This window comes from Ixodes scapularis, unplaced genomic scaffold (assembly GCF_016920785.2).
Source record: "Ixodes scapularis isolate PalLabHiFi unplaced genomic scaffold, ASM1692078v2 PGA_scaffold13__105_contigs__length_92229423, whole genome shotgun sequence".
NCBI classification, from domain to species: Eukaryota; Metazoa; Arthropoda; class Arachnida; order Ixodida; family Ixodidae; genus Ixodes; species Ixodes scapularis.
In genome coordinates, this window is record NW_024609839.1 from 62,227,081 (window position 1) to 62,515,438 (window position 288,358).

The 288,358-nt window shown below is 46.4% G+C and overlaps 6 protein-coding genes and 2 non-coding genes across 17 annotated transcripts; 3 read left to right on the top strand and 5 right to left on the bottom strand.

Annotated features, from left to right (window-relative positions):
• Positions 1-5,508: 5,508 nt before the first annotated feature.
• LOC115326302 (beta-1,4-glucuronyltransferase 1) lies at positions 5,509-27,512 on the bottom strand. Its single transcript, XM_029987117.4, is given in 5 exon segments — positions 5,509-6,365; positions 9,219-10,232; positions 10,234-10,407; positions 27,230-27,451; positions 27,498-27,512. Coding segments are annotated over 5 exon segments (1,701 nt in total). The 3' UTR covers positions 5,509-6,089.
• LOC121835548 lies at positions 23,101-24,431 on the top strand. The gene has a single exon (XM_042289926.1). It carries the CDS (start codon positions 23,116-23,118, stop codon positions 24,286-24,288), a length of 1,173 nt encoding a protein of 390 aa, XP_042145860.1. The 5' UTR covers positions 23,101-23,115; the 3' UTR covers positions 24,289-24,431.
• A 4,731-nt stretch (positions 27,513-32,243) lies between the features above and the next one.
• Positions 32,244-85,035, bottom strand: LOC8035613. Of its 6 annotated transcripts, none has more exons than XM_040498974.2 (37): positions 84,819-85,035; positions 81,688-81,826; positions 80,709-80,807; positions 78,289-78,375; positions 76,167-76,334; positions 75,809-75,874; positions 75,179-75,266; positions 73,011-73,174; positions 70,906-71,061; positions 68,991-69,153; positions 67,546-67,642; positions 67,003-67,125; positions 66,015-66,236; positions 62,714-62,827; positions 61,644-61,965; positions 60,989-61,163; positions 60,069-60,209; positions 59,837-59,974; positions 59,088-59,215; positions 56,020-56,221; positions 54,531-54,682; positions 53,253-53,486; positions 52,316-52,438; positions 51,007-51,131; positions 50,824-50,927; positions 48,372-48,432; positions 46,404-46,620; positions 45,176-45,325; positions 42,779-42,922; positions 41,137-41,184; positions 40,154-40,240; positions 37,735-37,827; positions 37,570-37,643; positions 34,841-35,024; positions 33,958-34,035; positions 33,612-33,708; positions 32,244-32,413 (listed from the first exon to the last, which is right to left on the bottom strand). In XM_040498974.2, exons 2-37 carry the CDS (start codon positions 81,811-81,813, stop codon positions 32,406-32,408), a joined length of 4,758 nt encoding a protein of 1,585 aa, XP_040354908.2. In that variant the 5' UTR covers positions 81,814-81,826; positions 84,819-85,035; the 3' UTR covers positions 32,244-32,405. The 6 variants fall into 6 exon arrangements, with proteins under 6 accessions (XP_040354908.2, XP_040354905.2, XP_040354903.2 ...); XM_040498971.2 differs by having other exon boundaries at positions 54,531-54,700; XM_040498969.2 differs by having other exon boundaries at positions 46,404-46,623; positions 54,531-54,700.
• A 10,753-nt stretch (positions 85,036-95,788) lies between these two features.
• On the bottom strand, positions 95,789-180,464 carry LOC115326301. The gene is made up of 3 exons (XR_005718258.3): positions 180,141-180,464; positions 102,467-102,645; positions 95,789-98,338 (listed from the first exon to the last, which is right to left on the bottom strand). It is a non-coding gene; the product is annotated as an endochitinase A (transcript).
• A 2,663-nt stretch (positions 180,465-183,127) lies between these two features.
• On the top strand, positions 183,128-183,199 carry Trnat-cgu. The gene has a single exon. It is a non-coding gene; the product is annotated as a tRNA-Thr (tRNA).
• A 42,814-nt stretch (positions 183,200-226,013) lies between these two features.
• On the bottom strand, positions 226,014-226,555 carry LOC121835549. Its single transcript, XM_042289927.1, has one exon. The coding sequence runs from the start codon at positions 226,470-226,472 to the stop codon at positions 226,041-226,043; it is 432 nt and encodes a 143-aa protein (XP_042145861.1). The 5' UTR covers positions 226,473-226,555; the 3' UTR covers positions 226,014-226,040.
• Positions 226,556-232,586: 6,031 nt separating this feature from the next.
• On the top strand, positions 232,587-235,571 carry LOC115309344 (GSK3-beta interaction protein). Its single transcript, XM_029967601.3, has 2 exons — positions 232,587-232,881; positions 234,366-235,571. Exons 1-2 carry the CDS (start codon positions 232,876-232,878, stop codon positions 234,717-234,719), a joined length of 360 nt encoding a protein of 119 aa, XP_029823461.2. The 5' UTR covers positions 232,587-232,875; the 3' UTR covers positions 234,720-235,571.
• Positions 235,572-235,582: 11 nt separating this feature from the next.
• On the bottom strand, positions 235,583-266,857 carry LOC8035585 (cGMP-dependent 3',5'-cyclic phosphodiesterase). Of its 5 annotated transcripts, none has more exons than XM_029967574.4 (28): positions 266,726-266,742; positions 264,779-264,825; positions 263,482-263,546; positions 263,337-263,389; positions 263,173-263,247; positions 262,147-262,188; positions 261,285-261,353; positions 260,083-260,216; positions 259,389-259,500; positions 259,173-259,212; positions 257,922-257,985; positions 257,287-257,371; positions 256,642-256,702; positions 256,399-256,480; positions 256,255-256,289; positions 255,870-255,982; positions 254,154-254,231; positions 253,594-253,716; positions 252,890-252,960; positions 252,167-252,292; positions 251,383-251,470; positions 249,609-249,656; positions 249,151-249,225; positions 248,438-248,537; positions 247,968-248,080; positions 244,533-244,678; positions 243,693-243,877; positions 235,583-237,346 (listed from the first exon to the last, which is right to left on the bottom strand). In XM_029967574.4, the coding sequence occupies exons 2-28, from the start codon at positions 264,793-264,795 to the stop codon at positions 237,336-237,338; spliced, it is 2,211 nt and encodes a 736-aa protein (XP_029823434.1). In that variant the 5' UTR covers positions 264,796-264,825; positions 266,726-266,742; the 3' UTR covers positions 235,583-237,335. The 5 variants fall into 5 exon arrangements, with proteins under 5 accessions (XP_029823434.1, XP_029823438.1, XP_029823427.1 ...); XM_029967578.4 differs by lacking the exon at positions 266,726-266,742 and adding an exon at positions 265,190-265,319; XM_029967567.4 differs by lacking the exon at positions 264,779-264,825 and having other exon boundaries at positions 266,726-266,857.
• Positions 266,858-288,358: the final 21,501 nt, after the last annotated feature.

Sequence of the window (288,358 nt, forward strand, 5' to 3'; positions counted from 1 at the left end):
TCAATTTGGGCGCGTTTTCTGCATTTCGGTTTTCTATTGGAGCGCTCCTTTTTTGTGAAAGGACCTCACCTTTGCGCCAACAGTCCTCCTCCCTGGTGGCCGAGGCGCGAAGCTAGCGCCTCGCCTCCCTCCGCAGGGCTGCGGCAGCACTAATGGCCACACAGAAGCAAAACGAACCATTCAAAAATATTAATTTTTTTTTGTGCAAATAATCTAATTCGCATCGACAGCCGACTACGTGTAAATATAGTGATTATTGTCATATTACTCTATCCTTTTTCCCCCACAATCTGGCAGTAATGCAGAGAGAAATACGTCTCAACCAAGAGAAGATTATGGTGTGGAAAAGGGGGGGGGGGGGGGGGGGGGCAGTGTTTTGGTAATAATTAATCGTAATGTAACACCTGAGACTGTTGTCTTTTCCTTCGACTCTATGCGCTCGAGCTAAATCACATCAAATTGCGCGCAATACAAAAAAAAAAAAAAAAAAAAAATGATCGGGCGGAAAATTTGGTTCAGATGACATCACTTAAGCAAAGCCGAGTGTGTGTGTGTCGGACGGCCTTTGCTTCCTTTATTTTTTGTTTGTTTCATCTCGGTCTTCAGCTTTGTTTACACACCACCAAAAGTCAGATGCACTTTTTTTTTTTTTTTTTATACACGAACCATTTCTTTCTTGATTTATATCGATTTTAAACTATTTTGAAACCAGAGTTATAAATATTTAATTTAATTCAGGCAATGCAAGCCCTGTCTTTTTTTTTTTCTTCATTCACTCATTCATCTTTTAGGTTATAATAATCCACTGTCTGACATTAATTATGTGGCTGGAAGTGGATGCCCTGGCTCAATGACTCAGGTGGTGAACAAGAAACGGAACTAAGCCCCCGAGGGAGCCAGTACGAGCCCACGCAAGTTGGCTCAAAAAGGCCGTACTTTTTTTTATGTTGTTGACCAAATAGTGCAACACCTAAATTAAACAAATTAAAAAAAAAATATATATATATTCAATTTTTTTCTTTTTTTAAATTGCGGCGTTGCACATTTTCGCCGTACGCAGACTACACCCAATCCCACTGTACGCAGCCATTTTCCCCGCTACATCTGCCAGAAAAAGTTTTCTGCTAAACGTTTTCGCTAGACGTTCGGGACAACCATGGCGTCACGCGAGACTGTGGCGTCACGCAAAACTGTGACGTCACGTGAGACTGTGGCGTCACGCAAAACTGTGATGTCACGTGAGACTGTGGCGTCACGCAAAACTGTGACGTCACGTGAGACTGTGGCGTCACGCAAAACTGTGACGTCACGCGCCACGACGACCCTACAGGAAACACACACCTGAGGATCCGCTGCGAAAGCTCGCAAATGACGGCCATCACAGCCAAAACATGTCGTGAAATGACCTCACAAAAAATATTCAATACGCAAAAAGAAAACGCATTGCAACAATGTTTCATTTTATTCACATTCTCGCTATTGTGGTATACAATAATATGTTTGCGTACAGAATTCCCCATCTCATCAACTACTTTTTTTTTTTTTTTATTGAGAGTTGTGTTGCGTTTGTAACGCGATCACTTCATTTTTTCGTAAAAGCACCATCAAACAGCCTTTCGAGTAAACATAAGTAACACCAGGTCTCAACGTAGGGAAAAAGAAAAGAAAGTTGGAACATTCGGGAGACAAAACAAAAATACATTTAATCGCCGGAAGAAACCACTATAATATTAACTAAAAACCTCGTGACAAAGGAAACAAAGAAGACAAGCACCACTGTCTCATATATGAAACGGTGTACGTCATCCTTGTTTCCTTATGTCTCGGGTTTTGAAAATTATTATTGCGCATCAGCTCGCTTGCGTTTTGACTCTTATATCAGAATTAACCACAGTTGCACGATGCCCAACGTCCAACTCCGCGGATAAGAAATTCGTCTTTGTAGAGAAGTCGCAGAGAAAATTGCGCTTTGCGTGACAAAAATAAAATATTCGTACATTGTACGTACTTCGTTTGATCCCAAAACAGCGTCTCCTACTCACCAGAGCGCGCGACATTCCACGCCTGTAGCACAGAGGCATTGACTTAACACAAACCAGTGACGTCATAAAGTACCTGCGACGCATAAGGAAACCAGTGACGTAATAACGAAGCAGCGTTCCAAAACAGGAGCTCTCGCGTCTCAGTACAACTTCATCTCGGCTAAAACATCACGAAACAACAAAAGTGGCGTAAGCATGTGGCCAGTTCAAGTCCATTAAATTCTCAAAGTCGAAATGATTAAAAGTTCTTTCTCTTCGATTACGTGAGGAATCCACGTCACAAAGTAGTCGACATTTGTCGACGTTGCTCATTAGCTACACGTATACTATGGCGTTCAATGTGAGCTAAAACAGTCCTTGTTTCTTCGTTGTGGTCCGAACCATGGAATGCACCGCGAAGTTGAGGTCACACACTTCGGACTCGTCGACAAATTGGGAAATAATCGAACTCGTGGGGACCGCAGACACAGAATAAAAATAAAAAAAAAAACAAAAAAAAACTGGATCGGGTGTTTCAGGTCATATTGATTGCGATATGCCACGAGACCACGAGCTCACGAGACATGAGCTCGTGAGGGTGCTGGATGGCGCATTGAGCAAACAGGTACGAAGCCACCGGAAGTAAGTCGATTGTCCCGGAAGTGAGCGCTTGACAGGCTTTTCAACTCTTCCAAGTGCTTGTTCGAACCAAAGTAACGTTGGTTCGAGCATCGTTCAGGGCGCTCGATTTCTACTCGTCATCTCAAGAGGGCCCGCTTGTTGCGCAGTTACAGCTCATGCAGACCCAAAAGGTCTCCCGAAAAACCAATCAAAATAAACATTTTGAAAAAAAAAAAAGGGTGTGAATGATTTTACAGCCTGAAGTTAGCCTGCCACAACGGGCGACTTGTCTTCCAGCTGTAGATGAGAAATTTAGCCACTGCAGTGCAATTACTAGCCTGGGGTCTTTTACGTGCACCACACAGTAGTGATACACGACCGCACGCCGGTACGATGCTCATTCAGATCGAAACGAGCGGAGGTGGGGATTCTAAACCAAGGATCCCTAGGGTTCTGCAGCGCGAGCTTCCGCTCCACGTCCTCCGAGCTGGTGTGCGCTTGCCCACTCGGCACCCGATCCCCCCCGTGAACATTTTGAGATTCTTGTTGACCAAGTGTGCACACGTTCGACGTTCCAATGCCCTCTTCCCGGGATTTAATTCAAAACGGGATTATTAAAACCCGCACAAAGGCACAAACAACTTACAAGCACGGACCAAAACATCGACTGAACGGAAACCCAGCAGACGCTCGCCTTCCGGGACAAGCATCGGAACTTCCGGTGGGTTCACTTGCACCAGGAGGAGGAGGAAAGAAGGAGAGAGAGGAGGATTGGAGAGGATGCGCCATCCAGCCTCCTAGATCAGTACATGGGACCAATCAAACAGTGTCGAAAGCGCATGTCACCGAGTCTTCCCTTACATGATTGGCTCAGCGATGATATAGAACACGTACAAAAACATGACGAGGACCATGCTGATTCGCTTTTGACGCTGTATATGATAGGGCCCATCAACACGAAGTGCCGCTGCAAGCTGGTGACTCGTACAACAAATAACAAAAGTATGCGACCCTGGACACCAGGACATCATCACTGCCGGTCGCCGACACAACAAAAAACAAAATATCTGGCCAAGCGACAAAACATTTGCGTTCGAATGCGTTGCGACCGCTTACCGGAGATCACACTGGCGCCATCTATCGGGCAGCACTGGAACACTCGCCACCTCCGTTGAGTTCCCAACTTCTTACGCAGCAACTTCTTCCTCCACGAGCTCGAAGTGTGTCCGACAACATTATAAGCGACCGTCTCTCGTAGATAGCGCGTCGACTTGATCTCATAACGCAAAACCCTCCAGTCTGGGGGTTATACTCGGGGACCGGTGGTGTTTCCAGGAGTACTTGATGGATGGCGCTAGCGTGCCGCGTGTTCTCCCGCCGTAGAAGTGTTCACACGCCGTTCCGCGGACAAAGTCTGTCCGCAGACATTGTCCGCGGACAATTCGATCGTCGCATCTGCAGCGACACCGCGTCTTGGCTTGAGTGGTCAGAACTATACGGCGTATCGCGTTTGGACATTCGATGTATGTCTTCTTTACGTTCTGAAGACGAAGCGCACGAAAATAAGGTAGACAAAATTGCAACGTCAGAACATCAGAAGAGGCTCCTGCCCTCCCAGGTATTGGAGAAAGTGGCGCCACTATGTCAACCAATGAGAACGGGCTATTTTTCTGACGTCACGAAAGTTGGAGGAGCGTTGGCGAATTGCGGGCGAAACCTCTCCTGCTGCTGTCACATTAAAGAGAGAGAGAGAAGGAGAGAGAAATGCATTAATCAATCAGGGACCCCACGAGCACCTAGTTGTCCGCTCATTGACGATCCGATCACGTGGTCTAATAAAAACGGACGTTTTGCGTGTATATGTACGCTGTGAACGATACTAACCGACAGCTTAAGGTTGACGCCTCTTGATTCGTTATTTGGCGTTCTTATGCCACGATCTGATTGGCTGCTGAACGATAATGAGATGCAAACGGTTAGCCACGCTCTCTGAGCGTTCCTTAAGTAAGTTAGAACGCGACTGGGCTGCAAAGGGCAATGGGAAAAAACGGAGAGCTTGCACACCGGTCCCGTAGGGGCTTCGTTTTGTACTTCCGTCGTGGAAGATTCCATTAAACTCAGGTGCGGAAGTTGTATATATTGCGCGCCCGCATCAAAATGAAATTTGATGAAACTTCCGTTCGAGCGGGAAAGATGATTCAAGTCGACGCGACGAACGCGCGCCCTAACGCAGAAATCACGGCGGGGGAAAATATGCCAGACTCAGACAGATATTGCGCAAGCCGGTATGATCGCACGAAGAGTAAAATAACATAAAATAAAAAAAAGGACTACCGCAACAAAAACGCGTGCAATATACCCCACGCCTGTTTCACGGACGTTGTGAGCGTGGTGCACCTCCGCGCTTCATTTCCTGCGCGATACGAGATATGCCGGAAACAAGGACATCGCTAGAAGCACTCCAGCCTTCCCATCTAAACAAAAATAAAAGGAAAAAAAAAAGCCAACCTCGACTGAATTGGAACGAAAAGTCTGATCTTAGAACGCGTTCAAAATAAACAGTAACGACGCGTGAATTTTCTAAGAAAACAGGACCTCCGTGATGGCGGTATGGGACGCGAAACCACTAACCGGCTGACGTGTTTTTTTGTGTTTTTTTTTTTTTTCAGTTTTTTAACTTTTTGTATAAACATTCTTTTTTTTTTTTCAGAATTGCGCGTTATTTAGTAGTGGATGCACAAATTATTTAGTAGCTGCTGCACAAATGAGGAGACGGTTGATTTGTTTTCTTTTTTTTAGGGTCTGTTAAGAACGAGAGCAAGAATTACCGCCAACGGCTTTCCCCAGTGCCCATCGTCAGCACGAACTGTAAGCAAGGCAATTTATGTGGTCTGCCACGATCAAGAGTTTTGACGATAAGGAATCTGGCGAACAACTCGCTTCCCCGTGCGCTTGACCACAGATCGCACACAGGTATGGCCGCCAGACAAGAGCTTGCTGATCCTGTTAAAGGTAAGGTCTACTACAGGAAAAATACCGCCTTCAAACTGCCAGAGAAAAATGATATCCTCAACTCAATAAAAACGAACTTTTTTTTTTTCCTGGCAATACAAAATAGGATTTAGGTCAAGTTACCATTGACATGAGGATGCATGTAAACCGCGTCCGATGTTGCGCAGGAGAGAGCTACTCGGCATGCTCAGAATCCGTTCCACAGCCCTGAAAACAAAGATGGCGACTCACGAAGGCGCCTATTGGAATGGCCCATAGCCACATACGTATGCAGTTGCTTAGAGTGAGCTCAGTGGTGTCTCGCGCATGCCACTGTACCTTAGTTCACCAGGAGATTAACTGCTGGTCCACCGCCTCATGTGCGGCTGAGCTTGGCTCGTTGTGGGCAGAGCCTCTTCCCTCGATCTTACGTTGCAAGAGACCGTAAGAGCTAGTTCAAGACGAAGGCGCTAGTCCGAGAGAACCCTGTAGCATTTTGGAGAACGACGACGGCGTCTTGCTGGTCGTCGGAGCGGGTGCCGTGGCCTTCTTCGTTGTGAGCCGGTACTTCCTCTTCATGTCCCTTTGGAAGACGACGAAGCGCCTCCGGTTCAGGGCGTTCTGGCGCTCCCTCCAGTAGCCCATGGAGCGCTTGTTCCGCATGCCGCGATGCACGGCGAAGGCTTCGTCCAGCACCCAGAACTCGAACCCGGCCAGGTGGGTCTCGTACACCTGGCCATACATGAAGCTTTTTTTTTTCATCGCACACAGTATGATTAATGGTGACAAAGGAACACACGACACTTGTGTGCAAGCACAGAATATTTTGCTGTAGACAGTTCCAAACAAACGCCCTCCCACGGTGAAGACATACAAAGGGAAAATACAGGTGGGCGATCTTTCGGGAGTGGGCGTTCATTCGGTATTTTACGGGCACGGGTTCCCTCTCCTGATCTTAACGGAAGAAAGACGAACGACGATGCTCATGAACCTTTGTTAGTTCGTATAAAATGGTACTAGTTGTACTGTGTTAAGCACCAACAGCTAGCAACTTGCAGCAATTAAAGGATCTGCAAACGAAAAATTTACGTCGTACCTTTCCTCTAAGCCTCCCCTTGTCTGGCTGCACGACGCCATTTTTGAGTAAAGGCGGCAGCGAGGGGAAGCATTTCGAACAATGAATCGCGCAACGTTTATATAGTATATCTACAGGGGCTTTAGTAGCAAGCACAGCACAATTCGTCAAACAGGAACAACATCGATGGTAGGCTATATTACTGCCTTAATGCGCCTTTCACCGCGCGAGGCATTCTTTTGCGTGCACATATTCTATTCGCAACTTTATCGGCGAGCGTTTAATCCCCTTTGCTCCGCGTCACATTTCGGCCACCTGACCGCGCCACTTTAAAGGGGCGATGCAACGATTTTTGTATTTTGCGCAAATACCGCTTAGAACGGATCTCTGACGTTAATGACCTGTGAAATGCCCGTTTGTTTTTCACCACACGTAATCGAAGTCACAGAAAAAAAATAAAGAAAAACGAGCAGAGGTCATGCCCTCAACTCGCAGCCAGAACAAGCGGCCACGTGATCTGGAGCCGATTATATGCCGCCAATGTTGATCATAGCCATGCGCTGGGGTTGGCAAGGCATAGGACACGCGCTGCGTTCCAGACATCGTTATGGTTCGGCTGTTGTCGTCATTGCAGCGATTGGACACAGGACACTACCCGAATGCTTCTCGAGCTGTCGATTATCACGAGCCCAAATTGAGTGCCCACGCAATGCTCGGGTCCAATCTATAAGCCGCATTCAAATATCGTCACTGGGCGGTACAGCTACCGCCGAGCTACGTCATCAGGTTTTGCGAAGGAGAGATTGAATGAAAACGCTCGGTTTTGTCCTCGAAATTACAGCGCAACAGAGGAGTTTCTTGGTCAGTGCCGTTGCGTCCGAGTATCCTTGAGTCCCATTAGTGCCAGTAAGCTCGTGTAAAGTGAAAAACATTACAATTGAATATCGTTGCACCGCCCCTTTAAGCTGTCCCCTTGGGTAGGCAGCTCCCTGCCTCTCTTTCGCGGCTTCTCCGCTAGGTGGCGTCGCCGCCTCTAAAGTTGCGAATAGGCAACGCTTTCAGGGGTAATTAACAGATATCGCCAGAGTTCCTGCCAGTCAGTCGACGCTCACTTGACATTATCCATCCATCCAACGACTGTGAAGTTAGAGTTTGTTTTTGAAATAATTGATGCCTGAAACATCCGTAGGAGCCGGCATGACCATGCAGACGCATGAACGGATGAAGAGATGGTCACTCTATATATACTAAATAAGCTACGTTTTAAGTATCGATTTGCCAATTGGTCGCCGCCATTTTGGTGCTTAGCATTCGATTTAAAAATGAACCTTCCTGAGCATTATAGGTATTCGGTGTCAGGAACCTCAGGCGATTTCGTTTTCTCCGTCGAAGCCAGCTTTTACATAGCTGGGGGACGTTAAAGCGCTTCCAGCGATTTCAGATAAAGCTTCAGATAACTGGCAACAATGATTTCAAGCACCAAGATGGCGGATGTGCCGTTCCTCTGAAGCATTTAGTGGCTGGAGGCTACTCCATTGATCGGTTAGCAGGAGGTGAAATCAACACATAAAAAGGCGGGTTGTTTGATGAACTGCGCGGTGGATAAACGGTGGAGGAATATTTATGGACGCGTGACACACTGCACCTGGAGGTCGTTTGTCATCCAAGCGCTCGAGCGGAGACGTGCACTGGAGTGATGGATGAACAAGCGCAATAAACTATGGTCGGTGACAGTTTAAGAGTGAAGTGGAAGCTCCTCCCACTTCTCTCCACTTTAGCAAAACGAACGCTAAAGTGGGAGGAGCTTCCACTTCACTCTCAATTTGTCACCGGCAATAAGCCCGTATAAATGAATGATGACACAGGTATATATGAATGAACGGGCTCACCTTGCATGCACCGATGAACAAAGGAAACGATACACTGGCTCAGCGAATTCAGTCAAACACTCCGGCTGTGACGCTCATTCGATTCGTTGCAGATTTCGCCACATTAAATAAATGCATGTATACGAACCAAGTTAGTAACTCCGTAATTTAGTTTTCATCAACAAAAATATGAGTAAGTGTGTTTCAGGCTGCATGCAGGGGACCACGTGACAATCAAGATTATGTGGGTTTACGTGCCAAACCAACGGGGAGCATCAACTTACAAGAGAAAGTTTTAGTAGATCCCCCTGATAAGTTCGATAACGGCACCCGATATTCCGCCGAAGCCTTTGCGCATGCATCGTTTCGCTATCAGGTACCGTTATCGGAGCTGTCGGAGCCATCTACTAAAACTCCCCAATGGCACTCAGCAACAGGTGGACAGAGGGAATTCGTGTAATTTCACTTGAAGGTGTCCTCGGAGTTTATATCTTACTTCTGATCACGTGGGACTGCTGTCATCTGCCATCTTGGCATTACGACCTGTGGCTTAATGAGAACTCAAAACGTCCATCCGAAACATCCAGGAAAAATCAATAATACCTAAAAAAAGTGTAAACATGCGATTCCTGACAAACTAACCTGAGTGTTCCTGGTGAACCCGTAGCCGACGAACCTCTCGTCATAGCGCGGCACGTCTTTGGCGGCCACATAGAAAGGTTCGTAGAAGAACTCGTACCTCTTCACGCTGTACGCGGCACGCAGTCCGTCGCCGCGCTGCTTCAGGCCTTCCCACATGCCGTGGTTCGTGGCGTATTGGTTGTGGATGAAGGACTTCTGGTGGAAAGGCCTCGCCTCCTTCCGCCGGACAAGGTGCAAAAGCTCCCGTTTCGTCCTGGGCACCGGCGCAGTCTCGGACATCTCGTAAGTGGGCACCACAAACACGCACTTTGTACACGGAAGGGTCCGCCCGAAGAAGTCGGACAGTTCCTCCCAGAGTCCCGGCTTGGGCATAATGTCGATGTCCGTGAGAAAGAAGTACCTCTGGGCGCAGCCGTCCCTGGCCACGTTCCGGAGATGGTTCTGAGGGTAGAGCATCTGTTTGGCACTTCCCTTGACAACTTTCGTCTTGCCGACGTTCTGTAGAACCTTCAGGAGAACGGCGTGGGTGCCGCAAGAAAAATCGGAGCCGAGTTCGTCCGACCACACGGTCTTCCTGGTCAGGTTCTCGTCAGCCGGATACACCAGATCCACTCGCATGTTGGCCTTGATGGCTTCCGAGCAGGAACGGATGAGGGAGAGATACACCTTGACGGCTTGGAACTGCGCCGAGTTGGCTACGAAGACCGCCAGGGACACCGGCCCGTTCCAGAGCTGGACAAGGTCGACGAGCCAGGAGAGGCGGTCTAGGGAGCCCTGCGTCGCGAGACAGACGTCTCCGCCACCGTCTTGAGGTCCTAGTTCCACTTGGGGCGACAGGAACCTACGGGCGATCTTGTACTTGCGGCTGGCATCAAGCGACTGCTTGTCGACGTCGAACTTGAAGGGTGCCCTGCTGGCTAGGACGTCTAGGATGTGGACGTGGTCTTCGGTTGCTCCCAAGAGGACGTCGCCCGATTGTCCGTACCTCCAGCGGTGGTTTGGTGCGGTCGTTTGGTTCGGGTGCTTGTCCGACGGACTGTTCTGCGACGAGTGTTCTAGGCGGTTGAAGATCAAGAGGCCGAATAGGTTGCAGGTGAACAGGACGCCGATGACGAGGAAGACCGGAGTTCGCCTCAGGACGTTTCGGCTTCCCAGCCGATGTGGCCTCGGCATCACCGGCTACGAACACCTGGCCATAAAGATGACGACGAAATACAACATCATGAAGTGGAAGTGACCTGCCTGATTTTAACAAGATATGTAGTTTCCTGCATGCATGGCGTGGTAGTTTCCTGTTCTTAACGTGATGTGGAAGCTTTCTGCCTGTTCTTAACATGACGTGGCAGTTGTCTGCATATCCTTAACTTGACCTGGTAGCTTTGCGCTTGTTCTTAACATGATGGTATCAATAACGGATGGGCACACACTAAAGAAGCAGATGGCGGACATGCGCTTTCTTTTTGGTTTATAATTCGTAAACGTCTCGCTAGCCACAACTTTTCTACATCAGTGGCATCGGAATGTTATGCGGAGGGAGAAAGGGGTATTGCCCTCTTCCCCCCGAGTTGATATAAGTATGCCGAAGGCCGAATCACGAAGCGGGAAGATACGTAATAAACCACGCCCTGCGTCTCTTCAACTGTCAACCCCCTCCCCCCTTTTGTTCTGACGCCATTGTTCTGCATCTCTGAAACTTTTATGGCAGGCAAAACTTTGTAACTTACGCTTAGTAGCCACGGGGACGTAACATTTTTTGGTATTAAGCATCCACAAAATATGTCTCAACTGAAAAAAAAAAAAAAGAAAAAGAAAAATCTTCTAGAATTTACTTTATGCCGACCACCGGGTTGACAATCCGAGACAATCCGACACACGGAACTGAGAGCGACGACATGAGAACACGAAAGCTCGCTCTCTGCCCCGTTGTTTCGATAAACAGGCGCTCTGATTGGCTCGCGGGAGTCACGTGAGTGCCGGCAGCTCGGATCACGGCCTCTAACGAAACAATAGCACGCTTCATTGGGCTCAGCCCCGGGAGCGGGCGTGTACGTGCGTTGCGTTGTTGCGTCACGGCTGTATACATGACGGCAGTCGACGGTCGTGTCAACGAGGTCGGGACAGTGTTGCATACACGCCGCGCCAACCCTCGTGGGAGGCGTACAAATTTCCTACGCGAGCGGATACCTACAATGTTCTCCATAAAGATATACTATAGTCCGCTGCAACTCAAGAAGGTAGGGCGAGGGTAAGACAGGCTGGGGAGAAGGAAGCAGACGGAACGCTACAGAGAGGAAGAAGGAGGTTTCCTCCTCTCTTTTCCGGCGTTCCGTCTGCTTCCTCCTCCCGGGCCCCGTCTTACCCTCGCCCTACCTTCTTGAGTTCGGACTCTGGCGGTTTCGAACCGTGACGTCACGAGTTGTGGCCCTACTTACCATCAGTTGCGACGACAAGTTTGATCGGGTGTTGAAAGAGCAAAGTGGAACTTAGGAACCGTCGCGTTCTGAAACTGACACCGCCGAAAATGAGTCTAACAATGCTCTTCGCTTCTTTTTTTTTTTTTTTTTTTGTCACGCACGTCGCTTACAATATATGCTGAAGACATTGGATGCTATACGTACGCGCATGCACGTACACGCACGATGAGTATAGATCACATATATTTAGACCACATATTCAACTCCTCGAAAGAAATTACAAAGGAAAAAAAAAAAAAAAAAAGTCTCTACAGAACGCCCGATGAAAGGAGACCGCGCCCACGAGGCGGCTTCCATTAACCCTCTAAACTCTGGCTTTCGGGTCCACGCCAGCAGTTCATCACACACGCACTGGTATAAGAATAAATGAAAAAAATGAATAAAGAACAGGGCCAGTGAATGAGCTTTCGTGTTTGGAAGGGCCAACGCCCAGGCAACGGATGACCGAGCAAAGCTCAAAGGTGGTGGCGCGCCTTCGTCGAGCGCCGAGGCAGTATCGACGAAAAACCGCCGCACTTCTCGGGTTTCCCCCCACGATATTAAAATGCGCGGGCTGGAAAAGAAAACGTTCGGTCGCGAGAGAGGGTGCCACTGCAATTAACTAACTATCTTGTGTAAGATAGGGCTGGACTTTCACCAAGTTTTTCTCAAACCAAAAGTAGAAGGAAAAAAATTGGAAAAAGGTGTGGGGGGGGGGGGGGGGGGGGGGGGGGGGGGATTGAAATTGGGTTTTATTCCAACTAAACACTACTGCTACTACTGCCAAGTAGTGATTGTACCCTGCATTTCGAAAAATCAGAAACCCACAAATAAAAGCCCCAACAACAACAAAAAAAAAAAAAAAGAGGCAAGCTTTTGGCCGTTTATAACGAGGTTCGTATGCCCCGCTGGTCTCGTACGAGGTGCACATCGATTAGATTGGGCAACTATCGATCACGGCTCTCCGAGACGAAACGTACACCGGTCACGAACAATAGACTCCCAGGCTGATCAATGCATGCGGTTCCGGTCCCCGGATACGCTATGACAAGCTGACGTACAGTCCCCAACAGTACGAAAGACCCATTCGACAGGGCAGTCATACAAGCGGTTGTGAAGGAATCGCACCGGCCGGGCCTATGGAATCACTAAAATAAGCTACGCCTCGAGTAGCGACACTGCAACAATCGGATGGATGGATAATAATGGCTGTATACCTTTTACAACGGGCGGTAGCTTGCGCCACCTAGCCTTAACTCGTGATTGAAATCCCGTTTGAATCGTGACTTGTATCGCACAGATTTGGCTTTGACGATTTAAATCAAACACTTTTCCCCAAAACAATACTGAAAATATTTTCTATCTATCGTTTTTCAATCAGCGTATGTTTCCTATGGACATTCTTTTTTGTATTTAAAGCCGAGAATGATCAAGTAGAAAAGATTTGTACCAGGCAGCCATAAAAATAATAAACACACCTAGTAGCGATAAAAAACAACAAAAAAACACTCTTTTCTACCTGAAGTGATATAAATCGTGCAAGTCTGTTCTAAATAAAATAAAACTGATCAACTTAAGCAAAGCAATCATTATGTTTTCACTTCTTTTTTTCTTTTTTCGCTAACGTGTGCAGCAGTATTACTATTACATAAACTGTCTCAACGAAATTTCACTCCAACGATCATATTAGAGGAGCACACGGATTACACAACAAGTCCGCGTCTGCCCGCACCAGGTGGTGGGTAGGTGTGGGCATTGCGCGTGCGCACAAATCAGACTCGTGAAGAGCTTCTGCGCATGCGCCGACAGCAGCGCCACCGTGGCGGCGTGACGTCGCAGTCGTACAGCTTGTAGCGTGGTCGAACTCCGCGCGATAAAACAGTCCTTAATGATAACAGAGATCAAATAATATTGGAAATAGAAAAAAAAAAAAAGAAACATGGTTCAAACAAAACATAACGGCGATAAAGAAAGAAAAAAGAAGATAAAGAAGATAAAAAAAAATAACAGATCATAAGAAGAAACGAGGATCGGACGGAACACAGACGCTGACACATATTTTTCTAACTCGCAACGACAATTTATCGTCGATAAATTGTCGCGGCGAGTTGAAATATATATCTGCGCGTCAGCCTGAGTTTCTTCCACTTCTCGTTTATTCTTTTTTCCTTAATATGGCTGACCTACGCGCTCATACTCACGCGCTCGCTACAAATTTGATGGTGTTGACTCTACGAACGCTTCGGGCGGTAATAATTCATACGCTATCCATTATGAGAAAATGATTCGGAGAAACCCTTTTCTCGCGCGCCAGAATAGCCCTTTTTGTTATCTTATCGAGATGCCCAGCCACTGATATCGGTCATGACAAACTCGCACAAACAATGCGCTGAGGACTGCACTGCGCGTCTAAAACGTCGACAAGCTATCGCGCAGCAACAATAGAGAGTTTTAGTAGATGGTTCCGATACCTCCGATAGGCCCGACAACGATACTATGCATGCACAAGGGAGGCGGCGGCGGAGTATCGGGTATCGTTATCGGAGTCATGGGAACGATCTACTAAAACTCTCCAATAATGAAACCAAGGAAGCGAAATAGAAGAAAACAATAGAGTGCCTTCATACACACGCGCGCTTTTGCTTGAGTGGTGACATCTCAGAGATTTTTCCGCCCAATCGTTTTTTTATGCATTTTGAAGTGCGCGCAATCCGGTGTCACTCACCAAGAGCGCGTAGCTCTGGCTAATGCATAGACGCCATTTTACTGCCCAAGTCCCGCACCGAGTGCGCGAGAGTCACGTGCTGACACATTCAGGGCAATAATGGATGTCTTCACCCTGAGACAGACAGACATGAAGGCACCCTAGAAAACAAAAAATTGGCCGCGACCTTCAGCTTCGAATTCCTTGATGATTTTCGGAAAATCACGTAGATTCGGTGTATAGGTCGTGTGACGGTAATTTTCCAGCTAAATTTAGCGGGAAAACTAAAATTATCCGAATGTCTCGTGACGTCAGGTCACGTGAATTTAATTTTCCCGCCAAACTTAGCGGGGACACTGAGTTGGTATATAGTAGGTCATGTGACGTAATTTCTTTCCGCTAAATTTAGCGGGTCACGTGAATTTAATTTTCCCGCCAAACTTAGCGGGGACACTGAGTTGGTATATAGTAGGTCATGTGACGTAATTTCTTTCCGCTAAATTTAGCGGGGTAAACTGAAGTGGTCTGTAGGTCCTGTGATGTCAGGTCACGTGACATCAAATTTCCCGCTAAGTTTAGAGGGAGAAAACTGAAATCGTGTACAGGTTATGTGACATAAATTTCCACGCAAAATTTAGCGGGAAATGCATTTTTAATGCATTTCCCGCCAGGTTGTTGCCAGGTTATTGCCGTTTTAGATTCGACTGTGTACCCTTCGACCACAGCGCTGACCTTTGTGGAGGCCCGTCAAAGCCCGCTTCAGTGGCTAAGACAAGAGAGAAGCTCAGCAATGGTGGCAGCTTCAATCTGGCGCGTGTCCAAACCGTCCGACCCGTCGCTCTCGGGCAGTGGGCGCGAGCGCGTCTGCTAGACGCGACCATGTTATGCTGGCAGCACCATCCAGGCGGCGCTGTAACGCCCGATTTCGCGCGTGCCACGTTCGAATGCAAGCATCTGTCAGCATCTGTAGACGCGCGATAACAAAACGTCTAAAAAAAAAAAAAAAAAAAAAAAAAAAAAAGAATTATGCAGCTCGCGGGCTCAGCGTCCCATTAAACATTCCTTTCAGCTTTATTGTTTTATTGCTCTCTTTCATAGCTTCCGTGAGCCCGTATGTTTCACTTTACTTGATAGCGTCAATACGCTTCCCCTGTAACAACCCTAACGGGTTAACAGTATACCTAAATAAAAAATAGCGAAGTCGAAGCTATACTTGCTAAAGCTACTTAAGCATGTTCCCCTGAACGATGCTGGCACTGCACGAACGCGCGTGCTTGGCAGCGACACTGAAAGCTCGGAGCTCGCTCTTGTAGCCCCTGCTACGCTGGCACTTATAATGAAACGGAGTATAAAAAAACTGTAGTGGGGGGGGGGGGGGGGGGGGGGGGGGGGAGGGGGGAAGCGTATTGACGCATGTTTGAAACGCGAGCCAAATATTCTATTTTTCTCGCCTGGAGCGCTGCTCGAAACTTAGAGCTACGGGCCTATACGGCGAGCAAGTGCTCCATAAACGCGTCGATTCGCAACTTACAGCGATGGTGGTACCGCGGTGTGAGAATCGCGCTCTCTAGCTCCTGGGACGATCGACTTCCAAATAAAGGTGCTCGCTATACACTTCCTGGCGTGAAAAATTAACATAGGTTCTAAAAACAAAACTAGAGTTACTTACGCGTCGCAGACCCAGCCTCGTACCGCTGTTCTACGACAATCATCCAGATGACAGACATTTTGATAGGCACCAGTGCGCTCCCTAGTATATATATATAGGTCGTGAAAGTTGCGAATGGCGCATCGGCGCGCGGGGAGGGACAGGACGACACACAGAACGGGCAAGGAACGCGCGTTGTGACGGGCAGCCAAGCGCGTGTCGTCGTCACTGGTTGACACCGATGGGAAACGAAAGCAAGTAGGCGCATTTGGCAAGTAAAAAAAAGGTGGCGCAAGCTACCGCCCTGTCGCTATAAAGGGTACAGCTATCCATCCGACCAGGAGCAGACAAACTTGCACGCCGTGACTAAAGCCGCAGTAAAGACGCGGTTATGATGATAATATAACTAATGCAAAGACAATCTCAGACACTGTCCGCAGACTGTTTTTTTTTTTTTTTTTTTTTGTTGATGCATACGAGCAGCGCGACCGTGGCGGCTCGACGGTACGAAATGAGCAGTACGGGACGTTTATTGCCAACCGCGTTCACGAACAAGGCCGACACAAATATACGGTAAAGAAAAATACACACGACGGGGTGATAGACAAATTTTGCCTCATGGCAGCAACTTCTTTATTCGGTGAATGGGACTTGAAAGACGTCGCATTGGAACGAAAGTTCAGAACCTCCTCGTCGTCGGACGCAACCCGCGTACACCCACTTCGGATGTCACTTTGTCTCGGAAAACAGTCGAGAATCTGATGACGCAAGGTCCTCCGAGCTGTGAGGTGTATGAGGCAAAACATCTCGGAACTGCAGCCTTCTCCAGCGGGACGTTAGTACCGTCAACAGCCGCCCTCAATCATCTACGATGACATACGGATAGTAGTGCACCGTTGGGCGGAACTGCATCGCCGCCGATGAAAAGCTATGTGCTCCTGGGGAAGAGGACATTGAAAAATTTCATTGAAATGTAATATATTTCAATTCCACCACTGATTGAAAAAAGTTACAGCTATAGGAGGCAAAACCTATTGATCATCCCTCGTATACGAACATAAAGGGAGGGGCTGTTTCAGATACAAAAGAACTGCTGTTTGTAACGTAGGCGTACGCACCGGATGTGTTGGTATTTATGCGCCATGGCCAAATGCACCTATTCATAAGGAGCGGAAGTGACGGATGGAAATCTGACCGAATGAATTATGCCCCCGAAGCCAGCCTGTGTTCTTTCCGGGCATAGATGCGCGTCGTGACAGTCTAGATTTATTTTGATGAAATAATGATAAGGGATGAATGTTGCTGTAAACAAGAAGAAGCCGTTATTTAGTAAATACTTTCCAAGCACGCAACAACAAACAAAATATATTGAGAGAAAAAGAAAAGCACGCAAGCAAGTAGCGACAAGAACGCACGTACGAAAAAAACGCATTTTAAAACTTCTATAAAAAAAAAAAAACCTTAAATGTCTGAGAAGGGTGTTCTAGAGACGTGTACACAACACCATATGTCTACACCCTTTCAGCGCCGTTATTTCGAGTGATACACCCTATTAAATCTATGAATAGAGCGGTTGCATGGAACGCCCTTATGTGTTTACGAGGTGTAAATGAGGGAGTACAAAAGGGTGCTACTGTGGAAAAGTGTGTAAGCGAACCTTTCACCCACCCCAGAAATATTCGGGGGAGAGCTTGTTCCAGCGACCATATGGACAAGTTGCTGCCTAAACTTCGAATAGTTAACGTATCAGAGTGCTACTGCAACATCCTTACGGTGTAACACCTGGGACAGTTGCTGGTATACGCACGCCATGTCCCCCCCCCCCCCCCCCTGTAACCCGCTTAGTCACGCCAGCCGGCACTGTAAGCGTTACTGCTAGAGTGCGCCCTCTACCTACAATCTTGGAAACATGATGCAGGTCAGACAAAATGGATGATTGCTAGAAAAAGGGCTACATGACAGAACTCCCCGCTGTTTTGAGGCCAGGATGGCAGTGTTGCGAACAGTGCACATAGCTAAGTATCAGAATATATGCAGGGTGTTTCTAAATGCTATCCAACCGTAAAAAAAAAAAAAAAAAAAAAAAAAACGTATAAATTAATTAGTGAACGGGGGTGCACTAAAAGCTTTCACAAATGTGTTTTAGATGGCGCATTTATCATACTCAAATTTTATAAATATGGATTTCAGAATAAAAATTTTTAAAACATACTCACGAAATTTGATTATGAGGAATGCACCACGTAAAGACAGCTTGGTAAAAGGTTTCAATGCACTCCGTTCATTGCAGTGTTGTACACGTTCCTCAAAAAAAAAAAAAAAAAAAAAAAAAAGGAACGAAAGCTTGTTCCTTATGATTTTTGGAACGCGTTTACTTTACAAGTTCCACACGTGAAAAAGGAACTCGTTCCCGTTACAGTTAAAAAAAAAAATGAAACGTATTGTTACATATACGTTGCATATGCATTTTGCTGATTACCCTATTTAGTTAGATTAAGCAGAGTTTTCTTTTTTTATATATCCCATCAAATGAGAAGATACGATTTCGAATGCCGTGATGGAAGGGCACGAGGAAAAGAAAACAAGCAGATGCAAGGTTTTATTTGTTCATATATTCAATTTTACAAACCTCAGCTTTTAACCATATTCACGTTTGTGGTGAGCGATTCAGACGAGCCAAATCTACTTCTATCCCACGCTGCACGAGTGTTTAACAACAACCTCACGCGTTTTAATCTGACAAAAAAGTCACTAGTTCGAATGTAACAGCAGTTGTCAATGTTGCAGTCCGCAAGACTAGCAGGTAAAGGAGAGGTAAAGCAAAGCTTTGCCTCTACCTCACTAAGCTAAGCAAAGAAAGTAGCTGAGTCTGAAACATCCCTCTTTTTGAGTCTTTTCCTTGGACTAAAAGTTGTGCTTTTTGTTCCGCAGTCTCGGGCACTCATAAAAGAATCGACGTCCACTCGCTTTCCTGCACTCGACTGTTACCAAACGAGGCCCACACAAAATAAACTCCAAGATAAGTAACCAAAAAGTTAACGAGATACTGCTCTTCGCAAAGATTTTTTTTTTTATACTTTTAGAGTTTTCCTTTTAGAAATGAAATAGAAATTACCCCAATAGACGAAAACAAGGGACGCAGTTCCTTTTTCCGTTCCAGTAAAAATGTAACGCGTTCCCGTTCCAGTTCCACTGATGCAAAATGGAACGGCGGCGTTCCTTCGTTCCTTTAAAAAAAAACGCGTTCCAGGAACGCCGTTCCGTACAACACTGGTTCATTGTTTCTTTATACGAGGGGGATCGGTGGCCGAGGAGGAAGAAGAAGACGCCGTTCCGAGTGGACGTGTTTTCATGTTCTCCGCCGAAAGTTCCAAATCGGCTTCTGGCCGAGTTATTCCGTCCACATCTGAGTCTTCATCTGCCAACAGTATGGATGCGTACCGTGTTCTGGGGGGCTATGTTGCGCTTTTTGCACTCCCAGGAGACTAGGGAGAGGGAAGTGACGTCAACGACACAGCAAACGCAGATTGGGTGTTGATTTCGTTTTCTTCTGTCAACATCCAATCTGCGTTTGCTGTGTCGTTGACGTCACTTCCCTCTTCCAAGTCTCCTGGGAGTGCAAAAAGCGCAACATAGCACCCCTGATGCCCCGTTTGCCTTCAGGTAACGTCGTTCTTAATTCTCTGTTCCTTCACGCGGACATGGCAGCCCGACCATATCGTGCCCCGGATTTTAGGGATGCCATCTGTTCTATCATTGACCCAAAAGACATTATAAGTCTTGGACAATACCAGATGTCACACGTGTGGATGATCACGTGCACAAATGCTCTAGCAAAGGCCAAACTGGCCTCACGCGAGGAGCTTACCGTAAAAGGGAAGAGATGTCTCGTCATCGACCCCGAAACGAAAGACGTCAAGCTTAAGTTGATGTGGCTGCCGAGCCACATCGAGGATCGAAGAGTTGTGGAAGCGTTCCAACCGTACGGAAAGGTGATCTCCATCGAGCGAGAAAAATGGAGGGTCCCAGGGATGGAAACTATGGAAACCATGAATAGACACGTAACGCTGTCGCTAGCAGAGGGCGTGTCTTCCTCCAAGATCCCCTACCTGCTGATGGTCTTCGGATGTCAATGCTTCGTAATCCTGCCGGGTAGACCTCCGCTCTGTCTCCGGTGCAACAGGGTTGGCCATATTCGTCGCTTCTGTCGGATACCGCGATGCTCGGACTGCGGACGCTTCGGACATTCCCCAGGAGACTGCGTACTTACGTACGCAGATAAATTGAAGCAAGGAACAACTCGTGGGGAAGAAACATCGACGGAGCTCCTCATGGACGTCAGCGAAGTGGTTGAGCCCACGGGTGAGATCCCTCCTCCCGCTGATTATGAGGGCAAACCAGCTACTGACCAGCCACCTCCTGAGCCTGAAGTAGAAACACAAGAAGAGTCTGGCCAAAAGGTTCCACCTACCCCTGGCGTGTTGGTGTGCTCGGGTTCCTCCACGACGTGCGAAGTGTCACCTGACTTTCCGCCCCTGCCTCAGGTACCCGTAGACGAAAGCACCCTACCCACGACCCACAGCACAACTCATGACACGACTGACAACGCCTCCCGTGACACGACCCTTGAAAAACCAACCTTGACTGCACCTGAAGAACATGACGTGCAGGAAATACCGTCCCAGAGCCTGGTTCACCAGGAACCACGCATGGATGACACGCCAGGTGACGGCTCATTTGCTCGATCAAAGCTCTTTGATCGAAAGCAGGTAGGCAAGCGCCAAAAGCCCTACACCAAGCATGGAACAGGCTCCACACCGTTTAAAAGCATCCCTCTGACCGATCATCCCCAACCATAGACTGTCATGAGTAGCGCCCTTCCACTTCGAGTGGCCACCCTAAACGTTAGAGGTTTAAAGTCTAAAAGAAAACAGCATCAACTTCTCCAGCTTTTACACCACCAACAGATAGACATCCTTGCTGTGCAGGAAACTAAGCTTTCAGAAGTGCATGAGACCGATGTTGCCTTGGAACCTTTCCTGGCTGATTTTGAAATTTGTGTAAGCCATGCTTGCGGCACCTCAGCAGGATGCTTTCTGTTCTTGAAGAAAGCTAGAGACTTTTCCTCCATTTCCCTGACCATCGATCAGGAGGGGCGCTTCATTTCCTGTGACTTAAAGTATGACGGCGAGGATTGGCGGTTTATGTGAGTGTATGCCCCTAATACAGTATCGGCGAGGAATGTGTTTTTTTCTTTCGTTGCTCATCATTTGGTAACAGACAGGAATATTATTCTTTTTGGAGATTTCAACTGTGTATGCAATATCCGAGATCGGGCGCAGCCGACGTCAAGGTATGATTCAAGCGCAACTGTGCTGGGATCAATCGTTGCAGACAACAATCTTGTAGACATTGGTGACCACAAAAATGGAGACTTGCATTACACACACTTTCAAAATTCAGCACATGCTCGCCTTGACAGAATTTACGTTCGCGGAGAATTATTCGCTAAAATTAGTGATTATAATGTAAAACCTATTTTCTTTTCTGATCACTGTGTGGTGTCAACATGTATTGGGGAGAGAAAACTGTCATCTTTTCGCCCCCAATGGAAACTTTGGAAATTTAATGTCACACTCTTATCAGAGAAACGTTTCTCTATTCGCATTCCGGATATTCTCTCATCTGTGCTATGTCTCCCGATGCTTTCCATCTTTGCTAAGTGGGATATGTTTAAACAAGACGTAAAGAACTGGGCTATAGAGTATTCTAGTCTTCTTGCGTTTGAACGAAAGGAAGACCGACGAAGACTACTTAACACACTTACTACATTATATGAGCTCGAATCTTTGCGTCCAGGAACTTGCACAGAGGACATTAATATAACCAAAGCACAGCTACAGCGATATGATGCAGAGAAGTACAGAGGAGCAGTCATTCATTCGTTCGCGATCGGAGAGGTTTCTGCTAAAGGAACCCCCTTCGCGGCGATCTTTAAATGACGAAAGACAGTACGCGCTATCAAAACAAATCCTAGCGATTGACCACGAGGACACTACCGTGTCTGATACCCCCGGCATCTTAGACGTCTTTCTTGAACATTACAACAACCTCTTCGGTAAAATAATATCAGCAGGAGACGAGAGAGGCGTAGAAGAGTTGCTTTCACTTTTGCCAGTCTTATCAGAGGAAGAAAGAACTATGATAGACGGTGACCTAACATTAGAAGAAGTGCGAAATGCCATAAACGCACTACCCGCGAACAAGACACCTGGTCCTGATGGTCTGGGTGCAGAGTTCTATAAAACATTTATTGACTTATTAGCTCCAGTGCTGCTCGATGTATTCCGCGTCGGATATAAAGAAAAAATGCTTCCGCCTACCTTTTACCAAGGTCACACTGTCTTAATACCAAAGAGCAAAGACGAAGCAGTGTTGAGAAAAGCTGCAGGCTACAGACCAATATCATTATGTAACGTTGACTACAAAATATTTGCAAAATTACTCACCGAAAGAATTCACGTGGTAGCTCACAACTTAATTGGAGAACACCAGACTTGCGGAATACGGGAGAGAACGATTCAGACTAATGTGCACATTGCCAGGTCTGTACTCGACTGTGTGACTGAAGGCAATGACCAAGTTGCATTAGTACAAATCGATCTTTCAAAGGCTTTTGATAGAGTCAGCCATTCATTTTTGTTTCAAGTCCTTGCCCACCTCAATATCGGAGACACCATCCTCTCCGGCGTTAAATTATGTTATAAGGACTGCTCCACCAGGATCATAGTTAATAACACTCTCTCCGAACCGATTGCTATTAGGTCTTCAGTAAGACAAGGATGTCCTCTATCTCCACTTCTATTTGCCTTATACTTGGAACCGCTTTGCCTGAGCGTGCTGACAAACCTCAATATTCGTGGGTACCAATATTGTTTCTCCGAAGTGAAGTTGTTGGCTTATGCCGACGACGTTGCCTTTTTTTGTGCCGACAAAGACAGTGTAGAAGAAGCTCTACGCGTAACACAGAAATTTTGCACAGTCACCGGTGCGTCGGTCAATAACGATAAGTCCAGCGGATTTTGGCTAGGCATGTGGGGAACCACACCATCCAAATTTGCAGGGATCCACTGGAATCAGCCATCAATAAAATACCTTGGCGTACCCCTAGATCAGGCCAGGAACAGTGGGCCATATTGGACATCAGTTGCCACAAACATCAAACGGAAAATAGATGCCTCGAGGGTGCGAAATCTATCCATCTTTACTAAGGCTGCCGTGTGCAATATTTTCCTTACGTCTAAACTTATGTACGTGTTACAAGTCCTCCACTGTGCCCGCCCACGTATACAAGCGTTCCATCGACTTTTCGCGACTTTCATTTGGAGTTCCTCGTGGGAACGGATGAGACGAGACAATTTATTCCTCCCCCTTGAGTGTGGAGGGTTGGGTCTTGCTCACTTATTTGTCCGTCAACTTGTGTCTAGATTATTCTTCTTTAGGAATATCAGACACCCGCTACTGGCCTCGCTAGTTCAGACGAAGCTAGCGCCGCATTTGCCCTTTTTGATTGTTTCAACGACAGATGACGTTTCGTGTGTTCTAAGAGGATTTTGGAAAGAAGTTGTAGACACGCTGTTGTTTTTAAATGTCCGGTTTTCTTTGGAATACTTGTTTAGTGTTTCTAGAAAATGTTTGTCTCGGGCCTTAGTTGAAAATTTTTTCACACTACCGATTTATAGATCAAGGTTTAACGACAGCCCTGGACAGGATGTTTTGAAGAGAGTTAAAAAGATGTGTGTATCGCCTACTGCAAAAACATTTTTCTTTCAATTACACACTTCCACACTTCCGGTTAAAGCGTGGCTACAGGAAAGAGGGTTTTTCGTTCCATGGTCTATTAACTGTCGATTATGCAACAAACCGGAAACCATTGAGCACTGCTTCATATACTGTAATGACGCAGTGTATTTTTGGGACGTTCTCCAACGAACACTGAAAAAGGATATCGACTTCACCGACCACAGTATACGATTTCTCCCCGTTGAACAACATGAAGTTGTCCCTTACGATTTATTTATGCTTCTTGGGCTGCATAGTTTGTGGAAGTGCCGGATGATCGACAGAAATGCCGAACAGCCCCGTACGACCAGATCGCTTTTCATTGAAGAGGTAGCGAAAGTGCGGAGTGTGTACGAGGCCCGCCCACCGGTGCCAGATTGGTTTAGCCTCTTTGACGCGTGCTTAAACCTACCGCACTTTTAGATTGTGTAAATATGTAAATATCGCTGTTTATGCGTTGGGTGAATGGTAAATTCTAGCCAATGTAACCTTTTACTTTGTACAGAACTACTAAAGATGTGTGTTTGTCGCCCCACGTGATTCACGTGCGCGCGTGTGAGATTCTGGTGACTGGTGGCCTGTGCCTGTGCTCCATTGGTTAGCGTGTGTGGGTGCGACTCTACGTGCCATGGCGTGTGAGGTGGACTGTGACTTTTGGACCTTTTGTGTTGTGTGTGTGTGTACTGTTGGACTTGGCTGAATAGCTATTAGTAAATTTCCATTTATTAAAGAAAAAAAAAAAGAAAAAAAAAAGGGATCGGTGGCCGAGTGGTCTAGCGCACACCAGCTCGGAGCACGTGGAGCGAAAGCTCGCGCTGCAGAACCCAGGGATCCTGGGCTCGAGCCCCACCCCTGCCCGTTTCGATCTGGATGAACATCGTACCGGCGTGCGGTCGTGTATCACTACTGCGTGGTGCACGTTAAAGACCCCAGGCTAGCGGCTGTACCGCACTGGCTAAATTTCTCATCTACAGCTGGGAGACTCGTCGCCCCTGTGAGGCAGACCAAGTTCTAGGCTGTATAAACACACACACAACCCAATTTTTATACGAGGTCATTTTAGGACCCGTGTGGAGAGGAGGAGGACACGGCATACTCTATTGCAGGGTTTCCCACACGGTGGGTCGCGACTCGCAAACGGTTGCAAAGAATGCGCAAACCGTTGACAGACGCTGACACGGGCTCCTGCCATCGTCTCCGCGCGCGCTGACGAGTTGTTTGAGCTTCCTAAATATACGATGTGCAATTAAAATGAGAAACCTTTAGCTCGCGACTCTGGCGCCCAGCTAAAAGGCCAAAAAGATGTGCTGTCATGTTTTTGCTCTCGTTATATTCTAGCCAGGCCTTTTTGTAGTAGATATTGAATTTCATGTGCGCCCAAGACTGATATTTCGTTATACACGTGCCTAAAGCTGCGATATTTAGTTATATATGCATAACATTCCAGAAATAATTGCAAGTGGCTGGCACACGACAGAACACTTCTGACTCGAAGTAGAAATACGCATCACGTCACTACATACCAAATAAAAGTAATGTTAGCTTACACACTTAGTAGCCACATACCAAATAATAATAACACAAACAAATAACACAAGACAAACACAAACAAGACAGAAAAAAAGAATCAGACTTAACCTCGCTAGAGTGTATCTATAGTACGGCTCTAACCTCGCCAAAAACAGACGACACCGGACACCCGGCTGCCATGGCCAAATCTACAAGGTTGCCTGCCGTCTGTCGCACGCGAAAAGTCTATTATCGGGGAGGAGATCACCGAACCCCTTAAAGAGCCTCGACTTTAAGAGAGGGAAAGGCTCAAATCATGGAGAGCGTTTGAAATCTAAAGGCGGACGATGCCTCCTGCGCCAATCGGTCGCAAGTTGCGCGATTGCGCATGCGTTGCGCAGTCGCGGGGTGAGAAGGAAAGCGGGCGAAGAGGCAGAGAGGTTTGCAGACGATAAACGCTTTCGGCGCATCCTCGCAGCTCGCATTGCAAACACGGCCCACAAACCACGTGACCCCGAGTCGAAAATTCACTCTGCAATCTAGGCACACGACAGAAACTACCCCGTGACCGCGTCTTCAATAGAGCTGCACTCGGGCACTTGTATTCTTAGCTGTAACCTTTCGCCCAGAACTTTTTTTTTTTTTTTTTTTTTTTTTTTTTTTAATTTGGCGTATACGTAGTTTCAAGAGCCGCCTTGCGAGCGATCAATATACAGTCATTTTCGCAACGACGGTTCTTCGGACCATCTGTATTTCCTCCGCGGGAGAAATGTAGTGTTACGAAATAAAAACGGCCGATAGGAAGCCTACGCTCGTCAGCAAATTGCAATTAATATATATAAAAAAAATTGGTTTGAGAATCAACGATGCAAGTCGCATTTTAAGTTTGGGGAAAAGGCTGAGGGGAGTTGAGGGGGGAAGGGTGCTTGACCTGTCGACGAGCGTAACCTCGGGAAGACACAGTAAAAAAAAATATATATATCCTTATACTGGAAATATAATTTGTGATCGGTACACCACTCATTAAAAATAGACATATATAAAAATAGCGTGACAATCGACGATGTAGGCAACATGTAATGTTGAAAAAAAGGTTGAGGGAGTAAGGCGGAGGATGTGGACTTGATATGCCGACGTAGCATTGCCTCAAAATTGAGACGACGCACACACACACGCGCAACTATCCTTATTCGGGAGATACAAATTGAAATTGCTGCACTACTCATTAAATTTAAGCATACTCATGTATACACATGTACATATAGCATAAAAATGGTGTGACAATCAACAATATAAGCCATATTTCATGTCGGAAAAAAGGTTGAGGGAGCGAGGCGGGGGAAAGGGTTTGATCTGCAGACGAAGTGTAACCTCAAAATGTAGTTATTCGGGAAATACAAATTCAAAATTGCTTCACTGCTGATTAAATATGCGTATACTCATATATACATATATATAAAGATGGTGTGACAATTGACAATGTAAGCCACATTTCATGTTGGAAAAAAGGTTGAGGGAGCGAGGCGGGGCAAAGGGACTTGATCTGCAGATGTAGCATTACCTATTATAGGAATTGAGAAACATACAGAATATCCTTGGTCCGGAAATACTAATTACAATCAGTCCGGTACTCGTTAAATAGTAAACTTAATTCACGCCGAACACGAACCGCGAAAAAAAGAAAGATCTAGAGACACGACGAAGCGGAAAGGAAGCGATACCCCGACCGACGTTATGCGGAGGAAGCGACCTATCGCGTATCGTCTGCTAGTAACGGTTTTCTCGGGCGGCCGCGGGACCGAGGGAAAAGGTGAGACTGAACCTAGCGTCGACTGAATCGACTAAGCCGACTTACCGGCTGGCGTGTCGCATCGGCGGCGGGACTTTGGGGTTTGGGAGGAAGCAACGGGATGAAGGCATTGGGCCGTGATGGAAGGGCGAGGTGGTGCCATTCCGGTGATGCCGGGATGGAGGATGAAGCGATCAAAGAGACGGCGGCGAGACGCGGCGGAAGCGTTCCCCTAGCGGAAGTCGCGTAGAGCGCTAGATCGATGGCGACTGCTCCAGACCGCTGGAGCTGGCAGCGCGGAAGCCGGTGTCAGCGCGGCCATGTTCTGACGTACACCTCGGTCCTCCATTTTGTGTGCGCGTGTAGCAGACGACGTAACGCGCTGTCACGTCGCGTCGTCTGCAAGGGTCATTTGCTACAAAAATCGACAGGAGCTTCGTTCGATTTACCTCCACCTCCTGCACCGGTGCAGAAAAGTGTAGGGGAGTGTATTTCCGGTATGTGTATTGAGGTACCGCCCAACACTTTTCAGCGCGCGTGCATTAGGTGCAGGCAACTCGAACGAAGCTAGGGTCGACAGTTTTGCGAAACGCGCAGCATCCGCTTTAAGTTCACATGAGTCGCAAGCAGATGATAAAATTGTGTCGTAATAGCTGACACAAGAGATCACGAAGTTATATGGCTGCGCAAAAAGAAAATAATTCCAAACAAAAAAACAAATTAGCAAGTCATTGGTAATGTTTCCGTGTATAGCCGCCAGAGAGTCTAAACAACTTTAGACGGAAAACATATTATTGGAACTACGTAATGCGCCTTAACGATTATTGACTAAATTTTGAAAACTCCATTCACGCAATATATTCAAGAAACACTCGTAAGCTATGATTTACAAAACTAAACAGAAAAAATACCCATCAAAATGCCCACAAAATGCAAAATAGAGCTAGACGAAAAGCTTACCATTTCTTTCTCACTCCGAAACGATCGAGAAAAAAAAAAATACTGTATATATATGTATACTTTATTTATTCATTTATTATTATTATTATTATATTCTTTTTTCCGGAACTGTTTTAGAGTATGGCACTAGAACTGTTGTTTTCTGTTCGTTGCCGGCAGGGTTTTCATAAAGGGGGGAAGGGGGGAGGGGGGGCAGTGGGGAGGCGCACGAAATCTTTGGGGAGGCATAGACTTTCGATTCGTTGACGGTCACAATTAAGACTAAAAGAACAAATATTCAGGGACGATGACTTGGTAGAGCCCTAGTCGCTCCCGGCAATATCAACTGCGGGCGCCAAGTCGCTTAGGGAGTTTTTAATAGATACCACCAGCTCAGTTTATTTCATTATTTTGCAGTGTATCTACAACTCTGGTTCAGCGTTTTACATACAAAATATTCAGACATATTTGCATTCCGCAATAGTAAATAAGCAGCTGTTCACGCTTGTCATTACCCAACGTTCGGTGAGGGCCTTGAGGGCTTGAACGTGCGGCAGAGTTGGAAGGCGGGCTCCAGCAGTAGACAGCGCTCTGGCGAGCGGCACAATGAAAAGGAGGCTGGGAGGAGGGAGCACAAGGCATTGGGAAGAGGACTTTCGCGAAAGGAACGGGCGACGTCGGGCGACGACTTGGCTTTTAACCGCTAGGGGCAGTCGTTGCCGCAAATTCAAAATTGTTGATAACAAAAGGTGTGCTCACTGATCTTTTAGGTTCAATAAAAAAACAAGCAAGAAATGCAAAATCACTCCAACGCCGTTCAAAAAAAAAAAAAAAAAGGTTTTGTTTTGTAAGCCTTTAAGTGGATAAGAGGAAAGGCATGGATTCTACCAGCATAGTGGGAAAGTGCGGTCAAGAAAACCAGGGCACTACTAGTCGCAGGGTGCAACATGAGTGTCTTCTTCCTCTGCCTTTCAAACTAAAAAAAAAAAAAAAAAAAAAAAACGTTTAGCCTTCCCACTTTGGTGAAGGAAGAACACCGGAGAGTTTCTGTTCTCGCCGGTGGCTTTCCAGGCGAGCGATCTGCTCTTCTTTCGCAAGGGAATCTGAAGCGCTCGAAGCAGTGCAACTCTAGGCGATAGCGGCCTCGCGGCGGTCGCGGAACCATTCGCGCTGCTGCGCACATCGCCACTCGTTCCGTTCGCCGCTCTTCTTCCTCCGAAAAAATGTTGCCGCCATCTATGAGCGACGGCGGCAAGCAGACAACGCTCTACGGTGGCAACCAGAGTGTTGTGTCGATCACGGGCGTCGACATTTGTTTGGTACCAGATACGATCCTGGGGAATCTAGCCATTAAATGGGCCCTGCTGCAATCATATTTAAGCGTCTACCTTTTTTTTGCGATTTCCGCGTCTCTTGGGGTTCGGGCAAGCCAGCGGGCACGGAGAGAGTAACTATCAGTGCGTCATATTTTAACCGGACGACGCGGAAACTTCCTCCACCTACGGGGGCGGCCCGCGGTGCCGAAAGCGCGAAAAATGTGAAGTCATTGGTCCTGGGCTTACTACTGGTCAGAGCCGCTAAAACTTTTTAGTCGAAATACAAAATATAAGAGGCGCGAACCGCTTCAATTATTTATAAATGTAGTTTTTGTTCAGTATTTTAGATCAGAAAAGAAACAAATGCAGTTTATAAACTACGGAAACAAGAAATGACCCGTCGACATACCCGCCACCAAGCGGTGGAAAAGGCGGCGCATACTAGAAAGGTGTAGTGGGATCACGCCACGACGAGCGGCGAGTGTAGAAAGGTCCCGGATGTACGCGGCGGCGTTGCGGTCGTTACGGGCTCGAGGATCCGACCGCGACCGTTTCGAAGGCCTTCGGCGATAAGGTTTGGTTTGCGGTTTGGCGGTATGGCAGCGCAAAGTGGCTCCCGTTCTGAACTGGTCTTTACCCCGTGTCAGCTGTCGCTTGTGGCCCATGAAGTGTCATGCCGAATTAGTGTTTAATCGCGCAGCAAATGCAATGCGAGCCGCCCTGGCTGCCCGCTTCACACAGCCTAGCCAGAACATGCTTTAGTGGCGCCCCCCGAGCCGCCGACACGGAGTGCGGCAGCCGTGGGCGCTCGCCGAGCTCACTACCCCTCCTACCAAGGACGTCATGAAGGAGCTTGTCTTTGTAATCTTAATTTGACTATAACGTTTAAAATAAAGCGAAATTCGAGAAAAGTTTCATTAAGTTACTACGTTCAGTGCGCTCATTTTCGGTGCAAATGAAAAACCAGTAAAAAAAAGTCCTTGCAAAGCCGCTTCAACTCCGCTGTATAAAAAAAAAAAAAAAAGAAAAAAAAAAGAAAAGAAATTGAGCTTTATTTTTGCATTTTGTGGGGGGCCTTACTACTCCACCAAATATAAGCTAATTGCCATAGATAATTTTATGCTTCTACAGCCTTTTGAAGATGCACTAGCGTGGTTCTGATGATTGCTTCTTCACAAAAACATGCAGGGGGAAAGTTCTTTATGAAACGATTTGAACAATGAAAAGTCCAATATCTCCAAGAAATGCATAAATAAAATATTGCCCACTTTTTCCTTCTTATAATCACTTATGAAGTGCATATTTCGCCCATATTCTCAAAAATACATAGTCTAAGTGGGATGTTTGTCGTGTTAGAAAAACTCAGTGTAAGTTTAAAATAAATTTAAATAAGATATGCTCGCTTTATGCTTAGACAGTTTTAGGTCAAAGCCTGGAAACTTTTTCGGACTCATGTATATAATCTGTCGGCCTCGAACTGGACTCAAGCATCTATTAAAAAAAAAAAAAAAAATGTCGGGCTTTGGCCGGGCTTGCGCTTCTGCCTAAAAATGCTGCCGGGTCCGGGCAGTCTCTCTTCCGGGCCGGGCCGTGCCTAGAAATTCCGGCCCGTGCAGTGCTCTAACCGCGACGTCGGAGTACGGCCCAGTACCACGGTCTGTCCCCCCCCCTCCCCGAATCCGACCCTCGACGGCGACGTCCCCATGATACGGTGTAGACATGGCTGCGCTGGGACTCGATGATCCCTTCCCGATCCCTAAACACCCAAGCAGACTGTGAGTGCAATAAGCTATTTTTGCCGAGAGCTACGCACTGCTGTGCCAGGTTCATCCAGAGACAGGATTCGAGAATCGGAAGAGAATACCCACAAACTTGGAAGGTACGTGACCTGAATTTTAGATTCCTGTGAAGTGCCCCATTGCACATAAAACACCAATGCTACTCCTTAAAAAAAAAAAAAAACTATATCCTTGTCCTTAATCACGAATAGATTATTTCGGTCACCAACCGACAGTCTCGAGGCCAGCCTTCAGCGCGTGAGCTCTGGAGACGGGTCAAAAAGACAATGAAAACGCAGATGTCAAGTGGCGCAGATGTTAAGTGTTGGTATGCCACTGAACCAAACTCAATATCATGTATAATATCAGAAACTGCAAAAACCACCCACAACTATTATGAAAGCATATATTGGTGCTTTAAAAGTGCCACTGCGCATAAGGAACCAGGGTTGAGTCAAAGCTCGCCGCCCTTTCGATTGACTGCTGCACTGGAACTATCTTGACTACCGTACTTAGTCGTATTCATTCAAAACCCGTGTTTTTTCTCCTTTTCGGCACAGTTTATATATATATATATATATATATATATATATATATATATATTAATGGTCAATTTTGTCAAGATCAAAGAAGGTAGTCCCGCAATAGTACCGAGCCAATCGCGCGAACCCATGCGCTTCCCCATACGGCCGCTGCTCCTAGCACTCCGGTGCACAGCGGGGAAGCTAAACGCGCGCGCGCTGGTATGAGGCTATGAAGGTAAGGTCGAAGGTTGACGCGAGCGACGCCACGTGGCAGACGCAACGATCAAGTTACATCATCCGGAGTAGAAGACCCTGGTTGTGTCTTATTACAGTCACTACCATCCCACGCAGGAAGTCGCAGTAAGAACCAAAACGGCGGCGTTCACGGTAGAATCGGGAAATGGAATCTGGATACTGTGAGGAACGTACTGAGCGGGTGTAGCACGATTGCATGGGCGCCCCAACCGGTGGGGCAACGCTTGCCCCCCCAGCTCTGAGTGGGGGGCCAAGTCATGTGTACAGATTTAACGATACATTGTTTATTAACCACTAGCAAGAGAAACATAAATACAGTAAAACCAAACAAGTAGTTAAACAAAGTATGAGAAGTAGAACGAAACAAAGAACAGCAACTCAAGAATGTAGGATACTTGGGCCACGGGCACGTGAGAATCTCTTGCAGCATTCATTCACCTGAAAATATATAAAAAAAAGTTTTAACCCTGATGTCACTCTGACAAGAGTATATACTAGGCATACTAGATTTTGTTCAAAACAAAACCCACAAGGTGCATACACACACACAAAAAAAAAAAAATTATATACAACTCAAAATCTCTTTTTTTTTCTCTTTAACCACTTAACCATTTTTTAGTTTTTGGAAATTTCTGAACCTCAACTGCTTAACTGTTGTCTTCAAAATTATTTTGTTGCCTCCAAAGTCAAGTTTCTAGCCACAAACAAATTGGAAGAATTTTTTAAACAAATTCAGTGCTGACATCTGTCGGCAGAAACTCAAACTAAGCCATGAGCGAATCTGGTTCGTCCAAACCGATTGAGTGTATGAACTGGAGAAAGCAAACAAGCTATACTCGCCCTGAACTGTTCGTGGACTGTTCCACCTTGACGATCTAGGCTCGTTCAAAACGGTTAAGGGGTTAAAAATCCCTCGGGCCAAGAACTGGCCACTCTGAGGTTTTCCTCTGTCACGTGCAATGGCAAAGCAGAACTACATACGTTAGGAGCAATAAACTATTTGAGGGAGATCATTAACAAATATAACAGAACCTGCAAAATGCTACTCCTACGACCACTGAAATAAGCTCTGGACGCTGAACCACAAGGAGTAAAACTACCAAAGCGATTTATGGAGACTTCAACATTGCCTTCCTGTGCCAATCCTATATAGTTGCAGTTTCTAACACCATAGTGCTTTATGCCAGAAAGTTGCAGCATTTATCAAACATACACTCCCGATTCCGAACATGTCTACAAAATATCTAGCCAAAATATTTGTTTTGCTAGGTTTCGAAGTGGACGTGCTCACACCCCTACCACCGGCAACTGCTCTACCGGCAATACCGGGCAGGAGCAGCGCGCGACTTAACATGCGATCCTCCAAGATGTGCAATGAACAATGTTGTACATTGCTCATGGCGAAGGTCCCTTCTAACGGAAGTAGCCTAAGATCCAGCCTGGTACTATGAGAAACCAGGTTACTTGCTCCATTGATTTGGAGGAATCATAGAGACCTGCTCACACACAATGCAGCACTGATGCAATGCTGAAGCAGTGCTGGCTTTGGATTATCTAAGTTACGATGCATGTGGAAACCGATCTTTACATTACAGTACACATTAAAAAAATTGGTGGCAGCACAAAGCTTTCCTACAGGGTGGTGGCTGGGGAACGCCGTCATGCTGGCGGACTGGATTGTCTTCCCCATCGACCCTCTGCTGCGGATCTTCAGTGGGCACATCTGGAGTGTCCTGCGTTTCAAAAGAAAGACAAAGAAGTCGAACACAGGTCGTCCGCTACTTTCAAAAAGGGAGAGCGAAAAGCGAGGGATCAAGTTATTTCAGTGACCGACGTAGTCCTTTCGTGCACATTCAGACCGTCAGGTTCAGACTGTTTGAAATCACCTAGTGTCATCGTCATCAAACAGGCAGAAATCACCCATCATCATCATCATCATCATCAGGCACATTCTGATTCCATCAAACAAGGGATCGACTCACAGACGCAGCCTGCCTAGCGGCCATTCCGTCGTCTGCCACGAGCACTTCAGCCGGACCTCCGTCTCCTCCGCCGACGGCCTGGGTTTTGGAGTGGAGTGAATGCGACGAAGAGGTTAGATGAATCGGAAGCAGCTTGATCCACCTGGTAGTGTAATTCAACGACAAAACCCTAACGAGCAAAATACATAATCCTCTTCGAGCGACCACGGCACATGGGCCCAGGTCGGACAATGACAATCCTCTACGATGCTCCTCTCTGCTGGATCACACATTTGCATTTGATAAGTGACTGAGTGCGGTGCGATTTCTCCTAGACCTGGAACACATCAGACGTGTGTATAACGCGAGTGAAGGTTTTGCAGTATTATCGAGATCAAACCTACACACTACTATCTACGAGAAATAGTTGCTCACAACACTGCCAGAATTATTTCGAGACCACGGTGAAAGAATCGTGCGTACAAAATAATAAAGATACACATGCAGGTCAGAAGGGATCCTACCGCAGTCTGTCGCAGTCAAGTGCAACTGTATGAGACAGCCTTCACTTTACTATAGACGCTTTGCAGCAGCTGTGCATGGACGCCGCCATAACTGACCTTCAGTTTTTGTTTCCTCTTATTTCGTTTATTTCACTTCATCTTTACCATAGCAGACCAGGTTATTGTCACATTAGATTCAACTGTGTCCTTTTCCAAAGCATCGGCCTTTGTAGAGGATCGTCAACTACCGTTTCAGTTGCTCGGGATCTCGGTAAGACAAGAGAAGGTCAGCAATGGCGGCTGTAATTTGGCGCGTGTGTAAAGCGTCTATAGAGAGGTTCAATCCAGCATCCAATCCAAAATTTCAAGAAATCCTTATTGGCGACCAGAAGAAAGCTCACCCCGACTGCAGCTGGGGCGGCTGCGTCCTCGGGCTGCTGGTCGGCTGCGTCCTGTTCGGCCGCTGGCGACTGGTCGGCTTCGGCTAGGTCTTGAGTCCCTTCGGCTTCTGGCTCCGTCTCGAGCTCGCGATCCTCGTCGTCTTCGGCTTCTTCACCCTGGTACTCACCGCCGGCTACGATGCCCCTGTATTAGCAAAGAATGAAGAAAAGAAAGAAAAAGATAATTCTTTAATGAAGGTATGCGTAGAGCATGTCGTCTGCTTCTTGCACAGGAGTCGCGGTGACGGCAGAATGACGCCGAGCTCCGATTGGCTTTGATTGAAAGGATAGTGGATAGACTTCTATGCTAGATGCCTTGAGGTCTACTCACTATCTTTTTCGATTGACCAATAAGAGCTCAACGTTCTGACATCATCGCAACCCTTGTGCAAGAAGCAGACAAAGTTGCGCTCCGCGTAGACATTCTTTTATCTATTTAGGTAAAGCAGGGGGATCGGTGGCCGAGTGGTCTAGTGCACACCAGCTCGGAGCACGTGGAGCGAAAGCTCGCGCTGCAGAACCCAGGGATCCTGGGTTCGAGCCCTACCCCTGCCCGTTTCGATCTGGATGAGCATCGTACCGGCGTGCGGTCGTGTATCACTACTGCGTGATGCACGTTAAAGACCCCAGGCTAGCGGTTGTACCGCACTGGCTAAATTTCTCATCTACAGCTGGGAGACTCGTCGCCCCTGTGAGGCAGACCAAGTTCTAGGCTGTATAAACACACACACAACCCAATTTTTAGGTAAAGCAGAGCCTGGACACCTGTTCACATTTACACCACAGCACTACTTAAGCACTATTGGTTGGCGTTAATATAGCGCTCACTTAGCTGATTCCGCCCAACTTAGCACTATTATACCTCAGCATCAGTGCTAAGCTATGTTGAAGTAAGAGCTGCATCAGGGCTGTTTTTAGTGTTGGTTTAGAGCTGTGATGTATGTGTGAACCGACCTTTAAAGGGCAACTCTGCTAAATTTTTCCAGTTCAGGAAACAATGCAGTTGACTTTAGTATTAACCAGAGTGGAGAATAAAAATCAAGATGAGTTAAATCCCAATTTAAATCGTGACTTAAATTGGACCAGTTTTACTGTGATAATCTAAATCAAAATTTTACTGCAAGAATAATCCCACCAATAGTTTTTATTTACCATTTATCCATTATTTGATGCTTTATATGTGCATTTGTGTTGTACAAAAATCAAAGAATCATCAAGCAAGAAAGATTTATATCAAGCTAAATAAACACGAGCAAAGAGCCCTTCTCTTCTGAGCAAATCGGATCATAGAGCTTTATTTCTACCTTTCACTTTGTTCGTCAGTTACACAATGTCCTATTGCAAGCAAATCAAAACGAAAAAAAAAAAAAAAAAAAAAGTCAGCAAAAGTATGCTTTATTGCAAGCAAATCAGACCATGTTTTAAGATACACATGACTAGTGATAAGGAGTCACTATTTTCTGGCTACAGTCATTTAAACCAAATAAATCTGATTTAATTGACTTAAAAAAAAGACAGGATATTTTTTTAACCCTCGTATCATTTAGGGAAAATATTAGGAGTCATGAAATGATTTTTAAACTCTTTCCTTCTCAGCTTTCCTCCTCAACTCGCAAACCGCACATTGCACCAAACAGTTCAAGAAGACGGAAAGGAGACTCGTTTGTGTACCTGGACACTGCCATTCTCCCCCTAAAAGATTGGCCCGTCACTCAAAACTCGGATTAAAATTGCTTTTTTCCCCACTTCATTCCCCGGAGCTGACAGTACTATGGAAGCTACGTGCTCGTTGGGCCAGTCACACTTTTGCCACATGGTCACGCTCCTTCGCGCATACTCGCGCGCAGAGAATGATGTCAGGTGATGAAAGGGAGGCGGTTGATTGGTTCGGCAAGCGCGGAGCTTCGACCGCACTGTCAGCTTACGGGTGAAGGGAATGAGTGAGGTCCGTTGTCGTGCGACGTGCATTTGGGCCGGGTGACGCACTTTGGGTACAGCGGATATATCGCAGTGAAAAGGCAGAGAGTTTTCGAAGGGAACAAAGTACGAAATAGTCCGCTGTGTTTTCAAATTTTCGTAACAAAAATTGGGCTTTTGACTTTCTACCTTCCTTCTTTTAGCCCACTAAACGATATGCTAGTAGTAAAATTCAAATTGAAATTCATTTATCCCAGCCCGAAATTCGTTTCATGGGCCCTTTAAGTCAAATACTACTATGTATAATTCCTTAGAAAAGAACGGCCTGTTCGTATAGATGTGCCAGTTTGCATAGAAAATTACTGTCCGTAGCAGATTGGTGGTCACAAGGTCGACAACGTCCATTGCAGGAGTTTTCATTTCTGGTCATCGCTAAATCAAGATTGCACAAAAAATATTTGTTTATTCAACACAAATAATGTTGGGCCGTTCCTTAAACTGTCTCAAGGCGAAATCGCCCATTATCCCGAAAATTTTTTCATTGAGCAGAGTTGCTCTTGAAGTAAGAAAAATGTAGAACCATTGGAACTTTAATGGAACACACTCTAAGCCCTCTTTTGAGAACATCCACACTGTATCTAAAATGCCTCTTTGCCACCCACATACCTCGACGGTTAAAGAAGCAATTTCTCCCTGGCAGTCAAAATAAAAGGAAAATCAAAGACGCAAGTCCTCATTGACCAGAAACGCAGACAAAAAAGACATGAACTCACTGTTGCAGCAGAGCCAATTCAAAGCCGTACATCGCCTGGAACTCTGGGTTTGCAGCTCGAACCGCTCCCACGGGCTGAAAGTGCACACGCGTCAAAACACCCGGTCCGAAACAACTCGTAACCTGACGAGGCGATTTCCTTGCTCCTTTCCAGGTGCGGACGTACCTCTTGAAGGAGTGGGAGCCCCGCATTGTCCAAAACAGGGACTTGGACGTCGGCACCGGCGGCTTTGTTGGCGGACGGCAGCAAGTCCAGCGGCTGGTCATCGAAGGGGCCGACAAAAGAAGCAGGTGAGAACCTCGCTGACTAAGCGACACAAACATCTGACATTACCCAAACTTTCAGTGGGAGGTCTTGAATACAAAGCAAACTCTTAATAATTCAAACCTGGATATTTCATACTTCTGGTTAAATCAAACAAATTTCAAAATGTTGGCTGTCCCGCTATGTTTTTAATGTACCATATTTTTCAGTGTACAAGTCGGTTTTTTTCAAATATTTTTCTTGGTGCTTCTTATAGAACAATGCAACTTATATGTGTTTTTTTTTAATTCATAATGCGACACAATATTTTTTATGAGCCGTGCGTCATCTTTTGGGGATCACCATAACTACGTAGCCATAGGTGGTGTTGCCCCTCCCAGGAGGCACAGTTGTCACCACTCTTCTACACTTTTCTTAACAGACTCAGGAAGCGAAAAATTTTACGGTTTCCCTGAAGCGGCTCAATGTGGATAGGCAAGACAGTGAGAATAAAACTTTTACAGCATGTAATCGACGTTGCCTAATTCGGTCACGGTTCTGTATTCTTTTGCTTCAGTCCAGTAATGCTGAAAGGTAAGAGGGCTGGTATACACGCACTGCAGAAAATTTTATTGCGTAGTTCTTAATTTCCGTTTGATGAGCAGTTTTTATCTGCCATGCTCCAGCCATGTTGCTAGATGTAAAAGGAAGGATTGCAGTCAGCCAATCTTTTAGCAGTACCCAAGGAAGTGTGTCAAGATTTATCTATCTGCCTGCACATCAATGCTCGCGTCGTTTCTGGGACTTGGCCTAGGCTAGGCGTAATAGTGCAAAGCTTGGTCCACGAGTGTCCGGCACGTTACAACTTTCGTTTGCTCGGCATGTGTACGCTCAAATAAAGCAGACTACCTTCTCGTTCCGCGCGTTTTACGTCCTTTTGTTGTGAATCACTCTATTTCCCCCGCCAGACAGTGCCGTGCTATGGGCATCTCTCACGAGTCAAAACGTCGAAGTTGCGTGTCAAAGAGTACTTGCAATCTAGCCGATTGTGCGCACCTCCGATTTTGCGATACCAATGCGTGTAAAATGATAAAACTCATCGCGTGAACCGTGCAAAGAGGTGCGACTTATACACAGGTACGGCTTGTATACCAACTTTTCTGCAAAAACGGCTCAATATACGAAAGTTCGACTCATACAAGGGTGAGAACTATAGTACGGAAAATACGGTATTTGTAAGTCTCTTAATTTGCACGGCATTTTCCTGCAATTTCTACTTTTTGCTTTCGTGGCCCCGTTGAGTGTGCTTCTTCTTGAGCACCGGTGCGCCGCAGAGAGGCAACACCCGCGGAGCTTGCATTTGCGGGTGCTGCTTGTTTGCAGTGCAGCGGTGCTCTGTGAGAAGCGCACTCGACGAGGCTCAAGCGGAGCACACGCAAGTTATGAAAATGGGCAGCACGCGGAAAATTATCTAGCAACTTGCACAAACGCTGCGACGTGGTGGCATGTCATAGGTTCACATCACAGCGTCCACGCAAGTTGCTATGAAAATCACCGCGCGGTGCCCGTTTTCGTTGCTCACGTGTCCTCCACTTAATAGTCCATGCTAGGCAACTTTTTGGGTCGATGAACAAACTTAATTTTGTTTTGAGTTGTCATGCGCTGTCTGAACAATCCACGATAAGAAAAATTTTTGAGGGATAAACAAACTTATGTCATACATTTCACAAATTATTGGCGTGTGGCATACCTGCTCATGATCAGTGGGCCTATGTAGAGGAAATCATCAAATATTTGTTTTGTATGTGTAGCCATTCATACTGCAAGTCATAATTTTATCTCTCATCATATATATAGGTGAATTTATGATACTTCAAACTTTTGATAATTCAAACGAACTGTGTGGCTCCCTGAAGTTTGACTTAATGAGTCTACTGTACGTTTGTAATTTCTCGTTCGATTTATATCAAGTTCCCACGCCTACTGTAATTCTCGGTCCCAAGCGCACAGGATACGTGAACACCACGCGCTAAACCAGACATGGGGCACTAGCAGATGACAATCACCTTCGAGCGTAACCCTAGACTGCAGCGTCGCCAAGATGCCAAGAACGCGCCTCCAACCGGCTTGATTACCGCGTGCTAGAAAAACAGTCCCTCGATTCCCGCCCACAGACGTCGCCATCGTCAGCCTCAATCTTGGTGGTGTCGCAGTGAGCCACCGCAGCGGGCCGCCTTTTCTCTAAGGGCGCACCGGGGAGATGTGCAACTAAAAAGGTATCTATAAAGGTTGGCTACAACCAATTTCGTGGTCTCTTAGTTAATTTGGAGGACTGCATTACCTGGACGTAGACTGTGGTGTCCCGTTCGGGCCAGGTTTGTTCGAGCGTGGGTTCGAGGTCGAGGGGCCGGGCAGCTGCACCTTGTTCCTGCGTTGAGGCACCGGCGTCGTGTTTCACTTTTGAAGGTTTATTTGGGGATAGTCGCTGGTCCCGTGTGTGGGGGGAAGGTTGTTGCAAAAGTGGAGTTTAAGCAAGAGCAACGAGGTAGGATAAAGAAATATGATGGTACGACAAAACTAAACTCTCGGCAGCACTAGCTAAAATCAAGAGGTATCAGAAGTGGGAAACCTACGAGACGGCTATCAATAAACGGGGTCAGGCATTCTGGAAGTTTAAAATTTTGTCTAAATAAAAAATACAAATAAAAATACACACAAAAAAAGATTAATATTTTTTTGGGGGGATGGAAGGCTTTTGGGTATGAAAAATTGAAAATTGATTACTGCAGCCCCAAAAGTGCTGCATTCGCTTCCATGGCAAATGTAACAAATGCAAGGAGAGGAAGTATGCAGGTTTTCTTTCAATGATGTAACAAAGGTTTCTTTTGATCTACCGTAAAATACCAAATACCCTCCACTCCACAATAGGCGCCCACACCTCAATTTTGTAACATTTGGAAAATAATACACAAAAGACACATCTTTAAATACTGTTGACCTAAGAAGCACCCATCCCCCAGTTGTACATGATAATTGACAAATTTTGAGCAGGCGGTTGCTTGGGATTTCACGGTAGTCAACAACATTCTAACAAATCCTAAAAAAAAAAAAAAAAAAAAAACTGCATTTTTGTTTTGCATATTTTCACAGCAAGTAATCTAGCTTGATGATCCAGTGACTATCTCTGAATGAAGTACAATGAGGAAGAACTAACATCAATTCACAGCTTGCAATGCACTGTCAATAGCTAGCAAACTACTGGCACTAAAACAGTTTTGCATCAGAAATAGGCGGGCCCAACAAAATGTGAACGGCATTCTTTACCTCGTCTGTCGCACAGTCCCGTTCTGGAACCAAATGTTCAGCTGGAACCTGCAAGGATTAAAGAATATTTGTGAACAATTGCAGACCTTGACACTTTGTTGAATGTGAATAGCCTCCTCCCACATCTGAGTGACTAGAAAAATTCCCTAGTCACATTGATAACTCCCTAATCACCTAGGTCAGGGAATTGCTTAGTTTAGAATTTCCTAAACCGGCATTCTGGGGAATTTGAACGCTTCATAAATAAATACAAAAAAAAAAATCCTCCAAAGTAAAAAAAAAAAAAAGAAGCCGCATCTCCATGTGGTGAATGATGTTGATTGGGGCGAAGCTCTGGTGGTGCTGATGATACTGATTTTATTGTTCATAGGTAGTGCTGAGTTCCGGGTTGCGTTTCAACTTCATTATTACTGCTTTATGGTCGGTGAAATGCAGAGCCAGTGGTTCTTCTAGCGGATCAGTTGGATCCGCTAGAAGCTGTGGGAACGCATCGCCACCACTTAAGTCAACGGTCCATGTCAGAAAGAGAATGTGTGGTATGGATCATGGTTATATACGCAGTTGAGCATTTGACCGCAGCGCCCTCTTGTCTATAAACGTTGAGCCAATGCATGCAAAGTTTAACGCAATTATATACGCATTTGACCGCAGCGCCCTCTCCTGTATAGACGTTGAGCAGCTACATGCAACGTTGGAGTGTAGCGTAGTGGTTAAGACGTCTGCCACGTAAGCAAGCGGTCCTGAGTTTGAACCCCCGTGTGGGCGTACGTTTTTTTTTTTTAAAAAGTGGGCCGATCCCTGAGGCTGTGCAATCGATGCGAGCACGGACGCCGGATGGATAAGGCTAGACCCTAAGGAGCTTCGCCCCTAAAAGGAGACAATCAAAACTCTTGTTTTTTTTCCACCAGCAATTTTGTAATGACAGGTACCAATGCTACCCAAATATACATATCAATAATCTGAGGGTCCATGCTGTTCCAACTAGAAAACCCTCAGAAACATTTGAACTGTATTTTAAAAAGCAAATAAAAAATGAGAGGCGCTATCAAGCGGCTCTGGTGCAGCGTCAGACTTGGCTACTGTGCAACGGAGGCGCATAGCTGGGCACGCAGTGGCGCCAGTGCGTCTGCTGCGGCTATGACGTCACTCCTCTGGAATGCGCAGACCGGCGAGGCAGGCGTGGCGGCGGCGGAGCGCACGGTGGCGGCTTCGCGTGGCTCTCATAATGAGCCATGCTCATTATGCGAGCCGTGCAAATTAGGCGGACTGCGCGGCGCCGTGCTCATTATGCGAAGCTTTGCCACCGCCGCCGCGCGAAACTGCTCAACCTTGGCCAGTGTAGCTAACGATACAAAATTTATTGATTGATAGAAAACTTTGGGGAATAAAGAATGACAAACTCGCATATCAAAAACAATCTTGCACAAAATCCGACACGCAAAAACTCTCACAACGAAGCCCTCCCCGACGAATCTTGGGTGCCAAATATTGGTGCGAGAAAAGTCTTACGCGGGAAACCACTTGCGAATCAAAAATCGCGCCACCAAAGGCTCAAACACAACAAACACGCGCAAGGGAAGCTCATGCCTTCGAGAGTTGCGAGTTGCATGCATCCAAAGTCGTGCGTGAGAAATAGTCGTACGTTTCTCTCTGCCGAAGCGCCGGACGAACCAGAAAGCGACGATTGTCCGGCTGGGGCGTACAGGGGCTTGGTCCTCTTTCGCGCCGTCACAGACGTGGAACCACGAGACGAGTTCTTGTCGAACGTCGAGTCCGAGAGGGTCTCCTGAGCAAGGCCGGAGTGAGCATTTGTGTTTGAGTGTGATCGAGTGCACTTTAAACACTTACAATGAAAGAACCCGCTGGCGATATACATGGCGTACCCTTGGAACACTTCCAATCAGTGCATGACTAGACCGAAGGTTCTGCAGTATTTAAGAGATCAAGTCCACGCACTATCCATGAGAAAGGGTCTTTAACACTGTCAGAATTATTTTTCGGGCCTGCGGTAAAAGAATGATGCATAAAATATACACGGTGTATTCTCTTTCACTTTCACGGCTTTTCACGGTCACATACTCTAAATAAAGTTGGCACATTCCATCATTTCTAATTTCTGTTTTTTGAAAAGCGAGTCACTACAAACAAGGTTGGCGGCAAGTTCTGGATGAAGATCTGCACAGCCAGTGTGTTGATTGTTTGAATGTCTGCCTATTCAAGTCTATATAAAGTAAGTCTTGCCATACAAAACTCTGACTGGTAGTACACTTTGTGAGGATGCTGCGAAAGAACAACAACAAACTTTGAAAAGGCATAGAAAGGGTGAACAGACGCCGACCGATTTTTCGGACTTTCGGACACGTTCGAATGATAAAGCAGACCAAAAATTGGCAGATAAAAAAAAAAAAACACCTGCCCTTATTACGTCTAAGCGGGCTTAAAAAAGCCGTCAATAGTGCCTTGCTTCAGGTTACGCCTCCGCTTGCGTTCGGCCAATTTCTATTAGCTCGAGAATCACTGCCTTCTTTTCTAGCGTCATGGTAGAGTACTTTACGGGTTTTTTAGCGACACTTTGCGGCGGCGGAAGAACAGATAGAACCATGACGTCCAAGCCAGCGTCGTCCGAAAACACGATTCACCGAGACGCGACGAGAAGCAAAAGTCAAAGACTGCAGAGCGTCGAATGAACAAAGAAAAACGATAACAATAATGATGATAATGACGCGCAGCTAAAGAGAAAAAAAAAAAGCCACAGCAAAGCATCACCTAGCGGTAGGACTTAGCAGTACTCAAATAGCACTGCCAAACGAAGCCAATCCACCTGCAGCTAACATAGAATGTAAGGTAATGTTTCCCGCCGATCGCTCGCGACGACTTGGTCCGAAAAATCAAACTTTCGGACTTCAAGCTATCTGAAACATCAATTGTGAATATGCAAAATTTCTATTGGGTAGGTTACAATTCCTCCTTTAGGGCCGAAATATCAAACAAATCCAAATTATCGGCACCCAAAACATTGGGTGCCGATAATTTGCATTATTGATTTAGAGCGACTATAGTTATTTCCCCAAGTCACTTTCCTTGCCACAAAAAGGGAACCGTTAGCATAAAGAAAATTTTGTTGCCAACAGCTAGACAATAGAATGTGGCAAGGAGCTATATACAGTTGGTTAGAGGTTAAACTTTTGAACTACTCATGTGATTGGAATGAAATTTTCAGGGGAGATTTAACTTCAGATGTAGGTGTACTGTGCAAACTTTCAGCTCTCTAGGACAACTTTACATAAGATGTGTCACTCTTCGTAAAGAAATCTGATATGCAAATGAAGCTATTAAGCATAATTTTAACTGCTTGAATATAAAGTGGAGGATGTGGGACTTTGGTCTATCTAGTTTTTATAACTCTAATTTAAACATCTCAAGAAGAGTGATTACCTCAAAATATGAGATGCATATCTGTCCTATGTAAATTTTTGCAAACATAGTTTTTTCTCAAGGAGAACTTTAACTTAAAACAAAATAAAATAGATAGCCCGATCCTCCAGTAAATTTCAGTTCAGGAACATCTTGATTGTGGTATCAGAATAATTTTACCTTTGAACAGAAGATTCCTTCGTATGAAATTTGCAGCAAAAAGTGGAATTGAGAAAAATGCATTCAAACATTGAACTCCCTTACTTTGTAACTGCCTCACAATGTGTTGAAAATATTTTATATCAACATAACTATTTGGCACATGGCTACGAAATTTAGTGTAAGGGTGTATAATTCGTTTCTAAAACCGAAAACCTCAAAATTGAAAAATGAATTTTTCCAAAACATTCTGACAATTAGGCCCATGTCCCCTCTTAAGAACAGCATGACAGGACCCTTCCACAAAGCTCTCTCCTCTCCACGATTTGTAATGAACCAATTTCCTCCTCTTCAACATTCCCTCTGCTAAAGTTGAAAGAGTGCAGCGTTTTGCGGGAGGAGCGTGTCACGCTATTCGAAACCTGAAACAGACTTATGGGCCGGCAGATAGGTAGAGCAGAAAAACCTCGGTTCTGGGTCGGCTGTCGAACGCAAACTCGACGCTTGCCACAAGGTCTGGCGAGGACTCAGAGGCCACCCTCTGGAAGACGGGACGGCGCTCCCCGCTTGCGGGTCGGTTCTCCTTCGGGATGTTGCTCTTGGTCGACGAGGGAATCTTCGCGGCAGGAAAAGGACGAAACAACGCCCAGTCAGGAAACCCAGCCGACACACGCCACGTCGGGTTCCAAGCCCAGTAAGCCTTATGTAGATGCCCAGTAAGCTTTATAAAGAAAGACAAGAGTCCTCTCGGTACATGCAATTAACGAGAAAACAGGAGTTATTTCCCAAAACACAGAGCTGGCTTGCTCAAAGCGATGAGCCTAAAAATCAAGGAGGTTATAATGGGCAGGAGGTGGCGTCCCTATCCCCAATGCATGGAGCGAAGTGTAACGAAAGTAGGCGTGGCCACGAGCCGCAACGAGCATTTCTTGACCAATGGGAAGCCTAGTGAGTGGGCGCCGCCATTAATTTCGGTGCAAACAACCACGTTGCGATGACATTTCGGTGGCAACGTGATTGTGTGCACCGAAAGTAATGGCGGCACCCGCTGTTATTTGAAACAGCGCTTAACGGGAGACTTTTAAACTGGTATGGTCGGAATTGGATGAGATTATTATAAACGAACGCTTGGTTGCCCAGCAGAAAGTAAGCGAGTAGAATTGAGACGCTCTAGACGACGCACCGTGAAGGACTTGGCGGTGCGCAACGCATTTTTTAGTAAACAGCAGCAGCAGATCGCACGAGCGTGCATGCAAGCCAGGAGCGCACAGAACAACGGGCTCGCGCTTCCAGTTCTGAAATAGCTCGCACATAATGTGGAACTAAGTATAAACACTCACGCTGCAAAGCATTTGCATCGTGGACGCCCACGGCGGACGCCAACCGCATCGAAAGCTGGCCTCGTGAAGCACACGCCGGAGCAGATTAGAAAGCAGACGAACCGCCGGTGCGCTACCCCACGGCCTCGTAACGGGTGCGCAAGGCAGTCTGGGATTAAACGCCTCTTCCGGCTTCACTCGGGCTGACGTCATGCCGAGTCCTGTCTGTTTAAACGTCCTTGCTAAAAATGGACACGGGATCAAGGAGCAGCTTCGTGGTGGTCAGCTTTTCTGACAGTATTTCCATCGTCCCCAGTAACAAAGCAGGTAAGCCTGCCTTGTTGGTTTAATGGCTCGAAGCAGAACATGGCCTACCTTCCGGCGTGCTCCTCCGCAGGCCTGTGGCACTCCTGAAGGCTGCTGCAGTGTCCCAGTCGCTCCACAGTTGAGGAACTGCAGCTGCCTCAGCACAGCTGCCAGGCTGGCAGTGTCTTCCCGGCCTTCGAGCAGACGAGACACCTCGGCGCGGATGGAGCTCTTTAGCGCCTCGCTCGCCGGCTGCTGGGGAGGCGAATGGGCCGGCTGCCGGCACCTGCTGGGAAGCGAACGTGCTCAACGTTGGCCACCCCGAGACAGTGCTGAATTCCCTAGGCCAGGAAATTCCCAAGGCACCCGGAGAATCCCCTGTAAATTTCCTAGCCACCCGGAGAGAATTTTCCAACCTTTTGTTGCGGAGTGTTGCCCCCAGGCAACAAACCACATAATCATTTTTGTTATTCAATACTTTCGGTTTTATCACTTTTTTTTTATCTAGTACCTAAGGAATTACCTAAGGCAGAGAATTCTCTGAAACCTGAAGAATTCCCAGAACATCTGGAGAATTCGCTGGGCAAAAAAAGATTCCCTCGACACCTAAAAAAAAGTGCTAGGCCAGTAAATTTCCTAGATACTAAAGAAATTCCCCAGTTACCCGAAAATTCCCTACGCCACGGGTTCAGGGGATTCTCAAACTCTTGTCGTCCCCATAAAATTACTTCATTCCAATTCAAGAGTTCTTCGCAGGATTAAGAAAGGTGCCAGGTGTACCTTCCAGTATTCAATCTCAACATTTTCCAAACAGAACATTTGAGATGCTTAGAAACTGCATTGAGGAACTTGCATAACAGAGAGAAAAAAGAGGGGGCCTGGCTCGTAGACAGACGCATCAATGCAAAGAAATGTCAAAAAATAAAAAGGGGGAAGAAACGACAGTCTTAAGCTCAGCTTGAGACTGCAGCTTGTCAATACTGAAACCAAAACCATGTTATTTCTACTTCCTTTCTTTAAAGGGCAACTCCGCTCAATTCCGAAAAATTTAGGCGTACATGTGATTCCATTTCACAAAGCACTACTAAACAGCTCTACGTCCTCGGATTCGCGAAATGTGGAATATTATTTGTGTAATGTTAATTTAAACATCAGCTGATACCGAAACCGAAACTTTGGTTGCGTCAGGAAACATTGGTCTCGTGCCGTCAGAGTCATGGCCACGTCACGAGGCGAGGGCGAGGGACAGGACACGCGACGCGGGCAGGTCGCTTCGCATGGCGTGGACGGTGATGGCCCGGGGGAGAGGGGGAGAAGACGAAAGAGGAGAGGGGGAGCGGAGAAACAGACCGATAAGCACGCAGGGCAGCGCAAACTAGCGCATCCGCGTTACGGTGATCACGTGAACGCCCGGTCAGCCAACACCGGGAGGAGAAACTCATGACGTCATCGTTCAATTTCGCTCTGAGAAGTAAAAACAAACAAAACGTGAGAATGACGTAGTCATGCCTCTGACGTAGTGGCTCAACGTTGGCCGCTCCAACTCCGTTGCATTGACTTTGCTGACAATTGCACCTCACGTCGCACGCTGGAGTTGGCAGATTTCCGCGACTTGGCTGATTTGAAAGTTTGCTGGCCAGTTTATTAAATATATAGACGGAATTAGATTGTAATATTTGACATGGGGTCTTCCTATATGATACTGAAGAGGGCTACATAGTTTTCTGACTATCAAAAATGAAGCGAAGTTGCCCTTTAAGATTCCTCGTGTGGGAGAAAACAAAAAGGGTTATGCATGAAAAAGATATTTCGAAGTAGGTAAGCAGTGATGTTCTAGAAGACAATCACTTCAGAATATTTCGTTTGCAAACAATTCTTCTGTTTTTATTAGCTTTTCAACAGCAAGCCTTCACCTCCTCATTTGAATTGTGCCTCTCCTAAATAAGACTTATCACTCTCCTCCATAATTCATGAGGGAAACATCTCCTGGTGCAACCACTGTGATTATCCAATGCCCGAATACAAGTGCAAGGATACCTGGGAGGAGATGGGCTGTAGGGAAATGCAACCGCCGTGGGGATAGTGCCATCTTGAAACCCTATTCAGAAAAAAGACAAGGTGTAGGACAAGATCACTCTTCAAGCATGCAAGACAAATGAGCCACAGCACTTAAAGGGACCATGAAATGATTTTAAAATCGAATTTCATCCACCGCACGTCGTAAAAGGTGTGAAAAGAAACACAAAAACACAAAACTAGGGAGCCAAAAAAAATTATTTGCTATAGAACTTTTAAAAGAAAACTGGACTCTTTTGCGCCTTCCTTCCTTCGCCTGTTCACTATGATGCATCCGCGGAAATGGAGCACGTCAGCCAAATCCAGGTCGCCTATTGGGTAAGAGCCTACCTCACCAGCACCGCGATCGTAAACAATAAATAGCCGGCGAATGTTTCCTAAAAGTTTTGTTAAATAATATTCAGATCCACATTTTGTAGCATAATTAGAGATGTGTGGCGAAAATTGCCAAATTTGATAATGCTGAGAGCCAAGCGCCATCTATCGTGTGGTAAACGAAGCAACCACTGCGCGTGCGCAGTAGGGCAGGGCCGAGTTCAGAACGGTGATTTCCTTTGGTTTCCTTCCTCTCAGAACTCTGACTGACTGAACGTTTATTTTTCTACGTCTTCATCTCGCGCGTGCCGACTTCAAGCAGCAAGAAAAAAATGTACTTAAAACAGACCACGACGAACAAGAACGCTGGATCCACAAACACCCGAGAAGAGCGACAACAGCCGCGAATCCCGCTCCTACGAAGCTCTCAGGATATATAGGCCTAGCAGGCACTCCGACTCGGCGCAGCGTTGCTTCGTCGCAAGACCGTCTGTCTGCCTACGACCGGCTGGCGTGCTGAATGGAATATGCCCGCGCTACCCTTGTGGACCCTTCCCGTATTATAGTTTGATCGCTGACCTCAATTTTAGGTTAAGAGGTGAGGTCAATCTCTTCCCCTTGTTTTCCGAGGCAGGGTTGACGAACACTCGTCGAAAAGGGACCCTCGTCAATTCTCTCTTCTTGTTTTGTGTGATATAGAGCTGAAATAAACGCTGTATGGATTACCTTCGTAACACGGTATGTACACTTTGTTATTGGTATGCCATTTTTATTCTGACAGACTGCACGTCACTGTCGAGCTGTAACAGTTCGTGGGAGGTATACGCGCAATACCGGTCTAACCTTTCTTTGCCGAGTGTCGCGTCAGTATCGAGTTGCAATCGTAAAAGATCGGTCCCGAAGCGCTTACCAACAGCGCGAATACAGCACTTCCATCAAACGCGCGCGTCCACTCCGAGTGTGAACAGGTATTTACGTGGCTCTTGCTGACACTCGTAGTTCAAACGTATCTTTTTTAACGTCGGCTCGTTCCTGCATCTCCGAGACCGCGAAAAACGCCGCGGCAATTTGTTTCCATCTACGTCGCTTTGCAAACGACTGACACTGGCCGCCTTTTACCAACAATGACAGTTTGGTTAACTTCTGGAGTCTTCACCGGAAGACTCGCTGCACTTCCCAACAGGCATAACGGCGTATGGGACTAGTCCCATGCTGTCGCTGTAGCGCAACGTATCTCATTGAATTTCGCTCAGCTGCGATGCGGCGATGAGAGGCGCCGATTAAAACCTACCGGCACACCCCAACTCGTCGCCGCTAACGCTCCCATCTCCAACTGCCGAGAGAACTTCCGGTTCCGGAAGCAGCGTACGTCACGGCTTGTTTTGCGGTCAAGAAAAAGTCGATATTTCATTAATTTTTTGTGTAGAAGTTAATAAACCGAGACGAAAACGGATGCCTGTTCGGCATTCAGTGAACATTGATGGTTTAATGTAAAAGTTATCTGGAAAAAGTAAAAAAGTCATTTCATGGTCCCTTTAATGCAAACCAAACATTTGGTTTATCATGGGCTCCATTCGAATGCCAAATGCAAGAAAGCTACAGGCTTCAGTTGAGCTAGTTGGTACGTATTGGTGACGTGTCAGTTCGAACTGTTTTGTCTCGTTCCATCCTTCCCACAGCCGTTTCTGCAAGTTCAAGCTGACCCACCACCAGTAAGAAAGCCGTAGCATTCGACAGCCATAAAGACAATTTTAACACTGCTCCAGAAGTGTCAGTGCTACAAGCACAAATACATGAAACCTGCACACAGTGCCAAGCATTATTGTGCAAGTGCTCTCCCAATGCCCTTTCAAGCAAAGCACAAGACTTGGGTTCTTAAACGGCAACCAAACTGCTTTACGGATTTCACTAGGGCACGTTTACGCGCAGCCAAGAGGGTAGGCACCGGACACGACATGAGAAAAAAAAACCACACACGGGTGTAGAAACTACATGATCCAACTAAAGCAGGCCCAATAAGAACCCAAATGCAATTTAAATGGCTACGGCACAACTCTCGAACCTGCCCATTCGAGCAAGAACCAACAACAAAACGCACCTGTCGGTTGCTGCTGCTTGCCGATGTTGAGCCGACTGCCGGCCGCCCTGGCCGACGAGTCTTGCAGCGACACGTTGGCCACGGGTCGCATGTGACGTCCGCGACTGCGCAGCGGGAGGACGAGAACAAAATTAGACGTAGGGGTCGGGCTAGGATCGATGCTCGCCCTTTCGCCGGTCTTACTCTTGTGGAGGCACTATCGCGGTGAGTTCGCCGACGGGCCGCGGCACGGAGCTTGGCTTGGGTCTTGAGGTTCCCGACGCCGCCGTGGCGGGACTCCTACCGCCGGCCAAATGTGACTGCTGAACCTATAATAATGCCATAAACAAAAAAAAAAAAAAAAAAAAAAAAAGATCAGAGAAGACGAGCATTGGGCAGCAACATTTACAGCTGGCCTGCCACATCTAGCTCGATGTAATCTTGTACGTAACGAGTTCCAAGTAACTGATTACTTAAAATTAATTACATTTTATTGCAACTTTTGAACGCTTCAGTTACTTTTTTTTTTTTTGGTAATGTGCACTGTAATTAAATTACTATTTTACTGTAATCAATTTTATGTTTCCGAAAGAGCTAAAATTGTTAGTTTTTTTTTACCTGAAAAAGTGCTATGTCTGCCCGTGCGTCACTCGTTTAAATTTCTCCAATGTTGGACACTTCTTTTTACACCTAAACTAAAAGGGACAACAAGATTCCAGACGACGAAAAAAGATATGAAGATAATAGAGGGACACCAGAAAAAACAAAATGTAATGACTTCGAACACACGTATTCATTTGTGATTTCGTAATAAAAAGTTTAAAAAGTAATGCGAAAAGTAATAAATTACCTTCTGGTAATTATTCAATTACTTTTGAGATGCAACTATTGATTACTGTAAACAGTTACATTTTCCAACAAAGTAATTGTAATTGTAAATAGGTACTCTGTTTTAGTAATGGATACAAGACTGCCTGGACGTTCGTAGCCTACAAAACAAGCATCAGTTTTATCTCTACGCACAACAACACTTGCAAAAAATTTGAAAAAAAAAAAAAAAAAAAGAGTGGCATTCACTTTTTCGATTAGCAACCAGAACAAGCGGCCACGTGATCCAGTGCCGATTCTACCGCTGCCAATGTTCTGGTCAAACACTGGGGTTGGCAATGTATGGGGCAAGTGCCAGGTCCCAGACTTTGTTAGGGTTCGGCTATTCCCATCTTTGCGGCGACTGGACACGAGCCACTGCCCGAACGCTCGTCGAGGCATAGATCGTCACGAGCGCAAATCGAGTGCTCGCATGGACCTCTCGTTCGGTCCGCGGGCCGCATTTTAATTCCGTCGCATAGAGGCATCCCCGCGACTATCAACAAAGTACCGTAATCCCAGTGACCATGTCATCAAGTTTTGCTTAGAAAAAGCAAAAACTAATTTTGGCTCCAAAAACTACACACAAAAAAAAAGATCATTAGACAAAACCTCTATGGTTTTGTCTAATGATTGGCGCGCCGACCTGGAAGTTTGCCGGCAGCTCGTTGGTCTTGGGCGGAGTCGTGGCCGAGGTGGAGAGGAGATTCTGGCGGGAGTAACTGCGGAAGTTGTCCCAGAAGTTGTTGGCCCTGCTGCCCGGAACCACCTGGGATTGAGCCAGAGTCGGACGATCGACGTCGCATGACGGCAGACAGGACGCGAACGAACGCGACGTCGGACTTTCTTTTTTACTCGCACTCGTTTTTGTGTTCTAGGCATTTTCAGTCTCGTACCGACTGTACCTTTAGCAACAGTGCTGGACCACTTACTTCAACTGACATATTAACAGGTCGAAAAACGAAAAGCAGAACCAACACTTTTGACTATAAAGACTGCTCACACACTTGCGACGGCGTACAACCGTTTCCGCATATTTCCTATTCTTTTTGTGGATAATTTTTTCTTTTTTGGATCGAAAAATGTTTCGCAGCGTTACCAACAACCATTTTTCGTATACTGTATGCACTGTATTTGCATGACTACGACTCAAGATTTCTTTTTCTAAGCTACGTGCTTCAAAACACGAAGAGCACTGAATGGGATATCGCAGTTCATCTTGAAGCAAATATCAAAAAGTACCTAGCGTATCATTCGAAACTACTATCCGAAAATTCGGATATCCACACAACACTATTGCAACGCTTTTGCAATGTCCTAAAAAAAAAAAAATTATGAACACCCTAGAACAGTGCTTTCCAAACTGCTATTCTGCGACACATCCAAAGTATGAAACACTGCACAGAGGTATTTTATATCTTAGCAGCTAATTTATAGTACACATAATTAGCGCAAAGGACGAACACAGAAAGAAGGAGTGGATAGGACAGAGTGCTAATTTCGTGTACTATGTTTAACCAACTAGGCCATCAAATTATTTTGTTACAGCTACTTTAGTTTAGCGCATCTGGCGTCGCCCTCACCTGGTTGTTGAGGGTGGCTCCCAGGGGCGGGCCCCCTCTCGCTTCCGAGACGGCGTGGGACGTCGTCTGCTGTGGAACGGCCATCCCCTGGGCCAGGACCCCGACGGGACCCCCCGGGGAGGGCACCGCCCACGGGGCCCCCAGAAACAGGGGGCCCTGCAGGGGATGCTCAGGGAGCTGGAAGGCGGGGGGCATGGCAAGTGGGGGCGCCTCCTCGCCCCCGTTCAAACACACCTGCCGTTGGAGAACACGTCCTGAGTCGCTGGACAGATGACCCTCAAAACGCCGACGCTACCTACACCCTCTGTTTAACCCTTTTAAGGAATAGCACTTTGGTGAAAAGACTTGCCCTGTGGTTGGGTTTTAAGGAAAATTTCTATTACCAGCCAAATTCTACAAAAAAAAACTGACCAGTTCCAGTAAGAAGTTCCAGCAATAGATACAGTGTAAAGCCACATGTAAAGCATATAAACTAATAGGGCCCATCTGTTTAAATAACCCTGACGTCGGCGTGTCGCGCAACACCCTGGCGTCGCACAACATTGTGGAGGCACGCGGCATCGGAACACCACGTGACAGTGCGACGTGATGAGACACTGATGCCACCAGTGTTGGGAAGCACTTTAAGCACATTGTCCTTAAAGTACACATCAAGGAAGTTTAGAATACTTGTATTTTACCTGAAGTACATTCTCCGAGTAGATACTTGTACTTTACTTGAAGTATTTTTTTCAGGTACTTTTTGTTATCCACTCATTTCTCTGAGAAGTAATGGTGGCTATAAAACCGGTACAAATAAGTGCCTTATAAGTTGATTGTGTTAAATAGTTTGTCAGGAAGAGTAAAACAACTACCCTGTGACCACTTGCCTTCATCCAATATTCGCCGCCATTTCCGAAAATAACTGGTGCCCCCCCAATTACCCCTAGGGCAATGCATACCAGTTAAAAAGAAAAAAGGGATGAAAGGGCATCATGGGCATCATGAAAGATTGTGCTTTTTATACTTATAGTACTTTACTTAAAATACATTGTGCCCGGTGTACTTACTATTTTACTTGAAGTACATAACCTCTTATTTACTTTCTACTTTACTTCAACTACTTCCGAGATGCACTTTACCCAACACTGGATATCATGTGACACTGCGACATTGCACAACGTTACAAGGTTGTGCGACTGCGACGTTACACGCAACTCGACTACGGCATCCTGCGCCAACCACCCGCGGGAGCACATTTCAAACTGCCCGTCCCTCCAGACGATCGGCTTTCCGCACCTGCTGAATGGCGTGCTGGAGCTGGTTGATCTCCAGCTGCTGGATGCTGAGCAGGTGGTAGCAGTGGACAATGCTGAGCAGAAGCTGCTGCTGCTGCTGGATGGCATACTGCTGGACGGCGTCGAAACCCGGGAGCCGAGGCTGGGCGGAGCCTGGAGGGGCGCGGGCATCTGCTCCGGTGAAACATGCATTTCACGCTCGTCACGTATGGTTGCCGATAGATTAAGAAACGCAGGGCGTGGCCCATTATGTTCCCGCTTTTTGCTTCCCGATTCATTCTCTGGCTTTCTTATGAGGTAACGCGTGGAGTGATAATCAGATACTCGAAAAGCCGCCGCAGCCCGCGTCTCTCAACGAACCGGTCCGAAAAATTCCCCTGCAATTTGCCTCGTGCATGGAGCAGTCGTGGTAGAACTGCTACGCAGCAAACCCTTTGGTTGCAAAGACGTCGAAGCGGTACGGAAGAACCTCTCTATACTAGTACAAAAAGTTGGTCAATCTAAAAAGTTTGTCTATATCGGTGTCTCGAAAAACATCAGTACCTAAAGATGCACGTGTCAGTAGTCCAAGCACACTTCAAATTCGCTTCACTATTACCCATATAATGCCATATGCTTTTACTAATATAAAGCTTTTGAGTAACCAAACTTTATGATGGAGTGCATAAAATTCAAATCAATGCATAAATACAAAATGAACAAACTGATTTTAAGGTACAATGTTCAAGATATCACTTGCTATATCTGAACACAACAATTATGAATTCATTTCTGGGAAGAAATATTCTAAACTGTGAAAAAGCCCCCTTCAAAACTGTTTCACCTGCAAGTTCACCGACAACCATATAGGAAGCCAAACGAAGCAAAATATAATAATGCTGTAAAATCCACTGTTCACATTTCGCAAACTTGGGAATTCTGCAAGCACCCAACCCCTCCAAATCGCCGGTATCAGCCAAAAATATTTCCTCTGTTGAGGCGGCTACGAGACCGCCAGTGGCGATGACGGGGATATCACGCGGAAATAAATGTGCTTTCTTCGATCCCGTTCACCCTGCCTTGGAAGCTCTTTATTGGTCGCCATCATGATTTTTACTGATTTGACAGTTTTTAGTGAAAGTGGGGTGGGTACTTCCCCGGCATTTTACAGCAGTAATATATTATCCGGTGATACGGTAGGTAGTATGTATGACCCGCAGTTCATTTAACAAACGTTTTGTCGGCGCATTTCATACGCATTTTTATCTGTAAGTATGGACCTCAAATGCGCAAATTTGCTGCAGGGATTATATTTCTTGTTTGATTCGTTTGCAAGAATATTCAAACTGGCCTCCGCATTGCCGCAGTCAAAATACGCATATGCAGGCGTATCAATGCCATTTTCCCACATCAAACATACAGCTATATACGTGTAACTTAAAGTCTGGAAATATGGCAATAATAAAAAAAAAAAAACGAGGCTTGAAAGACGAAGCTTGTCGAACAGGTACCTGGGGAGACGGCTCCGGCCGAGGTTGCCAACAGCGCCCCCGTGAACGCCTGCTGCTGGTGCTCCTGCAAGGCGGAGTTGCAGAGTGCCCCCGTCTGCTCCAGCTGCTGGTGCAACTGGTGCACTGCCTGCTGGTGCCACCCGGGGAACACCGGCACTCCCGGCACTCTTTCGCCGGCACCGTCCTGCTCGTCCGTGGCAACCTGCACGGCCGGTAAAGAATATGCTCATCTGAATAATGTATTTATTTACTTCAAATACCCTCGGGGGCACGAGGGCATTGCAGAGGCGAGTAAGCTATAAGGGTAGCTCACAAAGTAATGCCCCACATTTATTAACCCTTTCATGGTCACTGACGTACCTGTACGTCAGCATGGGAGCGTCCCACATGGTTGTTGATGTACATGTACGTCCAAAACTGCTCATTAAAAAATTCCCGCCTCTGCTTGAACGGGCGCGTTCGCGGGGACGTGCTGCCATCTGGTAGGTTTGTAGGGAACTACCCCCATGTAACTCCGGTGGTGTTAGTTCTGGCGCAGCTTTTTGAAATTGCGAAACTGGACACTCTGTGCACATTATACTTTCGAGAACGACATTCACGCTTCCGCAGAGAAAACTATATTTAAAATAGTTTGTACCAAATATTACAGCACCTCTCTCCCTTACACACAGTAATCCCTCATTATTGACGCTTTACAGCAGCTGCGCATGGGCGCCGCCATAACCGCCCTTCAGTTTTTGTTTTCGCTTACATTTTTCACTATGCTCCATCATTACCACAGGAGTACAGGTTACTGTCATTTTAGATACGGCGGTGTCTTTTTCCCCGGCATTTGCCTTTGTGGAGGCTCGCCAAAGCCCGCTTCAGTGGTTTGATATCTCGGTAAGACAACAGAAGGTCGGCAATGGCGTCTGTAATCTGGCGCGTGTGTAAAGCGTCTATAATGAAGTCAATGGGATAGCAAAAAAAGAAATTTGATATAAGCGGTAATTCAATAAAAACAATACAAAAAGGAAAAAAAAAAAACAAAAAAAAACAGCGCCAGCAGTTTTTTATGTGGACAGGAACACCGGGGAACACTCTCAATGTATATCTAATAAAACAAACCTTGATTAGGAACAACAAGTGGCAGTTTCACCAAGTAAAAAAATAATTAAGTTGAGTTTGCCGATAATTTCCATCCGGGCATCACTTCTCCTCGAACTGCTCCGTTCATCGCAAGAACACTGTCACTGCCGCTGCACTCCCCTTTGTTTCGAAGCAGCCGTAAGATGTTTCGTGTCTCCGCAGTCGTCGGCGTTTCCCAAAGTCCTTTTCGACGTTGCCTCATGTTTACCCTGGTTGCACGCAAGGTCTAGGGTCGCAGCACCCGTGGCAGAAGCAACAACGGGAACGTCCGCAGACGTGTTTTTACACACTCCTGTAGAGACCGTTGCAGCTTTGGGAATTGTGCGCTGGCTCGGCAGGCATGCTCGCGGAGAATATCCGACATGTGCAAAGCAGTTGGCAATCTTTCATCTTCAGGTCGCGGGTGCGCTTTCTCCTGCATAACAAAACTTCTCGAACAAATAAAACGGTGGACAGTGTCGAACAGCCGATGCTAAAATGTTGAATTCTTTGGCGATTTCGCACTTGGGCCGGCCACTTTTCTCAACCTCGCAGATCTAAGCGACTTTCAGCAAGCACTCCCACTCCCATATGACGCACATGTGCACGTAGCATGTGCACATGTGCGTCATATGGGATAATCCGGCACAAAATGCAGGCATTTAGGTCGGGACTGCGTTAAACTTCGATAAAAGCAATAATTTTAAAAAAGCGACGTCGTTATAACGAGAGATTTCTGTATAATCTCTGCTCAGTTTTACGGCTTTACCTTGGTGTGAAACGACGAGACGCGCGCCTTCTCTGCGCCAGGTCGTCTTCTGCTCACATCGCCGTGCTCTCACTCCACAAATAACGCTGTTGTTTTCAAACCTTGTTCGGCGATGTGCGCCCGTGGCTCAAAGAGACGAAAAAACGATGGTGCCAAATCATGACTGTAGAGGGGATCGAGCAATACGGTTCAACAAAAGTTGGCAATTGCCTCAAGGGTTTGGAGAATGGTGCGAGGACGAGCATCATTGCCCTAGATGAAAGATATCCCTCGGATCCTTCTTACGATGCACACTCCGACGACACATACAACTGGCATTGCATTTGCTTTGCAAACTGAATGATTTAGGGCCAAGGGTCGACTTATAGTGTGCCAATTCGCGCAAATAAATTCATTGGCACGCTGCAACATGCCTGGGTTGGTGGCGGTGACAGAACGCTCGAACTGCGGCCAATCCCGCTGCTCCCTCTCTCAATTTTGCGAGGCCTTAATTCTTCTCGCCCGGCGTCCAACCGTGCTCTTGTCGACTGCCCAAGTTCCATACACATCAAAAAAATGGTTATGAATTTTTCCTGCAGCTTTTCTCTCATGCCAATGGGAACTCAATCGCAGCTTATTGCTTGCGACGCATGTCCGACACAGATGCCATTTTCTCTCACTATTACAACGAAGTCGCGCAAGGACCGTGAAATTACACGCATGTATGCAGGAAACACCGATGTTGCAACCTCTAGATTTTCGTGTTACTAATCTCTACTTTGGGGTGAAAAAAAATAAATGTGGGGCATTACATCGTAAACAACCCACACACGTTAAAAAAAAAAGAAAATCAAGGATGCAATTAATAGTTATTAATAGCATACTAAGATACTGGCCATTACGAAGTTTAATAGCCTAGTCACACGGGCAACCTTAACCGCAGTTAAAGGGGCATTAAATCCCTTTCCAAGCTGGTCAATCGTGGACCGCAGCGGATGCTACAAGTTTTCCCGGCTAATCCAGTGCCGTGAATGAGTCACCAGCCTATGCAGCACCCCACTCACTGCTGCACTCTTCCCGAAGGTCACGTGATGCTCCCGCGGCCTTCAATTGGCTCTGACGGCGCGCAGCATCCGTTGCGATCCACAGTAGTGCGAAACCGAGTGCATCGATGCAAAGAGCAAACTGAACGGAGAGTTGGGAGAATGCTTACCTGCGGACTCACCGCCTCCACGGGCGCCTCCCTGTGGCTCGAGCCTTGCCGGTGGATGGGACCACCCGTGGCCTGGTTGTAGCCCCACTGGCCGCCGCCGGGTCGTGGGCAGGTTCCATTCGTCACAGCTAGAAAAAAAAAAAAAGCAAGCAAGGTTTAGCTTGTTTTTAGTCGCTCCCTGTAAGCTGAGCTTATCCGGTAAGCTAAACTCACCTACTAAACCAAGCTCAGGAACAGGCGAGCGATTGCATAGTCTATTTCTTCCTCCCAATTTGTCTCTGGGAGAAATAAATCTCCCAATCTGTCGCTACAATTCATCTCAGTTCCTGGTCTTCAGTTATACCAACATATGAATTGTACCCCTGATCCCACAAACTGCCGCTTCCTTGTGCACGCATAATTTCAGTACACTTTTTTCCAAATTTTCGAAGATTCCAATTAAAGCAAATGGTGATGCATCTCGAGAGAAGCAGCTTACAGATAATACTGAAGACAAGTTTAAAAAAATTAGCTGGTGTAATGAACCATCCACACTCTTATCAGACCAAATTCTGGACTTTTTTGCCACCCATGAATTACAATGCACAATGATTTTGCCTTACCCTTACCCCCCTCCCTCCCTTCCTTCCCTCCCTTCCCTTCCCTTCCCTTCCCTTCCCTCCTCTCCCCTCCCCCCATTCAAAAATGAGCAGCCAGCAACTGTTTTCCACCCTGTGTCTCGTCCCAGCAACAGCCCAGCTTCGCCCCACCTCTGGCCAGGCTTCCGTGAGAAATCCTGTTGTCCATTCGTCCCAGGGAGGCACCAGAATCCGGGACGCTGAAGACGCGCTCCCTCGCCGGAATCCACGGAGGCTCCGCCTTGGCGTCCACGTCGCTGCGACTGCCTTCTGCACCGCGCCGGAACGAAAGGCATACTGTTCGGAACGGCAGCTCGCCCGACGCTACGAGTCACGCAACCAACGTGTCCGTCCTCCTACCAACCTTCAGAATCCCGGCCCGCCTCGATGCTGTCCTCGACCGGATCTTCGTCGTCTTCGTCGTCCTCCAGGTTCTCCTGGGTGCTGGACCCGCCCCAGGTCGCCGCAATCGTCGTGTTGCCGCCGGCGACGACGCTCTCGGGACCTGAACGAATGCGAGGCAGACGCGCTTTGGACGTGCTCGGCGCGCGTCCACAGACGGTGCAACTTCGTTGCAACAGATCTGGTTACAGCAGGCATTGTTACGACATACTGATTTGTTAACTTTGGTTTGTCTTCTTATCTATGCCATTTACCCAACTTATTATAAGTTCTGTTATAATGTATGTTTGGATATAATGGACTAGATTAGGAAGTTTGCAAGCAGTTCACCATTCCATTGTGACTCTTCGACGGCAGTCGGACCTTGTGCACCTTCGGTTCAATAGCGGTGGTGCCCGTTTTGCGAACAGATGTCGTCCCTCTCGGCTCCTCGTACGACCGAAAGCGTGCAGTGACGACGATCATTGGTAAAACTCGATGAAAAATGGCCACCTTTAAAAATTCTGAAGTTGGAATGATCCGTTTTATTTCTAGCGTTCATTCCGTTTCGTCGATCTCGCTTGTCAGAACAAACTCCAGTCATGATCCACGTTGAAGTCTGTACAGTAAGAGCACCTGCGTTCCGCATACCCCTCTTACAACGGAACGACATCTTCATCGCTATCAATGTCCATTACGAGTTTATACCGTACGTCAGTCGTCACGCCTGCAGTGAACAGCATGTCTTATGTATGACATACGAGCAGCATCAGCCACCCTTTAGAGTTCCATAATCGCAACTACTCATCCGTCGGAACGCTCCCGAACTCCTTAGACATTCACTCGGATCGCCGCCGTCCACAACGAACCCAATCAAATTCCCAGATCTCGTCGGAAACGCACCTCCAGGCGGCTCCGAGCTCTGTGACCCGGAGCTCGGACTAGTCCGGACGTCTTCATTGTGGGAGTAGCTGAGCAGCTGCTTGCTGCGCTCCTGCTGCAGCAGTTCTTCCAGGATGGCCTTCTCTCGGAGCAGGCTCCCCCCGGCTCCGGAGCACTCCAGGTTCGAGGGGTGGTCCTGGACCCATGACGAAGGCTCGTCAGGCGCCAATTCATCGGGCGAAAAATGTCATAGAAAAACCAGATGGTAAAAAGGCGGTCAGTTTCTTCTCCTCCGGCAGACTTTGGAATTAAGTTAAGAATTGAGGAATTAAGCCGTAGTACAGTGGAAAGAGTGGAGCATGTGCTGGAAGAGGAGTGTTTGAAACAAAAAGTGCCGCCGTTCTTATCATGTCAGCGACTATGGTCTGATGCAGATTTAGAGTAGCAGGACAAACCCCTCCCACAAAGCTCTGCTAACCGCGATTGGCAATTTCCTTCTTTCAACTTGCCTTCTTACTGGAGTTTGCTCCGTTAAAGTAGAAAGAGTTACTGGTTTGTTGGGAGGAGCTCGTTTTGTTTTTCTAAACTCGCAACAGACAGTGTTGCTATTACTACTGCGTGCCATACAAAGGTTCGACTGTCCAGATCTAGTCGTCCCCCTCTGTCCCACCCTCACCTGCGTTCTGTTGCTGGACTTTGGGACGTCAAACAGGTTCTTGGGCAGCGCATTCACGTTGTCCTTTTTGGAAGGAGAAGGTGAGGCACCGACGTGGCCGCCGCCAAGATGGCCGCCCCCGCCCGAGGCCTCCCCGCCGCCCCTCGGGCTCACGTCCAGCCGTCGTGGACCGTCCGGAGTCGAGGTCTTGAGCTGGTTCTTGCTGGCGGCGGCGGCGAGGAGGGGATGTGACGTGAGCAGCTGCTGCCGGAGCAGCGTCAGTCGGAGCTGCTGCTCTTGGAGCTCCTGGAGCTCCCTTCGCTGCCTCCTGGAGTCCCCCTCGCTGCACGTTTGTTCGTCACGTTCGTCGTAAGATGCAAACTGTGATCGGCGATAGTTTCACTTGTTCATGCAGAACTCAACGAAAGTTCAACGAGGCTTGTAGTTGGGATACTGGGCGCACGATGCTGAGGAAACTCGTACGATCAAACAGAGACAAACACAAGAAAGGGGACACGAACAAGCGGTTGCCTGTGTCCTCATCATTGTGTTAGTCTGTTTGCACTTACAAGTTTCGTCGGCACACAAAAGTTGCTGCCATTGTTTGGTTCCCCATCTGTGGTCGCTTCCTTGTTTTAAAAAAACATTATGACAGGTGCAGCCTGCCATAATGCTTCAGTAAGCTTTGAAACTTTGACAGCTGGAACGGCTTGCTAGAATCAGCGTCTTAGCTTGGACTGTGGGAAAGGAAGCCTGCTAAACCTGGGGAGTGCAAGTGTTCGAGACTTGGCTTCACGTGCCACTCTGCTTGGGCACTAGCTTTGACAGTGCTTACTTTCACCATTAAAAGCCGGCCCCGTCTCCGACCGACGCAAGACTCCCAATAGCTTTAACGAAAGTTAAGCATGTAAGCCTTGTAATGTGCAAATAAATGCAAGTTGTGTATTTCGTTATGTCATTTCTGCACATTTGTGGCCGTGCACGCTCTGCAGCACGCACAAGACGTTTCGAGTACCCCCTGCAGCTGCGTTCCCGACACAGACTACCCGATTTTTTATTCCCGAATAAACCTTATCCTTAAGTGTGCTCACCCCAGTGATGCGGTGGCGCTGGTGACACCACTGTCACCCTCCAGGTCACCCTCTTGGAAGGAGGTCACGATCCCCTGAAGATACTGCAGCTGGCTGCGGGTGGCTTGCAGTTGTCTGTTCACACGTGCAAAACATGCGACGACATTTGGACTGGCAGATACGAGGAAACGACGAGTTTCGATGCACAAATTCCAACCTCTGAAAATCTGACCTGCTTGGCTGGTTAATTCATTTGTGCACCCATGTCACATTAGGGGTATTACTGTACTGTAGGCAACAAGAGATTAGCCGCATTTATATGAATGTGGCTTAGTCGCATCAAATCCAGTTGCTGCATTCAATGGGCGCGTTAAGTCGGCGCTCCTTTACTCCTACTCCGACGCTCCGAGTTTCATACTCCGAGCGCAGCAACTAAACGGCGCATATCGTACAGGAGCGCGACACACCGAGGCTGCGTTCCAAACCTACTCAAATGGATCCGAGTTACCCTGGCGTTTTATGTCACGTGACAACAAAAATAGAGAAACGCTGGACGCGGGTAGGTCTTCGATAACCACTTTTACCTTAGAGCTAGATCGAGTAAGTTTGGAACACGGCCAGAAACTATCGACCCTATCGACGGGCCACGGCCCACACGAGCTCCTTCCAACCGTGGATGCGGGTGGCAGAAGCCGAAAATATTTCGAAGATAAATAATTAGGCCCGGGTGGAGCGGCAGAGTCTAAAGCAAAAGAGACGGCAACGTTATGAAGTTTCTACGAACGTTTTAATATTCCTGAAAGGTTTGAAGACTCGCTTCGTGCACATATGTGGAAGGTTACCTTGGTTGACCTATTTATCGACCATGCATGCTGTTCCGATTTAAATTAAAGACAATATTCTTGAACCCGCTCGGGGCGACACAGGAAAACCCTCAAATTTGTCAAAGATTTTCTGGTTCCGTCGGTTCCGTCTCGCAGCGAGACGGAAGCTACGCCGATACCGGCACACCGTCGTTCGTTAGCACATCGTTTTTAGGCGGTATGCATGAACAAGCCTTTCCCGCAACGCTAACTGATGTTTCGGCTTTCCAATCTAAGTATCTTTATTCGCTGCGGCCGGGCTAAGCATTCTAAGCAGGGCAGCCGTCTGTCTTTTCATCACTTTTCTGTCGCCGAGCTATCGGCACGCTCGTTCGATAGATCAATTCGTTTTCAGGCAAGACTCACGAACAAACCTTTTCATCGACGCTCGCTGATGTTTCGGCGTTCAAATCGAAGTATCTTTATTCGCTGCGCTAAGTATTATAAAAGGGACAGAGCGGTCCGAATATCTTCTCATCTCGACAACTTTTCTGTCGCAGTGCTATCGGCACGGCAGCGTTTGATAGATTAATTTCTTTTTCAGGCGAGATGAACAAACAAACCTTTTGCGGAACGCTAATTGCTGTCTCGGCTTTCAAATCAAATCGTTTTTACCTGCTGGATTAAGCACTAATCAACTGAAAAGGGGTAGCGGTCCGCCTACGCCTTTTCGTCTTGCCGGTCGCAAGAGCAGCGCAGCCATCTTGTTTGTTTACGTGACGTCACGGAGCGCGAAGAAGTCACTCGCGCTCCGAAAAATTCTCGGTGCACGAAGAGCGCGCTCGAGTGTCAGTCTCCGGTGGCACTCCTGTCCGTTTAGTGAAAGGAGCGCCAAACTCTCGCGCTCCGGAGCGCGGACTTAACGCGCCCAATGCGGTCATGTAAACGGCATAATAAGCTAAAAAAGCGCATCGCAACCAAGTCGGTAGACAGAGGTGGATAGAAACAGCGAATGCGCATTCATTCAGCCCATGTAAATGGAGGTCGCATTGCATTTTACAACGGGGGGGATTATGGGAAGGCGCTCGTTGCGGGAGCGAGTGAACAGCCGAGAATATGCTGGTGGCCAACCTTGGTGGCGGCGTGAAGAGCGGTCCTGCGTGGTCGCCCGCAGTTTTCTCCCGAGAAGAAACGTGAGCTTTCATTGCCATCATAAGTGAGCGGAATATAGCTGAGCTGCTCGGTGTGGGCGGCCCTTGTCCAAGCCTTGCGAAGTATGACTTGCGCGTCCAAGGGAGTCCCAAGAGACTTCGGCGCAAGCACAAATGGCACAGAGAGCTCTGACCATTGCATGGTAGCGCAGAACGAGCAGTTCCCAAGTCCTACCTCCGTGTTGTTCCTGGTTGCGCCGGAGCCTTTTGGCCTTGGGGTCCGGTGTGTCCGGTAGCGGTCGGCGAGGAGCGTTTGGAAACGATCTCGCTCGTCAGGGCGTGCGCACACTTGTCGCCTCTGATCCAGAGTGGCCGCCCGGCCCAGAGCCCTAAACGTTTGGGTTTTGGTGTGTCTTCCGACTTGTACCTTCTTGCACAGCACCGAAAACAGCTGGCACAACCTTTACGCTTGCCGAAAGCGTCGAACGACCTTCACGTGCGATGCACCGGAAAACGTGGTCATGTGGTGAAGCTGGTGCCAGAAACGGAGCTTTAACTAAGCTCTGACACGGCGTGGCGCCATCTTTGTGTAAGGCTAAGTGTGCATTTATGTAAACATGGCGTCAGCTTCATTCGAAGGACGATTGGAGTCGATGCACTTAAGTCGCATTCATGTAGACGCGGCTATAGAAATGAGAGTGCAAATGAAAACGAGTGTAGCTCCTTACAAACACCCTGCAATTCACTCATGAAATGTCATATATGTACTCTTTTGCACTGCATACTTGTATGTTTTATTGCATATGCAGCTATCTGGAAAGAGAATTAATGTTGTAAAACAAAAAAAAACAAAAAAAAAAAACTTATTTTTATTTTTAACATAGCAAGACAAAATTTAAGGGTTTTATGCGTCAAACCGACTGAGGGCATCTAGCAACCCCCAGCAGAGGACCAAGGAATAGTTTCAACCACCCGAGACCTTACGACGTTCAAAGAAGCAATAAGCCTCGTCAGATTGCGGGCACCTTTGCCGGGATTCAAACCCGCCACCCGGAGATCCAAACGCTGGACCTTTGCATTAGAGCCACGAAGGCAGCCGCCTCACACGGAGCGAGTGCCACGTCGTGTTTCGACACCATAAATACTCAACTCGCAGAAGCGTTTTTGAAAAAAAAGTTTTCCCTGCCACGTTTCGCCTCCGACCTTGCGTGCCATAGTATACTGGAAACATTTCCCGCAGACGTGCTGTGGGCAGACCGAGCAACACAACTAGTGATCTCATTTTGTTGATGACTATAGCACTGAGAGAATACAGGTGCTTTTCTCCACTTCGTCGAGAGACGCCGGGAAATCTAGTCGTACACGCACCTCACTTTCTCCGCGAGCACGTCCCCATCGCTACTGCGACCTTGGGTACTGCCGGGGGGGACCTGGGAGGAGACGGTTGCCATGGCAACCGAGTCCTGCTCCTCGTTGGCCCTCCCCTCGGCCTCGTAATGGCGCCGGGCGGGGAAGTCAGGGCCCCTCAGGTTGTCCGTCTTGTGCGAGGACGTCCCGCCGACGACCCTCGCTCCGTGCGAGTGCTGGGGCCTTTGGAAGAGGTGTCAAATGAATGCATCATTGATTAAAAGGATGCTGAACACCCGAGAAATATTCCTTGAAGTGCCTAGATTGCGGCCATATGCCACAAAATTTCCCCTTCCTCACCTCCCTTCCTCCCTTAAAGGAGCTGTGCAACGATTTTAAGGTTGAAAGAATTTGCATCTTTTACTTTTGACATTGTTTATCTTGTCACAAAGGACAAAAAACACATCTCCTTCCTTCGAAAAGTTGCGATTCTGTCGCATAATCGCAAGGCAAAAATTAGAATATTTCCTGACCTGCAGCCGCGAGCGGCGGCCATGAGAACCACACGACGTGGCGTCAATGGGGGACTTGTAAAAAGATGGGAACTTGTGCAAGTACCTGCTCGATAATAGGTACTTTTTCTATAAACCTTGTCGTTCCAACATAAATCTAAATGCGTCAAAAACCTGGTATCATCGAAAAAGCTGTTATTATACGGAGTTTTAGTGGCGCCATCTATCCGAGGTCAACAAAATCGTCAGCTCTATCTGCTACCGCAAACATCCGCCAGAAGCCGGAGGGGGAAGGGCGCAGAGCCGGACGAGGATAGCCAGACTTGGACGAGACTTTCCTCCTTTCGCCATGTTGATTGCGAAAAAGAGAGGACACGTTCGGGGCGGGGGGGGCTTAGATTGTTTAGTTCATAATTTTCCACATCTCATAAGGCAAAAAAAAAAGAAAAAAGGGGGCTGGGCATCAAAGATTTTGTACACATGCAAACGTCACTTACACGACAGTGCCGGTGGCGCCTTCCAGGATGGCGGTCGCCGTGCCAGTCATCCCAACACCCTGCTCCAAGTTCTTGACAGCGGACCTCAGTTGCTGTAGCGTCCTGCGCATCTCTTCCACCTGCCTGGTGAAAAGAGAGCAAGAAAAAAAAAAAAAGTCAAAACCAGACGCACAAAACTTGCGAATGCAGGTGCAGATCTCACGGCAACGAGTTCTTCACAGCCACCGACAGGACCAGAACGACAGGCATCTCATTCAAATGCCTGGCTTCCACCATGCGCCCGTTGCCTTCCACTGTGCTTCGGCTGCGCGTATACTCTCGAGACACCAAAGCGTTAATAAGCGACCGAAATACCTCCCTGCTGTTCTAATTTTGTCAGTGACCATGGCAAGTTTACTTTACTAGCACCTTAGACGCTACCCTATTAACCCGTTAACAAAAACCACAATCCTGGCAACAATGCGGTTAAGTGGCATAAATTACGTGAACACTACAAATAACCAAGGAAGCTAAAAAGTGAAGGCCGATTAGAAAGATCTCCACCTCTTCTTGTCCTTCAAGGTCGAATGGTCGGAAGAGCCGGACTCGTTGGAAGGGCCGTTGGGTAGGGGATCCTCCCGTGGATCGATGTCCGGGTGCCCTGAAACCCGGACATTCGAACTTTAATATAGAGACAGCTCGCGAGGGTGCAAAAACAATGACTGAACACAAAAGAAAGCTTTGTGAGAACGAGCAACATTTCGTCCCTAAATGTCTAGACTCTACATGACGCTTGCACGAAATTGATTCCAAAGGGTTATTAGTACCAGTCTCGGTATAAAATCCACCTTCCCACGCTTGACGGCTATAAAAGCAACGACCTTTCACAATTGCCGGCAGTCGAAGAAATGCAGGGTGTCGATTATTGTGTTCGCACTCCTTGGCTCGCGATTTCGTCTTCCCGAGTTCTCGCCGGCTAATGCAGCCATCCGATTGGCTGCGGAGTGATAATGAGATACTTGGTACCCGCCCCACCGTGCATCTATCCGGCTGTCACCGATTGCAGTTATTTGCTAAAAGGTACTCTGTCAAGGAAGGTTAAGAAAAATGGACAAAGTCAAACTGAGCATATATGGCATAAATTTGGGTCTCAGCGGCTTCTCTTCAACCGTGGAAGCCCTACAACTTTTTGTCAGTGAAAAATAAAAATAAGTAATGTTCAGCACGGTCTTTCTCGTTTCGAAACTCTCTAAAGGATGATAAAAACGAAAAACAAAATAGTTCAGTCTATTCTCGCTTTTTCATGCAAATGACAAAAAGTTATTTTACTGGTAAGAAACGAATCGCCTGTAATCGAAGCAGATTATGGGTATTGACCCAAAAAGCCACAAATATCTGTGGTGTCTTTAAATGCCTAATGTCACAAGTCTAATGCCAGAAACGAATGCAAAATAAACGTCCAACAACAGAGTCCCCAGGACGTAAAAAAAAAACCATTAATTTGTTGATGGCCACAAGAGAGCTGCCAAAAACAGACGTCTAGCGAACGCCCATGAGACATTGCACAATATTGTCACCCAGGTGTCAAAAGCGTGTCCTTTCGCGGCCGTCACCAGACACCACAACCGACCCCACCTTCAAGTGGACCCAATTTTCCCGAATTTCGTGGCTCTAAAAACACTGCACAAAATAGACCGTGCAAACGCATAGCCCAACAGTTGCGGATACATGGCTCGCCATCTCCCAATCGCAAATTATTGTGCCCACACAACGTTCACGAAAACCCGCTCTTCGCTAAATCCGTGAAACATTTAGCCCGCAAAAACAAAGTCGTTTGCAGCGTGTGGCCATTCGTAGACGGCAACACGAAACCCCCGACGGCCAACTTTAAACCCGATTTTGAGGAAGAACGGAGATGTACGCACTCCACTTAGAACATCCTCGGGTGAATGACTTGTTGGACGACCCGCGTGCCGCTACGAAGCCCAATGTGACCGAGGTCGACCTACCCACGGGCACGGCTCCCAGACCGCTGGCCGACTGTAGCAAGGACAACTCGGACAGGAGTTGGTCCATCTCGACCTTCTGGTCGTGCAGGTCCTTCAGGCGGTCCTGAAGCTTGCGGCGCTCCCGGCAGAGGTCGGAGAGGTCGGCTGCCGAGGGCCCTTCCAGCTGGGTCAGTGGGAGCCACACGGAGTTCGGCATCAATCAGTTGATGAAACGGGGCGAGGTCTGTGCCGACTTGTCCAATTAATTGCCACATATTAAAGGAGGAAGAAGGCAACCTCGGGAAATCGTACGAATAATAGTTACGTCCGCTTACAGAAAAAGAAAACATCCCTGTGCGAACCACCACTTGGGGCACCCCGGTCAGACGGGCTAGAGTGCACTTCACCTTCAGTGTCATTTGTGTGTGTGCCACACGGCTTCTTCTTGAAGAACATACTTGGCTTCAAGTGAGTTTGCTTCTTCCTCTTTATCTTATTTTTCTTTATCTTGGCCTGTGATGGTCAATCAGAATCATCCAATTGGTGTAAATATTGTCAATTAATATAACCCTGTCTTGAAATGTGTTTTTATTAAAAAAACAAAATATTGCTAATACATGACTTTACCCTAACATTTCAGGTGTAAATAGTGTTTTATCCATCGTTATTGTCATCATGTCCGAGTGACACTAATTTATCCCGTGTGGCACCGGAACACGAAGCGACATTCAGTGAACTGAAGTGCACTAATTAACCTGTCTGACAGGGATATGAGAGATCATAATATCCTGAGAAATAGCCCACCTTGAATTGAGAGCAAATTGAGCGAAAATAAGGAGTGGGCTAACTTTCAATGCACAATCAAGGAACAATGAAAAATAAGTTAATTTTTTATATCGCGACATGCCAAACTTACTATCTCAGCGAGAGGCAATGAACCAAGGATGACAGTCCTTCCTAACCAGCAATGTCTGCTTATATCTCCTGCCAAAGCTAACCCCAAATCTGCTGTTGTCGTCATTGACCCGGCACTACGTTTACTAGAAGTGTGCTGTTTCTGGAACAAAAAAAAAAAAATGTAAATCATGCCAAAAGTAGGAGTGGGTTATATATATCCGGGGTCGGGCATCTCGGGATATTACGGTAAGTTCAACTTTCCTGCAAAGTTGTGGTAAACTGGAGAAGCAGGTATAAATACATGAAATATGTTGATATATTCAGTAAGATTCCGATAAAACGCCCACCCGTGGAGAAGATAGAAATGGTGAAAAAAAAAGGGGGCGGGATATCTTCAAGAATGAAACAGCAAAATTTAAGAAACTAAAGTGACAAATGCGGGGTGGGTGCAGAAATTAGTTATGAACTACACGACACGGGAACTGATACTGCAGATAACCCCCCGACGCAGCAAATTCGCCTTTCACGGTGTGATACGCAAGCGGGAACCAGCTACAAACTAGCTTGGCACAGGTACCAATACTGCAAATTTTATGGCTGAATTCCCGTCAGACGCTGCGTGACGTCCGACAAAAATCTTGGGTGAGCGACGTTTCGAAAGTTTTAATCTGTGAATGTTTATCCAGAAAAGCGGGACAACTTTCCTACTGGATTCTACAACAGGAAAAACGGTGTTTCACAGCTTGCCTTCACTACAGACATCGCTACTACTACAAATGAGCAAGTGTGGCCTCCAAGAATGACTGACAACAAACTAAAAAATGAAGATTTAGTTATGCTACACCTACAACTGCTTGCCTACACCACTGATCTTTCCAACTAACGAAACTATTCCCTCTCACTGTAATCAATAATGTAGATGTTCGATGTAAGGTCAAAACGCTAAAACAAGAAGAGGTTAAAAAAAAAAAAAGAATGCAGCCGTAAGAAATCTTTTTTCGAAAGTTGAGGGAACAACTATTTGAGTCCTCGTGCTCACCACGTCCTGCTGCTGTGCCATGCCCTGCAACTGATGCAGGCGACGCTCCAGCTGCTTCAGTTCCGCTTCGGCCGACGTTGCAGTGCCGACGGCGCTCGTTTCTGCGGTCCACGTCCAGTTGTTGTCACCGCCAGCAGCTTCTGCAGCCGACACCCTCTAAAGAAAAACATTAAAAAAATTTTTTTTTTGGCAACATTTATAATATATTCTCTCTCTAGAACTCTTTCTAACAGAGCAGTTAAAAAGCAGAACTGATATACAGCGCATCATTGAACACTCAGTCTTTGCCTAAATGTAGCTCTCTGCCCAAATGTAATTTCAGAACTGACCTTCTGAGAGTTTAAATGGGAAAACAAAACCCATTTCTGGTAGCTGGTGCCATTCATCTCCATGCATTCATGTCCTTTGTTGGCAACTAATTTCCCATTAAAAGATTTTAAAAAATTGCTTCTAACTTTTTAAATACTACCTAACGGCAAGCTCCGAAACTCTGGCAGCTGGTCTACACGCATTCGGCGACATGTACTTTATTTTTGCAGTGAAAAAAAAAAAAAAAAAAAACCCTTAGGTTTTTGGGGGGACACCCTGTATTCCGGAGGTGAGCATTCCAACACTGCCGAAACAATCGAAACTTGTGCAGGAATCGTATGACTATTTGCATAAGGAAACAGTCCCCATTCTTCCCTAAGCTCAACACAGAGCTCATGGGACAGAGTACACTTTCTAAACATGGTACAGCCACAGAACGGGTTATTGACTGCACTGTCCCCCCAAAGTGTCAAACTGCATGCCAGTTACAGTCGAAGTGCTGTAGGCCTTGAGCATTCTGAATTTTTCATTCTCTGCTCACTCCAACAGAAGGGTTGCTCAGCCTCCGTAACTTCTCCAAATTTAGAAACGACAGCAAGCCACTTTCAAAGCAGGGCAACGGTGTCTGGGGTCCGATTTCGGACAAGCCAAGAGCGAGAGCGTTGTCGGACTCCGATTGGACGTGGCGCCACAGTTTTGTGTAATCAACAAATGAGACATTTATGACCTGTCTGCCGGTTCCAAATTGGCCAAAATTCTGGCGAGACCATCTCACCAATTCGGCGAGAAAGGTCTTGCGGCCTCCGATGTGCTCGTCCTTAATATTCCCTCATCTACCGATCAACATTGGGTCGTGTACGGCGGTGGAACAACTCGGTTAGCAAAAGAAGAGTGGGCTATCAGTGGCTTCTAACGCGAAGTAGCAGACGATCGCAATTTCCGCCAATGGTCAATCTGGCTTCGCTGTGGCACCTCGTTCGTGGCAGACAACCAACTTGTTTTTCCGACCCTCCAGCAGATGATGTATGGCATTTCCGATTTCTTACGGTCTGCAAATTGTACTTCGTAGTGTGCAGACCGCATTTCCCGCTCGCGCCAGCAGACGAACCGTCTACGAAAGCCATTTTCGCTCGCTCCACAAGAGGCAAACTAGATCTCGCTCTTGCAGTGACCAAAATAGGATCCCTGGAAAGAATCTTCGCCCGGTGTCGTCTATGTATAACCCCATAACGACCAAGCCTTGAAAGTGGCCCCGATGTCGTAACGAACGACGTCGCAGGAGAGCCGGTGCGTAATGTCGGTGGATGCCGCAACCCTGGCGGTCGATCGGCGAAGTTTTGGCCAAAAGTTCAAGCGAATTGTCGTCGCGGCGTCCCAGTTCCTAGCCGCCAAAGGTTTCGTGGACTGTCGAGCTGGAGGGCGACCGGCAGCAGAATGAGCGTCTTTTGCACCAACTTGTGCCGCAGTGCCACCACCACGATCTTGGCAGACGAAGAAGCGGGAAATCGAGAAACCAGACCCGAGGACGCAATAACACATTGGTCGGAGACGCGTTTCAGACACCCAAGTAGACCTATCACCTACCGTAAAATACCGCGGAAGTGCCTACTTCATTCAGGCGCCCATTATCGACATTTTCCAAACTTGAGAATTCTGCAAATTGAACGTTGAGAGCTTGATTTGACTGGACAAGTGCCCCTGTCTAAATTGACCCAGTTTGCGGTGCAAGCGGGGAGGGTGCTTCTCCGGCATTTTACAGCAACTACTAACTGTTGGGTAGAGAACCCGCCACGCACCGTGTGCTGGTGTTGCTGCGTCCTTCTCCCCGCTCCGGATGCGGCTATGGATCGTTTGGGTTCTCTGGAGGCCAAGGTCGGGTTGAGCAACGTCCCCGCCGCACTTTCCCTCTGGATCTGGTTCACCCACTCGCTCAAATCCGGATTGTTCAGAGCCAGCTGGTCTGCAACCAGAAGGAAACATACAAATTATCATTATAAACGTACGAACCGCAAGACCACACTGCGGCAAACTGGAAAGAACGAAAAATTCCGGAGGTCAGCCACTTTGACTAACATGGGAATGAATCCACCTGCGTCAAAATTATACGACGGGTCATGCTGCCAGAGTTTCCTGGCCTTCAGAACCAAAATACTATATGAACACTAGCAGACAGTTGAAATTAATCAGGTCATGTACAGTGAAACCACTCTTAGCAATATCAGTTACATTCCAGAAGAGAAGCTTCACTGTTTTACTATCTTCGTTATGTTTTGCTTCACTACAAGATTTGTGTCTGCCGTAAACTTCTGCTGCATCCACATTTATTGACTTCTTCCGACTGAACTGTCAGTCTTTCTATGCTTTCATCTTAGTATTTCACTTTTGTCCCAAGAGAATTATTTGTGGTGCAAAATAAGCAGACATAAGTAAACTTAAAAAAGGGGTGCTAAACAAAGCGGATATTTGCAGTAGATAAGCTTAAAGATGCTGCTTAAGTTTCTGTGTCGCACAAAGCTAGTTCTACTAGCAATATTCTAATTGTCATACAGTAAAACCTCGTTAATTCAGATCTCATGGGACCGGCCAAAAATGTCAGAATTATCCAAAAGTCGAAATATCGAAGGGACAAAGAAAGCTGTGCGAAAACGTTTCCCTGCGACATCCCTTTATTTTGAAAAGAAATATGTTATTACCGCCTGCTTTCTAGACGACACTTGGGCGGAGACGGCAACTTTCCTTAGCGATGTCGAGTCCTCCACCGCACTCGCACTGTCAGAGCTACGCATCCCGTGCGCCGACAAGATAGGACAGCAAGGCCTCTTCTAGTTTCGGGTGCACCGCCTTCCAAGGCCGCTTTCTTTCCGCATTGAACTTCTCGCTCTAGAAAGCCCGTAGGATATCGGCCTCAATTTTCATGTACGTGGCCAAACTGCTTCTCTTGACGTCGTAACTTTCCGTCCCTTGTCGAGAGACGCCGTCTTTCAAGGCCCTCAGTATTTCCACTTTCGTCGCTAAATTCTTAGCCTAGTACAGCTGCAACAGAAAACGAGTAGCACAGCTGACCAATAATCGGAGCGGCGAAATTACGACACCCGGCGCTATTTTTCCCGAGCGCGCCGATGGCGAGAGAGCCAGTCACGTTGCAATTTTTAACGCGGGGGTGGCCGGCGAAAAATTGAGGGATAAGATAGCTGTTAAAATTGCGGGCTTTAGGATCCCCGCGTTGAGGCATAAAACGTGACTGTCACTCTCGCTATCGGCACGCTCGGGAACAATAGCCCCGCGTGTTGCGATTTTGCCATTCCGGTCATCGGTCACTTGTGCTACCCTTTTTCCGTTGCAGCTATGCTTTTGCCGCTTCCATGCCAGGACAGTAACGCGCTGAAGAACGGCAATACAGAGCAAAACCGATGCGAAACACGGAGAACCGGAAAAGTGAAGAGCCATGGGAAAACCGGAAAAACCATGTGTGCACCTCGGATGGATAGCGGTCATACCCTTTGGAACGGACGGTAGCTAGCGCCACCTGCCGAATTTGTCCGAATTAACCATAGCGCGCCGCGTTTCCTCCGAATTAATGAGCGTTTGCTGCCATTGAATAATACATACGTTTGACGGGACCAGATCGGCAGTTCAAATTATCTGAATTTCAGAATTAGAGGGGGTTGAATTAACGAGGTTTTACTGTAGCACACATCAATTGCCCCTCTACTGTGAAAGTATGAGTTTGTTACAGTTCTAAGCAAGGAAGAAACTAATCATATTCTGTAATGTACCCGAGACAAATTTTTACAAGAAACGTGGTCATCTTTTGCAGCAAAAAAAAAAAAAAGCGCAGAAGAGTCAGCATAAAACACTCTTCTCCATGCTTCAAACAAACACTAAACGAGAGCTTTACTATCTGCTGTGACAAAAACAGGAAACCCCAAAATGTTTGTCCCCGTTTGTGGAACATGAAGCCCACCTTGGAATGCTCGTGTTTCAGCCAGCTTGTTTTCGGCCCTTTTTTGCATGCTGGCCAAATGAGCATGCTGATCCTGTAACTCCAGCAACTGAAAAGGAAAAGAGCAAAAAGCAAAGCAAAAGTTGCAACATTTGTTGCTGTTGCACTGCAAAAGCAAGCAAATGATTAAAACAAGCGGCATACCAGAGCGCAGAATGCCTACTGTAACCATGTGACCCCTAAAAACTGTCAACTGTGAAAAACTTGTTCAGGGCCCTAATTAGTCAGCCTAAGAGTTTGTTTTCAGAATGTGAAGCGATATGTCACCTATAGTACTCAGTTTGACACAATTGGGCAAAGGACAAAAGCCATGACTTCAGCGAACCAATCGGACGGAGGGAACGGGGCACGTGACAACATACCGTGGAAGCGCCTTTCCTTCCGAGATCTGCCACGAGCTTTGCTCGACTGCTCTAATAGGTTTGTGGGAGCTGTAGCTTTCGCCTTTTGCCAAGTCAAACTGAAACTGTAGGAATGTCGTTTTCCTTCAGGTGCCAATGGTGCCGGTACTTTCAACTTAAGTGAGTGAGTAGTCCAATAGTTAATATCCACTCAGAGTTACTAGCAAACAGAAGACAAAATTTCACCGACCTTTTTCTTGGATTCCAGAATTTTGCGCATGATGGCATTCTGCTGCACCAGATTCTCCTCATCCTCCTAAAAAAGAATACAAAAATATATTTTGGTTGAAATTAGTGCGAGCCCCCTTTGAGCCAAACTAAAAAATAGTCTCCAGTCTGTGTCGCTTCTAATACACTAATTTAATTAGACTGAAATGAATCCAATAAAACTGCTGGATCATGAAGAAACTTCTCGCTCAAGCTATGCCAAGTCTGCACGAAGTGCACATAATCACCAGGATGCCCAATGTACACTTCTATGATTCTCTACCCTAAGATACTGCATCCATCTTGCATGTGGGCAGAAGTCGCGCAACCTTGAGGCTCACCCTAGTTGGAGGCGGATATTCGAGATCGCTCCTCATGTTTCCGTCGTCCTCGTCTTCGTCGTCAACGCAGTTGTCAACCACGTTGAGCACCGTCTGCGAAGAGACTTTGTGCGCGGGCGATGCTGATCTTTCTTCGAGGCGTCGCTGACGTTGGTCGAGGGCATTGTACTGCGTCGAAAACAAGCAAATCCAAGCATAATTAAAGTCTGTTTCGATTACGAGGTTTATACCGATGGTTGAATGTTGTAGGTGAGATAGATTAGGGTTAACTACCGATAAACACCAAAAATTACCCCCCCTTCGAGACGGTTTTATCGAAAATAGGACAAGAGCCGAAAAATTCCGAATTAGAGATGCATCGAATAAGAAAGGCCCAAGCTCCAAGGCGAGATAACCTTTATCTAAAGCTTTACTTCATTTTCAAAGGGAGCACAGCCCACAATCAACTGCCAGTGAGGTTGCTTCTTCCTTCGGAACCACGCCAATTATATCTAATTCCTTTCTCTTTTTAATACCAATGCGTATTCTAAGCCTTCGGGTCCCCATTGTCCGGAGGTTGGGGGAGTCTCGTGCCCGTGTCCTATTCTCTTCCACACAAACCCCAATGTATTGCCCGACATCGAAAGTCGACACCCAAGAACATTGAATCTGTGGAGAAAAAAAAATAAAAATAAACTCCCAAAAAACATTCCCCCCAAGAATAAACCATGAAAAAACACCCCACACAAAATAAAACCCCCAAAAAGCACCCACCACCAAGTATAAACCCCGAGAAACTCCCACCAAAAAAATCCACCCCGAAAAAACACCCTCACAAAAAATCAACCCTGAAAGAACACCCCACCCATAAAATCAACCCCCCTCCCCCTTCTTCCACCAAAAATAAATCCTGAAGACATAGAACCCTAGATATAAGCAAGTTACCATGGTGATAACAGACTACGGGAAGCAAAGCTTGCACAGCCCTTTCATGCAACAAAACAAGCGACAAGTCCAACATTTAAAGCACGGACTTGTGCCAAGACCATGCAAACAGTATTTCAGGTGCATCAATATTTAAAATAATTGATTAGCATTATCAAAAAAAAAAAAGGTATATCATGCGACGTGTTGTGCAACAAGAATTCTGTCGTTAGTGTCTGGATTAGAAAATATATGTTTAGAAATTGTGCAGTTGATATCTTAGGAGACTGAATCACGTCGCAAAACTGCAACCCACATGTACAAAACCTTGCAATTCGGACCAGTGACATGCGGCTCCAAGTTCGTGCGCGATTTCATTAATTTATAATGACACGCGATTCGGAGCAGTCCGACGAGACGTCACATGACACGAATATTCAAAAATGGACCGCACAATTCTGCATACTTAAATCACGCACCATCACTGAACTGCTCGCAGTTCACGGGTGCATACCGTACTGCTAAACAATCGGCCAATAAAAAAATAATCTCGTGAATCGGACGACAAAAAAGAATCCGTATTCGGGTAGTGCAGGAAGGGCTGCGTGATTACGAGATCACTAAAATTCAATTGTATCAGGGTGATCGGTGCAACGCAAGTCCCAACTAAATCAGCCACGCCTCAGAGCCGTGACACTCCAGAAGCCACCTCGGTGCTGAAGTCATTGCTGCCGGTCACCTGAAGCTTTACATGAAATCATCGCAGGACGCTTTTCTGTCCTCCGGAAACATCAAAGCAGTCCGCAGCAGAGTCGGACGAAGTCACCCAAGTTTGCCGACGTCGTAGCTAAAACTCAGGAAGACGCAGTTTCAAACCGTAACGAAAGCCACCATCTAGGTACCAAAATGGTGGTACCAACAAGCAAAACGCAGACGTTCCAAATGGAGCCTATTTAGTAGCTCTAGTCGCAACCATACACCGTGCAGAACGCTCCAAAAAGCAAGTTTCCCCAGTCAACGATCACGCAAATCGTACACGCCGACAACTCGAGAAAAGCGGGGTGGTTAGAGTCGCGGACGTCTCACTATTGCACCCCACCAGATGACACGGAGACATTGGCTGACGAAGAGGCTAAAAAACGAATTGCGAATCAAAAAGCCCGACGATAATAGGCCACAGCCTGTGTTTTTCGAGCTCTTGGCCACTACAGCGCCATACCCGCCGTGAATGTGCACCGCTGCCTTCCAGCTCCGCATTCAGGTGCTGCATCATCTGGCGAAGGCGCTGCAAGTGGCCGTGGGCACCCTGCTCGTGGCGATGCATTCCGTGCCGGCACACCATGCGGGAGAATGGGGAAGGGGCAGCAACACTTGAACGGACGTCACAGACAGAGAAAGGGAGGAAGGGAGCGCAAGACATCCGTGGGACGCAGCTGTCGGACTGACGTAACAAGAGATGAGCATTGCAGCAGCCCCCTTGCCCTACATTCCATCCACCCTTAAGCTGACAGAGTGACGGAAGCTATGTGCAAAGAACGGGGCCAGGTGATGAAAGAGGGGGGATTTGATTGGTCCGGTAAGTGCGTAGCTCATCCGCACTGCCGCCTTAGGGGTGAACGGAGCATAGCCTGTTCGCGCGCTGTCACTACAGTCACGAAACAACAACTTAGATGATAACCATTCATTACCGAAACGGTGCTATGAAATGCACCATCATTTTCTAGTCGTGGAAACAATTTGTGGCAGTCGCTTGGTCATAATGACAGAATCATACATAAAACGCGGTTTTGGCTAGATGAATCTTTGTGCAATCATTTCTGTACTGAGACACATGATGCGACTCCGACGGGGATGCCACTGTTTGTCGCTATGGTCACACGATCACTTACACCAGCCAATATGAGCGAAAGAGCTCTGCTGCAGTGGTAACACTATACTCCAATCTCTCAAACGTAAATGCTTTTTACACCTTGCTCTTGCCAGTCGCCTTTGCGTTTTACGTTTTCAGCAGATTACCTCTCCAAAAATTTGTTCTACATTAAAAGGTGACGGCAACAATGGATGCGAATGTGTCATCTGCCAATATAGTCCTGTCATCTTTTGTTCTTGCATTCTTGAACTGCTTCCCCAGCCATCATGCATTCAACGGACATCTAGTTCTGGAAAAGGAACCGACATCTCAAAAAGGTTCCAAAGAAAGTGCTGTGCAAGCATGATTAGTTTTTTGCATACACATTATTTCCAAGAAACAAAGACGGTTAGTGTCATTAGAGGACCTAACAACAGCAGCAAACTTAGCATGTCCCAAGGAATGCACGCCAACCTGATCGAGAAGGGATTGCATGAAGGTCGCCTTTGAAACCATGTCCTCATGAAGCTTTTGCAAGCGAACCAGCTCCCCCTGTGCCCGCTGACAACAACAAAAAAATGGACGTTTACAAATCTCTAATGCGAAACTAGAGAACAGCTCTTCAGAAAGAGGAGGGGAAGGTATGTTCCTCCTCCTCCAGCTAAATTTCCTTATAAATTTAGCAGGGATATTTTCCTGCTAAATTTAGCGGGGAAACTGGCGTCATGCGACTTCAACACCAATTCAGTTTCACCACTAGATTTAGCGGGAAAAATGACGTCACACGACTTCGTGTCACGTCACCCATAAATAAATTCAGTCTCTCCGCTAGATTTAGCGGGAAAATTGACGTCACGTGACCTCAACACCAATTCAATTTCCTGTTCAATTTAGTAGGGCGGTTACACTGACGGCGACACCGCTATATGCAGAGATGGGTGCATAAGAGCTGCACTCTAAACTGAAAATGAAGGTTTTAACACAAAGACATACCTCTCTTACCATGACAGCACAATCATTCCTTGAATTAAAAATAAAGAAAAAGGTTTATAGAAAACATTTTTCTTGATCTCCAGGTCTCAAACTACATACTTTCTCTTTATTACACTCAGAAATTGCACTTTTACTTGTAGGATCGCAGCTCACGTTTTGCTAAGAGGCTTATCCTTGATTCAAGCATTTTCTGGTCTACTTTCACAGCTTCCTGCTTTGACCACCAACTAGGTGCTGTGAAATTTGGATGTTGCAACAAGTGAACACCAGCATTTCCCTCACATCAACAAAACTATCAAAATAGGTAGTCCACTTATTCGCACCCAACACAAAGAATCCAAGAGTAGTTCAGCTTTCAAATACCACCATCCGCCACTTGTGAGGTGTCCAGTTGAGCCTACATTAGACAAAAGAAATTTCTACTTGCAAAAGTGTATTGTGAGGCAGCAATAGTTTCACCTCTAAGGCTGGTTCACACACTAGCATTTGAGTTGTGACCACTTGTGACCACTTGTGACGAGGGAGCACTGGCATTCTGGTGGTACATATCGGGTCACTCCAGAACGCTTCCCAGATGCATATAGGTTTCCCGATTTTTTATGCATCATTCTTTAACCACGGGCTTGAAATAATTCTGACAATGAGCGGCCACTTCTCCAAGGCAGTGCACGGTCACAAGTGGGCACAAGGCAATCGGGCAGACTCAAGCGAAAATGAGAAAACCAGCCTTTGGAGACCACATCTACCACAATCCAAGCGCCCACACAAGAGACCAAGAGGAAGGCATGAAGGCTTACAGGGTCTTCGGACTTTTCCAGGTTCTTCATGAGGGACTTGACTTGTCGCATGCAGTCGTCAAGCTGCTTCAGTCGACTTGCCAGAGCGTTTGGGTCCTGCTGCAATGCACGCGAGCACAACACGTTTCATGGAGCGGGCTTTTCAGCTGGACAATCTTTTTTCACCTTGTTCTATGCCTGAAGCCTGTTCCCGATGAACTCGCACTGCAGTTTTATCAGTTCTTGTGTAAATGCCTGCTCAGTGTCTCATATAGGCTATGTAACAAACTTAGGATAGCTGAATCTAGTAGCGCTATTGTTGAAGTCAGTGTCTCATGCAAAAAAAATATAAAAAGTCCACAATCATTTTGAAAATAATGAATATTAGTGACCGAGCTTCTTATGAAGCATTCGTGCTCAAGTATGCTATCATGGTTCCCAGAACGTTATTTGCTGAAAAAGGAAAGTTATTCAAAGCTAAGAAATAACAACAAAATATTCAAAAGTGCCACACATATGAAAGACTTGCAGCATCGGCTTCACCAGGTTCAATGATGTACATGAGCTAACCATATGGGGTATATGCCAACAACGTTTGGCAATTGCAGATGAGCTAAAATTGCTGTCAGAACTATACAAAAATTGTTTTATTTACTTGTCAGCTTATTTAAGAATACTACAGGTACTCCTATCCGGCTATAGTCGGTGACTAGTTATAAAATCAGGGGAAGCTCCTCCCACCTCTTTCCAGTTTAACAGAGCGAACGCTGGAGAAGAGCTGACCTCCTCTCCAGCATTTGCTCTGCTAATGTGGAGAAGGGTGGGAGGAGCTTTCCCTGAACTGTTAACCTGTCACGAACTATAGGGGAAGAGGGAGCACGGGTTGACATCCTAGCCAGGAGAGTGAAATTTTGCTTTTGCATATTAGTGACTTCAATAATGCCGTGGGCGGTGACTGAATCATGTGGTGACCGAATGATATGGCGAACACAATTCTTACAACACGGTTGGTGTTGTTCTTGCCGGCAGACGACGAACTCCCGGCAGACGCATTGCTGGGAGACTGCCGGTCCGCCCTAGCATTCCGGCGCGGCTTGTCCGCCGGATCGGCGTTCCTCCGCTGCATGGCAACGACACACCTTCGACGAAAACCAGCAGTCAAGGAAGGGAAGTTTGCTCTCAATTACCGCAACAGACCAATCTCGCCGAGCATTCCAAGCGTGCAACACGCCGCCACGACTCGGAATCTGCAGGAGGACGGCGGCTGTGCACGAGACAGCTCGTGCTGTCTCGTGCTCCGCCCGCACAGGTTCGCAGGGGCGGCGCAACGAAAATTGGCTCGTGAGATTGGTCTATTGACCGAGCAAGAGCGTGCAAAGACCGGTTCACACATTGGCATTTGAGTGTGACGGAGTGCATTGTGACCGCTAGCCACCGTTTACGACGAGACAGCATGCTGGCTCCGACTATCGGCTAGCACCAAAACACTACCGATCTGCATACATTTCCTAGTTTTTATGCATTATTCTTTCCCCATGGACGTGAAACAATTCCCACAGTGTTATAAATGATTGTTTCTCATAGATAATGCATAGACTTCAGCTCGAAAATACTGCAGGACCTTTAGTATGAATATACATGGGTTGATCGAGTTCTGGGTTGGCAACAGCGAGCGTTTTCACTGCAAGCAGCCACAAGCACTCATAATGCATTCGGCCACACATAGGCACAAATGTGAGAACCCTAAAAAGCTCCCTTAGAAAGAAGCTGAAAAGATTCTTTAAAAAAAAACAAAAAACAAGTTAGAGGAATTCTAGAGTATTTTTATTCTGTGAATCTCAACATCACGTTCACCTTCCCCGAAGATGTAACTAAACGCGAGAAAACACAAAAATATCTCCGACCAATTGTTACGTCATTAAAGGACTTTTCGGCTGCCAAGCGCACGTCGCTCGTTGGGGGCAGAGCATGCAAGTGCACGCTTGCCAGGTATATTCCCCGCACTAACAACAATCGTGATGTCTTTTGTTCTTACCTTTTTTGAAAATAGCAAGAGTGCGCGCGCATAGCTTCGATAGGCGCTGAAGATGCGCGAGAGCAGAAATTCTGAAAACTCCTTTTATGACGTCACACTCCAGAAAGAAAGGGCTTCAGTGGTACATTGAAAATGATTTTCTGCAGCCTCTCCTGCACCAAATTGTATTGAATGAGCAGGCGAACGATTTGAGAAAGCGTTCCAGTGACATTTGGCAATGGTTAAGCAGGCTAGAGGAGATAACTCAGGATAGAGAAGACTATTTGGAGCCTACCTCCTGGTTTCACGGTAGTTTAAGTCAGCGTACCCAAGTTAAACAAAACCCCGATACAAAGTGACATAGTGCAGTTTAGATAAAAAATATTTGGGGGTTTTACGTGCCAAAACAACGAAGGGCATCTAGCATGCCCCATAGTGATGTAAAACTATTGATAAATTGACTATCGATACTATCGGTAGTTTTTCCAAAACTAGCGACAGTGTCAATTTTACTATCGATAGTCGACTATCGATAGTACAATCAACGGTGTTTCGATGGTCGTCTATTGATAGTACTATTGAGTTTTTTTACTATCAATAGTCAGATTCTATCAACAGTCAGATTTCTGGGGACTATTGATACTACTATCGATACTTTTGCACCACTAGAGTGAACACAGTTGCCGCACCGCCCCTCGCCTCCCTTCCTCCCCTCTCCACCCAAACATCCGTCTTTGTCATCACTGAAAGCTGAACCAAAGTTGGGATGGTAAGTTCTCGGGCTAGTTGGTGTCCCATTTGAAAAAATAAAGCGAGAAAAAGAGAGGAGGGAGCGACGCAAACTACAAGTGTCGCAAAACTATCGATAGTGAACTGTCGACAGTACTATTGATAGGTTTACAATAGTCGCTCCCTCCTGCCGCAATGGTCATTTAAAAGGAAAAAGAAAAAGAAGCTGGTGACAGTTCCTTACAGATGAAAGAAACAAAACAAGCAAAAACATGAGAGGGGGCAGCACTCTGAGGCAGCATTCTAGAGCAGTTCTTGTCAAATGGGGTTCTGCAGACCCTTTGGGAACTCTGAAAGCTTTCTTAACATCCCCAAACCAAGCAAAAAAAAAAAAAAGTTTTTCTTTCTTAATTGATGTTATTTGTTTTGTGTACCAAATAAGTAGGGTTGATTGGTCTATGTTTCACAGCTTCAAAGTTGGCTTGCATACATTTAATTCTCTTTATTTACCCTTGTCCATTGTAATCGTCTATTATCCACCCTCATCCCCGGCGGGGGGTCCCCATCACTTTCACTGATCCAGATGGGTCCGCGAAACACCAGTGGTTGAGAAGCACCGTTCTAGAGGGTCTGAAGTCTAATAAAAAGACCTCCATGCATTGGTCGCCTTTCGTGTGTTTTTCGAACCTCGTATACGATATCCCATTTTCTTTACAATTTCAGCGCAGAAAGAGACATATTTAAAAAATAACGTCCTGCCCGGACGTTCTTTTTACAAAGCAATGCGACGAACAGAGGTGTCTTGATTCAACTACCGCCACGCAGTTACGCAATGCGTTTAATTCTTCAGTTCATCCACAAACATGACAACAAGCACGCTCTTCGTTTTGCCTCGACGTAGTTCTCGATTAAGATAAACACGGCATCGTTTTCGAGTTTACGTTCTGAAACTTCTGTCACTTCGGCTTAGGTACGTCGGTGACATTTGCAATATCCTAAAGTTAGAAAAAAAAAAAAAAAGAAGTGCCCTCCGACTTTCGTCGCAGAGCACATGTAAACTTGCCGTCGGCTTGTAAAAGAAGCCGAAGGCCTAAATGCCGCTACCAACGTATAACACAGATAGTTTTTGAACGCAACTTGAAAGCCTAGTCCAAAGCGAGAACCAGTATCTGGAGGACCGCTTCAACAGTGGACTGCATCCTTCAAATTAGGTTTGGCAAAAGGACGCGGCTTTTCAGAAACTACGGCGTCAAATCATGCTTCGGTATTGTAGTCTAAGAACCACTTCTTGCAGCTCAAGCTTAGTCGCTGTCTTTCGCTTGAAATTTAAGATGAATGTCGAAAAAATTAGAGAGATACGAGTGACCGGTGGCGAAGATAGCACATACCGAGTGTCAGACCGGACGTTGGTGTTTGAAGACGGCGAAGGACGGTGTTGACAAGTCCCGGTTTGGGGTTGAGTTCGGTCAGATGGGAGACGTTCGGGCTTCGGCGACCTCCATCAGTTCGCAAACAAAAAAAGAAACGTGCCTTGTTATTTATTTTTTTCGAAGTTACGCGAAGGCACTCAGGTCGGAACCCGGATCATATTTCTCTTCTTCTTGAGCGTGCTAATACAGCCGCGTTGCGATAAGCAACGTTCGGCAGTAGTTTCGTATAACTACCCTTCTCGGATTAAAAACAAGCAAATAAATTAAGTGTGTTAATAAATTGGACACTTTAAGTTGAATTGAACATTGAATCAATACTTTTTTACGTTAAATGTTTATATAAAATAAACTATGGCATTATTTACACTATAGGATTTTTTTTCCTTTTTTTATTATTAGCCAAATTTAGGAACCGAAACTAAGTGGTCATATGCGAGACGCAACAATGTAAAGGTGGTCATGGTACAGGGCTCAAAGCTACTCCGATAAGCCCACGTTCCTGTTTTTATCTCAGTTTCGCTTCACATAAATTTAAGTAATTTCTAGAAAAAAAGTTTCCTTAGTTCCGTTTTAGTTTAGCAACAAAATGCGTCCAATTAATTAAAGGGAAGCTACGGAGCTTCTTGGAAAAAATGAGTTAGAAGTGAATTCTAGTGTATTTTTACCCCGTGAACCCGAATACCCAAACCATTTGCTGCGTAAGTATTGTTAAACGCGAGAAAAACGCGAAAGACAGTCGCTGTCCGTGACGTCATAGACGGCTCTTTTGCTTGCCCAAGGCTAGGGAGGCGGGGCTTCAGTCCTATTTTGAAATTGCTCGTATGGCTCTCCGGCGCGTCGCATTGAAATACAATTATGATATCTGTTAATCTAAAGGCCAAATGAACGCAATTCAAGCGTTTTTTCTCAAATGTAGAAGTGCCCCATCTTCCCTAGGTGTTCAACACTGCGTCATATATATATATATATATATATATATATATATATATATAGCTGCGCTGCGGAAACGAGAACAAAACATATCTATGCTTTAATTTCGTTTTGCGATATTGACTTTTTATCGCAAACACCGATCTAAGCCAATTTAGCGGTCATACAGGTGCTCAGACACAGTACCAAAGCGCAGTACTTACATGTGAAGTCAATCAACCGGTGCCAAGTTACTAAAACCACTCAGTTGGGAAATTGCCATAGAGACTGCCCTGAAAAAGTGGCTCCGATTGCTCCGATCCGTACTCGAGAACCGAGCTAATGGCGATCACAACGCCGCCATTTCTCCCGCAGCGGCGACACGAGGAACTGCACGTGACTCCTATTTATTTTCACCCCCTAATCTTCGATGGGTCCTGTACGAGATGCTGTGGTTCCGAAGACCCACCCCCGGATGGCACGATCGGACATATGTTTTGGTCATGCCCGAAGTTTCAGACCCCCAAAGGAACTCCAAAGGCACCTCGATGACCGAGGAGAAGACATCGTTCCTCACTGGACGTCCCTTCTACAGTAAGATGAACTGCGCATCCAGCTGCTCCTAATAGACCGAACAAAACAAGTTGTTTGCCACCTTCAAGACGAACTCCGCAAGAGGCGCGCCCAATTGTAACGCAACCTTACCTTTACTTCCCATAAATGCCCATCCCCTTTTCCCTTCCTACTGTCGAGCCCTTGTGTTGTATAGTTAGGCGGGCAGATGAGCCTAGCCCCTGTATGCACTGCGCTCAGTAAAGTTGTGCTACCTACTACCTTGGCTTTAATCGGCCATTTTGGGCCCATCTCCCAAGCGGACGCGCCGCGTATTACTACCGAAGTTAATTAAGATGCGCCTAGGTCGGGACGCGCTACCTGAAATCACCGCTGAGGCATGGTTGTATAAAAACAATATTGTGCTGCAAAACGTTTGCAAACTAAAGATTTTAGAAAACACCATGCGCCCTTCATTTTGTACTAAACTCCAATAAAAGTTACTACAGAAACCGTTTTTTCCGTTCATTTTTACGCAAAAATATGTTTTCTAAAAGCTCAAGGTGACGACAGTACAGACAAACGATAAAGAGTGGCGCTGTAGTCGTATTTAGCTCGGCCTCGGTGGACGCCAGTGGCCCAGGTTGCAACGGTGAGTTTCCCGACAGAGGGTTCTATAGGGAGTATTCAATGGACGCCATATTTGTGGGTGCTGTTTAGAGCGCATGCTCAGAACGAGGCTGCTAAGACCGGCCTTCTTGATGGTGCAGAATGCACGTTGCAAAAGAACTGTGGAAGCTCACCGTCAGCACGCGCTCAGCATTCGCGCACACAGCTATGGCCGCCAGTGAATACTCCGATGCTACAAGCGCGAGCTCCGGGCTTTCAGCTTCCGCCAAGCACGAGCGCTCGTGCAGTACAGGCACTGTTCAGGGCCATATGCTCGCGCTTGTAGCATTGGCTGCGTCTGGACTTAAGCTGAAACGAAGTATATACTCTCTTTCACCTTATGATGTACCGCAGAAAAGGCTACAAGCGCGAGCTCCTTGCTCTGGGGCACGTCAAGGCGGCACAAGCTCCCGTGCGTTCAGAGAAACTCCCAACGCTATGAGCTCGTGCTTCTAGCCTTGTCTGCGGTACAACATAAGGTGAAATGGAGTATAGTAACGTTGACCGGCACGCACAGTGACACCGCGACGGTAGCACGCACGCACCGCACCGTATTCACAAACTGCCCATTCCGCACGCCCGAACGTCCTGCCCGAACGACCGAGTTCAAGAAAACAGAGGCAGTGGAGGGCGGTTTAAAGATGTCTAATAGAAAAAAAGGAGATAGAAGAAAGCGGATGACATGCTGCTTTTAAAACACGCAAAAAAAAAAAAAAAAAAAACTTTAAGCGGCGTTTACGGTTCTGGGCTGTCCGGGCGATTGGTGACCGACGCCAGTGACGGTCACGCTCGTCGAGGCTTCGCCTCTTGGCACCTCCAGATTTTGCCATCGCGGAACACACTCCGACAGCTGTCGACATTTTCTAAAACTTTGATGCTTGTGTTCGTTTTTTTTTCTTGAGGAATATTGCTTTGCAGCAAGAAAACACACACACACACAAATAGCTTTTAGCCTCTTGGCATAGACAGATATACTCCGTTCCACCTTATGGTGTTCAACGATATAGACGCTACCAGCTATCCACGCCAATCCATAGCTCGCGTCTTGTCACATGATTTCGCGCTCCCCGCGTCGCACCGCCCAAACGGAAGGGCACTGACACCCTCGTAGCGTCCTTTGCGTTCCATGGTGTAGGGTGTTTTCACATGAATTCCATCCGCCACTTTTGTTAGGATTATATTGCGACATCTTGATCAGATGTCAGCGTGGTGACACTTACAAGCTGTTGTGTACTACGCATTTGATGGGTCATGTAAATCCTTGGAATGTCCGCCTTTAGCGCACGCCAGGCAGCTAAAAACAACAAAACGGTGGACGAAATTCACGCCACCGCGCCGACGCCAAGTCGTGCTGCGTATACACGTTTGCAAGTACGGCTTCAGGGCGCTGCCATCTTGCTTGGCTGGGGTGCGCTCGGACGAGTCATAATCCGATTACGAAGCCTAGCTAAGGCGTCGTAATCGGATTATGGCCGCGCCCAAGAGCGCACCCCACTGAGGAAGATGGCGGCGCCATGAGACCGGACTTGCAAACGTGTTATACACGTTTGCAAGTCCGGTCTCAGGAAATATTTTTGTTTGTTTTATTATTATTGAGCTGTCTCCATGTGACAAAATCGTCATACAAAAAAAAAAAAAAGGACACGCTCTTTACACTCTTGCGACCGAGTAAGACCGAGAGAGACCAGACCAGTTTTTAAGCCTCTTGCGATTTCTTAGGACCAGCTCCGCTGGAGCGCATCCGGTCCTAAGAAGTCGCAAAAGGCTTAAAAACCGGTCTGGTCTCTTTAGTCTTAAGCATTTTCACACTCGCAAGAGTGTGAACGGCGCTTCAAGGGCTGTCTAAGCAGGACACTTCAAGGACGCTTGAAGCGAAACTTCTCCGCCATATGAAGTGCGGCGATCCCCTTCCTTCCATCCTTGGGCGGTGGAAATGCTTTCCTTAGCCACGTTCGCTTCTGTCCTTCACGGAGACCCGAGCATATGCTCATCGCGTGCGTCCGGACAGCCACTCACACGCTCTGTCGGCTTCCTGTGAATCGCTCGAGGCCTCCGCTGCTGCTCAAGTCCCGAAAACGGGAAGGGGCGCGGCAGAACAGATGGACAGGCACACCATTGGCAGGTGGCGTGTGACGTCAAGTCTGACTAGCACCGGGGTCACAGGAAAGCGGAGGAGGCGAGGAAGAAGGCCTTGATGTTTGCCTGGTCAGTGTCTGAACAGAAGACGGACTGCCGGACCTCAACTTTCACTTCATGTGGCAGAGAAATGCCGCCTCACGCGTTCTGAAGTATCCTGTTTTGACACCCCTTTCATACTGGGGAGTTTTAGTAGACCGTGTTTCCCGCTCCGCTAGCCCTCCGCTACGAAGAAGCCGCATCTGCGCCTGCGCGCCGATGGCCTTGGCTGTAGAGTTCCGGGTAGCGGAGGGGCTTTTTAGCGGGAAACACTGTCTACTAAAACTCGCTACTGTGTCTGTAGACTGTACTTTGTCAGATGTACTAGCTTTAGAGCAGCAAGACCTCGAAACTTGGTGCAAGGGAGCAACGGGCTTTCTTTTGTAAACTTCTCTCCCCTTCTCTCTCTCCTTCTTCCTTTGATATTCAGTGTCCCCCCCCCCCCCCCGCCCCCCCTCCCCCCTCTCCTTAACAAAAACACTTTTTTTCTTCCCCACAGCAGAAATAACTACGCATCGCTGAGCGCTCATTCACCACCCAAACTAGGGACCCGAACCCAGATAACAAAGTTTTCCCATTGAAATTTTCAGAAAATCACTTATAACTTTTGAATAAGATATCGGTTCGTGCTGAAACTTTGGCATCTGCTTCGGATCTCTAAGGCTACATTTGGGCGGAAAACTAGCGTTCGGCAATACATATTTTATTTTTGCAATAAAAAAAAACAAAAAAAAAAAAACTTTTTTTTATTTTATTTTTGTGACATCCTGCATTTTGTTTTGCTTGTTGAAGCGTCTTTATCCATAATGCGGCATCACATGCCTGGCCTCCGATTTGCTCAGGTGCGGGCCAACGACCTTTCCGCGGTGTCGCGCAACCCTACAAGGTAAACAAATACCGTATTTTCGCGGATCATACCTGTCTCGCGCACCGGCGAAAGACAGTCTCCAGACACTGTCTGGAGCGTGTTTGTTTTTAAGCTTAGGCTAGGTGGCGCAAGCTACCACCCGTTACAATTGATAGAGCCATTAGCATCCATCCACCCGTTACTCGGAAGCCGGTCCTGTCACACTGGTCATACATACAAACAATTTCGAAACGTACATATGATCGAAGCAAGCGTCTTCCAAGTTCCAACGTGCGTAAGGCGTTGATAAAGAAGCGAAGGGTATACGGCCCATTTCGAGCCAATCAGGTACGACGGAGCCGAGCACGTGACGGCTTTCCGATTGAGCGGAGGGAGCGAACTCCCGACGTGCCTAGTTTCGGCAAGCTGACTGGCTCGCCGAGACCTTCGCCTCGACCGTTTGCCAAGTTAGGGTGAATGCTGTGCGACTACACAAGGATTTTTTTTTTTTTGAGACGCGATGGTATTTGTAAAGGATAGACCATGATAATTACGGCTTTTGTATGATACAAGCTTACGTGAATAACAATTTGAACGTCCGCATCCGCAGACTTTCTATCAGCTGCTTCAGCACTCGACCCGCATGTGCAATGTTCTGAAGTTATTTTATCCGCATCCGATCCGCCATCCGCGTTATTATTAAATCATTATTGCAAGCGTAAATTAAAAAAAAAAAAAAAAAGAAAGGAAGTGTCTGGACGGCATTTTCTATGCTCTTAAAACAAAAACTCTTCCGAGTCGGAGTATGGTGAAAGTAATTTTATAGTACTTTGTTTCATTATATTGGTATTATAAACGATCATCCTTGCAGGGACACTTCGTGTCGCTACAAAGATGATCGCAGTTATGAGATCGCCCTCTGCGACATTCGGCCCAGAGGATGCGCTCAAATAAAATGTCATTTTCGTTTATTATTTTATTTTTGTCTCGTAACACCAACTTCAAGCAGACGCGTATTTTCTAAACACGAAACTTAACAAAGGACAGACTACTAACATTGTGCCATTTTATTTAGGTCAAACAATAAAAGAGGTGGGAGAGGGAAGGCTTTCACTCACCGCAGCGAAATACTCGTATTACGTGGCAAGACGTGAGTACATCATCGGAAAAATGTCACAATAATCAATAATGGCAACAGCTTCTATACAGCCGGGGTCACGCTACTCATGCATCATATACAGAAGACAGTCTGCGAAGACGAGTCACCGCAATATGCCCAGAGTTCGAATGCCGCGTGCCAAGTTTGCTCCTTGAACTCACTGCCACGCGGCATTCGAAGCACGGATCTCACGGGGACTCGCGTTCGAATCTCTATGCAGACTGTCTTTTGTATGATGTATAAGCAGTGTAACCCCGGTTGATCGGTTATAATTTTAAACCCGACCCCGAACTGAGTGCTCCATTCTTATCAATAACTAACCAACTGTTTAAAAAAAAAAATTAAAAAAAAAAAGCGCGCAGACACTGCACTGCGTTTTACTTGTCGAGGAGGCTTCTACTTCCTTGTGGCTTGCACGTTTTGGGTTTCTTTGCCTCTTTCTTGTGGCTTGTAAGTTTTGAGTTTTTCTTGGCCAAGGATCTGTCGCGGTCTTGAGGGCCGAGATAAAGGAGTAACTAAAAACGAGAAAAAACCAAATAAATAAACCTAGAGAAGCATTTGAACAGAGAAATTCATGTTAGAGAAAGTATTAAAGACTTTATGGTGGATGGATACATACACCATGTTGAAATTTAATACTTAGCTGTGACATTACTGTCACAAAATCCGGCTATGTTATATTATTCATGACACAAAATCCGGCTGTGTTACGTTATCCATTCTCCCGGGCTAGACGCGTCCTTCCGAGAAATTCGCGGTGTGTGAGGGCTGGGACCCAACTCCCACGAAAACGAAGCGATGCTGCCTTTGGAGGAGGGCGAAGGGACGAGCGGGCCAGCGTCCTGGGGTTTGGTTTTTTTTAGTTTTGTTTTCCTCGCCTGCGTGCTGGAATGCGGGGGCCCGTCGAGGGGGACTCTTTGGGGCAAAGGCGGGCAGTGTGAGCGCGAAACTCGGAAGCAACAGGCGGGGAATCAAGCGTCGAGTCCGTGGAGCTCAACGGTAGCGGGCCAGGTCCGGACTGGGGAAGACTTCGACGACGAAGTGTGTGTGTGTGATTGTGTGGCCGCTTCAAGCCGCCCAACCCACCGTGGTACCACCATTCCTTCCCCTTTCGGACAGCGCCTCGCAAGACCGTCCCTCGCGGACACTGTGAGACGAGATTTCCCCTCCACTCGCACTTTCCTCTTTGTAGTAAATAAGGAAGCGGTATTTCTGTTAGTTGGTTTTTATTCTCACGGGTGTCCGATTGTATTATTTGATAACATTTAAGCTCCGAAGTTATTATTATTTTTTTTTTTTTCGTGTTCGGGGAAGCTCTTGCGTAAGCGATGGTTAATGCATTGTACTAAGCTGTAGACTTTGGTTTTTGACTAAATCGTTGTGTGTTGAGTGTTTTTATCCTCAACGCCCGTGCACCGGCCGGGTGAAGTGCGTTCGAGCCCTGTTGTTTTCGCAGCTCGGCTCTTGTTAATTGTTTTTTTTTGTTTGTTTTGTTTGCAGTATTAAATTCGTTTCGTTGCAAAACTGTGGTCCCCCCTTCATTGGCAAGACTCCACCGGAGGCGTGGACCTATCGCCTGGTCGGCAGTCCTTTGTGTTTAAACAGAGAATATAAGCAAACCTGTGACAACATTACACTAAGAAAACTCACTATGCGTAAATCCAAACGCGTGAAAGCTTTGACACATTCCAGCAGTGCAAAAGACTAAAGGACCATTTACACTTTTTTACCCATTTTGTTCTATAGCCCGAGACTGAGGCAGGAAAAGAGGAAAGTTTCAAAGTAGAAGAAAAATGAACAGTCGAGGACACGTCTCTATTCGACTGTTCATTTTTCTTCTACTTCGAAACTTTCCTCTTTTCCTGCCTCAGTCTCGGGCTATAGAACAAAATGGTTAACATCCACCAGCTCGCCTGCGCAATCACTACATTACCATTTACACACTTGCGACTTAGAACCGAGTGCTTTGAAACCTCTTAAAATCTCTTTCGACCTCTTTTTATTGCTGCTTTCCATGTTATAACTACCTTAATGTATGTGTACTGTACACTTGCTGAAGAAGCCTGACCAAATTTGCATCTAAGTTATATATTCCTTCAGCTGACCCGAGTTTTTCCTGGCTCACATAATCGTACGTTCTTTTGATGCCCGAATAAGCTAACCATATCTTCTATTTCTATACTTTGTGCGGTGACGAATAAGTTATCTTCCAGTCTTCTATCACTTCGGCATCTGTTTTGGAGCTCACCCAGTATTTGCCTTTCTTCTGCCCATTCCTCCATTCTCCGCTTTGCTATCTGCATGGCTAATCTGTGTAAAACTGAAGTTACCGTTATTGAGCAATATACCTTTGTTTCCTTTGCCTTTATATATTGGTATCGTTTCATACTTAGTTCCCACTCATTGGGCACCTCTCATCCCATAAAACTTTGATTTATCACATGTCGTAACTTCAATTTGCTTGTTTTTCCTAGTGTCCTAATGAATTCCATGGGTATGGGCCTGTCGCAGTACCTACTGGAACCTTACTTTCTGCCTTTTGCTATTCTCTTGTGGTCGTCTCCGTTGTTACACAGTTCTGCTCCTCCTCTACTCTGTTGCTCATTAAAGAGTTTTGGTAGATCGTTTTTTCGCCCCGATAACGATACATCCCCTCCCCACCGGCCTTGGGCATGCATCGTTTCGTTATGGGCTGTCGTTATCGGGGCGAAAAAAAAGATCTACTAAAACTCTCTAGTGCTATTCACCGTCTCCCTCTGCTCAAGCTGGGAGAAAGCCTCTTCGATCGTCCGCCTAATATAATCCCGTGACTCTTCCCCCTCTACTCTTCTCCCCTCCTGTGTGTTTAGCAAGTGTTGCAAACCCTGTCTTTCTTGCCTGCGCTTTAATGTGCTCCCAAAACCTTTTTGCCGTACTCCTTTCTTTTTCCATCATCCACCGATTTCTTGCACTCCCAATTTTGGCCTGCATTAAAGCTGATGCCTCCCTCTTCCGCTCTTGTAAGTTTTCCCAATTTGATGCTACCACAGTTGGCAAGGCTCCCCCCTTTTCTTCGCCCACCTATATGCTCCCTAGATGTGCCTCTTGGCGCTGCAATATGGCTGCTTTGACCTCCTTATCCCACCAGCTATTCGGTTTGAGTCTTCGTTTTTGCTGTCCTCTCCAATCCGATGCTTCCTTAATTCTTTTATTAAGGATTCCTATTAGATCCTCCTACGTAAATTCCTTTTCTAGTTGTTTCGATACTATGTTACAATGCTTTTAGATACGTTCTGTATTTGAGCTTCAATTAGTTTCAGCTTACCCTCTCGTTCCCGAGCTTTTGTTCTGGTTCGGATGCGCCAAATTTAATCTTAATTTCCTTGTGGTCACTCCCTAAGCTTTTTGTACCTTTATCATCTATTTCCATACTCCTAGCCTGTCATAAATTTTGCGGGACATGAGGCAGTAGTCTATTGTTGAGTGCGAGTTTTTTCTTTCCCACGTTATTTTCCCGTCGCATTTTACTTGTGCATTCACTAACACTAGGTCCAAAGCATCACAGAAATCTTCTAGCAACTTTCCAGTTGTATCTGTGAATCCGTCAAACTCTTCTAAATGGGCTTTTCTTGTAGTCTCCTATAATTATTTAATGATTAAGGCCCAGTTCTCCGATGTCCTCCGATATACATGTAAAGCGTTATTTATTTTCCTCCCTCGAGTCATTTCCCGCTTTCAGGCAAGCAAATCCCAAAAGAGTGTTCAGACCTGTTACCTTTCGAACATAAGTGTTCTCTGCAGCTTTCTCTCTCTTTCCCAGTCTTGTCCTTTAACCAACATGCCTAGACCTCCGCCTTTGCGTTCACCTCCCCTCCAAGTTGCATCCCATCCAGTCAGGAATGCACGGTGGTTCCTCAACTTTAAGGTGCGTTTCTGCTACCCCATACACTGTGAAATGTTCAGCCTATAATTGTTCACCAATCTCCTCCCACTTTATTATGTTCTCCGATTGGTTGTTCGTGTTGCCGAAGCTTAAGGAAAAACTTTTTGTCATCAGACGGAATTTTCTGCTGCGGATAATACACAGGCAGCAGGCTGTAGTCATAAAAATGCGGTAGGTCCTTATTATTCTACTAAAAAAGAAGGAAAAAAAAAAGAAAACACGCGGTAGGTCGTTTTACAGAAAAGCGCGCGAGAACAAAAATCTCACATGGCTATCTGAGCACTATAAAAATATGAATCCCATATTTGTTTCTTTTTCTTCTCCAACTTTTTTTTCTCCCTAATACTTCATACTCTAGTGAAGTAGCCAGTTAAAGGTATGTGTTGACTAATCCCTTCGACTTTCTGCATATAAAAGGCAATAGATATACAAAATATCATTAAACCTGGTTTGTGAGCACAGATCGAGCGAATCGTGGAAAGATCTCGCTACTTTGTAAGATGGCCGCTGCCCTACTGAACACGAAGTGGATGCGCCTTAAAGCACACGCATATTGAAAGACAGACAAAAAGTACTTACCATGAACCGGAGGAACTCACCATATGAGTAGTTCATCCACACGCTATGGTTCCGGAAAAGTATATTTTTAATTAAAAACGATATTGGTGCAACGTTCGATGAAATGACCAACCGAATATGTCTGCGTACTAATGTAGTACACACCTGTTTATTTCTTATTGAGTCTCACAGAAGTCTGAATACAAAAGTAATGGAATATTTTCCTGTATTCCTTTCGCGTTCCATGCGTATTGGCGTATACCCACCGCATCGGCTACGGTTCGGGACCATAGTACACTCAACAAAACAAAACAACAAAATTAAAGATATTACACTATGTATAGGTCTTCTCGACGCGCTCATTCCAATATGCTGGGAACGTTAGGCGGTAACTATAGACCCAGAACAGCAACATTTGTTTTTATACAGTGAATGTTTCACAGTACCACTTATACTTTGTGTCACGTGTCTTTGGCGTTTGGCTTCTTTTCTTTGTATGCTATAATGCCAGTTACAAAAACAAAACAGAGACTGGTTTTATCGGGCCTAAAGTACCGTGACCTCTATTAAGTCTTCCGCGCAACAAAATAAACGATAACAAAAAGTATAACTCAACAGCAGCAGAGTCCGCAAAGGGTCACCGCGTGTCAAATGCATCCGAAAGACTGAACAACTGACAACAAACTAAAATACTGTCAATGTCCAGGAACTAGAGGATACTCATCCTTCCGACAACACACCAAATTGACACTGGAAAAAGAAAATACTGAAAATACGAGATTATAATCAAACTCGTACGAGACGGGTACTGCCAGAACACGAAAGCAACAATAAACAAAAATATAACTACAATGTAAAGTATCATAAAACAAAGGTGAGGGGATCACGTACAGGAGTCGCAAAGGAGATTAATTCAGGTTCATCTGTATGTCGCAAACACCGCCTGCCTTCCGGGAAATCCAGTTCTTACGTAGAGCATGCGGCGGAAGAACCTCGGAGCTCACTCGGCACGTGCGCAGGTTTAAGCCTACGTCACAACAACAGACATCATTCAGAATTAGCCGGGCTTCAGTTTCCAAAGGAAGCCCTTTTCTAAGCCCAGCTCAAACAACGGAATGGGAACCGCCGCCAAACGAGCGCATCTCAATAAGACGGCCAAGATTCTGCTAGGCCTAATCCTCCGGATGCAGTCGGCTTAAGTGGGAGACAATACGACTTTGCGCCATATTGCAAGAGAGAGTGCCACTGTGCGAAGGCTCATCCCTTGGACTTCCGACGGTCTCCGAAGTAAATGGGGTTATCAACTCCCTGCTTCCAACCGCCCGAATCTCTGCGGGCGAGCCGCTCCGTCGACGTGGACAGAACCCTGCCGTTCTTCAGAGACTCCCGGTACTCCTCTTCGTCATCGTCTTCGGGTGGAACTGTCCGTCGGACCACCAGGCGACCGCTAGAGGGCGAGTTCTTGGTCCTCCCGAAGGTCCGGAGTTGTTGGCTCTTCCAGCCTTCTTGACGCCGAGGCTGGGGGTCGCGGACGGCCACGTCTTCGAGAGGGACAACGCATGTGTCGAATGCCTGAACGACACCGAGCTCTTGATCCGGGGTGCGAAGGTGGTCCGCGTACACGGTGTGCGGCCGCGGGATTCTGGTCAGTGTGTAGTCTTCGAGGCGAAGATTCAGTCTGGGAGTCTCCAAAAAGTCGAGCGTCTTCGACGGTTGACGCCTACAGCAACGGATGCTGCAGACGACGAACGCGATGACAAGGACGATGACGAACAGGACAGCGACAGCTATGTAGATGATGAGTTCTTCTCGTGTCGGTTTCCAGCGGGGTCTCACTGACCGTGCTCCGTCGGTGGAGACCTGTTCCTTGACGGAGAAGTCGGCGAGCTGGAAGTGTCTTCCCGAAGAACTGTTCACCAGAAGGTTCCTCGCGAGGCTCAGGTTGCGGAGGAGCTGCTTGAGCTCTAGCTCTCCGGCCTTGAGCGTCACGTTCACGTCAAGCAGAGTGCTGCATTGGATCTCGGTGACGCTGATGTTCTCAATGGGGCTGAGGTTCTGGAAGGCATGCTCGATGTCCGTCTTGAGGTTGTCGTGACTGCAGTTTCCTCGGAGGACCAACATGAGACGTCTCACAGTCGGAGTCGACTTCATGACGACGTCGTCGACGTCATCAACGACGCGACGCTTAGGCGTTGTCATGGTCGGTGTCGCAGTCTTCTGCTCAAGACTGGTCGAGTTTGATGCGGATGCATCCGTTATGGTACGCTCAGGCGGCTTAGTTGTAGTTGGCGATGTTTTCTCCGATCTTGAGGTCGTGCTTTCGAAGGGCTGTGTAGAGCTCTCAAGTGACGTGTCATTCTTCAATTCCTGTGACGGGGTTGCAGAAGGTGATGGAGTTGGGGGTGTTCCAACGTGCGTCGAACCCGACAAGGGAGAGGCAGTGGTGATTGCGGATGTCTGTTGCGGAGGCGCTGATGTCCTTGCCAAAGCTGAGGTTGAAATTGTCTGCGCGGTAGTTTTGTCTTGCGGGAAAGACTCTGAATGGTTGGCACTCTGGCCGTCAACTCGGCTGGTAGAAACCTCTTCAGCGAGAGACGTCTTGGTTAAAGTAGACCCCTCAGTAACGAAGAGTGGCGTGGTTTCTGGAGCTTGTGTAATGGTACTGGTAGTGATGTTGACTCCTAATGCTGTAAAATAAAGAAATAAAAAAAAATACTTGAGTAAAATATAACAATGCTAAGACTTTACTTGATGACATGAGAACGACTAAAGAGCTAGATCTGACCTCCACGAGCGTTGCGGTGAAGAGCGAAAGTATGACTTCCGAGATTTCCGGTCATGTTAGACGCCATGCTTAGCTTGAATTATTACAAATGCTAGGGCCACAAAGTGAAAGTAATGGCTCGTTCACACCCTTGTAACCGAGAACGACCGAGAGAGACAAGATCGGTTTTTAAGCCTCTTGAGACGTCTTAGGACCGGGTGCGCTGCTGCGGAGCTGGTCCTAGACGTCGCAAGAGGCTAAAAAAACCGGTCTTGTCTCTCTCGGTTGTACTCGGTTGCAAGAGTGTGAACGAGCCTTATAGAACAATAAAGAATAAACAAAAACAAGTGCCCGCACAGTTGACTGGGGCAGTCTAGGTTAGTCGTCCCGGTTAGTTCTGGACTGTGACCAGCACATTCAAGAACATACGCCCTACCCGAAAGAAATACATCTGAGATTAAAAAAAAAAAAGAAACAAAAACGCCACAAGCTACCATCAGTCAAAGCTTAGTTCGCGGTGCCGCCCAAGAGTTGAACAAACAGGCAACTCCAGATTCTAGCATACAGGTTATCGTTCAATTTACTACCGTATTTTTTGTCTTGGGCATTCTAAAACGCGTTTCGACTAAACATGCGTTTTGCATAGCCAGACTTTCAGACTGCACAAAGAGGAGTAACGTCATATCATACAAATTTCCCACGAACAACTGCCTAAAAAATCCCCAGTAACAACTGCCAGAAACAACACCTGCTTGCTGCACAGCTTCTAAGCGACTGTCGCCACACGGTTCCCGAATTTCGGGCGATATTTGGCTCTTCCTTTCGACATAATGTCGACTTAGCAACAGTTTCGGTCTTTGTGCACTCTTCTTTAGCTTTCAAAATGAACCAGAGTAGAACCCAAGAGACGCCACTATGCGTCTTATTCTGCTGAGGCAGATAATGAGAATAATAATCATGGTAATGATCGTGATAATGATATGGCGGAGGTAACGATGAGCCTCGGGACGACCGCGCTTGCGAGGAAGGAGGCATTCGTATCCCGAACGCAGCAGGAGGCCCACCCACTGCCGAGTCACTTGCAGCGGGCGATATAAGCCGTGATGAACGGTGCGTCCATTTCACGTCCAAAGCCGCAGCGGGGTGCCGTGAAAGTCGGCGATTTCAGTTCACGATGTTTACTTTAAGCGGCGACGTGCAAGACCCGGAACCCATCGTAGGAGTCTTCTTTTTTCATTACGGAGTTTCCGCATCTTCATTGCCTTTTTTTTTTTTTTATGCTTACAGTTGTCATGGGCAAGGTTTTGTAGCGGATCTTGAATCCCGCCAAATCTAGTGGTGCGATTATTTTCCACCAATAAATATCGGGGGGGGGGGGGGGGGGGGATCATATGGTCACGTGGCACTGAAGGGACGCGAAGCGTTTTCCCATTCAATTTAGCGGAGAAAATTTCCCACTTAATTTAACGGGACATATGGGGCCAATGAATGGCACACCTGTATACCGAGCGCGTAACATGTCTGTACCCGGTAGGCGTTACGGATAGGTGATATGATACAGAAAGGCTTTTGTCAGATCAGTAAACAAGGGTGTAAATCATTGGTCCATAAAACTGGGGTGTATTCTGTAAATGTTAAGGGTACACTCTTAAAATAAAAAGGTGTCGTCTTACATCCTTTTGTCCAATATAATGCACCTCAAAGCTTTGGATGGACGTACAGCGCACTGACGGCCCCAACTTTTACAACGGGCTTGAGAACGGTGAGATATACCTCATTAAACAGCTAAAATACGTATCAAAGACCACATAAAGAAAACACTGAGTTTTTACAGTAGGGCCAGGAAAACCCCAAATATTATTATTATTTTTTTTTAAGTCAGTAACACGTAGATTAGCTATTTTAAATAGTTGTACCCCTCGGCTATCAAGCCACATCGTGAAAGTTTGTAACGTCGGTTTGACGTCAGCGCGCTGTAGGTCAAAATGAATTTTAGGGTGTCGTATATGGAACACAGGGTGTAATAATACACCCTTTTTTTCCCTGAAGGTGTAGGTGATATGGGATTTTGCACAATCAGCAAACAAGGGTGTCATCCGTTGGTCCACAAAACTGGCCTGTACTCGGTAGGTGTCACGGACGGGACTGAGAAAGGCGTTACGGGTGGGTGATATGGCACAGAACGGCTCTTGTCCAATCAGTGGACAAGGATGGAATGGTACACGCCCACCCATTCCGAAAAGGACAAATAATTTTTGGGCAAAAATAAATAAATCAGCATCGCGTCTTAGTTGTGTATGCAGCCGCTGCCACAGAAACGTTCATGTACGTTATCACAGGCAATTCGCAGTACAAAACACAGTGAGAAAAGAAAAAAAAAGGCCCTGACCATGCAGGAACGAAAATCAACATAATACAAGGGCACAGAAACCATAAGCGACAAAGGTGGGGGAACACCGCGCTCAAACTGTAAATGACCATAACCCGGATCATAAGAGCCAAAATCATCAGAAAAAAATAACGCCCAGTGGAACCTATAGTGGAATTGGAGGGACAGAAACAGGCGAAAGTCGCCCTGTGGACAGATTTAGGCCTAGCGCTGGTCCGTTGGTGCCCGAGTGGTTTCGGTTCTATGTGGGGGTGTATATATGTTTGCGTTGTTTTTGGCGGTGCTGAAGCACCCGGGACTCGCGCACCGCAGATGACGCTAGCAGACGGCGTCGCGGAACGTTTGTCGATGTTTTGGGGATTCCCAACGACCTGGAGGAAAAGCTGTTCTCGTTTTTGGGCGCCGTCACGAACATCAGCGCGGTCGACAGCCTGGCAACGTTGGCAGGAAACAAGCGGTTGGGGAAAGACAGACCTCTAAAGAGAAATTGAGAAGAAATATCCATTCGGGTTTTTGGTGGCGCTATTGAAGGTCGTTTTGATAAGTGCTGTTTTATCCTTCGCCGAGTTTTCTTGCGGTGGGTTGCAGGAAACAAACATACAGTATAGTATACGAAACTGGCGATGCAGGCACAGGCAAGGCGCTTCGCGTCTGTAGCTGCGATTTGGAACTAGCCGCGGCAACTGCGTGTGCTATCTTGTTTTCTCTCACGTTTACATTGTCGAAAAAAATAAAAAGATTAATAAATTTTAAAGATGAAGACTACAATAAAATGGGAGTGAAGCTGAGTAGTAAAATCTGGTTCACACAGTTGCGGCTACTCAAGACCGGAGAGGTAAAACCGGTTTTAAGGGGAACCTGAAGAAGTCCCTAAATTCGAACAAACAGTAACAGTTGTAATGTAGGCACCCTTAAAATCATGCGTCTTAAAGTTTTATTTCGGTATTATTAGTAAGAGCGTCGTAATAGCCAATTAAAAAATTAAACTTTTGACGTAGAAAAACGCGAGAGCGGAGAGAAAAACTAGCAAAAATGACGTCATCAGCAGAGTCAGATTCCACTAAGCTGGCTCGGGGATGCCGCCAATCACGTCACGACAAAGATACCGAACACGGCGGCCGGCAGCGCCTCGCCAGCACGGAGCAAAGTGTGGAGAATATTCGCTCGAATTTCTGACAAACGTTGTGAGATGGCGCAGCACGTGAGGAACCGATGGGAGCCCCCCAATCGAGACTATATATATATATCAAGTAGCCACGATGCACCCATAAAGCGTGAATGACTGAACCAATCAAGAAGGTCTGGTTAGCGCTGCGAGGACCCAGTAGTGATGACGGTTGGGTAAGGGAGGGGGGGGGGGGGGTGCACGCTTTGTCTTGTCGGTGGTACTGCACAAACCGATCAGTGCTCCTGCCAGAACATGTGCGAGGCAGCAGCAAAGTCGTGCCGCCTTACCTAGCCTCATTCAGACACTTTTTTTTTTTTTTTTCACTGTAGTATTGACAAAGCGAAACCGCCGCAGTGTCGTTCAGATTGAACTATATATCTAACGGATTAGCTATTCGAGAATTCCGACGAAGCAGATGGAAAAGGGGAAATGCGTTACCGTCACTCTCTACGCTGAACTCACGGGTTTCGATTGTCCCGCAAACAGGTACTTACGAGTGGAGTTGAGCGCAGCGTCCGGCTCGGCGCCGTGGCAGCACCGTCCCAAGAGCAGGAGGACCACCAGGATGCCATGCACCAGCGGCAAGGCCTCGGATGTCATGGCGCCGCGGGAAGGGAGCAGGTCACGTGGGCTGCAGTCATGACGACGTCTCACCGCCGTCGACGCCGGTCCCCTAAAGGCAGACAAAAGGAAATCATATTTAACTAATTAATGAACTTTTTATATGACACTGCAAGCCATAATTCGGCCCAACGGAAGTAGATGCATTGCAGACAGTGATCTATACAGACCCCCCAAACACCCCCTCCCCAAACAAACATACTCCCAGCATTTCCTAGACATAAACAAAGTACACAAACCTATACGCCTCGCAAGTGGGCTCATTTTTGTCTTCTGCGCATGAGAAAGGAAGTAGCGGTGACGTCAGAACGCCGAGCCCTGATTGGCTGATCGCGACCCCCTACCTGAGCGTCGTCTGCTCCTTTGCAACGTCGTCTGCTCGCAACATCGTCTGCGACTGTCTTACCTTTCCTGCGACTTTCGGAAGTGCAGGACTTTACGAGCGAGCTCGACTTCGCCTTTCAAAGAGGGCAGACGAAATAACTCGAGCGGTACGTTGTTTTTGTCTAACAACTAGCAGACGCGAATCAAGGAGGGAAGTCAAAGGACTCACTGGCGAGGTGTCCCGAGGCGCCGAGGTTTGTTTGCGAAGAACCGAGAGGTGAGGGTGCTCAGTGTCCGCAAGTTCCCTCCCAGATACTTTTTCCCTCCTTTCGTGTGCGGCGAGACCCCTCATTCTTTGACGGCGCCGGCGGGTTGGCGCAGTTAACGTCGTCTGCTTTACATATGCTAGTCAAAGCGATGGCTGCTTTACCTTTCCTGCGTCTGTCGGAGATTCACCGCTTTTTCACCGGCGAGAGTCACCGTTGCCTCGGGAAACAAGGAGATTACAAGAGGAAGAAATTGACCCCTTAATCTAAAATTGAGGTCAGCGATCAAAGTATAATACGGGAAGGGTTCACATGGGTCGCGCGGGCATATTTCATTCAGCACGCCAGCCGGTCGTGGGCAGACGGTCGCCGAGTCGCGGAGTGCCTGCTAGGCCTAAGTGCGGAGCTCGCTTGGTCGCGTTCGGTGGTATCGTGGCTGTTGGAGCTTTTCCCGGGTGTTTGTGGATCCAGCGTTCTTGTTCGTCGTGGTCTGTTTCAAGTACTTCTTACTTTTTTCATGCTGCTTGAAGTCGGGACGCGTGAAAAGCGCACGTAGAAAAATAAACGTCCGTGGGTCGTCGCGACCGCGATGCTGTCGGCCATGCTGATTTGATCGTAAGTGCGTAAGACAGCTTCGGAGCTGTCGTAGGATTTCGTCGTAACCTGCGCAAAACTTACGAAAATTTCGTTTCGTGAATACGAATTTGTTCTTAAGTTCTGTCTTGCGCACATTTTTGGCGTAAGATCGTTTCGTGAATCTGGCCTCTGCACTTCCGAAAGTCGCAGGAAAGGTGAGACAGACGCAGACGACGTTGCGAGCAGACGACGTTGCAGAGGAGCAGACGACGCTCAGATAGGGGGTCGCGATCAGCCAATCAGGGCTCGGCGTTCTGACGTCACCGCTACCCCCTGCGCAAGAAGCAGACGAACTTGCCCTCCGCATTGGTACGTATCTCCCACCCTTTCCCCTCATACTGGCACTTTTAGGCACAATACATACACTAAAATAACCTTACATCTTCCGTAACGCCATATAAGGATGTTGTATCTTTACACAACGGGACATTAGTCAGCCCCAATAGACGTCTGGCGTCTCTGCTGTAGATTAGAAATTTGGCCAGTGCAGTATCGCTGCTCAATAGGGATGCACAGACCGCACGCCGGTACGGTGCTCACCCACATTAAAACGGGCAGGGGTGGGGATTGAAGCTATAGTAATGCAGTATATGCAACGGCGCTTCACCCACTCAAGCAATGAGACATTTCTGCAATTTTCTGACACCGAGTTACTGTGATCTCCTCTCCCGCAAACCACCAGCGCCAGTTAACTACAGAATTCACCACATTCGGTGGGAGTTGATACCACGAGGGCGCCACAGTATTTGGTGCCCCAGTAGACTTCCTGTAGTGTATTTATTTATTCTTCAGCAACGCACAGCGGTCGGGTAAGAAGAGTTTCCTTCAGAGAAGTTTCTGTAGTATGTTTGTAAGAACATTAGTGCATTGTACAAAGTAGTGCAAATAACAAAAGGCGGAGAGACAAATGGGAAAGAAGAGGAAAACCGGAAGCGCGCAGGGGTCCGCCGATAGGGGGTGGTAGTGAGCTTGTTTGCGAACTGCCCGCTCCCTCTGCAGGTGCGCGCCGACAAATCTGCCAGGGTTCACATACCACAAACACCCCAACAACCTTTCCCTTTAAAGGGATGGTGAACCGAAATTTGGATTTCAGAAAACAATGCAGGGGCTGTAGGCGGGACGCTACAATCCCTACAACACTACTCGTAAGGCGATATCTCGAATCGACGGCCGTATTAAAAAAAAAAAAAAAAAAAAGGTCGAGATTGAACGAGGCCGACGAGGCGCGTGACGTCAAGATATCTCGTTTTCTCCTCTCTTCATTTCGCCCCACTCAGGTGCCGTGCCTCAGGACGGCGAGGCGGTTCCCTCTCCTTCTCGGAGAAACAAGACGTGAGCATATCAGTCAAATGCGCCTCCTTTTTTTTAGAAAATACGATCATCCGTTCGAGATATCGCTGTATGAGTGATGTTTTCGTGTTTGTAGCATCCCGTTGCACGCTTTTGCTGCCCTGTTTTGTGGAATCCAGCATTCGGTTCAGGATCTCCCCCATTGCCCTGTATCGCAGTTTAGCCACCAGCAGCGATCTGATTGGTCCGAGTCATTTTGAAGCACCTTTCGGAGCGGCCAAGAAAAAACCTAATTTGGAGCAGCAAAAAGTACTTCTTGAACGTGAGCGCATATTTAAGTTTCATTCATACCCGTTCAAATATCATGTTAAGATACATGTGTTTATGTCTAATTTGCCTCCTTGCTTCTGTAACTGTTCGATTCCATGGCTATCAGTTTCATTGCACGTAGAAGCACAAGGCACGATAAAAACATGCTAATTAACGAAGGGCAGTACGGTGCGTGGTTATTTTAAATAGAAAATCAAACGTAAACCAAATAGCATATTCCACTGAAATAACGTTAGAATATGTAACAATATGTAACTTCGAGCAAGCAAAAGGATGTTTTCATTTCAGACGCTGTAATAACACCGTAGTTCGTAATTTAGATAGAAAACAAAGCTTTTGTCACGTGATTATGAACATTAATCCGATTTTACTCGTATAAGCGGAACTTGACAACAGAAATCATCACGTAAACAATAAACATGCTTTCCTAAAAGAAACGAATTTGTTTAGGTTATTTTTAGGCTTGCATTTAATGCTCCACCTAATTCAGTTCTAGTTTACTGTATTCACCGCGCCAACGAACGGACGGAACCTATAACAAGTTAACAGCTAAACGAGAGTTGACATGAAAAATAAACATATAAAGCAGCTCATAAAAGTTTTCTCGCAATACTCAAGTATCATTGATGAATATCGAATAGGAAAAAAATGAAAGACGTTTACAATTCCCTGTAATGCCGAATTAGAGCGCAGCTCTTGAGGAGGAGGAGAGAAGGGCACGGAGAGGAGGGTATACCCTTCCCTCCTCCTCCCTCTCCCCTCCTCCCTCGTGACGTCACTCGTGACCCTCGTGACGTCACTCGTGAAAGTCATGACCTTCACGACGAAGGTCTCTGACCCTCATGAGTGACCTTCGTGACACCACTCGGGACCCTAGTGACCCTCATGACGTGACACGTGACGTGACACGTGACGTCATAATGGGAAACGTCCCATGATGCAACGCGCGATTACGCCGACGGCGACGCCGCTCAAGCCGGAAACAGGCGCCTAAAAGCTGCACTCTAAAAAAAATATATCGTCAGGATATCGCAGGTCTATCATATACTCGCCGCAGTTTTATTCAGAAACCGCATGAAACGTCCCGCTCTGGAGTAAAGCCCCTCGATATGTTTGCGTTTGTCGTGCAAGTAGCGTAAAATGCGCGAGTGCACGAGACCCGCGTCTCGAGCGGCCCTTGGAAGCGAATGGCGGCGCAGCACTGAAATGAGCGGCACTATACTTCGTTTCAGCTTCGGTCCAGACGCAGCCGATGCTACAAGCGCGAACATGTGGCCCAGAACAGTGCTTGCACTGCACGAGCGCGCGTGCTTGGCAGGGATGCTGAAAGCCTGGAGCTCGCGCTTGTAGTTTTGGCTGCGTCTGGACCGAAGCTGAAACGAAGTATAGACGCTTTGCAGCAGCTGTGCATGGACGCCGCCATAACTGACCTTCAGTTTTTGCTTCCTCTTATTTCGTCTATTTCACTTCATCTTTAGTATAGCAGGTCAGGTTAATGCCACATTAGATTCAACTGTGTCCTTTTCTAAAGCATCGGGCTTTGTAGAGGATCGCCAAGTACCGTTTCAGTTGCTCGGCATCTCGGTAAGACAAGAGAAGGTCAGCTATGGCGGCTGTAATATGGCGCGTGTGTAAAGCGTCTATAGGAAGCGAATGGCGGCGGAGCACCCGCTCGTGGCACGTGTCTCGCGCGGTTCAACAACAATGTTTGGCGGTACTTGTAAAAAGCGCCTTTATCAAGGGGCTTTACTCTGGAGGAGTGCTTTCCCCTCAGCACGGGGGTCCGCTGCGGCGAAGCAAGATATGCAAAATCGCGACTATTAACACTTATGCGTCAATTTGAAATTTATTATTTAGCTTATTATGACGTGACACAAGAACTGTCACCAGGGAAACTAACCGGACATAAATCCAAAAAGCACGGGAACTTCGAACCATTTGCGCAGAGCAAAGTACTAACTAAAATGATAAAACCAACGCTGACAATATGCAATTGTTGTGACAGAGGGCACTAAGCACAATGTACGCGAGAATGCAAAGGAATTTTAATATAGTTGTACAAACGCAAAGCAGTAGAGAAATAACGGTGACGCCGGTGACGGAAATGTTCAATTAATAATCTGGCAAGAGGACCCGCGTTCCAATGCGGCGTGCACTTATTTCTGCGCCTGTAGCAGCGGGTCTGGTGGAAGCGGGCCGCAGCGAGCGGGCCGAAGTGGCCCGCGGTGTCGGTTCCCTGCAGTACACCGCTGCGCGGTGGGTAGCGCACTTAACGATGCTAGCTAAACAGGCAGAGAGATAATGAGCGTGAAAAAAAATATCGCCAAACTTCCGAGTGTACTGTCGATGTTTGATACGGAGGATAAATTGAATATTATGATGTTATTTGAGGCGATCATTTATAAAGTTATGGAAATTCGCGCAAGCCAATACCGTACCAAACCGGCCGTGTGCCCGATTTATTATATAGTTAGTATTAATCACGTGAAAATAATTTTTGGCGCAATGTTGGAGCGGATTTCTCCGCTTTGGCGCAAATGGCGCAGAAATCGTATCAACGCACCGGGTTGCGACAGTTTTTGTGGCACCATAGCGGGCGGCTGCCGCAAGCTTCCCTCTTCTTCGCTTCGCGTGTCTGCAGCCAGATGGCAAAACCTCATTCAAAAAGAGCTGCGTTGCAAGTAATTGACATCGAAGAATCGCTTTTGTTTTGAATATTTGGAATGTTTCTTGGTGTTCTACATATTAGTTTAGCGCACGAAGTTACTTTTCATTGTCTAGTGCGGTATCGAGGAGTGCAACCAATAAAAAGAAAGAAACATAAAAAGCGCCCAGATACCGGCAAAGCTTAGCGCCTCATCTAGAAAAAATAAAGAAATAAAAAGCAGAGTGTTTCGGCCGCAAAGCCCCAGCCGGAGTGACAGTTGCGATGCCTCGGGGGGATAAGCGGCCATCGACGATTCGGCACAAAGAGCCTCTCATCTCCAGCATGGAGAAAGAAAAAGAGGCTTTGTTCCATGGCTCAAAGGGAGATACTGAAGCGCACGTGCGAGCCCAGGCACAAACATCGACGTACGCACACGCGCACGCGCACAAAAGAAAAAAACGCACATGTACGGGTAATGACAGAGAAAACAAAATAAAAACAGAGAACACCGTTTGTCGCTTAGTTGACGCAATTCTGGCAGGCGCTATGCAAAATTTGCCTAGGCGAGTATCGAACAATCAAAACTGCTTGGGCAACGCAAGCCTTCCCTTTAGGAACAAAGGTTTTTAGTTGTTGTTTCTTTCTTTTTCTTTTTGCTAAGTATTGTAGCCATTTTTATGGCGTTAAATATGAGTTTGACCACGATGAGAGGCAATCAAGAAGGCGTTAAATACTTAATACCCAAAGGTGGCCTTTGAAGCACATTCCGTCTAATGTAGCCGTATGCAGTAAACTAGTATGTGCTCATTTTGTTTTACCAAACGTCGTACACTCGCACGTCTTCTTATAGTGCAAGAATCACCGCACCCTCTCGCATGAAACGAGCACCTAAATAGGGTTGGGTATAGAACAACAAATCGTAAAAAGTTTACCTATATATACTAATTCAGAATCTCACAAGTTCGCATATCGAATGAAAATGACGAATGGTCTTGTGTCTAGAAAATTTAATCGTAAAAGCCGCCTCCATTTCTTATCGCTATGGCTGGAAGCTCAAAAATAGCAAGGCTCGTATTTGCACGAATTTGGAGAATACCGCAGACAAACTACCGAAAAACTTAAAAAAAAAAAAGTGAAAGATTTCCCAGTTTCCTAATGATTTCAGGTGTTTCCTTGTTAGAACACACCGTAAACAAATGGAAGGGAGTAAAGAGAAAGAGAGAATGAATGAAATGGGCCCAAACATACAAACAAAAGGTACTCAGATCTGGGTGAATTCAAGCTTGGGGAATGCATTTGCACTAGTGAACCCACATGTATATGCAGCCTCTACTGTATAAAAAGTATGAATTACGTCATTTAGTAACTCCGCAAACAGCTAGCTATGCAATATGTGCGCGTAAAAGAGACCCAAACAAACCAAATTTAACTTCATACATTTCACACATAGTGTCGTGCTGTCCAAATCACGCATCCCCCATAACCAGCACAACACAAGAGAGCCACCCTGACTAAGCGAAGCTACACACAAACTAAACGAGACGCCACGCGTTTCTTTTGAACCGCGAAGCCCACTCCAAAGAGACGAGCAAACGAAGATGGAAGAACGGAAAGAAACATCTGACAACTGAAAGTCATCCTATACAAAATCAGCGGGGGGAATTCATGAACGGAAAAGGGTTCCACTTCAAATAACAATATTCGGGTCTCTCTCTCTCTCTCCACCTTCTCATCCTTTTGTGTTTCACCCACTCCCCCTCTTACCAAATCATCCTCTCTCCCTCTTTCCTTCAATAGCAGAGCCTCCGCGCAGACAATGACAGCAATATCTATAACGCCTCACGATAAAGCACACTAGCAAAATAAGCTGACGTACAAACACCTATACATCGGTTTTTTTTTTTTTTTTTTACAATAACATATAACGTCCGGAAAACGTGCTCAAAGGACCGGAGGAAAAAAAAGTAATTGATAAAAGAAGGAAGAAAAACAAGAAATCTTTTAAAGAGCCCGTACCTCAATAAAAGTGCCATAGAAGAGAGCTCCAACCTCGAAGACAATGAGGAAAGAAAATATATCAAGAAGGGGGGGGGGAGTAAGGAAGCACACAGAAGAGCATATGGGACATCAGTCAGGAAAAGGCGGGAGGGAGGCTCTTAAGAAATGCCGTAGAAAATGTAAAATCGGGACTTCCGAAAAATGCTCGGGACAATGGGAGAGGGGGGAGGTTACACAAACGTTGCGAGGAGCGTAGAGGTTAAAAAAAATATAATAAGGTCAAGTATGCGAAAAAGTCAAAAACATTGAAACAGAACACCGCAAGCAACCCCACGAAAAGGAAGAAGAGGATTTGACATGGCTTTCATAAAGGAAAGAACGCCATGTCAGTTTCCTGCTCTTTTCAAAGTTGCTTATATAGATTGTTTTTTGGTCGGTTATTTAGTACGGACGGTTTGGAGTTTGGAGAGGCAACGAAAGAAGACAGCTTTAACAACGGCAATGAAAGGCTGCTACGCAAACGAAGTAAAAAGAAACATCGCACACCATAGCGCTGTGCGAGCAGTGCTAGGAACAACGCGTCACAAAGGAACGCCGTTACTTCTAACGCGTTCGATTTTCAGCAACGTATTCGTCACATTTCGAATTGAGTGTTACTTATATAAAATTGAGTTATCCGCTAATTTTAATTAAAATTTGCTACTTTCTCGTCCTCGGTCTTTTTAAAAGGGCCCAGGCGCCGTCGGGACCTCGCTGTACTGTACAAATTTCAAAAACCTTAAAAAAAAAAAAAAAAAAAATGAAATTACTTTGTAACAGTTTAGTTGTCCGAGTTCGTATCCGCTTTTTGTTGCTACCAAATCATCATCATCATCATCATCATAATGGGTCCTGACATCACGTCAGCAGCGAAACTGCGGCTTTATAGATTCCGACGAACTAACGACCGGTACAACGCCATTGCGCTACTTATTTTCCGCAACGCGGGCACAACACAGGCTGCGAGTGTACGAGATGTAAACTCGGAACGTGTGTTAACCTTGCGGGCACGCGATTCGTCTTGTACACATCGCGACACTGTTAGCGCGAACACGACGTCGGCGCATTTTCGCATTTTATTCCTAAATAGTATTAGCGAGCACGAAATGTTATCGCTTGCATTATAGAAGTTAATGAGCTCTTTCCATACCAATAATAACTTGGATGACATCCTTTGGTTTCAAAGAGAAACACTCGAAAAACCGGCGATCGCTTGTTCGCGCTAACAGTGTCGCGCTCTGTACACCGGCGTGCCGTTCATACAGACGCGTCCGCCTTTGCCAACGCCGTGTGGCGGGCCGGGCCCGATCCGCGGTTGCGCAGAAACCAGCATCACGCGAGAGGACGCGTCTGCGCATGCGTGGTACCGACAGCAGCGCCACCCTGGTGGCCTGACGTCAGAAGGTTTGAGTCGTGCGTGGTGGCGATTGCCGGGCATGTTTTACTCGCTCCGCAGCTGCCAACATGAAGGCACCCTACTGCCAACGAGATTGTGCCGTAAACGATAACAATGCCGAGGAACGAATCGCGAATCAATAACTTCGCTGACTGTACAGCACGCGCACTTGTGCATACTAACCTGAAGCTAAAAAAAAAAAAAAAAAAAAAAAGATGCCGGACGAATTGACGCTTTGTTTCCCACAGAAAACAAACAGACGAAGATATAATTTTAGAAGAAAAGAAACAACAAGAAAAGTGAGATGTAGCGGCAAGATGAAGATAATTTACGGTCCATCCTTGCAGACTTAATCTCGTTTTCTTTTTTAAATATATATTTGTTCCTCGAATTCATTATCGTTCCAGCCTATAGTCTCCCTTGCCTCGTTTCGCGCAGTGAACGTGAGGGGGCGCCTCGCTCACAGCCGCTGCTGCGCCTCTGCGCCATGGCACCACCAAGAGTGGAGGAGCGCGCAGCTCCAAACGATACCGACAGCGGATAAAATAAAACAATGTAAACACACACACACATCCCCCCCCCCCAAAAAAAAAAAAAAAAAAAGTAAAAACAAAAAAAGTTTCTTCCTCAAACCCATTGTTGTAATCTCGACAGTTTCCTTACCGACATTGATGGCCTTCTAGGACGAACGAAAACAAAAATAAATAAAGAAACAAAGCACAGAAAGAGGAGAGAGAGAGAGAGAGGAAGGAGGAGCGTAGGAGAGCCGTTAAATTTAAGCCCGCCAAATTGAAGCTCGTCGTATAATTAAACGGTCGAAATTGTGGACTCTCGGACCCGCGGCCTATACGACCCGCTCGCTTTTCGTTTTATATTTCGTACTGGATCACTGCTTGTATTAGTTTTGATGAAGTAATTGTGATGGCGTTTGGGGGATTTTCTCGTGTTCTCCTCTTCTTTACGAACGCACTGGAGTGTCGGGCCGCCTTTTTGTTTGTCTGTCGGTACGTGTGGTGAGTTTCATGTTTGCGTGGTTTAGAAGTACGTGTACCGAGTGTTTAAAAAAAAAAAAAAAAGAAAAAGAAAATTGGCAGCGACCTTTGTTTTTAAAGTCCTGGAATCCATGACATGCATTATTGGGAATTGGTATGTCACGTGACGTGTATTTTTCGATAAATTTAGCGGAGAAACTGAATGGTTGAATAGATCCCGTGACGTCCGTTTTCCCGCTAAACTTGGCGGGGAAACTGAGTTCGCGTCAAGGTCACAAGGCGTGAAATTTCCCGCTAAATTTAGCGGGCAACTGAACTGGTAAATAAGTCACGCGACGTCAATTTCCAGATAAAGTTATCTGGGAAACTGAATTGATGTTTGGGCCAGAAAGACGTAAATTTTCCCGCTAAATTTAGGGGGGAAACTGAGTCGACGCATTGGTCACGTGACGTCAGGTGATGAAACGTGACGACACTTTCCAGCCAAATTTAGCGGGGAGACTGAATTGGTGCATAAGTCACGTGATGTCAAATTTTCCGCTACATTTGGCGGGAAAACAAAATCGGTCTGTAGGTCCCGTGGCGTCAGGTCACGTAACATCGATTTTCCCGCTCAATTTAGCTGAGAAACTGAATTCGTGTATAGGCCTCGTGATATCAATTTCCCCGCTAAATTTACCGGAAACACGGACGGACGGACAAAATTTGGGGATTGGGGGCTAGCGTTAAAAAGCATTTTGTGTTTAAAAAGAAATGCTCCTAGTCCGTTACCAAGTTGCTGATGATGATGCAACTATTGCGACTCTCCAGACCACCCCTGGTAGCTAGAAAGTTTCTGGGACCACCACGGGGTGTTGAAACTTGTTCAATGCGACTGTACTTTGTTTCACATTAAAAAGCCCCTGAAAAGAAAAATACATTTTTTTTAAACAGTGTGGTTGGGACACGAGTACCAAAAAATTAATTTTACGAAAAAAAAATTTGGTGCAATATTGACGGCGGGAGATTTATTTTAAATTCTGCGGGCAAAGTCCATGAAGTCACGGAATGGTCATACCCTCTCTCCATTTCGGGCGCGCGGAAAAGAAGTGAATCGGCCAGGCCGATCCACCTCTCCTCCACGCGCCCGAAATGCCGACAGAAAAAACAAGTGGAAACGAGGTGATTTTTTTTTTTACAGCGAAGTTGTTTATGGTTAGGCTTCCGTAGATTTTTTTGTGTGCGTCAACAAAAACTCTATTTTCCCCGGTAAATTTAGCGAAAAAATTTCCCCGCCAAATTTAGCGCGAAAATTAGTGGGAAGGAGAAAGAGGATGGAAGCGCACCGCGCCCTCTCTTTGTCGTCGTTCCAAGCGCTTGCGCGTGCCTAGTTTCCTTTCCTTCCGCCGGGTGGCGGTCCCGTCGAGCTCGTCTAGTCTCCTCCGGCTCCTCGGGGCGGCGACAGTCCTCGGCATATGTGCGCGTACCTCTTGTCACGATGACCACCGATCAAGACAATAACTCTGTTCGTGCCTTTGTTCAAAATTCTGTGTCCACGTCTGCGTCGTGTGCTAAGCTTCGCTGGTCATCCACCATCAAAGAGTGGAATGACTCATGATTTTTTTTTTTGCGTAAAGTTAAGTTATTGACACGCGTATCCCAACCAGGCTGTTTGAAAAATACATTTTATTTCTTTTCAGGGGCCCTTTAAGTCCAGACCAGGGTGTAAAATGGGCAGGTCAAGAAACGACCACTGAAACCTGCCGCAGCGCTGCGACCGAAGTGTGTCCTCCTGGCAGCTTCTGCTCGACAGATAGATACGCTTTACGATAGATGGCGTGGCGGCATACGGATGGCGATGGACTCGGGTTTGTATGGAACTCTGCGACGGAACACACCGTGTCAGCGATATTTTTTTTTTTTTAATTTTGAAGTATAATTTGCTAAAGTCCTGCCGAAATAAAATTACCACACAATATTTTATCCAACCGTTTTTTTTTTTCACTTAGATGCATTTTATGAAACTCGCGAGCGGCTGGCAATGTGAAGTCGTCTGCGAAACGTCTGATGTGCTCTTTGCTTTTCGTTGTGTTTGTTTTGCTCCCGAAAGCGCTTAGAGCAGACGAATTTGGCAGTAACAGACGAAACTGGTATTTCTCGCCACGTTTTAACGCCTCAGACGGCCAATATTCTCGATGTATGGGCCGCTAGTGTTGTGTTCCGAACCGACGGTCGGGTTACGGCCACAAGAAAGAAAAAGCGGAGTTATTTATAGCGGGCGATGTTGAGTTCGGGTGACTCTGTTGTGCTAGGCACAGTATGACCGACTTCTTAGCTCGCCTCAATTTTTGTCGCTGCGTGCCCCCTTGATTATTTTAACTCGTAAAAATATGGGCAAAACAGAATCTATACAATATTCAATACATTACGAGTTTGCTCGATTAAACTAACATGGTTCATGCCCAGTTTACGAAATAAATTGCCAGTGGGTCGCGTTGCCTGCAAAACGAATGAAGATGTTTCGCTTATCGTTTCTTCGCGTGGCGCCATCTATGTGGAGTGCCACGAACCTTCCCGAAGCGAGGTACACAATCAGGTCGCCCAACCGGCTCTCGTTTCCCCATCTGCCTACCTTACACCTTGGTCCATACGCAGCCAACTGTACGAGCCTGATGGGCTCGTAGAGCTGCACGTGTTCTATCATTGCTGAACCAATCATAAAACAGAAAAGGCACGGTGACCTCCGCTGTTGGCGCTGTCTGATTGGTCTCATTTGGCTCGTAGCGTCGGCTGCACCCGTGAGCAGAAGCGAAGTATCCGGAGCGCAAGTTCGTCTGCTGCTTGCACAGGGGTTTGCGGTGACGTCAGAATGCTGCGCTCTGATTGGAAGGATAGTGGATAGACCTCAATACTAGCTACATGAATAACTCCCTTGAGTTCTACCCACTATCCTTCCAATCAGAGCCAATCAGAGCTCGGCGTTCTGACGTCACCACAACCGCCTGCGCAAGAAGCAGACGAACTTGCGCTCCGCATAGCGCGATTCTCCACCCGTGTTGTGCATTCGGAGTTCTTCAACTTCCCTTAAAAGATTTTTTTTTTTTAATTCGTTAGCATTATAACGCTCGTTTTGACGAAAACCCCGCGATGTCTTTCGTTTGTAAGCACCAGGGAAAGAGGGAGGAAGGGGGCGAAAGGGTGACGCGTGCGACGCTCCCATTGGTCCGAAGCGCTGACGTCAGCACGCAGAAAACCGGTGAAAATAACTACATTGAAGATCCACTGGTGGATTTTTAGGGAATGCGTTAGCATGACCCTTGGGAAAGGCCACACACGTCCTTCTTTGGGAAACGCTAACACTGACCCCGTAACGAAGCCAAAAAGAGGAAGCAAAAGAGAAAGCCAAAACAGAAAAGCGAAGGGGTCAGCGAGAGCATTCCCCCAAAAGGAAGGGGGACGGGGGGGTGGGGGGGGGGGGGGGGGGGGGGGGGGGGCGTGTGTGGCGTTATTTAAGGACCTGGCTAACGTATTCCCTTAGAATCCGCCAATTGAACTTTCAGTAAGATTTTTGTCTGCTTCTTGCTGCGTACCTTACTTACGTTATCTTTCACTGTAAGAGCCGAGGCTAGTGGTCTGGTGCCTGATATTAAAGCGTGTCTGCTCGGCAATAATAACAATAAAAAATAAAACAACACCATCATTAACGGCTCGCGACGCGTTACTATGGCGCCTGGAACGCGTCTCTTCTGACTGGTCTGTTTACTGCGTCCAAAAAAGTGGTCCCTCGATTTCCGCCTGATAACGTCATAAAAGTGCCATGTCGCCGGCCGCAATCTTGGTGGCGTCCCAGCAGCGGTGCTGGATGTGGCAGACGCCCGTTCTCCTCCAGGTCGCACTCCAGCTTATCAGTCCAACTAAAGCTTGGGCAGCCAGGAGAAGCTGGGACGCCGTGACCACAGCGACACGTGCTTTTCCCCTGCATTTCTACGACCAACCCGCCAGGATCGCGACATCCGACCACACATGACTCTCCGGCTTCTCTGACGCCACTGACTGCCATTTTGGAACCACTCTTGATGTGTGGGCGGAATAGGATGCTAAACTTTTTAGACTTAATTAGGCTAGGTGGCGCAAGCTACCGCCCGTTACAAAGCCATTAACATTTACCCATGATCCATCCAACACACCAGTTACTCTAGCAGAAACCAGAGGGGCGGGAAGTGAGGCGTCTGCGCATGCGCCGTGGTGAGAGCAGCGCCACCGCAGCCGCGGCGTGACGTCACGGCCACATGTATATGCGTGTGAGTACGTAAACGCATTGACCCTGTACGTCAGTTGCTCGCTTAATCACCGTCAATTGCTCACACGGTCCCGAATAAACGGGTGCAACGCCCTTTGGGCAAGGACTGGCGATGTTAACGTACGAACAACAATTTCCTTTAAACTGCAAAAAAAAAAGAAAAAAAAAATCTATATATATATCTATATATATAGTTATTATAATGTCAGTGAATTACATGCATAGCACTAGCTGTGAAAGCAGTTCGATAAGTCACCGCTCTGTGTACTTGCAAAAACAGTAGATTGCACCCTTTGTGGCATATGCATACACTTCGTCGGATTTTTCGTTCTCAAGTTATGACCGTTCAAGCGGTCAAGGTGGAAATTGATGTTTTTCCAGCCTATCGGAGGTGCCATATTTCACTCCATCCCTTTTCCCTACTTTTTACGCTACATCAATATACCTTTTTGGGAACACTCTAGACATAGGCTTTTTCATGCTAATTAAGCGTCTAGGTCATAACATTCTTAATGATTTTTTTTTTATTTGTCAAACCGCCTCTCTGTGACGATATTTGACGAAGTTCAGCAAGCTGTGCTGTGTGACCTAATCAACATATTTTTATGATCTTTATATCACCGTAAAGCACCAATTATGCTCTTTCTTTTGAGTATAATTTCAATATTTTGCCACAGTATATAATGCGCTACATGTGCCTGAAAAACGAATATTTCGAAAAACTAGCAAGTTTGGAGTCGATTTTCTAAAAAACCCCACTTTTTATTTTTTTCATTTTTTATTCACAGTTAGTTAATATAGTAGTCTATCAGGAACTACTAACAGAAATTGTAATATATTGTTTGTATGGCCGCTATTAAGACTCGAATCTCGTGCTATGAGCGTTTTGAACGGGACTCGCACAGGCGCTCTGCTGAGCAGAATTTTGGCCTATATAAGGTTTTATATTTATCGCTAGCAGTTACCTAATATCAAACCATAAACATTAAAAAACATTTTGAGTAGTGCTCTTAAAAAACAGTTACTTAGAAGTCCGTATTCACAAGTGCGAGCGCATCTTTTTTCCCCAATACGGGGGAATGCAGATCGTTAGAGAAGTCCTCTGAGGCCTTTTGCTTTCGGCTCCGAAATTTTACAGATGCCACCCCAGTCAAGGGGTGCCCAAACAGGACACTACAAAACGCACGACTCCGACAAATCGTGAAAATTGAAGCGGACGCGCCCGCTTCGCGCCCGCTTCAATTTTCACGATTTGTCAGAGTCGTGTGTTTTGTAGTGTCCTGTTTGGACACCCCTTAACACAACCGTGCCACTAATCCGCGGGCACTAAAAGAGACGCCGCTGCTGCGTGGCACTCAGATTACGCGCGAGGCGGAGAGCGAATGTTTAAGTATGGATCGACGGGAAGATTGGGGGCCCAAAGGAAGCCGAATCTTCGCACGTCTTCTAACTGATAATAGCCTTCTCGGTCCCTTTCTGGCTCTTTACTTGAATTCCTGACCCACGGCGGAAAGCTGGTACTCATTCTACCTCTGTGCTGTCTGAGCTGGATGAACTTAAAACTGCTCCTGGTTTCAGAAAGCCAGAAGTTTTCGTTACTGCCATGGCTAATACATTATTCAGTTCAGACCGGAAAGTGTGCGCCGACTATTCAAGGAGACACAAGAGAATAGTGTTTTCCGGACGCCATTTTCGTCAGGTCTCGGAGCTAAACCTAAGTTTTCTTAAGCAAGTTCTACCGGCTGAGGACGCCCAGCGCGTAAGCCCTGGAGATGTTCTGTGCAATAACTGCTACACAATGTTCTAGGGTCAGATTGAAGAACATAAGCCAGGACAGGAAATGTTGTCATCAAGCTCATCGTCGTCATCCCTGAAACCAGCCGACAGATCATTCGTTGACGAGGAAGCCCTGGTCCAAGGAGTGTCTGAAGCAATTGATGCTGCCGAAGTAAGTGTGACACCACTTAAACTCCCTTCTAGCGTGACCCCACGAAGTCGTACCGGCTATGTTAAGCGAAAAAAATCCGAGATAACCGCGGACTTCAAAAAGAAAATTGGTCGTAAACTAAGTGACGTGTACGAAGAACCTACGGGCACAGACAAATAAGATCCATGCTCCTCGTGCTCCGACTGGGTCAGCAATTTACGAGCAGCCTATCGTCAAGAGCGCGTCGCAGGTAGAACGCTACCGCCTCTTAACTCTCTTTCCATCTAACCTCAAAAAGAAAGATATCCTGAAAGCAATTCCTGAAGTGACGAAGCATGCTTTGGACCAATCAAGAAAGCTGAAAAAAAAAAAAATGGGGGTCTGGGCGTCACCTGACCCATACCAAGGACATGCTCTCAACGAAAACGATGTCGCTCTTGCGTTGACTTACTACACACCAGATGCGAAAGACTACTCAAGACAAAGCCCGAACAAGAAGGATGTCGTAAGGTTTTTTATTGATGGTCAGGAAGTCTTCGTCACGAAGCGATTTATGACGAGATCTATTAGGGAAACCTACAAAGAATTCAAGGCGGCCAATACCGAGTCAAAAATGTGCCTAACAAAATTTTATTCTCTTCGGCCCAAGTGGGTTAAGAGACACCCTGTACATGAAGAGTGTGGGTGTGTATGCTGCGCCAACTTCATACTCTGTCTAACATCTCTGTCAAATGCGGCGGGGAAGACCATGACCTTTGAAGAGTCCAGAAAATTTTTCTTTGTGAAAATCCTTCCCAAAACTACTTCTTGCTGAGGTGTGAAGCCTGTTCGAACCGGAAGGACATATCCCTCGAGATGCTAGGGATGAGCGCTGAAGATGAACTGGAGTTGGCACTGTGGGAATCTGGTGGCGAGTTGGTGAAAAAAACATTTGGAGGCCACTGCTTTTCTTAACGGACTCAACAAGTGGACGAAGAAATACATACTCCACTATTATATTCGGCGCGCACAACAGAGAGCAATATGCACGTGTCGTAGTCCTCCACTTTGAGTTCCCCGAAAACTGGGGTATTGTGCTCCAACGTGCAGCACAGGGATACCACTGGAAAACCAAGATGGTGACAATCTTCACCTGCGTTGCGACGACCACGAGGGGAACACTAAGTTTCGGCGTCGTGAGTGACGATACCTATCATGATTCTGCACACGCGCTCTTTGCGCGCTCACAATAATTGAAGACAGGCTCGAGGAACTCTTGCCCGTTTTTTTGGAGATAATCTATGTTTCGAACGGCGCTCCAAGCCATTTCAAAAATCGGCACCAATTACACGAATTTCTGAAGAAGTTTGTTGTCAGCAGGTGGATATACTCGGCGTCAGGGCACGGCAAAAGCGCGTGCGATGGAGTGGGTGGTGTGCTGAAGCATCATGCGTCCCTGCATAACTTGAAAACAACTGAGCTGAGCTCCATAACTAACGCGCGTACATTCGTTGAAGCTCCCGGCCAGAAAATCAAGGGGATAACGCTTCTCTTTATCGACCAAGAGGAGCGGTCCCGTTATCGGGAGCTTAAAAGGAAGGTGTGGGAGAAGGTAACCCCATCGAAAGGCGTCCAATCTTCTCATGTGTGGAGCAAAGCAATGTAGGAAGGGGGAGGTGATGTAGTCCTAGAAAGAGTTTACCAAACCCCAGAATAGACAGAGCTAAATGGTGGGACCGTGAAAAGGCCGGACCGTTTCAACAGTGCGTTCATCCTTGTCCCCCTGTGAGTGCGCACTGTGTGATCAGACGACGCGCCATAGACTTTGACACTGAACTGACTGCAATTTGGACAAAGCGAAAACTGGCTCAGAATCGCACCAACCTCTTGTCTCGAAATGTGCTACGTCGAAAGATGACTACCCCTATCCCAGGTGTTTATCACTGTTTTTGTGTGAGCAGCGCCGTGTAGTATTGAAAAGGTACTGCGTCGTATATCCGTAAACCAGACGGAATTTGGCGGTGTTCAATTCGTTTTAAAGTTTATATTTGTATTAACTTTGAGTGTATTTTATGTTAATTAGGAGTATATGAGGCATTTGGTCAACACATTTTGATATATTTTATGAAATGAACATGTTTAGGCTACAACATGAAATATTACTTCCCTTCTTACGTGTCACATCTTGAGTTTAAAATTCCGAACTTTATATGTAATTGTCATATTTTCTTATGTCAAACAGATATGCAGTGCATACATATATGTGCGATTTAGTATCTCACGCTTAGGAAGTACGGTCTATTTTGTGCACATACGGGCTCTTTCGTAAAATAACGAGCATTTCGTGGCGTGTAAGGACGATCATTTCGTGGCGTGTAACGCTTCAAATCCGTTAGTCATGTGTTTAGGTTTCATTTCTACTTGCAGTGATTCATCCCAGGTTACTTAGACTTTTCCCTCGTGACTTAAGTTTGTCCGTGAGTTTAGATATGTCACGTACTTCTCCGTCAATACATAAGGCGAAGCTCACACACCCTTCAAATCACCCCAGTGCCAAGTAAATAAATATTGTAAGGATAAATATTGTTACTTCACTTGCTTTTACGCTCATATATTGTGGTAAGTACTAACATTAAATAGAAAACTTTACATTGGCCAAAATTCTGCTCAGCAAAGCGCCTGTGCGAAGTCCCGTTCAAAACGCTCATAGCACGAGATTCGAGTCTTAATAGCGGCCATACAACCAATATATTACAATTTCTGTTGGTAGTTCCTGATAGACTACTATATTAACTAACTGTGAATAAAAAATGAAAAAAATAAAAAGTGGTTTTTTTTAGAAAATCGACTCCAAACTTGCTAGTTTTTCGAAATATTCGTTTTTCAGGCACATGTAGCGCATTATATACTTGTGGCAAAATATTGAAATTACACTCAAAAGAAAGAGCATAATTGGTGCTTTACGGTGATATAAAGATCATAAAAATATGTTGATTAGGTCACACAGCACAGCTTGCTGAACTTCGTCAAATATCGTCACAGAGAGGCGGTTTGACAAATAAAAAAAAATCATTAAGAATGTTATGACCTAGACGCTTAATTAGCATGAAAAAGCCTATGTCTAGAGTGTTCCCAAAAAGTTATATTGATGTAGCGTAGAAAGTAGGGAAAAGGGATGGAGTGAAATATGGCACCTCCGATAGGCTGGAAAAACATCAATTTCCACCTTGACCGCTTCAACGGTCCATAACTTGAGAACGAAAAATCCGACGAAACAACCGTTTGCGTCTTCTTTTATTATAGGAATTGCCCCAAAACATATATTTTTTTCGTCAAAATTAAAAATTCGACCCTAAATCCGTGCCTGAGTTGAGATGAAATCACCCATATATGTATATATATATATATAGTTATTATAATGTCAGTGAATTACATGCATAGCACTAGCTGTGAAAGCAGTTCGATAAGTCACCGCTCTGTGTACTTGCAAAAACAGTAGATTGAACCCTTTGTGGCATATGCATACACCAAACCTAAAAGAAAAAAAAAATCGAAGGTAACTTAAAAAAAAATGCGCCTGCCAGTTTTTCGCTGACTTGTAAAACAGTGTAAAAGATGGAAGCGCAAAGCCTATCTGGTCGTAGACGCAACGAACTATCGGCGCCGAAGCCAATTCAATGCCCAATCATCAATTCGCCCCCCTCCCTCACAAGTGTCAGAGCTGTCCTTCAATATATGGATCGCGCGATTCAGAACCCCGTGCCGCCAACCGATGCTTCGCACAGTCCAAAGCACATCCGAAGTGTATACAGATACATTAGGCGGCATGGAGTCCCCACTTACTGTCGTGCCGGTTAAAGTCACAGTTAGGGAGGCGTACGACGAGGTCGTGTTTCCCTTTACGAGTTACGTCCCGACGCTAATCGCGTATTTTATTACTTGTTCGTTACATTATTGAGTAATTAACCGATAGTAAACATTGACCGTTGAATATGCTCGAGAACAAATGGAAACACAAATTAATTAGCAGACCCGCTCAACCAAAAACAAAATTGGGGAAAGGGGGAGGCAAATACTAAGGCTTGTTCATTCGCTAGAGAAGAGTGATATATTACGAATAATGCAGCACTTTATAACCCGAACTTTTTCGTACCAAGTCACGCAGCCCCATAATAATATTAGGGCATATAGAGCATTACCCATAGATATGTGAACTCTTCAGACGGACATCTCACCGACACAGCTAATACAATCTTTCATTATAAATGACCCCGCATAATTTGAAACAATACGACCCACCAAAACCTCACATTTCGCAGAAATCTTCCATTGGTAGTAATGGTAATTTCAGCATCATTCTAAATGTTTAAAACGTTTAAAAAGTTTAGCGATAAAACGTTTAGGTTCTTGCCGACCTCTTTTGAATGGAGTACCCGTTTTCGTTGAGTCTTAGGATTAAGTAAGTCTTCAATGAAAACACTACCCAATAAATTTACCGAAAAAAAAAAAAAAAGAAAGATGTATGCTCCAACCGGTGAAGTTACACATCTTTTTGAGAATCCCTCTCTCCTCCAGTTGATAATATGACCTATGGCTCGAATCGGCTCAGGTAAACTCCCGCAAAATTGTTTACACGGAAACTCTGCCCTGTCACTATTTTCGAGCACGTTCGTGTTTCGTCTTATAGTGAGTTTCTCTGACGGCCGCCTTTGAACCTCCCCAAAAACGCGAGCATCCTCCGCAAGGTCGGCGCCACCGTCGCACACACACCCAGACTTCCACAGGTTCCCAATAACCGAACACGACTCGGGGTATCTTGCAACCGTAACGTCGTCTGCGAGAGAGCAGACACCGCAAAAGAGAAGTGCAGAACAACCTAGCTTGCACGCATAGGGACTTCGTATTTACTTATCTTGCCGTCGGCTCATCTGTTATCCCCTGATTTGTTTCTTATATCACTATAACTCCGGTTTCTTTTTTTCTTTTCTTGCCTAAGCTTGTTTTTTTTGCCCTCTTTGTTATCTTCCATCTCCCGATCCGCTTTTCACCGGTTGACTGATGAGATTCGGGTGGAGAGCTTATTTCATCGAGGAAAGCGCGCTCTTCGTTGATTGGCCAGGCGCCGTCTGGCGCGCGGCCAATCACGTCGGCGCTCCGAGGGAACATCCATCTTGCTTATCCCGAGCCGAAAGAAAGACACCCCTAAGGTCGCCTGACCCAAATCCGGATTTAATTAGGGACGATAGGGGTTTTATAACCACCCACCGGGAACTCCGGCTGGCACGAGAGCGGAAGATGAAGAAGGTCGGCGGGGAAGGTATTAGGACGCCCGCCAGGCCCAATACCTCGATCGGACCCGTCCTTCTATTAATTAAAGTTGCGTCGGTTACGCTCTCCTTTTTATGGACATGGCGGCGTGATGTAATCATACAGTTACGAAGTAATTTGCCGGCAGGAGGTTAATATATATTGCTTAAATAGTATTACCTTTAGCGTTTGGACACGAGAGCTCTGCGGACAGTTCACTTGGTGCCGTCGTCGATATCGTGGATTCTCCACGTACCACCAAGCCTCAGTGCTCATGCATCGCACAAAAGACACAGTGTCCGCTGAAGACATGATCTGGGGACACGTCTCAACCATGTTAAAAGCATGTTTGCTTCGAACATGTGTACGCTTCAAACAGGTCTGCAAACAGTTTTTTGTATAATCAAAGTAACGTGTCCATCATACAAGGAAACGCGCTTCCGAGAGTACCTGAAGAATGTATTTTATATGATGTATTAACAGAGGGACCACAGCTTAAGGACCGTCGTTGGCATCGCAGATTCTCCACGTACCATGACGCGCTCCAGGGTTGGCTGAAAGCCGTGGCCTTTGGGAAAAACTTGCCCACTGAACAAGACACAAAGGTGGCATTGAAGAAAATTATTCGAAACATCATGGGAAGACTCAGAGTGGCTCCTGGGCTTCTTCGTCCCGTGGTCTTGTCACAAACACACTCCCTCCCTCGTTCACACTGAGTGACGTAATAACATGCTTATGCGTTGGCACACACACCATTAAGGTTCGCCATCCTACGTCTAGCGCATGCTAGACGTAGGATTGTCAACCTTATGGATCGTTCTGCGTGATGCCATCTACTCGTCCTGCACTCTCCTACATCCTCTACGTAAAATGACGTCACGTCTTCTGCGCATGCGGCCACACGTCCTCTAGTCATGGATAGCTTCGTCAAGGTCTTGTGCTCCCTGTACCCGTACATCTTATGGTTCATAGTGGATGACGTCACATACTCGTCTTAAAACTCTTCTGCACCCTGGACATTGGACGATGCTGAATGAGGTCAAGCTTCCTCCTCGCCTTCGTTCAACCTCCTCCACCAATGTTGCCCCCAACGGCTCGTTGTTTCCTCTCTGCCCTTCGCACACTTCTTCCCCGCGATAGATGAGAGGGTTTCTCGAAAGCGTCCAGCGCTCGCAGCGAGGTAATGCACTGGAAAGAACCGGGCGCAAGGCAGTCGTCGGGCCTCGGCGCGGCGCTCGGTAGAGCACAGCGTGCAGCGCCAAATAAATTTCGGAAGAATGAAACAAAAACCGGAGAGCGCAAAGCCCAGCTAGAGCGACATTTGGCCGAGACAAGTGCTGCATACGAAATGCGACACTGCCAAGCTCGAAAAGACAATAGACGCCGGCAGGGGGCGACGGAAGCCGCCGAGCCCAATGTCAGAAAACAGGGCGCCTCACTTTTTTTTCGCTTCTTTTTTGGTTGCTGCTATTGTTGATCGTTCGCCTATGCGCGTTGCATTTCACTCCTACGTTGTTGTCTTTTTTTTTTTTTGCTTGTTTGTTTCTTGTTTTGGAGTACAGCGCCATTTCTTTTTTTCCGAGGAAAGTAGATTTCGCGGCAAAGGGACGTCCGTCGGTTTTTCTCGTTGAAGCGGACGGGCAAGACGCGCGTAATATGGTCATCACGAGCAAATATACAGTCATGCATATTACGCACACGGCAGACGCGTACTGCAGATGTCTGCGTGCGTCTAGATATATAAACAACCATAGCTCAAGAAACGCCGGGAGGGATTTGGTTCCAAGCATCTGATTATCGCTTTTGAGCCAACGAGGCTGGAGCAGTAGCCGATAACAACGTCGAAGAACCAAATGCACGAATTAGGCCACGCCCCGCGCTTTTTAAGTTGCCATAAGTGGCAGCATCATCCGAGGAGGGAGGGCGGGGGGGGAGGGGGGGGGGGGACGTCGTGGATGAGATATGAACACCACCGAATCACCATCAAATTGCTGGCTGCGATAACGCACGTCCGGAACACGAGGCACGGTATATTGTACTGCACAAGCAAAGAACTGCAGTGCGCCCAAGTAACAACAACGTAGCACCAGAAGCGACAGGCTTGCGGACTTACGTTTAAAGAATTATTGTGCACAGATTTTGACCGAATTATTACAGCACACCTCATATACGTGTCTCTATAGTAAATGAAAAGTTTAGGGTCCTTCGCTGAAGTATTCCGAACGCCCATAAATTATAAATAACATAGAAAATACAAACACACACACAGACATACAAATAATTAATAGCAGGTTTAGCAGCTTTTAATAATGATTAAACCGATTTCATGAAGAGTTCTCTTATTTTGTCGGTACCCTAAGACGGCGCAATAAACTGACTTGCCGTGTTTCAGGTAAAAGCATCAGTAAAAAAAAGCACTATCCAAATTGCAATTTAAACTCAGAATAAGAACCATTTGGCACGAATCGCACAAGAAAAAGATATACATATACAAGTGCACCTAAAGTCGACAAAGTTCTCGAGACGTGTTTCTGTTTGTTTTCATTCCCTCCTGCCCTTAGGATTGTGCGTATTTTGCAGATATCCACAGTCAAACGCACGGGTTTCAATGCTGACCGCCGTCACATTGGAAGATGGCCGAAATGCAAACCAGCAGCGACTGAGCGAACATCGGGATATCGTTACGTCGAATTAGTTGTTATTGTTGATGAAACGAAGATTGATTGATTGATTGAATGCGTTTTACATGCGTAGCATTTGCAGGGCCAGCTCGTAGGGGACTTTTGCGTTCGCACTAGGGACGTGGCCTCCATGACGTCACAGTGATGACGTCAGCTAAAGGCACCCTACGTACAAAGCATTTAAGTGCCTTGTCAAGTGACGTCGTCTGTGACGACACAGTGAAGGCTTCATATGTTCACACTTTAAATTCACAGTGCACCCTCCAGCGGAAGAGGAATGTATGTTACGCTCCATTAGAATATGCCTCTGGGAATGCTAAAGAAGCAGCCAATAGTTTATCCCGCTGGTGTTCAGCCCATGGACACGTCCTTCTGAGGGCAGAGCGGACGGAATGGGGTTTATGGGACGGTAGTTTAAATGTGGGCATCTGGCGCTTTCCAAATGAAGTTCAGGAAGAAAGGGGAAAAAGAATATATATATATTCCAATTTCGAACCCAGCTTCCACTGATTGCGGGGGAACGTGGTTTAGCAGATGGGACACACGCCCAAGTTTTATTTCTATCCGTGATTCCAAGTTTTATGCACATCAAAAACGTAAAATAAAAGGGGCGCGCTGAAAAGTTAAAAATGGTCTACGATGTCTCTTCGAATGGATTCGAAAGAAAATTGTCTCGAGGTAAGAATTCCAACTCAAACATAAGAAAAAAAAATCGAACTAAACAAATCTTCTGCGTGTGCCTTCCTTTTTTTTTACACTATTCCATTGCTAAACCGATTCCCAAAGAAACTGGCCGCCGAGGACACGGACAGGACATACCTTCCCGCAGGAATTCCTTTTTGAAGAGGAGGAGGAGGAGGAAAAGGAGGGGGGGGGGGGGTCCACGTTACTTTAGGATTCTGGCCCAAATGAGACACGTGACATCGTTCCCGGATCGCTGATTGGTTGACGTGGGTCCCCCAAGAGATCGCAGAGGAACGCGGTTAGTGGCGAACAGAAACGAAGATTGAATCGGTACACATAGACACACACACACACATAGACACATGCACAGAAAAGCGAAGACGGGGATAGACACACAGACGCGCACGTACTGACACTACGACAGTATATACACATATAAAAACGCATTCGGCGCACATGAAGTGCCGAGAATGTCCCGTGGAATCCGGTGGTCACGTGTCCCCCGCCCTTCGCGCCATATTGGAAAAAAAAGAAAAGAGGAGAGAGAGAGATTGGAAGAACAAAGGGGATTCTTCGACGGGCTGTAAAACTAAACAAAGTAAAAAAAATAACCGTGAAACACGAGGTACGCGGGCAACAGCCGTAGCTGCAAGAGCGCCTCCCTCGCGCACGCAGACAAGTCGGAAGCCGCTACACCGCAGGACGAACAGAAAAGTGACGGCCAGAGCCTTCGCCGCGCAGCACGCAGGCCTCGGAATTCTTTTGTTGTTCCAGCTCACCTTTTTGTTTTTTTGTTGTTTTTTTTTCGCGCCGTTCCCGTAGCTGTCGAGTTTCGCGTTAGCGTTGTTTACGCCGATTGCCTTTCGCGCGGCGCGTTCCTTGTTTGCGCGTTTATTGCTTCTGCGTTGCCGCTGTATTCTTCTTTGTTGCGGACGGTACCGTACCCAGGTGTTAAACGCAGAGCGGATCGAGGTATGTTGGGTCGTTACGGGCCGAACCGGACTATACCGTCCGTTTCATCTTAACGATGGACCGCGGCGGAAGCTACTACGCGAGCCATTGGAGCCAACCAAATTCTGTGCTGACTGTCACGTGATATTCTGGAAGGCCGGATTAACCTACGGCATTAACCCACGGGGCGTGTGGTCACGTGACAGGTTAAAAGCACCGGATTGGTCGGGATGGCTCGAAGGCTCCCCCACGGTCCATGGATCCTAAAGTAAAACGGATCTACAATATTATTTTGCTTGTTTCTTTTTAATCTTTTATGGGCGTCGTCCAGAAGAGCGTTTATTCGGTTGGCCTCCGATGGCGCTTGGACGTCCGAGTTATCCCCGATCCGAAGCCGGACACATATGAAAACGTATACTCCTGATTGTATGGATACAAATGAGGGAGATAACGTTCCACCGTGCATGTCGTGGAACGTCTATGAGTAAGTGCTCGAAATAAGGACGAATACTTGCACGAACGATAGAGATTTAGACTGCTAATAAATTCCCCAAAAGACAGTCTGTTTTTTGCGGCGTGTTTCTTCCTTGCACGGCAGTCCTGTGACGCTGGTCGTACGAAAACTGTCCGCGTGACATGTTCGAAATATACACAAGTGACTGCAGCATCTAGACGTCTACGTATAGACGCTTTGCAGCAGCTGTGCATGGGCGCCGCCATAACTGACCTTCAGTTTTTGTTTCCTCTCATTGAATTTTCTTCACTTCATCATTACCATAGTAGGCCAGGTTGTGGCCATCTTAAATTCTATTGCGTCCTTCTACCCAGCATTGGCCTTTCTGGAGGCTTGTCAACACCCGTTTCAGTGACTCGGTATTTCTACAAGACAGAAGAAGGTCAGTAATGGCGGCTGTAATCTAGCACGTGTGTAAAGCGTCTATACAGTTCGAGGCACTATAGCAGACGTGGGAAGTAATCCGTTACTTTTTAAGTAATTTTGTAATTGCTACGTTACTTTTTTTTGCGCCAGTAATTTGTAGTGTAATTTCGTTACAAAATATTAGTAACGGATTACTTTATTTACTCGTTACTTTTTGAAAATATCAACATGATACGGAATTGGAACAATATGAGCAGGAAATTCAGCAGCACTAAGATAGAGCAAGTACAACCAAATAGAAAACATCGTGAAGAAAATTAAAAATGACCAATATGAAAACACGATTTTTTTTTTTTTTTTTATGACCGGTCATTAGAACCACTCGAAAAACGGTTAAGGCATATACAAATATGCGGGAGAAAAAAAAAAGAAAACCAAGACGACAACGCTGAATAGGCTCTGCCTCTCTGAGAATTCTCTTCGTATGTATTTGTTTTTGACTTTTACACCGTTTCACCTTTTCCAACTTCTTCGACGTCCCTCGCCACCTTCACAAAGCTACAGGCACGAGACCGCCGCTTTGAGACATTGCGATCACCCTCGAAAGGCCAGTTTCAAACGTGAGCTTTCGCAGACCGCCTCTTTGGCTCCCAATCTCCTAGCATAGGTAGACGCTGCTACTGAGCATGCGCACCGCTAGCTTTGTCAGAAACAATTCCAGGGATCCGTTCCGGTCGCCGTAAGCTAGCGGGATGGCGGATGTGGTTTCTGTTGTTGTTTTTATTGTTTTCTGGATAAGTGTACGGAAAAAAGTAACGTGAAAGTAATTTGTGACGTAACGAGTAAAGTAATCCGTTACTTTTCAGCGAAAGTAATTTGCAACGGTAATCCATTCCATTTGAGACTCGGTAGTTTGCAATTGTAATCCAATACATTTTTCGAGTAACGGGCACAAGTCTGACTATGTGTCAGCGCGGCGGGTGGCAGACCGCGATATCCAGTCAGCAGGTCGGCGCTGTAGTCGACCTGCTAACTGGATATCGCGGGTGGTTTTCCAATAACCTGTACCGCGTAATCTGCTAAAAAAAATAAAGATTGATTGATTGACGGCGTCTTTGACTGTACCCGAGTGGAGGACTGAAAACTCGACGAACAAAACACCGGAGCACGCGCGTTGGGCAATACCGCGTCCGAACGCAACGTCGTTCGTCTAGTTAGTACTGCGCGACCAATCAAAACGTAGCATCCCACGCACATAGAACGGTCGGCAACGAAAATGGCGCAGCGACGAGCGTTCTCAAAATTGGCTAAGCTCTCACGCTTGTAAGAAGTCCAGCTTGGAATCCACTCAGAGTTATAAATGGGATTCACATATATAGTGGTAATAATCCTAAATAGACGCAGACATGAAAAAAAAAAAAAAATACAGTAGTAAACATTTACCAGTTCGCCTACACTCTGTATTTTCGTGATTCAGATGTATTTTTTCTTCTTTTTTTTTACGATTGTTTCGGCGTGTTTTTTTTTTTTTTTTATAGTTTATTGCTCGGAAAATTCGTATTAGACCGGAATACATCTTCTCTGCACGTATATCCCAGTGGCCCCAACCGTGCTGCCCATCACACTTCAGTGCCATCCCACCCAGAAACAGTGAAGCGAAATACGCGCCCTGACCGGACTCTCCCTCCCATGGCGACAACATGTACGGGACCAATATCACGACCGAAGCGAAGGCGCCGGAACCACACTAAACCGGACGACTTGTAAACATCGTTTTTTTTTTTTTTTTTTTTTTTTTTTTTCGCTTTTGATCTTATGTACTCACAGCCACTAAACTTCGTCTGACGAACGGCACCAGCATTCCTCGCCTCAAGCACAAATCCACTTTAGCTGAGATACGTGCGTCAAAGAATCAAAACAAAACAACAACCCACAAAGCGAGAAAAAAAAAAAACAACGACGAAGTAATGTTAAAAATAAAGGACTACAGGGGAAAAAACAGATATATAAAGACAATGTCATATTGAACTCGAGAAAGAGAATTTTCCAATCTTTTTCCCAAACATGCTCCTGAAATTTCATTTACTCGAGAGGGCCGTACGCACACACGGTGACACGTACGCACACACTCCTGAGAAAGCATGGATAGATGGATGGATACGGCAGAACTCTTTGGGATCGGGCGGTGGCATGCGCCACCTAACCAGCGTTTTTAACACCAACTAAAGATCCCGTAGTTTCTTTCATTTTAGGACGGACTACGAAAGACTCTACGAGCCATGTAAGCCAACTGAGCACGTGACTTTCCTGAGGGACGCCGCGACGCGCGGAGATCGCAGTCACGTGATGTATTAACAAGTAGCAGCACACTTTGAAGCGCCGACCGCGTGACGGTGCGCGTTTCAGGAAGCGAATGGAGGCGCACACCAGCAGAATTTGAAAGACGCCGCGTTGTTCCCGAGGAAATGTACTTCGCCGTGCTTGTCGGTTGCCGTTACCGTATTTTCCGGGCTGTAGTCCGCACCCGGTGCATAGTCCGCACGCTGTGCATAATCCGCACCTGGTGCTTAGTCGACACGAAGACAACACACATTGACAAATGTCTGCTTCCTTAGCTCGCAAAGAAGCTTGTATTATACATAAATCATCATTCACAAACTCCGTCACGAATCCTCATAATAAACGATCTTGAAAAACAAAATTCCTGTATAGTCCGCAAGCGTAGATAGTCCGCACAGCCTAAAATTTCAACTTTTAAACATGTATAGTCCGGGGACTATAGCCCGGAAAATAGGTACTTGCAAAAGTATCCAGGGACTTCAATATCATCTAAAGTCCCCAGATAAGAGCTTCCACCAAGTAGCGACATCCTTTAAAGCGCCGACTGCGTGACGGTGCAGTTTTTAGGAAGCGAATGGTGGCGCACAGCAGGAGACTGAACTGAATGACGCCATTTTGTTCCAGCGGAATGTGCTTTGTCATTTGTATTGGTTGTCGTTACTTGTAAAAGAAGCATTGAGGGACTTTAATATCATCTGCTTCCGAGCGCGCTCTAGCGGCGGCCGACGCGTAAGAGTGCAAGCAGGAGGTTCTCTTCCATAATCTTGTACTTGCTTCGGGGCTGGTGTAGCAGCCGAGCCCCTAACATATTGGACACGTGGCACGTGGAAGGAAGGCATGCAACCCGGTCCGAGATTACGTACCAGGATCGGCATCTCTTGGCTATATATGGCTGGATACCATGTCACGGAATTCTGCCAACAAGATTAGAGGAAATACTCAGCGTAGCTACTTCAAAATGTCCTCATGCATGTATTTTTTATGTGTTTTTGTATACGGCGTTGTGTAAGCGGTGTTGGGTGTACACTTTAGCCCTTTTTTTTCACTGTTGTTCGGCTTTTTTTTTTTTTTTGTGATCCCGGCAATATAATCTACTTTAGCCATATTTATCTGTTTATTTGACAATACTGCCAGCCGCCTATAAAGTGGCCCAAGGAAAGATGAACACCGCCCTCGAGCTTTATAAAGTATGTGCAAAAAGAACAAAATATATAAATCGTCGCTCGTTCGCGCTATGTCGACGAGGAAAAGCGATAAACGAAAATAACATATTCATTAGTTATAGAGTTTGTACTTCAAATTGTAGTAGTTTGCACTCAGGCAAACTAGAACGTTGAGTTCAACATAATTTATTAAACCAATTTAAAAAAAAAAAAATTAAAAATGCAGTAAACGCAACCCATACTTTATACCAGGGGTCTCCAACACGAGGCCCACGGGCCGCATGCGGCCCGTGACTCTCTGGGACGCGGCCCGCAAGCAACCGGCACGAGTCCCGGTTCCATGCATGTCTCGAGCGCTAGAAATGGCATGCGCCATAGTGATGTCATCTCGTCGATTCATTTTCGGCTGAAAAGTAGCTCTGCTCTTTAAACGCATTCATATAGTTTATAATTATCTGTGTTCATTTGCCATTTGTTTCGCTTTATGTTTTTTTTTTTTTTTTTGTAATGTACAACAATTCCGCTATTAGGCTGCAAGCGCGACCTATTCGTCGAAGGATGTATCTCGGTTGCGTGGTCTCACGATCAGCGGGAGCAACTGCCAAAGATAAAGTTACAAACTAAAAATTATCGCCATCAAAAAAAAAAAAAAAAAAAAAAAAAAAAACAATAAAAGACAAGCATTTGTTCAGAGTGTTGTAATAAAAATCAACAGTAAAGCAAGAACTGTAAAATTAACTTGGTATGCTTTTTTTTAGAGACATGATGAGCTTGGTTAATTCCTGAGTAAATTGAACAACGGGAACGATGCTGTACATGCTCTCCTTTGTTCCATTAAAAATGCCAGGACGTTGGTGGGGCGGTGTCATTTTATTTCTTGTTATCACAGCAGGTCAGGGTCTAACGTAGTCATAAAAACCAATCAAAACGTCTCCTCTCTCTAAAACACCTGCGTCGTCCTCCTCGGCGCGCGACTTTTTTCAATAAAAAAATCTTTCAGCCATTCTACCCTGGTGAAGAAGGAAGAGCGGCGGAGCTATATTATGTGCCGCCATCTATGAGCGACGGCGACAACTAGACAACCGGCAAGTCGGTAGTCTGGTCGCCGTCGTCATTCATAGATGGCGGTAGCGGTCCAGAGGGTCGAGTCGACATTTATTTGTCCACGGACACGAAACTGGCGATACTAGCGCTTAACTCCGCCGTAAAATAAGCAAAAATCTCACCCCACGACGCGCGGTTTTGCGCGGTGTAGCATACGCCGCCAACCGCCGGTCGCGCAACCCACTTTGTGATAGTAAGCGGAATTCGTTCAATGGGACACTTTCGCTTTGAAGGAACAGAATCCCGCCTCGACTAAGATCAAGAGGACGGGGGGACACGACGAAGCGAGCTCGGACGTCCATTTAAATGCTAATTAGATTGGACCGGGGGAGGCGCGTCGAGATGAACAAGACCCGAGTCAACTCTTCTTTGCATCGTCCGCCGCCGCACACGCCCGGATATCGAGATGGGCCCGCGCGTCGGGTATCGTTATCGGAACCGCCACGTTCCTTTCCACTCCGATCAAAAGCGCCCCGCGGATATCGAACCACATCGACGGCGAAAAATATAAACGAAGAAAAGCATCGAAATTTGATTGACAGTAATCTGCATGCGCACCGAAAGTAACAAAACGAAAAACAGAAAAAGCAGACGACAGAGAAACAAATTTACCAACCAGAGGGGGTAAAAAAAGCATATATATATATATATATATATATTACAGATAAAAAGAAGGGAAATGTCGATCGCCAAATAGAGAAATAATTGTGCGACCGGAAATGATACAGTTAATTAACTCACTGCGACTCGCGCTTATAAGGATATATATATATATATATATATATATATATATATATATATATATATATATATATATATATATATATATATATATATATATATATATATAAGTGATATCGATTGGCTAAGTCACTTCACTATACTCGTTTGCAACTCAAGAAAAGAAGGAAGTTTTGCGCATTGTTCATATGCCGCAAGAAGCAGTCCTTGCAAGATTTGGTTGTCGGAAGCAGAAGCGATGCTTTTGGCGTTATGGGAAATGTATTCGCGTGATCACTTTTTCACGATGTTTTCAAGTCGCGAAATTCACCAAAAATTAAGTCTTCGCGAAAATAAAGTCCTTTACAGAAAACTGTTTTTTTAATGATGTTTTATGTATATCTTTTAAACCTCATCTCGCATAGATTATTTTAGAACTTGCAAAAGCAAATTACACGCGCTAGGAAAGATATCACTAAGCAGAAAAAAAAAAAAAAAAAAGAAAAGTACACGCTTCTTGAGCACAGCATTCGAAGCATAATTCATCGATGACAAAATTATTATTCGCCAAATCCGTTTTATATGAAAGTCAGGTCAAACGCGATCGAAGTCACCGCGGGGGGCGTGCCGACAGGTTCTGAAGGAGTGGGGAGGATTAGGAGTTAATCTCCTTTCGGGCGCCAGGGTAATCCCGTATGATAATCCTCCGTCACTGCTTTCGTTTTTTTACGTCTCCCGTTTTGTAGCTGTGGTGCGACGTGCCCGTTAATCAAATGTCACATCGCAGTTAAGCGCTACTTAATTGAGATACGAATTTATCTGGATGATTGCTTACTTGGGTTTTACGTCTTGCTAAAATTTTCATCCCTCTAGACTTGAGCCCGCAAAAGCGATCCAATTTGCGCTTTTTCTTTTCAACAAAAGCGACCCAGTTTGTGCTTTTTCTTTTGAAGATTTAGCCTATCTCGCTTCCAGTTCAGAATTATTTATTTCTAAAATAATCCTTTAACGTGGCACGTCTTCGTGTATATGGCACTACAAACGACTTACCTTCATTCCTTCTCCCCTCCTGAAAAAAAAAAAAAAAAAATGTATAACAGGAATGAGAAGTACTTGAGACGTTTACTGGACAGCTTTCAACATTTGGGATGTCAGCTGCGTATGTTATGGCTTGCTTTCTGTCTCTAAAAAGGTTATTGAAGACAAGAACAGTCACGTCAATACCGGGACATTTATGAATAATCGCCTCAATGATAGAGCCGATTCGGAACAAGAAAAACGTCGCTTTAAATCCCAAGGAAAGGAAAGTACTTGAAACGAGCATGGGAGAACTTTCATCCTTTCCTAAACTTTTCTTTAATCTTTCTCGCAAAAAAAAAAAAAAAAAAGAATTGTCGATCTGGAGTTTTGATACGTGATGAACGATAGCTAGAAATACATAAGAAAAAAAATCAAGTTAAAACACAAGTAAAATGCTTCTTTATCAATAATAAGATAGCCGGTAAACAAAGTCCCGGGACAAAAAACAACAACAATTACATTCACTTTTTACGATGACACTTTGGCACGTAGACACGGCAATAAGAAAGCCCGGTGCATTTGCCAAACGCGCTTCTTTAATCCCATTTCGTTTTATTTATCCGTGCATCCCTTCAAAAACATCTTGCTCGCGTTTCCGCCTCATTTTTACAACTAAATCACATTTCACTTCCCCCACCCGCACCATTAAAGCATACAAACAAAAAATGTGTAGGGTCGCGCCATCTACTAACAGCAGAGAGAACCCCGCGCGACGCTAGGGCACGCCCGCAGACGTGACTTTCGACGTCCACTTCGCGAGATGGCGCTATCCGTCGCTAGCAAAGCTTGCCACGGACAAAAAATAACTGCAGGGTTGTTCGAGAAAACACACATACGCCCCGCAGTCGCACGTTTAAAGACACGCACGGAGAGGCAAGGAAAATAAAGATACAGCGTGTGATACATAAAGCAAGAACACACAACAAGGAATCTCCTTTGAAAAAGGCCGAGCTACTAATTCAATCTTTTTTCTCCGGGCGGAAACAATAGGTTCTGCACTCTTCGTCGTGGCGAGACGTAGCGAACAATACACGAACATATATAAACAAACACACAGGCAAACAAAAACATCCACGACGGATCGAATCACGGAGAAGAAAGCGTACACGCGAGTGGAATCAGACAAAAGGGAAGCAGACGACGCCAGAGACCATATAGCAGACGAACAAAGGGAGGGACGGGAAAGGAACGCACTCGAAGACCAATCTGTAGCCAATGCGCGTGCATCAAGATAGAGACATTACCAAATCCAAAGCCAGAGCCAAGCCTGTGCTCGGGTGTGTATGTAAGAGGAAGAGACTGCCGCCAAATCAAGAACCATAAACAAAACATAGAAAAAAGAGGGAGAAAAATTGTAACATAGGAAGAAGAAAAAGAAATGGAGCGATAACTAGGGAAGAGAGTCATAATAAGTGGAGAGAGAGAAGAGAGTGTCCGTTAAGTGAAACAAAGAGAGGAGTTGTTGTTTGTGTTGTGAACGTACCGAGTAACGTACTGTGATAATAAAGGGCGAGAGAAAGAAGGTGCCAAGCAAGTGCTACAGTACGTGCATTTTTTTTGTCTCGCTATTAGGGACAACTCGCATTATGAACGCTTTTTTTGGGAGGAAATGAATCGAATGACTCTTTGGAAGCTATGGCCACCGATTACACAAAACTGGAAGTGTAGTACTAAGTAAAGCGTGACAATATAGAGAGCTGAGAGAATGAGATATGTGTTGGTATAGGAGAAAAGAAAAAAAAATCAGCAAATACAATAACAACAACCGTTATATCGGCGCTCCCAAAATATCGATTTGCGGGTAAGGAAAAAAAAAAAAAAAGAAAAGAAAAAGCAATCATAATAAGCGCAGTTTCCGTAATGAGAGAACCAAACTCTGACGCCGAGATGAAGGACATCCGATAACAATGTAGGGCTTCCGTCCGATCCTTTTAATGAAATTATTAAAAATAATTACGAAAATGTCATAACCAAGGACCTCCTCTCCAGCGTTCGCTCTGCTAAAGTGAAAAGAGTGTAGTGTATCGCGGGAGTAGCTTGTCCTGCTTCTTTTCACCAGCAACGGGCTGTAGGAAAAGTTTTTACTAAGGGGACATAATCACTGTAGCGTGGAATTAAGGCGTGTGATTATGCGAGAGCGTCAGGTGTAAAACAGAACTAGCAAGTTGCTCGTGCGAAGAAAGGGGTAGTCATTGACACGTTCAACAAGAAAACAAAACAAAACATGAGCTTCTGTTCGGGCGGGTGCCCACTATTTCGAATGACCTGTCATATTTCGGCATGGGAGGACATTAAACGCAGCGAATACTCGACACTTTTCGCCGATACAAAGGTCTCAAGGCCTCAAACTGTATCGCCGCGACCGCTACTAGCGCCATCTTTCGGTGTGGCGTCGGAAACGGAAACCTCCAGAGCCTTTTTATTCGTGTAGTGTTCAGTGTTTGCTCCTAGCAAAGCATTTGATATAATTATTATCAGCAGGCGGTCTCGGAGTTCGCAGCAATAGCAGGCAACAGCAATCAGGAACCCGAACGCAGACTCATCGCGTCTTGGCGTTGTTAAGCTGTGACGACTGTACAGATGCATAATATATCGAAGCACAAAAAAAAAGTAAGCGTTAGAACATGTTGAAATATATTTTTTTAAATTTTTTAATTGTAACGCGAATTTTTTAAAAGTTCCACTGAACTTTGACTACCACACGCCACCTGACGGAGGTGGAAAACACTAATTAAATCACGTCTAGATTATTTGTACGCTTTTATATTGCGATCGCGTACAATAATTTTCAAAAATTAAAAATAAACTATTCTACGTCTTTCGTTTTCTCGGAATTTCAAAGCGTTTGCGTTGAAGCCGAGCAACCCTGTTCACAAGTCGAACTTCGTGGAATTTCGCCACAAGTTCGAAGATTCAGCGATCCAGTCGAACTCGTGGATACACAAAAATATCGCGACATATCTAGCCGTCATAAGGAACAGCTAGATATGCCGCGACGAGACGTCGGTTAACGGGACACCGGTTACTACGAAATATCGCTTATAACGAAATTCGTTAAAACGAGACAAAACGCCAAACTGGGGCCCTACCTGTGGCGGCGACTAAGTGACAACAGACAGGCATCAACAGAGATAATACACGAGCGCGAGAGGGCAAGGAAGAGAGAGAGAGAGGAAAAAGGAAAGAGGTCACACTCCGTGGCAGGAACATGGCGTGATAACCCGCGAACCTGGACTTCTTCACCTGGCAGCAAAAGCCAAGAGGTCGGCGGGGAGCTAACGACGGCCCACCAAAGTGTTTTTTCTTCTTCTTTTTCCTTTGCCGGGCAAAGGAAGAGACGGCTTCAGGGGGGATATTACGTGAGGGTCCGGCCGGCAATCGACCAATCGGAGAACAAGCCTATTTCGGGACTTTGGCGCCATAATTCTGGGCCCGGGGCAGCGCGCGAGGGGCCAATCAGGGCACACGACTCAATCGAGCGCCCTCGCCGAGTCGCCGGACGCCCAAAGTATAAGCCCTAAAACGGTGAAATAAAAAATAAAAAAGACGACGAAATAAAAAAAAAAAAAAAAAGAAATAAACGAAAACACCGGATTTATTTTTTATGCCGCGTAAATACTTTTTTTTTGCTCATAAAGCGCTTCGATGCGTAACAACAAGCACGCCGTAAAGTTACCAGGGATCATGAATCCCTGTAGGGAAGACGGGCAAGTTAGCTCGCTATCCCGAAAATGGGAAGATAGGCGCGGACCTCAAGGATATAAGCCGCGAATGTTCGCAGTGGCCGTCAGGTGGAATGTTCTCGCAACACAAAGTGAGGATCAAGTCTTGCATGAACCGTTTCGCTAACCGCACACCTGCACGCTGCCGTCTTTGCCCGCTTGGCTTTGGAAGGCGTTCTGAGCATGCGCCGTAGGTCTCTCTCTTGTGTGGACGCATGCGGCCACAGCCGAGTGACTCGGCATTCTTTGCTCGGGTGATAAGCTCTTTGGGAGGTGCATGCACCAACACGCTGTTTACAAACAAGCGCACGTTTGCTCACAACACCAGGGGTGGTGGGCATTGCGCGTGCGCACAAACCAGATTCGAGTGAGGTGAGGCGTCTGCCCATGCGTAGTGCCGACAGCAGCGCCACCGGAGTGGCGCGACGTAAGGGAGCTGAGTTATGAGCCGCCCTCTGGGGTGCCTTTTGACGTTACATATACTAATGTGGCTGGGGTACGTTTCAAGCTCTATACTCTGTATGCGACCATTCGGCAAGTTCTGAGGTCCACTAGAGTAAGCATTCAGGGAATGTCTGACGGGTTTATGAAACGAAAGAAAATAATTTTTGTCACGTACACAATACTACTACTACTACCAATAATAATAATAATAATAATAATAATAATAATAATAATAATAATAATAAACTTTATTCGAGTGGCTTATATCCGAAGAAGTCCATTACTCGCTGCAACTGGGCACTGAACCTGACACTGTTCACGCGAAGATTAAAGTACTCGCAAAAACGTTCAAAAATGGAATACAATATATATATATAGGAAAGATTAAATCCTTAGTTTTAGTGATAATAAAACAAAGTTCTAAAAGTGAGGCGAACATAACCTTTTCGTAGTAGCGGGCTACGTGGGCGTGAAGAATATAAGCATAAGTTAAACAGTTTCCACGAAAAAAAAAAGAAGAAACTAAATCGAAAAAAAAAGCTAAATGAAACAGAACAATAAAGCCCAAGGGAAGCTACGGTTGAACATGTATAGGTTTGTATTACTTCTTCTCCTGGTGTCTCGCTTTATAATTGAGTTCCCTGGCGGAAGGGGTCAGAACAGTGCATCGCGTCAGCTTAATAACAGAAAGGGGGAGAGAGATGGGTGGGTAAGAGAGTGAGAGAAAGCGGCTGAACGAACTCTACACTGTAGAAAGCACGCCGGTCGATTCCTTGGGCGCAGCCCGGTCGAAAACACGGCAGAGCCTTTGGGTCGGGAGGAAGGAAACCGTGAACGGAACTAAGCGGAAACGTGACTCACTCAAGAGTGGCGAGGCTACGCAAGCGCCGCCAATGGGCTCCTTCGTCTCCCCAACTGCGTTTCCCAACTCGACAAGAGGGCACATTTCATCCATCCGAGACTCGGGAGTAGGGACGAACGGGTCGCTCTAATATCGAGGTCTCTCGGACGCCCAAAAATCACTTAAGCATTTTTTGTTTTGCGTTAGGAAATGGGTTTCGGCTAAACACCAAAACATGAACAGACGGAAACGAGCAGCGCGCGAAGCGCTGATTGATATACATCTGTCGCTACTCTGGCGTGGTTTCCGATTAGCCTCAAAATTAATTAAACACACCAACAAACATTCCTGAACTATACCCGTTTTTCACCTCTCAAGAACCGTAATAAAAAAAAAAAAGTAGTCCGGCTTCTCGCGGAGCATTACTCATTTCCCCTTTCATGCTGATACTTAAGATATATGTAGGTGCAATTTTGATTAGATATATCTTATCTTATCAAGACGTCCACGTTCCAGACGCCAAAAGCATCGCGTTTTCTTCCGACAACCAAATCTTGTAAGAACTACTTCGCGCCGCGTATGAACACTGCGCAAAACTTGCTTTTTTTCTTGAGGTGAAAACGGGTACAGAACCAAAATAGACTGAATTATACAGGGTGTTTTTTTCTCTAATTAGCCGACCGATTGGTCGGCTAATTAAGTAAAAATTGTTAATTAATTTTTTAATTAGAGAAAACAGACATATGGTTCCAATTCGAAACTTGCTGAGCGTCATCCAAAACCACGAAATCATTTGTTTAAATTACTTACTTACTTAATTACTAAGTAAAATTAGACATTTTACTTAATTAGCCAGCTGATCGCTACGATTTGCCCAATATGCCCCCTGGCCGTTAAACTCAACTGTACAAACCACGTAAGTGTGTACCTTCCACGGCTTCTTTTTTTCATTAGTGACATTTTTAGAAAAAAATACTATGTGTGCGTGTGTGTGTAGGGGGGGGGGGAGGGGCTAAAAGTCTACTATCAACGATAAAGTGACGCCGGCAGGCAAGGGCTCACTCTTTGGACCGTAGAATTTGTTCCCAACTGATCACAAGCTCAGAATATAAAGCGCCAAACAAAAATGACAGGACAAAGAGAAGAGTAAACAAGACGAGGCGCTTCTGAACATGAACCAACTGGCCCCAATTTCCACTTTGATTACAAGCTGGTGGCCGAACTGTTTACTTCACCCGCAAGCCTGCCAGTGACGTCACGAAACTTAAAAGCTTGGGTACATTTGGATGTTGGTGTTTGGCATCTCTTTCATCGGGACCTATTTCACAATTGCCATTCTGAATTTCGGGTATACTAAACAAACATCCAGGCAAGGGTAAAGGCCGGGGATTCAGAAAATATAATAAAATAAGGTGGCAAACAAGAAAAAAAAAAAAAAGAAAATCTTCCGGGTAAGCTTTTTTGCAGACATTGTATGGGGTTCTTGTTCCCTGTAACACGTGTCGTACGAGAAGTGTCTATACAGACAACTTGGAAGCATAGATATGCATGAAGCAAACATATGCTTCGAACATATATGAGGACTGTCCGCAGGTAATTCTGTCACCATGTCTGCTGCCAACCGTGTCCTTTTATATGTTGTTTTGAGCTGTGCGACTATACAAACAAAAATTCCAAAACCGTAAAAAAAAAAAAAAAAAATGCACGGCGCTTTTGTTGTACAACTTATAAATATGTAAAAGCCGGTTCCCTGAGGCACGTGTTTAGCCGTTTTTCAATGTTCAAACTTTTTTTTTTCTCTTTTTTTTTTTAGATTCGGAGGGGGAGGGGGGGGGGGGGGGGGTGAGGAGAATGGGGGAAATAAGTGACGTTTTCTTTAACCCCCTTTTAATAGTACACGCTTTGGCCACCAGGTTCTAGTCAAGAACAAACAACAGTACTACACACCAATTTGCTTTGGAAGGAGCTAGTGCTTTTTTTAAGCAGCTCCGCGCATTAAAATCCCAGAGCCTGGCGGGGACGAGAAATCTTAGTAAAATAAAAGCAAAAAAACAAAAACAAAAAAACTGAAGAAATCTTAGGCGACGAAAGCGCATCGCAAGAGTCCAATCTGTAAACTACGACGTATTTATACATTCTCAGGCCTTCTTTCTCACTTTCTCGAGAGGAGATATCCTGCCGTCTGAAATATATTTCGGGTAAGAAGCAACAGATGGCGATTCCTCTCACCCTTCGTGCTGGTGTACGTCCTTCTTGGGGGGTGTCTCCCTCTTCTCGAACTGGAGTTGGGTGACAGTAACGAATCCTGCACCGACCGAATTTAGAAGCACGGACGAAAGACTATAACGCAAAAGAAAGCCAGGAGTGCAGCTGTGATTCTTCTGCCGCAGCCGCAACGTTTTCACGACGCAAAAACAACACAACTTCCACACTACGATCATTAGTCAGACAACTTTCTCTTACTCCAACTCAGTTCTCCCTCTTCCTTTTGAGCATAAAACACTCTTTGTTCAATCTCCCAAACTCAACAACCAATGAAAAGAAAGAAAGAAAAAAAAAAGGGAAAGGTGGAGCATATGCAACATAAAAGAAAAATTGATTGCCGTCTGGCAACGTAAAACAAAATGGCAGACGATAAGAAAGTCTGCGAATATGGTGCAACGGTCCCGAACACCGTACCGTTTTTTTTTTTCTTGGCATTTATATTATTTATACAACCACTGCTCAGGGTTTGCCTTCATCCATCAGAAAGAGCAGGTAATACAATTATCTGGACACGAAGTAAAAATAAAAACAACATGTAATAAAACAAACCGGCCCGAAAGGTAGGAGAAGAGAGCAGACGCCTAATTTGGCAGCACCTCGTACTCATTAGGCCTAGTTAGGCCTATCCGGGCCAATCTGCAGGCGTACGGACGGACGGACACACGCACGTCGCTTGCTTGCTTGCGCGGGACGGAAAACAGCTGGCGCATACTTCTTTTCCTCTTATTTCCCTGTTCTTTGCTATCAAGCCAACGCCAGGGTTGCAGCGTCGTCGTGAGGTAGAATGTGTCAGAGCGAGAAAAAGAACATAACTGAAGCAGAAGGTGTACGAGACGCACAAAACGCCTACAAGAGAAAAGGCGAGAAGCGGCAGCAAGCAACGAGAGCCGAACGAGGTGCTAAAACCAACACGGCTAAACACGAAATTGATGGTCGCTCCCAACGGCAGGCCGTTCGGAGGGAAAGGGAAATCGAGGGAAGGGCTGAGCGGTCGATGTGTTGGGGAATGTCGCGATTACAGGGAACGCCGTCAAATGGTATATATGCACGAACCTCGTTGTCCCGCTGGGCGTAGAAACCACGATGTATTTCGAGGGGGCGTTCATAAAAATTCGCTTAAATGCCTGCGTATATATAGAGAAAACCAAAATTTGCCACAATTTGCGTTGCGAGACAAGCCCAGATCTTTGTAGAATATGCGCGTTCAAACTGTTTCTTTTAAAACGCCCAATCGTTTGCACGAAATAAAGATATCCGTCCACAGGCATCCGCGACTGCGCATGCCCATATGCAAAAAGAACGCCGAATCTGCACACGAAATGCCGCGGCTTCGCCAAGCCGATCCTGACGACTTCTTGGATCGCCCGATCACTGTGGATGACAGTTGGGTGATTATTAAAATCCCAAGACGAAAAATACACACAAAAAAGAAAGAGAACACTGGAAGCACGAGGATTCGACACAGCCAAAACAGGTGAAGTTGGAATCGTGATCGGATAAGATGGTGATTAACGTTTTTTGGGAACTGCGATGTAATGCTCCTGGCACATTCTATGGCCCGTAAGGGCCAAATAGCCACGGGGAAACATTACCGAGACCTCGCTGACTAGGTTACGGAAGGAAGGTCGTCAAGCCACGCGGTAAGCTAACCATGGGATGTGCGCTGGCTCCCAACACACCGGCGACGCGTGCGGTTGTTTTAACCCTTGGTCACACGGTTGGTACAATGTACTAAAGACATTCTACAGACACTGTCAAATGCGTGTTTCTAGCTTGTATGACAGTGTTGTCACACTGGTCATACAAGAACTGTCTGCAGAGATCTTCGAAGCATGCTCGAAGCCAAGGTGCTTTGAACATGCTTGAGTGGAGTGGCCGCAGATTCTGCCGGAGAAATTCTGCCCCTATAGCCCCGCTTTCACCGGCCCTGGCATCCACTGACTTCTGTATTCTTCTCCTTACGAACCCCCCCCGAACCCCCCCCCCCCCCCCCCCCCCCCCCCGGTCGCGTTTCCAGGGGTTCTATAAACCGGTGTGGGAAATCCTATAGGCCCCTCCCGAGCGATAAAAATGGGAAAAAATAATCTCAAAAGCGCAGACTCTTGTGAAAAAGAAACGGTCTAAGCATAAAACAATCTTTTTTTTGTTTTTGTTTTTTAGAGCACTTTTGGCACGGTGCTGTTCTCGGAGCTTCGTGACTGTGCATTTCTGACGTTCTTTACGATATGTGCGAAAGTTCCTAAAAGACATAAGACAAAAAAGAAAACCAAGTTTAGAGTAAAGCGCATTCCCCTTACTCTGTCATGGCGCCAGCATAAACAAATATGGCGGCGTTCCCATGTAATTGAGCAGACACTAGTCTATATATAGACTCGTGAAACAGAAAGTTGGAATCGAATGTTCGCGGAGCGCGCCGGTTGGACCTTGGAGACAAAAGCGCGTCGCGAGAGTCCAATCTGTAAACTTCGACCCCGCGACTGTGTGTTTGACCAGTCTAAAGCCGGGGTCACACTGTACATTGCACAAAAGACAGTCTGCGTCAGGGTGTAAGATAGACAGGTGGGGAAACGGCCCATAGAACCCTACCGCAGCGCCGTGACCGCATTGTGTACTCGTCTGCTTGCGGGTACCCCCGATTTGCGACAGATGGCGCTGCGGCGAGAGGAAAAAAATTGGAATCGAATTCGCATGGAACTTTATGGGAGAGTGCGCAAAATAAACCGAGAGCACGACAGTCCTCTATTGAAAATCCACGAGAAACCATCTCCGTCAGTTTAGCCGGTCGCCACCGGTCGCCCACCCAGAGTGAGAGTTCGCGGTGCTCCACATAGATGGCGCCACAGAAAGAGAGAAAACCGAGGGGTACAGAATCCGATAGCTCATTTGGCTCTCGTTTCTCCACCTGTCTATCTTACACCCTGGTCTGCGTACAGATTGGAACACGAGGCACCGCGAGACCCGTGCTTCGAAGGCCGCAGGGCAATGAGTTCAAGGAGGAAACTTGGCAAGAAGACCTTTCGGAGCATAAGCACACACTTCGTTTTCATTCATATCACTGGAAATATTGTGTCAAGATTCATGTTTAGGCCTGTCCAACTGAAAAGCAATATCTAATTTGCCTTCTCACTTATGTGTAGGCTTTTGCTTATCATCGACTGCACCAGCAGGAGCGATTCCCTCAAACACGGGACTAGCTGTTTGGTTGCGTGTAGAAGCACCGGGCAAGGCAACAAGAAGATGAAGGACAGAACACACTGCCGTAAACGGTTACTTGGGACATAAAATCCAACTGAAATATAATGTTAGAATACTTTTCTTCAAGTTCTAGATGTAATGAACTTCCATAGTAACCAAAAAACGGAACGATAAAAAAAAAATTAACAAAACAAGTTTGTGCACCGTTTTTTTTTTTTCATTTTATGTTTTTATTTTATTGGTGCGTGTTTCCGGTTACTATGGAAGTTCTTCACCAGCTCGCCTGTGTTTTTATCCTTTCTGAGAGGTTCAGATTAAACATTCAGATTAAAACAAAACACAAAAAAACAAGGCATAAAAATGACAGGACAGTCCATGTAATCTTCCTGTAATACCGAAATAGCCTCGCTAAACCTCAAACTTAAAAAAAAAAAAAGAAGATGCCGTTAGGATGTTTTAGTTTATCGTATACGGTAGATATACAACCCGAAAGGTTTTATTCTAAAATTGTGCCACATCTCACTCTGGACGGGCGTTTCCCCTTTACCACGCGGGTGCGCTGCGGAGAAGCAAGACACGTAAAATCGTGATGGCTACACCGCGGTTGTCGCTGCACTGCAGTACACCAGTGTGCGGCGAGAAGCTAACCGACCCGCCAGAACAGACCACAGAACATGAGGCTTATTGCGAAACTTCCGAGTACTGTCAGTGTTTGACGCGAAATCAAATCGAACAGTACGTTATTTCAGGCGATTATCGAAAGTTCTGAAAACCCGCACAACCGTATTGCAACGTTCCGGCCGGGTAGCAGAGCTATTTATAATCAGTATCTTTAAAGTGAAATAAACTTTCGGCGCAATTGTTGGCGTAATATCCTCACATCACGGTAAGATGTTGTAGCAGGATGTAGCAGGGTAAGCCCTTTGGCGGAGTTTGGAGCAAATGGCGCAGCAATCACATCACTGCGTGGAAGTGATTATCGAGGGAGGAACACTACCTCAGAACCATAATGAGGACTTCCTCTACAACCAGAGTAATGGCGAGCTCATTAAATCGAGTAAGAAAAAAAAAGTGTCGCCCTGTGTGACGCGCATGTTTGGAGATGGACTAATCTCGGCACCAACGCTCGTGAGCCGTGTTATTTTTCATGGTAATAACGCGCACTTTATGAACGCCCCTCGAGCGGAGGAAGAGCTAAACTTGATGATGAATCGTCTTGTTAAACTGATTCACGAGTTCAAAATGTGTAAACTTCGCCAAGAAAAACCCGAGCGAATTCGGATGCTCGCCCGCACGCACGCAGACGCTTACTTTGCTCGTTTCTCGAGCTTGCGTCGCGGAAGTTCGCGTCGGTTATGGTTTCAAATTTAATATACTCACATTTATGTAAAATATATTAATGATGCGTGTAAATGCTTACCGCGTGATTTCTTTTTTCTACAAAATTGTCGACTAGCACGATGACGTCGTAGAAAATATGACGGCATGGTGGATGATCTTACAGATGCCATATAAGAAGTTAAAGGTAGAAGAAAGAAAAAAAATCTATCTAGGACGTTGGTACCGGTGGCTAAATCCTTCCCAGTTAAACTTCTCCATAAAATAAAACAGCGGATAGTCGCGATGAAAGTGAGCCATTCCAGAGATATTGCAAAGGTAGAGAGAACGAACGCTAAACTATTTTTTTTTTCTGTACGAGAAGTTAAAGCGTTAGTTTAGTCAGATTATGAGGGGATACTACAGTAAAACAAATCAAGATAAATTAAAAAAAAAAGGAAAAATAAAACTTGTTTGAAGAAAGTTTGTTTATGAAAGCTCGCGGACGTTGGTTGTAAATGTAAACACTTTCTTGTTTTTTTTCTTTTTTTAATGTTGTATTCGCTGCCATATTTTGAAACATCGTGGTTCCGTTTGAGATGAAAAGTAGCGTGTGTAGTGTGCTCCTTCATTAAGCATTACTGCCGTAAATCATCCAATGTCATCGCCGAATAAAAAAAAGAAAAAAAAAGACGTCTTTTACATGTAGTTTACCCCTCCCCCCCCCCCCCCCCCCCTTTTTTTTTTTTAAGTTTTCCTGAAAGACTTTTTTGGCCAGAAAACATTTGTCAAGAGCTTCCAAACCTTCGTGACAGCCACCGTTCCTCCCCTGGAAAGAACCTCGTTCACGCACTCGTCGTAATTTTGAAAAAAGTGTTTAAATACGTTGTTGCAACATGCCTCTATTTACACTGTTGTTTAATTATCTTTCTAATAAATGACTTCTGTTCAGGCACACGCGCTTTTGTTGCTTTTTCACCCAATTTGTCGAAATGTATTCTTGACTGGCGTTTCGTCATTTATTTTTCTTCAGCAAAATAAATATATATATATATATATATATATATATTGCTAATAATAGGGGGCATTTACAATACGCCATATTGTTAGACGTTGTTCACAGCGCATGCTCAGCAATGGCTCCCATTTATTGTCTTCTAAGAACAACGATTCTGATTGTGCAGAACGGATGTTGAACGTGCATTCTTGCGCACTCCTCGCAGGCAGTGCAGCCAAAGCTATGGATACCCGTAGCTTTGGCTGCGGGTATCCTTTTCGGAAGGAGTGCGGTGTTCGCTTCTTCCGAAATGCCAGAAACAGATGTCCTCAAGCATCGTTCTGAGCGTGCGCTGCGAACATCGTTCAACAAAATGGCGTCCCACGAATATTATATCAGCGCTCGTCCTGTCCAGTTCCTTCCTCTGTCCTTGCAAAAATTCGCGCTGTTCCATTATGAATATTATGTTGTGTGTATTTTTATAAAGACGGAAGTTAGTCGACCTCAATAAGCCTCTGGTGTCTCAGCTGTAGATGAGACCTGGGGGTCTTTAACGTGCGTGCACCACGCATTAGTACGACCGCACGCCGGTGCGAAGTTCCTCCAGATCGAAACAAGCAGGGGTGGGGATTGAACTAAGGGTTCCTGGGTTCTGCAGCGTGAGCTTTGGCTGAACCCAGACATCCTGGGTTAAAATCCCCACCCCCGACCGTTTAGATCTGGATGAGCGTCGTACTGGAGTGCGCTCGTTTATCACTACTGCGTGGTGCACGTTAAAGACCCCGGGCTAACGGTTGTACTGCCCTGGCTAAATTGCTCATCTACAGCTACATTTACTACAGAGTTAATTCTGTAGTTACGGTCTGTCTCTGAAGCACTGTCGTCTCCTCGATAGTTAGCTATCCCATCGGCTGAACTTTGTGCGAGTATTCGGCCGATTATCTGCTATTTTTTTTTCCTACTTCTGGGGGTTTCCCAAGGTAGCAACCTCGGTCCTTTGCTGTTTTTAATTTTTGTAAATGATCTAGCTTCCTGTATTAAGCACACGCGGTTGTTGTTATTTGCTGTTGCTATTAACTTGTTTGCGGCGGTTAGAACGGTTGACGGTTGTGAATGTCTTCAGCATGATATAGATTCTATTTCGACGTGGTGTTTTTCAAATGACCTACTCTTAAATGAGTCAAAGACGAAAGTAATGTCCTTTTCTAGAAAGCGTGAAATTCTGAGTTTTCTCTATGAACTCGATTCCACCGATATTACTCGCGTTGAGGTCATCCGTGATCCTAGGCGTTTTTATGATTTCTGCAATTAATTTCAATCATAACGTGACTACATTTGCGAATGCTTCCTTTAGAGTGCTGGGAGCCATTAGGCGAGTGACACGCGTTTTTTTCTAAACCACTTTGCATTCTACGTTTGTTTTCTTCACTGGTGCGTAGTCGTGTCGAATATGCCTCAGTTGTCTGGGACTGTATTGGAGTGACAAACTCAGGTGTAATCGAAAGTGTTCAACGTAGATTCGTTCGTGTACTGTTTGAACGTTATCTTCAATCGAATTATTTCTATAGTTATAAGAGGATTTCTGAACTCGTGAGGTTAGACACGTTGCACAGCAGGAAAACAATTCGTGGACTGACATATTTGTATAAGATTGTAAATAGTATGACTGATTCACCACATCTACTCAGTCACATATACTTGCACGTTCCTCGTAGATCTAGTAGACGTTATACTTTGTTTTACCCTACCGATTTTTGTCATGCTGCACCCATGACAGGTCTACAACTGACGCATAACCATTTAGAACAGATTTGTGGGAATGTTAGTCTTGATATGTTTTGATGAAGAACGTAAATTTCGAAAGTGTGCTGAGACTATTGTTTTGTCCAAACATTTCGTTTCTATCCTGCTTAAAATGTTACTACTAATGGACTCATTGGTAAGTGCACCACTAAGGAGGCGTTAAGCTGTTGGTGGGTTACTTAAAAAGAAAAAAAAAAAAGAAAAAAAAGTGAAAGCCGTTTACAACTCCCTGTAACACCGAATTAGAGCGCAGCTCTTGAGGAGGAGGAGGGAAGGGTACTGGAGGGTGAAGTGACCTGGGGGGGGCCACGTGACCTTGGGGAGTCATCAGTGACGATGACGATGCGGACTCCGATGACGTCATCTGTGATGATGACGATGACGATGCGGATGCCCCCCCGAAGTCACGTGACACCCCCAGGTCACGTGACCCCCGCCGAGGTCACGTGACCTCCCCGATGACGTCATCGTCACCGATGACGTCACCGGCATCCGCATCGTCATCGTCATCATCACAAATGACGTCATCAGTGACGTCACTGATGACCTCACCGGCATCCGCATCGTCATCGTCATCATCACTGATGACGTCATCAGTGACGTCACTGATGACGTCACCGGCATCCACATCGTCATCGTCATCATCACTGATGACGTCATCAGTGACGTCACCGGCATCCGCATCGTCATCGTCATCATCACTGATGACGTCACCAGTGACGTCACTGATCACGTCATCAGTGATGATGACGATGCGGATGCCGGTGACGTCATCGATGACGACATCGGGGAGGTCACGTGACCTCGGGGGGGTCACGTGACCCTGGGGGTGGTCACGTGACCTGGGGGTGTCACGTGACCGGAAGGAGGTCACGTGACCTCGGGGGGGGGGGGGGGTCACGTGACCTCGGGGGGGGGGGGGGGGGGGGGTCACGTGACCTTGGGGGTCACGTGACCTTGGGATGACCTTGGGGGCCACGTGACCTTGGGATGACCTTGGTTACGCCGACGCCGACGGCGACGCCGCTCAAGCCGGGAACGGGCCCCTAAGAGCTGCGCTCTAAAACAGCTGGGAGACAAGACGCCCATTGCTGGAGTCATTTCGAGAGGAAAACAAAAAGGAACGATGGTGAGTAATTAAGTGTGTACTTAATGCCGAGTCGGTAATTCCGGAAGTATTTCCTAGACACGTGTACGAAGATCGTGATATTCACCTAAAAGATATCATTTCGCCAAGTTAACAGGTATCTTGCTTGCTCGTGTTGGTGTTCGTCGTACCACAGCAAGGCCTTGGGAGGGAACGGCAGCATCTGAGCGCAGCGGTTAGCTGGACGTCATAAAGCGCGCGACCAATGACGTTGCTCCGCGCACAGTTCGGGGAGTAATGCTGCGTTCCCCACTGGCGTTCGAATCGCAACCGCCTCGCGAATGCGGTTCAACCGCCGGTGTGAATGAGGCACGAGCCGTGCGCACTCCCAAGTTGAGAAAGCGGTGGAAGACACCTCGTTGAATCAGTCGTAGGCAGTGTCACGTGATCACGCTCTCGAACATACCCACCCGCAGACCGGGCTCGAGTGGAAAAAGGGAGGCGGGTGATTTGCACTCACTGCACCGTCGCCCGTTTTGCCTCCTTTCTTTACACTTTTTTTTTGTTTTTACGATTTGCAGGTTGAAACTTTTTATTATATTTCGTCGCCCATACCGAATATGCCTGCCAGGTGGCTGAGGATGAGAGTACCATGAGCGCATGTGCGTACTAACATAGCTCACTATCGACGCGCCGAAAAACTCCGACGGCGGGCCAAAAAAAAAAAAAAAAGACGGAAGACAAAATTGAGGATCTTGGCGGGGCGCTAATTTCGACGGGTGTCGGCGCTAGATTTTGCGACGCGAGAGACGGCGGAAGACAGACAGACGACGTCTCGTCGACAGACGACGCCGGAGACGGACGAAAACTCTCGTGCGAGTTTGCTCTGCCCCATAAATCACGTTAAACGCACCCTCCTCCTCTTCTACAACCTACTCGCTCGCTGAAGCGCGACGACCAACGCGGTGAGAGCTCATTGTCGCTCTTTGAGCGCACGCGGCGAGGAAAGAAAAAAAGCGAAGAAAGAAGGGAACACGGATGGGGAAGAAAAGGGATCTAGGGAAAGCGAGGAAGAGGGAAGGAATGGGGAGAGATTTAAGTGCAGGGAAGGACTCGTCTAATCGCTCCTCCAGCAATGACGGATGTAAGGGACGCCTCGGGGAAACAGAGCGAAGAACATCAGGGAACAAGCGACTGAGAAGCCAACGAGATCCTCCTATCCCGTTGAGGGAACGCCAGGGGAAAATTCGGGAAAGTGCAGGCGGTGCGTTAGACCTGACATCGGGTGCAATATGAGAGTAAACGAACCAGCAAGATCTTGCGCACATAAAACCGCAATCTCAAAAGAGATTAGTACACGTGATCTGCGTCGCTCGGGTCCTTTCAGTGTTTACATTCTCCTTGTTTACGTCTTTCATGCCTAGGCCTTCAAACGAATGACATCATGCCCTCTCCATGTCTTCTAACCTCCTTGGGTGCGGCTGATGAATAGGGCGGCGACTTGCACCACCTAACCAATATTGACTGTTTTTTTTTTTTTTTTTTTTGGCAGCGACGAGAAGTTTGCGTGGCTCCCTCTTTACAACGAACCGGGGTGACGTCACGTCGAGGACAGAATTTCTCCCCGAATGGGCCCACTGACTGTTGGAGGCTGTAAGACGACGTTAGCTGTCGGCACGCTCGTTTCTATATCCATTTTTTGGGGGGCGCGTTTTGCATAGGAAATGTGATTTTTCACATGTTGTTTTGAGGTATGGTCTGAAGCTACAGGCGAAACTTCAACCAACCAATCCAGGCATGGCTGACAGGGCAGGCAGTGCACTAATCACAGCCGGTATATGAAAAAGAAGAAATGTGGCCACGGTTGCACGAGCATCACGATAAATTTACTTTTCCCACAATCGGTCCTGCTAACGGTCTCAATGAATTGACAAGTTATGTATACTACATTATGTTTTTGTCTTGTATCTTTGCTTCTAAAAAAAAAATGGCCGAAGCAGAAAAGTTGCAGGCTGTCGAGCAACATGTTAATTATAGTCTGGGCCATGGAGAGAGAATTACAAACGAGGCAGCTAAAGTACAGGGGTAAAGAAGGAACACAGGCATATACCAGTTATTTATTTATACCCCATTTACACTGCTCGCATATGACCCTTGCTGGATTCGGACAGCGTATTTCAAGGGGCTCCATTGGTTGCGTCAGTGGACTTCTTTTATAATATTCCTCAAGTAATGTAAAACAAACATAAGTGAAGGTGTCTAGCCCATTATTAGTCCATTCTCGACAATTTACGTTTTACAGGCTCTAAAATTGAGATTTGAGCTAAACCAAATTGTTCATCTAAGCTAAAATACCAGAAGCCTTTCGCACGGAAACTGTCACTCTCCTTAGGTTCCACATTTTCTGCAACTAGTGCAGCATCTTCCACTGGACAGTCGTTCGAATGCTCGCTGTTCCTCCTGTTTTCCTCCGTTGTCAGAGGGCCCACCTGTACGGAGTTTGGAGGCTGAGGAAGCTTTTGGGGACCTAAAGTAGTGTCTATTTTAGCTGAAATGATAATCCAAACCGAAACGGTGTATTTTCCGAATACACAATGCTGGAATAAAGAAAGAATGGCAGGAAAAAAGTATAAACATTCAAAATTACGCCACTATATTTATATTTTGGGCAGTTTCCCATCTAACTTATACAGGCAACTGGAGAAAATTCGGCCATTTTTCCCGCTATCAAACGAACCCATTTCCAGTAATTGCGCGTGTTTTAAAAAAATAAGGCATGCCTGCATACGTGTACGAACTATCTACGGCCGGAGCGAAGCACGTGACAGATGACGTCACAGAGCACGTGACACAGGAAGAGTGCGCAACGACGGCACGTCATTACGTGGCCCACCACTCTGGCTTTTCGAAACCACACCTTTCACCCTTTGTCCACTCGAGACCACGTGGTTGAGACAGACTGAGACGAAAGGCTCCCGGCATATCTGTGAATGCTAAGAGATGAAAGGGGGAGCATGGGTGTGAACAAGTATATATAGAGAGAGAAGGCAAGGAAAAAATGTTTTGGGAGATAAGAGGCTTTTGGCATATCTTAGGATGCCTAGTGATGAAAGAGCGAAAGAGAAGACAAGAGGAAACGCTTCGGGAAGACAAAAGGCTCCTGGAAAAGCTGGCATACTGAGGAACGTCTTGTGATGAAAGGTGGGGAGTGGGACGCTGAGATAGTAATGGGCAGGGACTCGAGACGGAAGGGGTTGGGAAGCGCAATGGGGGAGAAGAGACAACTCAGGCGGAGGAAAGGGGAGCGCAAACATTGGGAAGGGGAGTTTAGGGAAGGAGATGAGAGGACGGAGCTTGACATCCTGAGATCGGAGGGGAAAGTTTTGTGGGATTCGCCCTTTTGGTGAGGGGTTACCACTTATGAACACAGAAGGTTTCTCGGGTTCGGATAAAGACGTGTTTATTGACTGCAATGTCAGCACGCTTCGCTCTTAGACAATGAAAAGTCTGGGCGCTGGCTCAATTGCCAGTATCACCCGGTCGGTTTCCCGCGCTGCCGCATTAGACAGAATCACGGGAAGTCGGAGGCCCACAAAGAATAACCAAGCTCCGTAGAGCCAGGGCCTCCGCCGACGAGAGCCCCTGGCCCACCTTCGGGGCCAGCTTATGTAGCCTCGGAGAATGGACGCGCTCGGGGAGGCCACTAGCAGTCGCGTCCATCATAGCTCTCAAGGGTGTGCCGAAGGCGCGTTCACCCAAATGGGCAAGGGAGAGCCGGCCCCTTCGGGGAATTCGGCCTCGTGGTTCCTTGTATCCGGGAGGCCGACGCCATTGGTGACGACGACTCCCACGGCCTGCTTGAAGCTAGGCCTGGATAGGGATAGAGGGAACCCAATGGTTCCCACACTCGAGCCGTCTCGAAGGCAAAAAGCTGCACTTGCTTCGTGTTGCGTCACCGTGCTTTGTTCGAGAACGGGGTTGACCTCGAAAAGCGCAGGTGCGCCTCCCCAGCGAAGTAGGCTGGCGTCGTCCCGAAAGGGAATGCCTCGGACGTATTCCGGGCGTTTAGTCACCTCCGTTTGGAAGCGAGCTCGGCTGAAAAGACACTGCATTGTGTCCGTGCGTGGCTGACGTGGCCACTAAGCCGTTGAGTGGCGTTGGGTGTCGGGCGTTCGCCTCTCCCTTTGTCCACCTGTTTGATCCTTGGCCGGAAATTGACCTGGTTCGCTATCTTAGCGAAAGGAGATGGATGCTGCTGTCTTTGCAGTCCACGGTAAGCCCCACGTTGGGCGCCAGATGTGGGATTCTCCTCTTTGAGGGTACCACTTAGTAAACACAAAGAGTTCCTTGGGTCCGGATAAAGACGTGTTTATTGACTGAAATGCCAACACGCTTCGCTTTTAGACAATGAAAAGTCTGGGCGCTGGCTCAATTGCCAGTATCACCCGGTCGGTTTCCCGCGCTGCCGCATTAGACAGATTCACGGGAAGTCGGAGGCCCACAAAGAAAAACCGAGCTCCGTAGAGCCAGGGCCTCCGCCGACGAGAGCCTCTGGCCCACCTTCGGGGCCAGCTTATGTAGCCTCGGAGAATGGACGCGCTCGGGGAGGCCACTAGCAGTCGCGTCCATCATAGCTCTCAAGGGTGTGCCGAAGGCGCGTTCACCCAAATGGGCAAGGGAGAGCCGGCCCCTTCGGGGAATTCGGCCTCGTGGTTCCTTGTATCCGGGAGGCCGACGCCATTGGTGACGACGACTCCCACGGCCTGCTTGAAGCTAGGCCTGGATAGGGATAGAGGGAACCCAATGGTTCCCACAGTTTAGAGAAAATAAGGACGAGGGAAAGGCAGACGACTTGCGCAAGGAGAAAAGGAGGAGTGAAATAAAAGTGGGGCGAAGGAGGAGGAGGAAGGAAACACTCTACTCTCCTCTCTCCCTTTAGTTTGCGACTTTTGGGAGTGAGGGGGTGGTGACGAACAGGAGACGATGCCGTCTGCAGAGAGGAGCGCTGACAAATTCGACCAGAGAGCTGCGCCGAGGATGGCTGCACTTGGCTCGTAGAAAGGAGACCGCGGATGAAATGCGGCAGCCATTCATCAAAAGGGGAGAAAGGGAAACGGAGCGACGGGGAGAAGAGAATGGATCTCCCCGTTTTTTTAGGGACGCGCCGGTTGAAACACTCGCTGTCCCTTCTGATTAGGGCGAGCCATTCTCAACGGGCAACCCCCGTACTTCTCGCCGTTCGACCATCGACGGTTGTTAATGTCATTATATAAAATTTGTTCGGTTATAGAAAACAAATCGCGTCGGTTATTGGAACGCTATGGGGCTTCGCACAACATCGTGAGGGCTATATACCATACGTTATATACCGCGGTGAAACTGAAGAGGACGGGTCGTGCGCTTCCGGGCGGCCCCTTATATGAGAGTCAACGTTTCTTAGTAACGCGAGTTTTTGACGAAATAATGCGTTAGATCGAATCGGCACCCAGAAGTGTCCGGCTTCACGTTCCATTGACAAAAGGCAGTCGCACGAGGGCTGCGTCAGCGCGGTCGATTACAGAACTCGGATCTTAATTGATCGAGCGTGAGTCTCGACCGAACACCGAAGCCGCGTTCACACTGCCAATGCATCTTACAACTGACAGCCTCCAGACGCTGTTTGATGAGTTTTTGTTCCTTGTACGACGGTCACATTGGCCATACAACAAACACTGTCTGCAAACACGATCGAAGCGTACACAGGTATACAAAGCGAGCATGCTTCGAATGTCCTTGAGGCCTGTCCGCACACAAGTCTGTCCTAACTGTCCACGGAGAAACTCCGCGTCTTTTGTATATGACGCGCGAGCAGTGTGACTGTTTAACGGGACTCCAATCCGCAGCCTGCGCTCGGCGCGTAGAGGAAAAACAAATGAGCTAGGGTTCGACTGCGCGTTACGTTGGACGGTGTTTCGAATATCCCACGAGTAGGCCCGAGTTATAATTCCTCTGGGTCAGATCAAGTAATAACAAGTAAAAAGCAACGCCAACTCAGTTGGAAAACTCCCAGAGGAGTGCCTGAAGCGCCGAGCTAGATGCGATCGCAGTGCCGCTGAATTCTGCCGCAGCGGCAACTCCTGGAACTAGCCTACCGGAACGGAAGGTGGGAGGATGCCTCGGTCCATGTTCCTTGAGTTTAGACACAATTCTTCTAAGTAAAACAAACTCCTGGCGAACTAAAAAAAAAAAAAAAAAGCTTAAGGAAGTGAAACATACTTTTTTTTTTCCGCCCTACTGCGGCAAAGGTGGTAAAACTGAATTCATTGTTGTTCCTACGAAGACGTTACGCACGAGGGTATTAACGTCGTCAAGGGACGAAATGCGTAGCAAGTTCCCATGTGCAACATCGCCGCAAAGCGACGCTCAATACGTTCTAATTACGAGAGTGGGGGAAGGGGGCTATTCTTTTCCTATGCCGCTCGAGGTTAACGCAGAGAGATACATCCTCGGAGTTATTACACACGAAATACGAAATCAAATTGCATCCGAACAAGTATCCACTTATAGACTTGATTGCAATCTATGGTCCCGAATATATTCTGGACAGCGACACTTCGTAAAACCGGCTTAAATATACCGAGCCTCCAAAAAATAAACTCGTTTAACCGCCTCGACGGCGTACGTATGCGCGGCGACCAAGAGTAAGGCTTACAGCCGCATCCGTTGATCGATCGCCGTAGTAGCCGAACTCTAAACCACCGTCAGGGGTCGCTGGAAGCGAGCCGACCCGAAAACCAATTAAAGGAATGTCAAGAAGGCGCCTAAGTGACATGTATTAGGCCACGCCTCTAATGAGCCTCCTTCCGCATGACGTCACGTTCTCCCCCTCTCCACCTCCGCCGATCAATAAGTAAGACAAGCACCGGACGCCACACTACGGCTATTGTGCACCCGACGGCTATAACAGACTAGTCGGCGTGACTCGATTAAACCTTAGCCTTGAGTCAAGCCAAGATTCGAAAGGGTTGGTAAGCAGGGATGGCGCGTACTTGCCGAAATTCGAGTTCGTCCAGGTTCGACTTTGTCGAACTTTTGATGCAAAGTTCGCCCAAAGTTCGACTGAAGTTCGAGGCAAGGAGGGAGGGGAAAGGGAGCGCAGGAGTTATCGGGTATTTTGTTTCACAATAACAAACTAGCTAGGTCATTTAAATTGAATGTTTCATTTTATATAGCGCACACATTATTAAGTACGCCCTCAAACTTGAAACAAGCTATTGTATTCATATTACCCAGGTTGTTTTAATTTTTCGTGCAGAAGTTTGGCCAAAAGGTCAAAGGTTCGCCAAACCTCGAGTTTATGCGTCGATAATCAGGTTCGGAAAACGTTCGACTAAAGAATTTCCAGTTTCTAAAATCAACAAAAAAAAAAAAAAAAAGGAACACCGACATGTGTTTGTCGAATATAATTTAACTGAATCGGCTACAAATATTATACAGCCAAACGACCATCATTCTTTCTTTTTTATGTACCTGCTATCTCGTGCTCAAAATTGTAATGAGGCCAGTATTAATTTCAGAAAAAATAAAAAGCACCGAAAAGCTGCGCAGGTTCACGATGGAACCCCACAGAACAATATTGAGGAATCCCCAAGCAGCCAGGAACGGAGAAGGGACGCATAGTTTTAGCACAAAACGAACTTACCTGCGGTAACCACGACAGGTGCGTCACACTAGCCGATGTCGCCATATAAATAATCGCACCCCCGGATTATATATAACGGGCGAGTATTATAAACGTCAATCCCTCCCCCCCCTCCTCCTCCTCCTCCTCCTCCTCCTCCTCCTCCTCCTCCTCCTCCTCCTCCTCCTCCTCCTCCTCCTCCTCCTCCTCCTCCTCCTCCTCCTCCTCCTCCTCCCCGATTATAGGAACACAAGTGCGTGACCCGATCCCCGTAATTACAGCCGGGCCTTTGTCGTTTTTCCCTCCGCGTGCCAAGCAGCCAAGAACCCCCCCCCAACCCCTTTCCAACTCCAAGGGTTTAATGTCTCGGCGATTTATGCTAATTCGACTTTAAACCTCCTATGCTTAGCTTATAATGGCAGACGAGTCACTTTTCTCTTGCGTGTTGTCTTTGCCCGGTTCGGATAGGTATAAAGGTTCTCTTGGGAAGCGTACATTTTATGTCTTCTATACCAATAACCGTCCGCCTCTGTCACTTTCTTTGTGTATATAGTTGTGGACCATTAGTCTTCATTAACGTTTGTATAGAATCGGCTCTTAAATCGCGTTGGGTTCTGATCCAAGTTCCAGCCGGTATGCGCCTACGCTGTAATAGATATTTGCGTGCCGCGGTTCATTAATCCAAAAAAGTAATTTCTGCATTTGGATCTCAATAAAGTATTCTCTCTCTTTATTTGAACTCTGTAATAAAACCTTAAACAAAATGCATTACTTTCAGATGGCGTTTCAGCAAATAATTTCGTTTTCCGTGGAACTGTACAACTTAGCAATATTGTTTTATAACATCACGGAAACGGAAACTGCCGGGCCGCTCAACGCACTCGTAAAATTCATTAAAAACAAAAATCAAAGTTGTAATAAAATGATTGTACTGATGTGCGTGTATTTTTTTTCTCGTATTTTGCATATGTTGTATAATAATAATCGGTGGCCGAGTGCGGCAGCACACGCCAGTGTAACTGTACATGCCCTGCCAGCACACACAAGCCCGGATCACGTGGGGCGAAAGTTCGCGCGTGGTTCCTGGTTTCGATTCCTGGTTCCCATCCTGTGGTTTCAATTCTTCCCCACCCCTTCCCGTTTCGATCTGGATGAGCATCGTACCGGCGTGCGGTCGTGTATCACTACAGCGTGGTGCATGTTAAAGACCCCAGGCGAGCGGTTGTACTGCACTGGCTAAATTTCTCGCCCACAGCTGGGAGACTCGTCGCCCGTTGAGGCAGACCAAGTTCTAGGCTGTATAAACACACACACAACACAATTTATTATTGTCTAATTTCAGCTCCTATCTTGTCTGATAAGAAAGTCAATAACTTTTTGTAAGCATTGTGTATTCGGAATATCCAATCATGAATACGTTTTCTATCGTCTCAGTACCATAAAGAGACGACGAAAAAACGTAATAAGGTTTCACGACATGTTTTGCCTTACTAGCAGACGACAGCGTGGCTTCACTGCTTCTTTCTGAGGGAGTATACGCGACTGCGCTGAATGAAGCTGGTGACGATCGACGAAACTTCTATTCTCGGGGTCACCTTCCTGTGAGATTACGGAAGCGAAGAGTTCCCGTGCGCAGCTTTGATCGACGTTCGAGGTGCGCGAGCACGCGAACGCCTTCCCGTGTAGATCGCTTCCGCAATATTGGGGAAGGTGAAAACACTGCGAAGCCGAATCACGCACGGCGACAACGTGAAGTTTATCCGGGTCGAAGTGCGGGCCAACACACGTTTCAAGGATTCCTGACAGCGCAGTTGCTTCAGCGCACATTTGTGCGAACAAACAAACTGTCCGTAACAGATATAAACTTACCGGATGGTATTATCCAGCTCGTTCGCTATCTGGGGTTAACTGAAGAATCGGTAGGCTTTTTTTTTTCTCAGTGTGATGATTACAAGCAGGTACGAGACACACACCCATATTGCAGGCCTGAAAAACGAAGTTTGGGGTCTCAAGCCGCTCATGTTAGGGGTCAAAATAATTGCTCCTTCGTTGCAATGCACGTCAACTGCAAAATAAAAAAAGCGGGCGCGACGCTGCTTTGGTATTAGTTGTGTGCAGTGCAGGCGAAGGCAACGCCAGGCGAAGAGAAAAAGAGCGTGCAGTAGAAAGGCGGGACGGGAGAGGACGGCAAGAGAGGAAAGGGAGAGCACTAGGAACGTTAGAGAGGGGAGGAGGTTTCTTTTTTCCTGTCAAGCCTTCCTAGTGCTTGTTGCCCTTTCTCCCATCGCATGGCGTTGCCTTCGCCTGTCTGTACTCCACGCAACTACTGACACGGAGTTTCAACAGCTGTTTTTCTAGTTGTATTTTTAGCACATCTCCATGCGAGTGACGACTTTCGTCAGACAGTATCCCGTATCGCACACAAACACAATTCGTTTTTGTTTTTTTTTATAAACCTGACGAGTTTCTTTAGTCCTGCCACGTTTCAAATAAATAAAAAAATCAAAAACGTATCATTGTGCAAACGAATCAAGCTGTTGCAGACGGCATACATCAGTCGTTCCGTGTGCGTTCCTCATGCTTTTGTCGTCTGCAGCAGGCGTCTCGAGACGTCTCGCGGGCAGGAAGTTGTCGTGGTAAATATTTCAGAAACAGCCGATTCTCGGCAAACTTCTTGTCGTGGTAAGCGTGAAACCTAGGCTTCCTATATCCATTCCTTTTAGACGTTTAAACTCCACGTCCGATTTTTGACCGATCGTTCCTTTGGGAGCGAAATCCAAACCCGCGTATTCGTCCATAACAACGCCCCTAGCAACGGTTTGTTTGGAGCAGTGACGTCACACCTACGGAGTCAATTCGGTCAAGAAGTTCTCTACAGCAGCACCGAAGGGGCGAGAACGTCAGAGCATCTCTTTCGAACTCCCGACTTCCCGTACGCTCTCGCTGCCTTTCGTTGTTCCACGGCTGGGCTCGTTGCCTTTCGTCAGAGTTCTCGCCCTTTCAAAGACTACGGAACGACACTCTGCTTACAGAGAAGTCGACTTTTGTTCACACCAGGTGTGGGCACTGTGCGTGCACAGAAACCTGATCCTGTGAAGTTTGTGCGCATGCGCAGTGCAAACAACAGCGCCACCGCAGAGCCGTGACGGCAGTGCCGAGATTTTAAGAGTGCTGCAGTTTCCAGTTTAGCAGAGCGAAGGAAGGCTGGCGATGAGGCAAGTCCCTCCTCTCCAGCGTTCGCTTTACTGAAGTGGAAAGACTGGAGCGGGTTGGTGGAACCGACTGCTTCGTCATTGCAGGCTCGACCGGTAAAAACAGAGGCGCGGGCAGCGGTGGCCCCATCACTAAAAAGTTTATCTCTGTATCCCACTCGGACGGGACGGCATGACTAAGCGCTTTGGAACGCCGCCAACTCCGAGACAGCCGATGGCAGTCAAACGTGGAATCAGAGTTCCAGCGATCGTATACCACGAAGCGAACTTTTGCCTCCAAGGGGAAGGGGGTCCACTTTCAAAGACGAGTCTATTGTCTTCGGCAGATCAGTTCGGGACGAGACGACGGACGGACATAATTCACTCTCGCAAGAGATCCGCCGCCGCCGGGAGATGGCTGTCGGTCGTGTCGGCATCGCGTTCTCTGACTCCGCTATGGATCGACTTGGTTTCAAGCTCCGCTAAAAATCGACAGCAAAAAAAAAAAAACGTCTTTACGTATGGGACAACGGCGTACACACAATTTTCAAAACGTCGAATCTAAGGGGTTGTTTATCCAGAATTCAATCTGGGGAAGGGGGTGTTAAAAGATTTTTGTCGGGGTTCAAGGGGGAGGGGATTTGAATTGCTACCACTGAAAGCACGGGATTTCTATCTTCTGAAATACATCAGTTCGATTTCCCCCTTTTGTATTTTTTTAGATGAACAAAAGTCGTGCCTATACGTGTGCACTTCAAAACTGCGGTCCCACCGATTCGAAGAAACAGTTTTGCAACGCCTACAAAAACAACATCTCCCTCACCTCTACGACTCCCTCTCCCCGGTCCCTCTGCTATTCCATCGTTAAAAAGACAGTCTGTATACGGGCACACTCCTAAGCCTCCTTATTCTACGACGGTCCTGCCATATTAATCGTGCAAAAAAAAAAAAAAAAAAAAAAAAAACTGTGTGCAGAACATGTTTGATGCACACACATGTACGAAGCAAACATGCGTGCAAGACATGCCCGTGGCATGTTTGCAAACGGTTCTCTCATTATGTCTGAAACGAGCACCACGTAATTAATTAACCGATGGCGGCATAATACACCGCATATATCGAGAAAGACAAACTTGCCGCTAAACTATAAATATTGTTGCACATTCGAAAACATTAAATCGATTGAAATGCCTCAATTTCATCGTTTCGGCGTGACCAAGTTCTAACAAAAATATCCCCCCCCCCTTTCCCCTTTCTTCCCCAGCTGGAACTCTGAAACGAAAATCGAGAAACGAAAGAAATTGAACGAAAATCAGCTCATCAAAAACGTGACAGAACTGTATACGTACCCTATTATCCTCTATAAAAAACGCGCATTAAAGTATTCCAGAAAAAAAATATGTATAAAGTGACACCCGGTATACCTTGCAGCACGCGAACTGAAAGTAACTATCGGCACCTGGTTTGAAAGTACATAACGAAAGCCTGAAGAAGGTACCCGTGAAATGAAGAGAAAGAGAAAAGAAAAAAAGCTTCATGAGGTGGTCTCGGAAGTAAAACCAAAATTTCACTCCAAGCATCTTCGCATCTTGATTACTTTACTGGCGGCTTCTCGGTTGCTTCCTACGCCCGACGGTGACATTGAGTGATATCGCTTCGTTCCTCATCTTTCGGTGTTTTACGCCTTTCCAAGGGAAAAAAAAAAGGGAACCGTCAGGAATTGCTGTTGCCTTTTGTTACCTTCACGTGTTCATTGGACCAACGCAACCGCGACTCAAAAACTATTCTGGCCGTCATTTTATTTCAACACCCGAGACTAAATGAGGAATGTGAAAAGAGAAAAAAAAGTGGTGATTTGGGCCGGTTTGGGGGGGGGGGGGGGGGGGGGTTCATAGCTAAAGAAAACAAACGCCGAAATAACGGAAGGACTAAGGAAAAAGGGGCACCACAAGGCGTCAATTGCCTCGCCCCTCTTGTCTTGGTCTTTGTGTTGCTGTTTCGACGCTGTTTTTCTTAGTGTAAAGGAACACCCAAGACGCTGCCCCCTGTCGTCCTTTTTCTGTTCCTTCCACCTTGGTTTCTTCGCGTTCTACACCCAGTCTCGGGTATGTTCAAGAAAATTGCAAACTTACAGAGGCTCGCCTGCGCCATCACCGTTTCATCGTATTCTGGTCGGCAGCGTATAGGTCGTTTGCAAGCAGCCGGGCTTCGAGGGCTAGTCCGGCACCGTGGATGTAAAACGCCCTGTTCGCGCGCCAGTCTGGAAACCGTGAGGACGCCGCCTATCAGACGATCTACCCACCACACCAGCAGCAAGATGGCGGCGCCCAGAGGCCGCACTTGCAGACGTCTATACGGATAGAAACATAGAGAGGAGATGGGAGCCTCCGGTGACGACACAGGGTGCCGAGCTCTGATTGGAAGGATTAGCGGGGTGGACGCAATGGCTACCTGCCTTTGTCTCCAACCGCTTGTCCCTGCGCACATTATTATTTTTTTTTTTTTTTTAGAGTTAGAATTGTAATTGTAATGTCAGCTTCGTCGTTCGCTGGAATCCTTCTGCGACCTGCCCTGATAGTGTGCCTCCGTGTTCTGCAAGAAAGTGAAACTCGCGGGCGTTTCCTAGAGTGCTGGACTAAACCGCAGTGACGTTCTCCTTTCTTCTTAGCGAACCACAACACAATTTATTATCAACCTTACTTTAGAAGGACCTAGAACAAAACTGTTTCTTCCTACGGTGTGGAACAGATAGCAATTTCTTTTCTTCTCCTCTCTGTCCACGGGCTGAAGTCGTTTTCTTTTTTCTTTTTTTCAAAACAAGCAACCCTGCAGCGTTCCCTTCCTTTCCCTAGGTGGCGCAAGCTACCGCCCGTATAAAGGCTACAGCCGTTAACCACCAATTCATCCTAACATCCAACTACTAGTACCCTTAATTTTTTTCTCAATAACAAACGCCCACGTACCTCTCCTCCCCCCGCCCCTTCTCCCTTCCCCTTCCCCTTCCCCCCCCCCCCCCCCCCCACCCCAGCCAATAGTCACCTGCGTTACCGAAGACGTCGTCCCAAATAAAGCCCTCATTACGTCACAGGGGCCGTCTTATCACAGGGAAAGACAAGAATCATCTGCAACATACATTTCGGACCCTACAGTCACGAACAACTTGAGAAACGCAGAGGGGCGTGGCAAGCCCCGTGCATCTCATTATCCTTCTGCAGCCAATCAGCTTGCGGCGCTGGCCACGCCGAAGACCAATCAGAATGCAGACAAGCTGATAAAAGAAGGTACACCTGCGACCAAGCTGGTCAATTCATTTCATCACGGCACCAAAATACCCATGCTCGACAGTAAGTCATTCGCAAAGAGCACAAACCGCAAAACCCATTTTATAGATTACAAAAAAAAAAAAAAGAAGTAAAGCGGTTTAGCGTTGTTTTTACTTTTCCTCGACTCGCTAATAAAAGCCAGCCAAAGCAACCTGAGCTATATACCTTTTCCCCCAACCAAACCAAAACAACAAGCAAAACAAAATAAAATATATATATATAAAGAATTGAACGGAGATTTGGAGGGTAAGTATAAGCACTTCCCCGAACCTTTCTTCAACAGTTCGCGAGAACGCACCGGCCACTGCGTTTTCTCGCTTCTCCTCTGTGTTGCTTCACTTTTAAACCGACAGTATTTCTTACTACCCCCCCCCCCCCCCCCCGCCCCGCCCGCCCCCCCCCCCCCCCCCAAATCCCCTCTCACCTTCTTCATGTCAAAATCCCGTTCGGCGCAAAAGATCGTCCTATATAACCCCCCCCCCCCTCTCCCTCTCCTTCAACGCAAAAAAAAAAAAGAAAAGTAAATTAAAATGTGCCGAACACGGTTAAGCAAAACAAGACTATAACAAAAATAAAAAATATAGCGTCTTCCAATAATAATCAGACGTGCAAATAAATGACGCCTCCGGAGAAACGGCAACACAGCAAATACGCAAAAAGGTCTCTCCTCCCCTCCCCTTCCCCCACCCTGAATCGAAGAACTTCCCGGTTTTGATCCGACCAGAATGATTCTACACACGGTCCAGTGGTTCTCAATACAGCACCGAAGATGTTGCCCCTTCTCTTTCTCTCTTTCCTTTTATAGCTTGTTTATGCTGTGCTTGTTTATGTTTATCTTTATATTCGAATCATTTTATTTCGCGGATCGAGACGAGCGGGAGAGAAGTCCTTTGGCGCGAATCCTAGGCGCCATTTCCTACCCGGATGACGCTTAGCAGCAGCCAGCCGCACAGCCGCCGTGAAGTCCCCGAAATGGGGACTACTTTTTCCTTCTCATTTTCATTCTTGCTGTTGTGTGCGCGCTGTCTGCTCCGAGCGTAATGTGTTCATCGGGTTCTGTCTGTGAACAACTCGGAAGAAGTTCGTTTCGATTTTACAGCCAACTGGGGCCTCGTACACAATCGCACTATTTTCTTCCTCATTTTTATTCTGGCTGTTGTGCGCGCGCTCGTCTGCGAGCGTTGTGTTAATGTGTTTCCTCCGCAGCGGCGGTCTGCGATTCCTCGCGAAGTATAAAGTGAAGGACTGAGACGAAGTTTCTTTCCATATTACAGACAACTAGAGGCCCAGTACGCAGCAAACCTATACTTTTCCTTCTTTCTCCTTCGTTGTATCTGTCTGTAATCTATGCCAACTACGAAATGAGCAACTTTGAACGAAGTTCCCTTTTGATTCTACACCCGACTGGATGCCTTGTGCATAGTGGAACCATATTTGTTGCTCTCTGTCTTTCTCTTTCGTTCTCTCTGTCCGTCTGTCTATGTACGTTATACGAGCACGTCTTGCGTGCTCGTGCGCTCAAGTTTTGATCCTCCGTTTCAAAACGACTAGCCTAGGCTTGCTTTGACTTATTGCTCGCAAGTCGGGAAACGTGTCGACTAATACGCAATAGTACGCGTACACGAATGAAACCCGCTAACTTTAGCGGGCTAAGTTTCCCCGCGAAATTCAGCGGGGAAATTGACGTCACGTGACCTCAACAGCAATTCAGTTTGCCCGCTAAATTCAGCGGGGGAAAACGTCGTCACATGATTTCATGTCATGTCACCCACGAACAAATTCAGTTTCTCCGCTATGTTTAGCGGGGAAAATTGACGTCACGTGACCTCAACACCAATTCAATTTCCCGCTAAATTTAGCGGGGCGGTCACGCTGACGGCGACGCCGAGAAAACGCGGAAACGGGCGCCTAAAAGCTGCGCTCTAAAAATTTTCTACAAAACCTATTTACTGCACTTACAACGAACAGTTGTTGACATCGGGCGCTGCCAAAGGAGCCATTTAGATGGGCTTGCCCATGGCATCGGAGATGATTACGTGTTCAGTTATCTTGAAGTAATTAACGGGTTTATATAGGAAAGGTAAAGGTTAAATTAGAAACTAATAGAAACCATCCAAACTCACCCCCCCCCCCCCCCCCCAAAAAAAAAAAAAAAAAAAACTAAGCAATTTGTATGTATGAAGTATCAGAAGTCATACCGCGGCTTTGGATACCCTCGGAGCGCTCTCTAATGGCCGCGTGCTGCATCTTATACTCTCCGCAGGTAGTGGACGGTGAAACAAAAATCGGCGTCTCCCTTGCTGGGGACTCGAGGTACGCGAATAAGGATCCACTCCGAACACGACACGGGAAAAGTCTCCGCGGTCTTTCCGCGGCTCGGTGTGCATAAAATCACCGGACTGTGAAGGCAGTGACTCAGAACTTGATGACTCATGTCCAGGCTAATCGAACGAAGGCAACGGCTTCTAGCCCCGAGCGAGGTTGCTACGAGACCGATGAGGTCGAGCCGCACTCGCTCGCGTTAGAGAATAAAAATTCTTGGTCATTCGCCGCGTCCTGCAGCACTGTCGCACACGGAGTATATACATTCGGGCATTTGTGCCATCCCTGCTAGATTTAGCGAAAAAATACACGAAGCATCTTCCGTTAAATTGTAGTAGAAAATCTCCCGCCCCGCAAAAATAATTTAACGGGAAAGTTTGTTTCGCTAAATTTGGCGGTAAAATTTAGCCGCCAAATTTTGGGGCAAAAATTTCTCGCTAAGTTTAGCGGAGCGCCACGACCCTCCACAAAACACAGCCGGCGGAGCCTCAGGGAAACCTCGCCAATAACGGCTATGCTCGTAAAAGCAGTTGAGTACAATTAATACTGGTAAAAAATGTCCCCTTATTATAATAGGTACTGTAACACAGCTTCATACGTGCACTGGTGAAATGTTGCGTCGGCTACGGAATTGGTCTAGTTACGGAGCTTGCGTTCTTTGCTCAAGAACGTTCCGATCTATTCTACTAAATTCCACGCGACAAAAAGTGTGCAATCTTTCAGCACGGCAAAAAGAAAGGCAATCTGAAAAAGTCCCTCTAACTAAAGACAACAGCAACGCAATGACAGAAGGAAAAGAAAAAGGAATTATTTGGCGATATTTTTCTAAAAACAATTAACCTACCTCCTCCCCAGCGTTCGCTCTGCTAAAGTGTAAAGGGTGGAGGACTGTGAGGAAGGACACTGTCCTGCTTCGCTTAACCCGCAAAAGTCTTAACCCGCAACACTAGTCTAACGACCATGAGCAAGGCCTACCAGTGCTTGACGATCTACGCACACCAGCAGCAAGTTGAACGCGCACGAGTGAAGGGTTAGTTGAAAGGCTCGCCACGGCCTCTTGCGTACAGACCCAGGGCCCCAGCCCTTATTGCCGAGAAACAAGTCGGTTCGCTAACGAGGCCACGGGCCAGAGTCCGGCTATAACTACGTAACCCGGATGGCAGAACACCATTAACAGGATTCCCGTCGCAGACGACGATAGAGGGAAAGACCCTCTGGCAACTCTGGGTCCATCTGGTTATCGGGCATGCCCATCGGCATTCGGCACAAAGCGCTCATTATTTACATTATAGCTAGCCATGGCCCGCGGGATGGGGAGGATGCTAGCAGCGGCAGTTAGCTGGAAAAGACCGGCAGGCTGGCAACGCTGTGCGCGGCCATATCGCAGCTCGGTAACGACTAATTAATGGGACACTTATTAATGATCTTGCCCGCGTTCACTTCGCCTCCCTGCACCGAGTCTCGACGGGGTCTCGTGGGATCCCGTTTTTTCCGTGATGTATCGAATTACGGGATCCCAGAGTTGACTTGGCGAGATTGGTTGTGACTGCGCTTTTCGGGGGCTCGAATTCGGACTTCGCGGGGCAGCCAACAGGAGGCGCGTTTGGTCGGCCGCTATTGTCAGCGCGCCTGGTGGCCAGAAAGTGCAACTTTGGCCTGGCCTCACTAATTAGCACATTGCATTTCCCGTTTGTTTTTGTTTGTTTTGTTCTCGTGGGCGCCGCCATTTCGGTGCCTAGTGCGGAGTTACGATTTAAGAATGCGACTTCCCGCACTTAGAGCCTAGCAGTCGCCCTGCCCATATAACGCGGCGACAAAATGATGTGCGGTCACGCCTCGCGTATGTTCACGCTTCGAACACGTGTCTGCAGCAGACTCTCTCTCTCTCTCTCTGTCTGTCTGTCTGTCTGTCTGTGTGTGTCTGTGTCTGTGTGTGTGTGTGCGCGTGCGTGCGTGTTGTGACGACTGTGTGTTGTGTGATGCATTGGCAGTGTGCAGCGCCGCTTGAGATACGGCGACACGTATCTCAGGTGATTGTGGTTTGTCGCGGACCGTGACATTTCTGGAGGACAGAAAACCGTTTTCCCCCTATTTCAGGTAAAGTTTCGGATATACTGGCAACAATGATTTCTACGTACCAAGATGGCTGGAGTGTCGTCACCCTGATGCGCGGCTTATTTACGCTGCGAGCCACCGCGCAGTCAACCCGAACGCTGTGAACATGTCCCGCGTGACCATGCGCGCCCGCACGTTGATGGGTCCCTCCCCCAAAAGTCACGTGACACGAACTCAGCACTGCATTAGCTTAGATGACTCGTAGCGTGTTCCGTGGTCCATCGTGAGGTGAGACGGCGCATAGACGGCTAGGCTGAAGCACTTTTCAAGAAATCTGAGTTAGGAGCGAACTTCCATAGCTTTTTGTCCCGTGAATTCAGTTACCGCGCTTATCTTGGGTAGAAGCAAACGTAAACCGCATTTATTTTGAAAAAAAAAATACATGACGTGTCATTGACGGCATCCCCGGGACGCGTATTAGCAAACCATATCCCGTACAGTGCCTGGCCACGCCCCCTTCGGCGCGACGCAAAAGCGGCCATTTCATTCGTTTTCAAAATGTCACGTGACATGACGTCACTTCCGCGCCGTTTGAACGCATTTGAGCGCGTTTTCGTCTTGTCAAGATGGCGTCCGCCGCTACGCTGGTGGGTGAGACGCGCGTTACGCTGCGCCGCTGTAAACACTTCGTTTCAGGCGCGTGCCTAGATGACTCGACTGCTTTCAACTTAGCGATGTGAACTCGTTTTTCGGTAAGATGAACGCCCAGGACTGCACGCCGAGATGATGCCACCGCATACGCGCCGCTGCCGAAGTCGCCCATACGAGTTCGACCACTACGACCGTCGAAGTTCGCAGCTGCACCGTAGCACCAAATGCTAGCAACTAATGCTTTCACCTCGGCGATGTGAACTCGTTTTTCGGTAAGATGAACGCCCAGGGTAAGATGAACGCCTGATGTCTACGCGCGTTCCAGTGCGAATTCGGAAAGCGATGGAGGTGTCGTTCTATCACCATCCAAGTACTCGGGCCCCTCAGAATGACTGACACCTTCAGTAAATGTACCGCAGTAGGTTGGAGTTGCGCATCTCACGACATAATGCTACAGTACAGCATATGCTGTAGCATTATTTCGGCATGCAGTCCTGGGCGTTCATCTTACCGAAAAACGAGTTCACATCGCCGAGGTGAAAGCATTAGTTGCTAGCATTTGGTGCTACGGTGCAGCGGGCGAACTTCGACGATCGTAGTGGTCGTACTCGTAGGGGCGACTTCGGCAGCGGCGCGTATGCGGTGGCATCATCTCGGCGTGCAGTCCTGGGCGTTCATCTTACCGAAAAACGAGTTCAAATCGCTAAGTTGAAAGCATTTGAGTCATCTAGGCACGCGCCTGAAACGAAGTGTTTACAGCGGCGCAGCGTAACGCGCGTCTCACCCACCAGCGTAGCGGCGGACGCCATCTTGACGAGACGAAAACGCGCTCAAATGCGTTCAAACGGCGCGGAAGTGACGTCATGTCACGTGACATTTTGAAAACCAATGAAATGGCCGCTTTTGCGTCGCGCCGAAGGGGGCGTGGCCAGGCACTGTACGGGATATGGTTTGCTAATACGCCCCCGGCGTAGCATAGTGGCAGCAAGGGTCACCTGACCCCGCTGCTGACGTCATTTTTGCTAGTTGTTCACTGTGCTCTCGCGCTTTCCTGCCCTCGGCGCGCCGCAACGGGTGGGTCTACGTCAAAATTTTAATTAGCTATACGACGCTCCTACTAGTGAGATCGAAAGAAAATTTAAGGCACATCATTTTTGAGGTGGCGAAGTTACCACTCTTGGGTCCATATCACAAGAGCGAATGACATTTTAGCGAACGGCGACGTTTGAGCGAATGGTCGTTTTAGCGAATAACGAAGGCGCGCGTTAACCCATCCGTCGCGCTGCGCTTTACGCCGCTTCGCGGCGACAGTCTGCGGCAACTCATTACAAAAATATGAACTCACTTGGCCCACCCCAAAAACGCCGCTTCGCGGCGTCCGACTATTCGCTGAAGTGTCGTTCGATGAAACGTGGGCGTTCGCTAAAACGTCATTCGATCAAGTGAGTGCCTCCCTTTTAAAGATGCGACCAACTGCTCTTTAGCTGGTGGCCAGCGGGTTAGCTTTTAGTCGAGCAACACTGGGCGACGCGTACCGCAGCACCACCGCGACGTCATGTCGCGGCCGTACAGCCAGCGTACAGCTGACGATCAGTGTTGCCATCCCTCTCTAGAAGATAGTTTCGGTTTCGCCGTAGACGCCCCAAAACCAAACTCTGAGTCGCGATATTGTTAAAACTACACAGAATATCGAGAAGAAAAAATACATATAGCTTGTAATTCAGCGGCACCGACTGAGCTGAAAACACCCTTCCTCCCATTGGTCGGTCCAATACGAAACCAACCAGACCATGACTCGGCGGAGTGAGGCGAGTGGAAGGGGCGAGGGAGGGGGGAATGCAACGCGAAAAACAGGCGAAAGGTGATACGATACATCGCGCAAATACGGCCGCGTCGCCCCCCGACCCTCGGACCCAGGAGGAAATTCAAGACGAGAGTCTCGGGTTGCTGTAACGCCGGCAAACGAGGGCGTTCTGCAGAGACGCCCCGTCGCACCTCACGATGGACCGCACCGGACACTATACGAGCCAACTCGAGCCAATCCAACACTGCGAAGCACCGCATGCGCAGCTCCCAAAAGGTCACGTGACACTCAGGCTGCGTCGGATAGGCTCAGAGGGCTCGTAGGGTCGCCTACGGTCCGTCGTTAAGATGAAAGGGAGCATGGTTCCTCAGCATGGAGCGAGCAGACCTGCGCGCATTCCTGTCGTGAGACTTCTTCCTGCCTGAGGAGGTTATTTGTTGCCCCGCGCCATCTGTGTTGGGATAGTGGCGTTCCGCTGTGGAGCTTTGGCCGTTGACGCTCGACTCGGTCGGTCAGGGCAAACCAAAGGATCCAGCGCCATTAGGGCAAACCAAGCATAACTTTCGTGTTTTGTCTCTCTGTGATTGTCTGTCCGGTGTTCAACGTCTCTGTCTCTATTCTGTGTGTGTGTGTTTCTGTGTAAGAAAAAAAATCAATTAGAAGCAACATTCAGGTACCAGACTTAAAATGACTACCAGAGAACTAACCAAATCCTCCCAGAAAAAAAGTGTAAGAAAAAAGCGCCTCCACGAAAGAAAACAAAAGAAAACCACGACACCCTTTCTTTTTTTTTTTTCTATTTTAACTCGTATGTGCCCGTAACTCAACCCTTCCCTCAAGAAACGGTACGAATATGCGTCCTTATCTGAAGTTCGTCGAATCGTTCGAAGATAATCGTAAAATGCTCACCGTTTACCACCTCTAAAAATAGTCACCTCTATCTACAGATTGGCAAGACCTAGTTGCACGTGTCGAGTTGTACCGCCACGGACGAATACCAACATGTCTCCACCTGTTAGGTTTAGTGTGGACGCTTTATACTAACGCGAGAGCGTTCGGAGCTCGTGTCGCAGAAACGCCGGATTCGGTGGTGTGGCAGAAATGCCGGTGTCAATGGCGTGACGCGATCCCTGATTGTTCGATAGGGGGAACAGGCGAAACGCGATACGATACCTCCCGCAAACACGGCCGCAACCTGGCTGCGTCGCCCCCGGCCCTTGGACCCCCGGCCCTTGGACCCCGGCCCTTGGACCCCGACCCGACCCGACCCGACCCGACCCAACCGACCCCCCCCCCCCCCCCCCCTCCCTGGAGGGAATTAAAGAAAAACCTCGTGAGGGAGTTTAAAAAAACCCACAACGCTCACTACTTGAAACGTGACGTCACGCGTGGAATGAAAGTTAATAAAAAAAATGAAAGCCGTTTACAACTCCCTGTAACACCGAATTGGAGAGCAGCTCTTGAGGAGGAGGAGGGAAGGGTACTGAGGGTTACCTGTTCTCGGGGCGGGGGGGGGGGGGGGGGTCATGTGACCTTGGGGGGTCACGTGACCCCCCAGAAAACTTTTTCCGCTAGATTTAGCGGGGAATTTTTTCCGCTAGATTTAGCGGGGAAATTTTTCCGCTAGGTTTAACGGGGAAAATTTTCCACTACATTTAGCGGGGAATTTTCCTGCGCGGTTACGCCGACGGCGACGCCGACGCCGCTCAAGCCGGAAACGGGCCCCTAAGAGCTGCGCTCTAAAAAACATGACATGTGATGCGTATGGTCGCCGCATATCGGTTGCGAGCCAGACACGCAAGGCACGCTTGTTCGGCGAATGACAAGGCGATGCGAACGGGGGCCGATAACGTTTATCGCGTTCCACTCTTAAAGGCGAAGCTTAAGCGTCCTCCAAGTCTTTAGCTCGATTTTCTATATTTTCTTAGGCACCGAAAGATAGCCCACTCCTAATAATTATTGAATCTGCATTTTGCGCACTGCGCGCGCATACACCAGGTGATACTCCGAACGTTGGTCTCCTAAGCGCAATAATAATAATAATAATAATAACATTAATAAAGTTCACAATGCCCGAGGACGATATAGATGCGGTCAGTTCACAACACAGCAATAAGATAACGCCTTCACTTCGCCCCTTTCGCATTTTATGGTTGGCCCTTCCGCGAAACAAATAAATAAATGAACAACCGAATACAATAGGAGCGAGCCAGGACGAATTTCGTACTGCAAGGTTAGAGAAGTGGCCTGCGGTATGTCACCTATATACGCATCGCGCCCTTGGTTTTCGAGAGTCGCATTTTGTTTTGTTTTTTGAGGGGCGAGGTTGTGGTTTGCAAAATCGATAAGCAATGCAGAACCCGCTTTTTTTCTTTTGGCGTTGTATGAATTTGCGTTTGCCGATCTGTATTTATCGATCGCACGTTTAAACAGACGCACTTAACGGTACATTTAGAAAGAGGGGACACCGCGATCACGTGGCTTTCTGGGTTTTGACGTCTATTTTTAACGCATAAGATTCGGCGCGATATATCTGCGCTTGTTTGGTCCTTTGTAAAGGCGACGCTTATCGCCTTTCCTATTCTTTGCGAACTCCAACCAGAACAGGAGATTGGTAGCAAGAAATCACGTGACAATGGGTCTATGAGCAGCGTAGCGTGAAAACGAGCAAACGTATAATATCTAGATCAATGCGACCTGAAACGCCTTGATCCGACCTCTTTCTGCGCCTGCAGACTCCAGAAGCTCTACTATTTCTGAATTTGTAAAGCAACTTCGCATTCCCTTCCTAGTTCTGACCACAAAGGCATAAAGAACTGTTTTAACTCATACACTGAACGCGACAATGCATCAGTATGTAACACAAACACTAAACGACCTTCAAATGGTTTCTCAAATCTTTCTAATCACAAACATAAAAAAAAAAATAGTCAGCGGTATTTCAAAAGGGACGACTAGGACATGACTCAGCATTACAGTGTAACCAAATGTAGCAACCAGGTATCTCCACTCATCCCTCGGATGGGAAGAGGTAACTTTCAAACAGTTTTGCCGGAGGTCGAAGCGCAAAGGCAACGGACGCTGCATCGAAGAACCCCAAAGAGGGACTTGGCGAGCAGCAAAAACTCCAGCTCCTGTAAGCCAATCGGACGGAGCAAAGAAGCCGGGCACGTGATCGCTCCTGCACAGGAGGAGTACATTCAAACGGTGTACGCTGTTACGTGGCTTGCTCCCAACGCGTTGGTCGCCGGTAGCGTTCGAAATCGGCCGAAGTTTGTTCGCTGACAGGACAAGAGCTGCCGCTTTGTGGCGAGTTTACGTAATGACCGCTTGACAGCAGAACACGTCGTTCTGTGAGGTTAGTCGGTGATGCTTGAAGCGCAAGAAACGTTGGCGACAAAGTAGTACCTGACATTCGTCCAGTGCTTGTTGTTCGTTTCCAGTGGGACCACATGGTCTCTTCGGTGGTTAGGTGTGACCTAGTGAGTTTTCGCACGCTGTGATTTTCCAAACCTTGTTCCACCTTCCCCAAGCAGCGTTTGTCACTTAAAACGTAAATTAAAATTTTCTTCCGGATACCGGTTTTACACCGGATATCTCATTCTTGCACGTGGACACACCCTCAGCGGAACGAGCACATCTCACTGCTTAGAGCTTCGTATGTTAATATCGGAAACTCCGTTCCCTCCAAAAATCGCCCATTTGTCCATAGTGACGAGACAACAATGCATGTATTTAATAGGGCTGGGGGATCGATCGTTTAACCTTCCGATAAATCGATTAATGGTTTAATTGCGACAATTTTTAACCAGTTCATCGGTTGAGTTGTGACGAACCGAAATAAAACAAGACAAACATTAGCAAACTTCAACTAGTAGAAAAGAAAAACACCGATTTTCACAGAGTTCTGGAGTAGTCAAGTGAGTTCTTTCATGATTTTTATGTATCTAAAGTCACTAAGTTGGTCACCAGCGGCGCTCTCGTTCGTTCCAAAGTCGACGGGCGAGCCGTTCGCCGACGAGAACGCAAAGAAAGAGGACGGCGTTTCCATGGTTAGCGGGATGTTGGCAGCCGCAGGACCCAACGTTTCCTTTCTTCGGCTCACGCCAAAAGCCGTCCATGCCTTCGAAGAAAATCGCCGGGCACCCTCCGAAAACTGCAGAGCCTACAATAGTCGAAACTGCGAGCAGCAACGGCGGAGAACTAGTCAGCGATACTTGAAAGCACAAAGTAATATTTTTATCTTTCTATCTTCTTGAGGTATTCGGGGCAAAACAATTATTTCCGCTTTTTACCTTCCTTTAACGATTGACCTCGTCTGCAGTTGGTTGGGTCGAGAACACACGAGCAACGTTACATTTTAACTGATAAGTTCCTTGAGAGGGAAGGGGCGCGGAGTATCCTTCGCCACTTTTACTTGCTTCAGTATTGGACACTTCACAGACGAGGAGGAGTTCACCAATATGAAGGGTAAACATTAGGTGAAATTTAAATGTAATGCAAGCTGCAGGGGCGACGTTTGCAACCCACAGGAAGGCGAGAAGATTATACCTCACGCCGTGACTTCAACGCCAGGCGAGTGTCTGTTTAGCGCAGCAGTGACTATTGTGAACAAGCAAGTGAGCTCGTTCCTGACGGAGGGTATCTTATATCCACGAACTTCTCTGCATCCACAAGTGGAAAAATAAGCCTGAAGCCTCTTTGGACTGTTGTTCTCAACAACACATCGAACTTGAAATTGAAAATATATACACGTCGTTTATCACACAGTAAAACAAAAATCAGCAAAAGGCAAGAATTGGAAACATGTCCCCGTTAATATATTATGCATATGAAATCAGCGAACCCGATTAATCGGTTAATTAATCGACTAAAAGGTGCCGATTAATCGCGTTAAAATATCTAATCGGCGCCAGCCCTAGTATTTACCCAGTTTGTCCCCGAAAGGTTAGTTCGTACAGCGGGTATGTATATTAACCGGGCCCATTTAGAAAGGGCCACGAGTGAATTACTTCGACAAACAGATATGACGTTAACGTGTTTTTCGAACTTCGAAATGTCAAACTTATTACAAAAAAAAAAAAAAAAAAAAAATTGAAGATTTCGAATTTTTGATTTCTTGGCGCCCAGAAATTCGACTATTTTCGAACTTTCCAACCTGCAAGTTCAAAAGTTCCGACCTTCGACCTTCTAAATTGGACGAAGTTCGAACCAAAGTTTCAACCCTCAAAGGTTTAGGGCAAGTTAGGCAATACATATAAATAACACCAATATATGAACGCGTGGAGTGGAATGACAACTGCAGGAGTTTCACTTAGCCGATCGTGCCACCAACGACTCGCGCTTAGAGCTCTGAATGATTTTGGGGTGGCCTCATCGAACCCTCGTACCTCTCTCGTTCGGCTTCCAAGAATCAAAGAAAGAATAAAAACACCTGTGGACAAGAACAGACGGCAGTGCCGGCACAGTGCTTCCAGAAAAGAACTGTGCCGTCTGTCCTTGTCCATAAGTGTTTTTATTTTCTTGTACACGTCACTTTAAAAAACAAAAAACAACAAAAAAACAGTAATCGAATACAATCACAAGCACTCCTGGTTAAAAAGTAGTCAATTATATTACTTGATTACTTGAGAAGAAAGGTTATTGGTTCCAGGGTTCCTTGGTGGGGAACTCGTCCCCATAAAGGGCGCCATTGGGACGAGGAGAGAAAGATGATAAAGTCTACAAGTAATTTTTGGTAACTCCATAGGTAATCAAATTACACTTGCGATGACCTCCTAATAAATGTCATCAAATTATTACAAAATTACTCGGAAAAGTTTATATTCCAAAAGGTAATGAATCACAATGTAACGAGTATTACGCAAATCTGCCCGTGCACAACCCGGCTGGCCAAAGGGTCGCTGCATGCTCTGCAGACTTGAAATTCAACCGTGACGTATAGCTGGGACGCTCTCCGAAATACCTTAGTTGTTTGTCAACGATAGTCCCCCGGTACCTCGGTAGCTGTTGGTCGCGGAAAGGCGCGCAAGGAGCGCAAAGCGAACGCGCTGTACAGCGAACGCTGGATCGGCGCTTACACCACTATCGTTAGGAACCGGCTGCGTTTTAGAGCGGCCAGCGTCTTTATTCATCGAAGAAAATAAGATCCAGACACCGGCAGTGCCATCAGCCGTTTCTTAGTACAGGGGCCTTATTTCTTAGGGGGTCGGAGCGCCCTCTAATTTTGTCTGGTCGCGTTTTCCTCAGCCATGAGCTGTGTCGGGTGCTGTGCCCGTGTCCGGCGTTTTCTCCATCCTACGGGACATCCCACCGACATATAAGCGCCCCAATAATAATAATAGTAAAAAGTAAACTTTTGGGAAGTTTGGATTTTTCTGCGCTAGGCTTGTCGTGTGTTTTTCTAAAGCAAGTGGACAGGCGAGCTGGTTCAATACTGGCATGGTAACCCACAGGAGCAGGGCAGGGGGAAAATAGGACGGACTGCTAGTTTGCAAAGAGAGACAGAGAGAAAATACGATCACCGGATCGTCTCGGGGATATTCGATAAACCTTTCACGCCGTTCACGCAGTTCATAAAACCTTAGTTGTCCGTGAAAGTTTGGCCTGTTTCGTGAGTTGGGATAAATGACGAGTAGTTTACAGGTAGTGTCGTATGTACCACCACAGTACTGAGAACGCTGAGAAGGAAGAAGTACTCAGCGCATTAAAAGAAATGTAAAACATTTTCAGTGGAATTTGTAGCACATTTCGCGATTCCTTCTTAGATGAATCCGTCAAAAAACTGCATATGAAACTGGCGAGTTCGATCTCTGCTCGTGAGATTCGAGGACTTCGAACTTGATTTCAAACTTTCGGCCTTTCTGATCTCGTACCATCTTCGTACAATGAAAAAAAAAAAAAAAAAATTTTTTTTGTTACGAATCTAAAATTTAATAAAAATCGAAATTTCCGATTTTTTTTTTTTTTTTTAATCTGCAACGGTTAAGAAATTCGAACTCTGCGAACTCGAACTTTCAAAACCGTTAACGTTTTCGATATTTCTTTATTATTGTACTTATTATTATTTTTAATAATATTTCAGCGGGGCTTGAAAGATGCGAACTTTTCAAATTCGAACCTTTTCGAAATCTTTCGATCCCGACCACCGGGAGGTTCGCGGCATGCGCGGCATCCCTAATTACAAATTTCTACGCAGTTCAATTGCACCAGTCGCACGCACGGGGGCAAACAACGACACCAACACAACGCAGCGGTGCGAGCTAGGTGGGGGAGAACTACACGACGCGTGCGGCTGCGTTGGAACGCTGTCCCTCATTTCCAGTGACAGCCGCTTCCGTGGCAGTTCTACAATTCGCGCTAACCGTAACTGCGCACAAAGCGACTCTCCCGTCAAACGTTTCAGAGACGAAGTGTGAATGCCGTACGCACATGTCTACGGGCAGGTTTGTTTGTTTACTTATTGATGATGTGCACCGATAGCAACGGTGTCGCGGCACAACGCAGACGGAAAGCCGAGAAAAGAACATCAAAACATACTAACGGTATGAGCATAAAATACCGAACAAAGCAAGAATATCCTTTTCTGACATCACCAAGTTCTTAAAATTATGCAAAGGCATAATCATATGACAACTGCCGTCGACGAACAACTATTGAATAAATGTAGAAGTGTGTAAAGGTGACAGATGAGCTACAGTTCAACAGAAAAATAAAGAAAAAAAATATATTTGTTTACAGTTTTGGTCTTTCGGTTAGTAGCAAAATCGTACCAAACTTTTAAACGAACTAAATGAACAAAAACAAACAAAGCACGAGTCTTGTCAAAAACGTGCATTACCTAGTAGTGGCACTTACCGACCGACGAATGCTCAAGTTGAATGGCCAAAGTCGCAGAATCCAGTGTGGCACCGGTGGAGAACTTTGGAGTAGACGAGGCCCTTATCTCCCGAAATTCCGACGTCGGACCCACCAAAAACGTGAAAATGAAACGAGAAGAAAAACGAAAATCCTTTTTATCTTCGGAGAGAGTTGCCCCTCCTCGCCACACACCCAAAACCGGCACTTTTCTCCGAAGCTTTCGATGTCTACATATCTTTTAACATCTTCGAAAGCTGAACCACGACGGAGAAAAAGTAAGCACACAGTTCGGGAACGAGTCGTTTCTCTCAAAAGAAGAAACACTTTCAACACACGCTCCGCGCTGGGAAAGTTAACGCCGCGCACGCCGCCGAAGCCAAACTGAAACTGTGTTGTTGTGGCGTCGCCGGCGCCGCAACGCGAGACGCCGCCGCCGCCGCTGCAGCTGCTGCGGCGAGCGGACGACACGGAGAGAACGTTTACCAAACTACCGCTACGCATCAAACGGCGCTAGCGTCGCGAGCGATGTTTCATTATCAACGTGTCGTCACCGTCGCCACAACGCATCCGCAACTATCCACAACGGCGCGTTTTTTTTTCTTCTTTTTTTTTTTTTTTTTTTTTTGCAAAGCACGGTGGCGGCGGCGGCGCGAAAGCAGGACTGTTGGAAGCTCAATACGCAATTTCCGTTTCCGGTTTGCCTGCCGTTCGTCTGCTCTCATCATCCTTCTGCCATTTCCGACGTAATACAGAAACAGTGATGGTTGTGCGATTAAAAGGAAGGCCCCAAAAAAGACACAGTAGATCGTAATAATAGAGGACAAGACTTCTGAGTGGGGGCTGCTCGTCGCCACAATAAATATACGCAATATATCGCACACGCGCTGATGTCTATCTGTCACTTTAGTAGGATGTTTCGCCGGAGAAAGGGGGTAGCTTCGTTCTTTACGATTAGCAATTTTTGTTTCTTCCTTAGTGTCGTCATTCCAGCTTTGAGTCGTCTTTCGTCGTAAATCACGACGTGAAAGTGGTTTTTCCCACCCTCTTTTCGAAGGGACGTTGTATATGTCACTGTCGAAAGCGACACGAATTTCGTTGCACCATCGCGTGGCCGAACGAAACACCTATATACTTGCAGAAGGCCACAAAACGCGACGCCGAAAAAATAAACCCAAATCACAAATCGGAAACAGTTCCATCGGTTTCTCTTCTTGCGATCCAGCTTTCTTTGTGTGTAGTTGCTTCCACCATGATCCAGCCACTGACAAAAGGACGACAGCGGAGAGGAAAACGTCCGTACATAAGAAGAAAAAAAGAAGCGAAATGAAACAACGTAAACAAAATTTGTTCCTCTCTGAGTTGGTCTTCAATCGATCCCAAGGACAGCGAATCCGCCTGTTTGTTTGCCCATAAATTTCGGTTGATGCTCGCAAGAGTGGTGGTGGGGAGCGCGACCAACAGTCAGTTTCGCTTTCGACGGACCGAAACGTACGCTACAAGCCATCAAAACCAATCCATCGCCGTTTGGGTACCACGAGATCTCCAGGAGGGGCGTAGTCAAGTGCGGCGCACATATCACGTGAGAGGTTCGCGACGCCGGATTGGTTCGTACGGCTCGTGGCCTTCGGTCCGGTCCGTCGCTCTGCACGCTATCTCTTTTTAATGTTTTTATTTTATAAAGTTATACCGCGGATTTTTCTGCTCGTCTCCGATAGTTTGTAGGGCTACTCGAGCGCGCCCAAAGTGATACCGACAGAACAAGTCTGCTGGAGGTGTGCTAGGAAAATTACGCAATAACTAAACGACAGCCACAGACGAGGGCACTCGACAAAGTGCGTTGTTGCGAGGAACAAACTGCTGGAAATGTCAAAGTAGAAGTAGTAGGCCGTACACGGCGTTCATTTTCGTTTTTTAGGAAAAGCTGCGTTGTAAACCGAACAAAGGGTCACAGAATCACAATTATAAACGCGTTTCAAAAAAAAAAAAAAAAAAACATAAACGTAGTTGTCATTTTTCTTTCTTTTTAGATTGGCCGTTTTTTTTTTTATTTTATGGGATAGTGACAATTGGAGGAGTTTATGATGCATTAAAGTACAACATCGAGTGACCGCGAAAATGAGTTTAAAAATGTTCACCGCAAAAATAAACTACTCCTCTCCGAACCATGTCCATAAACTGCTCATCTCAGTCGAAATGTAGCGCTAGTGGTCCGGACCCTACAGATTTCGGGGTTTTAGTGCTTGCCGTTATAATGCTCAATATTTATGAATGATAGTTTTTTTTTTTTTTTTTCAAAACAAGCTCCATTTTCTCTTTTAAAATCTTCGAAAATCATCTATAACCTGTGTATTGATAGCAGCAAGCGCTTAAAATTTATCATCTGGTTGATAGCTCATTTTTGCAGTAAAATAAATACACACACACACACACACACACACACACAGGCGCGCGCGCAGCCGCCGCCCCCCCCCCCCAAAAAAAAAAAAAAAAAAGAAAAGAAAAGAAAACACGCACATATACCCACACTAACAAAGACTGATTTCCTTTTTATGCGGACACCCGTTAGTTGTAATTACAATACACAAAACAACGTTTTTTTTCTTTTGTCTTCCATAGTTTTAAATTTTTTTTCCTAAAAAAACAAAAACTAGCAAAATAATCTGCTTACTTTTTCTTTTTTTATTTATTTATTTAACAGCAACTAGGAATTTTGAAGCCGTTCACGAACGTTACCTATGACGCGTAGAGATGGCGCCACAAGTAGCATCGCCACTTTTCTCGCAAGGAGTGGGCGCACTAGCCAAGGCAAGCGACCGACCGCGCCGGAGATGGCGAAGGAAGGGAAAAGCGAGCGGGCGCTATCAAAAACGAAAAGACAACTCCGAAAGAATCCAGGCGGATTAAAAAAGAGAGAAAACAGCGGCGATCAAGAAATAACCCGAAGAGCAGGTTGTGAGCCGGTTTTGGAAGCGCCATTCCTGTCCGCCGCTATAGCTCAGTGGTAGAGCACTGGTCTCGTAAACCAGGGGTCGTGAGTTCAAACCTCACTGGCGGCAGCACTTTTTTTTTCCACTGACTTTTTTTGTTGTTTGGCTGGACATTACAGGACAAGGAAATTTGGTAAGGTACGTTGTTGGGCTAGTTGTTTCATCTTAGTAAAACATATAAAATAGAGCAACAGGAACAAGGACAGGAATGGTCCTGTTTACTTCTTGTCCTTGTTCCTGTTGCGCTATTTTATATGTTTTACCAAGGAAATTTGAACGGTTTCATAGCCGTCTTTCTTACTTTTCGCACATTTTCGTCGTCAACGGAGCTCAGCAACTCATATGCTACGCTCTTGCCGTCGCCGGCATTATCGGCTGTCGTTACATCTCGAAAATGCGACTTCTCCTGGTTTAAATAGGCAGTCAACATCAAAATAAAGCAAAAACTTAAAAAAAAAATTCTCCCTTTTTTTTTTTAGCTAATATTGACTGTAATTATCTTCATGAAGTAATCGTACTCGGAACTAATCCGGCAAAATTCGGTGATCTTTGCCAGGCACACCTCACAAGTGTTTTTCGTTGGTCAAATTTTTATTCACTATCACTTACACTTTTTTTTTTACTTCTGTTTTGTTATATTAGCTGTAAATATGTCCCTTTGTCGTAATTTCCCGAACTGTTATTCGGCGACCCCCCCCCCCCCCCCCCTCTGTTAATTTTTTTTTTTTTTTATGTTACATTTTTCCTTATGATGAGATTCCTCAGTACGCATGTACGCTGCAAACTCGAAGTCGCATTTTTCGTTTAGAACTCTCTAGTAGAGCAAGTGAAAATATCGAACACATACGAAAACGATTTTTACGGATAATCTACGACGATATTATGGTCGCAAATGTTATATTGAATATAATTAGATTTTATATCGACTAAGACTGGGCACTTAAAGTAACAGGAGGTCTATCCGGGATGTTAAGTTGTCCGCATAGGTTAATAGTTCATAGATTAATAAACAGTCGTGCGTCTCCTCGCTTCTCTACATTTTCGCATTCCTGTTAGAACAAGCTCTAGAAATCGTAGAGCATTTTACGCAGATTTTCATCACAATTTGTCACCGGTACTACGAATCCGTCATGTTTTAAACACAAAGTTTTGAAAGATTAATAATTGGTTTTTCTGCAAAATCTGTCCCTTTTCAAGAGTGTGCTTGAATTCAAGAGTGTGCATGTGAACAAAGCCCTGTAGGCGCGCTGCTGCCTTGGAGCTGGGGCCTTGTCAAGCTGCGCGTGTTGCAGCTTTACGCCCCAGCTACCATCTTTCCAGGTGAAAGAAAAATAAATAAATTGATTGATTGATTGATTGATTTTTAACATATTGAACAGCCGAGACCAGGGACAAAAGACGGACGACACACACGATGTTGAAAGTATACCAGCCCGCTTGTATATTCTCTGTTATTTCATGAATTTTAAGCGTGTGAATGGTTTGAAACTTCGGTATGACCTTTATATTTCTGGCGAATTGTGCATCGCATGTTTTGTATTTTACAACGAAGGCCCTCGGGCCGTTGGTAAGCACGAGGAATATAAACGTCGAATTGAATTGAATTGTAATGCACTTCAATGAGGCGCCTTTGAGGATTAATAAAATAAACTAAACTTAATCGCAAAAAAGAAATAACGACTGTTGGGAGGGGGAAAAACTAATGGACGTTTGGTAGGTTATTGATATGATTCCGTGTTTTCGCAGTTTATTTCTCGTAAAATTTGGAGGGTGTTTTTTAGAGTTTATTTTTCGCTGAAAATTCGGGGTTTATCGGGGTTTATTGTTATTAGATTCGCCATTCTCTGAAATTCAAAATTTATTTCACTGTGACCCCCCCCCCCCCCCCTTTTTTTCCAGAAAAAATAAAATAAATACGAGTATTATGATTTGTTGTCCTGAACGAACTTTGACCAGCTAAAAGGCGAACACACTTTTGTCGGTAATTCGAGATTTCAAAGGAAACAGGCGGCATTTTCTCACGACCACTGACCCTGTGCTCTTATGAAGTTAATTTGTAAAACACCGAATTTTTTTATTTTGTTTTTATTCTGTCGTTGTGACCTCAGAATTCGGGGTTTTTAGGATAAATCGGTATTGATGAAAAAAGTACCGGCAAATGTTTTTCGATTTTTTTTTTTAAATTGAAAACACGGAATTTTAGTTATGAACCACAATAATTCAATCAATATTTTGTGAAACTAAGAAAATCGGTTTCTGACCCTATTAAGCGACCAAACCTGGGCTTTTTAGCTGTTGGTAAATGAACAGAATTTTAGGTCGGAAATGATCCATAAGCCTCGAGAAATTTTGTGAACAAACGTACTTTTTGTGCGCGTATCAGTAAATTATAATGACTTCTTTTTTCTTTTCTTTTTTTTTTTTGTCAATTTATTGTTGTTTTAAGGTGTTCGTTTCAATTAGAGAAAAAATATGTAAGCAGTGAGAGAGTGCAGGCGAGCTGGTAATCAATCGTCATCTTGTAAACCCTGAGATGGGGAACGATAAAAGATTTTGTTGTGTTCGTCCGTTTTTTTATCGTTCCCCATCTCAGGGTTTACAAGATGAAGAAAAAATATATGCTTTCTAAGATAGACTTCTTTTTTTAACTTCGTGGATACTACGAGCCCTTACAAATGCATCTGTAGACTACGGATTTATCTGACTCTTGTGCATGAGTGCATATGGATGTTGGCACATTCAAGAGGAGACCACCATGGAGGAGACTATACTCGGGTCTTGTAAAAGTTTCGAATTCCTGCTATATTTGTTGTTTCATTTCAATGTTTCCGAATAAATAAATGCGTAGCCTCCTAAATATGTGACTATATGATAAAGGTAACATTTATACTTTCGCAATACTTTAACAACAATCATTAGCCTCCAAATTAGACTCTTTAACCGACTAATTCGTCGACTGAAGTGATTAATCAATCGGTACAGTATAAATGCACAGTTCTCATTAACAAACGTTTTCGTGCGCACAACCAATCTCTAAGGCCTGGTTCACACTTCCAGCTAATCCGCTGCCGCCGAAGCGGAATCGGCCGCGGCAATGCACAGGGGACGCTACGCCCGGCGGCCGAATTCTCGCAGATTCGCCCGCCGATTCGCAAGTGTGAACCAGGCCTAACACGAAACCCCTACTATTCGCTATTAGAGAGTTTTAGTAGATCGTTCCCATGACTCCGATAACGATACCCGATACTCCGCCACCGCCTCCCTCGCGCATGCATAGTATCGTTATCGGGGCCATCGGAGGTATCGGAACGATCTACTAAAACTCTCTAATAACCGTTCATTTTTTTCCGTTGTCCAAAACTATTGAAAATTTCGCGAATCAATACGACCTGCAAGTTCCTCTGCTCTTTGTGCACCTCGTGCGTTTGTTTAGCCCCCAGATACGTCCACCGCCTCGTCATCGCGTGTTCCTTGCGCGATCTCTATGTTGCCGTTTTGATCGGAACTCCTTGCGTTCCGGCGCGCCAAAGACGCCGTATTCAAATGAACCCAGCAGGCACGCGTCCATAAGCACTGGAACTTTCAATGGATAAATGAATGCTAATAGCTGTACTTTACAACGGGCGGTAGCTTGCGCCACCTAGCCAATGCGGAGCGCAAGTTCGTCTGCTTCTTTGGCCTGCCGTATTGGCGACTCTGGTCAGACAAAATGGCGGACGAAAAGAGGCCGCTTTCGTCGTTCAGCACGTGAACCACCATAAATTTCTTGCACTGCAGCATAAAATCAGTGTTACATATGAAAGCAAAGCGATTTTTCGATGGTAGAAACCTTCTTCTAGTCAGTGTGTAGAAATGACACGGCGGAAGCCTAGAACTAATTACTGGAAACGATGTTTGTTTCTATGCTGCCTACGAGAACCAAGCCGTGATAGCAGACGACAGAGTTGAAACGACCCCCTCTCCTGAGCTTCTCGGCGTTGCCGCTACGCGGCGTCGGTTTCGCTGGAGTCGCCAATACAAATGAACTCAGCAGGTAGGCGTCGATCGCGTTCATAAACTCTGGATAACTTTGAATGGATGGATGAATGGATGCTAATAGCTGTACCCTTTACGAAGGGCGGTAGCTTGCGCCACCTAGCCTATGCGGAGCGCAAGTTCGTCTGCTTCTTTTGCACGGGTTGTGTTGACGTCAGAACCCCGAGCTGTGATTAGCTCTGATTAAAGGATAGTGAGTAGACCTCAAGGCAGATTGCTTTGAGGTCTACCCACTATCTTTTAATCAGGGCCAATCGGAGCTCGGAGTTCTGACGTCACCACATCCTCTGCCAAAAGAAGCAGACGAACTTGCGCTCCGCATAGAAACCAGAAGTGTGATTCATTCCAGGGTTGGGCAGTATCGCGATAGAAATGTATTGCGATAGTTTTTCACAAATACATTTCGTATCTGTATTTCTCTATCGCAATACATTTTTTTCACCAGTATCTATATACCTGTATCAAAATACATTTGGAATGTTTCTTTGTATCGCGACCCAATCAGTATGAAATGTATTTCATTACATTTCTTTAAAAATATCCCCCCGTCAAAAAAAAAAAAAAAATACAAACGGCTTTTTTTTATTTTTGAGGGCACCAGGGTCAAGGAGATGCTGGGGCATTGTTACTGTGCTGACCAGTCGGAGCACCTTCCGTCACAGGTCTCTAGGTAGGGTCATTGTTTGCTGGCATCCAATGCCCGCTGCTTACCGTCTCTCTTGGCTTGGTGTACACAGTACACCCATTTACAACGCCTACACATACACACACAGTACACCCAGCCGGCAAAGCTGAGTCACAGTCCGCTGCAGCACGAGCCTGGCGGTGGTTGACTTGAAATAGTAGGATGCCTCACGCAGTGAAGTTCAACACATTTCCGAATGCGTCTGCGCCCATAATATTGCCCGGCTCAAGGGTGCGTCATCAGACAACGTGAACGTGACCCGCTGCTCTGGTAATCTGATACCCAGGAAGGAGGCCAGACGTGGCCTCGCTGTGCCGACCCAGACCTCGTACACCTGCGACTGGTCTCGAGTGCGCGCGCGCTGTTTCGCGGAGAGCTCGCACCTATGCGCCTGTGCCGGCAATCTCAGGTAGCAACCCACAAGGGTACGCGTCTCTGTTTGGATGATGACGCTAGGCGAAACTTGAGGACTGCCACCCATGCGTCATCGCGTCAGCGGGTCGGCGGAAAAGACCGCCACAACAGCGATACCACCGTGTCGTTTTTGCAACCGCGTAACAAAAGATGACATGTGTTCCAGAATGCTTCAGCTTAGGCACGTAGTCAGGTGGGGGAGGGGGGGGGGGGGCATGGGTCCCGGGCCCCCCCTTCGCCCCCCCCCCCCCCCCCCCCCCCCCCGCAACAAAATCCTGACTACGTGCCTGCTTCAGGTGGTCCACTATTCTCGAAAATTCCAAATTCAACTCCCTGCACGATCTCCAACAAGGTCCCCTACAACGGAAGTACGCGTTCTCCTTTCGTACAGCAGCGTGGGTAAAGTTTCATGTGCAAGGCCACACCTACAGATGCAAGGATACCAGTTTATTCCACCATGACATCATGTGATCACTGTTAACAGGGGCGCCATTTTTGGACAGGAGCGTGGTGACGTTTTGATGGGATTTATGTGACTTGGAATTTATTTAGAGGTCAAAGTCTTTTCGCATTACCCGTCAGACAGGCAGAATGTCAGGGAAGGGACCGCAGTCAATCCTTCATGAAACGTTTTTTTGAGCTCATTCAAGACTACTCTTCGACAGGAACCACTACCCTGAAGGCAGTGGCGTAGACAAGGGGGGGGGGGGGGGGGGGGGAGGGTCGGGTGTCAACCCCCCCCCCCCCCCCCCCCCGATATGCAGAAGCGTAAACATATTGAAATGCGCAGCCCCTCTAATGAAAAGAAAGGCTGCGCATAAAACAAGGTTTTTGCTCTTTACAGCACTCTTGGCATGGGTGTTGTTCTTGAAGCCTCGTTACTATGCCTTTCCGACGTTCTTACACTACTACAATATGTGCGAAGGTTTCTAAATAAAAACGGAGTCCGTTTCATTTAGCTGATTACTACTAATTGCTATAACATTGCGACGTCTGCTGTTGTTCAGTTGAAATTCTTATTTTAGTTCATGCGCCGAGGCGTTGATGTCCGAGAAAGTTGGGGATGCTTTAGTTTAATTAGGCTTTGTTCACTACAACTCGACTCAGTGAGCTGTGACCCCATCAAACCGTAACAAACTAAAAAGCCCGATCTGCCCAAAGCCGATACGTATTCCCGAACAGGATTACCCTGACAACAGACTGGGGCCCCGAGTGCTTAGAGGGGGAGTGACGCAGAGAAGCACAATCCTGAAGGAAGAGGGCGCCACCGTTGCACGCACTTGGAAACAAAGAAGCAAAAACAAAAGGCGACCCAAAGGCGGCCAGCCAAAAGCACAAGTGATCCGTTGCACAGAGAAAGAAAGAGAGCCCGACTTTTTAGAGAAAGCCAGCCAATAAATTAAAGTGGAGTGTGGGGAGCGAGTTTCGGCTCGAAAGTGTTTCTCAAGTAGAGGCGCCCTCTCGTGAGAGAATCTGGATCCCCCTCCCATGCCGCAACGGATTCAGCTCGGGGTGATGGATGGCCGTTGGAGAGGCTCACGGGCTTTGAATACCCGAATAGGGAAGAAGAGGGAAAGGACGGATGAACCTAGGGGAAAGGGGAAAAGGGAACGCGGAATTGAGGGCTTCTGCAAAGACGAGATGCGTTGATGCGTTTTCTTTCTCGGCGAGTACAGCTCGAGTGGCGCCATTGTTGTTTCCCGGATTCAGCGAAGATTCGTTTCCTAGCTTTAGTGTGTGTGTGCGTGTGTTAGTTACGCGCAAGTGCTTGTAAGTTTATTAGGAGTAAAGCTACTTCCGTGATTTACATTAGCATGCTTCGTGCGTTTGTTATAATACACAGCTTGCACGAGACGTCATTGCCCCATGCTGAAACAAAAGTCGGTGCTACGAAATGTATGGGGCAGGAGGTACGCGCTCAGCAGCAAGTCCACCAGGATGGTGGTTGACGTGACGTGCTTACGCAAAAAGTCAACTGGAGGAAGGGCGGGAGGTTGGAACAAAGGGGCGAGGGTGGTCACGGGGAGAGCGAAAGAGAAACAGGAAGAAGAAGGTATTCAGCCGATAATATTTTCGACAAACAATAAGCTTTTTTTGCCTTGGTCATATTCTCTAATCGAAGGTCATCAATCATGTATCCGGTGTTGGATGAGGGAATAAAAAAAAATACAGTATATTGTTCGATATTCGGGTGTTTTTCGGTGCAGAAATAATAATAATTAAAAAAAATGTTTGGCTTAGACATTCTGGAAAGACGCAACGAAGATGAGATAGCACTAATACGCTGTTCCTACTCTCCTACGCTGCGAAGAGGGAAGTGTTAGCGCATCGCTCATCCCCTTCCTGCAGAGCAACGCAATTGGTCGCTCGTGCTATGACGTCAAAACAACAGCTGCGCTCGCACTCCGCTGCTGACACTGTCTCCCATGGCGATGGTCTACGGTGTGACCAGCACCAACACGAGTAGCAAGGTCTGTCCATTCAGGGTGCACTTAAAAACAAAACAAAAAATACCATATAATTGAACCTGGGGTTACAGCTATATACGTATTAACAGTCAATTGCTACAAAATGGAGTTGTGTTGCTCTTGGTAATGCTCGGCACCGGGAATGATTCAATGTGTGTCTCTTGCAGCGAACGTAATTGCGATCGTACATTTTCCAACTTGGGAAAGTCAACAAAGCTACGCTGTTTAAAATGCGTCTCAAGAAGCTAGCGTAGAAGTAGCAACTCTAAAACTCACCCAATAGCAAAAAATATTATTTTTTTTTACAATAAAAGCACAAATAAATCGACCGCACCGCGACATAAACCCCACTACCACAAAAGACACGACGCCGCCCTCCGTGACAAAGTCTCAAAGCCGACAGAAATCTCATTTAAACAAGTCAGTCGCGACTCCAAGATTTCTACGACGACTGGGGCCGGGGCTGCTTAAACTCAACTCTCGCCATCTCTCGCGAGGTGTCCCCGAGAAACTCATAGCGAGAGAGAGAGAGAAGAACGTGTGTGGGAAAGGATGCCAGCGTATCGTGTTCCGAATTTTGATGCAGTATCTCATCTCATTTTGCCGTCTCGCTACATGGCTTCTTTTGCGGATTTGTGTCTCCCGGCGGCGACGGCGGCTTTGGATTCGTCTTCGTCCCTCTTTGAGACGGACTACTTTCTTCCGCCGTATACAACATACACTCTGGCCACGCGCGCGTCGGTCGCGAAGCGTGGACCTATTTGATCCCGCGCATTTAGATGCGGTGCACGCAGCCCCCAAACTGACGAATCATGTTATATAGATCTCGGGCATCTCACTTCCCCTTCCAGACACATGTCCTGCCTATTGCTATGTGCGCTGTTGTTGGCGTGGTTGCTAAATGGTAGTCGTTCGAGTGGCGAACTAGTCTTATTTGTGTTCATTCACCGAAGCTTACAAAATGGCGCCTTATTACTTCCTTTCAGAGGACGCGCTGGCCGGGCAAACGCTCTTATATCTTCGATATCCCAGAGCTATAGGCTGTAGCCTTTTTTTTGCGGAGTCAATCGGTATTCGTAGGGACAGATGCTACACAAACATAGCTTTTCAGGGCATTGTTCTGTGAATGCAATAATGCCGTTGTGCGGCTGTCGGTGTACTTCTCTAGTGTGTTGAGTGGACTACACTTATAACGCGTACTCAAAATTAAGTCCGGTATTTTTCAGGAGATGGCTACCGAGAACATTCAGGACGCTCTCCACAGCCCGCCAGACAAAGATAGCGCGCAGAAGGCAACTATATATATATATATATTGTTCCTTTTTCGTCATTTTTGAACCTGAATGGCTCCTTACCCTCGTGTGCTAGCTCTGTTCGGCCCACTGAATGATGTGCAATTAGTAACATCCCGATCTAAAATCACTTATCCCAGTCAAAAACTAGTTTCATGATCCCTCTAAGTGGAGGAAAACCTACTCGGCGTCCTCCCGACAGAACAGAATTAAAGACCGCGAACAAAAGAACAGAAAGAACAAGGCACACAGCCGAGCGGTCGTCCATGTCTCGTCCTTCATGCTATTAATATTTCTTTTTGTTTACTCTTTTGCGAAGTATACCGCATATGCTGGCGCGCGCAACTAAACGTAAACATAACCATATAGGCATAAGCGGGGCAACGACCGCCGCGATTCCTTTTACGGGGTGGGGTATTCGCTAAAGTCTGCGCAAACGGGATTACGAAACACTTCTTTCTTGGACCCAAAAACAAAACGAATCCGAAACGCGTCTGAGACGCGGGTCCCTACGCTATACTCCGTTTCATATTATGACGATGGAACGCGCGCGGACGCTACGAGCCAACCCAGTCAATCCGGCGCAGAGAAAGGAATCACGTGATTCGCTGCAGGGACCCTCCCGAAGGTCACGTGACCATCACCCCGCACCGGATTGGCAGGGATGATTCGTAGCCTCCGCTGCGGTTCGTCGCAAGGCGATTCCGAGTGAAAGTTTCGAACGGCAACACGACGGTGTAATACGCTTGAGCGGTTTTACGCGCCACCGATTGCCGAACAACAAACAAACAGACAACAAACATGCACGCGCCAAAAGGAGAAAACCCTGACGCTCATTATATCACGAAGTGTTTCTTCCGACCGTAACCTCGAGCCCCGCGTGGGGTTGGGTGGGTTAGGGCCGCTAGAGGGCGCTCCCTCCCTCCGACGGTCGGTGCTATTTATTTAGTCATTTGTTTATTTATTAACAACGTACACGAACACGTATACACCGTCGCTGCACTATACATGCACGCGCCACACATAGTCGATAGTTATGCAAATAAGCTCATCGTAGAGGGAGGAAAAAAGCGGCACTGGAAAAACGCTTCACTTTCGGGGAAAGCCGCGCGGTGGCGCGCGTCTGGAGACGAGATTATGCTAATGAGGCTGTTTTTCTCTCTTCCCCATGTCCCTAAGACGAAGGGGACCGAAGGACCTAGGGATGTCGCGAACTTTCGTCGAAACTCGGGGTTTCGACCGGTTTCGGGAAACCATCAACCTTTTGGCAAAAGTCGGCGAAGTTCGACTTACGGTGAACAGCGCTGCCCGATGACCGAAACAAATAATTTACAAAGTAGTTTATTTCTAGTTTTATCAAATGGTGACCGATATGTATATAAGATACATCAATACATCATACAGTTGACAGTCTGCAGATACTAGGGAGTTTTAGGGAACCGTTTTTGCACGTCCAATGCGGTACAATGGGCCCTCCGGTACGAACTGCGCATGCGCTTCAGCAGAAGATACGCGCATGCGCAGTTCGTACCGGAGGGCCCATTGTACCGTATCGGATGTGCGAAAACGGGTCCCTAAAGCTCCCTATTAACGTGAAACGATTAAACGGTGTACCCAATCAATATTACACTTTTTTTCCCCGGTAGATGGCGTTAGCTCGGTTTTATACTTTTTGCGCATGCGCAATAAGTCGGAAGTCAGACGAACGATAGACGAACTTTTTATCGAACTTCGCGTTAAAAAGTTCGAAGACGTCGAACCTCGAAAGGGGTTAGCGACATCCCTAGAAGAAACCGCCTCTGGGGAAAGGAAGGGATGTGAGGAATAGGGAGACAGGGTTCGAGGGTGACTCGCGAGGGATTCGGGACTGGAGCTCGGTCTCGCCGGTCGTCATCTGGGTTCGGATTCCCGCAGAATCCCGCGCGGACCGCCCGCCATCAAGGAACCTAATTTACGTCTTCATGGACCGCACATCGTCGGTTTGTGCAGTGTCAACATTGAAAAGTGGGAATTAGGTATCGATTCCTTTTTTTATTTAAATTTTATTTCTATCGCCTTTTTGCACGAGGCTGAAGAATGCTCGAGTCGTATCCCTAGGTAGAATGAATATGGAATAGGCATACATTAGATCACTATACAGGCACAAATACTACGCGGGTAAGTGTTTTTCAGGGGTAATGCTCGAAACAGCCAGCGGCCCTACTGAATATGCAAAGTTCATAGCGTTCTCACATTTGAAGACCCTATAAAGAAATAAAATAAAATGAAATATCCCATTTCTACCTCAGTAAAATAGAGCACTATACGATTCGATTCACCCCAAATCTGACAGTGCGGTGGAAGCTACGTGTTCCTCAGACCAATCATACGTCTATCTCTGACCACGTGATCGGGCTCCTGTCCATACCCACGCTCAGACAGTGCGGTCAGGTGATAGAAGGGAGGCCGTGGATTGGTGCGGCGAGTGCGTAGCTTCCGTTGCACTCTCAGCTTAGGGGTGAACGGAGTATAATCCCTCAAAAATAGCGGAATTCGAAAGTTGCCAATTTAGAGGGTGTTTCGAAAGTTTATGCAAAGTAATGCGTCTGCGGGGTCGGCTGCGTGAGTGAGGATTAGTTCTACGGCCCCGAGGGAATGTTGTCGGCGGCGAGGCGACAGGGATTTGGCTTTTCGAGACGCTGGGGCGCCGGTGCCGTACGAAAGCCGATTTAAGATGTGGCAACTTTGTCACCGCTAAAAAAAAGAATATCATCCTATTTTTTTTTTTTTTGTTACCAGTACGGTTTGTGTTCCAGTGCTAATATAAGAGAAATTACGTCGAAAACACCTGAGATTCAAGTTGTTATACTTGTTTTACCGTAGACACCCCTCAAGGTTGACGTTTCATCTTAACTAACACCTGTTGCACGTCGTGACACGCGATTCAATCGCGGTAGATTACTGGAACCATATCGCAGTAACAATAACATTTTCAAAAACCAATTTTTTTCCAAAAACAATAACTGAATGGAATGGACTTCCTAAAGAGATCGTTCACAGCTCATCGCCGGATGACGTTCTTGAACAGCTACGAGCTCTATACGAGCCTGAAGGTTTGATTTTTTTTCTTTGCTATTTTTTGATGTTAGGGTGTTGTTTCATTGTATTTAAGTTTTCTCTTTTCCATTATGTCCTGTACTATGTACTATCCGTCCACCCCTGCCGGGGCCCTCGCGGGGCCTGCAGTATTGTTAAATTAATAATAAATAAAATCATGCTAGCGCTAGACTGCCATCAAGATAAAAGAAGCAGGCCGAGGGGGAAAATATAGGAACCGTCGAGTCACTGAGTTGTGGCGTGCGCAGCGTCTCAGAAGGCGTTCCACGGCCCAGAAAAGAAGATGGCAGCGCGCGGAACGGGGATAGTTAAAGTTGTTGGTCCTCAGGCAGGTTCCACTCCGATGGTCTGCAGCGTGGTGGCACGAACGTCGCTGGATGACCGGTCGACTCACCGCTTGTAGAGAACTATGTGCATTTATTTACACTCTAGTTACAAGTCCCAACTTGGGAGACCATCCTGCCTCGTCTAGAGTCTCGACCCCCGTCCCCAATTTCTTTCCATCAAATCTAAAGTCCGAATCCCTCAAAATCCTCCCCGCACTCTTTTTGTAGGACCGTAGGGGCCTCCTTTCCCCTCAGGAACCGACCAATCTCTTCGAATTCCACCACTCATACGAGTCGTTCTCTGCATTTTTGCCAGTCTGGTTGGCGCCAACCGCTAAATTATTACATCGGGCAAAAAGCGACAATTTTACACTACGCGGCAAAACCCTCTATATACAGGCACATTCGGCTAAAAGCCACAAGCATCTCCAAGCGTGGGCTCTCCCGGTCTCGGTGCGAGCAGACCCCCGGAACCTGAGACGTTTCTTAACGACCGCGGGGGAACCGCTCCCGCATTGCGGCCGCTCTGGCCCCGCCGACACAAACATAGAAAGCCAAAAAAATAAAAACAATGCCGACACAACTCTGGAAAGATAAAATTTCCTAACAAAAGAAAACACCTTAATTAATAAGCAGGATTTCTATATACTTAACTGGAACCTTTGCAAAGATCTCCCAATGCCCCAAGCACGAGAGCTCGACGTCGCTGCATTGAAGCGTTCTTCCGCGGTACGAGCGCTCGCGCTAGAAATGCACGTCTCAAAGCCAGGAACGCGGGCTAGCTCACGCTTGTAGCCTTAGCTGCAGTCTCTGCTTGAATGGAAACTCCGCTGATTATTCGAGCTACCTAATCCAAAGGTATCGTCTGAATGCGGCTGGCTTCTTGATTCCGAAATGCCATCTCGTTCCCCAGATTCACTCTAGTTAATTTTTAAAAAAAAGTTATATTTTGTTCGCTGCCGGAACCGAAACATCGTTCTGAGTTTTTACCCAGCCTTCTCCGCTATCCAAACGTAACGTTACGTCACCGGCGGGCAGCGAGAACGCAGGGCGTTTTCGCTCTCTGATGTTGATAATATTCTGTAGTAGCACCAAGTATGACCTTGGCGTACGTGCTAAAATATAAAAAAGTAAGAAGAAAAAAAAAAAAGCATTTGAAAGCATTCGGGATTTTGAGAAAACCGTTTTTGCAATTCGGTACGCTCATGAAAGCCGCGCCTCGCAAGGCTCGTGCAATTGCTAGCAAATCCGTTCTCCGTCTATGAGAAGCTGGCAGTTACACTAGAGAAGAAAGGTGGAAGCGTCACGCACTACATTTTTTAACTGATTACCCAAGCACCACAGGGTGTGCTCGGAATGTGGGTACCGCTAGGTGCCCCACGCGCTCGTCTTATCTGAATGAACGTGCCATTTGTTTTAGACCTTCTTTAGAAAAGTTGCGGTTGCACACGCCAGGACGTGTAACTACTCTTGTAGCATGCATGTGCTCCTTGTTGCTGAAGTAATTTCGCGAAATATCTATAGACCATTCCAGAAAAGCGCTTGTGGTAGGTGTCAGTTGAACGTTCGTGCGAGAGGTGTGAACTCCGCAACCACCAAGACCAACAACAGGATGATATGAAATGAGTATAAAATACACAAATACACTATTCAAATAAAGAGTATTTGCTTGAGGAGATAGTAGTACGTGAAGCACAGAAAACATAAAAAAAATAATTAATTCAAATAAGTTCACAAAAATTCCCTCCCCTGGTACTTATCTTTTTTTTCTTTTTCTTTTTTTTTCTGTCAAAGTAGAATGCAACGCACCCAAACACTCATCCACAAGAGCACATTGGAAAAAAGGAATTTTATAAAATATAAGAAAAAAAAATTAAGTTTTGGTTTTGCACGGTCTCCATCCATCGCCTGTATATTACATGCCTCCCCTCAACGACATTAATATATTCAGAGTTTTCAAAACTTTTCAGCCATATATAACATTTTTCCACAATAGTATAAAATAAATAAATTTTCACCACCTCTTCTGCGAGTAAATATTGCACGCCAACCATCTGACAAACCAGGCAACAGCTCTATCGTTCATTAATGAAGCTCAACACCTGCTAGCTCCCTAAACCCCTGTAATACCAGACACGAATAGCAGCGTGTCGAAAGTCATGTCTAAACTCAGACTTTAACTTTGTATAGACTTTTCACTTCTCGTCTTCAACAAATCAACCGCGTGAGTAGAACTCCAAGAGTAGCCCAACCTATACATTCGATGTACAAAAAAAAAAAAAAAAAAAAAGTGTGTTTATAAGAAAAAAAAACAAAAAAAACACAAGCAATTGTGAACAATAAATGTGACTGCGCGAAATGTCGACTATAGTGCTAGAATGTGCACTACTTTTCTCGGTATTATTATTGCTATTTTTTTGGACGGACACAACGTCCGTCAAAAAAAGCAGCGAGCACAAAAAGTGGTCACAAGCGGCTTGATTCTGCGCTTGCCGCTCTTGAAGCTGTTGCAGCTGCAGAATGAGGCCCGTTCACACACTTGCGTTCGGAGCGACCACTGTGCTTACGAACGAATGCAACCGCTGCGACTTCAACGACAACTGTGCGCGACGTGTACACACAGATGCAACCGGATGCAACCATACGAAGCAACAGCCAATGAGAAACGAGCTTCAGCTCTTGCCCCTAGCCAATAGTAAGCAACCCAGCTACGGTTAAAACATGGCGGACGGTTTCGTGCCCGACGCGAGGTCCTCAGACTCCTCACCGGAGCAGCCGGAGGTTTCGGCTACGGCGAACAGTCACGAAGATCTGCTGTGCGCCTACAATAGCTGTGTAAAGGCTGGTTCTGACATCTGCAACGAACCCGTTATCCACGACTGCGTCCGTTGCAACCGGAGCGACCGGAACGACCGCTCTGCGCCGTGCGTGGGTCCATATCACAAGAGCGAATGACATTTTAGCGAACGGCGACATTTGAGCGAATGGTCGTTTTAGCGAATAACGGGGGCGCGCGTTAACCCATCCGTCGCGCTGCGCTTTACGCCGCTTCGCGGCGACAGTCTGCGGCAACTCATTACAAAAATATGAACTCACTTGGCCCACCCGAAAACGCCGCTTCGTGGCGTCCGACTATTCGCTAAAGTGTCGTTCGATGAAACGTGGGCGTTCGCTAAAACGTCATTCGATCAAGTGAGTGCCTCCCGCCGTGGGTATACACTCCTGCAACCGCTGCCACAAGCGCAGCGGGTCGGCAGCACGGCGACCGCCTCTCCGCCGCCGTCAGCTGTTTCAGTGGTGCCTCTAAAAAGAAGGGGACGCTCTGCCACTCACTTGCGTAACAGAAAATAGACAGACCGTCTTCTATTACCTAAACTTTATTATTTTTGTTTCAGGATACGCTTGCAGGGCAGCGCCATAAAAAAAAAAAAAAAAAAAAAAACGATGCAGTACGTTGTTTTGCACGATCACGACATTGCCAACAATACAAATATCGCCACACGCCTTTTCTACGATCATAAAAAACGATGTAATTTTAGCAGCGATACAGCAACGCAGAAATATAATTTCGTGATCAGATAGACGTTGCGAGCGTTCAGGATTGTTAACCCTAATCACCTTTCTCGGGTGATGAAAACGCGTGAAAACTCGCATCCTTTATACGGTACGCACCAGTAATACCTTGAACTTGAGCACACGCATGAAATGCGCCAAAAAGAAATCCGGGCGATGTTCGAGGACACGAATGCTAAGAAAGCACCGCTGTAGTCGAAGTAAACAAACACGACGGCACGGGCGTTTCTGCTGTCTTGAGAGTGCCGCCACGAGATCGCCGCACGAGTAGGTGGATCTTCCCTTCTAGAACGTGCTGGGTTATCGTAACGGCACACGAGGAAAATTCACAGTCCAGGATAGCGCTTTTACGGGGCACGATGAGCGTTCACCACACCGTCCTGCCGACGATCACCACCGACGCCATGTTTGCAAATAGAAGGAGCCTGGAACGACCGGCATGCAACGCGCGCGACCGAGCTCCTTGACCTGTGATTGGTCTGTCGCTCCCGTCGTTCCCGAACGTAACGAAAAAGTTCAGCCCGGCTCAACTCCTTGCGTTGCGAACGAACACGAACGAAACGACCGTTTGGCGCTTCGTTGCTATGGTAACTCGTCGTTCCAACCGGTTGCATTCGTTCGTAAGCGTAGTGGTCGCTCCGAACGCAACTGTGTGAACGGGCCTTGATACTCGACTCGCAGCACGCGATTAAAGAGTATTCCGAGCAAAAGCGAGGAGAATGTTTTATGTGACACCATTTCTCTCGGTCGGCTCACAGCTCGTGCAAAAGCACACGGGGGGTGTATCTTTTTCTCCCACGAAAACAAGGGTAAAAAATGAGCCTTATCCGGCACTGTTCGTACAATCAACAGTGGAGCACGGATTGCTACTCATTGCAAGGGAACTTTCAACCTTGAAGCTCTGAAAGAATAATCTTGATCGCTGGTGCCCGCCGGTGACGCACGCGGGTAGGGAAAAGTAAAGGATTTTTCATTGTTGCCAGTAGAGAGTCGCCTCCTGGAACCCTCACGTCCGGCGTAACTTGAAAATTCAATAACTTAACGGTCAATATTTATTTTTATAAAATAATTTGGTCATCAGTTGAGAAAGGGTTATTGATGCAGTCTCAATTTCGAGTCAAATTAAGAACTACATAAAAATAATAATAATAAAAAATCGTCAGAGTTGCTCTTTAAGGGTGAAGAAAGCATAGAGGAAGTTTGCGCACGAGCATAGTGACGTCATCGCAGTGAGCTCGAACGCAGACGCGGAAGAGGAGGATGTTCGCAGCCCTTGATTAGTCTATGCTCGTATTCACCTCAAATACTATGATAATAATAATAAAAAGTCCGGTTCTTTTTGGAACGTTACTAATTTCCCCCTTTGTGTAGTGAATTAACATATATTTAGGTGCACCATTGATTGGGTAAACCCACATTACAAACTTCAAAAAGCATATCGTTTCTTTCTTCGGCAACCAAATCTTGTGAGAACCGTACTTGGCACAGCGCATGAATCACGCGCAAAACTTACTTTTTTTCTTGGGCAGGGCCCCTAAACTCGTCAAACACAAAGTTGGGGCCAAAGACCAAACTACACCGATTGGCCTACCACGAAGATGACTTCGCACTTTTGTCGCCGACGTCCAATCGGCGTGCTCCGTGAACTTTCGCCTCAAACTTTGTGTTTGACGAGTTTTGGGCCCTTGGTTCGCAAACACGACTATCAAAACAACGCAACAAACAAATGCACAAAAAAAAAAAATGTAAGCAGCTGGTTAACATGACTTGCTCACAAAACTACATAAAAATGCCGCCCCAAGCTGCACCGACCGAGGCCGCGGAATAAACTTGGCCAACTTGAAAAGGCGACACAATAATTCTTGCGAGAACACTGTGCGAAGGCGTGCACCGCGGCAGAGTGCAAGTTCGTCTACTTTTTTTTTTGTTTTTTTTTGTAGGGGTTGTGGTGACGTAAGAACGCCGAGCTCTAATGGCCTCTTAACCAAGGATAGTGGGTAGACCTCAAGGCAGCTTGCTTTGAGGTCTACCCACTATCCTTCCAGTCAGAGCCACTCAGAGCTCGTCGTTCTGACGTCATCACAACCCCTGCAAAGGAAGCAGACGACTTCGTGAAACTCACGCAGCATTGGACTGGCTTGAACGGCTCCTACCGTCCGTTCGTACACGGGGAAACAGGACAAAGAGTCTGATTCGCCACTTGCAGAGTGATATCTATAAGAAGATTTCACACACACACTTTAAACCCGTCACTCGAACCCGCCGACCAGGGTCGAACGAGGACAATTGCAGAAAAGTTCGTTCCACCAACCGTCGCTGCATAGAAACACAATTAACAACTTAAAAAAATAATTAATTTAAGGCGTATTGGAGAGTCAGGGGCGTGATTGGGCTTTAGCGTGAATGTAGCGATGTTAAAGGACTTTTCGCGAGAGGGCATGGCTAAGAATTTTTTCTTCTATATCCCATTTGAGTTTCAGGCATCTATATAACCCAGTGGTCTCAAACTCATTTGAGTGTGGGGGCCAGGTATACCACACCTGAAAGGCCGAGGGCCATTACATGATAGGAAAGGGGGGGGGGGGGGTCGTTCAGAAGACTGTAAAGAGAACAGACCTCGTGCATTATGCTTTTTGGAAACTCGCTGTGGTTTGCCAGCGACGTCTTTAGATTTGATTTGTTTATATGACTACTTTGGGCCGTGGCCAGATGTGATAACATGAATTAAGCTGACACGCACCGCCAACGTGCTGGCAACATTAATATAATAAGCAAGTACACTGTCCTTCTTGTTGCTCAATTCACTCACGAATTAACCAAGTTCAACATGTCTCTAAAAACAATGACTTAATTTGACAGTTCTTGCTTTCCTGACGATTTTTATTACAACATTCTGAACAAATACTTGTCTTTTAATGGGGATATTTTTTTGAAGGCGAGAATAACGAGCTCGTAGCTTTATCTTTGGCAGTTGCTTGTGCTGACCGAGAGTCTGCGCAACCGAGATGCATTCTTCAACGAATAGCTCGCGCTTGCGGCCCAGTACCGGAACTGTTGTGCATTACAAAAAGCTGGGAAGCCCAAAAAAATAAAGCGAAACAAGGGGCAAAAGATCACCGGTCACCTATTCACAGATGTGAATAGGTGAAAAGAGCAGAGCTACTTTTCGAGCGAAAATGAATCGACGAGGTGGAGTCACTATGGCGCATGCCATTTCTAGCGTTCGGGACATGGGAACCGGGACTCGTAGCCGGTTGCCTGCGGACCGCGTCCCAGCGAGTCGCGGGCCGCGTGTTTGAGACCCCTGATTATTATAACCCTTCCGCAGCCGACGAGAATGTGGCATTTGTCAAAACAACGCCGAAAAGTGAATTGCGAAGTAATAGGCATGGGTACACTAAGCCACGCTTCACGTTTCTCAAGTTGTCATTGACTATGACGCAACAGAAAAAAAAAAAAAAGAAACTAATAAATTTACACGCTTGCGATAATATCATAAGGAGTTGCGGAGAACCCAGGATCCCTGGGTTCTGCAGCGCGAGCTTTCGCTCAACGTGCTCCGAGTTGGTGTGCGCTAGCCTACTCGGCCACCGATCCCTTCTATGTCCATAATGATTTCAGTGTGCTGCAAGCTTCTTTGAATTTTTCGAATTTTGAAGGTGTACTGCCCAAGATAATTGATTTACGCGCGGAAGAAGATGCACGAAGTGCGGACTATCTAAAAGAAAAACAATATTGTTTTTTTCTTTTTTTCTGCCGAAATTTGCTTTTGCGCATTACGCAGGGAGTGCGGGCCACAGCCCGGAAAATATGGTACTCGGACAGGGCATCCTCCCCAACGCTTCCCCACATTCGTCCTGCCTAACGTCCCCCCGGCAACACAAGAACAGAGTTATCGAGAGATGGAAAAACGAGATGGTGCCGGGCCGTCGGGAAATGTTCCCCGGGTAGTCGGGAGAAAAAAAAAGAAAAAAGAAGAATATTTCAGGGAGAACCTGTTTTTCCCCTTCTGGAGGAGAGCAGGAGAAGTGTCCAAAGCGTCTTCTCTGTTATGCGCAAACATACATAAAAGACAGCGTCACTTTCTCTCCAAGGTCACCCCGTGGTTATAAAGCACCCAGACGACCAGCATCGGTTAGTTTGCCATACGGTGGAGAGTGTTCTCAGGTGAGTGGGACCGGGCTTCCGACGGTCACAGTGTGTAAAGTGTCGCGCGCGAGCTTTATTTTAATGCCAGTGAGGATTGACAGTTGTTTGTGATAACGTTAACTAAGCAAATTATGCGGTACTGCTCAATTAGCAGAACACGAACAGTCATTTTTTTTATGAGATTGAATTTTTATTGTTGGTGTATCGTGTGGTGGCGTTATATTCATCGTATCATTCAGTTGTGAAAGCAAAAAAATACTAGGTTAATACCTCTTTTTTTACGGGCAGCTAAAAACTCCTTCAGGACAACTGCTTTGCCTTTTCCTCACGTGCGTTTCGAGATGACAATTTTGAATTATTGGTGCTTTCAATTCGATATGCAAATATAATCTTTCTAATAAACCTCATTGTAAGCTGTTTCCTTTTTATGAACTGCATTCAAGTAAAGTGTTCCCAGATGAGTGCAGATTCAAGCCAGTGTTCACGTTTGCAGAGACGATGGAGCTGCCGCGACTTTTCCTTGCGCTGCTGTTGTTGTGCTTCAACCGGGACCTGACGACAGCTAGTCCAGTCACCGCTTGGGTTCCTCAAACCGAGCCGAGCGTCGAACACCACGACCCCACCCACGTCCATGGCGCGTCCGAAGCCCAATCCGGCTCGCTGCCGGACACCCACTCTCCGGCGCCCCTGTCATCCGGGTCTCAAGAACACCCACAACCTCACCAGGCTGACGTTCACGCCGCTCACGAAGCACCCAGCAAATCTGGTCAGGCTGCTCAAACCGAAACTCATTCTTCAGCACCTGTCCCATCCGGGTCTCAAGACCAGACTGCCGCCCATGCGCAAGCTGCTAGCCCCGACGTGCAGAGCACGACCGCTACAGAAACTCCGAATCATCAAGACCCCAATCGAGACGACCGGACTGGAGGACTGGATCAAAGGCAAGGCGGCTACTACCCCAACCGCCGACCCTACCGGCCCTACTACCCACGTCCCGGTTATCCCAGGCCCGGTTACCCAAGGCCCGGTTACCCGCGCCCCGGCTACCCTTTCAGGCCCGGCGGCTACCCTTACAGACCCGGAGGCTATCCCAACCGCTACCCGTACCGCCCTCTAGTCCGTAACTACCTGTTCGAGCAGGCTCCCCAAGCCTTCGCGTCCCAGGCCAACGGTATCCTGAGGGGAAGCAACACCAACCTCGGCTTCGTCATCGATGCACTCCTGAGGCTGCTCTCTACCATTCTGTCGCCATCTGGCGGCGGCGGGGGCGGTAGCGGGGGTGGAAGCGGAGGCGGCAGCGGCAATGGAACTGGCGGCGGCGATAACTTGACCTCAGCTCAAGATGGCAGTCTCTTCCTCAGCGTGACCAACTCATCGGGACCTGTAAAGCTGCTGTTTGCTCTGGCCGAGGTGCCTGCGGGAGTTCAGACGTTCACCGACCTGAGGCTGAACGGGGACGCACCTCCTGGCTACTATGGTCTGCCTCCTGGAGCCACTCCGTGGTGAGTGCACTCTGCCCTTCTTAAATATAATGTCGCAAACGAGAACGGCAACAATGAAGGGAGTGAAAATATTTCCTGTTTCTTAGAAGTATACATAAAATGCATTGATGTACTTTGGTCTGCTGTAAGTGCCGTGCCATCAAAGGTGACAAATAAGTTGCCGTAACGATTGTATCAAATTCCGAAACAAAGAAAATGAGCTAAACAAATGCTTAAAATAAAATAGCGGATATGTTATAAATAAAACATTATAGTCACGGTATGGTATGTGCAACTACATAAACAAAGATAATTATTTTCACGGTGCCTATATATATTTTCCATTCGCAATTAAAGGTAAATTTGGTTTTAATAGAACCTGCAAGCTCACCTCGTTAAGTTTGGATATTATTAATCATCTCAACAATATAATGTCTTGCCGCGAGGATCGGGCTTTAAATTTATCGTAACTCGGCGCTTAAAAAAAAAAAAAAGAACGAAAAGAAAGAAATTTGTGGATTGATTATTTATTTTACGTTCCTCAAAGGACGCCCGTTCAAAGAGAAATGTTCCTCCTTTTAACACCCTAAAAAATAATTTCTATAAGAAAAAAAACAACAACAAAGAAATGGCGATTATCTTTACTGCACACACAAAACAAATTTCATCTCACGTTTGTTGACAAAAGTTATCATCATTGATATTAGTATACCTTCACCTATTCATATCCTTCTAGACGCACAAAACGCACTATTTATCAAATTAAGAAGAAAAACAAGGTCTAAAATACGGACACTCGGCGTAAGCTTAAATGGAATTCAATTTTTCCAAGAGGGTACAACTGTACACGAATCAAAGATGATAAAAACTTTCAGTAAAAAACAAAAAAAAAACATGTTTTTATTTTGTTAACGATACCCAATACTCCACGGGGATGTTTTATTGCTTTTGTGCATTGTGTTGTTATCAGGTATTGTATATCATTACCAAGAGGGCGCAAAACCGATCACACACTCGGCATTTTTCCGATGACCCAGTCGGTTCAGACCAGCTCGGTACACCAATCACCGCATAAACAAAAATATTTTTCCTGTAAGAAATAAAATGAAAATATTAATTCTATACGTCTAAACAATTTTCGAGAGAAAAACACGGACGGACGAACTTGGTCCTAAACTGTGTTGTAGTATATACTCCTTTGTTTCTTTTACAATGAAGTTCGTTATTCGAGCAAACATTCGCAGACAGAGCTCCGAACCAATCAAGTTCCACGCTTGGCCCCCTTTTCTCTCGTTAAAGCATAAAATAAATTACGTATCTTGTTTCGTTATTTATGCTTCCTCGCCTGGTCCGCGACATCATATTATTATAATCTGCTTAGAAAAGAGCCGAGCCATTCAGAGGTTGTAACAAACGTAGATACACGACCCCCAAAAATTGGATCTCAATTAAGAGCGCCTCTCGTCCATTATGTGCCCATGCTCGATTATGAAACAATTAAATTTGCTTCGCGTTCCAAGTTCCGCCTAAGTACCAGAGTAAAATGAAGTTGCTGTACATAGTACTGCCTGTGCTAGTAGCCGGCGATGATTCGAATGTAGGACGTGGCACCGGAAGTTGTGCACAAAACCTATTTTCTCAAGTTCATAAAGTAATATCTTTACAGAAAAAAAAGTTACCTTATTGCGCCAAGAATGTTTTTAAAGAAAAGTAGCCAGCATAGCCAAAGAGCTCGAAAGAAAAATTCTTGAAGGCCATATGTGGCCATAGATTTATGACGGATACGCGAGATTTTGACAGTTATTCGTCATCCTGTCCAAGATTATACCATTATACCTTCGCTCACCGTCCTAAGCTGACGGTGCAGTGGGAAATATAGACGTACTCGCCGGACCAATCAACGGCCTCCTTTTTATCACGTGATCGGGCCTTCTGCGCGTGACTATGGTCGGGTCGGAGCCTGATCACGTGGCGAACGAGAGGCGTACGATTGGTCCAACGAGCAGGTAGCTTCCCCCGCACTGTCAGCTTAGGTGTATAAACGGAATGCAGGGTGTTTTCACATCACGTCAATCCGTCTTTTTATTTTTCGAGTGAGCGAGCTAAAAAAATTAATAAAAAAAGCACGAAGAAGCTTATAAGCGTTTGTGCACTACCAATTTAAGGAAGTCATGTAAATCTTCAGAATGTTTGCCTCTCGCTCGTGACATGACAAGAATCTGGTGGACGAAATTACGTCAGTGAAAACATTGTATAGTGTGTAAACACATTTTAACCAGGTGCTGTTCGTTCTAGAGAGAGAGAGAGAGAGAGAAAAAAAAATTCGGCCAGGTGCACGATGGTTTTCTTCTTTTACGTTAGAAAAGAGAGGAAAAAAAAAAAAACACAATTGGAAGCGTTTTTTTTTGTTTTTTTTGTGTGTGTGTGTGTGTATTTGTGAACTTTCGTTGAGAAACGGAGACGACCACATTTCCTTGACCCAATTTCGGTACGATGCTCTTATTTATTTTCACGTGCGGGACGGTGCACATCGCATAAAACGGTGCATTCCTTCTGTTTATCGCCATTTTCTTTTTCTTTCTCGGTTTCTGGACCTCGGCGTTTTATAAGTCGGGCGAAACAAAATAAATAAATAAAAGATCGTTCCCTCATTACTCCGAACGGGGGGGCACATCATAAAACGCAGCGACGGCGAAATAAGGAGGCGCGTAATCAACTAATAATGGTAGCAGAAGTAATAATATTAAAAATAATAATAATAACAACAAAAGAACAACCTTGCAACCAGAAACAACGATGGCGTATGTATATGTGTGCGTGTGTGTGTGTGTGTGTGCGTGTGTGTGTGTTTGCACTGTCGTTGTTCCTGCGAGAGATCGACGACGGTGTTGATTTTTTTCCGGTTATAACGAAATTGGGTTATAACGAACTTCGGTTAAAACGAAATTCGGCTAGAGCAGACTTTGGTTACAACGAAAGCTGTGCAGCGATTTCACGTTCTTCGTCGGGGTGCAGGGTAGACGCGCCGTCTCGGGAATTTTGGAGAACTCAGCCTCGGCTCGTAAAAGAAGACGGTCACAAGAGGAGGCCGCCTTCGATTTACGAATGCATTACTCCTTTATGTCCCGCGTCTTGCGCAAAAACCTACACTCCAGCCCCGAAGAAGCGGCGCACGTCGCTGCTAAGTGCAGTTTCAGTGTCCCTGCGCGTATCTAGATCGAAAAAAAAAAAATGAATGACTAGGTTTGTATTTTTTATTTTGTTGGGTAAACATTATCGTCCCTGTCTCCTCGGTCCTGCATGGCTCTCGTAATAGTGTCACAAAAACCAGCCTTCCCTCCCCCTCCCCCCTCAAAAAAAAAAAAAAAAGAAAGAAGGCGCAGTTGACATTATTTCTGTACTTAATGCGTAATTTGGTGTACCGCGCCAGTTTTTAGTGACACATATAAAGTCTGTCGGTGTAAGTAATCTCTCCTAATACTTGGCGCGTGGAGAGGAAATCAATAAAATTATATGAAATAACATATTAGAAACAAGGCTTGACCTTCTGGTATCATAAATGTGGCGTTCCACCTGTACAGTATTCAAGAAATACTCCCGTTTCCGTAAAGAAAAACGTCTCGAAGGCACGTCATTGGCTGAGTTTCTTCCATATATACATATCGCAGTGATTGACTTCCTTCGTTATTTGAGAAGAATCAACCGCACTGATACTGCTTTAGTGTAGATGACGGTCCACTTTGTTACCGCTCTTGTTGAGTGTGTATAGGAAATTAACTGTACAAAGCACGTTGATGTTCCGGGGGTATCGGCGGCCGAGCATGCTAACGCAACGCAACTCGGAGCAAGTGGAGCGAAAGCTCACGCTGCGGAACCTCCCTGGGCTCGATCCCCACCCGTGCCCGGTTCAATCTAGATGAGCGTCGCGTACAAGCCTGCTGTCGTGTATCACCACCGCATGATGCAAGTTCAAATGTTCCTTTCCTTCAGGACCCCCGTGCCGCCCCACGGCGGGGCGCCGGCAGGTGGCGTTGGGGTGGACACCCAACCCGAGCAAGACCCACCCAAGTACGATCCGGACACGGCACCTCACGCTGACCCGGACCACCCGGCCACCTTCCAAGACCACCCTCCTATGGGTTTCTACTGAGGAACCACGTTTTAACAAAGAGCCAACCAAAAAGTACAAAAAATAAACAAAAACAAGAGAACGCTGCTGTAAGCTATTGAAGGTCAAGCATGGTTCGGAATGCGCCTGGAATAAAACGAGTCGAGAAGTTGAGCAAATAAAACGATGTGTTGTCGTACGAATTGATGTCACAAGTCAGTAACGTTTGCGGGTGACTGACTGGCGATTTTCTCACGTAAGAATAGCGTACAAAAAATAAATATTCTAGACTCTTCATTGGCCCATCTTGCTGAGAACTAAAAATACGATACATGGCTTGCATTGACGTCCCATACGCCGCCATTGCTCCGGACCATGCTTCGGTGCTTGCACGTTCTGCAGCATATACATTTGGCACCATCCGAATTTGTTCTTCTCGGCAAGGCTTGCTGAGAAGAACAAATTCGTTCGTGCAAAATGTACGCTGAGAAGGTACGGGCACAGGAATGGTACGGAAGTAATGGCGGCTGGTACGGTGCCATACGACGTTGAGTTCAAGGCATGTATAAAATAAACGAACCAACAATGTTTTTGACGTTTAAGAAAGGCAGGATGCATATTATTATGTTCACACTTCTAGCTTTGCCAGAAACCTTTATTTCGAAAGAAACAAAGTCAAGTTTTCATCCGTTAAAATAATTATAATAAAAAAAAATTCACATCTTACGCATAACATTACAAAGCCCGTATATGAAAACTGCCCCTTTGGGCTATTCGTCTGGAAAACAAAATTCTACGCGCGTCCGCACTGATCTTCTGTTTGGCAAAAACATAAAAACAAAACTCAACTTTTTATTATTATTATTATTATTATTTTTACTCTACGTTATCCCGAGGTCTTCGCCTGAGCCGTAGCTAGCATAGATACAGCTTCGTCCATTTCTTGAACTTTTCTTTGCATCGGTGCATGTAGAGGAGGCAGGGGCCATACTCCGCCCACCCCCGAAGCCGCCGACAGCGCGGTGGAACCTGCGCGGGATTCGTCAGACCAATCACATTTCTATCCTCCGCCACGTGATCACACTTCTCCCGCCACATATCCCCCTTCCCCGCGCAGAACAAGGCCGGCTCCATTACCGACCCAAACGTCATCGCTCGTGGACTCACGCAGCGGCGTGTTGGCCGCTTGGGGCGGGTCGGGGGCCCACTAACGGTGACGTCACATGTAGGCCTTTATCTTCTACGTGGCGTTGGGTCAGGCGGCGGTGAAAGGGAGGCGATTGATTGGTCCGGCGAGGAGAGTACCTTCCACCGCACTGTCGGCCTAGGCGGTGAACGTTATGGTGTAGCAGCTCTGGCCTGCTGCAACGATACCCCGGAGAATTTCGGGACTGCGGCTTGGCCGCGTGAGTCGAACACCGCGAGCCCTTTACGAGTTTTACAAGTTTGACCTCACGCTTTCTTTACTACCTGTTTACTGCCACCCTATTTTTTTCATTGTTATTTCTTTTATTTGTTTACTCGTTTCTTCGTTCTTACCGAACTTCCCTTACTGTTTACCATAACGAAACTCTAAAAAAAAAAGAAAGTGGAACAAACAAACAAGCGGTGAGGCTAAAACCCGCGCGGTGCTTTTTTGTTGTTGTTTTGTTTGTTCTTTTTACCAACCTCCGGGCTGCAGGTGAGTCCATATGTCCGTCTCCTCACATAAACACCAAACATAAACTGGTGCGTTTAACATACGCGTGCAGAAGATCGATTTGCGGTAGGCTATAGACGTTTTCTGTTTCCTGTGGTTCTCAGTCGAGTGGGTGCCGTGTCTGGTATGCGGGACGAAAAAATAATATTGTAACATTTCAACCTGGAATATGCAAGAAAATATAGGTGAGGCAAAATAAGAATCTGTGACAATCACGCATTTTTCGTAAACACCCTCCAGTGGCCTGGAGAGATCAAAACGATCTTTTACCGCATAGCAGAAGTGACGAAATCCAAGATGGCTGCACCCTTTTGGAAAAGGTGTATATATACACTCCGTGCGGGAACTATAGGGGGCGCTTTGAAAAACGCGCGCAGCGCCGCTAGCGGAGGAGCTGGCGTTCGACTGTGAGGCGCGTTCAGCAGCCTGCGGCGCCTTTTCGCATGCCAAGCTGTGGCGGCGGAAGCGCGCACGGGCGAAACTTTTGCTTTTTGAGCCGATACGTTGAGGGTGACGTTGCATGAGTGCTGGGGCAGAAGGGCATTTAGCTGTTCTCCACTTCTTATACATTGAGTTTGAGTCGTTATTAGGGGTAATTCTCTAGTTGCGACCGAAAAAGGAGTTGGAGCAATTTTTCGAAAAACAAGACGGCCGCCACCATAATTGCTCTGAGTGGGAAATTTATTTCGCTCGTCGCCGTAAACCTAGGACTGCTGGAACGATGATATTTGGAGGCGAGTGAGATGTTCACTAAGTTTGTGCACGAAGAGTGCCAAGTTTCTTTAATACCGCAGGTGTGAAAGTTATGTTTCTAACGAATAAAGAAATAAAGCTGTACATCCCGTACAGCTTTATTGAACCCAAAATGTTGTGTTATAGCGAGCTGTGCAAAGTGCAGATTTGGGCACACAGGTTCTTGGACTTGACAGTAACATGACACAGCACTTATTAAAAAAAAAAAAAAAAAAAAGTGGCATAGGGAAACCAGGTGAAAATTCGGTTTGGGCGGCGTAACTCAATGGGAACCGGTTTTGACCATGAAAAGGCTCTCAAGAGAATACCACTCATCGTGGGAGGTGCACACCTTACAGGTAGGAAGGGACTAGTGGACTGTACTTCCAATTGAAGCAACTTTACGAAAGGTGGTTCCAAAGCCGAGAAAACAAAGTTGTCGGCCAACACACGGTTTGGCCGCCAAGGGCTTTTGCGGTCAGCTGTTGTGTAATAACCTGTTGTGCGAGGTGCTGACTTTCGGCACACAGGTACTTTGACATGACCGTGACTTGGCACAACACTTATTATAACAAAAACAGTTGGCATAGCGAAACCAGGTGGAAATTTAGTTTGGGCGGCGTAACTAATTGGGAACTGGCTTTGACCGTCAGAGGCTGTCAGATAATACCACTCATCCTGGGAGGTGTGCACTCTACAGGTGGTAAGGGACCAGTTGACGGTACTTCCCGTTCGAACCACTTTGGGATAGGTGGCTCTGAAGCCGAGAAAAAAAAGTTGTTGCCTACAAAACTCGGGGTGTCAGCGTTTCCACGTCCAAAAGGAGGCTGATCAAGGAAGAAAGCACACCACGTAAACTTCCATACTCAAACGTCGATTCTCCAGGGATTCCGAGCTTCATTGTTGTTTTCTTTAGATTTATATTTGTCACTTTTTTACCGTTCGAATCCTTCTTCATGAAGTACAGATTGCGTGCCATACTTGTCCGGAAATATCATCGACACGTATACGATGGGGACGAAACTTCTTTGAAAGGCATTCCTCCAACGAAATCGGCACTGCAATCCCGCGAGTGTGGGATGGCATTTCAGTTCGTCCCATCGGCGCTGACATATGTAGGCGTTACTGGTACGAAAACAAACGCAGAGCGCAAAGCGACAGTGTAGAATATATCAGCCGTGCCGACACAGTGGCAGACATGATCGGGAGACCAAATTTCTCGCGTCGTACGGCACGGCTCCATCGTTGTCGATGTCCCACAAAACATCGGCGAGGTGAAAAACTGTGAAACTTTGTCTCCACGAGATACGACGCATAAATATTGAAGCATTTAATGACACAGCACAGGCAGCACTTCATGCTGTGAACCCAGCGCAACCGCACCACGCCGACTTCAATGCGTACCAACGTACGCGGCGTGGTTTCGGTTTCGTTTTCTCTGGGGTTCTCACTGCCTACCTTCGGTACCGGCCGCGCGGCGGCGCGCCAGTCGCGGCGCACGGAGCGTATACACCAACACCTTCTGCGCATGCGCAGTGGCGACAGCAGCGCCACCGCAGATGTCTGACGTCAGAGTCGCTCCGCATCCAATGAGATTGCGGCGTTTGCCGATAAGAACGCAGAAGGGCCAATCACGAAGCAAGAAGCTTGAACACATAATAAACCACGCCCTCCGTTTCTTTACGGTGAGAAACGAAAGTGAGAGAATTTTGGGATCGCAAAAGCTACGAGGCCATCTGCGCCAAACTAATTGAAAGGATCATTGTACTATACGAAGGGTTTTACAAAAGTATAATTAGAAAGCTAGAATCACTGTAAAAAGCCAATACTAACACAAATTATATTATTCGTTCAAAAGAGTCTAGAGGATTTTCTCCCACAAGGAGAGCAGGATGAAATAGAATGTTGAGTTGGAAAAATTCAGCATAATGTGTCCAGGCGCTTGGGCTCAAGGCCGGGACACAACCATGGGCAAACCAGTGAGCCTTGCTGTCACCACGCTGATCACCCACTGGTGGATATTCCCCCCAAAGCAGATACCAGTGGGTTGTAAAAGAATGTCCAATTCTCAGACGGCACAACACTGTTTCATGAAGTTAGCTCTTGCATGAAGAGTTTTCCCGAACTCCCAAAGCAGGTTTGGTAACAAGGAGCTTGTTTTCGTACTCCAACTGCCAACAATGAAGAATCGAGGACTTTACCAAAGGCTTTATATATTGATAGGGTAAAGGACAGCGACCAGGGGAAGGTTACCTGCAGATCCTGCAAGCTTGTCGACTTTCTCATTGCCTAGAATGCCGACGTGATTGTGCACCCAACAACATTATATTGACCACCATGCGAAGCAGAGTTAAGTTTATATCGAATTTGTTGTACAAACATATTTTTAGTATCTTTAAAGACATTACAATGCTTTTTTCTCTTCTTTTTTTTTTCTCTCAAGAAGGCGAAACAACTTTGATTTTGTAAGTGAAGAGTACTGAGGGTCGGCCAGAATCTTGTAGACATATGTTACACAAAGATATGTCCATCGTTTGTTCAGCGACAGCTCATTGAATTCTGCATAAAAACTGAGAACAGGGGACGTCCGGCAAGCTCCTGTTGCCAGTCGCAGGCCAAGATCGTGAACTGAATTCAACTAAGGGCAGACGGCCGAGCCGATCCATACACTACCGCACCATAGTCAAGACGGGATCGTACAACGGCGTTCTATAACTGCAGGATGCATTTTCTGTATCACACCCCAAGACTTGTGACATAAAACTTCCAAACGGTTTGTGTACTGAAGGCATTTTTGCTTCAGCGATTTAAGGTGGGAAATAAAATTGAGCTTTTTATCAAATATTACACCAAGAAATGGGTGCTCCTTCCTAACAGGAATTGGTGTTCAATTCAAGTCCAGGGATGGATCCAAAGACACCCCACGGCGCAAAGAAACAGGCACACATACCGTTTTTCTTTTAACATGGGGAGAACCTGGACCCATTTTCGTCGGCCCACTTGGACAGTTTGTTTATGGCTAACTGAAACTGGCGCTTACAACTGGAACGGTTACAAGGGGATGATGAACTCTCTATATCATCAGCACCATTATTGTAAAATTACGCCTGTTACGAGTCGAGCTATTTTCGGTTTTCTGAAAACAGGACATGACGCTTTCTAACGATGAAAAGCAGGGCGCAATGTCTGGACGCCTAAAAAGGGACTGTCCCTGCCAAAACGGGACGTCTGGTCACCGGACCACTAGGGAAAATAAATAGACATACGCTGGAGGTCAGGACGTTCTATCTTGACATCGCCCCGATGGTGAAAATGTGGGTTTTGAGGCGAGATGTAACCGGGCCATATACTTTCTGGGGTTATAACAGAACGTCGCATATCAATGTTATAGCAACGCCGCACGATAGTATAGTGAAGTTACCTGCAGGTCTTGTACTGGACGTTGTAAATACGTCTTGTCTTGACGTGGTGGTGACGTTTTCAACGTCAAGGTTAAAGCGTGACGTCACTAGGACGTCATTTATGGGACTACGTCGGAACATATGCCGACGTTGTTTTGAAGTCGAAGAAACGTCACTGGAATTTTGTGGGACGTCACGGACGTCCAGGACTTTTTCTCGACGTCGCCACGACGTTTTGTGCTACCTGGGTGAGCGTTACTAAAGAACTCTCAGTCGACCGACTTCACACAGACGCCTGCTAGCAGGCGTTCAACACCAGCCGATCGAAGCGCCGCCCTTCCTGCACGCTGTGGCATTAGGAGGCTATGGCCGTGGTCAATTTGGGACTTAGATGTTCTTATGGAGAGTCGAAAGACAAGAAAAGGGCGATATAAATAATGAGAACAACATAAAACACAAAGACGGACAAGACGGTTATGTGTTACGTTCTTGTCATTCTTTATATCACCCTTATGCCAGCAGGCTCTCCATTCCAAGTATGGAAAAAAATCTGGTAATCTCACCCCTTCCAGCCCACCGTACCTGAACTATCTCGTTGGAAGCGTGCCAACATAGCTGGTAAAAGGCGCACAGGCACGGATCGATTAACGACCGGAAACATGGTGAATGTGTCCGGGCGCCACGCTCGCCATATATACACTCGAGACTCGGACAAAGCAGAGACCAACAAACGAGCAACGATGAGGCAAAACAAACTCCGTTATGCATGCTTCATCGTTGTCTCGTCCGGCAGGGCAGCGCGCCAATAGCAGCAGCGAATGCCAGCCGGCTGATGCATACGGTGGAACGCGGAGGACGGTACACGAGCCAATCCGATGACGTGTGAGCGGTCACATGACCTTCTGGAGGAGCGCCTGTACTATGCTGAACCCTAAAGCGGTGATCACGCAGCGCGTGCATCGTGCAATAGGCACACAGCGTTCGCGAATAATATGTGGACATGACCCGAGTATGATAGACGTATGTTTGTTTCGTACATATATGCAGGCTTCGTATGCATGTCCGTCAACAGTTTTTGGATGACCAGTATAACATACGTTGAAAAAGACACAGCTCAAACAGTGTTTGAAGACTGTCTTTCGTACGATAATTTTTTTTAAATTTAATTCGAGATATACTGTCAGTATCCTCTCTCGAGGGCCATTACATGGGAGGCTAAAAGCTAGAAATATATACACACGCGACAATGTTGGGAACGGTCGACAATCGACACACGCTAACGCGCAGTACAAGTGTATGTTAACAGTGCTAAGTGATGGAATGCGAATTACTTCACTCGTTATACGTAACAAATTGCTTTCACGTTACTTTCGCGTACACTTAAAAAAAAAATACTTTTGACGTTAAAAAAAAAAAAAAGATTGTTCCGCAACTCTGCTTTTCATTTCTCGTACGCCCGCAATATGGCAATTCTTGATAAAAAAAAAAATTGTATTTAAGAGAAAGAGTGCAGGTGAACTTCGTTCCCCTGTAAGCTGACGAGGCAACGAAAGCTGCAACCATATTTGCCGTCCCGCTAGCTTACGGCGATCGGAAATGACCCCTGGAATTCTGTAGACAAAGATATCGGTGCGCATGCTCAGTAGCATGCGTCTACCTCCGCTAGGAGATTCGGAGGTAAAGAACCGACATACGAAAGCTCCCATTTCGAAACGAACCTTTCAAGCGTAAACGCAACGTCAAACTGCGGTTTCGCACTTTTCGCTTGCTTTGACGCACTGTCAGCTTATGCATGAACGGAGTATTGTTGCATACGGCACTGAAAAATGCACGGTCGCGAGCACTCGTTTTTAAGCCTTGATCGAGTGAGTGGTCACACGCTCCAGTTTCTGTATTATGAGTAATTAAAGTAGTTCGATACCAATATTTGTAACGAAATTACATTACTAATTACTGCCGCAAAGAAAGTAACGTGACAATTACAAAATTACTTAAAAAGTAACGGATCACAAGTAATCCGTTATTTGTAACGAATTACTTCCCCAAGTCTGGAATGTTCGAAGGGTCAAACAGTCTCCATAGTCACAATTTCGTTTGGCAGTATAGTTCCAGGGCTCCATTGCTTGAAGATTGTCTTTTTGACTATGGGATGTTTGAACATTTTTGGAGCGGTCTAATCTGCCAGACATTTTTGTACCTGCTGGGCGAATTGTTTATAATTAAACAAACAAAAAAGTAATTTGAAGCGTGCAATTTCTCCCCCTGTCTGCAACAGACAGCTGCCGTGACCGTGATCACCCACCTCCCTCTCATTACCTGACACCGTTCTCCGCTCCTGGGTATGGGCGGAAGCCTGATCACGTGGTCTGCTCCAGCGAGCACGTATTATACCTTTCCCCCCGCACTGTGTACGAGCTTAGGTTCACATCGGTGGTATGGGCGACGGGGCGACTCGTAGGGTCAGACGCGGTCCATCGCGAGGTGAAGCGGAGTGCAGCGGGCGGCGAAGGAGACCGCCGCCGACAGGGCTCGTAAATTGCGGTTCTCCCAGTCCAATGGGTCGTCATCGTCGGCCCCCGCTGTCATCGCTACGCGTTCAATGGCCCCGAAGCAAAGAAGCGGTGGGGAGGAAGAAAGAGTGTGACCAGCTCGTTCGTTCGCTTTTAGATTGTCGCTTCTTGGGGGACACTTGGAGTCTGGAGAAGCCCGAGTAGAAAGAAAAAAAAAGAACGCCTCGATAGAGAGGTGGGCGAAGCGAAAGAAACGTCCCGAGAGGATCGAATACCCAAAGATGGCAGATGGAGAGAGAGAGAGTGAGAGAGAGAGAAAAAAAAAAGGCTGTTGGCGATATTCGGAAGGCCACCTCGACCGCCACGACGTCATCAGTGGTGCTGCGGGGGTGTAGATGAGAGGGATAGAATGCTCTTCTTTCTTCCTCTCTGTATTTCTTTCTGCCTCACCCATTACCATTAGAGTTTTCCGTTTGCTTGCCCCGGCTTCCAGCTCTCAACGTCTTGTGCTGATCTCGCCATGTTTTGGGCGAACGGCCGTTCTACGTCTGTAGCTGACAGCGAGGTGAAAGGTGTGCGTGCTCGTTGGACCGGCCGTACCTTTCGCCACTTGATCAAGCTCAAGCCCGTTCCAGCGCGCAGAAAACGGTATCAGGAGGTGAAAGGAAGGCGACTGATTGGCCCGGTCAGAGCGTAGCCCCCACCGTACTGTCAGCTTAGGGGTAAACGGAATATAGGGCGGAACGTAGCGATTTTTGCCTTGACCATCTTGCACTTGTGACGTATTCGTTCATTTAGTACATGCCCAAAAATGCACGGCAGTATACTTCGGTCACACCCGACGAGGTTGGCGTACCAAATATACGGCTCTGGGTAGGTAAATGTTTGTGAAATTATGAATGAGCGTGAGGGTGTATTGGAGATAAGATGACATCGAAGTTTCGCGCCTTCTGTGCACGATCGCCGCTGCCGATTAAAGGAAAAGGAATTGGGGAAAGAATAATTGACGTACCGAGTTTCGTACCGCAGCTTCCGACGAGAACGCCATTGGTTGTCGCTATATGGTCACATGATCGCTTACGTCAACCAATGGGAGCGAGGCGCCACCCACGAGGAAGCTCTGCTGCGGCAATGATACTACATATTGTGCTCCGGGTCGTAACATTTTGGCGTCTTCACGTTGTCACCGAATTACCCTCGCTAAAAAAGTATTCTACGTTTAAAATTAACTAAGACGTACTGAATAATCCCAGATTGGACCATAGTTCATCTGAAACGAAAATAAGTTCCTGCAAAATATATAGAAAAGTATTTGTTTTTTTTTTCCACGTGTTTTTTATAGTTACTCGTATACGTCAGTCTATAACTAAATTCTAATACTTCGCCTGCGTGTAATTGATTTTATAAACGAGAAAGAGAAAAAAATCAGAATAACAAACAGGTTCTAACAGAGGGGCACCATCTTCGTATAATCCAGATCCTGAATCGGGACACACGAATATGCCGCATGAACGGGCCTCTCCTTGCGCGCTAGAGCACAGCTTGAGGCGCACGAAACAAACAGCAACCGGCAAAAAAATAGTACAGAGAGAAAAAAAAGGAAAACTAATGGAAAAAGAAACAGAATAAAGCAGGTGGATGGCGCAGTCAAAAGATCCGCCGAAGTCGAGCAGACGACCCATGAATCAGGCTAAAGGCAATTGGGGAGAGCAAAATTGCTACATCCCTTATAGGGAAGAATGAGAAGGAGGAGCGCGTATGGGGAAGAGGAGAGAATAGAAACTAGGGAAAGGGGTTCACCGACCTCAAAGTGTGCATGTGCTGCGCTCCACTGAACCTCACGATGGACCGCGGCGAATGCATAAGAGTCACCGAAACCAGACCGGGGCTGCGAGCGTACCACGTGACTACGCATCCCGCGTACTGCCGTGCTTCTCCCAAGGTCATGTGACAATCACACGACTTGCGATTGACTTCGATGGCTTGCAGCGTCCTCCGCGTTTCGCCGCAATAAATGGGGACCACGAGAAAAGAAAACACAAAAAAAAAGGAAGGAAAAAAAAAGGGGGGGGGGGCGTGATAGTAGAATGCAAACAAGGCAAAAAAGGGAAAGCGTAGGGACAAGGCAGAGGTAGGAAAGAAATAAAGATAAAGGGACCTATATAGTTGAATGGAGGTACGACCTCAGACACGTGAGGTGAGGGGAAAAAAATAAGGGAAATGGGCAAGAAAAACAAAAAAAATGCAGGGAAAGCAGTAACATAACTTGTGGAAATATAGGGATAAAGGTTCGAGAAAAATAGGGAGCAAAGGCATGCAGAGAGTGGACCCGGTAGATTTCCGCCCCGTGCTCGCGTGGGCTCGTTGTGTAAAAGATTTGGGGAGATAGAGTTGAAGAATGATTTTTAGGGAACGACGGGACGGTTGCATGAATATATGAGGTTAGATGGATCTAGCGGTAAAGCCTACCCTATCACGAGATAAATTTAACAAAAAAAGGGGGTGAGGGGGTTAGTAGGGACGTGGGCATTAGAAGAGTCAAACATGCCGCCGAAAATAAAGAAAAAAGTAATAAATGAAATGGACATGGTTTGGAGAACATGAAAACAGAAAGACATGCTAAACAGAGTAATAATAAATAGTATCTTCAAATGTTTGTCATCACTAATGACGGGGAAAATAAAATAAGAAATACTCAAAAAGTATAGACGCTTTGCAGCAGCTGTGCATGGACGCCACCATACCTGACCTTCAGTTTTTGTTTCTTTTTATTCCCTTTATTTCACTTCATCATTACCATAGCAGGCCAGGTTATTGACATATTATATTCAACTGTGTCCTTTTCTAAAGCATCGGCCTTTGTAGAGGATCCTCAACTACCGTTTCAGTTGCTCGGCATCTTGGTAATACAAGAGAAGGTCAGCAATGGCGGCTGTAATTTGGCGCGTGTGTAAAGCGTCTATAGCCTGCTTCCACTCCTCGGACAAAAAAGAATAAAAAAGCAACGAAAATTTTGCTTACAAAAATAAGCGAGCCAAATGTTTTTTTCTTTCATTTATAAAAGTAAGATCGAGGAATATATCAAAAGGCGATAAAAAAACAAAAACAATGAAGCTATTCGGAAAAAAGAAAAACAAAAAAGTTAGTGTGACAAGCTATAATAAAGAATAATAAAAAAGCAGATTAAAAAAAAAAAAAGCTTTGCAGGCCGTTGTTTTTAATGCCGAGACTACGTCTCACAAAACATAACTTGTGCGACATTCCCCAAATTATATTTGATTATTTTTATACATCAATTCATTGAGTGCAATATACATAACAAGCAAACATTCAGGACCATACTGCTACGCGCAACACACACACACACACACACACACACACACACACACACACACACACACACACACACACACACACACACACACACACACATGTATATATAAAGAGAGGAGGCCCAGAGCTGGTCGCAAGAAAAGAACAATACAGAGATTGACATAGCACTAAAAGCATACTAGATAGATATAAAAAGGGGTAGACAGAAAGCACAATAAATCGGCATAGTAGATACACAGCATGATAGAACAAGACAGAGACGTAGACTGACGTAAAACGAGGACACATTTGAGAAAATAGGAAGAAGCGTGCTTTACGAAGATGCACGTCGTACGGCACAAATTAACGACTTGGGGTTTTTAAACTGCCGCACATAAAAATAAAAATTACGAGCTGCAGTAGAACGTAAGCGAGGCTACCAGCGCGATGGACAGATACAATTATAACGACAGGACCGCGCATCGGACTCTGGAGATTTGAACACGGAGCGGGGTACCGTAAACCCCGGGGTTGTTTTTCGTCCGCGTGCCCTCGTAACAAAAGTACATTTATTCTGCTCTTCAAAAAGTGGTTATACTAAATTACGCGTATTTTTTTCATTTTTTAGCTTAATGAGCGCGTATAACTTTTAGTTTTGTCTGTTTTCACTTAAAAAAAAATGTTGAGTAATACAATTTTAGGAGCTTGAACGCCGTCAGAGTTGCCTGCCCTGGGGAGACAGTTTCCTTTCAAATATTCTGCACTTCGCAAACAAAAATGATTTTTTTTTTTTTCTTTTGTCTTAGAGCAGATGCTGAAGAGAGAAAAAAAAACACAAAAAAACACGCACACGCACCAAAATTTTAATTAAGTCCGCTTCCTTACCTTGAAAAGCGCTAACAAACATGTCAAAATTTTAATTTCGTGACTTTTTTTTTTTTTTCGTAATGGAGCAAGCACAGCTACTGGAGGGTTTTCGCTGTCTAAAGGCACGGTTGGCACAACACCGTCTGCTTGCGTTTTTCTTACGTTACTAAGACAGGCTGTTCACGCCACTTCCGGCCGCCATGACAGAGAGGGGGAGAGAAATACCTCCGGTTCTCCGATGTTTGCCTCGTGTTTGGGAGGGTGCGCGACGGCTCTGCGTACCGCGGCACGAACAAAATGTCACGAGGGAAGTAATTTCGATGATCTCGAGACGAGAGGACGCTACCGACGACGCCGTGCCTGGCAACGTCGGTGGCGTCGCCAGGCTCCAGCAATGCCTGACACGAGAGCGGTGGCCGACCGCACGTTCTCATGAAGCGGCCGCCAGTGGCTATCTAGGAGCCGTATTGATCAGCCAATGGGAGAATGGGCATTTCTCTCGAGTTTTTTCGCGGTTACAGACGCTGCCAGCATCGCTCCATTATCCATGACATAGTTAAGCTTAAAGACTGTTCGCTAAAAAACCAAGATCCGGTTCGGCGCCTGGGGAAAGTCTCCACCGCCGATGCCGTACCGTTCGCGAAGTAGATGAACGCGTTTACGGGTTTGTAGATTTTTAAGTCAATCTCAGCTAGGTATTTGGACCAGACTAGTCGGATAGATGGTCCTGCAGATGCGCCCCACGATGCGTTCGGCGGATTCGTCATTTCCCCGAGGAACAAGTGCTCTTTTTTATTTATTTTTTTATCACCCGAGAGAACCAGAAGGGATGGAGATCTCGTGTACGTAAATTTCGGGAGGTACCACAGTTAGTCGCCGGCGTTGAGACTTTTGGAACATGCGCTACTCACCTGAGGGGCCCTCAAAAGCAAGCAAAACAATAAATAGCCCACCGGAAGTAAAATACTCCCCCCGGAAGTTCGGCCATTTTTTTGTTTTTGTTTACCTCCGCGCACCCTGTATGAGTCTGCAAAATATTCGTGTCTCGAATGTCGCGTGCCAGGCTTGGTGGCGGCAAGAAACTATCACCCTCTACGAGGCGCTCACTCGAGTAAAGTTCTCGATAATATTCGCCACATTTTATTGTCCCGAGGCGTCTTCGGCGTGCTGAAGCCAAATATTTCGAGGATTTCGACGACACCCTCGAATGCGTAGCGCACAGAAGCTGATGCGGAGTGCAAGTTCGTCTGCTTCTTTTGCAGGGGTTGTGGTGACGTCAGAATGACGCCGAGATTTGATTGGCTCTGATAAAAGAATAGTGGGTGTAACTCAAAGCAAGCTGCCTTGAGGTCTGCCCACTATTTTTCATTCAGAACCAATCAGAGCTCGGCGTTCTGGTCACCACAACCCCTGCAAAAGCAGACGAACTTGCGGTCCGCATAAGTTTCGTCACGCTGGTATCAAACGCTTCAGCGGAGTAACGTCTGGAACGTTCAGGGCTCCACATCGGTGCCCGTCTTCAAATTCTTCCTTCGTCAGTCATCAAAAGCAGCCATTAGCATGTACAGATAATATACAGTTAGGCGACGATAGTTACAGTGGTAACCGGACTGAATTTCGGAAAGGGTCTATTAAATAAACAGATGATGATGATGATGATGATGGTGATGATGATGAAGTAAACACGAGGGGCGTTCGTGCCCGTAGCGGACAGGTTGAGAACTGAACCCACGGGGACAACAGCGACGGCAACGTGAATTCTGTGTTTCTGTTTATGCCGCGGCGCTCGGCTGACGTAGCCGAACGCACCGTGGCCGAACGCCAGCGTCGACGTTTGGTTGAGGACCGAGGACCGAGTCCGATCGGCGAAGCGCCAATGGAACACGAGGCCCCGGCCGAAGACTGTCGCGGCTCTCGTGCCCCGTCAGTGCCCCGCGCTCGATTGAGGAAGATGACGTGACAGGATCCAGGTCCTTGTGTCGGCTGAACACCGAGTTTTCCCATAGAAACCATGCTGGACAAAGCGTCCCGCTGTGGTTCTGTCTTCTCGCTGTTTCAGCGCCACGGTGAATGAAGTCGAAACGTTTCGTCGTCCTCGTATCCCTTCGTGCAATCTTCCCTTTGCGAGGGGACTGCAAATAAGCCAGCAGCGATCGTACTAAGTATTTCCGAACTAAAAAAAAAAAAAGAAACCAAAACCATACAGCCGAAACACACACACACACACACACACACACACACACACACACACACACACGCACACACACACACACGCACACACGCACACACACACAACACAACACACACACAACACACACACACACACGCACACGCAACACACACACACACACAGACACACACACACACGTCCGCACGCACGCACGCGCGCACACACACACACACAGAGAGGGAGAGAGATGCACCGTTTCATTTACTTCAAGGTCCGGCGGAAGAAAACAAAAAAATAATGGCGACAGTTTACCTTTATTTTGGGATTTTCGTTCGATTTACGTATCCCCGAAAGATTTTTCTAACAATTTAGGTCGCTCGCAAGAGCGCGTGATTCTGCGAGAACGAAACAAAACGAAAACTAATTTTTCTTACCTCATTGTTCCAAAAGAGAGTCGGCGAACGTGTGTGCGGCTCGTAAATCACGTCATGCATTTTTTTTTTAAGACTATACATTTAGTACAGGAGATATCAACGGGCAAACCTGAAGTCGCCTTTTTATTACTTTTGATTTTTTTTTAGGGCTTTATGTTTTATTATTCCTGTACATATCGTTTTCAAGTTGAATGAGTCTTCGGGGAAAAGAGACGGAGCGTTGCTAATAAAAGCGATCTCGCGATGATATTAATAAGCAAAAAACGTAACTACAATAAAAATATGACTTTTGCTCGTTTTTTGTAACTGCCAAGTCCCGTCTATCAACGAGGGGAAAAAAAATAGGGAGACGAGTTTCCTATTTTTTATTATAACTGTACCAAGTCCTGTATAAAAAAAAAAAAAAAAAAAAAAAAGCAAGCTACAAAGAAGTGATTTTTTTAACTTTTTTTTTTTTAAATATAAGTGTACCAAGCCCCTTTTATAAAAATAATTTAAAAGTTTAGGGAAAGGATTTTGAGACGTTTAAGTTTTTTTATAAATGTGCCAAATGCACGTTTTTAAAAAAAAAAATGTTTGAACTAATTACAAACTTAAAAAACAATCAATGCCAACAAAAGATTTTAAAATGAAGAAGCAAAATTATAGTGGCGTAATAAATCTGGGGAGATAAAATGAACGTCCGTGCCTCTTTTAAGCGGACGTAAGATATCGCTAGAAATATGAGGAGTGAACTGCGTGCTGCGGACAATTTTCCGGAAAGGTTAATTGGGAAATGAATAAAAATTATCAGTGAAAGCGTTTTGACGAGGCGTGAAATATTTATGCACGCTCTAAAATGCGTGAAAAAAAGAAAAAAAAGAAAAGAAGACCAGAGGTGGTAAAATTGTTGGATGATTACTTGCCGAAATCACTTCCATCATCTTTATTATGCTATTGGATGAGTTTTTTTAATCGAAGAACAAATGATCAGTATTTGTTTCCATTCAAATATTAGGCTATAGATATCCATATAGAAATTTATCCAAACCTTAAAGTGAATTTTTCGAACCAATAAGATTCCGTCGCATTCTGAAAGAAAGAAAGAAACAAAGAAAGAAAGAAATAAAGAAACAAAGAAACAAAGATACAAACAAACAAACAAACAAACAAACAAACAAACATTTCTGTGAAGGGCTCCGAGGGCTGTGCATCATAGGCTAGTTCGGAGGGTATTTTTCGGAGTTTATTTTTCGCAAAAAATGCGGGGTTTACTTGAGTTTATTTCACTGCCCCCCCCCCCCCCCCCCCCCCCCGATAAGAAAAATAAAAAATAAATTAAAAAAAAAAAAAAAAAAACCCACAAATCCGGGTACTATGGCTGCGTTGTCTTGAGGGAACTCGACGAGCCAAAAGGCAAACCCCTTTTGTCAGAATAGTTCGAGATTTCAAAGGAAACTGAAGCGGAGTTTCCTCAGGACCACTGACCCTGTGCTCTTACGAAGTTTATTTGTAAAATACCGCATCTTTTTCTCTTTATTTTGTCTTTGACCTCGAAATTTTGAGGGTTTTTTTATATGTTCGGTGTGATGGGAAATTTACCTCGAGTGTTTTGGGGATGATAAATTGATAATGCAATGAATGCAAAGGTGCATTAACATTCTTCGGAGTTTTTCGGATTTACCCGAAAACACGGAATCCTAATCATAGACTTATTCTGCGAGGGATGGGGAGGGGGTACTCAACTTGTGGGTGTTCTAGAGTTACAGGGCTGCTAAAGAGAGAGAGAGAGAGAGAAAAGGGAGGGGGTGGAGACATCACTACCGGTGCGTTATCTCGTGGTAAGCAATCAATCAGGAGCAGTTGGAACGCCGTCCTCAGCGGGCTTGCACGTCACTCAAATAATCAAATTACTCGTAACCGATTACTTTTTGGAGTAATTTTGTAATAATTTGAATACATCTAGTAGGAAGTAATCGCAAGAGTAACCTGACTACTTTATGAAGTGCTAAAATTACTCGTAATTATTACTGTTTTCTCCTCCCCTTCCTGAGGCATTCTTTGTACAGTTTTCTACCAGAGAGAGAGAGAGAGAGCAACTTTAATGGGTCTCCTGCAGTAACCCCTACCATCCCACCCTCTCAGGTGGGTTCTTGGGGCGACGTGGCCGGACGTCTTCTTAGCGGGGAGAGCCGCTCGCGGCGGGCTTCAGCGTACTCGGGTTAACCCTTTCTGCTTCCATCCCGTCCGGTCGCTGCTTCTCGAGTGCCGCTAGGATCTGCTGGACGGCCGTGTGTTGGACGTCGTAGTCTTCGGATCTCTTCGCCTCCTCCATGAGGGGCGGGAGAACGTCTGCACTGTTGTCCGCGTTCGCGCATTCGCAGTCTTCCAGGATGTGGGCCAACGTGGCCCTTTCCTTCCCGCACAGTCTGCATAAGTCTGTTACGTATACCTCCGGCCACAGGTGCTTTGCTAACACTGGGGTTATCACGGAGTTAGTCTGTAACTGGCGGAATACCACCGCCTCCTCCCGCGTCAGACGGGGGTGGGGCAGGGCCATCGTTCTTCTGGCTAACCGGTACCACAGGGTTACCTCGTTGTAAGCGTCCATGGTGTCCTTCTCGGGGCGATCCACCACGTCGGCGGCGGCCGTTACCGGGGCGCGGCCGGCGAGTCCACGCGCCACGGAGTTGGCCGTCTCGTCTCGTTGCTCGAACCCAGTATCCCACAGGAGAATGGTTTTGATCAAAATCGGTGGATTAAGAAAATAAGTAGTTTATATTTCGGTGATTTTAAATTCAATAACCGAGAGTACGAAATACCCGTTTCTAAACCGGCAGAAAAAAAAAATATGCCGTTTCGAAAACCCGAAGTAATCGGGAAAGGAACGCTTACATTTTCAAGCAAAGGTCAATTATACTTTTTCTTTTCAAGTAATCGAGTAGTCTAATTGAATACTTTTTAACCAAAAGTAGTTGTAATTGTAATAGATTACACTTCTTTTTTCTTCCGTGTAACACGTACAAGACTGCGTCACGGTAACCTCAGGGAAAATGGCACCATACACGCCTGGACCTTCGAAAGTGCACACTATATACGTGCACTGCAAAGCTCACGCCCCAATAAAATAAATATTCGAATTAAAAAAAAGCAAAACAAAAAGCAAATGAAAACAACTTTAATGTGCATTTAATGGATGGTCCTGTCATTGAATCCCTTTTAATGCTGTCGTTCCTGGGAAAAAGAAATATTGCTACATTTTACACACAAAAAAGAAAAGAAAACAAACTCCGCATTGTATAGTAGGTTTTTCGACGTTAAACGGTTTCTGATGCATAATTTGTACAGAAAGCAAAACATAAAAGGCAACAAAACGTAATTGCAACTTGAATAGAAGCGGGAGCGCATTATAAATTTAGAATGTATGCCCCAGCGCCCTTGCGTGTCCTCCAAACTTCCGAAAAATACGAACTGCAACTGCATTCGAGGTGCATCGGGGCAAATCGGAGCTCCGGCATACCTTCGTAACGGCTGCAGTTTTTATGAGCAAAATGGAATCGTAGCTAGCACAAACTCTAAAACCCTTTTTTTCTTTTTTTAATGCATGTGCACGAAGTTTTCTTGCCTGAACGAATTTTCCCCACCTGCTCCATGGGTAAGTGCAGCACCCACGGGCCACGGCACGGTTTACGGGAGACTGTGTATACGCCGCATTGCACCCAAGTCGTAAGGAAAAGCCCACTCAACGGAGCTAAAACGCTCCGTTGCAACAGATTTTCGAAAGCCCCTTCGAAATCCCCATCCGCGGTCACGCTCTGCCAACACGTTCATGCTAAACACACTTTGCGCACATCGTCAGGGGCGCATTTCTTTCTTGTGGGACGGACAGTTTTTGTCCTCGGATCTGTGGTGAACACCGCGTTTTTTGTACGATGTGCAAACAGTGTAATGCTGATATAAAAATAAAAGAAAAAAAGAGAGACGTTTACAATTTTCTGTAATGCCGAATCAGAGCGCAGCTCTTGAGAGGGAGGAGGAGGGGCGGGTATGCCCCTCCTGCCCCCTCCGTACCCTCCCCTCATCCTCTCCTGCTCCCCTCCCATTTAGCGGAAAATTTTCCCCAAATTTCCCGCTAAATTTAGCGAAAATTTCTCCGCTTAATTTAGCAGGGAGATTGAATTGGCGTTGAGGACACTTGACGTCCAATTCCCCACTAAATTTAGCGGAGAAATTTAGCGAAAATTTTCCAGCTAAATTTAGCGGGGAAACTGAATTAGTGTTGAGGTCACGTAACGTCAATTTCCCCGCTTACTTTAGCAAGGAAACGTTCTATAATGCAACGCGCGGTTACGCTGACGCCGACGCCGCTCAACCTGGAAACGGGCGCCTAAGAGCTGTGCTCTAAAAAAAGGTGACAGGAGTACAAAGTCTGAAACTTGGCTAAAAGTTTATTCAGCAAACGTCTTACTTACGTACGTCCTCCCCTGAAGGTCGCCAACCTTTCAACCCAGAATGGTCAAAAGATTCGCTCATACTCAAACCCAGAACACTTCGGGCCCTTCCATTTGGCGCTCCTTTTCTGAACAAAATACAGGTTGTTCACGTCGTCCTGCAGCCTCCTGAGGATGCTTACAAAGATAAACGTACCGCCCTCCGCAACACAGATGCGTCATTAACCTTCACTTCGACACTTCCCCCTCTAAAAAAAAACATTTAAAAAAAATCACGCATTCAATTCGTAGGAAGTCTTTGGAAGCGTTACTGAGGTGCAAAGATGCTTGGCTTATACAGTTGCCAATCGTTTCTATTGTAACTGTTTCTCTTACTACTCTTTTCATGCCACTGCATTCTTTATGCATGACTTGTGTGCCTGCATACTGAATCGTACAATTACTACACTCCTGGCAGGCACGTAGCCAGGATTTTGTTTCGGGGCGGGGGGGGGGGGGGGGGGGGATGACAAAATGCTGCATGAGGGGGGAGGGGGGAGAGGAGGGTCCCAGTAAAATGAAAGATTTCGGGGGCCCCATGCCCCCCCCCCCCCCCCCCCCCCCCCCCCCCCCCCTGGCCGTGCCTTACTCCTGAGCATGCTTCGCTAACTGGAGCTGTGCTTGGATTATGCAATTACTGCGTTCCTGGGCATGTTTCGCTAACTGGAGCTGTCCTTGAATAAGAAAATCCTAAGCTTCGCAGGAAGAAATCTATACTGCCTCAGAAATAGGCTACTAATCGCAGAACGCTCATTCTCCGCCCAAATGTAGCGCCAACGGTCCGAACCAGAAATCAAAGTTTCAGAACGAATCGTTCCCTTATTCAAAAGTTATGTTCAATTTTCTGAAGATAACCGTTCGTTCTGAAACTTTGGCTTCTGGTCCGGACGGGTCTTTATCGTTTCGTGAAACACGTTTCGCGGACGCACGTTTCGTCGACACTAGCGTTTCATCGCCAATCGTTACGCGTATCGCACGCTGTAGGGATATTTCGTCGCGCGTGTACCGTGTGCCACTGGGGCGCGTGATAACCTACCCGGCCCACCCGTTCACGCCGTTTCGCGGCAGTCGATGAAACATCGTTCGATTAAGGAGGGATGGTAGGGTAAACAAAACAAAAATATATTTTTAGCTTTAGTGCCAATAAATTATATGCAGTCTGAGGAACAAAACTGGGAAACGATGAGCGCGAATGAGTGCTCCGAGCCATTTAAATACGGCGCCAAAATCCGCGCCCCCTGGTATTTAAAATTGGTAGACGCCGGTGTTTGTTTATATTTATTTATTTATACCCTGAAGGCCCCGCAGAAGGAAGAGGAACACGAAGAAGGGATTAGGGGAGGATAAAAAAGACACCAAGAAAGGCATATATTTTGCGTGTGAATTTTCAAAATGTTATGTTTGGAATATTCTGAACTATGTATCCGGTTCCTCTACAAGTTTGACAGCTTATAATAAAATAGCCTGCCAACAGTTCCAACCTAAAACTTTTGGAATTTACGAAAACTCATGTTTAAAATTATTTTAAAAGAATTTCCCCTCTTATGGCTCATGACAAGTAAGAACAATATTTTTTTTCTTACATGCTGGATGTGTGAAGCTTATTTTACTTAGCTTCAGTTTAAAGCCAGTAACATGTGGAATCCTATCTGTTGTTGCCGAGAAAATGTATATTAAAAACTAGAAATAAGAATTAACAAAGTCAATCCCAACGGCGTAACCATTCAATACATAAAATTTCAGAATAAAATATTCAATAATGTTTGAAATACACAATTTCATCTTCTTTTTTTTTTTTTTGGTCAGGGACACATTGTACATTTACAGCTTTATTTGGTGTAAACACGGAACACAGCCGACACAGCCCGTCCTGAGGTTGCCTGAGCTGTCTCGCATGTACACGCTTACCTTGTCGTCTTCTCTTTTTGCTAAACATTCCGGGCTCTGCGCATGATTCAGTCTATTTCAAAACATCACAACAAGTTCAAATTCCAGGATGGTAATGTGACACTACACAGCGCATACCGAAACCCTGTATCAGCCATACGAGCGGTATCACTTCATAATGAGGATATACGATAAAAAGAAACGAGGATGAGTAGCACATAGGACAGTGTGTATGCCCTGTCCTGCGTGCTACTCATCTTGTCCTCGTTTTTTTTTTTTTTTCTTCGGGGGGGGGGGGGGGGGGGGGGGCGTTGGTTAGGGAGGAGAGTGATATGGTTTCGGTTTCAATCGTCACGTCGACAGATTATGCACAGAGCGTGGACTTTAAACAGCCGTTATTTCATGTTTCCTGGTACCAAGCGTAACGTTTTTACTTTCTAAACTAACCCAAATGACCAGACCTCGAAGCTTTAGCACAAGCCCGAACCACACGTAAAATTTAGCTTGACACATGCGTGTTGTATTTTTGTACTCGAGCCTTTCTGTTAGCACTTCGAGGTATGTGGACGAGCCAGTGCCTGTAATCTCGACGCTGCGAAGCTCGGGGATCTTGCTTGTGTACGAGTCAACACGCTTGAACAACCAATAAGTATGCGTACACCGAGCTAGCACCTTGAAATAAGTGTTTCGGGTCAGGAAGTTTGTTATTTTGCTTTGTACGTCCATTGACGACATATACCTTTTTGCAATTACTGTTTTTCTTTATACGCTTGAGTACGCGAGGTAAAACTCGGAGACGCCTTTGAAAAGCTAAAATCGAACACACTTCTTATCTCCCATCTGTACTGACCCGCAGAACTGCACGAAGTGAAGTCCCCACCCGCTTGCATTCCACCAATTCAATATCGCGTATGCGCACGAAGTTATCTCGCAATCATATAAGCATATTCGCACATACAAACCGTTTTTAATGGTGAACTTTACTCATAGATCTGGAGTTCTTTCCAAAATCCGCGAGGGAGGCAAAATTCCGCTCCGCGGGACCCGTTCCAAATCGACGAGGGGAGGTGAGGGCACGCCTACTTTGAGTCCGTGTAGATGTGTGTGGTGTAGCGTTGCAGCTGGGGGAAGAGTTGTCAGCGGCAGCTAGTGCGACGGCAAGAAGTTCTCCTTCAACCGGGGAAGCGCAGGGCTGCGTTATGGAATGGTCAGTACCGTGTAAAACGGTAAAAGCGAGTGCACCAAGGTTATCTTGAAAGGCTGCGTCGGTGAAAACGTGATAGTTGTTGGACTCGGAATCACGCCGAAAACCAAGAAAAGTGCCCCGGTCTGTCTTCAGAATCGCTCGAGATTTAGGGTATTGTACATTCGTGGGAAGTCAGATAATCGAAAACGCAAGCCGCACATTCGGTCATGGCAACTGGAGCTGCTCTATCGAAACCGAAACTGAGTAGCTTACTAGTTCCCAGAGTGCACTGCCTGGCATTTCGCCGCGGTGGGCCAAACGACTATTTGTGTACATACACTTGACAGGGATACAGACAAAGTGGAGAAAGCGACTGTACCAGCTGGAAAAGAAATATGGCTTCTTTACTGTGCCCGTGGCTGCCACTACAGAGCAAAAGTGGGAACTGGAGGTGCGGAAGAGAGTGCGCGAGGAAGAGGCTGTGCAGTGGTCGGAGGCGGCCCGCTCAAAGTCAACCCTGCAAGTGTACAACCGCTGGAAAAATGAAATATCGACAGAGACAACCCTGTATGATAATAGCATGGGCAGCCGCCTGCTTTTTGAAGCACGTGCGGGAGGGCTAAGAACGCTAGTGTACAGGCAGCGGTTTGACCAACAGGTACAATCAACATCATGCCGGGCATGTGGCGAAACCGAGGAAACTATCAAGCATATTGTGCTCTCCTGCCCAAGTCTCGTACCAAGACACCCGGTAGATTGGGGCCAGGCGCCAGACAACGGGCTGCATCTAGACGAGGCACAATCACACGAACAATTTCTGGCAGAAGCCCTCGGCTTCCGAGTTGGGGACACAGGCAGGGATGCTGTGTGCTGGCCCAGTGCGGACCTAAATCGCGCTGCAGTGGCACTGCAGCCCAGCCACCAGCTGCAGCGACGCAGTCGAGAGGACTAAAAGGAGGCTGGAGGTCTGGTGGCGAAGAATGCAACAGTAGTGAAATTTTTTTCTCACCGTTTTTATTCGGCTAGGTCTGATTTCTATTCAAACCGCCCGCTTCAAAGGGAACAGCCATAAAATCATCATCATCATCATCATCAGAAGTTAGCTGCTTCCTAACACTATCGCTATGTGTCGCCGCGTTCGCTATATCTCCGCGCCATCTAGGGTACGATCAAAGAAATACAACTTGCGAAGATAACTGAGGAGCCGTGGAGGAACTTTCGGAGACGCACTGTTCGTTTAGCCATACGCTCGATTTTTACTCGTAATCTATCAATCTGCTACTACGATCATATCGGATACATGTGGTTTTTTACGTCGTGCCTCCACCGATCACGCAACACACCCGGTCAGCCGACGGAGATCTGGAGCATGGACATTTAAATCTTTGATTTGGATTTGACAGAATAGCACCGCGTGCTTCACTGGAACTCCACCAAGATCTCCAGCTACCATGTCTGTGAGTTCAATATCACGTCTTGTTTCATGCACACCACGCTTCATTTGGCTTACGATAAAGACCCAGCCCATTTCCTCTCGGTCTCGCAGACTATGTGGTGCTATTGGTATTGTCACATTCCACACCACCTCCGTGTTCCATGCATGACGTCGCGTTCACAACGCGACAGGTTTACGCGAAATCACGAGACCGTGGTCATAGCAGCCCTAAGACACACGCTTTGCTTGCGATAAATAATTTATCTACGGTTCGTCATATCTTTAACCAGTTTCTGAATACCTGCGTACGTATGGTGCGCTTAGCAGGAAACTGCGTTTGCTGTACAACGCACGCGGCATTGCAGACAGAATCGGTTAATCAAGCTAATATCCTAAGGCAAGAAATCCGCACTTGTTAATTTGCCACTTTTACACGATTTTACCCCACTTATTCTTCCCAAAAATGCGAAAAAAAAAACAAAAAAAAAAAGTTTTTTTGAGGCATGTCGAACTTCTATCTGAAGTAGTGCAGTTGTTAGAATTAGGGATTCTCAAACGTTTGGCTAAATGTGAATTTGAACCTGAAATGTTTCACAGAAACACTTATTCACATCTGTCAAACTTTGCCTTGGCATATGAATTCATTACTGTCCAAGGAGAATAAAAGCAACTGTTTTTCCTCAGAACTTTGTGGTTCTCACTTTGTAGTTCTTGAGCCGGCCACCAGGGGAGCACTCCATTATTAAAGGCTTTTCCTGTCATGCCACTTTCCGGCACTTCGCTACTTTAAACCTATGTTGTAAAAAAAAAAAAAAAAAAAAAAAATTTTTACACTTTAGTCTAAAATCATACCTTTTGTGTAAGGCATGTCAAATTATGAAGCGCTGGAGAAAGCTAGCCTTCTACATTAAGTCCTTATTTCGAACTCTCATTGTTTGCATTCCACCCATTGAAAAGCATGCGGAAAGGGCATCAGCACACACCTCGTATCGCTGCGGCAGTGTTCTTCCGCAGCGTAAAGGCAGTCTGCTTTCATCGCCGTCACCATGGCAACAAACACCATTTTCTGATTGGCATCTGCTAGCCTAAGTTTAATAGTATTGTAATGAGCAGCCACAGACTGTCGCAGCAAAGTGGCGTGAATGCAGGCGGGGGGATGGGTTAACACACCCCCCAGTGACACACATGCCGTCCGAAAAGGTAATTCGGCTTTCGTTGTCATGGCGACGATGATGAAAGCAAGTAACCTTATGCTGCAGAAGAACACTGCGGCGCAGCGATACAGGGTGTGTGCCAAGGCGCTTCCCTCATGCTTTTCAATGGGCGAAATGCGAACAGAGCGCGTTTGAAATAAGGACTTAACGCAGGAGGCTGGTTTTCTCCAGCACCTCATAATCTGACGAGCCTTACAGGGAAAGCGCGTTTCTTTGGCCATCCCACGCCGCTTTTTTTTTAATGTTTGTAACGGGGGTCTAAAGTATCAAACCGCCCCACTTTCCGTCGCAGAGGGACGACTGCAGCTACAAGTATGGCATCGAGGAAAAGCCATTCCAAGACGAGCTGAAGCCGATACTGGACGAAATCCGTTTCGGCGTAACAGACGTCCAATTGTCCACACTTTCCACTAGCCACTTGGCCAGTTACTTCAACCTCGAGACCAAAGAAGGACGGCGCATGTGCATTATGATGTCACGGCAAGGGTTCCAGGTGGTGGGCAGCGACTACGACTGCCGGGACATCGACAACGGAGAAACATTCGAGACAATCAACTCTCTGTTGGATTCATTCAGCCCTGCTTACCGACGGCTCTTCAGCGAAGCACTAGCTGCTAAGTTGGAGAAGCTGAAACAGAACCAGTGAAAAGAGGCCGCTCTGTGTACACCCAGATTGCAGTTTTAAGTGTTTAAGTAGAATTCACTTCTGTAAGACTCATCTTGTCAGTTAGTGTGTTGCCAAGCACCATCTGCTGGCAGACTTTTAGGAAGGCTTCTGGAAGCAAAGGATTGATATAAGCTGAAAAAGAGCCAGTGAAGAGGATGTACTTTTCACTAGAGAACTTGCTTTGCTTTTGTGAAGCTCCAAGTATAGTGTCAGCACTTTGTTAAGTATCATTTCATTTGGCAGTGTTTTGTGGGGTACTGCCCGGCTGACAAATTATCACAGAAACATGAGGAATCCGTAAAGAAATGGTTGCCGACAAAGCGGCAATCGAAATGTAACCGAGCACATGCCCGCAAAGTACTCAAGGAGTCGATTTGTTAGTGACACAACTATGGGGCTCATGCCAAGCATACTCAAGGAGTCGATTTGTTAGCGATACAAATACACACCAAGCGCACAATTCCACCGACTGCAGTGGTTCTTATGTGCATTATATATTGGTGCCAAGTGTACTGTTCTAGTCAAACCACTTGTATATATTCCACCCTTTCGACACCAATATTTTAAGTGCACAGAATTTTTGCAGGCTGCCAAAACGGTTTCCCAACCAATCAAAGTAGGGACTCTGGTCAACACATGTTACTATGAAGAGCGGGGCAGTTCATTGCCAAAAGGTTGCACTCCAAGACATGCTGGGGCGTCGCATTATTTTACTAGATCCCGCTATGCTTCCAGTTGTATTCCATGTCGCAATGTCGTCTATGCCGAGAGTGTGTTAATTAAACCGAACACATTTTTGCAACGAAAGCCAATAAAGGAATACAAAACGTAGAGAACTGTCGTTCCTAGTATACACACAACATTTATTAACAGTCAAAAGTTTCTCTCTCTTCTCTTTCTATATATATATATACGTAGCCCCACCAAAAAACCTAAACATGTGGGGCCGAATTCCTTCTTGACAAAGTATGTACATGAGGCAGAGAAAAGATGCACACAGTTGTCTCCTTTCTAAATTAAGCAGCACCATTTTTGATCCCCAAAGAGGTCTCAAAAAGGGGGTCGGAGAAACTGCGCGAGTGTGCAACATGTGCGGGTGATAGTGGCTCAACCTTTAACGGACATCCTTCAACTATTTACACAACATAGCAATGCACTTTTGGACTCGCCGCATGCTGCAGTGCACGTGCCTAGCAAGAACGCATAGTAGGCGTCTAGCTGCAGCCCGCATTCCAATCAACATTCCATCATTTCACACGTATGTGCACCTACAACAGGAGAACAAACTTCCAATCCGTAAGAGTGAACTTCAGAGTCCAGTCTGGCAGTTCGGGATGGTCTTTCGTGGTGATCTCGAAAATCAATCGAGCAATAGAGTTCCAAACTATGGCAAGCATACTGGTACGCACACAAGTATCACTAATACAGATGGGTTAGGTGAGCAATGGGTGATTGCGTTTCCCGGTTTTCTTTTTTCTCTTTCTCTCTTCGGGATTTGAGCGTTTGTGGCAAAAGAAGATGAAGACGCCGACACACTGGGAATGCAACGCGAGACGAACAGGCGGATGGTCGTGCCTGCGTGCGGTACGCCGACCGAGACGGAATCGGAGGAGGCGGATATTGCTGACGAAGGTCGTTTTTTACTCTAAAATGTGCACTGCTTAAACTTGTACACACCCAAGTTGCTGGACCGGTTCCGCGACTGTACAATGCCCAACCACAACGGGTCCGCTCTGGCGGGCGAAACCGTTCGCTGCGGAACGCGGAAATGGCAGTCGCGGAACAAACGCGGGTGACGCCAGGCAAAAGGTGGCAAGTAAAATAGAAAATATAACAGTCAAACCATAGAATGCATTATACACAATATGTACAGGATAATATAAATAAGGGGACGGGGGAAATGGGGGAAAGTAGCCGCAACTGGCGTGCGACGACGACAACTTTCCGACGGACGCGGCGGCGAAATAACCGAGAAGCACCTTAGTCGTTTCCCCTCGCAGGACGCTGCCCCTCGTTACCCGGCATGGAGAGCGGTGGCGGCAGTCCGGCTGAGGTAGGCAACCTTGGTCCCCGCGCTGCAACGTCTTGCCGACTCGTTCCTCAAACGCAACGGACAAGAACCAAACAAACGATCGGGCAAACGAAGTCGCGCGCGCCCCGGACGACGCGGACTTGTCGGAGGTCCCCGGCAACTTTCAGTAGTAGTGCCGCACGTGCAGTGGTCGCGGTTTCTCCGTCGCCGTTCTTGGAATGCGGTGGCTTGACTCGTGTGGACCTCTGCAAGGCGATTGCTGGTGCAAAGGTGTCTGCCGGTTTTCTTCTACCGTCGGTGAGATGCACAAACAAAGCTGGGCCCTCTCCAAGGTTGAATTCCTGAGTGTCCTGGTTCCTCCGAGGACTTGAAGGGGTCACGCGACTTCAAGGGAGTCGAGTGGGGACAGTGGGGTGCCCTAAAAGTTTGAGTAGGTGATGAAAGATGCCGCATCCTCCGGGGGGCTTCTGTGCTGGAAGGGATGGCGCTGCGAAGAGGGAGGTCGCGTGACAGTCCCTGGAACGTTCGGTACTGCTTCTCCGTGTCTGGGTCCAAGCCGGCGTTCATTCATGCTCTGCAAGGAACCGCGGGATAATGACGCATTACGCCGCTGGCTGCACTGTGTCTGGTGTGTTATAAACCCTAAGGACGATGACAATATAACCATCATTGACAGTGCCGAAAATGTTATTCCGTCTAACCTGCGTGCGTCCAACCTTAATTACGTTTTAGAGCGCAGCTCTTGGGGGCCCGTTTCCGGCTTGAGCGGCGTCGCCGTCGGCGTAACCGCGCGGTGCATCACGGGAAGTGTCCCATAATGCACCGCGCGAGCCCCCCACCGGGGTCACGTGACCTCGTGGGGGGGCACGTGACCCCCCCGAGGTCACGTGACCCCGGTGCATCATGGGAAATGTCCCATAATGCACCGCGCGAGCCCCCACCAGGGTCACGTGACCTCGTGGGGGGCACGTGACCCCCGCCGATGTCGCATGACCCCCCGATTACGTCATCGTCACTGATCACGTCACCGGCATCCACATCGTCATCATCATCATCACTGATGACGTCATCATCAATGATGACGTCACCGGCATCCACATTGTCATCGTCATCATCACTGATGACGTCACCGGCATCCACATCGTCACCGGCATCCTCATTGTCATCATCACTGATGACGTCATCAGTGACGTCACTCATGTCGTCACCGGCATCCATATCGTCATCGTCATCATCACTGATGACGTCACCGGCATCCGCATCGTCATCATCACTGATGACGTCACCGGCATCCGCATCGTCATCATCACTGATGACGTCACCGGCATCCGCATCGTCATCATCACTGATGACGTCACCGGCATCCGCATCGTCATCATCACTGATGACGTCACCGGCATCCGCATCGTCATCATCACTGATGACGTCACCGGCATCCGCATCGTCATCATCACTGATGACGTCACCGGCATCCGCATCGTCATCATCACTGATGACGTCACCGGCATCCGCATCGTCATCATCACTGATGACGTCACCGGCATCCGCATCATCACTGATGATGTCACCGGCATCCGCATCGTCATCATCACTGATGACGTTACGACATCCGCATCTCCGCATCGTCATCACTGATGACGTTACCGACATCCGCATTGTCATCGTCATCATCACTGATGACGTCATCAGCGACGTCACTGATGACGTCACCAACATTCGCATCGTCATCATCACTGGTGAAGTCATCAGTGACATCACTAATGACGTCATCGGTACCTGCATTGTCATCGTCACTGATGACGTCATCAGTGATGATGACCCCTGGTTAGTTTAACCCCCCCCCAGTGCCCTTCCCTCCTCCTCAAGAGCTGCGCTCTAATTCGGCGTTACAGGGAGTTGTAAGCGGCTTTCACTTTTTAAACATAACTTTTCCGCAGCCACAAATTCTCTACCGCCTCTACACCCCCGCACAACTACATTTTATTGTCTTTGATAACAATTGAACCTACTGGTGTTGACAGAGTGATTAAACACAAAGCATCTTCAGCTCCTAGCTGCGATTTCATTAACCCCAAGGTTTTGAAAAGTGCTGGTTGTTATTCTTCTATCATATCAAAGGTATTCCAGCAGACACTTGACAATGGTTTTCTTCCTGCTAAGAGGAAGGTTGGGAAGGTAATTCCACTTCATAAATCAGGTACTAACAAGAATTCCCCACTTAATTATTGGCCCAATTCAATCACCAGCATCCCAAATAAAACCTTTGAGCACATTTTTTTCGAACTTTGCTAACTTTCTTGAGTCTAATTCGTTTTTCAGATTTTCACAACATGGCTTTCGGAAAACCTATTCCTGCGAAACACAACTGGTATTCTTCACGCATAAACAAAACATCCTCGACCACCCTTCAATAGCCAATTGCATTTAGTTTTTTTAATTTTTACAAAGCATTCGATAAGGTATTTACAAATTATTACTTCACAAACATCAACTTACCCTCGATTCGAAACTTTTAACATGGCTTGACTATCTTTTTGATAATCATTCAGTTTGTTTTGGCGAACAATCTAAACTCTGAGCCAACATGCATTCACTCCAGTGTATGTACCACAAAGCTCAGGGCTTGGTACTCTACATTTTCTACGAGAGGAGACTTGCGTCTCCTCTTGTATTTGTATGGTCGCAGACAACTGCTTAGGTTTTCAGGAACTAACGCGTAACGACGACTTAACAACTTTCCAATCTAACCTCGACGCTATCTCTGTATGGTTCGAAACTTGGTGTGTGGGGCTAAACATTAACAGACATAAATTTTTGTGTGTTTCCAGAATAATTCAAGAACTCCCACTCTACTATCTTAACAACCAGCCCTTAGATGCTGCAATTCATTTATAAGTGTCTTGGTGTATATATTTTTACTAATCTCACTTTGAATGTTCACACTGCATATGTAATTAACAACGCTATGAGAATGTTGGGATATTTGCGACATAACTTTTCACATGCATCTTCCTCTCTCAAACTAACACTGTATAAAACACTAATTTGCCCCAAACTTCAACATGCCACATCAGTTTGGCATCCTGACCGAGAAAACTTTATTTAATCATTAAAAATGGTTTAAATTAACTCTGTTAGTTTTATACTCTCTAATCATAATAGAACAGCAAGCATAAGCACCATGAAATTTAGTCTTAATCTACCATCTCTAGCTTCTCACCATAAAAAGTCTCGTCCGTCTTTTTCACAAGCTATATCACTACCCATACCTTCGCGACAAACTCATCTTTCCTCCTCAATACATCTCACCTCGATTAGATCGTGCTCACAAGGTCGGAGTTCCATTCTCCAGAACTAATGCTTTCTTTCAGCCATTTTTACCATGCACATCTGAAGAGTGGAATTGCCTTCCTGCACCAACAGCAACCTTCGAAGATCATCAACATATCAAGAATGCATTAGCTAACATTGTATAAGTACAAGCCTTCCTGCCCATTTTATGTTGTTGTAACCACTCCCCTATCTAATGCCTCCTGGCCCTGAGGGCATTTTAAATAAATAAATTAATTAGTAAAAATAAACACAATTCCAATTAGAAGCTTGCCGAGTGTCATCAAAAACGACTAAATCAGTCGGGAGCATACAGGCGAGCTTGTTAGGGAACATTTCTCCTCGTCTTAATTTAGGTTTAGATTATGAAATCAGTCAGTCTTAGAAAGACTGAGATGTGGGAAGTGCAGTGGAGCGCCAAAGTTTCTACTGGTGCGACAACGCGCCCGCACGGTTTTTCCGTCTCTCATCGTCCGCCAGTGATTCGCCAAAGTTTCTACTGGTGCAGCAGGAGCAAGGCTATTGGTGCGACGACGCGCCCGCACGGTTTTTCCGTCTCTCATCGTTCGCCAGCGATTCGTAGATGGCGAATCTCGGCAATATGCCGAGAGACAGATCTCGCCGCTTACGCTTCGCGTACCGGGCGATCCTGAAAAGACTGCGAAGGTGAAGCTGATCTAGACTCCAGCACACACGTCGGTCCCCGGCAACGAGGAGGCTCACGACGCGGCCCGGGGTCTTACTCGCTGGGCCGGAGTAACATCGGAGCCCTTCACCGAACCGTTGACGGGGGGGAAGGGGGGGGAGGGGGGGGGGGGGGGGGTCGACAGACTGATAAAGTTTCGAGACATTCTCGATTATTACGCCGGCGAAAGGACGTACTACCCTCCGGCGCATCCTTCGCTGGATAAGAGACAAGCGGTAGCGTGGTAGCGACTACAGACAGTCATCTACCCCAGTCCTGCCCAGCTCAGCCGATGGTATCCGGATAGCTACAAATGAGGCTGCCAGCTATGTGGTGCAAGAGCGACTCTTCGCCACGTGGTTTGGGAAAGCAGTGACTCGACTGCAAAGCCCAACCGCTACCGAAAATAATCGCCAACCGAGAGAACTGGGAAGTTCTTCTCTAAGGTGCAGGAACAAGTCGTCCAACTGGCCAAGGATGCCACTGGAGTCAAAGGGATTCTGGCCGCCGCCTAAGTGGTCGTAGGGAGGGGACCCCTAGATAGGTCTCCGACCAATCACTTAGTCTTTCTGGGAGCAATTAAAGGTTGTCTACTACAACTACTTATCAATCGTGTTTTCTCACCGCCAGTCTTCCGCCTGTTGCATGAGTGGTAACAACTTTAGCGCACTACTGCGCCTCCCACGTGCCAAGTAAAAGTTGGTCAAGATGTTTTTGTTAATGGGCCAACTTATCGCAATAATAGCCCCCTATATTATGTACCCCCCAGCCGTATAACTCGTCTGCAGAGACTGCATTATTGTAGCTTTCTTGTTTAAAGGGCCCCTGAAAAGAAAAAAAAAGTTTTTTAAAAACAGTCTGGTTGAGACACGCGTGTCAAAAAATGAATTTTACGCGAAAAAAAAATTTTTTTAGAGCTATATTGACTGCGCCAGAAGCAATTTAGTCGGTAGTCACCTCCTTTCCACCTTTCTCTCTCTCGGCATTTCGGGCGCGTGGAGGAGAGGTAGTCCCCGCCTCTTCGTAATGGATCGGCTTGGCTGCTTTCCTGGCTTGGCTGCGCCCCGCACGAGAGCCATTGCTACTTCCTGGTCGTGTTCCAAAATTTACTCGATCTTACCCCAGGGTAAGGGTTTTGTAACCTTGGCGTTCTAAAACCTACCCGCGTACTGCGTTTTTCAATCTGTGCTGTCAAGTGATACGATCCGCCGGAGAAACTCGGATCCATTTGGAGATTTGGAACACAGCCCGTGGCCACTGTGTGTGCCGATCGCACGACGTGACGACGTTACCGCGTCGTATCGTGCACGTACCGTGGTCACCGTGGTGCCGTGGTCGTCCACACAGTACATAGTCGTCGCGGTGCACCCCGACCTGAAGCGTCGGTTGCTTCAACGCTGCCAGCAGCTGGGCCTTCGCCCGTACGAGGACACGCCTCGCCAGCCGGAAGGCGTCCGCTCCGATCGCCGCAAAACAACCGCTCGCGAGGCACCCGCTTCGCCGCGGCGAAGCGGGTGCATCGACGAGTTTGTTTGAGCCGCACGATCCTTCAAGCCGCCGCGAGGACACGCAGTGGTGACTGATTTTTTTTATTAAACGTTGAGTGTGGTGTCGCGTGCCTCACTAAACTCTTTACGGGAACAGACATCTAAACAAAAATTGGCACTCGCGCGCGCCAGAAAACAAACAAAAGATGGGGTAAACGGGACACACAAATCGCGCAAAGAAGAGTAGAAAAACAGAAACCTGTCATTCCGCGCCACTTCCTAAGTACTTACGATGACTGACTAACTAACACAAGCAACAAGCCCTCTTCAGAATGCGAGACGCGAAGACGGCGACCATGACAGAAAACAAAATGGCGAAGCTTTTGTTTGTTGTTTTGTTGTAGTATGAAGCCTGGAACGCGTCTCCGACTGGTGTGTTTACCGGGTTCAAAAAAGTGGTCCCTCGATTTCCGCCTGACGACGTCATAGAAGTGTCATGCTGTCGCCTGTTGCGACCCTGGCGGCGCCCCAACAGTTGTGGTATAAGTGGCAGACGCCTGTTCTGCTGCAGGTCGCTTTCCACTGTGACAGTTCACGGAAGCTGAAGCAGCCGGAAGTTGGGACGCCTAAAGGGACGCCGTGACGAAAGCGACACTCGCATTCGCTCGTGCTTTTCGCCAGCATTTCTATGGCCAACCGCCAGGATCGCGACAGGCAACAGCATGACACTTGCGTCATTTGTTGCCACATTGGGACCACTTTTGATGTATGGGCGGGATAGGACGCTAAACACACCAGTCGAAGACGCAATCCAGGCACCATAGTTGTAGTATCCGAACGGAAGTTACGATTTTGTAAAACGTTTGTAAACAATTGCGACATTCATTCGATGGATTGTTTCTTAAACCTAAAAATATGTAATTCAAAAGGCGATTTCAAGAGATCACGAAGATTTCATAACCAACATCTATGCTGTCACTCATTCTATTGGCCAATGAGAAGCCGATTTGAATGACCATGGTTACCAATGAGAAGCCGAGCTGAATGACCTGGAATTTGCGCGCAAATTTTCAAATAAATCTCTCGCCGTCAATATTGCTCTAAAAAAATTTTTTTTTCGCGTTAAATTCATTCTTTGACACGCGTGTCCCAACCAGACTGTTTTAAAAAAACTTTTTTTTTTTCTTTTCAGGGGCCCTTTAAAACAAATCTCTAAAGCCTTAAAAAGAAACACCCTGTATGTGTAGATCAGAAGCGTTCCAGTGCTACCCGACAGGTAATGACAGCGCATTCTCCCGTCATAAGCGATCACAAGCGCTTGATGCAGTTGATAGCGCTCAATTGCAAAGGTGTGACCGAGCCTTAGAGGTAACTTCAACGACCATGAAAGGTAATAAAAAAACCAGAGGCTCGCCTACCTTCTATCTTTTCGAGGCAACGCAGCACCTCCTTCTCCAGCTTCTCGTCCTCAAAGAGGTCGAGGGAGGAGGCGCTGTTGGCATAGCGCCGTCTGCAGATGTCGCTGACACGCTCCCAGTACAGCTTGTTGTGGTCCACCGCATCCGCAGTCTCCTTGGCGGCTGGGAACATCTCGGCCAAGAGGCTGCAAGACGCACGACGCGCGCATCAGTTTTCCCGTTCCGTGCCCTAGTTTTCGTAGCAAAATTTCGAACGAGAATCGGATAGCCCTTTCTATCTCAACTCGACGGGAACGAGAAATATAACGTCTGTCTTGTGAAGCGGTTGCCACGACGACGATGTAGACTCGATCAAAGATCGGCTTGATGTAAGTTTGCTATGAAACCCGTAGCACTTTCTGCTACGACGTGTGGTTCCCGCTCTCAAGAGTTCATCACAATATGTAAGCTCAATCAAAGATTGGCTTTACAATAAAAAAAAAAATCTGTAGCAATTTTTTTTAACTACGTTTGAAAGAGGTGAGTGAATTTGCTGCTGCAATGTGCACTTCCCGCTCTCGACGGCTGATCACGATGAGTAAGCTCCATTATTTAGAAATCGGCTTGACAATGTTTCTATTTCAACTCTGTTCAGAAGAGAGAGGTGAAATGGCTGCGACGACGTGTGCTTTTCATTTGAGAGCTCATTGCAATGAGTACACTCGATTAAAGATCGGCCTGACAACGTCCTCGATTTCTGAAGCACTCTCTATTTCAACTCTGCTCAAAGGATGGAGGTGAAATGGCTGCTGTGGCGTGCGCTTCCCGTTTTCGAGAGCTCATCACGACGGGCGGACTCACTCGAAGATTGGCTTGACGATGGTCTGGATGAAGTTGATCTGTAGCTCGGGGATGCAGGCCTTCTCCCGGTCCATCATCTCGCTTGGCTTCACCCCCATCGCTTTCTCCAGGTCGCCTTGCGAGAAGAACTCGTTGTAGATGAGCTCCTGCAACGAGCGCGAGGTTCCGCCAATTGCGATCGGACGTCCAGTAGGTACAACCGCGGTAGTGGAGTGGACGGATCTAGATAACACGCGTGACGCTGCAATACTTGGATTTGGGGCTGGGTCTAGCCCGACTAGTAGCTACACTAGCCAATGCCGTAGTTGTGTTCTCTTGTCCTCCTCCACCAGCACTCCAGTCTCCTCTTCGTTAGCTCCACTGGTTGCCAACTAATGTGGCGTAATGTTTGTCAATGCCCCGGAAGCCCAGCGCCACCACCATGTCTGGTTCGAATGTAACATCCGGCTTCAGGCCTGTGCATTCTAGTGTAACATGCTCTGTCTCGTCTGCTCCTTGCGCGCACATGACACACCTCACGTCCACGTCCATGTACTTTGCGCAGAGCACGCGGGTCCGCAACATGCCGCTTCAGGCATGTTGCGTATCTAACTAGCAACCATACTAACACTGTGGTTGTGAGTGTTGCCAACTCAGAAGTGAAATACCTACAACAAAAAGTTTAACATTGTTCATGCCAACTATGTAATCATTTTTTCTTTTTTTTTTTTACTTGATTCAATTGTATTAAACTTTGTACCATCGCTTCCCCCCCTATGTAATGCCCGTCAGGGCCTGTAGGGTAAATAAATAAATAAATAAATAAATAAAAACCACTAAATTTCAGGCAGAAAGCAAGAAATGATGTTTTAATCTAATTTGCTGCTGTAATTTTTCTGAAAACAGTGTAATAAATGAAACAACCCTTAGAAGGAAGCTGTCTGTGTTGAATCAGGCTGCTTCCGTGCCCAGAGCTATGTCCACTGCTTCATTGTGTTACTAGGTGCATTGCCATGACAGCTGACGTACACCCCTATCGTTATGAAGTCAAGGAACTACAAAACATTTTAGACCTCCAGAGGGAACACTAACACGACCAGAAAATCAACAAAAAAATTCTGCCACCCGCAAAACGGCAGTTTCTCCCACCAGACAATACCGAAAGCCGTCGAAAGGAGAACCACGACCAGCAAAGAGACAATGTTTCCACTGGACAACACTGAAAGCCGCTAAAGAAAAATCTGCCACCCGCATTTAGGCAATTTTTTCCACGGGACAACACTGAAAACCGCTAAATTTAGTGGAAAAATGTCAAAATCGTCAACAATAACGATAACGGTTTTGCGGATGAGAAACACACCCATGCACGGTGCCACAGAGCTCGTCTTTGAAGGGAGGCTGAACTGATTTTAAAGGGATACTGAATCGAAATTTCGATTTTGTAAAATAAGGTGGCAGAAGCGTCGAACGGGACGCTACGAACCCCAAAACATCGCTCGCACATCGATATCTCAGACGGATGGCCGTACTTTTGGAAAAGAATAGCGCGATCAAGCGAGGTCTTTCACGTCACTGTCCTCCGGGAGAATTTGAGAATGAGGGGAAGCGGCCTCGCTTCTCTCCTCCTCGTTTCGGTTCACCAGCTCGACGGGACGTAGCGAGGAGGAGAGGGAATGGGACTCGTGACGTCGCATGCCTCGTTGGCCGTATTCAATCGCGCACTTATTTTCCAATATACGACGATCCGTTCGAGATATCGCTCTATGAGTGATGTTTTTGGGATTTACAGCGTCCCGCCTATCCGCCCAGCCTTGTTTTGTGAGGTCGAAATTTCGGTTCAGTATCCCTTTAATTTTGGATTGCAACGCGTAGAGTAGGAATCCCAGAAATATTGATCAACTTCGTTCCACGCCAATTAAACAGTCTACGGACCAGCCATGCTGGAGATGCTGTGCGCGCAATGAGTTTATGTCCCGGGATTGCCAGTGTCGAAACAAGAACTGAGCTCTCCCCCTGCCCCCGCCCCATCCCCTACTCTCCCTCCTACCCCGCTCCTCAGCAGAAGCCCTCGGCGATTTCCTCCAATTTCCACTTGCCGCGTTTTGTGTAGAAAGATGTTGGTTTTAAAGTCCCGCTCAGATGGCGCGACTGTCACGTGCAAGCCGAGATGCCTCCCACAGCGCTGATATCACATCGCAGCCCAGATCGCTCCGTCGCAGAGCTCAACGAGACGTCACCCCACGTGCCCTCGTAGCACGAAAGCGAGATACCCGCTGACGCCAGAGATAACGGCCGGCGTGAAGATAGCCAAAAATCGCGCCACATGGAAACCATACCACGGGGCATGCGCACGTGCAGGCGCGTGGCCGGAATCTCGCTCGTACGATGCGTGCTGTGGGTGTGATGCGTTATCCGTCAGCTAGGAAAAAAAAAAAAAAAAAAAAAAAAGTGCCGCTATCGGGCAGCGGGTTTACGTGCAAGGGTGTTCAATGTGCACGCGACTAGAGAGGACGCGTTGCTCCACACGTTGGCGCAACAACGCCAGGTACGACGCAGTCACCAGTTGCTGTGTCATTGATTTGTTTAAGGGGGGATGAAGGTTCTTAAACACTGTTTTACTTTATTCACGTATCTCACTCAAATACAGCACATAAATGTAATCTTTAAGACATTTGCAAACAAATCAACCACAAATCACACAAAATTTGGACAACACAAAAATCATTTCATACTATCTTTTAAAGAAACAACTGGGGTATTAAGTGCACAAAATAAGATATTGCTTTGTTCAGAGCCTGCTTAAGATTCTATACCAGCAACAATGGCTGAGGGGCGCAACAGTAACCAATAAATGGCTTCTTCTAAGGACAATGGCTTTAAGGGGTGTGACTAACCACCAATGACAAGTTTAAAGGTTGTGAGAACAACCAGTAATTGGCTTCCACCAGTGACATTGGCTTTGAGGGGCATGACAAACACCAGTAACTGGCTTTGCACTGGTGACAATGACCTAGAGGGGTGTGACAATACCCAGTAGCTAGCCTGCACAGGTGAAACCAATTTTGAAGGTTGTAACGCCAACCAGTAACTGGCTTAATGGGCTGTGACAATTACCGGTAATTGGCTTCCACTGGTGACAATTGCTTTGAAGCTTGCAACAATAATCAGTAACTGGCTTTTACCAGTGACAACGGCCTTGACGGGGTGTGTGACAATGACCAGTGACAATAGCTTTGAAGGTTGTGACAATAACCAGCAACTGGCTTCCACTGGTGACAACAGTTTTGAAGGTTGCGACAAAAACCAGTAACTGACTTCTACCAGTGACAGTGGCTTTGAGGGGAATGACAGTAGCCAGTAACTGGCTTCTACCAACGACAGCGGCTTTGAAGGGCGTGACAGTGACCAGTAACTGGCTTCCACTGGCGACAATAGCCTTAAAAGAAGGTCACTTACAGCTATCTTCTTGGAGCTCCTCCAGTCCTTGGTCTGGTCCGAAAGGTCACAGCAGGTCACCAGCATGCTTGTGAGGAGTTGGTGGTGCTTGCGGTTGCTCACGTCATAGCCCTCTGACAATTGCAAAAAAAGCAACAAATCACAATGCTTGCAGGGCAAGAGCCGTCGTCTACCATTTGAAGAGCTCTCAGCTATGCTATACTTAAATGTACCACACTTGGCTGGGCTACACTAAGTCAAGTGTAGCATAGTCAAACATAGCATGTGAAAGACCCTAAACTGGCAGTGGTACAGGTACTGCACTGGCTAAATTTCTCATCTACAGAAGAGACCCCAAATGTTCCTGGAGCTGGCTAACTTCCAGCAGTCCAAACAAACACCAAACAAAAATCATTGGACTTGAAGGTCTGCAAAAGGGGAAATTAAGAAGGGGAAGTTAAGAGAAATGAAAGGCTTTGACGGCAACGCACCTTGTACCATCGTTTTGAGTTCCTCCACTATCCGGAAGTGATGCGCCAAGTCTGTCGCCAAGATGACGTCCCTCATTTGATCCAGGCAGTCGGTGTATTCCTGAGGCACCAAAAACGACGCACATAAATTCCCCCTTGTTTACCCAAAGAAAGATGACAGATCGTTTCAGCTGGGAAGTGCCTAATGCAAGAAGCTGTCGCAGAACACAGAATGCTACAGCTGGCAATGGCTAATCAGTTCCACATAATTTGGTTAGGTTCGTCTAAGTTCCTGGTTGATGAGATCACACGAAAAGAGGTTACCTCAGATGTCTCATGCAAGACTGAAAGATGCTTCCACAATGTTTCACACAAACAAACATGTGTCAACATGAATGTTTTCTGCATGTGCCTCAGAAGTTGTGGTCTATGTCACTAAAGCAATCAACTAATAGTAACAGCAAGAATGCTCTTTCAGCTGTCATGCCTAAAAATGAAACTTTATGAGGTCTCCACTGTAAGCTTTGTTAGTCCATTCCACATCGTTATTTTCTTAATGCAGACGAGCTAGCCACAGTGCCCGTTTCTTCACGAGTTGTCTTCAAAATAATTAAAAAATACTCTTATAAGTCTTTCCAGGGTCTCCACACAATAAAACCTGAAAGGCCCACATTATTTCTTAATAGCTAGATTCCTTCAGCTAATTAAAATACACTGGATATTGAGTTGCTTACCTGCCGAGACAGGTTTTCGAAGATGTTGCAACCATCGGTGTTCAGTATTGCCATCGCTTGAGCAAAGTGATGACGCTGTCCCGAAACGAAAGTAAACAAAACAATTTCGTGATGAGTGACGTACTACAAGGATTCACAGTGGTTTGCAAAATTTGTTTGTTCAACGGTAGTTTATTATAATGCTATACATAAACAGCAAGGTTGCCTTAAAACTTGATTCAAGTGTATATACTAATACAGTGGAAACTCATTAATTTGAGCCCGATGGGGACCAAACCTTTGTTGAAATAAAGCAAAGTTTGAATTACTGGGAGTTTCAACCCACAGAGATGCATCGGATGGGACCTGCACGTTAGTTTGAATTACCGAGATTCCACTGCACTGTGTGCTATTACAGAAAAAAGTTTAGTGTCATGCAAGCCACAATTAATTACAATGAAATTCAGACGACATCTCACCTCCATGACGGAGCCTTCAGAACTGTACAGTGAGGCGAGGATGGATTTCTAGAAAGGATGAGGAGGAAGTTTGCTAAGTTATTTTATGCCTTCTTTTTTTTTTAGAGCAACAATCCAAGAATGACCAAAGTACAACATATATGTGAAGAGGTATTGCACTGCCACCCTTTCTTTAGTAAAATGTGTACGGTGTTGCACACAGAACCAATATGGACATGTTCAATGTTAAGCTGATAACATTAAAGTATGACTGCTAACATAAAGCAAGAAATCAAAACGATGCAAGAAGCAAACCAATTTTTCGGTTTTGAGTGACCTGCACCATCTTTTTGCAGCTCACTCCAGACTCACGAACAAACATTTTACCCATTTTTCCCGGAGAGCTATGTCGCTAATACTCACATTTTCTGGAAATTTCTAATAACATTTTGCAATAGTCTCTGGACACGATAAACTACCTTTAATTACAGTAGGACCTCACTGATATGTTTCTCAGGAGACAGTGGGAAGAAAAGTACAATTCGGGAAAACATAAAAAGATTAGAAGCCCTTGTGGGGCTGGGAGCTCGGCGGGTTTGAGCGTAAAAGCCAGGAAAATGTAAAAACCCGGAACGTATAAACGAGGTCCTACTCTAATACTATTTGCTCTTGGTTCTGTAGTTCACAAAAGTTTAAGAAGTTAGTGGATGCGTTACGTCAAGTGTAAACTTTCTGCCTTTGATAAAACAAATTAAGCGGTCCTCTGTTCAATGTTACACTACAGTCCCAGTGATAGCTGCAACACGTCATGGCGAAATCGTTGGGCATCAGCGTTGCGTTCGGCGCGTGAACAAAAGCATTAAAAACAAAATAGACATCGGAGCATTTTGTTTCGAACGCATAAAAGTGAGTCTCCTGGCACAAGCTCTTGGCACTGACAGTACTACAATGACATTTTGTTCGTGGCTATTTTTTTTTTTTTTTTTTTCCAGGGAGCACGCAGTGGGCATCGGGTACTACAGAAACTAAGTTCTGGAGCAGGTTGTTCACGCCATGGCGTAGCTCTGTGGTAACGCCTCCACTTCGCACGCAGCGGTCCCGGCTTCGATTCCAGCGGGCGGCAGGCAATCTTTTTCGAGGATTTGGCAACATCGACGACAGACACCCTACGCCCTAATACCCAAATGCAGCATCAACTATGACAACAGCTACAACTACGACATCAATGGCGGACGTCATTTCCAGTGGTGGGAAGAGGCCATAACAGCTGTTGCTGTAAAACAAGCCCAAGAGCATGCACTGTAGGAGGAGCATCTCCAGGGTCCTTAACCTGTCACAAACTATAGGCAGAACAAGACTTCAATCAGTGTTGCTGTCTGAGCGATTTTCCAGTCAGCCAATTTCGCGAAGCTTTAAAATTTTGCACAAACGCTTGGTCTCATACAATGCACTGCAAGCATTATGTATTACTTGTGCTTTTGTTTTCCACTGCCAGCTGACGCAACGTGTTAGGGTAACGAAGCCTCGTCAGGCAGAATGTATCCGCCTTTTGCACTGTTCTTCGGAAACCTTGTGTCCAAATTAAAAATTAAAAAAGAGTTCAGCAGGTGTTTTGTGCACGTGCCCCTCTGGTTTCGTGAAATCCTGTTCCACAAATGCCGCAGGTTGTATACTGGATTCATGCCGGTTTGTTACCGTTTCCTGTAATTGTCTGCTACGGAGCGCTAATCTCCTTGCAAGATTTTCGGCGGAAGTAAATTACTACGAAAAATGAGGAGGAGTGGGAATGACTTACGGAGGTGAGTTGGAATGAGTTGTTGGTGCCCCGGTGATCGAGATCGTGACAGAGGCAGGCCACAAACAATGACAGACCCTCGAGTTCCCTGCAAACACAGTCAGGGAACGCTTATTATTATTAATTTATCTATTGATACTGTTAACCTCCATGTGAGTTGTTACAACAAGCGATAGTTACACAAGACCATACAAAGCCCCATAAGATAAACATATTAATACTAAAAAAAAACAGTGAAGTCAAACAAAGACACACCAAAACTTCCAATTAACTATTAGCATAGAATCCTTGTTAAAAAAAAAAAAAGATTATAGCCCAAAACATTTTTTTTTTTTTTTCAATAATGATCAGAACATTAGAGCACGACACATATTAAAAACCACCACTATTAGGTCGTCAACAATAACTGCAATCCTAACAATTTAATACCAAGTAACATGACAAGGTAACTTGCAATTTCTTCCGACAGATTAAGCAAGCTAGTTAGGCAACCGTCAATGCTTGCACAATCATGTTTGGAGGGACAAGGTCCCACTCAACAGCCGTACCGGAAAAATGGGAACTTGTATTAGAAACGCAACTCTTGTTCTCGTACCATGGAACGGAGCTGGCAAAATGGTCGCACTCGAGCAAAACATGGCCAAAGCACTCCCCTCGCATTACCGGTGTCGGCGAGAAAACATGCGGCAGTCGCCAGGAAAGGCAAGCTTGGTTGCAACAGTCAGAAGATGGACGTGAGAGTTTGCAGACGAAGCTTGCATGAAATGTGGGTGGCGAGACTCACGTGAGGTAGGGTCCCACGAGGTTGAGATTCTTGAGGAGCAGGTAGCAGAAGTGGGCCACCGCAAAGGCGTGGTACCAGTTGTGGTATGGGGGATCCCTGTAGCCCTTCTTCACCATCAGCACAAACCTGGGCGGGAGGGGGAGGATACTGTGAAGCAGCCCCAGATCGCCCGTCTTTTCCGTAACAATTCCTGAAGCACGTTCACCACACCATGTTTGTACGACACACAAAATTTCCTTAATGTTGTAAAATTAATATGAAAATATTTTGCCTAGATATCAAAATGCCAAACTGTCATTCATAATGGACTTCAGTGCTTGATAGAAAAATGCAGGAATATTTTGTAAGAAATGAGCCACATTCTCTCGATGTTATGCAACGTCTCCCCCTTTAACTACCGAGCAATTTTGCTAACGGGAATTTAGTAAGTAGCAAACAAAATGGTATTCTCCATTTTTTATAGGCAATAAAAGAATACATAGATTTTTGCAGAGTTTTTTGACTGTTCATGCAAAAATTTCCACATCCTTATATATTATATTCAAATAAAAGTTTATAGAGGTAATCCCCAAAATTGCTTAAAAAGTGGCGCTCTTGATAAACAAGAAACTAGATATGCCGGCAAAAGTAAAAAGATAACCCTTCAATTAGGACAACTGCCTTTAATAATGTCAATATTCTAGGGGACGGAAGCGAAAGCAATAAAAACAAAAAGGGACCCACTTTGCCAGAGAGTCCCGGGGAATCTTGAACCTGTTGATGAAGCCAAGGTCTTCAAACATGGATATCACAACCTGCAATAAGCAATAAGCAAAAAAAATAAACGAGTGAAATATGTTTTTTTTATAACCTGCTATTCTCAAACTTTTGGTTGTCACGCACACCCTAAACCACTCCGAGGACGTTCGAGGACCCCCCAACGCATTCTGCATCAGAGCTCTTGTGCGACGGCATAGGAAGCTTTTTTTTTTTTTTTAAGAGTTGTTTTATTTGGGGCAGACCCCCGTGAATGCCTTCAAGGACCTCTTCGGGGTTTCGCAGACAAAAGTTTGGGAACCGCCGATTTAGACAAACGTCTAAGAAGGGGAGCAAAAGACGGCTTACGCCACGCTACGAGATTACACCCCCCCCCCCCCCTCTCCGGAGCACTCCCAGCGTACAATAGTACTACCTATTGGGAAATGGTGCAAGATACGACTACCAAAACGTCGGTGGTGCCAGAACAATTCACAATTCTGGTAGGATCCGTCCGACACAGAAAGAGCGACTGCCAAACAAGCATGCAGGCATAGCGACTGTCAAAGTGACAGTGAAGCGAAAATGGCGTAGTTTTAGGATTTTGACAGATAGTCGAGGTATTTGAGGGAACAAGCTTCCAAATTCTAACGTAAAATGGCCGTCCGTTGCCTCGTAGGACGACTACTAACCACGAGAGTAGTCCGGTCAGGAATCACGCGCGGCGTGAAGGAGAACTTTGCAAAGTCGGCGCTGAACGACAATGGACTGGGCACCTCCTTGTTCAGTAACTGCTTCACATCTTCATTCGACACCTGTGGAGAAATGAAGAAATAAAGAGAGAAATGCCACGTCTTGGCGCGCTATTGAAAAACTGCCCTAAAGCATACCTCCTCCTGACCTCGTGTTAAAACGTGAATGCACCCCATCAGTGCCGTGCCAACCTCCAGATAATTTCATGTCAGTTTAGTACATATAGAAACCACATTCACAGCAGTTTAATGCCTAGATGATGAAGTACTGCTTGACATCATAACACGAGAATAATGCCATTTCTACAACATGCTCCCTGCAAGCTTATTTTCTATCCTGTACAGGGGCTCCAAGAGTTTGGTCGCCACTCTGTCGTCGATCTTGTGCTGGTCTCTTAATTTTGACATCACTTTGAGCTGATCTCCCGCCATTTCGAGCCAATTTCCTTACTATCTCACGCAGACATAAATGTCACACTCATTATACAAAAGCCACTCACCAGCATGTGGTACATCATGAGTTCGTTCGAGAGCTTGCTTCTGTGCTGTGCATCCCTGACCTTCTTCCACATCAGAGACTGGAAAAAAAAAAGGAACACACATACTTCATCGGGGGCAATGGTAGATAATATACGAAAGCTATAAACCTATGTTTACACAAGACATGCGTTCTGTACAAATCAGATGCACACTGGCAGTATAAGTGGCATATCAATAGAAACATTGGTTAATTTAGCAAGTGGAGTCATCATCAGCCAATCAGATAATGTCAGCTGCTGCTATACTACAAAACATATTGTTCACTAAAGTTTATAGACCCCCCGGTTAGGACGGACAAGTAAAGCTCCTTGTTTCGAGCATCAATTGAAGAACGGTGCCAGGAATCAGCAATGTCGATGTTCAGATGACAATAAATAAAGAATTATGGTACTACAACAGAATGATCAAGACAGCAAAACGAAGCAGTGGTAGGCATGCACTGCTGGTGAGGTATTTTTAAGGTTGGTGTCGTACATGTACAGCGATGATTACACATGTGAAAGTGACCACGTAAATGTAAAACTGCACGCACTGAAGAAGGCGTTGCTATTTGGTATGTCTCTGGCGAACCACTAACGTTACATTTGCACGGTGTGTCGCTCTGCTGAGCTATTTGTAGTTTCCAAATTAGATGCTGCGTGCACGTGATGGCCGCTTTGCACACTGGCAGCTGTGGCGGCAGTGCCAACGGGAGAAGCTCTTTAAAGTACCTCAGTTAGAAATCTGAAGCCGCTGGAATGTCGTGAAAGCGAACCTACCAAAATGAAACAGGATGGAAGAGACGTGACAATGTTTTGCCCCTTAAATACTTTTATTTAATGCTTCTAAACCAAAACAGCTTGCAAGCACTGTATGTGCTCCCACTAGGTAATAAAAAGAAACTGTGCACTGAACCTTTTTCTAAGGGCCCGTTCACACTCTTGCAACCGAGTACGACCGAGAGAGACGAGATCAGTTAAAACTTCTTAATATTTCTTAAGACGAGGGAACACACTGGCATTCTGGCGCCATCTATGCGGTGACCCTGGAACTTCATTTTACAAGAGCAAAGGTTTCGTGGGATTTCCGGGGTCAAATGTGCATAATGCCTATAAGAAAGGCGTGTTTATAACGTTGACAAAAGTTTTTCGAGCCAAGAAAGAAAGGATAATGCGCGAAAGAAATAGAAAACATGCCGGACCACCAAGTTTACACTGCTACCCAATAGATGGTGCCAGTGTGTCCTCTCGTTGTAAGAGGTTTTAAGGAACCCAGTTTTAAGAGGTCGCAAGAGTGCGACTTTATACTATTCCTTCGATAACAAAACCCAACCACTGGGAAACATCTTTTGCGAAAGAAACTAGACCATCAAAATATTATGAAACCCCATAGTAAAGATTATCGCTAAAAAGGGTTCCTCTCCTCAGCTAAAAAGAGATGGTCATGTCTCATAATACAGACCCTGTATAAATTAACACTCCGCTACATAGACAATTTTAAAGGGAAAATAGGCTAAATACGTGAATTTTTTTCTCGTTATCTTTGACAACACATATCACCGAAGCTAGGGGGATGAAGGCGTCCAAATCAATGAGAAAACGACTGCATTTCAGGGGCGGCACGCAAATGAGGAAACCCCTCGAAGTCTTTGTACAGGTGTACCTGCGAGCTCGGGTAACGGACGACCAGGTACTCACATGCATAATGCTGATGCCGCAGTATATGGAAAAGGCCTTGGCGATTTCCTCATCGAAGAAGGAGAAGTGCTTGCCATTGATCTTGTTGCACAGCTCGGCCACTCCAATAACGGCTGCACAAGATGACAACGAAAAAGAGACAACATTTAGCGTAGACCATGTACGTGGACAGGAGCACTGAACGCGTCGGCGGCTTGCTCGGAGCCTTAGACGCTGACCTTCTCCGAGTTCGTTAAAAAGTGAACAACTCAAGAAATCGTCACTTGGTACCTACCGTTGCCGGCATCTGAATGCGCAACCCACAAATTACCGTCGCTTTTCATTTTTGTTTTTCGTCCGACGGCACGCGAATGGAACGCAAAGTGCACCAAGCGTGTCAACCTACCAGATTCATCTTTGATGGGGAAGCACAGAATGTTTCTGCAAGAACGTTTAGAACATTAGAGAGGAGTCGTGCACACTCGCCGGATGTGCGCCCGAACCTAGAGAACGAGCAAGAGCTGGGGAAACAATGCCGCCAGCAAATTACCTCGTCTTGAAGCCGGTGGTTTCGTCCATCTTCCGATAGAAGAGGGGATGTGCGTAGGCGTCGTTGATGTTCAACAGTTCACCTGAAGGAACTCTGCGTTAGGTTTCGCCAATCCTTAGCTACACGGCAACATGGTTGTAAAATAAGGCCAACAAGCTATCCTCCAAGATGTAGCAGTCTTAAACTGCGACGATTCTTCCCGTGAAAAAATATTGACCATAAAACTTGAGAAAAGCATGGTACCTGAAGTTGCCACGTAACCAGCGATGCCCTGATTGGCCGGAATCCGAACTTCCGTCATAGCCTGCGAGCCAATTGAAAGTGAACACTGAAGAGGGCCACACACAATGTCACCTAAAAACCAAACTGCCAAATGTGCCACAGGTTTTTTGAAGTGACCATGAAACAGAGTTTGGGAATGGGATGAGTGCATACTGGAACATGAAATTTGTTAATGAAACACTTTGTTTCTGCCTCATAAATCTGGAAATGAAATGGCAGTCCATTCAACAATTTGTGTGGGCATTTCTGCTTTTTTACCTCTGAACAGCAAATCAAACAAACAATGCAATAAGAGGTAGGAGCCCACGCTGGATGAAGTTTTTGGCTGGTTCATTTTGCTTCCACAAAAACCGGAGCCAACTACACAAAACCGAAGCACTTGTTCCAGATTCACCGTCCATCAGTTTTATTCTGAGCACTATTCAGCCAGACTCTGAAAATCACCTTACGACCTAGAGCAGCCCAAGGAGTTCGGAACAAATTGCAAAAAATTTATAATGAAAAAACTAATTTAAAAAGACATGTTTCCAAACTCGTGTCTGCTGGTTACAAATAAGTGCTCTTCTCGTATGCCAACGGAAACGAAAACGTTGCTAAGAAACTAACCTCCGTTCCGTCCTCGGCCAAGTTGCCGTCAAACACTTTGGCAACTAGTTCGTTTTGGTCCTTGTCCAGCAGGAATAATGAGCACCTGTACGAAAAAAGGGGCAGAAAAAAATGCCTCAGAGACCCGTGTCACTTGTCATTTTAGGTTAGACATTGATGACTAACCCGCAGAGTTATGCAACAACAAGCAATCTCCCCTAAAAAAACAACACAATTGTGTTGTGTGCTTGTTTAGACAATGGGAAACTGTAGAGCAATTTAGCCATCACAGTTCCGCCGCTAACCCGGGACCTTTAACATGCATCCGGCAGTAGTGATACGTCACAGCACGCCAGTAAAATACTCATCCAGATCGATTGAACCCAGAATTCCTGGGTTCTGGTTTCTGCAGAGTCAGCCTTTTGCTCCACGTGTTCCAAGCTGCGGCGTGTCAACACGGTATCACAGCACGCCAGTACAATACTCATCCAGATCGATTGAACCCAGGATTCCTGGGTTCTAGTTTCTGCAGAGTCGGCTTTTGCTCCACGCGTTCCGGGCTGCGGCGCGTCAACACGCTCAACCAACGGTCCTCTCGAATCTCACCAAACGAAAAGACAAAAAAACCGAAGAAAGCAAAAAGAAAGGATCCTCACCTCTCTGCTTTCGTGAGGTTGCGCGCGTCTGCCATGATCTCCTGCAGGAGCAACGTCACATCGTCTGCAAGGACGCGGTTCGAGAGGTCACGTCAGAATGCCAAGGCGCCACGATACGGAGGGTTAAACGTCGCTCCGAGCACCCCCCCCCCCCCCCCCCCTCACTGCTCCGAATCCAACATTCCCAAAACATTACGCAGCATCAAAACTATCTTGACGCCGATGCCCAACGCTTCCAAAGACGCCGACCAACTGCTCCCTCTATCTTGCAGCCCGACAAAACCGACGCATTCGCTGGGGTAAAGGGTGATTCGCAACTTGCCTTGAGTCTGACGGAGTGCGAGGGTTGCCATGGCAACAGCTGCGTCGGCGTCAACAAAGCCGGTTTTTATCCCGTTTTGTTGGAGCCGGCGCAGCTGTTGCCAAGGCAATCTTCGCAGCCGGTCGGACTCAATTTAATTGTGTGAATCGCCTTCAGAAGCGACGCAAGTTTCACCAGACTTGCAGTACGAGAACTGCCAAACCCGTCCCTTAAAATTTACAATGCAAGACACGGTGCAAGACAGTTTAAAGAGTAACAGCGGGAAAGAGGAGAAGTGATAGTGACTAACACAAGTACCGACTTAGACCCAATACAAATTCCGAATGAGAAAAAAGTAAGCGAGAAAAAAACCACAGGAAAAACTAGATGTGCACTGTTCTTCACTATGTCTTCCCTTTACGAGCTAAACCAGTATACCAATGAACACACTGTAAACAACTCAAACTTCGCGAGGAATAAATCTTCGTGAATTTTGCGACACGAAAGATGTTGCGAAAAATTAGTGTTGCGAATATATCACCTCATGCGGAGGAATACAGAGCTTACCAGACCTATACTCCGTGTCACTAGTTGCGTGCAGTACAAGTGAAGGCAACGCCAGGCAAGGGGAGAGAAACATCCTCTCTAATGTTCCTAGTGCTCTCCCTTTCTCCACCTACCATCCATCGCCCTTCTCTCTTGTCCCACCTTCCTAGTGCTGGCCCTTTCTCTCTTCAGCTGGCATTGCCTTCACCTGCACTGCACACAACTAGTGACACGGAGTATAATTGCGAAATATTTCCAAAGTCCACACTTCGCGAAATGTCGTGCTCGCGAAAATAAGGTAGTTGACAGTATTACTTTGCCCTCCCCTTATAAAGCAAAAAAAAATCACGTGCCACTCCTTTTTCCGTTTTCATATGACCAGCGACAATGCAAAGGTTCCTCACCTAAATGCGTGAAGAGGTTCTTCGCCACCAGCAGCAACGACTGCAGAAAGAAAAAGAAAACCGGGAAATGCACATTCAGTTTCGTCGCTTCCAGTCCAAAGCCGCCGAAGCAAGGCCGAAAACCGGCCAAGCTCGTCAAACGACGGCCACACAAAGGGGACAACGCCCACGAGCAGGTGTCGGAGCGTGACAGGCGTCGGAGAAGGGGGACAATACCTGGCACTCTTCCCTGAGCCGCCGCTCCTCCTCGTAAGCCGTCGACTTAAGCAGGCAGGGAGTGATGCACTGAAAACATTCGCGCAGCGCCGCCTCGTCGCGCCGCGTGAACCTGAGCGGAACAAGGAAAGCGGGCACTCAGTCGCGGTTCGAGAGGAACTTGCATGATTTCAGACAGTTAAGTTGCACGACTTGTGAAACCTACAAACTTGCATCAGTTGTACCTTGCTACCTCAAACTCCGACGCCACAGTGTTCGTTTGGGCAGAACCCACAAACTCACGTCGGCAATACGTTGTTTCCTCTAACTTGAAACCCCCCAGCGGTGGATTGAGTGAAACTTGCGTAATTTTAGACAGCCAAGTCGCGTGAGCCAAGTCACCAAATTCACGAACTCACACCTGCTGTACTTCACTTCCCCAACCTTGAACTTCTCAGCTTTTGTTCGAGCAGAACTCGCATAATATTAAAGAACTTACATCTGTGGTATTATGGGAACCACGAAGTCCATGAACCCACGTGACCTATAAACTCGCGAAACCCATGAACTCGTGAAACTCGTGAGCTCATGACACCTGTGAACTCTCATCAGCGGTACCAGATGATTCTCCCAAACTCAAATTGCTCTCCCAAATTCCCAGTCTCCGAGCACCACTAGAAGGGAGGAGTAAGGGTGAAGTGGAAAGCTTGCTCACTCTTTGCCATTGGCCTTGTTCACCACGCAGGGAAGCATGACGACCCGGTCGGTGAACCTTGGGTGGTGCACCGGGACACACAAGAGTGAGTGGAGGGCAGACCCAATCAGTCGACTAACCTCCTCTCGATGGTCCTGCATCGGATTGAGAGAAGCCAGCGAGGAAGTTTATTCACCGCCTTAACCGCTTTTGTGACGATGTTTCATATTGTTTGGTCTAGGTCTCGCACTCCACATGAGTCACTAGGATTATTTCTTCACATGCCCACATGTAAACTCAAACTTCACTCCTTTGCCCTGGTACTTCCCTCTCCCCTATTCCCCATTCCCCTAGCAATGAACTTCCCTAGCTAATCCCTAGAGTCCCCCCTACGCATCTTGTTGTGACCTCATGCCACCTAGACCCTCACAACGCGACGCTGCACTAAGTTTTAAGCGGGAAAGCCGAGCAGGGCGACGGTTCGATTGATGTGGTCGCCATAGTGGCGAAACAAAAACAAAATAGACCCTTTCCGGAATTCAGTCTGGCCACTTTGATCACTATCATCGTTTAAAAAATGGCATATGTGCTATACTAATGGCAGCCTTTTGTTTACTGATGAAGGAAGAAGTTGAAGATGTTCCTAAGCAGATGATTCGAGGCCTATAGATTCTAGATGTTAGCGCGACGTGAAGGAGGAATTGGATGCAAGAGCTGCGAAGCGTTTACTCCGAACTCGAGCCTAGTCAATATGTTAGCAGCACACACTCGGCTTGAAAGCCCCTTGCTGTACAGAACTTTATCAAGGCGTTTATGTTGGTTGGTGCTTCGTTCTGACTGGCTGCATATTTTTTGCCATCGAAACTGAGAGAGATTGAAAAAGAAATGTACAGTGAAGTGCACATTCTCGTTTACTGTTAACTTGCGAAAGTGGCGGTGCCCCATAAAACACTGCAGACCACAGGTTCATTGTCGCCATTAGTACGGTAAAAGTTAAACTGCCATTTGAGTCGCCAGATGGCACTGAATTCCGGAAAGGGTCTGTTATGCGCCAGTAGAACTCTGTTTTGGAATACGATTTAAAGATGACTTTTGCGGATTTCGTGCGGAACATTGCGGACCCGATTAGAACTGTGCAAGGTCGCCAGCACCCTGTTATGAACGTCAAGGCGCATTTTCCTTTTGGCTTAAGCACGCTTTTTAGGAAGGGACGACGGACGTACATGATGGATGTCTTCGAGACTGAGAGGGCGCTTGTCGGATATGGCGTAGCTGAAGCTGTTGCCCAAAGCCTGTGACGAGAAACAAAATGAGGATGATTACCCTGAGCCACTTCGGCCTTACTGTGCGTAACCTCACACCAGAAAATCATGCACATGTGAGCTTTGTTGTGTACCGAATGAAATCAACATGCTACAATGGGACCCTTTCAAAAAACAATTCTTCCTCTGTTTACACGTTTGAGGTTGTTTTCAAAACCCTTCCATTTCCTTGCTCTTTTGTTACCGGGATTGAAAATGAACTGGAAATTACATTTTAGAAAAAGATGTTCAATTGTTGGTTCACTAACAATTTTACTCAAAAGAAAATATCAAAAGCTAAGGACGACGTGAAAGTTCAGAAAATATAATATACTCTTCTAAATCAGTCGTGAAAAAAAAAAAAAAAAATTCTGTCAAACCCTACAATTTGAAACCTTGCTGGCTAACAGTACTTATAGTATGCTGTGACATAAAAAGATGGAGAAGCTCCTTCCAAAAAGCTCTCTGCTCACTACAATTGGTGGCAGGTGCAGACGCAGGTATTTCTGCCTGCAACAGACGACAGCTGCAATTTCGCGATGTAATTCAGCTTTGTAGTTAACTTCAGATCGCCATACTTCCCTTTATTGCCAGATGAATGTTTTCCGAAAGCCGCCTGGCCGAGTTGCGACGCCAGTTAACGCGCATAAGTTTGAAGTCGCACCCACAGCAATTGTAATGCAATTAATCATTCCCATCATTTAACATATGCAAATATCAAAGCCTTCAACAAACAATGAAGTGGAGAAAATTTATCTCCAGCGTAGCACCTTGTGACACTCACCGAAAACTTGGCCGGTTCTTCTAGTATCCGATCACCTATCACCTGAAAAGGCAGATCCAGCAAACCAAAACGGAAGTTTAGGAAACCTTCCAGAGGACCCAAGCCAGGAGGTGTCCAAGGGCACCGTCTTATTAGACAACAAACACCGCCGAAAAGCTTGGGAAAACAGAACACTCGAGATTGCAACCAAGAAAAAGGCACACACGCACGGAGTCTGCAGCTCAGTGTTTCCGCCGTTATCTACCGATATGCTCGACAACAAGTGCGAACACATTCTCCCGAACGACGGTTTCTCGCTAATGAGAGCTGATGAGGAGAGTTCCACATTTTACTTTCTGTCTTACGGTGGTTTTCAAGCACGAACTGGTGCAGCACTCCTTCCGTGTTAACCACGGTACTCAAACCGTTTTCGCAGCGACCTTTAGGGGAGTAAACAATGTGCAACTTCAGCGATTTTTTTGGTAACGAGAATTACCGCAACCGGAGTTGGGGTTTCTGTTGTTAATCATCGTCTGTCTGAAAAACAGACTGCAATATGCGCAGACAGAAATTGTGAAAAGAAAATTACGAGAGGGTGTTGAGGTAACTACTTACAACCATGTACATGGAGTTTTGACGCTTTCTTGAACTACACCAAAGCGGTTTGATGCAACGAATGCTCCGTAATGCGATGCACCACAAAAGACGACTTTAGAGGACGACGCTTAGGCGCACAAACTAGAAACTCGAAAGCAGGCTGTATGCCTCTGCGACCACACCCCATCACACTCTTACAGCATGAAAATGATTGTACAAACACCATATGCAAAACAGTGAGTGTCACGTATGTGCAGCAAGGCAATCGTTATGCAGACTCCACCGTAGGCGCAAGCACAACTGGAAGGCATCGCCCATTCAGTTTGAATCGAAGCTCGTAGCAACCCCAATGCAAGAAGCGGACGACGACGGGCAGAGGACAGAAGCGTGCGTCGGGAATGAGTCACTGGGGGTTAATAAGACTTCAAGGATAGCGCGGGCGACACCTACCTTACAAATCAGCTCGTCCTGTTCCTCGGACACAAGGAGTATAAAGGCATGTTCGCTCTGTGTGGTCCTTTGCAGCTGTAAACCCGCCAGAAAACAAATTTTCCTTCAAAAACCGCTCGTCATTGGGATGCACTTGTTTCGAATGTGCAGGCAGTGGTACTTACATACTCGACCACTTTAACCTGAATGTCAGTTGAGAGGGGGTCGTATAGGCTAGCTGTGGGGGAAAAGGGAAAAACGAAAGGACGGTGTGTGAGCCGGGAGCTTGACGTGTGCACGTTTAGACTGCGAGCGTTCCGAACAACGTACCACATAACTGAAATAGGCTTTGGAGGTCCGACTGCATTCCTTTGAAGTTGGGCCAGCGTTGTTTTCTAACGGAAAGAAAAAGAGGTTGCGCCAAGTTAAATACACGGCGCTCGCGAGCGAAGTCGGTGGATTAATTGTAGTGTACGACTTGGGGGCATGATATTAGAGAATTTCAAGAGCTGGCACGGTAGAAGAGATGTCTTAAAGAACTTAATTACAAAATACCTTATCTACAGGTAAAAAACCACTGAAAACACCGAGACGAACAGGAGACCGTCTCGTCAGACTTTCACGAAATCAAATAAGAGGGCCAGTATGCGACAAATACGCTAAATAAAAAGGCGTTTGTCGAATGCTCTGTGCACTCAGGCAGACGACGGCACACCATGGTTGAACGGCATGCAGTTCACAAAGACAGATGTTAGTTAATTTAGGGAGAGAGAGTAATTAAGTTTTAGTTCCAGTAGTCTTACTTTTTTCGCAGAATTCTAGGTTTTCGCAGAAGCCACGCAGACAAAAAAGTAGGACAGAATTGGGGAGGGGAAGAGAGGGGGGGAGAGAAGAAAGAGTGAGTTACAAAGCGGTGTTGAGAGGGACATTTGCAGAAAAAGCGGCAAAGACAATGGCACGCACTAGCAAGCACACACACACACGAAGTGCAAGCATGCAGGTGAGGACATAGACCGACTGGACACATAAAGGCGCTTTTAGAACGGGCACTTATTCGACCACCTCGAGCTCAGCTCGCTAATTTGCGCTAACCGAATTAGACTGCGACAAAGTTGAGCCCAAGGGACAGCTGCAAAACTTGAGACGTTGATCGAAACGGTTTGCTTGGAGGGTGCCTAGGACAAGTGGTGCATTGCTTTGTTTCTTTTCTTGCTTTGCTGCAAACAAAATGCTAAGATATGATGGGTCAAGCACAAGCAGTGTGGGGCTAATTTTAAACGTGCTAAGAAAAAAAAAAAATTATTGTCGGGAATTTAGGAGGGACCGGCACAAAATCGACAGTCACGGAAACTACAGCTCCAATTCTGAGAAGGAAAAGTATGTGATATATCCCTGTAATGCTGGTGTGAGTAGTAACACAATTTCAGACAAGTGAAAGTGAAAAAAAATAAAGAAAAAAAAAGGGGGGCGTTTTCTTTCAATACACGGCACAAACGTTGCATGTAGAGCACTACGAAACGATCGAAGGACAATAACAGAAACAGGTGTTAAGAAACTACGAAGACAGGAAATCGTGCAAATTTAGTAAAAATAAACAACGCAAATGGCGCGTGCTAAACTAACTTACCCAAATATGGAGCCCATTTAATTGCAATTGTTTATTGGACCGCATCACTTTGGAAGAAATAAACGAGTTCGTATCAGTTCGGGGGGGTCTCCTCAAACAGGGGAGAGAAAAGCAACAAAAAACACGTTTCTTTTTTCCCGTCAAGCTCGAACTGCCTACAACAAACGACCGCTAAGCGCATGCACTTTTGCCTAGTTCCGGAAAAGTTAGTGGAAAGCAACCGGTAGCATGCATTCCCTTTATGCCTATGACTTGCTCTAGTTTTTATCGGTAACTCGAGATAATAATTTGAGCTGTACGTGCGTTGGCTGGTCAGTAGGCTTAGGCGAACACGGTCAACTTGGGCATTGGTCCCACTAGTTGGGGCGGCATTAGGTCTAGTCCGACGGAAGATACCCGGTCCCTTTTTACCGAGAGAGCAGGCGACATGACGAGCACCGTTTAAGGTCAGTAACACAATGAAAATAAACAGAACGACCGACACCGGCAGCACCCGACTCCGCGGCGCCCGACCGTGGCAGAACGGCGGCAGATTAAATAAACATTAAAAAATAAAAATAAAATAAAGAAAGAAAACGACTTAGTGCAGAGAGCAACCGCTTGAGGCGCTCTTCGGTTCCGGTTTCGATTTTGGCTCGTTTCTTTTTCGTTTTTTTTTTTTTTTATTGATCTGCTTTCATAGCGGAAGCGCTTCGACGTCCACGCAACCATCACGCGTAATGGTATGCGCCAATTTTTTTCGTCCTGTAATCATGTATTTATGTAAATTAGGCAGTTATAATAGCACCAGTAGAGTGGTAACAGCGCACTTTCCCGAACGATCTTGCTCAATTAAAATGGGAGCGGAGTAACCTCTTCGAAGGGGCCGATGAGTTGTAGAGGGGGAATTTTGTCCGAGAAACCTACGGTGTTAGAAGTCCAAAAGCGCATACAAATAATAAATAAAAAAAATGCAAAGAGAAAAGATAAGCGAGTTGACAGATGCGCCCATCTTTCATTTTAGTTGGCGGCAGCAAAACTCAAATTGCAGGCCTCGCTGGCCTTGCGGGTCAGACAGAGAGGCGACATACACGGCGGCATCCTTTTTAGTAGCGCAGACTGAGGGAGCTCTCCCTGACGTCAGGGCGTCACGTGTCGACGACACAGAGTCCGTGTTACTGAACTTGGCGTGATAATGCGCGTGAATGCATTTCCTGCATGTGCGCCAACATCCGTTTGGCGGAAAATTAGACGGAGATGCATTCTTTTGCGCAGCAAACTGGAGCGCCGTCATTTTATCCGGCGCCAAGTTGCGCAAGGCACCTGTGTGTCTTATATTCGAAACACAATGCCGCCTCCCGAACGCTCTGGGCATTTCATCACAGTTTCATGAAAGGGACCGAACTCCACGGCAGGCTGCATCTCCGATGACTGGAAGACTTTCATAGGAACGATCGAATTTATTATTCAAGACGTCGCGCAGCGACGCGGAGATATTTCGTCTTGTGATATCAGGTCGAAGTCATAGGTCCAGAATAATTTATCCTCCCCCCCCCCCCTTCTTTTTTTTTTTCCCCCCTTCTGTTTGCTAGTTTTGAAATGTCGTCTGCCAGTGACATCACCTCGACGTCTGCGAACAGGCTCCACGAGATACCAAAAGAAATCATTTTCAAACGAAAATGAGTGAACCGAGGACGATCCAAACAGAGAGACCAAAGATTTACGTTTAGAAGGAAGACGCAGCGGAGACAAAAACACGAGACAGCAAAAAAGTCATAAAAGAAACAGGATAGGGGGGAAAGCGCACGCACACCGCCAAACAAAAAAGCAGACGACGACAGGTTTGAAATAGCAGACGACACTTTGCAGACGGGAGCCGGAAAAGCGAAAGATGGCTCTACATCTTTGCCACAAAGCGCAGGGCTTGGAAAGTCAGAGATGGTCTAAAAACATGCCAGGAAGACTCACAAGTACGCGTAAAATGCCTTGCAGTAGAGTAGCTTGCCGGGGTATCCCATGTTGCTTGAATGAAACGCACTTCGACTCTGACTCCCAACGGGAAAGATAGCGTCGGCTCTTTTTTTTTCTCTCTCGGAGGCAGACTCCAAGGCGCCGGTGACGCGTACGGGGGTGTGTTCATAACCGCCTCAGAACCGCGCAGCCGCTATGACGTAGCTATGACGTTGCTGAGAGTAGCTCCAGATTGACTCTTTCGTCATGCGAACGAGTGAGCGCAATTCTATGGAAGCTGACGTCACAGACAATTTTCTGCAGCGAGAAGCTCCGCTGATTCAGCCTTGGGGTTGGGTGACAGATAAACGAGCGCAGTTTACTCTCCCCGTCCACTCCCGCGGTTGCCTCAGCATCATCGCTGGCAATCGTTCCTCGTCATAAGGTTTGCCCTTTCCCTCGCCAACGTTCTTTCACGTGCTGGAGATTGCTCCTAACGTCGCCGGATGCCGCCACCATAGCTTTCAGTGTTCCATCGAAGCAGTTAGGCATGAGAAGCGCAAGTCCGTCTGGTTCTTTTGCAGGTGCAGTGTTGACGTCAGAACGCCAAGTTCTGATTGGCTCTGATGGAAGGGACAGACCTCAAAGCATCTTGTCTTGAGGTCTACCCACTACCTTTCAATCAGTGCCATTGAGAGCTCGGCGTTCTAACGCCAGCAGAAGCACTGCAAAAGAAGCAGACGAACTTGCGTTCCGTATAGGTTCTTTAAAAGCTTAAAGGTGTAATCTTTAAACGATTAAAATGCGTGCTTTGAACGAGCCAGTGGCTGCGAAATAGCTGAAATTATATTTATTGTACAGTGAGTCTTCAGAGTAAAGTGGTGTATCTAGCACGTATTTTTCAAGACATCTAGATAGATTATCCTGCGGTTGCTACTGACTACTTGGTCGCATAAAATACTGAGCCGGCAAATATAGTAATGATTAAAAAATATATGACCGGGTACACCAGCATATGTATGGAACATATTTAGATGTTAATAAAACTTTAAAAAATAAAACTAAAGAATAAATCGCAAACTCGAATGCAAAGCTTTTCAATTGTGGGAAGGAAGATAATAAATTTTTCAACGTACGTCCAAATATCCATAAATATATATATATATATATATAGCGAGAGAGAGAGAGAGAGAGATTGCAAGGAAAATAAAAATAAGAGAACACAGTATGAATTTTTGTCGTGATCTGAATACCGTAAAGATTACAGCTTTGACGCTGTTACGTACACGCTATTACATGACGGGTAAGTCGGAATATTAATTGCAGAAATTTTGAAAAATAGGACGACACTCCTCAGTGCCGCGTGGACTTGTTGTTCTTGGTCACTTTAGGATTTGTTTCTCAAGCTGCGTATCCGTGTTCGAACACAGAGCTTCGCCAGCACCTCTTGAGAAGATAATACTACAAACCCAAATATCACAACCCTTCAACATCAAAGAAGAGAAAAGAGGCTAAGTGTTCCTTTCATCTTCCGGACCGCTCTTGCGAGGGCAGGGAACGTCAGCGACGGCTGACAATGATGATTAATGAGCAAACTAAGGGTCAGCGCCTAGAGCCATAGAAGACATCATTATAAATTATTCATCGATGCTGGCGACATCGAGAGTTTTTCCGTACTCATATTTTGTCAAACTAACTTATAAAGAATTAAAAAAAAAAAAAAATAAAGAGAGAGAGAGAGAGAGAGAATGAAAGATGGAAGCCTCACGGCGCACTGAAAATTCGCGACACCAAACTGCTAGTCTATTACAGCTTTTCAGCGCTTATCATGCGGGCAAAAAGGACTGTCACTAGGCTACGGCCGGATGCGCGGCTTCTGATATTTTGCAGAAGAGAACTACCGCTCTTGCTCAAAACGCATTCCACGAGGCAGTATAGACAAAGATGGCGGCATAAAAAAAAAAGAAAAAAAAGAAAGGTTATTCAAATATAACTATATAAAACAAATCCGGCTTTTTGCGACACGATACTAATTTTCCCTTCCTTCGTTGAATTAAGATATATGTCGATGTATCTTAGATTAGATTCACGCTATTGTTTCGAGCCGAACACGTTTCAAGAGCCAAAAATCGTCGCTTCTTTGTTTGACAACTGTATTTTTTCGAGAACTACTTCGCGCAGCGCACAAATAATGCGACAAAAGTCCCGCTCTTTTTTTTTTTTTTTTTTCATGATGTGCACAACGCGTATATAAGTCCGAGCGCAGCCGCGACGCTACTACTCAATGGATTCAATCAGGCAGCGCCAAAAGTGCAGCGTCACAGCGCTCGCTTTCTTTGTGCGTCTGCTATCGCCAACTAAAACTAATTACACACTGAAAAAAAAAAAAAAGAAAACAGCGCTAAGATTAGGGCGAATTTATACTAAACGTGATTGGTTGATCCGGTGATAGAAGAACGCGCAAAGGCGACGAGTGCCGCCGCTGCCGTGACGATGCACTTTTTATGTTCGCAAGTGCGGCCTCTGGGCGCCGCCATCTTGCTGCTGGTGTGGTTCGTCTGCTTCTTTTGCACGGGTTGCGGTGACGTCAAGAGTGGGTAGACCTCAAAGCAAGCTGCCTCGAGGCCTACCCACTATCCTTCAATTACAGCCAATCAGAGCTCGGCGTCTTTCTGACGTCAGCGCAACCCGTGCAAAAGTAGCAGACGAACTTGCGCCCCGCTTAGATCGTCTGATAGTCAAGCATCGCTGGCCGCGGACAAGTTTTGCGTGTGACCTGTGTCAGAGGGGGCCGTCGCACAAGGAGGAAGGAACGCACCTTAAACACTGTCTGCGGACTGTTTTTTTTTTTGTACGATGTGCTGGCAGCGTGACGTAGGCTTTATTAATCAAAACAAACACGCCCGACCCGGAGGGGGAGGCTCGCGGAAACGATCTGTTTGTCTGGGAAGCTTTCCAAGTCGGCCTGACGAGGCCCCAGGTGTTTAGGAGAGGAGGAAAACGCGAAACGTTGAACAGACAAATAAAATAACGAAAGAAAAGAAAAGAAAAAAGCGTTCCCTGGATTACGACACCGTTTCGTCACAAATGCTTCGGGTTTTCCTCGACCCAGAGCTTGTTTATTGCCGGTCATTGTTCCATTGTTTTGTTTTTCTTCTCTCACGAGTTCTTCTCCTGGGGTTTTACGTAGAGAGAGAAAGCATTATTTATTTAATTACTTGCTCATCTTCTATCCCAGTGGTTCTCAAATGGGGGTCCGCGGACCCTTTTTGGTCCGCGAAGGTATTTAAGGGTCCGCGAAGCCCGGCTTCATCAGTCAAGCCCGGAAATAAAAGTTTTTTTTTTTCTCAGATTGTGAAGAAACGTTCCAATTTTTGGGCGAGTTTTCTCGTGTATATGTCAGTAAGAGAAGTCTACTTCACACTAGCCCTCACTTATATCAGTTTATTAATTCACTATCATAATTAACCTATACTTTCCCTTCCCCTCACCACGAACGGGGTCCTCCACCATCTTCGCCGATCCACAAGGGGTGCGCGAAACATTAATGGCTGAAAACCAATGTTCTATCCGATAGGCTCCTTTCGGAGAGGAGGGTGGGGGGACTCAGGATTTTTGGATTCAGAGCTTATACCCTTTACTCGTATTCACCTAAACAACGGTTGTAAAACACAGAAACAAACAAACATACAAACAAAGCTCAAACACACAAACAAACAAACAAAATACTTCGTCAAAATGTATTTAATGCAAATCTAATTACATTTCTTAAAAAGCATTTAAGTACAAAATACAAATACAACCAAATGTATTTGTTCTCCTCCAAATACTTTTCCAAATACATTCCTCAAAATTTGCGTCAGCGACTTCAGGGCACCTGCAACGGGTTTCTGGGAATCTAATTTTAATTTTGCAGCGCACACTCGGGAGTTAGTGTGCGAGGCTCTAGTAACGCAATAGAAATATAATCACAAAAAATGCAATCAGCTTTGACGTAATAGGTGAAAAAAGTACAGAGCTTCAAGCAGCTTTTTTTGTCGATTACATTTTGGTATAGACCAACAAAGAACCGAGACGACCAAGACGCCCAGCACTAGCTAGATAATTTTTTATTGTTGGAACTCGCGCCAGTTACGAAAATCTGGACGACCCGCGCATTTAGAATGTTCCAGGCAAAAATATGAATGGAAATCAGGCTGGAAAGCATCACAAGTTGTCACAGGCACTTATTTAGCCAGCCTGCCTGTGAACGTCGATTTCGTCACTATTCTTGCCCTGGACTAGCACCGTAATCACAAAGTCACTAAACGCTTGTGCCTGACTGAGAGTGAGAGGTACTACATTCGGTGCAGAACGTAGTTTTCTTCCTGCTCTGGACTGTGACAATATATTTGAGGGATATATTTTCGCCCACAAAATTGTATTTAATTACAATTGTATTTGAAGTACCCACGTTTTAGTATTTAAATACACATGTCAAATACATTACCCAATTTGTAGTTAAATACAAATGCAAAATACACAAAGTATTTTAAATACGTATTTCAAATACTTGTAGTTGAAATACTGCCCATCCCTGGTACAAAGTATTGTTGGCTTCACGCCAACCCCGTGCCCCACTTGCCTAAATAACTGTACTTTTCCGTGGTTTTAAGGCGTTCGGCCTTTTTAGTTCTCTTGTATTTATTTATTTATTTATTTATTCGAATGCCTTCGAGGCCCAGAGGCGTTACAGAAGGGAGTGGTACTAAAAAATAAAACACTGAAAACGACATATATGCGTAGTACAACAACGTAAAAGAAACAAGGGCGGATTAATAAGACACAAAATATGTTTCAATGGCAGCTTTTAAAATTGAGTGGATCGGTTATGGTGGCGATCGAGGTGGGAAGGTGGTTCCATTCGTTGCTTGTTTTAAAAAACGTGTTAGTGCGACAGTGAGGGACACCTATACTTTACGACTATGGTCCACGCGGGACGAGAAGTATACGACGGTTCTAAAAGCAGCTTTTCAGTGAATGATTTTGATCATAAATCTTATGAAAAAAGGGCTAGTGGAGACACTTTTTCTGCGAGATGAGGAAGATTTAAAGTATGTTTCATTAATGAAACACTTGATTCACGATGTTATAGTTAGACAAAATGAAACGCGCACTGCTATTTTGAACAGATACTCTAGGTTATTAGTAAAAAATCTCTAGGCTTGGATCCCATACCGCACAAGCATATACTCAAGTTTGGAACGGACAAGAGTTTTGCAGAATAAAAGCTTTAAAAATGAAGGTACAATTGAAAAGTTTCAACAACGTAAATACCCAGGCGTTTGATTAGCGTTGTTTACAATATAGTTGATACGCGTTTGTCAGGAGAGGTTAGCGGTGATATAGACACACATAGATACCTGTTAGGACGTCACTTGTTCCAGCAGAAGCCTTACAAAGTTAAAGTTGAAGTAGTTTTCACTATTAGTACGGCGCAGCTGGGGCTTCAAGGTTCAAGGTCATATTTCTCGTCCACAGCAGAGGCACTCATACAACAAATATGGTTTTTCTGTTTAGATTAGAAGGGAGGCTTAGTACGATCGTTCCCATAACCCCGATACGATATCGATACAAGCGCGAATGCTCCGGCGGAGTATCGGAGTTTTGTTATCAGGGTTATCGAGATATACTAAACTTTCCTAATAGTTGACTCGACGATATCAATAAAAATGCACGGTACTACTCTATGTCACGGACAGCCGAGGACAACGTTATTAGATTAGCTCAATTACGGAACTGCTTTTATACGCTGATTGCACAAGCAGTCCCCTCCTCTCTCACCACGGCTCGCTTCCCGTCGTTCGGAGCGCCAGATGCGGCTACTATGGGAACTGCAGTGGATTCTATGGAATGCGTACGTTTCGAAGCGCAGCCGCGTAGATGGCGTTCCACCGTAGTCTTTGAGGTAAGTAGTTTTTATATGAAAATCTAGATGGGGGCGCTTCAAACGACGGGAGGTGAACTGAAGTGAGTGCGGGGGACACCCCATCCCGCGGGAGTTCCACAACTCAGGTAATCTAGTAACGTTGGTGGGGGGCGGGGGGGTACCCCATCCCGCGGGAGTTCCACAACTGAGGTAATCTAGTAACGTAGGGGGGGGGGGGTACACCATCCCGCGGGTGTTCCACAACTGAGGTGATCTGGTAACGTTAAACGAGGCTCAACTGGAACACGTCATGTTGATGGTGAAAACGGCAGGGAGGAGCTTCAGTTGCCAAAACACGACGAGAGGCCTGGAGCGCGAGCTGGAGGTCGGGCGCGTTAGACAGAACTTGCCGTTCTCACTTCGTCGGTGACTACGTATATAAGATGTCTGTCCCCTGAATTTTTTTTTAAAATCGGTGTCGGGGTTCTTCCACATGAACCTGTGTCAGCCGGCCAATTGCCTCGCTGTACAAGTGTCTTTCAATCTCTACTGATACGTGTTCGCGCTACTGTATACTTTCGCAAAAACGCGAGTCGAGGGCAAGGAAAAAAAGAAAAAGTACTCAGAAAATAAATTGCAGAGAAAACATTGGTAGCCGTTAGTTCACGCAGTCTGATTTAAGAGCGATAAATTAGACTCATTAATTAACGCCGCGCCATTAAAATTCAAGTCTCCATTCATTAGGGTTCCGTCGCCTTCCTTCTATATTCATTATTCGAACAAATTTAAGGATTATTGTTGCGTTATCTCCGCCCCCCCCCCCCCCAAAAAAAAAATAGAAAAACAACAACAACAACAAAACCACTTTAGGAGCAATAAAACTTTTCGCATTAAAAGTAATGGTTCCATTAGGAATCGACGCACTTTATGAATAATAGATATCTCTGTGGACGAAATGAACCAGACCACACGAATTGAACTCGTCGCCCACGTTAAAACCAATAACATGTGTGCGTTCGCGACTACTGAGATGAGAAACGAGATCCCCCTGACAAAAACAAACAGCAAAAAGAAAACCAGCAAAAACAACTGCTTTTCCTGTTTTTTTTTTTTTTTTTTTTTTTTGCGGTTGTAGATGTAAGTAGAGCGCGATGGTACACGATCCTTCGTTCACGCAGCTCATCATCCAACACAAACGTTTTGCTAAAAACAAAACAAAGAAAGAAATATCGCAGAAAACTTTTATACCGAGTTTGCGAGAGAATATGAACCTCGACTTTTTCTGCTGGCATAAATAAAGTACGCATCGCAGAAAGCTGAAACTCCGCGCGAGTGTGACTCGAGCGTCCATGATACGAACTCGAAAGTTTTCGAGAACATTACGCCCAAGCATCCATCAAACCAAGAAATGGCCACCGTGGTCGCATAACAACACTTATATCGAAAAGAAAAAAGTCAGCAAGAATGACAGTATTGTTTTTTTAGCTGAGAAGTCTATTTCCCTCGGGTGTTTAGCGGGCCACGACGTGCGGTGCGCGACACTTTTTTTCTTTTTTTTTTTTTTTTTTTAGCGCGAACGTAACTTTAACGTTTTTTCGCATATTTTTTTTTTTTTGAAAGGCTATACTGGCGAGATTAAAAATTTACCACTGAGCACCGCCAATCACTATAGTGTTTTCAGTGGCAGTCGTTCAATACTGAGGGAAAAAAATAACAACAGAGATAAGCGGCGTTGACTTGTTCGCGCTTACACAAACACAGCCGGAATGGAAAGCGAAACCTCCCATATAAAAACTAAAAAAAAAAAAAAAAAAAAAAAAAAAAAAAAAAAATAAATATATATATATATATATATATATATATATATATATATATACATATGGTGTTTCATGTAAGAATGAAAAAATTCCTAAAAGTAGTGTATTGGAGGTAAAAAGGCAATTTTCTCGGCACCGCATTACTCGTGGTGGCAGACATCAGAGAATGCGCTATATTTGCTAATTAGTTCGCTAATTAACTAAAAATTAGTAATCAACTTTTTAACTGTTGAAAATAGACATATGGTTCCAATTAGAAACTTGCTCAGCGTCATCGAAAACCACTAAATCAGTAATTTTCAGAAAGACTTTGACCCCGTGAGAAGCGTATAGTAGTGCGCTAAAGTTACCACTCGTGGAGCAGGTAAAAGGCTGGGGCTTTCATAAGAGACGGAAAAATCGCGCTCCACGAGTGGTAATCTTAGTGCACTACCACGCTTACCACTGCGCTCGTCGAACGCGTGATCGAACGAGAAACGCTGGCGTCCGGCATACTTGTCTCTCGCATTCGACGGGTGCAGTGGTGACAAAGGCTGTACCCTCTAATCACTCGAATCAGAGCTCGTCGTTCCGACATCCCCCGCGCACGCTCTCGTCTGCTCCTTCTCCCTCGGTTTCTGACCGTACGGGAGACGAATGAAAATCTCTCCGCGTTGGGGCTAACCAGTGCCCAGCACAGGCTTGCCGACCGATGGGTCTCCGAGGTCCACAAGTCCGCTCGCGTGAGGTCACCATTCGATCGAGTCGGGTTCCGACCGCTCCCCGCGGGCAGATATTTAGTCGCTGGCTTCGTTAACGAAACCCCACGTGCACTTAATTAGTCGCGGAATCAGTGTTGCCGTCCCCTTCGTTGTGTTCCCAGACGTATATAGCAGATTGTTTACCTGTCCCAGACGCGATGATTCGGGCGACTCCCACTTTATTCGCCACCGCGGGAATCCCGGATTATTCGGTATTCCGAGCCTCCTCCGTTTCAGCATTTCGTTGTTTCGATTACAGCGGTATATCCTGAATCCGCTGTCACACTGACAGTACATCGTACGAAAGACGGCCTGCAAACACTGCCTGAGGCGCGCTTGTCTTTTTAGACTTGAGCTAGGTGGCGCAAGCTACCGCACGTTACAAAGGGTAGAGCCATTAACATCCATCCAGCCATTCATCCTACCTTGTATGATTGTCTCGCGACATTGGTGATACAAGCACCGTCTGCAGCTGTGTTCGAAGTGTAGATACGTACGAAACAAATGTTCGCACCGTCTGCAGGTGTGTTCGAAGTGCAGATACGTAAGAAACAAAAGTGCCTCCAACATACCTGACGACGCGTGTCCGCAGTTTCATCGTGTCTGCGGCAAAAACGCCGTGTCTTTTGCACCATGTATGAGCAAAACAGGGCTTTATTCTTTTCAAGGCCTCCGTTGTATAGGAACCGTGCGGATCTAATTCAAGCCCCGACCAGGGCGCCCCTAGCGGCAAACGGGTCCGTTGCATCGGGCATCTTCTGCCAGTCGCTGCGTTGGTTGTGCGTTGTAGTGGGTTAGCGCTGTAATTTCTGAGATGACTATTCCGCACCAAGAAAGCCGCAACAAGTGCTGCCTGGTCGGCTGAAACAGTACTGACAGTACGTCGAAGATCCCGCACGGCACGTAGTACTACATCGTCCCTTCGAAGCCGTACGAGACGGAGTACTGCGCGACCTGGGTACGACTTGTGCGTCCATACAGGTTAGTGGTGTTTCTTACCTTCCAGTTCGTGCTTTGTTTAAGCTGCTGACGTATAATACAGTTACCTTCTTTTCTCTTCTAGCGACGATAGAACAGCATCGACACCGACGGCAAACTCTATGCAGCAAATACTTCACCGGAATCGAGAAGCGGAATGCGGTCGCCCTCCTAAGCCTACCCTTGGATGTTTCCATCAGACTACAGGAAGATAGAAAAGAGAATCGCGGAACGGCGCGAAAAAAAAATCGCCCAGTTATTGTCAAGCTGATTCAGAAATAAACGTACATAATTACCGCAGTCCCCTCAACGCCAACTAAATTTTTTTGCGGGCGCGCTTAATTTTGTTTGCAGAGTACGGCGCTCCGTGACATCCACTTGTCCGTCGAAACGGACCTCCTTCACGTCGTACACGCGGCCAGATTCATGAAAAAGTTTTCTCTTCGTCATATTGGCACCACGGAAGAAGCTTTCTGGATTCGTAACCGCCTTAAACCCCGTCGTAATCACCCCGGGAACACTGTCCGCTGTGCTGCTAATCGCCACTGCTTCCCCCCGATGATTCTGCACCGGCTACCGAAGAAGCTTTCCGGATTCGTAGTCGCCATGGGCGTACCAACCGGGGGGGCAAGGGGGGCACTTGCCCCCCCAGTTCTCAGAGTGGGGGGGCAAGGCATGCGTTTTGCCCCCCCTGAAACGGCCGCCACTGGGCAGAGCAGACACAGGCCGGCGGCGCCCAAGGAATACCAAGGGCACTGCCCCCCACCCCCGCGCGGGCATATTTTTAACGCGCAGGCGATACAGACCCTAGCAACGGTGCTCACGCACGCCGGATTGGCTGGTTCGTAAAGCCTTGCTCCACGAACAAGGCTACACGGTAACCTTACGGAATCCATCCGCGAGACATGGGCCGGACGGGCCGTCCAGACCAGGACGTAGGCCCTTACACAAAATAAAGTTTTGCTTGCTTGCTTGGAGATAGGCGCTGCCGCCGTCAACATAGGCAGCGGATGCAATGCGAGTTTCCGAAGAGGTAGCGTAACTTAGTGGTGAGATGTCTGCCTCATACGTGTCAGACCCGGGTTCTATTTATGGTGTGGGCCGGCTTACTTCTTTTTATTTTTTTTCTCGAACATTTTGTTTTGTCGAGGCATTTGGCGATATTTACATTTCTTTTTTACCATTAACACTAAAAAAACGAATGTTGTTGACGAAACATCGCTAAACTAAATCGTATCGACTCTATTTACGGAAGTGCATGGGGGGCAGCGGGGCTTGGGTTGCCGACCGGACGCCGCAAAGCGGCGTGTACGGGGGGTGGGGGGGCTAGGTGGGTTAATAGATTTGTAATTAGCAGCCGCACACCGTCACCGCGAAGCGGCGTGAACGCAGGCGCGGGGGTGGGTTAACGCGCTTCGAGTGATACACGAGCAGCCCATCCGGCGTGAGCGTCGTTGTTAGGGGTTCTATCGCCTGCACCGTAAAAGGAGCAGTGTGTGCACCTCCTGTAGTGGGCAAGAATTCCTACATTGGAGAGAAGCGGGGACAAGCCCTTTCTTCAAATGCGTCAAGTCTCCTTGAGCTTCGGAATACAAAGAAACGCCACTATTCGGAGCTAATCCCACAGTTACTCGACCTCTCTTGCGTCGTGTCTGTTCGCTCCCCGCGCCTCGTAGCAGTGTTGTTGCAGTGGGGGGGCTCGTTAAAATTTTGGGGTTTTTTGGACTATCTAAATCACTTTCTTCCTTCCCATCCCCCCCTTTTCTACTCCGCATGCTTCCCCTCTGCAAATATCAGCTGACCTTCCGACCTCTGTTCTCTGTTGATAGGCAAAACAACCACTAAAATTAGAAAGTAATTTGTAATTTGAGTGGAAGTCACTCGGAAAAGTAGTTAAAGTAAACTACTGATTACTAGAATAGAAATGTAATTAAAAGTTACTAAACTACCCAGAAAAGTAGTTAAACTACAGTAACTTGAGTAAAGTAGTTGAACTACGTACAAGTCTGGCCTGGCAAGCGCTCTGCGTAAGTGTTTTCACTGATCTGCCTAGCCCCGCACACCATCACATGGGCCAAGAAAGGTGTAGTTTTACTGCAGAGGAGAAATCAGCAGGGTCCAAGATGGTGACAATGGAGGATGGGGGACTGTTTCAGTGGCTGATGGCTTGAGAAAGGAATGACCAATTGAAAGCGTTCGTAGAGCCAGAAGTGTGTTTGATGGTGCAGACGTTGTTGAGGCGAGAAGATGTTCGGTCGAGGGGTAATAACAAAGTGGTTTTGAGGTCGGGAATGTGGTAGTAGATTTTGTGAATAAGGCACAGCTGAGAGACTTTCCTGCGAAGCTGCAAAGAGGACATGGTTAGTTCAGTTTTTAGCGCCGAGACACTGAAAGAAAAGTCATAAGTGGATGAAATGAAGCGAGCAGCTCTGTTCTGAACTGCCTCTACAGCGTATTGATGAGGTACAGTCGATGGGTATTCCAGATGGTTGAAGCATATTCTATTTTTGGTCTGACGTACGTGTTAAAGGTTAGCTTAGGGACAAAGGGTGGAGCGATTTTTTAAGTTACGTCTGCTTAGTCCAAGAGTTCCAGATGAATTGGCGGTAATGACTTCAATGTGGTTATTCCAGGGAAGGTCAGATGTTAGTCTTACACCAAGGTATTTATACACAGTAGCGGTCTCAATCAGATCGGAGTCCAAGAAGTAATTAAATGACAGAGTGGTTTTTTTCTTGGTGAAGTGGATTAGTTTGCGTTTATACTTGTTTGGTGACATAATCCACTCTTTGCACCAATTGTTAATTTTATCTAGATCTTCCTGAAGCTGGTTATTATTTTGCACACAAGTTACTTTGTTATGGATGACGCAGTCGTCGGCGAAAAAGCGTTTTTTTGAAGAAATCCCAATGGGAATGTCATTAATAAATATTAAAAAGAGTAAGGGCCCAAGTACGAACCCCAGGGGAACACCAGGAGATACATTTATTAAGGAAGATTCATGATCATCATGGACGTAACCTGTACACGAGAAAAAAGAAAGTCACGAATCCATGCAAACGGTTATTGGTCGAGGCAAAAAGATGATAGCTTAGAAAGAAGGCGTTGATGAAGGACACGGCCGAACGCTTTGGAAAAAAAAAAAAACTGCGTCAGTTTGGACGTGACATTCAAGGTTAGTGTGCAAGTCATGGATGAAGTCGCAGAGTTACGTTTCGCAGGAAAGTACCTTTTGAAAACCGTGCTGCTGTTTAAAGAAAAGAAATGGGATGATAGGTGCCTCATGATATTGGAGTAGAGGATATGCTCAAGTAGTTTGCAAGAAATTGAAGTCAATGAATTAGGGCGATAATTAGATGCGGAAGAGCGGCTGCCCTGTTTAAAGACTGGGAATTACCCTTCCCACCTTTTGGTCAGATGGAAGGCAGCTTTGAGATAAGTACTGAATGAAGATGAGTTTCAAATACTCACTAGAAATAACACGGGTGTTTCTTTTAAATTTTAGGGTTGATGTTATCGGTTCCAGCGGACGAAGTAAGTTTTGGTTTATCAATCAATGTTTTAATACCAGCGGAGTTAACGTTAATAGGATGCATGCGCTCGTAAAGCTCTTCAGGGAGAGTGGGGACGAAGTCCAAGCACTCCTTAGTAAACACTGATGAAAAGTATTCGTTAAACACAGAACTATCATGCTCGACGTTGCACATCCGACATTCCTAACTCTCCCCATCTTCCTAAACGTCCGTGTGTGTCCTAACACCAGAAACCGGAATTTTAAAGGTTAAAAACGGCACGTTGCGAATATGGAACGCGCACTTTCATGCAAAGCTGACGTCAAGTGACTCAAATCGAAAAACATGCACATTTACAATATTGTTATCTCTTCTGGTGAAGGCTAAACAACCGTTGCATCCGTTTTCGCATACGAAACGGTGACTCCCAGAGAAAGTAAGAACGCAGTGATTGTCTTTATTTTAACAATGTAAACACACTTGCAGGCGTGCGCTGATGAAGCCTCAAAATCAAAACTCTCGTAGTGTGATTCGTGACTGCTCCGGCTACTACCCAACCTCGTTGTCACGCCACTTTCTGCAAGCAAACACTAAAATTGCCAGTAAACACACAAAAGCGACATCGATACAATTATCTTGTAGAATATCATCTTATTTAATCATAACTGTTTCAATGGGCAATACAAGTTGTATTTATTTTAAGAAGAAGAAGCAAAATTTTTTTCGTGAGAAAAAACAAAATATCAATGTTAAGTCTGGTAACGTTGTAATTTTGCCGAATCATTGCCACATCTTTAGAAAAGTTCGACAAAAGTTGCGCCGAATTTTCGATTAAGGGGGGGGGGGGGTCAGGTTTGCCCCCCCACTCAAAAACAAGTTGGTACGCCACTGGTAGTCGCCCACTGTCCTCTGTGCTGTTCGTTACTATTACTTCGCGATGATTCTGAGCCGGCGGCACCGGCTTCCGAAGGAACTTTCCGAACTCGTAGCTGCCTTAAATTCCGTCGTAATCACGACGGGGACGCTGTCCGCCGTGCTGTTCGTCGCCATTGCTGCCCGATGCTCCTGCGGCGGCTACCGCCAGGTCGCGGCGAACAATAGGCGACCGCCGCGACACGGCCGGCTTGCTCGCTTCCTATACGTGACGCGTGCACGGTAGCTTCCGGAGGCAACGGCCTGTCTCGCGTTGTCGCTTTCCCTTTTGGAAACGGGATTTCCGGTTCCTGCAAATGAACTGCCGCCGGACAGCCGAAATGCGATCCACACTCGGCTGCACGGAGTCGCCTGCCGTGGTCGACTTACGTTCCCCTACACTTAGCCGACGGTGTTCGTGTGAAACCATGACGTCACGTGACGTGGCCATGTTGCGTCACATGACACTGTTACGTGAAACCAATTCCCGCTCATTTTGGCGGGGAAGAGTTGACCCGCTACGTATAAGCGAGAATGCAGCGTCATGCGGCATCGCAATGCGCCCGCTAAACTCAGCGGGAAAATTTCCTCGTCCTGCGACGTCACACAATATTCCCAACGAACTTAGAGGTTTCGCTAAATTTAGCCGGAAGCGTTTTTGTGACGTCAGTGTTACGTGACGTCATATGACGTCACTACTTTTCACGAAACTCGTGCGGGATTCGCTGCCATACCTCGACGACACCGTGTATCGCCATAGAATGTTAAAAATCAAAAAGGCTAACAAAGAGTGGGCATACACGGACAATGACATAAAATGAGTCAACCAACATACGTCACTCGCAATCTGCAAGTAACAAGAAAACAATAAAAAAAATCAATAAAAATACAAAAGAAAAAGAATAGGGAAGCACGCCAACCGCGGGTCACGACCATTCTCAAAATTCCCGGACTGCCGCGCGGGAGACCCTGGGAAGAAAAGTTTCCACGTACTTTGATCTACACATCGTTTCACCGCAGAAGACGCTACCAGCTGATGGGATCAATCAGACAGTGTCAAAAGGGCACCATCACGCTGTTCGTCGTGTTTCCGTATGTGTTCTGTTATCGCTGAACCAATCATAAACAACAAAAAAAGGACCCAGTGATTGGCGCTTTTGACGCTCTTTGATTCGTCCTATTAGCTTATAGCGTCGGCTGCGTCTGGTCCCAATCACAAAACCCATCACTGGTCGTCAAACACGACAAACGATAGCGATCTTTCACGAGCTACTTGTGACCTGCACAGCGGTACTTTTTTGCTTTTTTTTTTTTTTTGTTCTTATAAGATTCTAAACCACCGTTATCGGTCGAGGTTAAGCAGTTGGAGAGTTCACGCGCCGAGTATATGATGTCATCTCCCAAAGTCCGACCTCGTTCTTTTTTTATTATTATTTTTTACGTGACATCAGAGGCGACAGAGTCGTCGAGTTTAAGATAACAAGAGAACTCGTCCTTCGCGATAAATGATAAGAAAAAACACACACGCACACACTCAGTAAAAAAAAAAAAAAAAGTTCCGCTGCCTAACGCCTCTGGTTTCATAACCACGGAAGATAAGCAAGTTGACGTAGAGAGGATTCGTGTGATGTTCATTTCACCAACACCTCCTCTCTTATCGGGAGGTGTTGGTAGTACACCAACACCTCCCGATAAGAAGGCCAAAGTGCCGAACTTGTGGCGTCGTTTTGATGAAGGCCAACATACCTCACACATTGGACAGAAATGCAGCGCATTGAGCAAGCTTACTAGATTAGCTCAGTTACTGGAACTTCCCGTAGACGCTGCTTCCACGGGCATTGCCCCCTCCCTCACCCCACGGCTCGACTTACGGTCACGGATGAACCCCTAGCATGGGGCGGCGTCTTGCGCCACCTAGCCAGTTTTTTTCCCTTATTTTTCTCTCACATTTATTTAACATGGAGTTATATATCTAAAGATTATATATCGTCGTTTACGCGCGCGCCACGGTTTCTGTGGGCCGGCTGCTATGGAAACTGCAGTGTATTCTACGGATACATACGAATGTTTTCGAGTACATCGTCTAGGTGGCATTTCACCGTACCCTTATATGGAACACAACATTTTTAAACGAAAATATAGATGGCGCTTGAAACGACGGGAGGCAAAACGCAAACACATCGAGGAGCTTCACGGGAGGCGGACTGTAGCAACGTGGGACTGAAGGGAGTGACGGGGTGTACAGAAATCAGTTGTGGAACTTCCGCGGAGGGGTGTACAATGTACACCCCTCCGTGGAAGTTCCACAACTGAGGTAGAAGGCGTCACCTCCATTGGACGGATATTACGTGACGTCACTAGCTCTGGCGATATGCTCCGACGGTATTTATGCCTGTGACGACTGGCTTCGCCGGACTTAACCCAGAAGACATATTGAATCACCCCGTGAATTTTGGTGCATATTTTGCTGCGAGCGAAACGGGACTTACCAGAAGGGTACCGAGGTGACGATGTAAAGCATAGTAAGATCCTTCACGTATCGCTGTCCACGACTGATTCCGATTCTGCAAAGATACGAGAAAAGGAAACACCAGTAAGAATGCATCCGATATCATAGTTTCTATTCACAACTTAAAAAAAAAAAATTGAGGCGTTGGCAAGCCACGGGCACCTTGTTATACCTGCGCAGCCAATGAAGTTCCGACATTAGACGATAAGAATTTTCATGACCCAATCAGGACGCAGGAAGCGTTAACGTAGAGACACCATGCTCTGCGTCGTCTCTTATGCTCACAGTGACTATAGTGTTTAGTGACCTTTAGAAAGTTGCCGTGAACTCAAAGAACCGATTTAGATGAAGCTGGAGACAGGCGGATAAGACAATGCATTGTCAATTCTGACGTCATGGGGATGAAGAGAACCAATCGTGTGCTAGCGGCCCCTCTCGCATGGTGGGAGAAAATAGAAAGGGCGTGGGTTTCTCCATGACGTCACCATGAAGCTTGATTGAGGTGTCTAAGAGGGTCTTTCTCTCTCTTTTGTACGCTCGATTCAAAGCTTCAGTTTCGGCGGTTTCACTTAGTTTTCTTGTGCATTTTGTAAACAAACATATCGTTCTTCGTAATCATTTAAAACAAAGCAGACTAAAATAGAGTTTAAGATGGAATTTTTTATAGCGCGAACTTAATCTACGCACCGTAAGCATTATATAAAACAAACGAAAAATTACGACCCCGCGTGACCTTTTTCGTTCTTTTTTTCTTCTTCTGAGATTTGCGACATAAAAACAAGACCTCAAAATTTCTCCATAGTGTCCCTTTAATACCTGTATTCGGAAAATGTTGACGTGTAATACTCTTTCTTTTTTTTTTTCTAGGGTAGATACGTGCACGCTCGCGCCGTGTTTTACCTGACGGCTAACTACCACATTATCTTTGGTGGTGTTGTCCGTCCCGTGTTTCCCCCGTTCCTTGGTTACCATGTCAGTACTGAACGAGGTCCTTTGATTTCATGCGCATATGAAGGCACCCTAGCCTGCACACTTGGCTTTAGTTTCAAGAAGGAACAGGTATTGTTTATACCGGGCAGGGATGGGCAGTATTTCAAATACAAGTATTTGAAATACGTATTTCAAAAAGCTTGTGTATTTTGCGTTTGTATTTAATTACAAATTGGGTAATGTATTTGGCATTTGTATTTAAATACTACAATCGGGTATTTCAAATAAAATTGTAATTAAATACAATTTTGTGGGCGAAAATACATCCCTCGAATTTATTATCACGACTCGTTTTGCTCATCCTCAGACTTGTCCAGAGCAGGAAGAAAACTACGTCCTGCACCGAATGCAGTGTCTCTCAATCAAGCACAAGCGTTTAGTGACTTTGTGGTTACGGTGCTATTCCAGGGCAAGAATAGTGACGAAAGCGACGTTCACAGGCAGTCTGGCTAAATAAGTGCCTGTGACAACTTGTGGTGCTTTGCAGCCTGATTTCCATCCATATTTTTGCCTGGAACATTCTAAATGCGCGGGTCGTCCAGTTTTTCGTAACTGGTGCGAGTTTCAACAATAAAACAATTCTCTAGCTAGTGCTGCGCGTCTTGGTCGTCTCGGTTCTGTGTTGGTCTATACCAACATGTAATCGACAAAAAAAGCTGCATTTTTTTTGTGATTATATTTGTATTACGTTACTAGAGCCTCGCACACTAACTCCCGAGTGTGCGATGCAAAATTAAAATGAGATACCCAGAAACCCGTAGCAGATGCCCTGAAGTCGCTGACGCAAATTTTGAGGAATGTATTTGGAAAAGTATTTGGAGGGAAACCAAATACATTTGGTTGTATTTGTATCATGTACTTAAATGCTTTTTTGAAAATGTAATTAGATTTTCAATTAAAAACATTTTTGACGAAGTATTTTGTATTTGTATTTCGATACATATTTGCATGTATTTTGCCCATCCCTGATACCGGGCAACACAATCCTCTTGTCCTCTACTCTTTGCTAGTCTTGATACGAACAGTCACGTGAACTGAGCTAAACTGTTCCAGATTATGCAATCTTCTGGTAGAGTTCAAAATACTGCACAGGGAATTGGTCGAAAAGGCAACATCAAAACGGACTCCGCGGTTTACGTAACCTTCACTTCTAAGCAGCCAGAGGTTACAAAGTTGCAAGCCTCGCGGTGTCAGAACCACGAGGAGAAGAACTATATTCTTGGAAAGGGTCTATTCTAGTCTCGCCCATAGCGAAATGTGCTTAGCTAGTTAAGCAGCGTTTCTCGGCTCCCATTGGTTGGAGAGATGATTGACGCGCGAAATATTCGTTGAACAATTGCTCCCCCGTGCCGTAATAGTATTTTTATCCACAATATGTTTTTATGTTCGAGAAACGAATAATCTAGATAAAGTCATCATTGTTTTCAGAAATATTCCGAGACTGTCTCTTTTGCGTCGGTTTCAAACATGTTTCAAACGATAACAGACATGGCTGCCGGAGTTTACGGCGTGCTCAACGGGCGTGGCTCGCTGAGCTCGTTTATTTTTATAATCGCGAGTCGTTCTGCGTTCGCCGAGTTGTTTAAGAAAAACATCCTCCACCGACCTATCTCGCAGCAAACAACTGTCTCAAGCACGCGCCCCTCGGAAGTGCTGTGCGGGTGCTTATTTTCGTAGCGGGACTGGCCTAAGCTTATAGCTTCCCACATCACCCAGTTTGCTTGATCTGGCTTCATTTGTCCGTTTGCGAGTGTCGGTGCTGCATAAAGATGGTGATTCTCGGTAAAGCGGCCTACTCTGTGGATTTTGAAACCGTCGTGAATGCGACCATGGTTCTAGTACTGAGAATATACCTACACCGGTAAGAATTTGCGAGTCATTAATGCAAAAACTGTCAAACGTTGCTTAACAAAAAAGACTGCAGAAAAAGAAACAAAATTAAAGTTTTCCATTTAAGTTTTAAGACTTTTTTTTGTGTGTGTGTGTTCTGTTAAGAGACGTATTTTCTCCACTAAACGCTAACATGACTATCCAGAAAAGAAAAAAAAAAAAAGATACTGTTTTATTACGATGAAATAGTGCATGTCGCGGCGAGCATCAAACGTGCCGCTATATACACAGCCGTATTCGCGTCTCCAGCTCGACGCTCGCCCTCCCGCGGCGAAAACGGGAAGCGCTCTGGTGAGGGTCCCCCGATTCTCCTGCTCAGCGGGCATGGCGGAACTGGTCGCGATCATGGCTCGCGAAATGTCGTTTCCGAATGCAAACAACACTCTTCACTGTCCCAACGTAGTGCTGCAGCCGGTATGGGATTTCACCTTACTGGAGAGTTTTAGTATTGCGCATAGAAGCAAACGCAAGCGGTGTGCGTTTGCGTTAGAGTTGCGTGCCGCACGTTGTGCGTGCGCCTCATCGCCATGCGCCATCCAAGACCGCGATTTCCGGCTCCACGCACGCGCAGTGTGGAACGCGCAAAGCTAACGCAAACACACAGGGCTTGAGCTCGCACGTATACGCAATACTGTTTCACCGGCTTCCAACGCCAACGAAACACGTGCTGCAATGAGCAGACGTGCGAGCAGGTAGGCGTTCCTTTGAACTGGAAAGGCTACGATTGACAAAACGACGGCGAGCAAATACAACAGTAAATAAATGTTATGAAAAAACTAATATCTAAAAAAAAAGTTTTTTTTTTTTTAATTTTAGGCATTTGGCCTGGAAGTATATTGGCGGCGACTTTGGACGTTTCGCCGATTGCCAAAAGTCGCGACTTTGATAGCACAATATACTTTACCCACAATAAATGTAATTTTACATGGATTCCTCACATTAGCTAGAATGTTTTCAATGATTTTAGACTATTTTTATTTTATTTGTAATTAAAAGGCAGCAATTGGAACCAGTGATGATAATTAGCACAGTCTTCATTGTCCTATTTCTTCGCGCGTTTAAAATGAGATCATAACCAACAAATTATATTAGAGCTTGAAGAATTATTTATTGAAATATGTGAATTTTAATATCATTATTATTATTAATACAAATCGCGGCAATGTATGCCTCTAATTAACGCCAAGATCACGAGAATACTCTATTTAACCATAATAGTCTTTCCAGAAAGGTACATTTCTGTTTCCTTTTTAGCATATAAAAAACTCTGGTATAGTTATCAAGATAGACAAACAGTTAAACGCTGTATGTAATATGAAGTCCTACGCGTCACGCGGTGCTATAAAACACACACACACACACACACAGATACTTCAGCTGTCTGACTCGGATTCCGTCTTGGGTTGTTGCAGTGAGAGCAGCGTTTATTAGTTTATGCGTTTCGCGGACATATTGTAAAAATTGGAATTATTCTCTTCTTGTGCTAGGAGAATTGTCATTATTTCCCATGACAATTATCTGAGCGAGAAAACGGCAGCGAGAACGCACAGATATCAGCACTGATTTTTTCAACAACTACGAATATAAGCCTGGATCGAACAGTATGTCACAAAATAAAGTTTCCGCGAACAACTTTTCTAAGTAAATAATTACGATGTCAGACACATCTTGAGTCATGAAAAAATCCGAAATTAAGACCTCTGTAGAGAAATTAAATCCAAAATAGAGGCAAGTTTCGGTTTCGCTCCAGAATTAAAATGCGCATCCTTCCGTAATTAACACGCTAAGCACCGTTCTTGTTTTCAGGTTAAAGAGGTGACCCGCGCTCATAAAACATTAGCTTCCTCGTATTACCAGAAATCATTTATGTCGCTCAGTGAAGCCAGCACACTAGACAGGCTCAACAGCGGCACGCATCTCTGACTCTCACTAAACCCGCCATCTTGGAAAATGAGTGGCGCCACCTATAGTTAGTTGGAGTCGCGAATACCACAAATTTCAGGAAATGACTCGCATCAACTCCGCAGAAGAGAGGTACAGTCCATTGGGCACTAATGTGCACAAGAAGCTATACACGAAATGTGTAGCTTCGGTTGTAGTCTTAGTGGCAGACACAGCAGTGCCGACCTCAAGTTCGTCTGCTTCTTGCACAGGGGTTGCGATGACGTCAGGAAACCAAAATTTTCTTGAACGATTGAAAAAAAAAAAATAGCGGGTAGGCTTTGAGGTATTTAGTATTGAGGTCTACCCACTACCCCTTCAATCAAAGCCAATCAGAGCTCGTCGTCGTTCTGACGTCACCGAAGCTGCTGTGCAACGTTACTAGATTACCTCAGTTGTGCAACTCCCCCTCCTTAGTCCGCCTCCCGTCGTTTGAAGCGTCACCTATATTTTC

Coding starts and splice junctions, on each gene's coding strand:
- LOC8035613 (XM_040498969.2), bottom strand. CDS start 81,813: ATGCAGCGGAGGAACGCCGATCCGGCGGACAAGCCGCGCCGGAATGCT. Junction 61,164..61,643: donor AGTCCAGCAACAGAACGCAG/GTGAGGGTGGGA, acceptor TCATGGGTCCAG/GACCACCCCTCGAACCTGGA. Junction 59,216..59,836: donor TCACGGAAGCCTGGCCAGAG/GTGGGGCGAAGC, acceptor TTTTTTTTCTAG/CTGTGACGAATGGAACCTGC.
- LOC121835548 (XM_042289926.1), top strand. CDS start 23,116: ATGTGGGGAACCACACCATCCAAATTTGCAGGGATCCACTGGAATCAG.
- LOC121835549 (XM_042289927.1), bottom strand. CDS start 226,472: ATGGACGCTTACAACGAGGTAACCCTGTGGTACCGGTTAGCCAGAAGA.
- LOC8035585 (XM_029967567.4), bottom strand. CDS start 266,775: ATGGGATACCCCGGCAAGCTACTCTACTGCAAGGCATTTTACGCGTAC. Junction 252,961..253,593: donor CTGACCGGACTACTCTCGTG/GTTAGTAGTCGT, acceptor TGCTTATTGCAG/GTTGTGATATCCATGTTTGA. Junction 252,293..252,889: donor CCCCGGGACTCTCTGGCAAA/GTGGGTCCCTTT, acceptor CCTCCCGCCCAG/GTTTGTGCTGATGGTGAAGA.